Source organism: Phoenix dactylifera, chromosome 5, assembly GCF_009389715.1.
Source record: "Phoenix dactylifera cultivar Barhee BC4 chromosome 5, palm_55x_up_171113_PBpolish2nd_filt_p, whole genome shotgun sequence".
Lineage (NCBI taxonomy): Eukaryota > Viridiplantae > Streptophyta > Magnoliopsida > Arecales > Arecaceae > Phoenix > Phoenix dactylifera.
This window is the reverse complement of record NC_052396.1, coordinates 1993425-2276348: the sequence shown is the minus strand read 5'-3', so window position 1 is coordinate 2276348 and position 282924 is coordinate 1993425. Positions and strand designations below refer to the sequence as shown.

The following is a 282924-nucleotide window of genomic DNA, read 5'->3' as shown; positions in this document are numbered from 1 at the left end:
CCTACTCCAGAGATTATAGCTATTATTGACATAACATATTTCAAAATTTCACAAAGTAGTTGGGTTCCTTGCAAGACTTATAAGGTCCCAATCCAGACTTAATGACATCAAGATATCCTAGCTGCAAACATTCTACATGTTCTTCATAGTTTGGAGGCCCCATGAGAGAACAAAGAACAGAGACACACTATCAAACTGATTGTCTCCCTACAACCTAACAATCTTCCCTTCTAATATAAATGTGAATAATCACTTATGTAAGTTAAGCCTAACCAAACTAAAAACTTTCTACATATGAAATATAATTGCTTCAGTTTTATTTAGCTCTACGAGCTGAAAGGTATGGAGTTAGGCCAAGGCCGACACCGGTATTTTGCATTTAATTAAGACCCTATTAGTATCTGACCATGCCATGGCTGATAGATGAGATGAGATATCAAGTCTCTTCTCTTAGGAGTTCGAGCGTAATGAGGTGAGATGTTGATCATGGCTGGTAGATGTAAATTACATATCGAGACCAACTGAACTGAGCAACAGCACGCCAGGTGAATCTTCAACCCAGCTTATTTATACTTCTCTAGATCATATTCCAAGCTCATGTTTGTCTCAGTATGGTGAAGTGGCCCTATTTGGGGCCTATTTGGATAATTTAACAGGATAGGACCGAATTTTTTGCTGGATTCATGGCCTGGGCAGTCCATTTATTTTTTTTTTCTTGCTGTAAACCAACAAAATCATATGTTGTAATTCAAGCTGAAACTTTAATAGGCTCTTAGAACTTACAGATTTGGCGAGCCAATAGGCCCGATTTTTTTTTTTTTTGGTACAACGGCAGCGCATGGATACAACCGACAAAATCAGAAAAAAAAAAAAGATAACACAGACGAGGCACAGACGCATAGTCGCCCTAGATGAATCTTCCAGAGTGGTGGGCCGCAAATGAGGACATCCAGTCGGCCGCACTGATCGCCTCCTTGAAGACATGTGTGGCCCACCAGAGACCATCTTCGTCTAAAAGTCTGTGAACAGCACGTAGCAGCAGGCTCGAACTCGCGTCGAGACCCCAGCCCCAGATCCACTCTATCACCGTGGTCGAGTCTCTCACACGCAGAATGCAGTCCACACTCAGCACCTACCTCGCATAGGTAACTCGCTCTCATGTAACCCTGAGCTCAGCGCAGACCATGGACGTGTCGAAGATCCGTTGGCCTCCTGCCGCAATTAGTCTAGCCTCGTGGTCCCTGATGATGAAGCCGACTCCTCCAACACACCCTCCCTCACTAACACTACCGTCGAAATTCACCTTGAGAAAGCCAGAGGATGGGGACTCCTAAGAGACCTGTACGGTCATGGACCCTACAGGCGCGAAAGGGAAATCCCAGATTTCTCCGATCATCCCAAACGGCGACGACATGGCGGTGCGGAAGATCTCCTCCACATGAAGAAGGGCCCTGTCCGCAATCGACCTCGAAAGTTCTCTGCTATCGTCAAAGACCCAAGCATTCCTATCTAGCTAGCAGTGGTAGGCTAGGTAGGCACCCTGATCCCCGGTCCCTCCAGGCCCGGCCTCCATATTGAAGTCTCCAGGAAGAGCAGGAAGTCCTCAGTCGACGACCATCCTAGCTGCGGATCGTGGGGGCCCCAAGCACACTCCCAGATCTGGGTGACCCTTGGGCATCCGAAAATGGCATGGAAGATAGACTCCTCCACCTCTGAGCACACCAGACACTTGGAGGGGACATGCATCCCTCGCCGAGCCAGCGTGCCTCTAGTGGGTAAGCACCCCCAAGCCACCTTTCAGACGAACAAGGCAACTCGTGGGTGGGTGCGCAGCCTTTATATCCAACTCTCCTCAATCTGTTTAGTCAGGATCCTCCCAACCACCCGGGCTAAGTCTCGAGCCCTCACCTCTGGCCTCCTCGCCATGCTCCACACCCTCCTATCTGCTGCCTCCACAGTGAGAATCAGTATAGATAGGATATGCTTGGTTAGCTGCTCTCCGAAGGCCTGTCGAACAAGATCCTCGTCCCCTACTTGTCCCCTCAGGTTGAACAAATCATGAACTCTGCGCCCCTCTAGACAACCAACATCAATCATGGTAGGCCAACTGTGGAGGGGAATCTCAAAGAATCAGTTGTCCTCCAAGACAGCAATACTCTGGCCATCCCCTAATCTTCCATCTGATCTCCGGTAGGACCACCGGGGCACGGGCACAAATCTGACTCCAAACAAAAGAGCTGCAACGACTAGTACGTAAGATCGTCATGTCAGCTGGATCCTCATACTTAGCCCGCATAAGAGCACCCAAAAGGTTGCTCGGCTCCGAGAGAAATCTGATTGCTACTTTGGTCACAAGAACCTTCCGTTGCTCAATCAAAGAGTGGATCCCCTCCCTCTGCTCCTGTAGAACATTCATGCAAGAATATCCAAACAGATCCTCAGTCAAAGACTAGGCACAAGTAGGGACCTGTCAAGAAAAATCACTAACTCGCATACCATAGGGGACATATATGTGAACCCTGTTTTTCGGGGCATAGCCAGTAGAGATACAGCTCAAATATAGCAAGCGTAAATGCATTCGACAAAGTCAAAAAAATAGTCGATCTCTAAGTTCTAAAGGACCAACAGCAGTAGAATTCTATCAACAATCAATAGTATGATGAGCCACATAAGATGCTAACCAGGGATGTTCCTCTCTCTAAATAGATGCTACTCAGTCAACAGGGATGTTCCTCTCTTTAAATAGATGCTACCCAGTTAACAGGGATGCTCCTCTCTGTGGATATACGAGATGCATTAAAACGAATCGGCTAATGAGACATCTGCCAAATCTTGAGAACTAGAGGGTAAAAATCTCACTGAGCTAGGGGCAACTTGTTGATCCTGTCAACCACCATCTGAGAATTATCTCCAAGCCATGTATGTCTTGCACATATATACAGAGTTATTGCATCGACGACCCCTTCGATCCCAAGCTCCCGTAAGTTCAGTCACATGAATGATTGTAGTGAAAGTTTTCTTCCTTCCTGCTGCGACCACATGGCGCGTATGGTATGCTGCTCTTCTACATGTTCCATTATCCACAACATTGCTATCAAAATTTATCTCAAGAATCTCTTCGTGTGGGAGTTTCCAAGTGAAGTTGATCGCCAAGGGGGGGATTTTCAGTACGGAAATCCCAATTTCCATGGCTCTTCTTTCTAATACACATGACGTTGTTTTTTTTTTTTTTTTTTTGATAAAAACAATATTCATATAGCTCTTACGTGGGTACAGCATGCCAAGTCAGAAGAAATAAAATGATACACATAACGGTTTTTATTATCCAAAAAGTCCATTGCTTTTGTTTCTTAAAAAACAGCTTTCCTTATAGCAAACTTTAAATTTATTGTATTAGACACAGCTAGCAAATAAGACTTGAATCCAATTGTTGGCACCTCTTCCTTGATGACTTGATCTTGGAAGATGCCCCGTTTCACGAGTGTCAAATTTTTTTTTTAAAAAAAATATATTTATAAGTTAATTTATCTAGGAAGTAATATTAAATTAGGCAAGATAAAGGCTTGCAAGTTTGTTTAAGTAATTGATCAGAAATGTCGACGAGCTGGGGTCCAACCCAACCTTGGCCTCGACTTAAAAACCTTAGGGCTCGTTTAGTTCACGGGAAAAGAAGGGAAGAAAGTGTGGTCAATGGAAAGGTAATTAGATGCTTCTTGTTTGGTTGGAGTTTTCAAAAGAGAAATATGAGAAAGTTGTATTCCCATGGGAATATGATTTGCATATTTCATGGGGAGGTTTTTCCCATGAGAAACATAGGAAAGTTACTTTCCAATGAGACGGAAATCACTCCATCTTTATTTTTTCTTAAAAAAGCCCTTCAGCATTAAAGAGGCATTAAAGACCTAATTTTTATTAAGGATATAATAGGAATTACACATAACTTTCTCAGGAAAGTGGATGGTCAACCAAACATAAGCAGTCTGGAAATCTGTCACTTTTCCATAGTTAACCAAACATGCCAAAAGTACATTTCCAGGCATTCTCTTCCTAGGAATCTTCTTCTCAGGAATTATATTCTTAGGAGGAAAAATACTTTCCGCGAACCAAACAAGCCCTTAAGCTTAGCATAGGCTCATAGCTTGCACAAACATGTCAGGCCTCAATCCGGTCCAAGTCGGGCTTCCCTGTGCCAGGCTCAAATCAAATCCGTCCGGAATTTAAAATCTGAGCTTGGGCCAAACTCTTTTGAACTGCAATTTGTCAAGGCCCAGCCTAGTTCGAGGACCCTTTACTTCAGCTCAAGCGAGACATTTTGTGGGTTGGGCATTCAAGCCAATATGGGCTAGCTTTAACCACTCACCCTGTAGAAATTTGCAAATTTCTTGGCTTTTTGTGTGACAAGAAATTTTTAGCAAATAAGAGGAGCTTTGGACAAGCCATTTTTTAAGTCCGGCCTGGGTTACTTGGGATTTGGTGGCAGGATATGCAGGTTGGACATTTTGAGGACTGGATCTCGATGCGTTGACGGATTGAGCTCTCCAACCCCACCCCACCCACCCCACCCCGCGTTTTTTTCCCCCTTTTTTTTTTCTCTTCCTTTTTCATGTTATGTTTTCTCTTTTTATACTTATTTTGTTTCTAATCGTACATGTGGTTTTCTTTCCTATCATCGTACTCAAGAACATAAAGTATGATAAGTCCGCAAAGACAGACTCGCAAAAATACACGTGTTCGAGACAAAAGATAAAAAATATCTATACATACCACTCTTCAATTTACAAGCGATGGAGGAGGGTGGGAGGGAATTGAGGGCGGAGGCACCATTCTTTCCGTTGTGGCCAAAGAAGGCTCACAGGGACAAGGCCACGCCATGAACCTTGGTATCCGATCCCCAGGCATTATAACCGGCAAGCTTTCATCTTTTTCCTGCTTGTAATTCTACAAAAATATGGAATATGATAGTTAAAAGATAAGAAGAAATGTACAAGTCTGTTCTCATACTACTAAAAAAAAAAAGAGCAGATGTTTGCTCTCATAATCAAGAAATAAAAAAAGATTGAGAGAGAGAGAGAGAGAGAGAGAGAGAGAGAGGGAGAGAGGCATAATAAAACAAACAAGGACACGTCTCTCTTTTTCTGACTTGAACAACGTGATTCTAATCTTCGCCGGAAAAGAAAAAAAAAAATCATAGTGATTCTAATATTTACTGCAAGAAAGATTTACTTTATCCTAATTCTTAATAAAATATTATTTAGGCTAGATCTCGATTTCTAATCGTTTCTATCCAATTGGAATTAGATAAGAATATATGCATAGAGATTTATACTTGCAACTTCAACACACCAACATTAAATGGGACTAGCTGATGGAGGGCAAATCTTGGATGCGCGGCCATGCATTGAATTCTTGGTGCATAGCTGCTAATGTTCCTTTCTCCAGCATTTATGTTCAAGGATGGATGATTTCTAATTCTTAAATCATTTATGTTATGGAAGAGGTTGTCATTTGAAATTCATTAAGATATTTTTTTACTGTAGGAGTATTTTTTTTTTTTGGCCAAATGTTCAGTATGGCCTCTTTTGGATAGTCCTATGCATAGTTGATCACACGCCGAACCTCGGACCTAAATTCTATTTATTTTTAACCAGGCTTCCTGACAATCCTATTTAAAATTTGATTTTTTCTTTTTGTGTCCAAATCCGGCCCATGATCGGTTCACTTACACCTAGGAGACCATGTGTAGCGTATGACTAACCGTGTGGTTCAAAACACCTGGATCACTACTTTCGAACACCAAGCATGTACTGGAGAGGCCCGCTTTGGTATTATGCCTGCGGCCTTTTTTTTTTCCCTCTTTTTTCCATACTTTCCTCCTAATTTTTCTTTTGGCTAATCTTCAAAAATAGCAATTTTTGTTACCCTAGCATCCGCATGTTTATCAGAATTACGTTGTTGGCAGTTAAGGAAAATAAAAATATATGTTAATGAGCGCAATACAGGAAAGGTAACTGTTTAAGTTTTAAAATCAGCTGGCTGGCTTATACTCTGTATGAAGAAAAATTAGAATACAGGAGAAAATGTTAGACACACAATCTATGAAATAATACAAATATCAACAGCATTTGATATAGATTCTATCGTGAGTGGGTCACTATCGATTGATGAAGCACATTCAACTGGTTCATATGATATGGGCGCAATTTCTTCACCCCTCTCAATTCGAAGCTCTCAAAAGTCTTACAAAAAGTATAGAAAACCACAAATTTATATATATCGTAATTTTGAACTCATCGCACTATAATTCACATGAACATGAAAATGTTTGAATATATCAAGACAATTTGTCGCTTTACCAAGATAGGAGATCAGGGTATTTTTATTTTGTAAGTTATTAACTTTCAAAAATCTGAAGCGAGCAAGCAGCACATAAATATACTATTTTTAGATCATTATCATCATCGATAGACATCTAACCACTTTATCTCATGATATATCAATCTGTCAATCCTGCCTTCTTTGGTTTGGCCTTTGAGGAAAGGATCCATGTACTGGTAAGGGCTGCATAAAGCCCAGAGTAAAGCTAGAAAGGGTATTCCCCGGGGGGACAGGAAATCCTTGGCCCTTCGTCAAGGAAGATGAAGAAACAGGTTGGTTTTTCTCTAATATTTTACTTTGATATAGCAAGGAAGACGAGAGATTTAGCCGTTTGTTGCAAGAGTTCAATCTTAGCAACAGGAGATGGTGGGAACACTTAGACAAGGTGAGGTCTAATTGTATGTCCAAGACTAATAAGGAGGTACGTTCAGAGATAAATATAGATTTCTAGCTGATGAAGTTTGGCGATCAGAGGAAAATTAGGTTTTGGACGTTTAAGATGAGCTTAACAAATATCAAAGGTTGATAACCCTTATCAGCAAAAATTATTCGTATTGTAGTTCTAGTAGTTCAAGAAGGCACATCTGAGCCAAATATAGAAGAGTGGCAGGATTCTCTCCGTCCCCGGCCCGTTTGGAATCTGGGTCTGATGAAGTATAAGGTTTAGATAAAGAGAAATTAACTAAATCCAACAGGTCAAAAAATCTTGTCCTTCTTTATAGCCGTTTAGATATTCTATGTTGGTGCGGTAGGTAATATGGATCTTTTCCTTGATGCCATCAAAATGAAGGACTAGGGTCGTTTATCCACCATTGGATCATCCATGGGAAAAAAAAATCGGAGTGCTTTGAGATTTGTGCAAAACACCCTGGATCCCCAAATAAAAGGGTGACGCGTCAACTAAAAAATTGCTCTCCCTATCACAAAGAAAAGAGTCGCGTAGACCGGTGCAAGAGATCGATCACGATCAAGCCGTACGTTTTGCACAACCTAGCGAATTAATCTTCGGAAACCAAGGACGATTTTGGTTTAATATATATATATATATATATATATATATATATATATATATATATATATATATCTAACAGCTTCATGTCCTCTGAATTATATATCATCTGTGCCAGAATTCAACCTCAGTGTTACATCAATCATGTACTCAAACCCTTTTTTTTTTCCCCCGAGAACGAAAGCCTCCTGGACCATATGATATCGCAAGCAAAGAATTAAGCAGATTTGATGGCCAAGGCCAACTCTCTAAAAATTATCCAACGAAGTAAAAAGAGAGAGAGGGCTTCTACCGAAAAGGGGAAAAAAAACAGAAATCTCTCTCAAATATATTCGATCTAAAGAAAAATATTATTCTTAGGAAAAATAAAAATAAAAATAAAGAGAACGGAACCGGAGTGTATCTTTCGCGCGAAAGAAGTGTTGACTTTCCTTCGCGCGAAACCACCGTTGGATCGCCAGCTGCACAGATCTCAAAGCGCTCCGAACTCCGTCATCCATCCTCCGGCACAGCTCTCAAAGCGAACAGCGGATGATACAACGGTGGATTCGCGCGAAGGAAGGTGAATCCTTCCCTCGCGCGAAAGACACACCCCTGTCCAAAGGGGAAATGACGGTATATCCATGCTACTTGCTACCTGGAGTTTGGAGAGGAGCTTGGCAGGCGGGGATGGCATGGAGCTCGGAGCATGCTGATGGTGATGGTCATCGGCCGGCTGGACGGGATTCGAGGTGCGGCCGTGGCGGCGTCGGAGGGAGCGGAGCTTGTCCCAGTGGTAGCAGCAGGAGAAGACGCCGCTGAGGCAGAAGATGACGACGAGCAGCAGCGCCGTCCCCAGAGGGAACCCCAGCGTCGGCCTGGTGGACAAGTGTGCCGGCGGCGTCACCTCCCCGGCGTCCATTGTATCTATCCCCTTTAGCTCTTCGTTTCCTTGCTCGGTGTCCTGCTCTCATGAGTGGGGCTGCCGCTCGCAGCGACAAGAGCAATTGTTGGCTGGCTGGGAGGATGGGCGGGGATGAGGCATCGATGGATATTGGGGACAGGGGAGGGGGCGTGCAGGGTGAGCCTCTTTTTATCAGGGTGCAGGGCCAGAGAGAGATGGAGATGGTGTATCCTGTCCCCACCTGCAATGGCAGTGGAGGCGGCGGCGGCACTGACGCTGATGATGGTATGGTGGGGGCCATTTCTCTCTCTTTGCCCCGTCTTATTATTTTTTTTCTTTCTATTCTTCCATCAATCTTCCACTTCCACTATTATTATATCTTACATCAAAAAAAAAATAGTATATTTTGTTTGCTGCCTTCTTCTTTCCCCGGTGTAACGGTTCGTGGCATGGCGCGTCAGTGTTGCTCTCGCTATGGAAAGGCCCACGAGTACGTGTCTGCGTTTCTCGGGTAGACTGACCGGGGTTCGGGTCGAATCATGCAGCCCCTGCCCGACTGCCCAATATACGACTGCCGGCAGCGGAGTGCAAGTGATTGGGAGCCGAATGTAGAGGAGAAACGTAAAGGAAAGGAAAATAAAAAAAAAAAAGTTAATTATTTGATGTTAAAGCTGGAAAAAAAAAAAGAAAAAAAGAAAAGAACGGAGCCTAACTCGATCGTCCTATGTAAACAGCATAGACTTTAGCTGGCGTAGACGTAAACAGCAGCCTAACTCGATCGTCCTATGTAGCCACTGCTTTCACACTTGGATCCTTCCCCTAGGCTGGAGAGTGGTTCGGTTGGCATGCAATCTAATATCATCCAGGTGCAATGGGCGGGTTGCAGTCCATTTATCAGTCAAACGACAGCCACATCTGCAAACATCTACTGCAGCAAAAGTGTATTATTAATGGAAATATTCCTCCAGCGATCCATATATCATGAGAAATTAAAAAAAAAATGATCGATGGAGGTTCTTCCGCTGTCACAGGCTCCTCGTTGTTCACCGGCCTCACGTGCGGTAGCTTTCTAGATCTCTCCTCCGGCACCCGCCATGGACGGGAGGATGATTGATGACGGGATAGCCTTTTGAAGAAGAGCCCACCGGACGGACGTGAGGAGGTGATGCGCGACTACTGCTATCCTATCAGGCCTCAGCAAAGAAGGAGCCACAGGATGAGGATTCAAGCAAAGCTTCGTGGGATGATGAGTTAAAGCGCGGAAATGTCCTAATTAAGTTTCTGTCTTACAAGTTTGATTCATGTTGATCTTCCAAAAACTATGGATAAGGCCATGCATGGTGCATATCATGTCTGAACCACCACTTGACCTCGGTACATGATATATCCACACATTTCGGTCCGAGAGAATATGAAAAGCCTAAAATAAATTAAAATAATTTCATCTTTAACAAGTAACAAAAGTTATTCAATTAGAAATTCAGCTATTTAATTCATATCATTAACGGTCTAACCATTCCTTTTCTCAACGGTCATCCCAAATTATAACCAAATGCCAAGTATCCCGTAACTTTGAGAAGAAAAATGAGAGTGCAGTATGAGCAAATCCCTCCAAACATGCACCAACAAATAATTTAAGGATAGAAACTAAAAAATAATCAATACCAAAATAAATGCAAATATCATAGAATCATATGCCAACTAATATATATATATAATAAGAAAAATATTGAGCACCTTAACCTCGAACCAACCAACCTCGACAACCTCTGCGTCGACCGAGGAGAGCACCTAGAGCGCCGACTGAGGAGCCAAGTGACCAAAGTAAATTACTCCGCCTCTGACCAAGGAGCCTATTTGACAATCCTAATAACCGACAGCTCTGGCAGCCCGCAATTGTGGCGATACTGCAATCTGCATCTGGCCAGCGCTGCAAGCCGCCCACGCCAACTGACTCCACGCTGCGACTGTACTATCGACTGTTACCTGATCATCATACACGCCACATCAGCCCAAGTAATGACAAATCCAACTCTCCGATATAAAGGAACAACCCGAGAGACCTCAGGTATATAGGCCATATTACTCACGGAGAACAAAAATCTACTGAACTCTCTTCCTTCCATACTATTGCCTCTCTGCCGGAACAATCTAAGCCTCCATTCCAGCAGGGACTCCGTCCAGAGCCTCTCATCTGTTCGCCTTGTGGAGTTTTCACCGTAGTAGGATGCCGATCTTAATAGGAGAATCGAGAAAATGGGTCGGCAAATCTAAGCCCTCAAAGGACAGACTCCAAGGGCCAATGACGATTCACCTCGGAGCCCCCTTCTTCCGACGGATCATGAAGGAACCAACCCCAACTCGGTTCAAGGTGCCTCAACTAGAGCTGTATGGTTGCACCATCGATCTCCTTAATCACTTGGAGAGCATCAAGGATCTCATGATACTGCACGGAGCCATTGACGTCGTGCTTTACAAGGCATTTTCTGCCACATTTTGCAAGGTGGCTAAATTCTGGTTCTCTGGGCGTCAGCCCCAATTCATTCGTTCCTTTGAGTAGCTCGTCCGTCTCTTTGTAGCACACTTCATCTTCAGCTAGAGACTGCACCGCGATTCGGACGCGCTGCTCGACATCAAGCAACGAGAGAAAAAGTCTCTCATGGACTATGCCGTCCGCTTCAATGCAATGACATTGGAGGTCTGTGACCTAAGATCAGCGGTCATGATGTCGACAACGAAGAGCGGTCTATGACCATCGCGTTTCCTTTTCTCCTTGGATATGTGCATCCCCACCGACTTCACCGAGATACTGGGGCGAGCAGACAAGTATACCAACACGGAGGAGGCTATGGCCTCTCATCATGAGTCTGCTAAAAGGAGACCTCTCCGAGGAGGCAAAGGGGGTGCGAAGAGCAAAGAGAGCCGAAAGGTGTCTCGCGACAACCTAAGAGCCATTCTTAAAAGTTTGAAAGGTACGCCCCTCTCACCGCTCCGAGGAGCCAAATTTTTATGGAGATCAAAGGCTAAGGCTATGTGTGCCTCCACGTCAGACGAAGGGCCTAGCAACCAAGAGAGACCAAAAAAAGTATTGTCGTTTCCACCAAGATCGTAGCAACGATACTGAAGAGTGCAACCAGCTTAAGAATGAAATCGAGGCACTCATTTGACGCGAGCAGCTCAACTAGTACGTGTGTTTCGACAGGACCGAGGAGCGCCCGCTTCAACTTCCGATTCGCTGCTGTTGGAGCCAATTGACACTCGTATGATTCGAAAGTCATCAACACTATCATTAGCGATCTCGCCGAAGTCCCAAGCACCTCAAGAGTGCGAGCTTCGCTTGGGGAAGAATGAAGCATCCCGACCAGGAGAGCTCAGAAAGCTAAGCCCAAACTGAGAATGCCCATACTAGGTAACTAAAGCATGCACCACAAACATACATGCTACTGCACCTTGACGATGCTCTTATCCCACACCCTCCTCGTCTATTATCAGTAAGGCCCATTGTAGTTAGAATTTATTTTTAATAAAAATTTTCTTGTCGTGTTTGTGTTTCAGATCGGACAATTATGACAACCGTATTCGACTTAGGGCACTCCAGAGACGTTTGGGCCCCAATAAGAAAGACACCCCGAGGATGCCTGGGGCCTCCCAAAATCGAGCTCGCTCGAGATTTCTCTAAGAGCGAAACTCTAGAGATGAAAGGAGACACTCTGGGGACCGACCTAGGACCTTCTCAACCCAAACCCTCTCTGATGCCTCTGGAACCATAGTCTAGAGATGAAAGAAGACACCCCGGGCCAACCTGGAACCTTCTCAACTCGAGCCCTCTCGGATGCCTCTGGGACCATAGTTCAGAGATGAAAGGATACCCCAAGCCGACCTGAGACCTCCTCAACTCGAGCCCTCTTGGATGTCTCTGGGACCGTAGTCCAAAGATGAAAGGAGATAGCCTGGGGACCAACTTAGGACCTCCTCAATCCGAGCCCTCTCATATGCCTTTCGGACCGTAGTCCAGATAAGAAAAGAGACACCCTGGGCCGATCTAAGACCTCCTCAAGAATGAGCCCACTCAAAATTTCTCTCGGTCCATAGACTAGAGATGCCTCTAACACCTAGTCTAGAGATGAGAAGGCCAGCCCCCGCGCCAAAGGCTTATTATGCCAATCGACCTCTTCAGGTCGAAATGGCCCAAATAGGATATCGCCCCCCATGCCAAAGGTTTGGCATGCCAACCGACTTCTTCAGGTCGAAAATGGCCCATGCAGGAGACCGGCTCCTGCGTCGAATGCTTGGCATACCAACTGACCTCTTCATATTGAAAATGGCCCAAGCAAGAGACCGGCCCCTGGGTCGAAAGCTTGGTATATTGACCAACCTCTTCAGGTTGAAAATGGCCCAACCAAGAGATTGGCCCTCCTGCCGAAGGTTTGGCATGCCAATCGACCTCTTTAGATCGAAAACAGCCTAAGTAGAAAATCGGCCACCACACTAAAGATTTGGCATGCCAACCGACCTCTTCAGGTTGGGTCCTCCGACGCGATCCACAACATCAAGAACCAAGTCCAAAAAAAAAGGAGGGCATCCCCCTGGGATGACTCCTTTGCTCCCATCGGTGCCTATGCCGTTGCTGTCGCCGCCGCTAATCTCGTCGTGTTCACCGATGCCAACCGACCGAAGTGATACATTTTGGTATGTCCTTGAAATTCCATTGTTGTTTGTGCATTTGGTTAAAAAGGAGAATGTTTGCGGTTCCATTTTCCACCTGTTCTCGAAACGGCCAGATGGTCCAAATTGGTGTCACTTATCAAATCAACCTCATATTCCCGGGAGGATAGGGTGACGTGGAACGGACAACCCGGGGGGGGGGGGGGGGGGTCAGAAAGAAAGCTTCGCGCACTAACTACTACTGCTGCTGATGCTGCCGTTCCCGGCCGGGTAGCCGTGCGGCTGAAGGACATCCCTTTATTGATACGGCTGCCATTAGCATGGATAACGGGAGCCGAACGAACCCAAAATTAAAGCAGTCCCTGGCCTCCCGGTCAAAAAGCTACCATCTAGCGCTGCCACTCCAATCTAGGACTCTCGTAGTTGCGCATTAAAACTGCACCCCATTTAACAGAGGCATGATTTTTAAATAACGGATATCATATCATATAATCGCAATGAGCTCCATCAAAACTGTTATCCATCATTTAGAATAATTATTGTTTATCTCATAAAGCGATGTTTTTAAGTTTTTGATGATAAAATAAATTTATTATCATAGCCATTGCGGCATTATTATAATAGAAAATCATAAACAGTACTAAAAAGAAGAAGAAGAAGAAAATTAGCCGTGTTCATCTTTCCTGCACTCTTCAATGAACATCTTCTACCGCAAAATCTTTTTTTTAAAAAAAATTAATGCAAAAATCTGAATTTCAAGGATTAAAATATTGTAAAAAATATGTAAATAAGAATAGCGATTATTTATTGTTGGGGGAAAAAATAGACCACCCCACACGTACAATTAAAGCGTGCCAAATCTGACAACAAGCCTGAGCTCACCATGCAGGCCGAGCTCATCATGCAAGCCGAGTTCAGAAGGCAGCCGAGCTCACCATGCAGGCCGAGCTCATCATGCAGGCCGAGCTCAGAAGATCGAGCCGAGCTCAGAAGACTGAGTCGAGCTCATCATCCAGGCTGCCGAGCTCAGAAGACTAAGGCCAGAAGGCCGAGCACAGCAGACCGAGCCGAGCTCAGAAGGCTGCCGAGCTCATCCAGGCTGCCGAGCTCAGAAGACTAAGGCCAGAAGGCCGAGCACAGCAGGCCGAGCCGAGCTCAGAAGGCCGAGCCGAGCTCATGCAAGCCGAGCTCATCCATGTTGCCGAGCTCAGAAGGCCGAGCACAGCAGGCCGAGACCAAAAGGCTGAGCTGACCTCAGAAGGCCGACCTCGTCGTCTATATGCTGCGGCCATCCCCTGCAGCAGCCTTACCGCACCATGTTTTACTTGCCGGCCACGCCACGACATATTAATTAGGAACCATACTCTGCTACGACTGTCAACGCCTCATCATTCCCAAGAATGTACTGCACTGCGCGCCTCAAGCAAACTCTGGCTGCACGCCATCTCCCATGATGGGAACGGGCCATCCACGGCAACTCATTACTTCCACGCCCACGTCCAATCGTGACGGTAACCCATTAATTCGTCCAGTCACATCACAGGTAACCCTGCCACTCTCCTTATAAAAGGGGAGCTTCTCCCTCTAAAAAGAGGAGGCTTCTTCCTCCCAAGGGAGGCTTCGGACTTGGAAATACAGTCCCTCTCCTTTTCCAAAATTAAGCCCCCCTCTGACTTAAGCATCGGAGGGCCGGCGCCGGAAACCCCGGCCACCGGCTTTTTGCAGGCCCCCCACGGAGGACGCCGCTCGCCGACGGATCACCGCCCGCCTCCTCCTCGGTTCGCGGCCGCCCCCGGGTCCAATTTTCAGCAACAGCCCCCCACGGAGGACGCCGCTCGCCGACGGATCGCCGCCCGCCAATGTTCGCCGGAGCTCCTCCTCCTCGGTTCGCGGCCGCCCCCGGGTCCAATTTCCAGCAACAGTTGGCGCTAGAGGAAGGGCCCGAGTTGCGGCCATGAAACTAAGGAGCAGAGGAGTCTTTAACGCCTCTCAGCATCATGCTCCAAGCCCCGGGCGCTCAGTCCAGAATTCACCACCAAGACCTCCGGCAGATCAAACTCCACAAGTCCAACCCGAGCACTTCGACGCGCTAGTGCAGCAAGTCCAAGCGCTAGCCATTGCAGCCCAAAGCCTGCAACAAGTAGAGGCTCCTCCTGTGCCGCCTCCACGGGTTCATGTTAAGCAGAGGAAGAAACTTTCTCCCGAGCCATCTCGAATCAGGCATGGCTCCCGCTACAACGACGTACGTGGGGGCAACTAGTGAGAAGTAGTAGCCCAAGTCTCACATCAACGAGTTGGAGGGAAAGAGAAATTACGGCTGAGGTCTGGAGAAGGAGAGTTATGTACTCCCTCCTCATGGGTGTAAGTCCTTACGACGGCGCTCGTGACGTTGCTCTCCTTCAGAGCGTCGCCATCACCGAAGCCCCGGCCGTGCACAGAGGGCTGCCGAGCTCATCCAGGCCGAGCTCATGCAGGCCGAGCCGAGCTCAGAAGTCCGAGCTCGTCATCCACATGCTGCAGCCACGACCTGCAGCAGTCTCGTCCAGGCCGAGCTCATGCAGGCCGAGCTCAGAAGGCCGAGACCAGAAGGCTGCTGAGCTCATAAGCCCGAGCTCAGAAGCCCGAGCGCAGAACACCCCTCTCAGACAATCGAGCCAAAGAAGGCCGATGCTGAGCCAAGTCCTGAGGGACTTCGAAGCTCGAGAGCCATCAAAATATCTCCAAAAGGTACAGGATGCCACTTTGGCTTCAAATAATTTCAATATTTCATCTATTTTCAGGTCGGAGAATCCAAAAAACGACCTACGGGTATCCCTATCTCCAACGTCGCCCCGCTCCGAATAAGGGCGCACGATCGCCAACAGAATCCATCTCCTGTATGTATCTCCAATGATGCCCCGACTAAGTTCGGGATGCCCCGAGTGTCGACAGTGCGTGCCCAGACCCCTCGACACTTCAGGAAGACGGGGTAGTACCTTCGCGGCCCTCCGTGGCGCTCAACACCAACAACGGGGTAGTACCTTCGCGGCCCCCCGTAGCGCCTCCTCGACTAAGGTCGAGATGCCCCGAGTGTCGACAGTGCGTGCCCAGACCCCTCGACACTTCGAGAAGACGGGGGTAGTACCTTCGCGGCCCTCCGTGGCGCTCAACACCAACAACGGGGTAGTACCTTCGCGGCTCCCCGTAGCGCCTCCTCGACTAAGGTCGAGATGCCCCGAGTGTCGACAGTGCGTGCCCATACCCCTCGACACTTCAGGAAGACGGAGTAGTACCTTCGCGGCCCTCCATGGCGCTCAACACCAACAACGGGGTAGTACCTTCACGGCCCCCCGTAGCGCCTCCTCGACTAAGGTCGAGATGCCCCGAGTGTCGACAGTGCGTGCCCAGACCCCTCGACACTTCGGGAAGACGGGATAGTACCTTCGCGGCCCTCCGTGGCGCTCAACACCAACAACGGGGTAGTACCTTCGCGGCCCCCCGTAGCGCCTCCTCGACTAAGGTCGAGATGCCCCGAGTGTCGACAGTGCGTGCCCAGACCCCTCGACACTTCGGGAAGACGGGGTAGTACCTTCGCGGCCCTCCGTGGCGCTCAACACCAACAACGGGGTAGTACATTCGCGGCCCCCCGTAGCGCCTCCTCGACTAAGGTCGAGATGCCCCGAGTGTCGACAGTGCGTGCCCAGACCCCTCGACACTTCGGGAAGACGGAGTAGTACCTTCGCGGCCCTCCGTGGCGCTCAACACCAACAACGGGGTAGTACCTTCGCGGCCCCCCGTAGCGCCTCCTCGACTAAGGTCGAGATGCCCCGAGTGTCGACAGTGCGTGCCCAGACCCCTCGACACTTCGGAAAGACGGGGTAGTACCTTCGCGGCCCTCCGTGGCGCTCAACACCAACAACGGGGTAGTACCTTCGCGGCCCCCCGTAGCGCCTCCTCGACTAAGGTCGAGATGCCCCGACGAGTCGACAGTGAGCCCGAGCTCCCTCGACCTCGGGATGACGGGGTAGTAACTTCGCGGCCCCCCAAAACGTTCGTGATTGACAACAAAGCACCCCCAAAATGTTCGTGGATAACAACAAAACAACGCCCACACAGATCTCCAATGGCAACTATTTCTCCTATTGTGCCGGCGTCCCTAGAAAGCGGACCCCGAACAAAAGAGCATCCACAAAAGTTAGTCGAGAAGCAAAGCTGCCGACCTCGGCGTGAGACGCTCGACTCCGACAGTAAAAAAAGGGCTCACGGCCTGAATTTTTACCTTGTCAGCTGGGAGAAGTGCGACGCGGAAGATCTGTCGCGTCGTCTCGACGTTCTCGAGAGCTGAGTCGACCACAAGCCAAAGAAGGCTGCTGAGTCGACCTGAAGCACTTGACTCCAACTGCATGAGAGGTACACCCTACTTGGCACGCACATCTCCATATACATTTGGCTATATTACAGGATGATCGACGACTGGACTACTTCCTTCGTCCGAGCCAAAAAGCAGCTCGAACTCGGAAGTCGGGGGATAGTGTTGGGGGAAAAAATAGACCACCCCACACGTACAATTAAAGCGCGCCAAATCTGACAACAAGCCTGAGCTCACCATGCAGGCCGAGCTCATCATGCAAGCCGAGCTCAGAAGGCAGCCGAGCTCACCATGCAGGCCGAGCTCATCATGCAGGCCGAGCTCAGAAGATCGAGCCGAGCTCAGAAGACTGAGTCGAGCTCATCATCCAGGCTGCCGAGCTCAGAAGACTAAGGCCAGAAGGCCGAGCACAGCAGACCGAGCCGAGCTCAGAAGGCTGCCGAGCTCATCCAGGCTGCCGAGCTCAGAAGACTAAGGCCAGAAGGCCGAGCACAGCAGGCCGAGCCGAGCTCAGAAGGCCGAGCCGAGCTCATGCAAGCCGAGCTCATCCATGTTGCCGAGCTCAGAAGGCCGAGCACAGCAGGCCGAGACCAAAAGGCTGAGCTGACCTCAGAAGGCCGACCTCGTCGTCTATATGCTGCGGCCATCCCCTGCAGCAGCCTTACCGCACCATATTTTACTTGCCGGCCACGCCACGACATATTAATTAGGAACCATACTCTGCTACGACTGTCAACGCCTCATCATTCCCAAGAATGTACTGCACTGCGCGCCTCAAGCAAACTCTGGCTGCACGCCATCTCCCATGATGGGAACGGGCCATCCACGGCAACTCATTACTTCCACGCCCACGTCCAATCGTGACGGTAACCCATTAATTCGTCCAGTCACATCACAGGTAACCCTGCCACTCTCCTTATAAAAGGGGAGCTTCTCCCTCTAAAAAGAGGAGGCTTCTTCCTCCCAAGGGAGGCTTCGGACTTGGAAATACAGTCCCTCTCCTTCTCCAAAATTAAGCCCCTCTCTGACTTAAGCATCGGAGGGCCGGCGCCGGAAACCCCGGCCACCGGCTTTTTGCAGGCCCCCCACGGAGGACGCCGCTCGCCGACGGATCACCGCCCGCCTCCTCCTCGGTTCGCGGCCGCCCCCGGGTCCAATTTCCAGCAACAGCCCCCCACGGAGGACGCCGCTCACCGACGGATCGCCGCCCGCCAATGTTCGCCGGAGCTCCTCCTCCTCGGTTCGCGGCCGCCCCCGGGTCCAATTTCCAGCAACATTTATGTTTTAATGGACAATTATAACTCTAAAAAATGTATTATCGTAGCTGTCCATCATTAAAATGCAGTAGAAAGTCACCAAAATCATTAGAATGGCCGTCATGATAATTACAATTTATTATTTAAAACCTTGAGTACAGATAAATTATTTAAAGAAGGAAAAAAAGAATCACGAATTAAATAAATTTTAAATCAATACCGGAAGAATAGGATTTTTGTTTTTAATTGAAAAGGGGAGGTTTGGCCATCTAAAAGTTTATTGAAACTAAAATGCTGACAATGATAAAGCTGATAGGGGAAGAAGAGGAGAACGGGCAGGATTCCTGTTAGGAAAAGAAAAGAAGGTTTGAGAGCAAGACTTCATTCATTCACGTCTCTATCAACCAAACAGGCTGGTGTGATTGTACCTGTTGGAAGAAAAATGGATTGCCCCAAAATATGTGAACGCATATGATCACATATCTCGGTAACAAGCCTCCGTTGATTTAGAAACGAGCTGCATTATTTATGGCTTTCGTGGCGCCCGAAGTATCCAGTTCCGCAGTGCGAGGGGGATGTCTTCCTCTTTTTATTGACCGGCCCTGGCTCTGGGATACATCCCACAGTAGACCTGACTCTAAGAGCCTCGCTGCTGCTGCCCTCGCCTCGTAATAATAAATCGTTATAAAAAAGAAGACAGAGGAAAAAAAAAAAGCAGCAGGAAGCCAGGTGTCATGAAGGATGATTATCCTCGTGCTAAGGTTGATATGTTACTAAAATATGCAAGATCATCGTTCGATACGATCGATATGTTAGTGGATCATGTGAACACCCAGTGCTGAACCAAACGAATATGTTACGCTTCAAACTTGTCATGATCGAAACATGCTTAAAGTCTTGTTCAAATCCAAAAAAAAAAAAAAAAAAATCATCCGCGCACCTTACTTTTTCCCTTGGAAACATATCCTAACACGTCCTTTTCTCTTGGTTAGGTAGCTGCGGCCCGCACGTAGAATTCGGTTTTGGTCCCCCCGGGAGCCCCACTCCAGCGGATTTGCTCGATGTTGCCGTGGTCCCCATATCTACACGTCCGACCTAATTTTCCCACTAGCTGAAAATGACATCATACCGAAATCTACCGCAAAATAACATTATTGCATTAATTTCGAGCGTGAAAAAGTCTTTCATCTAAAATTTCGAATAAATGACAAAATAAATCAGAAGAAATTTGGAATCGAGAGGCTTGTGCTTGTACGAGTATATGATTATTGATTTATTTTCTAACAACTTAAGCTTTCAAGGTCAAACAATTAAATAATCTAAATTTTTGTTATCAAATGTTTAGTTAATGATGAAAGAAGTACCGGTACCCAATCTAAATTTGGACCTACTAGACTTGGACTTATATCTGAGAATTCGTTAGAGAACTATTTTAGACTCATAATCCAAAAATTTATAAGTCTATACTTGGATCCATGTCCGATTCAAAAGTCTACGAGTTCGGATTAAGTCCATGCCACGCCCAGACCTATATATGGGTCTGGGTGACAATTCCAATATTTTCCCGTGCACATGCACAAACATAACAAATTCTAAATGCTTGCTGCATGCTATTAAATTTATTATTTTATAATAGCAATACTTTTAACCATTCATTAAAAAAAGATGATCTGTCATAAAATGGAAACCTTCGTATCAATTTAAAGTAAGTCGTTCGTTGTATGAACAATAACAGCGTCATGAAAGTAATTTACTGTTAGCGTCATTAGTTTCTTTGCAACAGTACCTAATAACTGTCGTTATAGCATAAGATTGGTCAGCATTTTAAGTGCGATGGGAAAAAACGGGTGCATCGATCGGCTTTATGGGAACTGGAGCGGTCCCTCCCCTCGCTGCTGGCCGCTGCTGAAGAATGCAACCGCTTGTGCATCCTTACAGGCGTGGAAAGGGAATGTACTCTGGAGGTACGGTTGATAAGCCAAGGACAAGTTGTTGTCCGAAGTAATAGTGGTCGTAGTAGTGGGAGATGGCATGGCATGGCATGATCGGGGGGACAAGAGATGGTGGGCTCTTAGCAGATGGGGTTGCGACTTGTGAAAGATAGTGGGGAAACGGCTGCCGTGCCAGAGTTTTCAATTCTGATTCCATCTTTTCTAAAATTTCATTCTTTTTATTTTATTTGCATGTTTGGACCGGTGGATTGTTATATTATCCTATCAAATCGAACCAGGCTATATAAGAAGTGCACAAATCCTCAATGATCCGTGATTTGCACCGCATGGTACAATGTTGTGCTTAAGAGCTGTCCTTAGAAGATGGGTAGCTATCAAATAAAATAACTTCACATATCATACGACGCACCGTAAAGGATTCTACTGCTGGATATAGTAGGATAGGCCAAGAGAAAAATGCATGACGGGGATCTCGAAGGGTTCTTTTTCATCCCTCGATGACTAGGCTAGCAGAATTTCTCCGAACAGTCTCTCTAACGGTATCACCTGTGTAATCTCACTCTTTCTTAACTCCCACAGGGTGCAAGGAAGTTCATATGGACCATTGGATCTCAGCCATCACACTTATCTTTGTTCAACAAACCATTACAATTATAATTAGTTGTGACCTAAAAATTCCTCCAGGCCAGCCGACAAAAGAGAATTCAAACGTTGCAGTCAAAACTAGTTGTGACCTAAACTGCCTACTAGATTACCTAGAGAGAGAAAGAGAGAGAGAGAGAGAGAGCAGCGTTCTACATTCAGGCTTCTCAGAGTGGCAGAGGAGGAAGAAGCAAATTCCATGGCTGCATAAATACACATCGTCCTAATTTATCAACCAGCGACGAAGAATATGCATCCTGCGATGCGGCGGAAAATTTTAGGGCACAAATTGGAAAAGGCAGCGGATATCGGGCGCGTCCACTGCCAACTAAAAACTTCAGTTCCGCCGCATGTGCCTCGTAAAAACTTTGGTTCCACTGCATTTCTTTATTTTATCCGAATTCCTAAGAACTGTCCCAGTGTCAGCGAACCTGGGGCAAATCATTTTGAAATGACACCTCGCATGGTCGCATCCCGTGGTCAGCCTTCCGTTTACAGCAGCCCACGAAGAAAACCACACAAGCCCAAAATCTGACGACAAGGAACAAACGCTTCTTTCTTAACCTCCTTACTCCATCCATTTTAGTCACAAACTCCACTTATATTTCTGAGATAAAATAGATGTATATAAAAGCTAGTACATTATAAATATCTTATATTTCCTCTCCTTACCCATTTACTCTACTCTATATGGAAATAATTTATTTATGTGAAAAGATAGAATAATTTAACATTCTTTTTTTCCCTTCTAGTTTATTCCATTTGAGATTTTTTTTCCTCGGACTAAATGTAGCTTTGTGAACGGGAGCTCTGATAACTCCAGGAAGTGTGTGCATGCAGCATACCTACCAAGTCAGTCGCAACAGTCATGCCCATGTCGGTGCTGCCAAGAACTGCCTCGAGAGCACATTATAAGAAGACACCTTTCCTGTACACAAAAAGAAGAATCCTTTCATACAGCCACATCATCTTTTCCTATAAGTCAACTATAATTATCAGGACTAACCACCGTATCACACGTACATTGTAAATTGAAACACCCTTCGATATTGACTCGGTAGAGCAAACCCGCATGGCACAGCCATGAAAGATCTTTGCATTGCAAGGGACTACTTGTTTCTGCCTCAATGCTAAACTACCAATTCAAACACATACTTGCTGCTCCAAGTACATGGATGACCTTACACGTTCTAATTTATTGAGATTCCACCATTTGGGCAACTATAAAGCTCCCCCCCCCCCCCCATCTCAATCATAAATTTATAATGCTACTTGTCTGTAGCCATACTACAGAAAATTTCAGAGTTTCAGATTGTAAAAAGCATCCAGAATAAGAAAGTTGTCCAGAAGAAGATGACAACATTGAATTGACATACTCACTGGGCTGGATTTGATCCCACCCTCATCCTGATTTTGACTAGGCTTTCTCCGACCAGAGAGAGAGAGAGACGGGGTGGGGGGGAGGACGGAAGCAAATGTCACAGGGAATAAAAGGTATGGCCTCGCTCTAAAATTCCAGTCTACAGTATCATAACTCAGATCCGTATACAAAATCCTTTAATATCAAACTTACAAACTGAGATAATGAGTCGCTCAAACCATCCCTCATCTAAGTATATCAAAACAGCCAGCTATCTAATATCTTTGTTCCTGTAAGCTGGATTCATCATCCAACATCAAAAAGATTTGATGCGCAATTATTTCAGTGAGAAGACTGGCTTGACATTGACTATATATGAGGACCAATGTTGAAGAATGCTGGGAAAACAGAGAATAGCTCACACCTAGAATCAACCTCAACCCAAATAAGATAACCAAGTAACAAATAGAAAAAGAATTTGCAAACATGTCCTCATGACTGAACAGCCAGCCTCTGAAGATGTTCATAGAATACTTGAAGGCTGACATCGTCTGTGAAGATGATATCAGAGCCTGGAGCCACCTCATGCGCAGAGTTATATGTAGCTGATGGGTTCAACTTTGCCAACAAAAATCTTGCCTGCGGAACATACAATTACAAGTAGGACAATTAGCAGTAAGGCCAAGCCCAGTAGCTCTTTTACAGAACAGAATAAGGACGTAAAAACAATTTCTGGGTGACAATTCATCAGACCTCCTTAACACTAGAGATCCATTACCATTTGAAAAATATCAGTTTATGTAACACCAAGAAACAAGTTATTTATGTTTTTATTTCTGAAATACTGCTTCAACCCCAAAGTTAAGGATTACTTAAGTCAAAGAACGACTGTTATAAGACAAGTCCATCAATTTAAGTAATGACACATCTTGGAGATAGCATGAAAGGAATCATTAAGTATTGCATAACAAGTCAATATCAATGGTCGAGTTAAAAGAGAAGACCAATTTTTTTTAAGAAAAATGCAGACCTGGGAGCCATGTTGATCACAAATAACTAATCTGGGAACAGGAAAACGATCTCTAATGATCATTTGTGCATCATCTTGAGGAGCTTGTAATAGCTGAGCAAAGGCCTGTTAATCACACAACAATATACAAGAAAATTATCCCTAAAAACTCATTTAATGACAGCAAGTTTACTGTCTTTAAAAGAGAACTTGCTCCTCAAACTCTAGCAATTGTAAAAATTGTGTATAGAATTGTCTGAAACAAGAGCACATTATATATAGTTCTCAAAGGAAAGCTGATGCTTCATAATTTATCTATTAACCAGATATCCACTTTTATAGGTCAACATGTAAACTAGATATTTAAAATGATTCACCGGAAAAGAAAGAAGAAAGTGAGGATCCAGATATCAAAACATATATAGTTAAGATTTAGGAAAAGTAATGTGACCACTCCACTGATAAGCATGTGCAGAAACTTGGCAGAATATATTTATATAACGGGTGAGGAGTTGTCTGCAGTGCAGTAGTGCAGACCAATTTCAAAGATAAAAGCACATATAACAACTAAATCAATAATGTGATTAATGGATCTAAGATATAACTAGTGAAAAAGCACCAACAGACAGCATAAACAATAACCAGCCAATTTACACTTTTTGTTAGCTACCGGCTTCATTTTCCACTATTCCTTCTGAACAGGATCAAGTGATCAACCACCATGAAGAGTTTAATTACGATTAAGTACATTTTGCTATAGGGATATAAAGGAGTTAAAATTATAGAAAAGCAGAACACCAGCTATTAATAACCTATTTCAGTATTCCCTCCAGATAGAATTAACAACCATTTTGAGTTCAAACATGATGAAATGCATCATATTTTTAAATCACCAAGTGAGATATATTGTAGTAGATAACACTGATAGCAAGATGAACAAAAGTATGGAGAGACTAAAAATACACCAAAATGACAGAAGGCTAAAACATAAACATGTTTGTAGTCAACTCAGTAGTAGGCAGGATCATCTTGTTCCCTAATGCAATCCTTCTTTCTACTAACTTGCAATAATTATTTGGAAACCCATAATGGCTTATGTGAGACCTTTGGAACCAAAGATGCACCAAAGTTTCCACTCACTAAAACAAGTACATCTTTGACTCTCCAACCTGTTGACAAAGACGAAACTGACGAGTTGCCAATGAAGGCTCTGTTAACAAAGACAACTTTCAAGATCTGGGATTTTATTGGGGAACTCTGCCAGAATCATGGCTTGGGTAAATTCAAAGGCAAAAATTAAGTGTGTGACACAGGTTGTATTATGTGATGTTAGGACATTAAGGAATCAACAATGCATACTAATGTTGAGAGGCCCTTTTACCAAATGTTGGTGGAAAAGAACTATGCAAAGATGTAGAAGCTGCTCACTGATAATGTCCAGGGAGACAGGAAAGCAAAAGGTGATAAGAAGATGGCAGCTCAAGCTACCTGCTGATGATTATGGTCCAAAAATGAATGCTTGAATTTTGTGAACGAAAATGTAGTCTTTGGAGAACATTAGTGGATGGTTTTCCAGGGAAATATTAGGTTATGGGCTGTCTATATGGTGTAGTTAGAGTTAGGGTCTGACTAGAAGACTATGAGAAGTCTATTCTGTTTCCTTGTTTTGGTTTCTTTACCTGTTAGATTTTACGACCATTTGATTGGAGTATAGGTGGAGTGGGTTTTGAGATTTGTTGATATGCAGGGTTCTAATACCTGATTTTTGTGATTAGATTGACGGTGGTACAGCCAGTAATTCTCAAAGAAATCATTAAAACAACAAAATTAAGCTGTAAGACTCTACGACGACTGCTGAAGATCAACATCTCTAACATGACAAAAGGCAGATAAGAATTTACAAATGGTGACCATAAAGCAAAATTTAACACCATGCATCTTCCAACTAATCCAATTGTAACTAAAATGAAATACATTATACACCAGAATTCAAGTATACTGGAGTATGCCAAAATCATAACCACCACCAAGTTACCTGATGCTCTGGCTGATTCTGATAGCCCATGTTGCGCCATTGAGCAATCGTCATACCATGAAAAATAACAACACTAAAATATGTATCAAGCAATAGGATACGGTCTGCCGATATAGATGCTACATCCAACAATGCAGGAGCAGGAGGTGAATTAAAGGAATATGAAAGCAGTGAAGGCTGAATCATGACAACGGAATTGGTAACACTCTCCCGATTCAACAACATACGGAAATAAGCAGTCTCATCTGGACTATTGTTAAAAACCTGCAGCAGGAAAGTCCCAAACTTCAGGAAAATTGCATTAAGCAGTTATCAAAGTTTATAGTAATTTTTATCTAACAAAAAAGTTCATAGTATTTTTTACAATATTTCACCTGTACGAATTGCGAGCGCCGAAGATTAAACATAAATTGTGGAAATATTGAGAAATTTGGATGCAATGTGAAGGAAGCAGGATCATCTTTTCGATAGTCACCAAATCGCGAGCAAAGGCGGATGAGGGATCTGTCCAACCATCGTGTTGCATCAAACTCTTCCTGGAAAGGCAGACAAACCACAATTACTAGGTAAGACCTTTATGATTTGAAGAGGGCCAAGCACAAGTGATCTTTAATGGAAAATGCAAGGATCATATATAGAATATACATTTTAATATTTTGTTCACCATACAAACTAGGACCAACCTATTCTAGTTTCACAACCTATACACAGACATAAGGTAATAAAGTTCTAAGCTGATAAATGTAGACATACAAAACAGTGAAACACTAAGTGGACAAATCTAGAAAAATAGAGCATAACTTTGTGAACGAAATGTTGCAGATATTGGGTAAACATTTTGTTCACCATACAAGCAGGACGAACCTATTCTAGTTTCACAAGCTATACACGGACATAAGGTAATAAAGTTCTAAGATGATAAATGTAGACATACACAACACTAAGTGAACAAATCTAGAAAAATAGAGCATAACTTCATGAACAAAATGTTGCAGATATTGCGTAAATATAGAACATTTGTGGATGCACCGAAATTGTTGCTGATAATAAAGATCTCAAATTCAAATATAAAAAATAAATTTTATAAGCCCAAAAACTGAAGTCGATTTCTTGGGAAGTGTCTTGTATTAAACCATGCAAACATAGCTATGTGAGATCGGTAGTTCACCTCCATCTCCATCTTCAAGGATATATATCTTGCTAAAACAACAGCTGCAGTTTCCTGGTCAAACCCTTCAACCAATTCCTGCACATGTGGTAATTTTTCACAGCAGTCATGTAATCACGAATGTAATGTATTTCAATATGCAGAAAGATATAGTTGGGTAACAGAGAAGCCTATTTTTGATAGACGTGGAAAGATTCTTTAACATATTAGCTGAAAAGTAAATCAACAATCATGTAACCTTGAAAACTTGGTATCATTTACTTGTTCCAGTCTTGCAAAACTTCCTAAAAACCTCTCTCCAACATTACACACTCACCCAGGCAACAAATTTGCTTCTATTATATGCATGCTGATCCATGTACAAGTTTGATCAACATGTTAAAGATGCGGCACATTAACAAATTAAGAAAAATATGGCCCAAAATCCATATCCTAAAGGCAAGTAAACCAAACTCTCCATCGCTTAAGACTGTTACTAGATTAAATTTGCAAGGCGGAGGATTGTAATTCAGCAACACCTCCAAGAAAGGTTGGGAAATAAGCGTAAAAAATGATGCAAATAAAAACTAAGGCAACCTTTTCCTATGGTGGTTTGCACTGTTAAACATGACAAGCGTTAATTTTGTTTCTTCAACTTTCACTGTGAGCAACTTATGTAAGACTAAGTGGGCCCAGGCTGACCTGAGATATAATGTAAGTCTACTTTCAGACCAGGCTTAAGCAAAGGAAAATCAGGCTCAGGGTTAAACCGCACCTACATAGAAAGACCCAAATGATTCCAGAGAAAGGATTGGGCCACCCTTGGCGCAGATGTGACCCTACCCACAAATCCAAAACTGAATATATGCATATGCCACATATATACTGACAGAACGCTTATTATTTATGATAACTACCCTCCTCTCTCTTCCCTTCTCTCTAATGCAAATAAATACAGCAGTAAATCTAAAAATAAAAGCGAGCACATTAATCAATACTCTCTCATTACACAATCAATAATAACCCCTCTTCCTCGACTCCTCTCCTCTTGACCCTTATCTTTGTCTTGCCATTGCAATGTCCTCATGGTCCACTACTGGGGCCCTTCCACACAAAAAACCCAACCCCGTCCTCATTCACATGCCAAGCTCCAGCAGCCATGTCTCCAAGGCCAGCCCCCACCAACATGTTGCCCACTGTCTTAGACCTCATAAGGCCACCACCTCCATAATTCATCCACCTAGCGCTAATTTAATTAGGTATGATTATATATCCATTAGTCTATACATACAAGATAGAAGTATTCATCAATATGGAAATCAAGCAGATCGTATGATGATGAAAAAGCAAAGACAGGAACAAGCTCTACAGTATATATCAAGTCAGGGTTGCATAAACTTTGAAACAAAACTCAATTATCATGGATTTTCTGATGTACAGTCAGAGAAATATAATGAAAATATAATAAAAAATTCATAACTAACCTCTGTATTGGCAGAACCATCCACCCATCTCCTAGTGACAGTTGTAACTCGTAGCCTCATTTGACCTTCAGGATTCTGATAGCTGCAGGAAAATGATCATTATATCTTCAACTGATAACATTCACCGTGACAATTGAAGACTACCAAAAGGAAAAATATGTCCCAAAGGAAGTTGCACCATACTTTGTCAAAAACTGTATGTATAATTGTGGATTTGTACTTCCTGGCTGGCTTGACCGTTCACTTGGTGATATATCAAAGAAGGCGGTCAAACAAGTACTCCTATCGAGACCACACATCCTCCATGAAGTCGTATTTCCCTGGCCTATGATTGTATCAGCACAAAGAGCTCCTTTCTGCAAGTGTCACAACATTCAGCAATATTGATTAGACAACAGAAAACATAGAGTATATAATAAAATCATCCAGTAGCACTGAGACTTAAATTGGACAACCTTTTCCAAAGACGTACACGGTCCAATAACTCCCTGAATTTTGATGTCTTTGGAACAGTTGATCTCAAGTGTACCACTGGAATAAAAAAATAACATTCAGCATTAATACATATATGCAACCATCATAGGATGTGTACATGAGCAACAGAGTCACCAAGTTAATGATTAAGAAAAATGGTACAGAAACAGAAACAGAAGCCATAGCCCTGAAAATGAGAGATGCTTTCCATGCAGAATATAGTTAGGTACAATGATAATGCTGGCAAAACAAATTTCTGAGAATACTGATTACTGGTAAGATTTTGCATGAATATTGAACAAAATGTAAACTATGTGCTTCGCTTAGCCTTTTGCTGGTTCTTAGATATCTATTTATAAGAGAACATGTGTAGGTATCACCATGGTCATTCAGCCCTGATATGTACAAAGATGTGAGCTAAATCCTTTCTATAATCCATATCAGGATGTCCAGCAAGGCTTACTATTATCTCAACAGGACAAGTGTATGATTGTGCACTGTTGAATTATAAGAAAACAATATTTATTTTATCAAGAGGGAAAAAAAGGAAAACAAAAACCAAATAAAAGACTCATCAATTTAGTGCTTATCACCTTGAGAGCACCATAGCTTACTCAATTACTGGAAGTGTCAAAAAACAGTACTGAAAAATTAGATCTTATTGAAGAAAGATAGAGGATTTCCACAGAAAGTACAAAAAGACTTCACTGCACAATCAATTTGCCCTGCTAGAAACTCATCAGTGTTACCTAAACACTTTGCATAGGTGCAAAGCGTCCAAGTGTCCTCAAGTATTGGGCAAGGCAACCTCCAAAAAACAAGGCACGGGGACACAGCATATACAGACACATACATGTGTATATAGTGTATGTGTCTCTGTGTGTAGCTATTTGTATACCATGTACACACGTATGTAGTGTGTCTATTTTTGATCCTTATTCAAAAAAGGGAGAAACTATGAATGATATATAAAAATGCGAAACTTCAAACTATATATGCTATTTAAAAAAAAAAAAAAATGGTGTAGCCACGAATTTACAAGTTGTTTAATTTATTTTCTAGGTTCATTTAAGATGTGTTGAATACTCAAAATGCTAATTAATTGTAATATATTTATATTTAAAATATAATGACATTTTGCTTAAGCATTCGTAGAACATTTTGCTTAAAGTGTCTAGAAAAACTTAAGGATACTTCACTGAAAGTGTTTGGCACTAAAAACTAAGAGTTCCCTGCATGACACTCCAAAAGAGTGCCAAGCATCGGACACTTTTTGTTAACATCATCAGGACACTTCAAAGTGGAGTCTCCACCCATGTCATGCCATATCCTACCACGTCCAAGTATCCAAAAGTATCAACACTTCCGTACGGCTTAAAAATGTAGTATCCCAGTAACATAGAAAGTCAAAGTACAGGTGAATAAAAGAGCATTGGCATGATAGTCAATGAGCATAGACAAGAACAATGATATAACATATTGAACACCTTTCAGGCACATAATTGTTAAAACCCTGAGAGAGAGAATAAAGAATGAATACATTACAAAAAGGTTTGAGGGTCACAAAAAGAGGATAACCAATGTTGATATGTGCAGGCAGGAGATTGCATTGATTAGGTCATATACATATAGATAATGGGGATGGACTAAAGACAACTCAGAAAGAGGTGGCAAACGAGAATTTATAAAGCAATTTTTGTCTGCATCACAATTTTTTGAGGACAAATGACTCAGCAAGATACACCAAAGATTCAAATCTCAAGGATCCATAATGTATCGATCACCAGCAAGTATGGAATGATCCTCGATATAGAGGTGATATGCTTCGATACAAATGAGCTAAAAAATTTAAAAGATACAGGGTGTATAAGGCACGACAGAGGCTTGGGTCACCGACACTAAAAGGATGACATTTTATGCTTATGCATGTGGAGTGAATTTTACAATCATCATGCCCAAGTATATATAATCATATCAAATTAATTTCCAATGCATAGAGCTAGGAAAGACTGCTATCTAACTAACAAACCACTGGCAGGCAATGCAGCACAACTCACTTAAAAGAAAGACCAAGAGATTGTTCACCATCCTCAAAAATTCGCTTGAAAGAGTCTTTAAAGACTGAGTGTCCAAAACTTTCAGCCAAAACAACAAGACCACCTGTTCTTTCAACAACAACTTTCATTTCTGCAACCCCAACCTGGACATAAATATGATGGTGCCAGAGCACATGAGATAAGTGTTATCTTTATTTATTTAGAATAGCATTGAAATAAATCAAGAGCAGCAATTACTTTCACATGAACAAATTTTAGTAAAAGGAGAAGATTACCAAGTGCATCTCTCTATAAGTGTGTGCGCGGCCATGCATGTCTGATAATTGTAAGATAAGAGGGGCTCACTATGTGTGTCAGCTAATTAATTTAGAAGTTTCAAACATTTAGACACCCATGGCAATTAAGCACTTACATGCTTGCACCAATGTAATCTTCAATCCATGTTACAATACCAATCTCAAACAAAAATAACAGGCGAAGAATGCAAAGTTGCATATTTTCCGGTTGGCACTGCATGGAATATTCTTTAGTTTCTCCAAAGCTAAATTTTTCACTAGAGATATCTATTCAAAGTTCCGTAGTGTTTTGCAATCGTATGTGCCCCAAGAATAAATTCTTTAATCTGGTGAAAATCATCTATCCTACTTATAATTTCCCTGCCATATTTACTGGAACTCAAGGTAAGTTAATGACATATAAATATAAGAAATGTCGGGCGGGCCAGTACAGTACAGGTTCGGTGTCGTACCGACATACGGTATGCTTGGGCACGCCCAATTTTTTTTAGCTTTTCAAGTTTGATTAATTTATAATCAATTTTTTTCAACTTTTTCAATGATTTTAAGTATAATTTGATGTCTTTCAATTTTTTTTTTTTGATATTTTTATGATCCCGATATAACCTAAATGATGCATCTTTTTATTTTAAAGTGATATAAAACATAAAATGATTAGTGAGATACTACATGCTATAAAAAGCAACATTAAATATCCTAAATCAACTAGTAAGATAAAAAATATAAAATAATACAATCAATTACATATATTTAAAGTACAATATACATATCGATATCTAAAAATATCATCAAGTGACGATGTCTTACGTAGATATCTGCATCATTAGCATAGTCAGGAGGCACATCAACCCACCCCTCTGATTAAGCGATGTAATCTTATATGTTCATCCCATAAGGAACGCGCTCTGGGTTATAAGTACTCTCAGATCTCTCGTTGAAGCTCTGGCTCTAAGAGGTATCCTCTGGCTAATAAAACGACTGTGAAGGAACTCATCTGAATAAACCGGCAGCAAAATCCGACTAGTAAGATGCTCTGGATTGCGTAAAGTAATAGCCACCGAAAGATGCTTCAGACGCACCATATCTATATCTATATCCGTATAGGTCATAGGCTGTCTGTGGCTGCGGACAATAAGATCTAGTATACAACTCGAAATCTGATACGTCTATAAATCCTATTCCATATGCGAGGTCATCTGCAGCTACATCGTGTCCTTCTGGACCTTGAGGAATCCATCTCCTATGCAATTGTATCCTCGCGGGCTCTACCAAATCGTGCAAAGACTTGGATACAATCTTGTATAGCATGATGGTCCATTCGAAAATCTAAACTCTAACTACATTTCTTCAGCAAAGACTTGGATACAATCTTGTATAGTTTAGCCAACTAGCTAGCAGGCATTTCTAACTTTCCGTAACTATGACATCGCCCCTTCAAGAAATGAGAAAGATAAATATTAAATCTATGCCCCCACCATATAGTAGAGCATGGCATTCATTCTTCAACCCCAAAGAATTCTTCATCATATGCCAAAACCTCCAACTAAATCTACAAAGAAACCCATGGCCTACTTGCTCTCCTTCTTCACAGCAAGTACCGCTACCACCACCCTTAGTTAATCATCGAATTCTTCTTCCAAGTCTCAATTTCTACTCTATTTCAACCAAAAAGGATCTAATTTCCAGTATCTGGCCTTCACATTCTTTTGACTCCAACAAACTAGAAGAAATTTCAACTTACCCATTATGTTGCTCATCATTAAATCCACCGATTACTAATGTCAATTCCTCTATGACTATTACATCTAAATAACTGATCATTTTATGGAAAGCTGATACATATATCCTCCTCTAACTAAATCAGTTTGAACCTTCACGTCCATGCCATAATTCCCTTTTTCCTCTTCCACAAACCTAGATAGGGCCGCATATGGATTGGATTGACCCACTTCCGATTTGGAACCAACTCAAAAATAATCTGGCCCAATTTGAACCAGAGTTATTCAGAGAAGGCTTGCTTTGAAAAATATGACCTGCTTTCAACATGGATTAGACTTAGATCGCTAAGTATCTCAAACCAACCCTAAATTAATACATTATGAATTCACAATCCTCTTGAATTTAAGAAATTATTTTTAAATCTAATGTAGGTAGTTATTTTGTGTAGTTGGTTATAATTTATATATGGTTGCCAATCAAATATTATATGGAATAAATTGTTAATAATGTCCAAATGTTGTTAATTGATATTTTATTATATGTTTATGATATAATTAGATAATCAAATTGTACTATGGTTTGCATTGTAATATCCTTGACCTGTTCTGATCTTAAACTAAATGGATCAATATTTAAAAAAAATATATCCTTGAAACTTGAAACATAAACCCAATCTGCTTCAGCCTAAACAGGAACAAGTTAGGATTGGGTTCAATTTGTTTACCCGATCCAACCGCCCACTTGCAGCCTAATCCTTGAAATTTCACAGGTTATTTTTAATATTTTCACCTATTTAATGAAATTGCATTACAATGCCACCTTCGGCGGTTCAGCCAAAAAATAAATGCCTAAGTGCTCATTGTCATCACAGTTTAGCAGCTTTTTTTTAGCTATTTTGTTCACCATCAGTAAGTACAATCACATAAGTTTAGGTTAGGACTCTGATTCAACCCTTCCATTTTCTAGCAGTACAAACTGTTTTAAGCTAATATGACATATCACTATATTCCTATAACATATAACCAACAGTCATATTTGTCACAGAACCAAATTCATCAAAAAAATGTAAGGGAGCATGTTATCGTAAATATAGAAAATTTGGAAAATAACTGCTAAAAGAACCAAAGGTTACACAAACCTGATCAAGTGCAGAAGCAAAAAGGTCCAAGACATGGCCCTGGTTAACCAGCTGTTTGGCAAGATTATCATAAAATTTAACAGCTTTGTGGAAATGTGAAGCTGCATCTTTGTCAAGATCTTTATGTGAACGTACTGGCTCTGACAAATCTTTTGACACAATCTGCAAAATAAAAACAAATTAAGCCCCAAATATTATAGCGGATTAGACAACAGCAACATAAAAAATATATATCTGAGGTACAGAAAAAATGTTCTTTTAACAAAAATATCTTAAAAACAGCATGCATGTTAGCATCGGACATATACAACAGGCCTTCTTGTCTAGCATCTTTGGACATAGAAGTATACACTTGGTAAAGAAATTGTGTGAATACGTTATAGCACAGCTCATCCAGTGAAATATCTGCTAATCTCTAACGTACTTGAGGGATCCACCTCAAGTAGGAAGGTGAAAAACCAAGTCCATCATGATATTGAACTAATTGAAATTTGTTCATCAATCAATCTGAAACTGAGTAGGTATGCTTGTAATATGAAGGCATCATTTCTTAAACTCTAAGAGAACAGCATTGTAGTTTTAATTTTTCAATAGATAATTAATACAACTCTCAAACAGTTAAACAGAACCAAAAACCTGACCAGTTTTAACCCTAGCATGAACTAAAACTGTAAAATGAATGAAATAAAGCATAAAGAACCAGAAGAACTTGAAAACGGATATTGTACCGGTACCGATAGGCGTACCGGTACCAATAGGTGTACCGGTCGCCTACCAAACCGATACGGTTCCGGTTCGGACCGGTTTGAACCGGTACCAAACCGACAGTGCTCGGACGCAGATCCCCACTTGCGCCCGCGTAGGCGCGCTGCCCTGCGCATAGCTGGTTCGCACCGGTACTGGGCTTGTACCGCAGGGACCGGAACCGTTTTTCACGTTGGAACCGGACCGATCCGGTACAGGCTGAACTGGCCAATACGGGCCGATTCAGCATACCATGGTCTGGACCCCAACAAGAGACTTGGATTCAAACGTGCAGCCAAATATCCGATTTAGCAAGAGGAAAAGAACAAGATACATGAATACAAAGTGTTCGGCTTTGTATATTTGAAGATTTTACATGAAAACAACAAAGTGTTCTTTAAATGACATGCCTGAGTTTAAATATTCCAATGACTGACTTTCCATATGTGTACTGAGATGTGTGTGCGAATAATGCAGTGGTTCTTCCATAAATGTTAAAAAATGGCCACAAGATATACCTTAGTCCAATCCCAATATTCAAAATCTACAGTAAAAAATTTGACAAGTTCAAAGTATCTAATGCATATCCAACAAGCCGATAAATATTAACATGGATTCTTCAACATGGACACCATAGTCTGCTTAACACCTACTGCTGCTAAAAACTTGTGATGGTTGCTCAAGTGCATGGGCCAACTAACTTATGTAAATCAGGCATGTATTGGGTGAAATGAGCACATATGTATTCCGTCAAATGTGTTTTTGCAAGAGGCACATCCTTGATTTTATTCCTAACCCCCTATATAACTAAATTTAGACACTAAAAAGGGGTAAAGAACGTCTCGAAATCTGAGATCTAGTTTTTGCAGATATTTTTGCATTATCTAGACTTTAATATGCTTCACATGACATTTTGGCTAGTTACCATAGATCAGTCCTTAATGATTGAAAATAACAAACAATTTTATCTATATTTTTTCTAAGTATACTAAGAGAAAAGAGATAAAATGTAACAATAGCGTCATATTTTTAGACCAGGCAAATCTAGATCGAAACATGGAATTTACTGCACAAGAGGGAAAAAACAGTGTTTCAAAATGCAGTTCATGTGGCTGCATATGAAGACAGCCTGGTGAGGCACCACACTGGGGCTGGACCACAAATTGAGCCATCAGGCCCTTCCCAGCAGGCTTATGTGGCACAACCAAAAACGGATTGTGATGGTTATGGATGATAAGTCACTTCATGAGGTAGAAGATTGACTTTCGAGTGTTTTCTTGAGAATTAGTAGCTTAAATACACATCTTGTCTAATAGCCAGGTGCTTCGAACTTAGTTATAAGATGTGCATCCTTGTTGCTTGTTTTTCATTTGATAATTCACAATTTGCTGCATTGGTGTATCTGAAATTTGAGTATAGTTTGCAGGGAAACATTGTTATTCTCGAAGTTAAAATATCATATTATACTAAAACAAGCTCACAAATAGGTTCAGATGTGTACACTTTAATCTTCTTTTCTTTCTGATAATTTACTTATTTATTATGAATTTTGACTAATTTTAATCTAACTTTATGAGATCTATTTATTTTAAAATATTAGAATACCAACTTCATAGGTGCCCAAATATGCATCCATATACCGCATATGCACTATGTGGTACCTCAATTGCCCAGATACCACACCTGCTTTTTGAAACATCGAGAAAAATGGGAATAAAAATGATTAAACTTAAATTTTAATGCTTCTACAATCTCTTAAGGAATTTGTATTCCCAACATATACAGGTCGTGATAATTAGAATAACAAGAATCTCTGATTGGTCTAAGACATTGAATAAAGCAAACTAATCATGACCAAGAAACAAAATTTTAACTAATGAAAGCAAGCCATGAGAACTTAGTTTGGAATAACTGATTTGATGCTTCTAATTTACACATCACAGATCATCTTAAAATCATGGATTATAAAGTTGAAACAAGTACCTGATTCTCAAGTTATAGCTTATGCAATTTCTAGCTATTATTATATCTAAAAATTTGATTCAAAGAAGGACTAAACTTAAAGACTCTTCCAAATCTAAATCACACCATTTTGCTTCCGCTATGTACATCGCATGCGAAAATCCTCTTTGTGAACTCAACTTTCATCACATACCATTGACTTGCCACAACCAAATGGGCAAGACCAAATTTGGGTTAAAAGACAGCTGGTTCATCACAAATCCATCATTGGACAAGATCTTGGATCCTTAAAACATGGTAACATGTATATATCATATATGGTAGCCACCTGTTAATCAAAAACATGGGTCTTGTTTGACAATTGGTCTTGCAAAAGATGCAACTCATTCGGACTATCTATGCCTAGATCCTCGACAATATTAGAACCTCCACAATATGTGTCATTCTGCATGCAAGCCTTCCATTATTATTTGTTTGATTGTTGTTTGATGCATCTTGCCACTAAACTCAAGACATGTAAACCTTCATGTTGTTCTTTAACAATCTAATTTTAGCATTTATTCACCATGTATGTCATGAGTAGGCCATCAAATGGGGCTTAATACAAATAGTCCTTAAGGTCGGTACTAAGTCATAGCACAATAAAATGGCTAGTAAACCTACTTTCGTAGTTTTGACTACAGGTCGCCTATGCAAATCCAACCCAACCCACCCAATCCGATCTTGGGAATTCAAGTCAAGCCCAACGAGCCACTGGCTCAAAAAAAAATCAAGCCCTAATTAGGATTCGGGTCAGACTCGGGCTAAGCCAAATAACCAAAGGCTTAGCCCTAACCATTCATATAATATAAAATATTAACATGTTTATATATTTATATTTATACAAAATATCCCCTCCCAACCTTAACTCTAATCTTAAATCCCCATGGCCTCCTACTTTCCTTTTTTCCTCCCTCACCACCCAATGCTCAGGATTGCTGCCACCAAATTTTGTAGGACGACACCACCCAGGCATTGCATCCCAACACCCATGGCAGTGATTTTCCTATCCCATCCTAGTTTGCATCCTATCCTGGTTTTGTCTCAACACTAAGGATGGTGCCTCGTCTCGACACTGAGGGTGGTGGGATGACGGGGCATCCCACAAGGATTCAAGTCAAGGTACGCCATATCAGCCGGAATCGGACGGATGGAACATACCATACCGTACCGGTTCGGTACTGGTACCCAATACGGATGATGCACCAATATTCGGTCTGCTAAAAAAAATCGTACCATACCGTATCGACACTATGTTAGTATGGCACCAGTATGGGGTCCGGTACTGAGACAGCAAACCTTGATTTAAGTCCTCGTCATCCACCCCTTCTACCCCTCTCTCCCTCCCTCCAATCACATCCACCATTGTTGGAAACAAATCCCAATCATATCATTCTTTCTCTCTCCTTCCAATCCCCCTTAATTCCTCCCTATTCCTTAACCCTTTGTTTCTCGCTTCTCTTCAATGCTCCATCTCGGACACTTCACCCAATCTCTCCTCTTAAACCTTTGCCCTCTATTTTGCTACTGCAATGGATTAAGATTTCTCGAGCTGGTGAGGTAATACTTCGATGTCGGACTTTATATCTGGGTCGAGGTCCACCTCAAGCTTGAGAAATTAGGCCCCGAAGCCAGCTAGGCCAAGCCTGAGCCAGACAAAACTTTGTTGGTACCATGTTTTGGCCAAGCTCAGCACAACTGACGCACAAGTCCAGTCATCCTCTTCTTATGATATCAAAAGCATGTCTTCTGACTAAAGACCAGAAATTTCCGAAGAGAAGTCACTCAAACTCACGGTCCAAACTAGGAATCCTACATATTTAATGCCAGGTAACATACTTTAGATTGGCACTTATTAAATGTATCAACACATGGTATTGATTTTAAAAAAAAATAGATCTAGAAAAAATGAGACAAATGATGGATTGGATTGGACAATCAATCATAGGGGCAATACTTAAGCCCACATATACCTATATCGAAGCATGAAATCCATCAAGTAGGAGGGGGAAAAGGAGAGGGTTATTAATTAGCTTTTCATAGGTCATCTTCAGTCTCATTAGGATGGCCTCATCCCTATTTTTATGAACCACCATAACCCTAAAAAATCTCACTTATACTAGCATTGGTCAACCATAACAATCTGAATTTGTAAACTAAATTTATGAGTAAAGAAATAATAGAAGGAATGTATCTTTCAAGATCCACTAAACCATGCCGAACTGATTGGTTCGAGGCGTCCCAAATCAGACCGATCGGTTACCAGCATGGTTCATCCCATCGGTTCAAAATATATAACTTTTTTTCGTAAATTCGAATTGAAGTTAGCAAGTGGTTTGCCGACTTCACTCAGAAAAAAGTTGGCAAACCATTTGCCGACGTCAACTCGAAACTTATAAAAAGAAAAAGGCATCCCTATTTTAAAGCAAAATAAGGACAACCCCCTATCGATGAGGACTTTCAAGCCCTCACTCTCTCTCTCTCTCCTTCTCCCTTTTTCTTCTCTCCAGCTCTTCTTGTGCCAGTACATTCCTGAACGGCATGGCACAGACCTATACCGTGTCGAATAGTCACTGGCCGATACCCCCTCTGGTACTGGTTCGGCGAACCTTGGACTATCTTTCATCTCCCATCATAACACATGCGCCATGGTAAACTTAGTACAAACAATCACCCTTCATGCTTCTAGCATATCCATAATGGATGTCAAATTGTATATTAGAAAGCCAAAAATTGATCTCAATTCTCAAGTCTTAATATATGAACCCTGAAAGTTATTACTATAACTAGATTTAAAATAAACAAACTGAATTATAAACTAAGACTACCTAAACTATCACTTTAATTAATCAGGATGACCTAACCCTCTCATATATAAAGGTCATGATTTCATATGTTTGAATTAAAAATACTACTTTGAGTATAACCAAAAAGAAAGAAAAAATAGTTTAAAGAAAATAACATGTAGAATAACCCCAAAACCTTGTAATCCACACATACTCCTTTATAGCCTAACCACCTGAGAATTGTGTTAAAATAATAATATCTGATTCTGATGTACATGTTGTATAGCATTTCATCCGTGGTGCTACTTGATAGAGGAAAAAATGGGTCATCCAGCCCACAACTAAAAGGCCGCCCAGTTTCGGCCCATTTAACACCAACGACAATCGGATGAATCTTCACCTCGGCCCAGGGCCAGCTCGTGCTCAGAACTTCGCCAAAAGCTGCACCAACTCCGGACGTTCGCCGACCAAGTTCAGGGTGCCTCCAGACAAACGCCGACCCATCCCGACCAAAGTTCGGGACGCTAAACCCCCAGCAATACGCTCCGATCCTCGAGCTCGAAACGCACCTCCGAGCACACCCCGGAACCCACGAAACCTAGCTGCTCCCAGTATTCGCCAGGTCGACCTCGTCAAACACATGACGCGACTACTTAACGAGCATAACCTCGTCAGCGATCGCACCCATGTCATGTCTCCATAACCAGCTAACAGCAGTCAGACGACACCCTGCCTACTCCAGCCATACCAACACCCTACCGTTCTCAAAAACGGATTGTAACGCACGTCACCAGCCAACCTGAACTGCGCGTCATCCGGCTCAGAGCCATGCCTCCTCATGATGGGGATTGACAGTACCTTCGTCACCCGGGCTACTAGCTCGGTCAGGTAGTTTTTAGGGGACCTTTTCTTGGCTAGACCAAATATACCCCACTCTAACTTGATCGTCAGAGGGCCCTCACCGGAAATACTGGTAAGATTTTGTGCAGATCCACAGCTGTCGCGCAGGAGGCGGCTCCCGTCTTCCCCTTTCCAGTACCGGCGGCTCCCTCGGCTTCATCAGCGTGGTCACCCTCGAGCCAGATTTGAACCACAACACTACTTGTTGGCCCAAAGCGGCCAACTTACGAAGCATTAAAATCCTAAGAAGAAGAAAAGGTTCTCTTGATCCATGAAACAAAAACTAATTTTCATTGATGACCATTAAGTAAATCATGGATATCCACCTCACATCCAGAGGCATATTTTTATAATTCACAATAATAAATCATTAGAGTTTTGCACCACAGACAATTGTCTCATTAAAGGTTGGGCCATGTACCTCTTCTGTATTGCAACATGCAAGTACTATAAAGGCTCAATTACAGCAGAACATTTTTATAAACCTAACATAAAATTCCTACCATCAAATATTAGCAAGCATACTACACTAACCTAGGAAATTGACATCAAAGCTGAGTAGTCAACTTTAACCTATCTTGCTAACAATTTTATTCACAATATCATGAAAGGTGGATTTAAAAACCAAAAAAAAGCCTCCATTGAAGCATTATGAATGCCCAATGTGCTGAGCAGTTTGCCACTTCATCAGAGCATGATATTCCATTGCACTCGGCTACAAAATTATACCATAATCCCAAAATGTATAGGCATATTTGCAGCCCACCTCCAGAACTTGCCTCATTCATGAGAGTGAACATTCTCGAGTAAAGATATTGACTGTAAATATTTTCATCAGCTAAAATCCTAAAATAAAAGGCCTAAAAGACACGAGACAGCATAACTGATGCAAGGTCTTGAAAATTTTGTTCCAATTCCATGACTTCTAGCATTGGAGGTGGAAAGTATTGGACAAGAAGTAGCTAAAGCATGTTGCACTTATCCCGAGCTCCAATTGAGACTAGGGCAAGTCAAAAATAAATTTGGACGTCGAAAATCAAGAATAAATTGCATCAACAAACTAGGAACAATTACCATTCCAGGGCCCTCCGTACATGGCCCGCCGACCAAAGCTATGATGCGAGCCCCAGTACCGGGAATGCATGCTCCCAATAAGCCAGCCGCAACACTGAGAGCAACCCCAGTGCACCGCAGAGCCCGGTTTCCAGCTTCCACAGGCCACTGATCCGTCTGCAGCTCATCTAACAGCTGTAATAAAAGGCACAAACCAATCTTGTTCTAAGAAAAAGATTTTTTTTTACCGAAAATAGTTAAAAAGATTGCCCGCGAGTCATTTCCTCGGGCATGCAGACCCAACATAGAGAGATCAACAGCCAGACAGCAGTCAATTTTGGAGGGGAGGGAGATGAAAGAAGAATCGTACCGCATTAAGAGCGTATTCACAATCGGAGGCCGGGAGCAGGAACCTATTGACGGACCCGGAAGGAAGCAATCCGTTGGCTTGGAGCCTCGCTTTGGGGTACCCAGAGGCCCCTGCAGTACCGGGGCGAAGACCGGCAGCGGAGAGGCCAAGCTGATCCAGGATCTGCTCCTTGGAGATCTCTTTGGTGCCTCGGAAGACGTAAATCTTGGACAGATCGGAGAAGCCGAGCTCGTACAGGTAGACCTGGGTGCCGAAAGTAACGAGGCCGACGAGGGCGTGGTCGGGGAGGAGGCCGATGGCGCGGCGCATGGCGGACTTGACGAATCCCAGCTCCTCCTCGATGAGGCAGGTGTCGAGAACGAAGAGGAAGACGGGTGGCGGGATGGCGGCTGCGGCGGCGTCGATAGGCGGGGGGGCGTACTCGACGGTGGTGCACTGGGGATAGAGCTCGCCGGGGACGTTGGTCTCGCTGATGGCGGCGTAGTGCGGAGGAAAGTGGTTGCGAGAGAAGCAGAGGGGGCAGATCCAGATCTTGGCGGCGAAGTCGACGCGGGCGAAGGGGTTGAGGACCGCGGCGCAGGGGGGCTTGCACCGAAGTGGAGCATAGGGGAGGACGAGGAGGGAGGGAGATGCCCGGATCGGGGCGATGGACGCCGCCACGGGGATAACGCACTTGCTCGCCTCCACCTTCGATCGGGGCCACGCGTTCCACGTCATGCGGACGCCGTCGGGGCCATCGGGGTCCACCGACGCCGCCGCTCCTGCGACGCCCCCGGCCAGGTCCTCCGCCATCGTTGCGGTGGTGGTGGTGGATCAATAACGGGTGATCGCTCCGGCTGCCGCCCCGGTTATGGCGGGGAGGGAAGGGGAGCGTTGGAGAATTGGGTTGGGGGAACTCTCGGGTGGGCGGCGGGGATTTTATTTGGATCCAGGTCGGTGTCGTCCGCTCTGGTAGACTAACTCCTAATTGCTCTAAATTGCGCAAAAAAAAAAAAAAAAAAGCGATACTACCACCGCGGGACCGGATAATACCTACATTCATCGAATTGTTGAAAGCTCGGCGATTTTGTTTTCCGAAAAAAGGGTCAATATTATCTTTTTAATTAAAAAGAAGAGCTTGAAATATTGTGATCTTGCGGAGCTTTCAAAGCATCTCATGTACATTATGAAGGAGAACAACTTGCCAATCAGGCAGCCGACTTGTCAGAGAACGTGACAAGCATAGTGGGATGAATTGCATTTTTCTTAAATTTGGGATTTTTATTGAATAATATATTAGCTTGTTATACGCTCGTTTGTTGCTAAAGTAGCCAGTTATGCTAAAAAGAACAAGAAATGCTGAGAGGTTGTGCGACTCCCTAGAAGGCTATATATTTTGGGGACACTGACTTATTTCATAATATTGCTTGCAAGAGCCGTTAGTTTAACATTGATTTGTGACAGTTTTTTCCGATGCTGCTCATTCTGTTCCAGGATTTGGAGGAAAAAAGATAATCGGCCACACTTTTCGACGCTGCTCCTTCTATACGAGGATTCTATACGGGGATTCTATACGGTACTCATTCTATTCTAAATGGTTATTGAGATTCGTGATCACACATAAATCCACGTGTCCAACTCTCTATCAACCAAAGCTTGATGAGCGAAAGCTCCACGAGCATGGATTTTTTTAAGTTCTAACATTTAGAATTATGATTTGGGTTCAATTATTTAAAATCACTTGATATTGAAAATGCTTGTTAAAACTACATATTAATAACAAATTTGGGCCTCATAGACCTCTGATTAATAGAGAAGTGTCATATTAAATGATGAAATGGTTAGATATGATAAATCGAGATCATTTAGCATAATGTTCTAGAATACATCTATAAAATGACACTGTAGGGAATGAAGGGAGCCATCAGTTGGGTTCTAATGCTTTTGAGGCAATCGGACCCTTCCATATCTAGTTAAGGTGAACTTTCAGGGCACTTTCGCCGGGATGGCGTCGATGGTACCTCATAATAGCATATGAATGTATACTATATGAAATCTTGAATTGGCTGATAAGGACTCGTCCTACGTTGCTGTCTATTATTCATGCATTATATTTGATGAATATTGGCACTTTTTATATTCTTGGTACTATTATGTGATATGCACGTACAATTTGGAAACAAATTGGATCCTTTATGAAGTGGAAATATAAAATTACGTTTCCACTTCGAACTTGCTTACCGTATAAGGTGAGCTTCAACATTCAGAAGAGCCATTATGCACTCCATGATATATGGTATAATATATTCTTTTAAAAATCTCAAAACCATATTCTAACGAGTTCAAAGGGGAACTCGAGGGTCTAAACTGCATCTCGTGTAACCCAGACTTCCTCGTCTGTTACTAAAGCAAATTAGTTAAGGAGACAGAGTTGGTGTTATAAAACCCATTAGCTTTTGCATATGGGGAGACGCGCTTGGTTAGGTGCACCATCTTTTGCGCATGTCCATGTATGTAAAGCATTCCTCTGCCTTGTTTAGCTCAAAAATAAATGAAAAAATTTCTAGCAATCCTCTGGCATAATTGAAATTCATCTTTGTTTCTGGAAGAATGAAAAACTTGAATTGATACTAAATCCAATTGATTAAGAGTACGGGCTTGATTGGTCAAAATTGGTCCTGTAGATCCACCTTACTTATGGTGTAATGAGGTTTCATTGGCCACATAAGAAAAATGAGGCGGCCCCTTGTGCAGCCACCAAATGTCAGTCATTCTCTGATGTTATTAGGGATTCGAACTTGCTTGATTCAACAATACAAGGCTAGCACTTCACTTGGTCAAACTACCGGGGACATGGAACACCGAACGCTTCCTCAAATCTTCGAACGGGGATCAGACAATCCTATATTCTTTGTACATGCATTACAAAAATCAACGTGGGACCATGTATCAATACGCCTCAACATTGGAGATCCCAAACATGGCACTAAACCTTTCCACCTTGAATCCCTCTAGTTGTAGTACGAGAACCCACACACTATTATCCTGTGATGATGAGGTAGTTATCCCTTAAAATTGAGCCACATCCAATACTTTTCCAATTTAATCTTCTGTTGCCCGCCACCAAAAAACGTCATGGTCCATCAATTTCCACAACTCATCGTACCATATAAAGAAGCCACATTGCTCACCCTATACAAAATCAACAAATAGATAAATAATATTGTATCTAACGCTAAGAAACAGCTTGTAAAATTTGGGATCGATGAAGCTAAACTTACTATCTGTAATTCAGTGTATTTTTGTCTATTAGTGGGACTGGAATTATTAAATTTTAGATCTTAACATTTCACTATCATAAACAAAAACCTCGACATTTGACGTATTATCAAAAAAAAAACTGCTGTATTGCATGCTTCAATAAGTGAGGGATGTACCCTACCAAAGTCAGATCCAGATAATGGGATAACAATTTTTAATATGACAGTCCTAATCAACAACCATCCATCTTTTGTGGGGCAGAGTGCCCTAACCTATACTAGGAACTAAGCACAACAAAATGATACACCAAGGATGGGAATTTATGGTCGGCCTGTCAACCGGACCTTTTAACCAAATTTTGGTTTGACATAAGTAAGTTTGGGCCATGAACAAATTAGTTCATCTAGATCTATTTATTAAACGAATCGAGTTGGAGTTTACATATTTGACTTGATTGATCCAATTTGACCCATTTGATAATTTGGTTAGACCATGATCTAACCCATCTAAATCGTCCAAGATCTATTTAACATATTCAAAATATACATAATCTGTTTCTGTTCAGTTTAACCTAACGCGCTTAATCTGTTTAACATATTAATATCTATTTAATCTATTAAAAATCTACCTAGTCCGTTTAACCCATTTAACCTGACTCGACCTATTTATCAAATAGGTTATGCAGGGGGAAAGAGAGGGATCAAATTATTTGTTTAATAAATAGGTCAAGCTCAAATCTAAATTTTTAACCGATTTAATAAATAAGTTGAGTTCAAGTTGATAAAATTTTGCTTTGATATGCGTTCATTCCGATCCGCATCTAACTCAAAACAAATTGATTGCCATCCTTATGATACACCTATCATCCGAGGAAGAGGAGGTTATGATTTCAATCCTAGAAAGTATATTTCAAAAATGTTAGAACATGGGATAATCTATACTTTGATAATTTTTCTATTCTTTACCTTAAAAGGTCCCATCTTGTTCAAAAATAAGAGACTATTTTTTGAAATTTCGAAAAAAAAACCTGTACAATGCAACTAATTTTTTTAATAAGCCTGATGGATTTTGATTGATTTGGAATTTAATTATTTTTTTTAATGTTGCACAAGTTGCCTCAGATAGGATGTTCATTCCACAAGAATATTTAAAAAGGACCAAATGTTAGTTAAAGGCAATAAAGACATCACAACAACGAATATAATTATCAATTATTGATTTCGAATAAGCTATGAAATCCTTAAAGTTTAATTAGTTTTAATAGATATAATAAAATCAAAAAATGAATAGCAATTTTTTGGAAGTTAACTCTAGCCGGTTACAATCCTTTCATGTGGAATAATTTCATCACTTACATACCAAAATCTAATCCATTATCCATCCAACAAATAAATAAATAAAATCCAAATAACCAAATAAATAAAACCTGAGAAAGTCCAAACATTCTAAATTAGTGTTAGGGTTTTGAGAGGATCTTAACATGATAGAGGAAGTGTTCAAGACTCGCAATCTAAGTAGGGTACACATGTTGATATAGTGTTGGATGCTAGATATGGGATTGGCTTGGTTCAGCAAATTGATCCACTAACAAGTATTGGATCAGCACACGACCGCTACAGAAAATTTTAGAACTGTACTCGAAGAGGTATGTTGGAGGAGCAAATCTGATTAAATGAGCAAAAAGGTTAGACGAGTCATCCAGACTCGCTGCGGGCTCGTTTTGCATTTCAGAGGGCTGTACGCCCGTACATTCTCGGGCAAGCCACTGTGTCGTCCCATCATGGAGATTGATAGCCATCAAATCCGGTTGACGGCCGTCGATCTTCGTGGTGGGGTGAGGCCGCAGCTTTGGGGGTTGGGGACGGACGCGAGATAAGATTCCAATTTCGTTGGATGGATGAGGCTGGGTTCCGAACGGACGGAACATATCCGGTTCGAGAGCATAGCATTCCGCTTGGGTCTCGTATCAGATATTCTTTCGTACCACCGACGCGTAAGCGAGAGAGAGTGGAGGGTAAAAAACGGAAGAAAACTCTCGAATTGTGAGCCATAAAAATAGGGGGTCCAAGATCCGGCGATTGCCATGACCATTTCTTTTTCCCTCGCCGCCTCTGTTGCTCTCCACGACAACTACCACCGCATCCATCTCCCACCTGTTCCTCTTCCCTTGCCGTCCCGTCCATCTCCTCCGTCTTCTGTTTCTTGGTCGCGGCGCTTGACTATCGTGCGCTTCACCTGTGGCTTCTCAGGTAAGAAGGCTGGGCTCAGAAAAGGTTATTTTCCTCTTTTTGACGTTTTACCTTGCTCGCTCGTTTCTTTTGTTCTTTTCTTTCCCCCAGACGTGCCTGTAATTCTTTCCTGATTTTTCCTCGATTCTGGTCGATCAATGGTTCTTTTTCCGCTTGTATCTTCTCGATTTTAGCGAATGCGTTTTTCTTGGATGTTGTGGTTCGGTGGGTTTGATTATACGCCGACTTGGGCGTCAAATCAGATTGGTCGAGTCGGCTGAGCTGAAATCCGCGTGCTTGGGGCTGTTTTCTCCAACGTAGAACGTCTTTGTACTCGGCTGCGCCTCTAGCACTTGGATCTTTGAATGTATACTTTGACGCGCCTTTAACGAATTGGAAGACGTAAACATTGAAAGAGGTAGAACAGCCGCTCAAACTTCTCTGGCTGCAATACCCCTCCTTCCATGCTCAGTCAAACGTATTAGATTATTGGGATTCAGTGTTCATATCGAGGGAATCATCATCTCCCGTAATAACTGCATGCATCTTGGGTTTAACAATGTGCTCGACGATCGATGAGATGTTTCTTGATCCGTGGGAACTTATCAGGAATCTAAAGTCCTGCAGGACTGTTCGGATGATTTGGGACCAAGCCATCTGTATTTGATTCTTGATGATGAGTCTTTATGGTTGTATTGATTGTGTTGATTTACCGCAGCTACATTTGTGATTTGTCAGGAGCCTTGATTATTCATCCCCATCTCAGAGTTCATTGCACCAATGCATCTGCTGGTAATATGGTGTGAATACGTTGATATTATTATTTAAAGGCCCCTTTTCCAACTCATTAGGGTGCTTTGGGTGTTTTAATTACACAGAGATGATTGCTACAATCGGAGTAGAAAACTGATCACTGCAATCGGGTGCTTTAGTCAGATTTTGAGGAAGCCATAGTGCTTCAGCTCCCAGCAGCGAGAATTTCCACCCTTATCCTTTGACCACTCCACAGCGGTGATGTAGTTCAGCTAGGTATAAGGGTAAGGGCAATGTCGAACTTCAGGATGTGTCCTCTCATAGAACCGTCATTCAACACAGGAGAATTTTCCTTGGATTCAGATTACGAAAAAGGATGACATGAACTAAAGGAATTGGAAAGAAATATATATTGCAGGATATCATGAGTTAATCTATCTGATGACCTACCAAGAAATGTATTTTATCATCAACTTAGGCAGGGAGAATAGGGGGAATTCGTGTCTTCTTTTATATAGACAAATTTCTTAAAGATTAAAAATGTCAGATTGCTTTGATCATTCAGTTCTTGATCAAAACACCAACAAGAATTGAGTGTAGTCATAAAACAGTATGGTAGTGTTATTTGCTATAGCTCGCTGATCCTGTTGCTCTGAATGTATTAGGACACTTATGAGTGTTGATTTATTTTTGAAAACTGAATCCTTCTTTTCTTCAAATTAGTTTCCATCATTCATTTGTGTAAATTTTTATCACTTCTCCATGGGCTCTTGTTAGTTGCATGGCTGATTAATCATTGCATCTAGGATAATATTTTAAAGGACTCTTAATTTAGTTCTCAATTCTGTGAGAATTACTCGTCCATTCTTTAGTGAAGAGCATCTATTAGATTAAGGGTGAGACATAGCGTATGTTTTTTTTTTCCCTGCAATTCTTGAAACTCTTACTGGTATTATAATTGACATTGGATGTTGCCTTATTTAATTCTCTAATCATGCTTCCCAACTCAATCCTGCAGATATGGACAACAATGCTAGTTCAAGTCTGTTCCCTTTGCACCGCTGCAAAACTCTACACCTGGTTTGTGTTAATCTAAATATATTTCTCAATTGCTTTTATATAAAGAGCCTTGTTTCTTACCTATTTCTCTCAATCCAATTACATTTGTAGGTTAGGCACGCACAGGGAATTCATAATGTGGAAGGTGAGAAAGACTATAAGGCATACTTATCAACAGAACTTTTTGATGCTCACCTTACTCCTTTAGGATGGGATCAGGTATTAACGGATTTTTCATGGTCATAAAAAAGATTAATATACCAGAGTTCTTTATTGCACTTTATTTACAATTTATTGCACTTTGTTGTGAGGAAATTGTGTGGTAATTACATGTGAAGTGTTGGATATTTGTCATATAATGATGCCTTTGATTTGTTTTTTTTTTAAGAAGTTTAACACATGTTTACATCTAAAATTGAAGAGATTAAGTTTGATTTATGTCATGTCATTTAATATGATTTACAAAGCTCAGTTCATTTATAATCATTGATGCACTAACCTTGATAGTCATGTGCTGGCTTTCCTGATGCCAAGCAACACCATCACTAACAAAAAATTAAGAATACCATGGAAGACACAAATGTTTCTTTAAGCTGTCATGTGCTGTTTATTATGTGAAACTGTGTCCAGCAATATTTTGTGAGGAGTTCATGCAACCATAGTATGAGGAACTTCTTATTGTTTTTTGGTGTCAGATAGGTGTGTTGCATTATGGGTTAATGAAATCCAAAAAATGTGATGTGATTGATTCCTGAATGAAAAAATTATGGTCACTCTTACACCACTCCTTTGCTTGTTCATCTCCTCTGCTATTCATTATTTTTTTCCTTACGTCATACCAAAATTTTGTTTTCCCAGCCTCAAGGCTTCGTGATATATGAAATTACAAGTCATCATCTAAGCACTTGCATTGATTGTAGAGCTAGAGTTTGGATTATAGGGGTTGGAACTGGGTGAAGGAGAATGACTCCATGAAGCATTTTTGCTAATAGTTAATTGACTAGAGAGAGGTAAGTGAGCGTTGAAAGGATACTGATGGCAATCAGATTTACCATCTAACTAGTTGTGTTGCAAAAATCACTAGCTAGTGTAAAATTCTTTGGTCATAACAAAGAATACTTAATTAGGAAAAGCCAATGCCATAGTTGACACATGGCACTTGCTAAAATAATAGATCTCTGACCTTGTCGTAAAGTATTGCCACCAGGCATGCATCAAGGTGACATCTATGGAGTGGATTCTCTAAGACACTAAATGACACATCATTAATCATCAAATGTTTTGGAAGCTATGAATCTTGCTACCTTATAAAATACTTACATCACAAGTACAACTACAACTTAGCAATTGAATATAAGCAAACTACCCTGTTGATTTCTTAGTCTTAAGTAGCACTGTACCAATCTTACCCAAATTTGTGGAATGCAGCTAACATTGCACCAACTTAAATATACAAAAAAGGAAATTAAACAAATCAATTTACCTTTAATTCTGGGAATGATGGTTATTCATCAATTTTCTTCGTTTAGTTTGATTTATGCAATGTATGTCCAACCAGTACAGTCAATACTAGTTTGGTATCATACTGACACAAAGTATGCAATTTTACTATATTCTTTTTGTTTCTTGTTTTTTCAATTTTTTATTTTTAGTGATTATTTTAAAGATTGTGGTTATTTAATTTAGGATTTTGATGTTGTTTTGATGTCTTTATGTTAGTTTGGACTTGAGTCTCAGGAAACATGCTATAATCAATAAATTAGTGCAATTGTAACATAATTGAATGCATGAGCACGTATAATTAAGTTTACATATAATATATCAAATGAATTTGAAGTGCAAAGTACCCACATCAAAAATTTTGTGGAGTGCCTATGTTTCTCCTAGATGTTGGGATCCTAGTCATGGTCCGGGCCTGCGATATTACTTCAACTTTCCAAATAATCTCATCCATCTCTGTGGTCCATAACCTCCATCTCTTGACTAGCCACCCAAATACTGATCCCGTGTTTGATTCTAGATTGGCCATCAAAAGATCAAGGCGGCGAAATCCGACTCGTAAGTTGCTTAAGGCTATGGAGGGTGGTAACCACTCGAATATAATATCTCAGATGAAGGATATCCATGTAGGTTATAGTCTAGCCGTGTGGAGTAAGATCTAGTATATGATTTGGATCCAGATATGCCTAAAGGCCATACTCTACGTGCAAGGTCATCTGCAGCGGCAACAGCAAGGATTCATTTTTAGTATGTAATCGTATCCTTGCATGCTCTCCTAGGTTGTGCATCGTGATCCCTATTCTATGTGGCATAAGTGAACTATGACTTATCGGTGAATCGATACCATGGAGTTGTGAATTATATGCGCCCGTGCTATAGCCACTGCCGTCTTTCCAGCCACAGGTATATCACTACTTGAACGATCATTATCATCATCATTGGTAGTGTGAGATGATCTAGGCAAATGGTCATGTGAGGGCTCATTGGTCTCGTGGATCAGGGCAACGGTAGATTAGTTGTGCCCACAACCACTAAAGGAGATCATCTGCGAGAGGACCTGGATCGTCAACCTCCTTAGGGTTTTGGATAATTGCTCGAAATGAAATCACTATTCAGTTGCAAATGCAATCAAGCAAATACAGAGAGGAGACGGAGTGCACGAGGATTTGATTACAAATGGACAAATTCCTCATGATTTTTTCAAATTTGTGTAGATCATCCTTATATCTATAATATATCATGAAATCATGACAAAATACAAAAATTGTCATGATCTCTCCTTATTTCCTCCATTTTGGCCTATTTTTCGCTTCAAAATTGAAAAAAAAAGATGGAGGAAGATTTACATGATCTTGGAGGGATTTTAAATGAAATTCGAGTTGAAATTGCCCTTAGGCATTTTTTGATGAAAATGACAAAAAAAGTTCGGAGAGTTGAGAAGACGTGGGAGGCCTTCTCTGCATCTCCCCCCTTATTATTGGGAGAGCAGAATCGGGCGATTTTGCTCAGTTCAGGTCAGTTCGAGGCTTGTTCTGCCCCGTATTGCTGTACCGTCCTGGTTTTGCATTGGAATAGTTTGATACACCCCAAACCAAGCGGTTAGGATGGTATGATAGACAATGGATTTATGTTTCTGGATGTATCTGAAATTTTTTTAAGGGCTTTGGGTTGTCAAGTTCTCCTCGCTAAAACTTTAATTGACTAGTAGTCTAGTACCATGTTTATGTTCAAATTCAAGTTCATCCTAATCCATTTTCCTACCATGAAATTAGACTTACTAGTAAACTTGCCCATAATTCAACTGTAAAATCTGTTTCATGAACGGTTATCTGTAAGACTCAAAGAACTTGGCTTTAATGAATATGTATATATAGCATAGGAATCTATAGTTAATCTATGAAAAGGAGGATAACTAGAGGTGTCTTAATTTCTTCTTTAACATGATAATAATGATTTTGGGATTTGGAAGTCTCATTAGCAAGGACAAGGTGGAGTCAAATAAATGGACTTTCTTATGGTAATTTATATAATTGTTCTGAATACAATCTATCACTATTGTGTTGATATCAAGAAAGCAATTCATGTTTATTTCTTAATTAGTTCTAGAATGAAACAAACTCAAGAGATGTTTTCAAGCCACGGAGAGGGTCAGCTTGGATACCGTTGTGGTTAGAACCATGGATTGCGAGATTCTTTTCAAATTCCTACAGAATAAATCAGATGAATAAGAACAAAAAGATTATTAAATATTGTTGCAGGGACGGCCTTTGGCCGGAGCCTCACACAGCAGCATAGCCCACATTAAGCTAGCAGAGAAAGAGGACTGCGTTCCTCCCGAGGTATTGTCCGCTTTGGGCGCTCCGGCCCGCGCGTCCAGCGCAGACGGAGGAAGACTACTGCCCTTTGGGCGCTCCGGCCCGCGCGTCCAGCGCAGACGGGGGGAGACCAATGCCCTCACGGTTTTGCCCTTCAAAAGGCGCCTCGAGAGGAAAGGATTTCCATCCCCCATTTAAGGCACAGAACCTTTCCGCTGCTAGCCGATGTGGGACTAAATTCAAGGCCCCCTCCCCCCCCCAACATAGCCCCCCTAGTGGGAAGGTTCTTGAGCCTCCGCAGTCCTGAGGGGTAGTCAATAGTGGGAGGAGGCGCCCCCTACCTGGCGCGCCATCTGTTGCAGGGACGGCCTTTGGCCGGAGCCTCACACAACAGCATAGCCCACATTAAGCTACCAGAGAAAGAGGACTGCGTTCCTCCCGAGGTATTGTCCGCTTTGGGCACTTCGGCCTGCGCGTCCAGCGCAGACGGGGGGAGACCATTGCCCTTTGGGCGCTCCGGCCCGCGCGTCCAGCGCAGACGGGGGGAGACCACTGCCTTCACGGTTTTGCCCTTCAAAAGGCGCCTCGAGAGGAAAGGATTTCCATCCCTCATTTAAGGCACAGAACCTTTCCGCTACTAGCCGATGTGGGACTAAATTCAAGACCCCCCCCCGGAACAAATATAAGCACAAGAAGTCTAATTTCCACCATTGCAAGACAATCTATGGCATCTCTAGTAAATAGACATTTTTTTTTTCAATCTATTCATTTGCCATCACATGAGAATTCAAGACCCCCCCCCCCCCCGGAACAAATATAAGCACAAGAAGTCTAATTTCCACCATTGCAAGACAATCTATGGCATCTCTAGTAAATAGACATTTTTTTTTTCAATCTATTCATTTGCCAATTGCCATCACATGAGCCTTTATGATATTCTAGTTTGTCCTACACTATGCATGAAAATTTAGGCCCTTAAGACAAGTGTAAACTTATTTAGATTGATACAAGATGTACCAGGGATTTACATACAAGTGGTTCTTGCTGTCTGTACCTAATCATATTGATAAAACACCGGTACTAGCATACCCTCCATTTACCATCACATGGTTTTCTCTTTTTTTATCTTGCTGTCCGAACACCAAGAGACATGCCATGTGTCGGTACTATACCATTCTCGTAACCTACTGGTATGGGTATCAATACCGATACTTTAAATCTTGAGACATACTCTTGGCCATGCTCGATATTGCTGGTTTATGTATGCTTTGCTTTAGGTTGCTCTTTGTGAGTTGCTCAAGACATTGCATGAAGGCTTTTTTAGTGGAAATCTGCAGCTTTGCACCGTGAAACTATTTGCCCTCAGGCCACATGAGATAATGTTGCTTGCACCCAAAGAATTTTGCTGTGTTAAATGATGAAAAGATCAAGATTTAAAGGCCTTTATACTGCAAGGACTTAATTGACTTTTCAAATATAGAAAAGTAACTCTAAGTTGATAGCAAAATTCGCCAAAAAATTGGGACTTTTATGGATGGATTGACAAAATCATAATTTCTGGGAATGTGGGCTTCTTAGAACTTGGAACATGGCTTTCTTGTCCAGATTGTGATTCTTGAGATCCTTAATAAGTTGTAAGCTTGTTTAATAAGCTAACCGGTGGTTTTGCTCAATTCCTGACTAATCACTGAATATGTTTGGTGATACAATATTTTGGCTGCTGTTTGTTCCCGACCAACTAGATTTAATTCCATTTCTGACTAAAATCTGAATCGATTTCTTATGATTTGACATATTGAATACTTAATATAGGATTCTTACTATGCGAAGTATCGTGCTATTGTTGATCTGATGCCCATCCCTTTAGCTTGGTGGTGTGCAAGTCATCTTTGGTCTGATGGACGGTGTCTTGGCATGACCCCCACATGGGTAGCGTGGGCCATTTGCAGGCCAAACATGATAGATTGTCTCTCATATTGGATCATTCAGTCTTAGTAACGAGTGCTTCAGTAGGATTCATAAAGCCCCCACCAAATAGTTGGGTTTCGGCTTAATGGTTATGCTTATGGTTTAACATGTTAGCTTAATTTATTCAAACAACTTGCTTAAAAATGTAAAATGTGCTTGATTGACTTGTTATGTAATTCTTGCTTATTCTTTGCTAAATGCTTGCGCATGATTACATGCCACTGTAATAGGTTGATAATTTGCGCAAGCATGTCCATGCATGTGGGCTTGCTAGGAAGATCGATTTGGTTATCACTTCCCCATTGCTAAGGTATGATCTTTGTCTACATTCTTTTAGTATTATAAAATATATAAAGTTCTGGCTCTGATTTTAGCAGTCTTTTATGCGCTTTTTAAGATAATTGCTCAACATCAAATATATAGACATGTATGTGCTGTATTTTAAAACTGTTACTATATTAATTATGTTAAACTTTCTGGATTTTTTTTTTAAATTCAAAATGCTTATAGCATCTTTAATGAAAAGAATTATATATGGTTATGTTGGATTCTAAATCACTAGATATTTCTTTTTTGTGCATCAACTATCTTGTATTGGCATATATATGACTGCTACTGGCCTCCACCGTTAGCTTACTAATCTTTTACCACATAGTTTGGCATGGGATGATAGTGATATAATGAACTCTATTGTATTTGGTGCTTAAAATTTTCTGAACTCATTTAATTACAGTGGTGAGTCAGGTTCCTGCTTGAGGGAGGCAATGATAAATCTTCCACATGAAATTCATGAATAGAATTTTTTTTTATTTGCTTTTTGTCATTTATGTGTAATACATAGTTATTATGTGGCATTAAAGAACGCTATTACAACTTTAATAAGTTTGAGATGCACATGTCTTTGCTTCCCTCATTAGTCTCTTAGTAAATTTTAGCAAGAATTAATCTCTTAGTAGTTGAGATGATAGTTATTAAAACAACCAGAAGAAGAAAGCTATATAGCATATAATATCTCAAGACTTAAGCAAGAATACTTATGTAATGGGAAAAAAAATTTCTCACTGAAGTGGCGGACAAGTGAAAAAAAGCAAAAAGAGAGTGATGATATGCATACCTGGGCATTGGGATGATTGTCGGTTTTGTTCCTCTTTCTATTCTTCTTTTTTCCTTCATCCCTACTGAAATTTGTACATAAATTCTCATGTCCTTCCTTTTCTTCTTTCTTCATTTTGCCCTTCGTAAAATTCAGAATTCTTTCTTTCTTTAGATTTATGATTTTCAATTTTTGTAATATTACCTGGGAAAGACTAGTTGGTACAACATTACAAGCACATTGTTGGTGTCAAAATCGCTTTATCTAAAGCCCCTCCCACTGCCATCTAAATTTGAGCAGTAAATTTAAAAGGTAATTATCTTAATGTAAAGATAAGAATATTGTGTATTGTATTTGTGTTTGTGTTTATTAGGGCTGTCACATGCACCCAGACATCTAGAAGTGACCCGGATCTGAGCTGCACCTTAGACTATTGGGCTGGGTATAGGTCCAATGATAGATCCATAAAGAATTTCGAGTATGGATCAATTTATTGTCCATGTACCAAATGGGTCATTATGCAAAGGTAGAGGGAATGAGGAAGAAAAAGATAATGATAGTGTATGATGCTAGAATGGGTAGCCTTTGCAAGGCTACACACAAGGATGACATCTAGCAACAATGGGGTTTGCCATGATATGTCTATTATAGGAATATGCATTCTACATGATTTGACTTCGTTAAATAGTTACATATGACCAACTATATTTCACCTAGGGCTAGAAAAGGGCTCAGGATGGCTTCATGTCGGGCTTTGGGTCTGATTTGAAAGACTGAAATGATTCGAATTGGGCTCAAGCTTGGCTCAGGTTGTAGAGCCTGAATAAAAAAATCGGCCGACCTAAGCATGGCTGGAGGCCTAAATTAGTGCCCGACCTGACTATGCTTGCCCACCCACCCCAACCCTAACCCTAACCCTAACCCATACCCCCACGCCTGACTCAGTACCCACTCCCACTTCTCTCCACCTTTCTTCCACTTTTCTTTGTTATCCCTCCCATACTCTTCGTTGCCTCTGTCTCTCCATACCCATGTTCTACCTCCCCACCTCACCCTCCGCTCCCTGCTCGCTCCCCAACCACCTCAACATCCTATGCCAAGCCCTCTCCCTGGCTTGTGTTTGCTGTTCGGCAGCTCTCCCCCATCTTTGCTTTCACCCACCTTGTCATTGTTGTCCACAATTCTGACATCACTTCCTTTGCTCTCAAGATTGACTCTCTCACCTCTGTTGCCCAACCCTGGATGCCCCAAACCTTAGGACCAATCCCCTCCACCTCCGCTCCTTAGTCTCTTCCCTTCACTTCTCCCAAACCCCTCATAAGCACCTCCCTGGCACCATCTCCGCTGCCACCCTCATGGGCTTTCTACACCTTTTCGTGGACCTTGTTAATGGCTCCATCCCGATTTGTCTTGTACATGGCTGTTAGGTGGAGGTTGCTGAGCTCGAGTCTAGGCTCAAGTCAGGCCCTCTTGGGCTCCTATTAAGTGTGGTTTGTTCGGGTTTTGGTCCTGGGCTTAGGTCAGGCTTGGACCCGATTTAGAAATTTTTCAGGCTTTGGCTTAGCCCTAATCCTAAAAAATTTCAGGTTGAACTTAGGCATGGATGTCGAGCGGCCTGACCCAACCCGCTTCCAGCCGCAATTCCAATATGTGCCACATGTCATTGAATGAAAATCTTACTGATGTAGGTTTTCACAAGACCAAAAAGAAATTGATTGAAGGAGAGGGCATGCTGATCCATTTCATCCTAAATGAAAGAGATGCTGTTTGGGATGGTTAGGTTCAGTCAAAGGAACCCAAGCTGATACAAGTTATAGTGTAGCTTTTTTCATTTGTATGTTGTGTTACCAGATTGGCTGCTACACTATATATCAATACACCATGCACACCAGTTCAGCTCCCACTTGTCAATAGGATGGTTTGTAACTTTGTATTATAAGGTACAGTGTCAACTCAAATAAACTAAGCCTTAACCCCAAACTAGTTGGGGTCAACTATATGAATTTTTTCCCTCCATTTTCCTCCGTTTAGGGCCACACTTTTTGAAAGATATAGCAATATCATGCCCTTCTACTTCATCCCATGTGATTATTAGTCTAACTCTACCTCTCTTTCATTTTACATGTATCAAATCACTTCTTCATATCGTTGCATCCCTTGGCCTATGGTGAACACACCCCGACCACCTATGTCATCCTTCTCTCAGTTTGTCCTCAATTGATACTACCTCTACCATTCTACGAATCACTTTATTTCTTATTCTATCTTTTTTTTTGTATTACCACACATCCATCTCAATATTCTCATTGCAACGACACTCATCTTGTGCATATGTTATTTTTTTAATTGCCCAACATTCTATACTATAAAGCATAGCTGGTCATATGGTTGTCCTATAAAATTTTTCTTCAACTTGGTAGGTATTTTATGATCACATAATATTCTAGTTGTACTTCGTTTTATCCGACCTGCTTTAATCTTATGGATAACATCCTCTTCAATCTTTCCTTTCATATAAATAATCAATCCTAGATACCTAAAATGATCACTCTTAGAAACTTGATGATCCTCAATTTTCACACCAGCTTCGTCTCTTTATCTAATTTTACCAAAACTACATTCCATGTATTCCATCTTGGTCCTACTTAACCATAAGGTATAGTAAAGAGTGAAATTATATTTTAATCATTGGCTAAAAATGCTACATGTCTGAAGTGTGTAGGTTTCTAAAGAAGTTGAAAATAATTTCACGATGGGCAACCACTCAGCTAAACCACATGGAATAGGCATAAACTGTCCAGGCTAGCAGTGGGTCTTATAAAGCCATGATGCAATGGTTTAATCTAAAATAATGATTTAAAAATTGTGAAAGGTCTGATACGTGGCCTTGAATATAACCCATACTCAACCAACTAATTTACTGGAGATTTAAAAGGATGCTACATTCACTTTGAGATAGCTTGTTATTGAGATCAGTATGTTAAATGCCTTAATGTCAAGAGTTTCCAATCGATGTTAGCTTGGTCTATAAATTGCCTTGTATTAGGCTTTAGTGTCAAGGCAGAGTAGGAAGGGTGCCTCTAAGATGATTTTGTATGTTGTAGACAATTGGAAGAGATGTATTTTCTCTTCGATCTTGCACTTTTAGTCACTGTGTGGTTGGACATTTTGGACATGTTGCCATCTTCAAGATGCCTTTTTTGTTTTTCCATCTTTTCCTGGAGGCATAATTCACTTGTTGTAGTTTTCTGGTCATCATAACACTGCCTAGATCAAATTGAAAATAAAGGATTAAGAAATCTTGGTGCATGTAGGCCTTAGTAGTTTCCCTTTTGGTTTTCACTTAGTCATTTGCGTTTACTATTTTCAAGAATGTATCAAGGTAATGTATCTAAACTAGTAATTTACAGGACAATGCAAACTGCTGCAGGGGTGTTCGGAGGGGAGAGCTATGCTGATGGTGTAAGTGCGCCACCACTAATGGTTGCAAATGCTGGGAATAGTCGCCGTCCTGCAATTTCAAGTTTGAATTGTCCACCTTTGATGGCAGTGGAATATTGTCGAGAACACTTGGTATGCCTTGATTTCTATTGACATTTTGTCTGAAGTTGTTGTTGCATTTACAACCTGTCCTTTTGGTCATAAATTGATCTTTGTAAAAGGTGTAATGCATGACTCACGTACAGGAGGGCCAAATTTGATATCTTTTTCTTTTATTTGTAATTATTCTACCAGTAATTTATTTTACTTAAGTTCTTAGCTATAAACTGCACAAAAGAGCAGATGGTTTTCCTGGGGATGTAAGAGAATGATGATTAGTTAGTCATTTATATGACTTTTTATGTGGATGAAGAATATGATGTTCTATTTATAAGTTTTCTGATTTATTACAAAGAGTTGATACCCTGGTTTTCTCAATTATGTTGACTGCAGGGAGTACACCCATGTGATAAGAGAAGAAGTATAAGCGAGTATCGCCATCTTTTTCCTGCAATTGATTTTTCTTTGGTTAGTACCTCATATTGTGAACTCATGTTTCATTTTTAGTATTATATTAGATTACATTGGTCTACCTATGATATTTTGTGAAGATAATTCTTCATTAAAGCATTATGGATAAATTTGGACTTTCTTTTCCAGATAGAAAATAATGAAGACATTCTTTGGAAAGCTGATATAAGAGAGGCAAATGAAGAGGTTGCTGCTAGGGGAATGAAATTTATTAACTGGTACTGTTTTTTAGGTTAAGCTAATTTTTTAAGGAAAATATTAAAAGCACAACTAACTGTTAATAATCACATCAGATTTATATATATACTGCTTATAAAGTAGTTTCTTTCCTGCTTTTAGAGCAATGCATTTAACAGTAAAATCTTTATGCTGATTATCAGTTTGTTATTTTCTGGCAATTCAGGTAGAAATATATCATTGTTCCGAGATGTAGCTATCTTATGGTTTTAGCACTTCTATTTGTAGTTCATTAAATCATAAATATTAAAGCTAGATGCTTTGCTTATATCTGTTCATTTTTTATCAGAACGCGGGTTGCTCAATGTTTCACCTTTAGCTATGATGGAGAATACTAACAATATAAATTTGAGACTTATGCCAATTTCAGCACCCAATGCAATTGTGATTGGTTCTTATCTGAGAACCATTTATTCCACAAGGCATCACTATCATTTCCTGGTTCCCTTTGCTTTAAACATCAATTTTTCCAGAAATGCATCTTGTCTAGTATTTTCACTTTTCATCAGTACATTGCTCTGGATGGTGCTAATGATTTCTGGTTGGGAATTATGGAATGGGGGTTAGAGCTCGCTCAGGATGAATGGTTACTAATTGAAAATGTTATTTAATTGAGGAGAATATGATGATGATCTGGAACACTATTTAAATGTGCCAGTCACAGGTTATATTTAAGCTTCCGAAGACCAATCAAAACTTGCCTGATTATCCATATATGAAGGGGGTATGGTTTATATGTGACTTTTCTCGTGTTTTATATTTCCTCCAGAATCCATCTTTAATTAGATGTAGCTTATCCAGACCTTTTTTGCAATTGTGTTTTTTGTTTATATTTTACTGACAAAACATTCTTTAGTACCTTATTTGTGCTATTGGAGGTTTCAGTTAATAATTATTTTAACATCTTTTAACTTTTGTCAACCATGAATTCTAGTGAGCCAAGATTCTAGCAAAATGTATCTAATAAGCTTGGGAAGTACGTGAGAGATTCCAATCTAAAGTTGATGGTCTCTTGACTTTTCTGGGCACATGCAATGGAACATAAGATTCTGACTAGAGAATAAGTGAACTAATAAACAAACTCTCCTTTTATATCACTGCATTCTTGGCTTTTCTCTCTCTAAAACACTATGGAAAGCAAAATTTGGAAAGACTGCCTTGTACTCACAAAATCTACAATGTATGAGGAATTGCAACATTGTTCCTTGTAGTCTAACATTCGGGATGAAGTCTTCCTCTAGATAAAGTTATGTCCAAGGTCGCAAAACTAATGCCGAGATCTGTACCAGTACATCACTGGTTTGGTATGATATGGTTGGTATGGTATAATATGCATCCCGTACTGGGATAGGCTCTCAATACCTTTTTCTCACTCCCAGACATGGTACTACAAAAAAATGGACGGTATGGGTTGGTACAAGTTGGTTCCGCTCGGTTCGAACTAGTACAGATTGGTTTGGCTTGTATGTTAAATTGAATATCAGTACCATATTGGTGCCTTAGTAGTACGGTATGATACGATCGGTATAGGGCAGTACTGGTTGGTACGGCAACGTCTTGGTTATGTCTATTATTGTTTATAGCTTAATTAAATATTTTGTCCCATGATCTTTCAGGAAAATACAATCCTTTTGAAAAAAAAGAAGTATTGCAATATATACTATATAAAGTTGATCATGCTTTCACTCTTTTCCAGGTTGTGGACACGAAAAGAGAAGGAGATAGCTATTGTTACGCATAGTGGATTTTTGTTCCATACCTTGAATATGTTTGGGAATGATTGTCATCCTGTCATTAAAAAGGAAATCAGCAAGCAGTAAGTGACCATCGAGACATTTTTATCTTTACATTTGTGTAACAATATTAAGTTTATCTTTCTTTCAGTAGCACAAGCTTTTTATTTCAAACTTCAAGTTTTTGGTTTTCTACATGGTTTTCAAGAACACATGCTAAATGATGTGATCCTAAACTAGGAGTATGGAAAAACAAAAAACATAGTAGAAAGAAATTAATTAGGAAGGGAAAATTAGGTAGAATCACCATTCTTAACGTTCTTTATAATGCATGTATACTATGGCAATGACATGCTTCAAAGATGCCCAGGCGACACTAACTTGGACCATCATGTGTATGATTATGTAAATATATTTATTTCTCATTATGCATATAGATATATATGTACAAATAACAAATATTTATATCGTTCATCCTGCCAAAAAGATAACAAATGCACACGCGCATGGTCGTTCATACACAAACGTATATACATGTATGTGTGTGTGTATATATATATATATGTATATGTATGCATCAAACTTGATCTTAGTTTTGTTTGGGCATGTGGAGTTCTGGTTTTATCAGTTTCCCTTCAAGTTTTGGTGTTTTGATCAAGAAAATCAGAAAATATCAAAAGGCATAAAAATGTGGAATGTAAATAAAAGAAGCTAAGAAAAATTATTACACAAGATTTAGAATATTTTGTTATATGACTTATTTATTTGTAGTTTGGGTAGTTCTTTTTTATTTATTTTTATTTTTATTTTTTTTGGGTGGTACAACGGCGGCTCACACCCTATGGGTGTGGATGCAGCCAACAAAATCCGAAAACAACAAAGCAGATAAAGCACTCGGCACTATGTCACGCTCTCTCCAAATAAAACCATCCGAATGGTGAGCCGCATAGGAAGCAACCTAATCAGCTGCACCATTTGTCTCCCTATAGACATGTGTGGCCTGGTGGGCACCACACTCCTGCAATAATTCGCGAATGTCAAGTAGTAGCGGCCTGCCCTTGCCTGCACGATCCCAACCCCGGATCCAATTAATCACTGTAACCGAGTCGCTCTCGAGGATGAGCCTGTCTGTATCTAGTATCCGTCAGCATAGAAAATGCCCTTCTAGGCGGCTCATAAGCTCAGCACATACCACCGAGGAGTCGAAGATCCGCTGACCCCCCGCTACTCATGATCTCTGATGACGAAGTCTACACCTCCGCCTCTCCCATCATCGGCTAGTAGTTTGGGTAGTTTTAAGTTGAATCTTTGAAGCTGATATCGTACATAAGTGAAATTTATAAAGTATATTGGTATTATTTTATTTACTAACCTTCAACTGATTGAAAATTCATTATGCTGAACAATTATAAAGCTTTTTAGTGACCAATGTATGAGGCTTCTTCCTCATCATTTTTCAGTACAACTTGCAAACAATTATTAAGTTTGGCCATTTCTTTGTCATATTTTTAAGGTTCAGTGGCTATTAGCTAAATGGATATAAATACAAATTGTATTTATATTCTATAAATTAAAGTGTTACCATTGTGAACAATGGTGTCTTGCATTTATTTGTTGAAAATATGTAATAGGGGCCTCCAAAGATTATTATTTTTAATATAGAAGAGATAGAACCCAAATACTTATAATGTTATTTAACAAAGAATATAGTTTTTTAAAAGGATTTTGGCCTGAACTAACTGATATTGAGCTGGAACCACCTGACACTCAGAAAAGGAGTGGTTTGAGATCACCCTTGGTCAAAATGGATTGCTTTTAGATACAACTTACAAACGTCATATATCAACGAACCATATATTTCAAGTATTTTCTTGCAATTTTGTTGTCATAAGTGACTCATGGATGCTTACTTCATAGGAAGGAAGTCAAATACTTGAAATTGGACCAAATTAAAATTAAGATTGCATATTTTTTTGCCAAAAAAAAATGTAAGTTTAGATGTCAAATAAAAACATGAAAGGCCCTACATTCAAAATCCTTGACCATGCTCCATCCTATATATATTGCAAGTATTTTCTTTTTTTTTTTAAATAAACAACTCATGGATGCTAACTTGCTAGGCAGTGAAACAAATTGGTCCAAATTGAAATTAAGATTTTGTGTGTGTGTGTATATATATATATATATATATATATATATATATATAATATTATATTGGAGAGGGGGGGGGGGGCAGAAAAAAGACCTTTTACTTTAGATGTCAAATGAAACTATATAGGATTCGTTTGGTTCACAGAAAGAGGAGGGGTAAGGTATGGTCAACGGAAAAATGGAGAAATGCCTATATGTTTGGTTGGAGTTTTCAAAGGAGATAGATGAGAAAGTAACTTTTTTATGGGAATAAGATTTTTATATTTCATGGGAAAGAAAAACTCACGTGGGATATGGGAAAGGCACTTTCCCACTGGATGGGAATTGGGATATTTTTTTTTTTTTTGGCCAAAAGTGCTTTTAAGCTTTTAGATAAAATTGTATAAAATGGTATAAAGTCTTTTCCTTTATTAAGGGCATGATAGGTATTTTACATAACTTTTCTAGAAAAGTAGATGCTCAACCAAACATAAACCAATTTGGAATGTCCCGCTTTTCCATGGTTTACCAAACATGTGACAACCACTTTTCCAAGCATCATATACCTAGGCATCAGCTTTCCATTAAAAGTATTTCAACGAGGAGAAATTCTTTCTGCCAACCAAACGAGTCCGAAAGGTTTCACACTCAAAATCCTCGACCATGCTCTAACCTCCAACAAGATGGGTGGTTAAGGAAGCTTGATAATCTCTATCATTAAATCTAAGACAACAATGATATATGGTATCACTTCTAATTTTTTTTCTTAGCCATGAGTACTCGTTTTATAAGTTTTGCGAACTACAATACATCTTTTGAGTGGTTTTGATTGTTTACATTCATAGTGTATGCCTTAAGGCATCTTAAAATGTTAATTTATTAAGGTTGTATGTAAATCTGTTTAAGAAGGTAAATAAAATTTGTATTAAATCTATCACCTGAACTATTGCCTGGGTGATAAGCTAGGTCCATTGCATAGGTTTGGCTGGGCTATCTAACAACTTTTGTAAAAAGTGCATAATTAATTGTCCCTCCATACAGTGTCGAAGAGAGAAAATAAATGGCATGCATCATAAAATGAGAGCAAAGTATTTATTCACCACTGCATTTTATTGATATAGGTTGGAGAAATCGCTTACCCAAGTTGAGCATTGGCACTGCAGAGTATTCCGAATATGCTTATCTTACTCTTAGATTGACAATATCCTGTGTTAACTTGTATAATTTCCTTCATTTTAACTTATTAAGCTTTACCTCGATTTAGGGGTTATCACGGGATCAGGGTGAGCTCAAATCAAGTTCTGCCTGGGCTTGAACCAATAACAAAGGCATCAAGCCTCAGCTCAGTCCCAATTCAAATGAGCCTGCAAGCATTAAACTAGTAATGACTTGTTCAAACATTGTCGAAGCTTGGGCTTGGAGAGGGCTTGGAGATGGTTTGGCTTACAAGAACTAAGCATCAAAAACATAGAGGAATCTCAGAGGAAGGGAAGGAGTCTGAAACTATGAATAAACAACGCAATGTCAGATCCTAAATTATATCTAACCAACAAACTGCAATTTTTTTGTAAACCTTGAAACCTAGATTTTGAAATTTTAAAGTACATGAAACAAGGAAAAAATAGGACATATTTGTTTCTTCTGGAAGTAATTTCATAAATACAAAGGTGATGATAAGGTAACTTAGCATTATCTAGATACTTGGCACAGATGCTAGTGTCCAATTATTATGGGTGTATCTGATGCTTTGACCTCAAAAGTCAAATTATGCAGGCCTAAGGAAACTTCTACAGTATTAGAATGTTAAAAAATAACATATAAATAATCAACGCACAAGGACAATTATACTTTATTGATACTGTTCATAAATAAAATTGGTCTTTTGTCACATAATATCAAAGAAAGAAAAGTTGATACTTGACTGGAAAAGGCAATAATCAACTGGAAGCGTCTAAACACTTTATTCTAATATTATTAGGCACTTGCAATTGTAAAGCACTAAATGCTATCACTTGCATTGGAGTGTTCTCTGATATGACTTGACAGAAAACCCTGTCAAATGCCAACTCTTCTGGCTGCATGGGCAGAATATTATGTGTGGAGCATCAATAAGCATGTAGTGCTTTTCTCTGAGTGTCCAGCTGCTGGAAATTCCAGCACTATAGAATTCAAAAAATTGAAAGTGCCCAGGCAACATTTTCCACTGTTTCTGTGATTAAATGTATATAGAGAGGAGCGTTGCCAATCGGCAAACCTAGTCCCAAGAGCCGAAGCAAAGATAAAGAAATCTGAAAAGAAAGCAGGGTAAAGGTTTGGCATGAGTTTTTTTTTCCTTCTAGGGCAAAGCAGAATAGGGTGGGTTAATACTCAACAGGGAATCTATTCTATAAAGCAATCTCAGCTTGTGGTTTTAAGCAAATGGCCAGGTCATTTCCCATATATTTGGGTATTTTGGCCTGAATTTATGGCAGAAAGTAGTCAAAAACTAAGCTCAAGCTTAGCCCAAACTTGTTCCCCGGATTTTCTGGTTAGGCCTGGACCCATCCTGCAAGCCCCTAAACTGAGCCGGAGCATGGTTTCTATGGATTATTGTCTTGGGGTCAATCACCTTAGCTGGCTTTAGTCTGCCTAGATATTTAAACATCTCTGTAACAATTTAAGTGGCCTGTTAATTCACAATCTGCTTATATGTAAAGCTTTATGTGAGTGCTATTTTAAGATCTCTTATAGATGTATATGATTAGGACCAGCAGGTTGTATTTCCAGTTTACTTTTAATTTGCTTCCCTCTAAGATATTACATATAAATCATGTTCTTCCTTTTATTGTTCATCACATCACAAGAGTTTTACTACATCTTTATCTCTACACATGTGATTTAAAGGTTGGTTGCAGTATGCTCGCAGCCAGGGACCACAATGATTACTCGTTGGGTGGACATAGTAATAGATTGTATCAAAAATTAAAAATAATTTAAATTCATATAACGAATTAGAAAATTAAAACTAAATGACAAGAAATTAAAGGAAGCAAAGGAGTTTTGCAATTATTTTAGGATACTTGTAATGCAAACCAGTAAAGATTTATTTTGCCTACAAATTATACAACTATAGAAATTGATTGTTTTAAAAACCACACTAAATGACACAAAGAAATGCAATAAGCAATTTATTAAATGATAAATAATCTAAGAATTACTAAAACAAGAAGTTGCATCTTATGTGACTATCCTAACATGATCAATACTCTGACTTGTTCAACCCAATGTTTGTCGAACCGGTACTGAGACCCGTACTGGTTCGAATTGAGTCGAACCAAACGGAACTGTCCGGTTCCATCTGATGCTGGCCGATTCCGGCCGGTTCCGGCTAGAGCCAATTAGGTTCAACCTTCTAGGGGCCGGAACTGTTTTCTATTGTCGAACCGACCTGGTCAGAGATTGGGTCGGCTTAGTTCGGGCTGAACCGGCCAGTTCGGCTCGGTTCAACTTTTCTTGGTTCAACCTAATATCCTTGCTTGTCCCATAACAGTCCAAAATGGCCCAGGCTACTTGGTTTTCCACTGGCAGTCAACCATAGGCAATGCAGGTGGCTGGCTAAGCCTAGGTAGCCGATGCAACCACCTATTGCCCTTATTGATTAAAAAAGATCCTAATTAGATGTTGTTTCAATACATTATTTTTATTTATTATTGTGTGATTAAAGCATAGCATGCATATATATATATGGGATATGTATTGTCTACTTAGTATACCGGGAAATTAATACACACTTCCTTGAAAATCAATGATGGGCTATCCAAGTTCAAGATTTAAACCATTCAACATGATCTACAATATTTACCAAAATTCATACATTTTGGTGGTCTTTAATCTAATCAGCAAGTAGGTGTCAGAATTGATGTTATCAATTATATTAATGTAGTAACATACATAATAGGGCACATAAATTGAAATCCACTTGATGACTCATGATCTATGTATCTTAAAACATGGATAGATTTAATTTCACCAGGTCTCGATGATTAGATCATGAGAAAAAATAGTAGTATGCTACTAAAACCCTTCTTTCTGACATCTACTTGATGATTAGGTTACAGACCACCAAAACATATGAGTTTTAGTTTCCAGGCCTATTTTGTGGTGTGGATGATGTTCAACGATTTGGATCTTGAAGTTGGATGGCCCATCATTGATTTTGAAGGGGGTGTACTGATTTTCTAGTACATCCGAGCACACAATAGCATCTCTCTGTGTCTGTGTGTGTGTGTGTGTGTGTGTGTGTGTGTGTGTGTGTGTGTGTCTGTGTGTTTCTGGTGATTAATTGTTCAGCAACCATTTTTACCATCTTTGACTACCGAGATACCCAATTGGAAGAACGTAGCATATCTCTAATCAATGAATATTTTACTGATGCTTTGCAAGGAGTGAAGGAATTAGTACCCAGTTTATTTGATAGTCTAACTTATGATTATCTGACTACTTATGCATATTCTTATGAGGTCAAATATATTGATTAAGTGGTCAATAGTCCAGAAGTGGTTATTTCACAAAATTATCTCTAGTGGAAAAGGAAAGTTGTTTGACTTCACGTGAACCAAGTTTCTGCTGACCATGCTCAGCAGCAGTTATTGATTTTTTTTTTTTAAAAAAATATTCTTATAAGATTCTATCTGCCTGCAACAAGCCAAAAAATAAAAATAAAAAACAAAAAGTATCCGTCTTTCGGTTGTTGGTTTGGTTTATTCACATCTTTATGGTTATGCAGCTTTGCCAATTGCGAGCTCCGGTCAATGGTGTTGTTTGACAGAAGGTGAGGGTTTTATGCCAGAGTTTAAGCTTTGTCATTAATCACATCAGGCTGATTAGCCAACTTGCTGTTTGCAGTATGCTTGGGCAAGATTCCTCAAGTAGCAATTTTCCTGGAAGGATTCCGCAGGGGCTCGATCTTCCAAGTGATGTTGCTCATGAGAAGCACCCTGAGAAAGGTGGCATGAATTAGGTATTTCATTTTTGTGCCTCAATAGCCAGGTAATGAGGTACTGAGTCTTGTGCTTACATCATTTGACAACAATATACTGCGAAATGAATTGAACAAAACAAAACGAAGACACAGTTCATTTTTTAACATGAATGATTCCGTGAGAGCGGTTACTTGCGATTATTGTTATGCGGAGTTTGCAGAAAAAGTTATGCCCAAGTTGAATAGGGAAGCTGCATTGATCAATATGATGTAAAAAATGAAGTGATGTCCCAAATGTTTAATTGGGAGGATCGGAGTTGAATAACTATTCCTATTTTCATATATATGTGATACAAGTAGTCAATTCACGAATGATGGATCCATAAATCATCGTATTACCTGTTCATGGATATCTCTGTATCCATGAAACATTGTATCAACTACAATTGCTTCTTTGGAGGGCGAAGTAAAAGCTTCTGTGTCCTTGAAAGTGTGGTGCATGACATTGTGCGAAGAATTGCTCCAGCATCTCGGTTGGGACTCAAGTGGTTGCATTTAGAGCACTGCTTGAGGGGCAGGTAGCAGGAGGTCGTCGAGGCTCGCAGCCCTGAACCTTGCTTCAAGGGGTGTGACTGGGCAATGGACAGCACGTCGCTGGAGTACTCGTTGGTTTTATTGTCGTCAGCCTTCGTTTAAAAGAGGGATCCTTTTTTCCGTTGAGTGAATGTGAAGCCTTTTTGATCCTACTAGCGTTCTGGGTGCCAGTTATTGCGCCGCGAACAGCCTTCCAAACTCATGCGCGTAGCAGTTGGTGCTGCACGAACTTCTCTATCGATTGCAAACGCTTTGTAAAACCGATAGAAGCTTTGTTGTATCATTGGTCGGATGCAGTCTTAAGAGTCTCTCTTAACAAGCTTCAGTGCATGGAAATCGCTTGCAGTTTAAGTGCAATCCAATGTAAATTTTGTAGCCTTTTCTTTTACCCGGAAGTGTTCTCCCGATTTCAACACCCAGCAATTACGATCTGTGGGATAAACATCGTGGACTGTGTGAATGCAACGTGTTTAGGTCATTGTATGTGGTGATAGCAGTCCAGAGAAGAGCGATAGAAAGGTGGTTGCATCCCAGGGAAGAATGAGTAACAAGAGTGGGGTAGGGGGTGCCATGTGATCGACGTTCCCCTTGTGTGACACCGTCCATGTAAATTGAAGAATAATTGCAATATGGCCACCTCGATGGGAAGCCCCTTCGTCTGCCATTTCTCTTAGGTTGTAGGAAAATCAGTGCATATGACAACCTAAGCTGCAATGTGGCTTCGTTTCCAATTTTCTTATTTTCAGAAATAAAACAATATCAAAATTATACTTCATTTTTTTACTTTTAAAAAATATAAATATATTTGTTATAGTCAATTATTTTTGAAAGTATAAATATGATGATAGTGAACTAAATGAGTGTGGAAGAGTGCAGGTGATGGTAAAAGAGAATGAAAAATTACCCATTTTCCTTATTTTCCATCAAAAGAGCAAACAATAGAAACCGCAGCATCGTTGGTGACTATGGCTCATGTTGGGATAGACAACATTGATGATGGGGGAATCGGTGATATGGTGATGGTGGAGATTAAGACTACTGTGGTGGTGATGATGCTAATAGTGGAAGCGATAGCAATGGTGGCGGCAGTGATGGCGATGGCATTGCAGGTGATGTCAGTAGTGGTGGTAAAAAAATTGAATTTTTTATTTTTGAAAATGATAGAAGCAAGAAATTCCTTGAAACAACAAAATAATTTTAACAAAATAATATGAAACATGCTTTTTATGTTGATTTTTCTATTTTGTTTTTAAAAAGTAAAAAACAGAAGCTGAAAGTGATGTCAGAGAGGCTTTTCTGAAAATCTTTTTCCTTTTGGGCATAAAGTATTCTACAGTTCTGTTTTTTTCGAGCACGAGATGCTTCATTAGTCTGGGCATCACATGATAATACAAGTTCTAAGAAATCCAGCTGGAGAAAAAAAATACCAGACACAAATATGCTAGAATATTTTATCACATTTTCTCACTGTGTGACGGTAGTAGTAGACTACGGCTAAACTACGAAACTGGAAAGGATATTTGCAGCTAAACCCCAAAGAATTGAAAGCAGAAAATTTTACAGAGTCCATCAATTATAATGGAATATCTATTGAATTTCTTCTCATGCCTTTCCTTTCCTAATCTACATCCTCTCTTGCTTTCAGATGATGCCGTCATCAGGTTCCGTATGCTCGCTACCATCCTCTCTAGAATTGAAATCTTGGTTCCACGTAAAATTTGAAGATGACAGCATGGAGGAGTACCAATAGCTCATAAGATCGTAAGAGAAAGGCATGGGAAGAAATATGATAGATAAATCCATTATAGCTGGTGGAGTGGTTCTATTAACAATTCTCCAGATAAAAAAAAAAAAGATGCATAGAAACATGAAAAAGGAGTCTTATATAATATATGCGAAAAGTTATAATATTAGTTATTCCCTTGCCAAGGAAAAGAGGTAATAATAGAAGTCTCTTCTTTTTTTTCTTTCTGGTAAAAATAATAATAGAAATTTTGACCTGCTTCCTTCCCTCCCTCCAAGTCAAACCTGTATTCTCCCATCCAGATCGCCTGCTTCCTTTATCACGTGCACTGCACGTTTTTTCGGAGAAAAAAGATCGTAGAAAATTTCGGCGTAATTTCGTCCTCCGTAATCCCGTTTCTTCTCCCGCGCTGCTCTCCGGATGTCCGGAGTCCGACAGTTCACTTTCGCAGACCAAAACCGGTCGTGACTCCGTTTACGTGCGCGGGACAGCGGAGGCTTTAGCTCCGCCCGGACTCCAAGAGTCGTGCCGGCGGATTTTGACTGGCGAACGCAGAACATGGAAGTCCTCCGTCTATCCGCGGGACCGCGCACCGGCATCAAGATCGGGCCGCCCAGGCCCTCCTTCCTTCCAAGATCCGCCCTCCCAAGTCCCACCCCAAACCCCACTAGCAGCAGCCAAACCCACCCTCCCATCTTTCAGAGGGAGGAGACCAAGCAGCAGACGATCTGTAGAAGAAGAGGAGGATTTCAAACCGATTTCTTTCCTATTCCTATCTAAGTTATACTCATAGTCGTCATCCTAATCCCAGGTGTGCAAGAATAAGAATTTGAAAGGCCAAAAAGAAAGAAAGAATAAAAAGGCAAAAAAGAAAGAGGAGGTGGGGAATCTCCTCACCGAACTCTCTTGTTGTTTAACATTTATAATATCCGCCCTCCGCCATCAGCTCCAGCTATCGTTCGTTTCCTTGATGCTTCCACTGGACCAGCCATGGCCTCGATACGCCGCTCCTTCCCCCCCTCCCACCGCCCGGGCCTCCTCTCCGCCCCTCCACTGCCGCCATCCCCTCCCCGCTGCCTCCTCATGATGGGCGCCTTCCTCCCGCGGCATCCCCGCAATACCAGCCGCCGCTCCTCCTGGCGGCGGCCCCTCCTCCGCTTCCTCCTCTTCTTCCTCCTCGGCTTCTTGCTGGGCCTCTCCCCCTTCGCCGAGCTCGACGACTCCGGCCTCCGCCCCCACGACTTCTCCTTCCACGACGACGTCGGCCCCCCCCGCCGGGATCTCGCCGCCCTCGTCCGGTCGAGGCCCCGGGAGATCGAGATCGTGCAGCCCGAGGGCCTCGTCGCCGAAGAGCTCGAGGCCCGGAAGGAGGAGGAAGGCCCCCTCGAGCCCGATCCAGGACCCCTTAGGAAGCTGCTCATCGTGGTGACCCCGACCTACGACCGCGCCCTCCAGGCCTGCTACCTCAGCCGGCTGGGCCAGACGCTGAGGCTCGTGCCGCCGCCCCTCCTCTGGATCGTGGTGGAGATGAACGCCCCCTCCATGGAGACCGCCCGGCTCCTCAGGAGGACGGGGGTCATGTACCGGCATCTGGTCTGCAAGAAGAACTCCACCCACATCAAGGACAGAGGCGTCCACCAGCGGAACACAGCGCTCGAGCACATCGAGCGGCACCGTCTCGACGGTATCGTGTACTTTGCCGACGACGACAACATCTACTCGCTCGAGCTGTTCGAGCGCATGAGGGAGATCAGGTGATTCTACGTCATGAGATCTATATCTAAATGTCGCTCTCCTGCAGCTTAGTGGATTTGAATTACCGATTTATGCGTTCCTTATTTTGATGCTTCTGTTCCACATCTTTGCCGGTTCATTTCGAGATGACTAGAACACTGTAGAACTTAAAAGGCGTGCTGACGCTGAAACCAGACGCCATGAAAGGGATGGCTATTCATACCATCCTGCGATACTTACTCCTCTAGGGGTTGGGTCAAAGTGGGCTTTTTACGCTTCGATGGGTGCTCTACAATTACCATGTATGTTGATGAGAAATGAGATTATGCACAATTTAATATATATACATGGAGCTCAATCCAAAGCTTCTCTTGCTCATCGTGCTCTGTGATGTTTGTTTGTTGATCCAAAGCTTCTTGCCTATATTATCCCTCTTTGTACCTTGTCGCACAACCCACTTTATGAATTGAAGCTTGTCACCATGTGCCATTGATTCTCAATTCCAGCATGATGTTAGTCTGTACATGTCCGCTGATGTTTAGGTTGATCCATCAATATATTCAGGTTATGTGTTTCGGTAAGATCATGTGCTTTTAGTTTGATTGAGATTGCTTTGGAAGACTCGAATTTCTATAGCTTGTTCTCATTCATAGCCAGACACTTTAACGCCATTGCAGATGATAAACCAACGCATGTGTATGCATGCAGGGTATTAAGACTTTAAAACTCTTCTTTCTCAAGGGACATAAAACAAAGGAGGCTCCCATTAATAGCTTGACTTACCTTTACCAAGCTTAAACTTGAGAAGGGAATTTCTTCTAGACATACAAAATTTGGTATGGTGCCAGACCATGTCAGGGCCTCATTAGTGTAATGCATTTCCTCTATTTCTTGAAAGCCACATAACAATGTATTAGGATGCAATCTCGAGGTACACAACGCTGTATGTATTGGTACACTTGCTACAATTCTGCTGAAAAAATTGGAATACATTATGTGTAATTATTAGAATAGAGATGTGGTATGACCTATTATTTGGGTTTGAAGACACCGATGCATAATTAAGAGGATTTGTAGTGTACTTAAAGTCTATAAGAATCAAGTGTTTATATGTTCAGATGTGCTATTCTGTTCATCCATTTTAGGCTATTCTGATTTGTCCATAGTCAAACAAAAAAAAAAAAAACAATTCATTCTTTGTATTTTTTATGTATCAATTTGGAGAGCTTCGATTATGAGAAGGGCAGCTATGTCTGCTTCCATTGACTTGTCCTTCAACTATAGAACTGATTTATATGTGGTTTCAAGGAGATTTGGCACCTGGCCCGTTGCAATGCTTGCTCAAAGCAAAAACAAGGCAATTCTGGAAGGCCCAGTATGCAATGGAAGTCAAGTGATTGGTTGGCAAACAAATGAAAAAAGCAAGAAACTTCAAAGATTTCATGTTGTTATGTCAGGATTTGCATTCAACAGCACGATACTGTGGGATCCCAAGAGGTGGCACCGTCTAACCTCAAATGCCATCAGGCAACTAGACACAGTAAAGGAGGGTTTTCAGGTATGACCGATGCCTTTTTTTCTTAAAAAAAAATCTCATAGTTTTTGCTGATAAAAATTTTATGTATTGCAGACTTCATGATGATAAATCAGAAGAGATACTTTAAGAATGGAAAACAAAAGGAACATAACGTTTATATATGCTTATACAAATTTTAGGTAGGTGCATTTGTGTCCATTAGATCAAGAAACAGAAATAACCCTCGACATTGTTGACATGTATTCTCAACTGAAAGAGCTTTTATTTTTTCTCTATTCATCGACAAGGCTGGATTCCGATGAGTTGGCTACTCATTAGTCCTGTAGTCACATTGACACCATCATCATAACAAGTTTTTATGCATACACCTTCAAAATGTGATTCAACTGCAAACCATAATTTACTTTGAATAGTTAATTACCTGCGGAGATTGTAAGGTTGATGAGTCTGTTTCTGTTGATGACGACCTGAGCATTCTGTCTCAGTTGTAGTCATTTTTTCATACAATTCAAGAATGTTGGTAGTGAAAACTTCATGGTGACCTTTTATTCAATCTATTAGTCTAACAAGAATGACTGAAAATTCTTTTGTGTTAGAATACCTAATTTATGTGATTTTGAGCTCAAAGATGCTCAATGCTAGGGCTGCTATATACCAGCGTTCAGTTGAGCATTAAAAATACTCTAGTGGAAGCTGACAAAGTTATTAGTTGAGGTGTCAAAAAAATTGATGGTAGCTGAAAACGTATACTTTTGGTGCTATTCATCCCAACATAATTTTGTCCTCTGTTTTAACAAGTTCCACAGAGTCTCTTCTTTGGGATTTCAGTAAAACCTATACTTTTGGTGAACTCAAACCTAGTTTTAGATTGTATTCAGCATTTTCAGTTGAACCAAACTAGTATTGATTAAAGACTACTATATATGGACTACTAGCCTCAAATTTGGGTTCTGTTCATTAATTATGAGCTTGTAGAAGGTCAACTTGTTGGCAGTATGATAGGTCCATCTCCAAATAGCAGTTTTGCATGGTTAAATTGAAATTTTGTATATTCGGAAGATTCTGGAAGCATTTCGCTGTAAAGTATGAAGAAATATAAAGGAAAGATAAATTTTTTTCAAATAATTAGATTATTAGTAGTGAAGTATCTTACATTTCATGAGAACCATAAATAGAGGGAACAAATTCTATGGAAAACAATGAAAAAATAGATATCATATTTCTCTTTTAGAAATTCAATAAATGTAAAAGGGGCACCCCAATGCATGAGGCTCCTGCCACTGCGGCATAGATGTATGCAACTTTACCCTTGCATGCGAAGAGCCTATTTCTGTGCTTTAAACCCATGACACTCAGGTCAAAATAAAGCAACCTTACCGTTGCATCAAGACCCATCCTTAGAAATTCAGTAAATGTAATTTACCTAAATTCAATAGTACACAAGCAAGATTCTTTGTCTTTTTAATCCACAAATTTAGAGGCTAAATATTGCAAAAATTTAGAAAAGTTGCTCTTTTATGTTTTTTTCTACAATGGTAAAAAACATATATTGGTGTATCAACTAGTGGGATCTCCAATTGATGACAGGATAGTTTTTATAGTCACTTGTAGTAAATGATACTCCAGTGTTCATATGTTTGTAAGACGTGATATGCGACACTTGATATCCTCATGATTTGTGTCTTTGTAGTTATATCAGTGATCAGCATTTGAGGTTGATCTTATGCTATAATTATGTTTTGAACTAATACCTTAGGCGGTAGACTTAGTGGGTATAGATCTGCCAATATAAATGTTACTAAGAGACCTCATCCAACCACACTATTATAGTTAGATTATAACCACACGATGCACTATACTATGAAATGATATTAATATAAATTCAACTTGTATTACTTTGTTAAGATTTTGTCATTTTCGTTTGCTTTATCAATTTTTAACCACTCTATATTTTTATAAATAGTTTTGGACAAAAATAATTAAAAGCTTAGAACTGTGTGGGCAACAACATATCATGCTCTAAAATTATGTCTGTCAATCATTCTTTTGATCCATATGGCCTTTTTTGTGTTCTTTACATAATTTCTTCTTCTTTTTTCTTTTTGGATCGAAACCACCTAAAGCCATAACCAGAACCTGCCAATTTAAAAATTGGATTTGTGAACCTTGATTCACATCAAGTTTTCCAAAGCCCTATTCTCATTCCAAACCCTTTAATGATCAGATCCTCAATGCCTAGTGTCATTATATGCGTGTGTAGTGAAGCACAATTACTCAGATATGTGAATAATATGGGATGAATAGTCATGGAAGAGCTCCACATAATTTTTTGAGGTTCATTTTACAATTAAAAGAAAAATAGCAACATAGTATGTTAAAAATAGTTTCAATAAGTAAATGCATTTAAATACCTGCTGGTTGCAGGGCTCTTAGTAGGTAGATTTTGGGCACAGCAAATCAAAACTTTTGAGTGCAGCCCTGGTCTGCCTTAATGTTTACTACTTCTTCCTTACTGGTTAGATGCATAAACTATATGCCAAGATTAGACTACAGTTGCCTCTTCTTAACAATAGAAAATTAGCCTCAACTCACTAACAGCCGGAATTTATTCTGGGGCTAGCCTCATGCACCATCCAAATGTTCATTAATGTCACAAACATGGTTCACTATAATGGTGTGTACTGTCCCGTACCGGATATACCATGTTGTACTGATACTAAACCAAGACTTAGCATGGTCCAGACCTATGACTTCAGTGTTCACAGCTGATATCTTTCATGCCCTGCCATGTTCTCAACAATTTAACATTTAATTTTGTTATTTGAATATTTGCAGGAAACAACATTTATAGAACAAATAGTCGAAGATGAAAGTCAAATGGAAGGCTTACCATATAATTGCGCAAGGATCATGAATTGGCATCTTCGCTTGGCAGCTAGAAATCTTGTTTATCCTGAAGGGTGGCAAGTCTCAAGGGATCTTGATGTCGTCATTCCTTTGAAATAGAAATTTTAGGTTTGGCGAGGTAACTGCGCTTAGGCAGGTTTAGTTTGTGACATTTGATGATGCCATCTCTATGATCTTTTCTTGGCATTTACCGGGACCTGCTGATGGAAGGATATTATTGCATGCTTAAACTCATTCAAGTTCATTTATTATCTGAAAGAACACTTCTCTTAGAGAGAATGCTCCCTAAATTATATGATTGCGTACATAAACTCACTTGAATTCCTTGATTATCAGAAAAACTAATTTTTCTTAGAGCAAAATGCTCCCTAATTTTTTCTCTTCTCAGGAGTTTCTTTTCCTCCTTGAATTTTTTTATGTTCTTTTGCATATGCTGTTACCAGAAACAGCATCGTTATTGATATGAGGTTGGTCATTTTTTAAAATTGTTTTTGCTTGTCTGGTTGCTTACTGCTTTAATTTGATTCATTCTCTTCTTACTTGCCTATATGTAACCCATCTACTGAACTTTTTCTGTTTATTGTGTTCAGCAAAAGTCCAGCCATACAACCATCGCGGTAGCGGGCCCTCCAATGCTGGTTGGCTTATCAAGACAAAGCACCTACTTGAGTGCTTGGTCATGCTCACCGCCGTCAGACATGCCTTAATGCAAATATTCAATATTCTTTCAGGGGAAGAGAACCATCTTACCGTGATACCGGTCCATATTCTGTGGAAGACGTACACATTCCTTGTATCCATTCACTAGAGAGGAGCCTTTTTTTTTTTTTAGGTTTGTTTAGAAGCTCTTTTACTACTAAAAGTGTGCCAAAGTGTTCTCAATGTAAGAAGTTGTTCACAGCGTCAATTTTGATAGCACTCGGCTGTAGAATCGGCAATGTGGCCGTTCTTCCTTTTTGATAGCTTGTGTGAGACTTTTTTATTATTATTATTTTATTTGGGTCTGGACCGGCCTGGATTGAGCTGGGCCGCCCTTTAGGCTGACCACGTGCATGGCACGGGGGACCGAGGGAGAAAGACTCCTGATGGGGTCATCTTTCTTTCCCCATTCCAGCGAGGAAGAGGAGTCTAAGGGCACGCCGACCTCCGACAAAGCCCTAGGATTCGATCTATAAAAAAGCCTCTCCTCTTTCTTATGGGCATTGCACTAAATCCATGATCAATTGCGGTAAAATCCCTTGAGTCCTCGCTTGGATTCCGTCGAGCATTCTCGGCGAGAAACCATCGATCCGATATCGAAGATGAGGTATGGCCCCTAAACTCTTTTCCCTCTCCTCCATGGTTCTATGGCTGCCATTGCCAGCCGGTTTTGAGCCAGTTAATGGCTGGATCTCTTTGGACATGGTCTCCTCTGTCTCTTTTTCCTTTCTCTTCTTCTTTCCATCCGGTTGATCATCGCCGCCGCCATTGGGGGTCGCCGGCCACTGGGGGGTTGCCATTCACCAGCGACGCTGCCGCTTGAGGCGGCCGTCCTCTACTTTCAGAAGGAGGGGAGAGAGAGGGCCACTTGGGGGTTGCCATTCACCAGCGACGTTGCCGCTTGAGGTGGCCTTCCTCTGCTTCAAGGAGGGGAGAGAGAGAGAGACTTACGGTTCTCTCTTCTTCTTCCCTTGTTCTCTCTCTCCTCTCTCTAGTTTCTATCTCTCCTTATTTCTCTCTCTTCTTCTTTTTTTCTCTCTATCTTGGTGTCTTCTTTTTGTAGTTGATTCAAAAAAGTTTCGGTGGAAGGGAGCGATGGGTAATTCTAAGTTACTACGTGATGGTGAACCCTTTAGTGGACCAGTAGAAGATTTTGGGTTGTCAATTATCTCGGATAATGTTTTTATATTAATTTGGTTCTGTAAGTTGAAATTCAATGCGGGAGACTGAATCCGCGAAGAAAAATACGTGGAATGGATCGCCAATATTGTCCCAGTGAAGAAGAAAAAATAGGCAGATTAGGTCGACGTCGAGCAGGGATCTATTGGTTTTGCACTCATTACAATATTCTATATATATATATATATGCACGCACACAAAATATCTATAAACATGAAGGCGGGTGTACAAGGGTTATGCACAAAATATCGTAATGATTAAGATAAGTAAGATGCAAGAATTCTTTTAGGATGATTTTTGTATTAAACTATATTTTGATAATATATGCTTCTAATTGATAGTACGATGGATGCATATATAAGTATAACTAATATTTGCATAACGGACTAATGAATGTGGTGGACATATATTTTTAGTTTGCATATTTTTTAAAATTTTATTGTAGAGAATATGTTTTGTAATGGATCTGAGGGCCCGTTTGGTTCGCGAGAAAAGAAGGGGAAAAAGTGTAGTCAACGGGAAAGTAATGAAATGCCTCTTATTTGGTTGGAGTTTTCAAAGGAGAGAGAAGGGAAAGTTGTATTCCCATGGGAATGTGATTCCCATATTTCATGGGAAAGTCTTTTCCATGAGAAACATGGGAAAGTTACTTTCTCATGAGGCGGCCGCTCCATTTTTACTTTTTCCCAAAAAGTACCTTCAGCATTAAAGAAGCATTAAAGAGCCATTAAAAACCTAATTTTTATTAAGGGCATAATAGAATTATATATAACTTTCCTAGGAAAGTGGATGGCCAACCAAACATAAGCATCTTGGAAATTTGTCACTTTTTCATGGTTAACCAAACATGCCAAAAGTACTTTTCTAGGCATCCTCTTTCTAGGAATTTGTTTTGCAGGAATCATATTCCTAGGAAGAAAAATGCTTTCCGCGAACCAAACGAGCCCTGAATGTTGAGTTGGGGTGAGGCAACTTACTAGCCCTTTTATGTGTATACGAATGTAGTGTTGATTTTATCAAAAGGGGTTGGTACCGGATGGGAAGGGTGACCAAGTTGTGACACCTACCACAACGAGAGACATCTCTGCTGATGGCTTACGGGAGGTCATGTCTAACAGACTAGAAGGTTTGATCAGAATTTTGCTGACAACACAGACAAAGGAGGGTTCTGCGGAAGACTTGCATGCAGAACTCCTTTTTTGGAGTAGTATTTCCGGATCGTGGGAACGGAAACCAGAGTTTTTTTTAAAAAAAAAAAAAAAAATTACAATGCATTTCGTTTCTCACCGGCCGCTCGTGTACTTGGTGACTGCAAATGCGAACAGACCTTTGCTGCTCGCGTGATTCCCGGCAACTAAGGCAGTACGCTGCATTCCCAGTGTCGGTTTCTCATTACCGTTTTAAAACAATTATGGCAGAGCATCCTGGATGGCGGAGAGCGGTGTGTGCCTCCAAGTCCAAGATTGTGGTCGGCGATGGCCTTCCGGGCTTGGAATCCAGGGGGAGGACATGGAGGTTCTGTAATCTGGATAGGGAGGTTGCTTAGGAGAATCCGGGAGCGCCATGATGGACCTGGGGCCGATGCCCTAGAACAGGGGACAACTTGGGCGAGCATGGTGCGAAGGCAGGAGGGGGCATCGATGGGAAATTCAAAAGGTGACGGAGAGCGAGATTTCTCTGCTCCAAGAGAAGTTCTTCACCAAAGTGGCGGCGCTCTCGGGTGAGGAAATAAATGAGGCCTTTTGGACGATGGAGGTTGCCGCTAAAGTTGGGGACACAATGCCGCTACGCACTCTGCTTTGTGGTTGAGGTTGCCGAACCTGGTGGTCGAGTATTGCGATGGAAATAAAAGATTCATCGCATTGCTTTGTCGGCAGGGGACTCCTGCAGCCTAGTATCATGGTGAAGGAAGGATATGGTTGGGCTTGTGTTCAAGTGGACATCAACAAATCGCTGCAGCCTAGTATCATGGTGAAGGAAGGATATGGTTGGGCTTGTGTTCAAGTGGACATCAACAAATCGCTGCAGCCTAGTATCATGGTGAAGGAAGGCTATTCTTGGGCTTGTGTTCAAGTGGACATCAACAAATCGCTGCAGCCTAGTATCATGGTGAAGGAAGGCTATTCTTGGGCTTGTGTTCAAGTGGACATCTACAAATCGCTGCAGCCTAGTATCATGGTGAAGGAAGGCTATTCTTGGGCTTGTGTTCAAGTGGACATCAACAAATCGCTGCAGCCTAGTATCATGGTGAAGGAAGGCTATTTTTGGGCTTGTGCTCAAGTGGACATCAACAAATCGCTGCAGCCTAGTATCATGGTGAAGGAAGGCTATTCTTGGGCTTGTGCTCAAGTGGACATCAACAAATCGCTGCAGCCTAGTATCATGGTGAAGGAAGGCTATTCTTGGGCTTGTGCTCAAGTGGACATCAACAAATCGCTGCAGCCTAGTATCATGGTGAGAGCGAAGGGCAGATCTTCTAGGAAAGCACTCTCTGCAGTCTGGTCTGGTCCGGTCTTAGGGTGAAAGCAAAGCGCAAATCATCCTGGAAAGCATTCTCATATGAGAACCTGCCAGAACTGGAGGGACGCTTTTGTAAATTATCGTTATCCGGGGCTCGCAGGGAGTTTTATGCTCCAAGGGAAAGGACGGTGTCTAAAACATAAAAAAGGGCACCACGGATTCGGGATTCGTGCCTCCCTCCGTGTCGCCGCTTCGCTTCGTAATAAGGCGGCAGGCAGTCCGGCACCCGTCCAGCCGCTGAGAGACAGAGAGAGAGAGAGAGAGAGAGAGAGAGAGAGGCAGGAAGAGAGGAGAGTGGAATCATCGGAGAAGGAAATCAATTGATCGACCGAGATCAAGATCACGGAATGGAAGGTTGGGACCCGAGCACGCAGTCGGCTTTGACGCAGATCCCGCTGCTGTCGACGCGGGCGGGGCCGCGGGATGGGGCGGCGTGGACGCAGCGGCTGAAGGAGGAGTACCGGGCGCTGATCGCGTACACGAGCATGAACAAGGCCGGAGACAACGACTGGTTCCGCATCGCCGCCGCCAACCCGGAGGGCACCCGCTGGGAGGGCTCCTGCTGGTACGTTCACAACCTCCGCCGCTACGAGTTCACCCTCCAGTTCGACATCCCCGTCACCTATCCCGCCACCGCCCCGGAGATCGAGCTTCCCCAGATCGACGGCAAGACCCACAAGGTATGGCACCACATCTATTTGATTCTATGCTAGACGCAGCACGCATGGTGTCAGACTCATTGATTCATCGATTGACATCTTATCCCTTTCTAACCTTATCCCATTGCTCTTGACTCTCAGATGTACAGGGGAGGGAAGATCTGCCTCACCGTCCACTTCAAACCCCTCTGGGCCAAGAACTGGTAATAAACATTTTTATTTTTATTTTCATTTTCATTTTTTGTTTCTTCTTTTTCTTTCCTCAAAAAGAAAGAAAGGAAGAAAGAACAATCTGGATTCTTGACCCCACTCTCTCTTTCCCCCCTCAGTTCATTCTGTATTTGTTCACTATCGGTGAAGTTGTTTTTTTTTTTTTTTGGTGCATTGGTGAAGTTGTTCAAGCAGCATCGGGCATGCATGATTGGATTTCTTTTTTCTCTTTTAAAGGACGACAGTGAATTAGGAATATTTGGAATTTCGTTTTATCTCCTTTTTCTTCGGAAAAAATAGTGCTACCTTCAGTACTTGCGATATTATTGCGATTGGGACCTGGAAGGATCTTGAAGTGGGAATGCTTGAAAGTTGCTCCTTTTTTCCCCCTTAAAGAAAGTCCCTTCTTTTTAACTAGATGATTGGATGCCATTACTTATTTGTTTATCTCCTGATTGCTTTCATCTGTGTGGCAGTCCCAGGTTTGGAATTGCACATGCCCTTTGCTTGGGCCTCGCACCATGGCTTGCAGCTGAGGTGCCCATTCTGGTGGACTCTGGCATGGTGAGGCACAAAGACGACGAGGCATCATCTACCGAATATTAAGTATGCTTCTTGGTTTTGGTGATAATAAACTTCTACCAGGGAAAAATAGTAACTCGACGCATTAGCTGATATATATATTATGAGTTAATTGACAAGTACTGCATAATATATATCATGAGTTGAGATTGTTATATTGATTATTCTGTGCCCTCCCTTTTCAAACAGAATTGTTCTATAAATGTTTAACTGATGTAGCCATCCTTTCTGTCTTATGTCCTGCCGAAATTTAATTTGAATAGTCAAATATTTGTTTATCCAATGTCAATATACAGAATGTTTAAACTTGAATCAGAGATATACACATCATTGGGGGCAAAAGCATGTGTATTGAGGTGGGTTTTTTTTTTGTTTTTGTTTTTGTTTGAAGGGGGGGTTGGGTAGATAGAGATAGAGGGAGAGGATTCATTTCCTTGTAGACTATAGAAGCTTACAGTAAATCTGAATCACAAAATAACTGTCTTTCTATTCCTTTCTTTTTCTTAGAGATAGAGCCGTGACTGTCATATCTTTTCAGCACATAAAGTATATGATGTTATAATATCTCATAGTTTATCATTTAATTTATGAATACATTGTGGTTTCAAGTGAAGTTTAGGATGACCATGGGCAGCCCAAACCTTTCCCACTATCAGACTAGATTTCTGAGTCCCATAATACAAATCACTGGGGAACTTCCATATTGTGAATAACTATGGTAATGATTAAATATAAGGGGATAAAGAACACTAAGGAATTGGATGATCAATTGGATAATAAGAAAACACCTAAATTAGGAATTTACGAGTAGATCCCATGTGGTTGCAGCCTGGCACCTTCCTTGATTGTATGTGTATATTAAATCCCATTCTTCTTAGCCAAAATGTGCTTAGGGATTTTTTTTATCGGATATAGTCTTGGATAGGGTAAATGGAAACCAATTACCAATCTATAAAAAAATAAATAATATGTTGATTTTTGGTACAGCAGATTTAACGCAATCTAACTATGGAAATTAAAACCTTATACTAGCTAAAGTAAATTGCAAGGTTGGATGTTAATAATGTATTCCTCATGCCAAGTGGATGGAGGTGAAGGTTAGGAAAGACAATGTGTGGAATGTAGAGGAGCCAAAAGGTTCCACTTGTAGAGGTGAATGTTTTGAACCAGAGATGCTCTAACAATATATAACATTGAAGAAAGGAAAATTTTGAGGGAGATTGAAAAGCTTAAAAAAAAGCCAGGAAGGACAACCCTAATATTACTTGGATGGAGGTTTTGATATTTCTGTTTTTGTTTAATACGGTTTGAAAAGTTATTTTAGATAGAAAGAACCCTATAATTTTTGTGGAGTATAATTGGAGGAGAATGGTAATTTTGTCTTGGCTTAATCTGGGTTAGATATGAAACTTGCAATTCTGATTGTTTATCCTAGACCAGATTTGTAAATAAAATGATGCGGCCATGTAAGTTTCAACTTAGATTCTGCTCTTTTGTTGCTTTTCTTGATCTAGGCATCTCCAATACTGCTTAGTCCCAGATGAAGGTAATGCCACCAAGGTCTTTGATCAATTGATCCTATTCCACTTTCTCACATGAGTGTCAAGTTGGTTCTTTTTTTGTTTCTGGAATGTGTGGAGATGAGGAGGTAAAGATGAATATATATAAGTGGAACTATGTCATCTCTTTTAGAATTACATGTTTTTTTTCCATAATCTTAGTAGTAGTAGATCTACAAGTTTAGAACAGTGCATGGTAGGTAGTGTGGAAGTACAAATTTTGCTGTTATTTGTTTTGTTGGTATGATGGTCTCCTTGTAGATTTCTTGTTCTATTAGTTCGAGGGTATGCTTGGAATAATGGTTTGATATTCCGCGGTCAAGAATACCGATTTCCAGAAAGGATTTGGCAATCTTGAACTGAGGATATGACAACCTTATCGTGGGTTATGCAGTCAGTTGGGTAAGTTATTTTCTTTTGTTTATTTAACAGCTGCTAACAGAAGAAAAGTAACAGCATGCTGTGTTTTTTAGTTGTTTTTAATATTTTTTGCTCATTTTTAGATGATCACCGTGCTAAGTGCGTTATAGTTTTCCAATGAACCACGGAAGTTCTCTGTTTACAACTTCATATATTTAGGTCCAAGCACTTAAAAACCTATAGCTTGTGGGTAGTTGCAACCATTTAATGGAAAAATCCCTCTTTTAGATTTTCTTATCGTTCTTATTTTATTGCCCTGAATTTCCACCATCTCCAATTTCATTTATGCAATGTTAAAATGGAGTCTGGAAGCAAGTGCATCTAAACTCATTTTTTATGGTTTGTAGCACCTAAAATTTTGCATTTCTTTTTGGTGCCAGTAGTTTACAAGAATTAGGTTCTACATCTAATAGAACCAATCTTATTGACAAACCTACCATCTTGTATGACTAATCGAACTAGTCTTACCATACTTGTTAAATATAAATCATGTAGACTTTGTGTAAGTTGTATGCTCTCGAGTAATAGTAAATCAACATAATGTGGCTTCATATTGGTTGGCTTGATATTTTCAATATACTTAGCGGGGCCCATCTCAAAGCATCAAGGTTGGATTTGTGTAGGTGGATGAATTATGGAGTTTGGAGCACTTTGAGATCTGTGTGGTGGGTGAGCAACGGTGGACTTGTGCAAAGGTGAATCTTTGTTTCGCACAAAATTTGCAACCCTAATCCCTTGGCGTCTCGTGTAAAACAAATGTTTATCCCCTATTTTGCTGCGGTTAAAATTGGAAGAAGTATGCTCATGCTCTCCACTATAATTTATATGTCTGGTACATTTAAGGATCTTGTATTATAATGCCTTTTAGATTATCTTATGTCCTCTAGTATGTGACAGTTTATAAAAGCTCAGACTCGTGCAGATGTTACTCCCAAGATCTGCAGGACACCTGGATCTGCACCCCCTGAAACATTTAGATGGAGATGCACCGAGCCATTCAAGGGTGAAACGAGCGATAAAGCTTGTAAGTGCTCAGAGCGTAGCAGTGGCACTAGAGTGCTAGGATTGAAACTGCGAGGCCGCAGAAGCATGAAGAACAATGAGTTAGCAGTTGAGATGTACTGATCTTGTATAAGCAAAGCATCATGCTGCTGTCGGATTCATGATAGATTCTAGATGTTATAATTTTGGTTAAGATTTTGGAATTTTCAGAGATGCATCCTGATGATAGATGATAGACGACAGATAACAGAGGACGACCAAGAAGGCACAAATTACAAGAACAGCCATCGATCCCTTCGTGGAGAGGGGGTACCTTCACCATGACGACTGCATTGGTATCTCATGCTTTTCGTTTGTGGCATATGAGCCATGTTAGCTCTAACAAGTGACCTCGGAAAAATCATCTCAAGAACATGTACTGTATGGTAATTTCAAGTAAATCAGCAGGCAAATGGCTCGAACATCGCTGTCATGGTTTCTTGTGGCCTCCCGTATCTTCGTGCTTCTTGCTTTTAGGCCTCCATATTTTATCATTTTATGGAAAATAAGTTGCTTTTTCCCGTTGATGCACTTCTATGCAGCCAATCAGACCCTTTAAGGTCAAGATGGTGAATGAAGTGGTGGAGCCGGGATTTTATGCCAAGTCTTGTGACTTAGGCATGCCTATTTGTTATTAAATTCATATCAGTTATAAATACTTTAAAAGAAAATTTTCTAACTTTGTTATAACTCATGCTCGCACAGTGATTGGATCTCTAGCTTTTTGCTATCAGAAACCAAAACTTGTCATCGTGGAAGCAACATGATAGCCAAAATAAGTTGGAAAAGTCTACTATGTTGTTAAATGTAGACAAATAAAAAGCTGCATTGGACTTTTGTGTTGCTCACAAGTTTGGGCAACTGCTTGATGGGGGAGATGCTGAAGCTGCTAGTTTTTGGTACAAAAACCTGCTAGTTCAAATATGTGTGGACGAGAGAAGATGGAGATGCAGAAGGGCACATGCAAATTGAAAGCTGAAATTTCAGAATTTTCTTGACTCTAAAATATGGTACCACTTTTATTATAATGGATGCCAAACCCTAAAATGCAGTCCCACTATTTTGTGTCCAATTCAATGTCAATCACATAGTCTAGCTCTACAGCAAATGAAGAACAAAAGCAAAACAGACTCCTGGGTATTGTTGTTGTTTTTATGTTTCTCTTTGCTTTTATCTTCATTTTTTTTGTAAGCAATAGACATTGGCTGTTAAAAACTGCTGCATTTGATAGCGGAACAAATTTAGAGGGAACAAGAAAGAATTATTTGGATACTGTAGAAGGGATAGGCTTATTCCAAGGGATAAAGATTTTTAGTAATTGATTGGAAGATTAAGAGGAGACAAGGGGAGAGCATGGAGTGTATTGGGGGGAAAAATAGACCACCCCATAAATACAATTAAAGCATCTGAATCCGACAGCAAGCCTGACTTCAGAAGGCCGAGCTTAGAAGGCACGAGCTCAGAAGGCTAACATTAGAAGGCATGAGCTCCGAAGGCCGAGCTCAGAAAACCGAGCGCAGAAGGCCGAACGCAGAAAACCAAGCTCCGAAGGTTGAGCACGGAACGCCCACATAAAGAAGGGAGCACCAAATCTTCCACAACTGTCAAAATTTGAATTTCTACCATCTCAATCGATTGCCAGCTAATTTGAACGCCGTGCGATCTAAGTTAACTTATTTAATCCGAGATATGCGCAATCGCAATCAAGGGTGAGTAACCGCCACACCCCCTCCTATAAAGAGGGGGGAACGCTGGCGAGGCGGGGGGATCTCTCTCTCGATCTCTTCTTCCGCCTCGGCCATTACTTTTCTCCATTACCCCTCTCTCTCAACTTCTCTCCCTCTACAAAAATACTGCTTGACTGCTCCATAAACTCACCTACAAACCCCCCTCTGACTTAAGCATCAAAGGGCCTGCGCCAGAACCCCCGACTATTGGCTTCTTGCAGGTCTACCGGAGACAACTGTCCGCCACTGCACCACCAGTCGGAGCTCCTCCTCCTTGGTTCGCGGTCACCCCAGGGTCTAATTTCCGGCAACAGTTGGCGCTAGAGGAAGGGACCGAGTCGTGATCATGAGACTAATTAAGGAGCAGAGGAGCCTCTGATGCCTCTCAGCATCATGCACCAAGTTCTGGCCGCTCGATCTAGAATCCATCGTCGATGTAGTAGGTCCCAGCTGTGGAGAAGAAGAAGAAGAGAATGATGGGAATGAAATATTTTATTCAAACATCTCTTTGGGTGAGAGAAAATCCATGTACGTAGGACTCTTCTTCGGGCGAGAGTTAACCCAAACACCACTTCTATTCTCATGCTGCCTTTCCCTTCGTTCGTTCTCTCATTTATGGATCCCTTGACAACTGACAAGCGAAATAAAAAGCTGTCACGTCGGCACTCGAGTTCCTTTCCCTCTCACGTCTTCCATCTAAATCGAATGCTTTCCTCGACGTGGTTACTTTCTTCTTCCTCCCCGTTCTGCATGCTTTCCCGCTCCCCCTGTCTTCGCAACAGAATCTTCGACGAAGACTCAGCTCCCTTGCAACAGACTCCTTCTCTGCGTGCCTGGGACTCCATCGTGGTGGACCGTGTGTTAGAGTCCTGGTCCAACGCCATCAGGTAGCGGAGGTTGGGTCTTCGAACCCGTTGCGGTCTGGTGGGTTCAGAGGGCGTATCACGATGCCTCTGGCAGATCAAGCTCCGCGGATCCACTTTGAACAGTTAGACATGTTGGTGCAACAAATCCAAGTGTTCACTGCGGCCGTTCAAGGCCTGCAGCAAGTAAGAGACCAGCATGTACTCCCTCTTCATGGGTGTAAGTCCTCAGAATGCCTCCCCCAGAAGGCCGGTGCTGAGTCAAGTCCTGAGGGACTTCGAAGCTCAGGAGCCATCAGAATATCTCCAAAAGGTATGGGACGCCACTTTGGCTTTAAATAATTTCAATATTTTATCTATTTCCATGTTGGAGAATGCAAAAGACGACCTACGTGTATCTCCATCTCCAACATCGCTTCGCTCCGAATGGGGACGCACGATCACCAACGGACGAGGTCCATCGTCTGCGAGTATCTCCATCTCCAACGTCGTCCTGCTCCGAGTGGGGGCGCACGATTGCCAACGGACGAGGTCCGTCTCCTGTCTCGTAAAGATAAAATTGTCTTCTCTCTTTCTTGGGTAATCTAGTAAATAGAAAAGTGGAGGGATAATATGGTGATTTAATTATACCATGGATGGGAGGGAGTTCATTTCATCCTTCTTTATAGAATTGACTTATGGAGTAAGTCGGAGGGATGTCCCTTCGACCATCATCATAATGACAAAATAACCCTATTTCATGAGCTAGAAAGACCGTTTGGCCGGATAAAGAAGGAATAGGGGGTTGTTCCCCTACATTTTTTTCTATCCAAACATAGCACTGAAGATTTACAAGTTATTTAAAAAAGTAAAAAATTTCATTATACGCGTGTGTTTAGCCAACTTGAACCTTTTTTTTTAATAGATTTTTGAAATAATACGAAACATTTGTTTCTTTTTTTTCTTTTCAGAAAAAAGAATGGGTCCCACCCAAATTTTCAAAACTTACAGCGTGCCACCAACCCACCTCATTTATCAAAGGAAAGATAAAGCTTATAGCGTGCCATATTGACACCTTGTAATGAGAAACTAGAGACGGACAACACAAGTAAGAAATGTTCAATGAACGAGTGCTCGTAGGTACTTCAGATGTGAATCCAGGTTTCATGTATCATCACCATCATTATCATTAGTGGAGACTTGCCGTTCTCGCATGAGATGGGCGGCTACTGGGTACGTGATTCTTAGCCACGTGCATCTCTCAGGCCTTTTGAAAATGGTAGGTCGTTGACTGCGTCCAGCCGCGCGTCCCCTGCGGCTTTCCACCATGCATTTTTATTAGCGGTGGCGCAGCCGTTTGGAGAACTGAGAGATGATGGGACGTAGACGTACGTCTGACGGCCAAAGCCAGCGACTGACTTGGAGAGTTTGGTGGCCTGGCTGGATCCTTCGCTGATTAACAAGCAAATTACATTAAATTAACATCTCTAATCTCTAATCTCTAATCTCTAATCTCTAATCTGAAAGGATAATTATGCACGTGGAGGCAGCAGCTTAAACGTATAAATTTTACAGAATGAAGGGTTGACTTTGCTTCAGAGCCTTATCGCCATTCGCCTGCACCCTAGCCTGACCCGGGAAGCAAGCAGGAGCAGCAGGAAGAAGAAATCGTTGTCTAAACGCTGCCATCGGTTTTGCTTATATTCAATTCATTGATCTCGTCACGTCGCGATAGGCGGTGGTTGGTTGAGCGTGGAAGTCTTGGAGGAGGAGCTTGTCCTTGGAAAGAAGGAACGAAAGGAGAGGGGGAGGGGGAGGGGGAGGGGGAGGAGGAAAAAACGTTAGGAGGGAGAGGGAAGAAAAAGGGTTCTGCGTACGCCAACAACACGTCATCAGCAGCCACGTCGGGCATCTCCTTGATTAGACTGCTCCGCCGGTTGGACCAGGTCCGCCGGCCGGACATTGGATCGACCAGTCCAACCACGAAACTGCACGGACGAGGACAGATGAAAGAAAAAAAAAAGTGTGATGCCCACATTTGTGGCCAGCCAATGGACCACTGCACGGACGAGGACGGATGAAAAAAAAAAAAAAAAAAAAACAAAGCGTGATGCACACATATTTGTGCGTGGTATTTCATGATTTGAAAGCTTCCCTTCCCATATTTATTTAAAAAAGAGATTCATTGATGATTATTAGATAGCTTCCAGATTTACCGTATATGGATGTTAGATCTTATCCTCTTGGTTTTTGCTAGCCAGAGATTTTTTGCTTTTGAGGCTTCACGTATCTTAAAAAGAAAATTAATAAACTAATTGGATGATTGCTTATATGACTAACTATATCAAAACTATATTATAAGACCCCATAACTTATCTTTCTGCTTAATTTTTGAATATTTTATTTTTTAGTTTTCAAGAATGTACTTATTTTAGAATAGTTTAATTTTATCTGATTTTTCAAAAAAAAATAGAACTTATTGCTTAGCTTAGGAGAATAATGTCAAATGTGAAATAACAGTTCTTGGAATTCCTATAACAACTACCTTTAGAGCAAAAATTTGATAACAATCATTATTATAGGCCGTTCCACTGCAACGTAGCAAATTTTAAATCATTAATAACAATTATTTCCAACGATGTAATTATTGTGGTTCAAATTCAGCTAGAGGGTGTCCATGCCAGGAGAGTCGGAGAAAGCTGCCGGACGGGATGGAAAAGAGAGTCGTTTCCTGCGTGTCGGCGGACCTGCACAAGCCTCACCGGTGGGATTCTGACGAGGGCCCTTCGATGATGAAGTTAAAGTAGATTTTAGGCACTACAACCAAAACTTTTAAGCGTTACCTAATGGGGCTATTTATAGCCCCCGCGGAGGTGCCCAGGTGGCGTGCAACTAGGACTTGCTTGAGGTATACGGTATAGGCCGTCCTTATGAACGGCATGGCGTCGACAGAGGTGGCAGGGTATGGTCTCTGGTTGATATGTTGTAGAGTGGGCCAGCAAGCAAAGCATAGCGCGGTGAGGTTGTAATGTACGGCCACGTATGTGGACATAGAGGCGCGCGTAGGTGCGCACATGGATGTGTGATGGGGGCTCACGATCCAAAGCCTCTCACCAAGCCCCTTTCCCCGCGCTCCTTGCATGCGCCTTCAAAAACGACGATGATGGACCGATTGTAGGCAACGCCAAGTGGAATAAATCAAGAAAAAGATCAACAATGAAAGCAAACTTGATTTATATTCTCCTAAATTGAAGAACGAAGAACAATAATAAAGAAAGCAAAAGAAATTTATAACAAAGATTGAAGAGATCTCTTCCTAGCCCAATCTAGTAGAGATTGGTGAATCTACCACTAGCCCAAGTCCTAGAACAAAAGATCTAAGGACCGAATTCGGCACAAGCGCCACCCAAGCCTTACGGCCGACAAAACAACATAACTCTAGAATAACTCTGGATGCCCCTCAATGGCCCTCTACATCTCTTTTTATAGGCTAAGCCCTAGACAATACTAAGTAACTCCCCTTAGGAAAACATGGCAAATTGTCTTCCCATGGATCCAAGGCTTTTCCACCGTTGATTGGCATGAGATGGATGGCTAAAGATCACCCAAGAAGGGCCCTCCCACGGCTGGACATAGGCTTGATTTTTGGCCGTTGGATGAACAAGGTTGAAGGGCTGGATCTGCATGGGTTGCGCGGGCTGGGCGCATGGGACGTGTGTCCCGGTCGGCTGGGTTGCACATCCCGGCTGGCTGTGTCCAAGTCCGGGTGGGACTGGGACTTGGTCGCGCGCACGGGCGCGGGCGTGCGGGCGAGTGCTGGCCTGGGCGCGCGCGGGCCTGGGCGTGCTGGCTGTGTGCGGGCACTATAGCTAGCGAGGTTCTTGCCCAAGAACTTCGCCGCACTGTAGCAAGTGAGGTTGGCCGCGGCAGGATTTGGCTGCAGCATGACTTTGGCGGGGCTGCTTGCGCGGCGGGGTCGGCCAAGGTTGGGCATGCTTGGCCGAGGCTTAGGCATGCATGGGCGCATGTTTGGCTCGGCCGAGGTTGGGCGTGCTCGGCTGAATGACAGTGCTTGGCCAAGGCTTTCCAAGCAAAGTAGTTGGCTTTGGCTTGACCCTCCATTGGCTTCCTTTGTGGCCCGATGGCCCTCCTTGGTTGGCATGGCTACTTTAGCCCTCAGTTGGTGTGCGGTTGTTGCTCCTCTTGCGGCGTGGCTTGCGGGGGTCCTCAACAATGTGGCCGTGGGCGAGGTCGGGCTCGCTTGGAGGCCGCAGCCTTTACTTAGTGAAGTCAGCTTGATGAGCACTGAGGTCGGGCCGACTTGAAGGGCTGCGACACCGAGGTCAGTCCAGCCTCCTCGACTCTGAAGTCAGCTTAGTAGGAGGCCTCGAGCTCGGGCCGGGGCGTCGTTGTGGATACTTGCGGTCGACGAAGCCTCTTCGGCTCTAGGTCGATCATGCAGGGCGCTCCGAACCCAGCTCGAGGGACGTCATTGTAGATACTTGAGATCGACGGGGCTTCTTCGGCTCTTGATCGATCCTGCAGGGCGCTTCGAGCCGAAAGGTCCGGCTGAGGTCTGCTCGGCCTTTTGTAGAGTTCGGAGTCAGACTGGTGCTCAGCGAGATCGAGGTCTGGCCTGTTCGGTGCGGATGTCTATTTGGTTGAAATTGGGTGGTTCAATTCCATGTTGTGAGCAAGACGATCCATTTTGCCCTCCATCAATAATATTTATGCTTGCCGTAAACAAAATCTGCCATCTTATTTTATTACTGGATGTCATGCCCATATCATGCCAGTGCAATATGGTATGGTATGCTTGTTGATTGGTTCAATACCAAGATAGTATGGCATGCTTGATCCAGATGCTGCATAGCAAAATCTTGGCCACAAATATTGGTTGTTTACTTCTCGATCCATTCACGCTGCACTCTTTCCAAACCCCAGAAGTGCCACGGATCAAACTCCACGGTGATGGTAAGGTGACGGCTTGCAAGGATGACAACCAACCAGCCATACGACATTGCGTTCTAATTCAAACATCATATATATGCCACCAAGGTGGTAGCCCAGTTGGAACGGGACATTTGCTTCCAACCAAATGATTGCAGGTTCGAAACGCGCGGGCGTCGATTAAATTCGGGGACCGGATGCCCCACGCCTGGACACGGGGTCTGGAAGCGCTACTGGTCGACTGGTAGCCTGGGTGGTGCCAGGTGTGACGTATTCACACGGAGGGTCGGATCGGATAACCGAGCCAGCCCACGGATGGGGAGGGTATGAGTAAAATAGGTCGGAGTGCCCAACACACGACTCGGTCTATCCGCATCGAACATTCTCCTGGCGGGGTGGGGGCCCAGTGGTCGGGGCTGCTACGCGAGGGTGGGCTTGTCCCTTCCTCCCCTCTTCCCTATTTTTTTAGCAAAAAAAAAAAAACATCATATATATTTTTATTAAATTTTGGCCAATAGGGACTCGATCCAGCTGGTTGTCGAATTTTTGTTATCAAAGCCTATATTTTTATTAAATTTTGGTCCTTTAGTTCATTTCGATGTTCTCCCTCTAATCTTCTTTGAAATACCGAGTAAATTAGAAAACCCAGTCGCCATGCGTGGATCCGTTGTATTGCTTCTGCGATGGTGCGGTACTGGAAATTTCTTGTGCGTGCTGTTAATTTTGGTAAATTCAGGTACAATTTTGGGTGCGAGGATCACCAAGGGTGGTCTAGAAATAAAGCGAGGCGGACTTCCATGGCCTGTCCGCCACTCGGAGCAGCCGGGACCTCACCCATTCCCAAAGTTGTAAGCCTCCAGCGTACGTTTTCCATGAAAAGAAGGGACTCGTTTGGCTTTTGGAACCTCATCCATTCCCAAAGTTGTAAGCCTCCAGCGTACGTTTTATGCCTTTACGTGCAAAGAAGGGATTCGTATGGAACCTCATCCATTCCCAAGGTCCTCAGCCTCCAGCGTACGTGATAAATGAAAAGAAGGGAGGAAAAAGAAGAGGCCCGGCAAGCCCCAATCAAGGGACCCAGATATGCCGGAAGAACTCTTAAAATTTCAGATTCAACCAAGCTAATATAGAAAGAGGCAGAAAAACTCGACCGAGAGAACCAATACAGAACCTTATTCTCTCTCGCTCTGCGCACGCGCGCGCGCGCGCCTCACTCGAATTTGAGGAAAGAGAGGACAATCCGATTCCAGCCCAGACGAACACGGTCGCTTGGGAATGGATGGCTTCCCTCCGCAATCCACATGGTGGAGAACAGCGAGAATAAATTCGCTCCTCCCCCGGACGAGCCCTCCCTTGCTTCTCTGTGGCGTGAAGCCTCAATCGATGGGCGACCCCGGCCCCCAACCTGATCTCATCTCCCATTGGACACGAGACAGCGCATGGCAGCCCGTATATCCGTCCAACTGTCTACCTTATCATAAATTCTTAATTACCTCCCCCGGTAGCCGACGACTCTGCCTCCGCGGAATGGAATGCTGGTTGCTGAGGTGCCATTTCCTTTCCTTCCCTCTTCTTCCTTTGCTGAGGTGCCATTTCCTTTTTCTCGACTTCGATCTGTTCCCGGACCAAGTTGGCTGCCTGACTGAGAAGCTGTCCTGCTGCGCTGGATCCATCCATCTTATATACTTATCTTGTTAAAAGTGTGCATGCCATTGATATGGTATATATTCTTCAGCCCAACCAAGCCACCGGCCACGACAGTCGATCGGTATGCTAACACGACATCGGCCAAGTCGCTCACTGGAACCATCATGCCAACTGACAGCAATAAAGTCACGTATCTCTAATTCAAAGTATATTAAAAGTAGCTAAAGCCTGTTGAAGGTGAGATTATGAGTCTACCATTTACAGGGCACAATACGCTCGTCTCACATGATTGAGCAGTTACCGCACGGTCCATATGATTGAGATCCGTGATGTGCAAAACATGAGGACCGTTACTGAGCAGTTAAGATCCACTCCCGCTTTAATCGATAACATACATTGACCCTCGATCTATATAAACAGTACCCAAGGAGACCTTGAGGTATATCTTACTAAGCTCTCTTCCACTCTACAACTCTCTCTAATCTTTATTGTTTTCTCTAAAATTCCTGCCCAACTTAATCGTCGGAGGTTCTTAATCGGACAAACTCCGACAAATAGATTTCTCTTTTATGTTCTTAAGTCGGATTGTTGACGCTAGCCTTCCTATCCAAGATCAGGCACCGCAATTGTTCTCGAGCTCATCTCTTCAGACCTCACCACCTTCAGCTTGGATTGTGGCAGCAACTGCTATGATGCACTCAACACGTACTTATTGGTTTTGATCCATCCTGTTGGTTTGGTGGAAGAACAAAATACGTAATTTAACCGTCTAAAGCATGAGCGTGGGAACCGGTGAACTGGAAGGAAGGTTGGCTCACCTCTCCAGGCCCACACTAAAGCTGCAATTTGTCCACTTACGGCTAGAGCGGGTGTCAAGTTTGCTAAAGAAAGTATACATATTTTTCCACCCTCGTGCCCAGCAGCCCATGTTTCGACAACAGCGTTATTCGTTGCAATTCACCCCCGACCAAAATTATCACAGATTATTTTCTTCTTCTTGTTGTGAAAATTATTGTTGAATGTTACCTAACCTTAGTTATAACAGTTGCTATCTGCCCCATCCAACAATCGATAATGGAAGAGTAACAGCGGCAAGATTTTAAATTCCGACGGTAGCGGGGCATCCCGGCCGTCCTTTCCTATTTCTTTGAGCAAATAGGATCCAGATGGTTCAGAACTTTGAAATCCACGAGAGAAGAAGAAAGAAAAGAAGAAAAAATAAAAAAAGGTAAAAGAAAAGAAGAAAAAAATAAAAGAAAGAAAGGAAGGGCGAAAAAAAAAGAAAGGAAGAAAGGAACGGAGAAACAAAAGAGAATAAAGAAGAAAGAGGAATGGAGAAATAATGAATGAATAAGAAGAGACAAAAATAATTAAAAAAAAGAAAGGTAGAAGAAAAAGAAACAATAGAAAGAAAAAAAGCAAGAAGAAAAAGAAAAGAGAAAGAAAAGAAAGAAGAGGAGAGCAGCAGGGTATATTTGTCGGGATGTATGGCCAAGACAGCTGCCGAGATAGAGCGGGACAGTGGGATGTTTCATTCTATGGAGAATCCGGAATATTCCTATCCCACGGGATTTAGAACTTTAGTAGTAGAAAAGCAAAATATAACTGAAAAATGTTTCAATCCTAGAGTTTTAGATGCGTGAAATTGATCATGTCACCATCAAGCAAAACATAAAAATTATGTTTTACAAACATTAAAAGAGGTATGGGAATAAGCTCAATTTTGCCTCTATTCGCATTGATCCGATTCTTAATTTGCAATTTCATTAACCACAATTTGTTCTAGAGTGCTTTGTTAAATAGCAACAATTAATTGAGAAAAATATTTTTCCCTTGTAGCTTTGATGAGTTGACTGACAACAATTAATATGTAATTAGTGGCAAAGACTTAATGAAGAAGCACTCGAGTTTTTGCCTTCGATTTTTATAAAATTATGTTAGCTAATTTTTTTTTCAAGGTTTCTTCGCTCACATAAATTGATTAAATCAAAAGTCTCAAATTAGCATTTCTAGAAACTATTGGTCACATAATTTTCTTACAGTAATTGCTGACCAAAATTATAATGCAATGCTCGTGTATGTTCCTAGATATCTTCATGCTTTACACTAGCATGGAATTCTTCTTCAGTGTTTTATCTCTTTTATATACGCATATATGTATATATATTCAGAAAAAAAATTCACGTCCCGGCAATCCTTGCCAAAATATGTGCATAACCATATGGCGAAAGTACATTGGTTTCTTAACTGCCATCCTTGGTCCCTGCACTGAATTACATGCTGCCAGCCGCGCGAACGGATTATTAGTTACAGTTAATGTTACGTCTACCTAGCTTGTTTCTAGGATGAGCACCGAGCTTTGCTACTCGTGATCAATTCGGGGTGTCATCAAGCTAAAGCTTCATGGAGCCTCCGTCTGGCTTTACATGCCCCAACTTGTGAAGAGCAACCGGGTTGCAGGCTCGACGGGTTCCATTAATTTCCGCTCGTGTTTCTACTTGATCAGTGGAGAATGCGAATAGCATCGTTCCGGTCCCGGCACGTCCTAATGGTCGATTGTTCCGGCCGGACCCACCACGGAATCCGGATGAACACGGACGTACGGACATATCACGGAGAAGAAGGTCAGAAGCCAGGGGAGCGCAGCCGAAGCGTCGGGTCTGGTTCTAGGGGCGCCATCCTCCCCTGCTATTATTCCGAAGCAACCAGATCAGCCCAACCCAGCCCAGCCCCAGCCAAAAGGAGGAAGAGGACAAAAAGAAAACGGTGAGAAACGGAGAACCACTCTTTAGAGTCTTGGTTTCTATTCTTCTGACGCCGTTCCGTCACAGGCAGCAACGGCGAAAAGCGACCTCACCGCTCCCTGCCGACGTGATGACGCTCTATTAATTTTAAACCTCTGACCTTTTCCCGCTGACCTGGTACCCGGCGGCGAGATAAGCGGCCGCCGTGGCCCCGATGCGAGAATCGCTGCTCCTCGCAGCGCGATCTTAGCCGTCGCCCTTTCCTGATCTGCGGCATAAACGGGAGAAGTCGACGGAGACGGACGGCGGTGATTAGCTGAAGAGCATGTTTGTTCGTCCACCCGTCAACAAAACAGACTCTTCCTGGGTCGGAGAGGCGATCAGCTTAGCTTCCGGAAGGGCGGACGAAATCGACGAGGTGGGGGACGCGCATCGGCTGCTGCTGCTGACACGCGTTTGATTTAGTTGACACGTGTAGGGGGTGGATCGCACGACCGCTGTAAGCGAGGGGGAAAAGCATCGGCAGAGTCAGTTGGCCATTGCCCATTTATCACGGCATGCCCTTGCTGCACACAGCAGTGCTACCTTTTCAGAGATTGGGGATTGCACCCATACAAGTCCTTTTATGCAAAGAAAAATCGGATCTGCTTCATTTTAAAATGTAATTTGCCTTTACAAAAAGCTAACTAGATGCCCGATGACTGCCGCGGAAGCATGCTATTCAATAGCAAACGTTTGTGTAAGATGCGGCGATAATCGTGACTAACATGTACACATGATATATAAATGGCTCTAATGCGCTTTATACAATTTTTGCCGCAAACATCCTTCTCAATCACAGTATTTTTGGTTGGAGTCGCGATGAGAGATGCAGCGAACGCCGTGATCCGAATGGAACCCCTTGTTGCATTAGCAGGTCGACCGTCGGACTCGATCTTATGGTGAAAGACAAGACCTTATTCGTACCCCTAAAAAAAGGAAAAGACAAGGCTTTATTCAGCCAGCGTCGGTTTCAGATCAGACATAAACAAATTATATTACCTTCCCAAGGGTAGCCAGGGCAACCTCAGCAACCGTAGAAGACGTAAAAACAGAGAGAGAGAGAGAGAGAGAGAGAGAGAGAGAGAGAGAGCATGACATACGGATGGCGATGGAGACTTGTGGGGCGAGGAGTCTTTGCTGTATTTATCGTTATGCAGCCTTCCGATTCCGCTACCACCCCCCCCTGCCCCCTTATTTAATGCGGGATGGCAGGTTGGGTTGGGCTCGGTTGTTAACCAGGGGTAAGGGTTTGGGTTGGGTGCGGGGGCCTTTAAAAGGGGACCCCTGGGTTCTCCTCTCTCTCCCATCCCTCTTCCTTTCTTCTCTGTTTGTTAGATTTGGAGCTATACCGCTTCCACCACTTTCTGTATGGTCGTTCCCTTCGTTTTATCCTCCTCCTCCTCCTCCTCCTCCTAGGGATTCCTTCTTCACCCTCTTCTTTCCTTCTCCCTCTTGTTCCTCACTTCCCCGGCCCTCAACACTTTTCTCCTCTCAAGGTGCGGCCGCTTCCTCTTCTCTCCGTGTTTTTGTGTCGCTCCTCCCTCTCTTCTCCTCTTATTACCATCTTCTGGATGAAGAAACCCGCAAAAGAGGAGAGAGAAGGGGAGCTCTAGAGACTAGATCGGATGCGGAGTAGATCTGTCTCGCCCATTTTAACTGGGTCGGGGGTTCTGTTCCTCCCTAGAATTTCTTACATAATCATTAAAACATGGACAAAAGGGGATATTTTTTAAATTATTACCATGTAAACTCAGATTTTAACAGGGTCGGTGGTCGGGATTCAAGCTCGAACAGTGTTTTCTATTTTTTAAAATTATCAGTATGTGAACTCCGATAGACATGAAGAGGACATTTCTTTCGGATCATAATTTTTATTTGCCTTTTTAAATTTTAATTTTGATCGACTTGTTCCACGTCACTTTGGAAGGAATTTCGATTATTACGAGTATTTGGCCGCCGTTCGGTTCCCCCCCCCCCCCCCCCCCCCCCCCCCCCCCCTCCTTCGAGTGGATAAGAAAGAGAACCTTCTCCACTCTGATCTATAAATAGGAGATCTAACACGTAGATTGAAGAGTTCTCCCTAGCCCTCTGTTTTCAGATAACGAAACAGAGCAACCTTTTTTTTTATTATTATCATCATGTGGTTCATTTGAGGGCCAGAAGATTTTATTCTTAAAGAAAACATGATGGCAGGGCAATGGCGGAGAACGGGGATTTCAGCTTCGCCAAGGACGGCAACGTGGTGGCGCGCAACGGGCTGCCTCGGATCCAGACCCATGGCAGCGGCAAGACGAAGCCGGGGAACGGGATCTGCCACGACGACAGCGTGCCGCCGGTGAAGGCCCAGACCATCGACGAGCTCCACTCCCTCCAGAAGAAGAAGTCCGCCCCCACCACCCCCATTAAGGAGAAGGACGGCCAAGGCGCCGCCGCCTTCGCCACCCTTTCGGAGGACGAACGCCAGAAGCTCCAGCTCCAATCCATCAGGTAAGGGAGGGAGGTCTCCCAATCTCTCTCTACATTATATATCTCTGTATCTTACTACTACTTTACTGAAATATGTGTGAGATGTCTATTATCATTATTATTATTGTTATTTTTTACAAAGTAATTAAATAAATAACATCCAAAAAAAAAAGGAGGAGTGAAAAAAAATACAGAAATGGATGGGAGTATACGATACCATGTGATGTTTTGTGGCAAGAAGATTAAAGTTTTATTTGGCATCACTTTTTTTTAATTTTTATTTTTCAAAAAAATAAAATTTAATTAATTTAATATATAACATATGATGATGGCGATGGTTGTAAGTAGGTAGAGATGGCGATAATGATGGCAAGATGGATGTGTAGTAGTTATGGACAATAGCTACGATGAGAATGGTGGAGGCAATAAAATAGAATATGGCTCGGTGATGTTGGAGATGATAAATATATATATAATTTGTTTTTTAAAAAAATTAACAAGAATAAGTTTTGCAACAAATAATAATATTAAATATATTTTTTATCGTAATTTTATTATTGTATTTTTACAATAAAAAAAATAAAAATCAAAATAGTGTTAAGGAGGAGACTCTGCCCGAGATCTGGTAGATTCTGGTAGGGCCTGGATATGTTGTAGGACTCACGCGAAATGCTGTGCTAATAAAGAAAACAACTTTAACTCGTGATTTACCCGAAAGAAAAAGTAAAACCATTTTAACTCGTGGACATGTGCACGGGACGCTAGAGACCGGGGGGTGCGGTAGTTGACGGGCATCCCTCTATCATGTCCGGTTGTGGATGCCATCTTCCTGATCCACTCCTTTTTAATATTTTGTTTTTATTTTTTTAAAGATCATAAAAGCCTTTTACCAGCTTTATTTTTTTTAAGAAATTTTTTTTAAAAAAGTACCATCAGTTGAAAAACTAAGGCATGTGTCTTGCACGCACTTTATTGTAATATTTTAAAAAATAAAAAAAGAATATTAGTTAGATTAGATTTACGGATGGACGTGGCTCAACTAATAATTTCTCGAGAGTTTTCTCTCAAAACAAGAGTTGGCCCACCTAGATTGGCCACTTCCACTTTAGATGCCAGAGTACACGCGGACGAGTTTCCTCGGCTAATTGACTTGTCCTCTCTTCTCTCTTTGCTTTACTCCAACCCGAGCCAAGCGTGAGCTGGAGCTCCGCGGCGCCTATGAGTTGTAGCCGTCGACCAAAACAGCGCTAAGGGTTAATTGATTTTTTTTTATTTCCTCTATTGTTTGGGTTCGTGTTCCTAGGGGGAAAAAGAGAGAGTTGAACTTCATGATTTTATATCCACAAATATCTACAAAATGTTGTAATGGTTTTTCTAGCTGATTTTAGTTCAACAGCTGAAACTTTCTTTCTATGTTGATAATAGAAGTATTACGTCGTACTTCTATAAACTTCATATTCTTTATTCTTTTTCAGTAAATTGGGGAAGGTCGTCCTTCGTCAATCTGCATCATAAAAAAAAGAACTATTTCGTTTGCATCCATTACTAGAGTGTTTGTTGATGTTCGAACAAGTAAGCTTAGATCATGAAGATTCCATTGATACATGCTAACGGAACTGCTTACGTCCACTAAGATCGTTTGTTTGCTTGCAAATTCACATCAACAAAGAAGAAATGAAAAATATCAATCGTGGAAAGCTTACTTTAGGTTATTTCGTTCACTACTTGATGGGATAAGTAATCATATTCTCTATCTTTTTTTTAAAAAAAATAGTTGCCAAGCATAAATTTCTTCTGTTTTTGTTTTTTAAAGAAAATCTTGTTTGGCTTTAACGTGCTGGTGTGGATGATTCATGGCAGTGCGTCGCTGGCATCGCTGACTCGGGAGACAGGGCCGAAGGTGGTGAAGGGCGACCCGGCGAGGAAGTCAGAGACACCGAGGGTCGGGGCGGAGCACCCCCAATTCTTCACCCCTGCCATCAGCGTCAGTGACAGCGCCCTCAAGTTCACCCACGTCCTCTACAACCTCTCCCCCGCCGGTAATTGCTTCTTCCTATTCCCTCTCTCCACTCGCATCCTTTTATTATCTCTCTTTTCTTTCCTGTTTTCCCCACTCAACTTAATTTTCATGTCAGCTGTGCCAACCGCTTGTCACGAGCACGGGACTCTGTCCACCATTTTCTTGTCGGTCAGTTCCTTGGAGGGATTGACCTTGCATTTGTTTGATAAAATAGTGCGGGGCATTCCTGATTGAAGTTGACCTCCGGCTACTTGTGAAGGAGGAACGAGTTGACTTTTTTGTTGATGTTGATCCACCCACCCTAAGGTTACCGATATCTTGCCATGACTTGAGAATTCCATGCCCGTGGTTCACAGGAACGATATATTGCACCAAACTACAGAAGAACTCTTGAACGACTAATGATTTATTTTATTTTTTCATTTTGAAGAAGAGTAATCAAGATATATATATATATATATATATAGCTGGTTTGATGAGTCGTTTGCTAATTGGTCGCGAACAATTACGACTGCCAATTTAGTGGTTCTATATGCTGTGCTGCTAGTGATGGTAGATATTTTGCTATTGCCTATAAATCGTTCGTCTCTTTCGTTCTCGTTTTTAGATGAATCAATTTTATATCGATTATCTTAAACCCTTCACATTTATTTGTTCTTTTCATGTTTCAGTTGCCCCTTTTCACAAAACTTTTTGACAAGCTCTCCCTATTGCCCTCCAGATTCTGGATCGCATCCTCTAGCTATATATATTGCTCCCAGGCACCAAAATTGTGACTATGCCATGATTGACCACTAAGACTGTTCTCGTCACTGCGTCCTTCTCCATGTTCCCCCTCATCTGTTTCTGCAGGATGGTAGACATGAGGATGCGCAATTAGCATCTGACCTGGGCTGCTTCACCCCTATAAATGGTCGCCTGTCTTCTTGAATCGTCCATATTTACTTATGACCTTTCTCAGATAATGACCGCGACATCAAAGTAGGCATCGTTTTCTTTTTGTTTGCGCATGTCTAACAATTAATTTGTATCTGAAAACAGAGCTGTATGAACAAGCCATTAAGTATGAGAAGGGATCATTTATAACGTCGACGGGAGCCTTGGCCACCTTGTCTGGTGCAAAAACGGGTCGTTCTCCAAGGGACAAACGTGTCGTCAAGGATGAGACCACTGCAGAGGAGCTCTGGTGGGGAAAGTAAGTATCAGCCGCATATTCTTTGTGGAAACATTTGCCGGCGCGTATTTCGTCCTTGATCGATTCCTTTTCTTTTTCTTGGGCATCTAGGGGCTCTCCCAACATTGAGATGGATGAACACACGTTCCTGGTGAACAGGGAGAGGGCTGTTGATTACCTGAATTCTCTCGACAAGGTACTTGCCAATCTGCTTTTGTAACAATTTCAGTTTAAACATTACTCTTTTTTATGTATTCAATTTTAAAATTGTTTTGCCGAAATTACATGAGGGGGTTAGGTAGACAGGTTGTAGTCGGATATGAAACGAGAAAGTTGGCTGTTATTGAGTACTTTTGGGGATTGGCGAGGAAATTCCATTGCATGCAGAATAAGAACTTTCTGGGAATTTTTTTCGAAGTTAAAATGATCATGCATCATTCATTGAATTTACAGGTGTTTGTCAACGATCAATTCCTGAACTGGGACCCTGAGAATCGGATCAAAGTCCGGATCGTCTCGGCAAGGGCCTACCATTCCCTATTCATGCATAACATGTAAGTACCAACACTTGAACAGAATAGTAGGATGCAGTTCCTTTTTTGGCAGTAGCCTAGCTATCGCGGGGCTGCTACGGGTATCTATCCAGATAAGTAATCCTCTTGAACGCTGCCCGTTGTTGTTATTAGTTAGTTAGTAGCAGTGATGGTAGTAGATGAGACGTAGGTGTGGGACTCCGGGGAAGCTTGAGAATTGGGTAAATAGCAGTGTACGTATAGTTGTTGTGCATACGATAACTGGATGGGTGGCAGGTGCATCCGGGCCACGCCTGAAGAACTGGAGGATTTCGGTACTCCGGACTTCACGATATACAATGCCGGACAGTTTCCATGTAATCGTTACACGCATTACATGACATCCTCCACTAGCATAGATCTAAATCTTGCTCGGAGGGAAATGGTCATCCTCGGCACGCAGTATGCCGGGGAGATGAAGAAGGGGCTGTTCAGTGTGATGCACTACCTCATGCCCAAGAGACGAATCCTCTCCTTGCATTCTGGCTGCAATGTGGGCAAAGATGGTGACGTTGCCCTCTTCTTTGGATTATCAGGTAAGTTCGGACTCGCTGGAATCTGGTGCCGGTGCCGTCACCTCTGCCCACCCGCACCCGCACTCTGCATGCCCGATGCCTCTTTTCTTGTATATATATATATATATATATATATATATATGTTATTATGACTGATTGATGATGGTGCATCTCCACGGCTTGCTGCTGCAATCGATAGGCGTCCATGCATGACTTGTGCGTTTTATCGTTTGCCCGCAGGCACTGGGAAGACGACTCTATCCACGGATCATAATCGGCTGCTCATCGGTGATGACGAGCACTGTTGGAGCGACGAGGGTGTTTCCAACATCGAGGGTGGCTGTTATGCCAAGTGCATCGATCTATCCATGGAGAAGGAGCCGGACATCTGGAATGCCATCAAGTTCGGAACCGGTAATTAAAACGACATGTTGTGATATCTATCACCTCCTCCTCCTTAAATCTCCGTAAGATAGAATGCTTCCGGTACATGACTGACGGTCTCCTGCTGTGCGCAGTGGTGGAGAATGTGGTATTTGATGAGCACACCCGGGAAGTCGACTATTCGGATAATTCTGTTACCGGTAAATATTTTCTTCTCTTTTTTTCCTTTTTTTTTTTTCCGCCCTTATTATCTCATGAGTCGAGCGAGGTGAGGCCGTGCGATGACGTTGCTGCTGGCAATATGTTCTATATTTTGGCAGAAAACACTCGCGCTGCTTATCCAATTGAATACATCCCCAATGCGAAGATCCCGTGCGTTGGGCCGCACCCCAGAAATGTGATCCTCTTGGCGTGTGATGCCTTCGGCGTGCTCCCACCTGTGAGCAAGTTGAGCCTTGCTCAGACCATGTACCATTTCATCAGCGGCTACACCGCACTGGTACGCGATTTCATCCTACAACCCCCCCCCCCAAACCTTGTAATCACCATGAACTTGGAATCTTTTTTTTACTTATATTGCACTAAAAAAATTAGGTGGCCGGCACGGAAGATGGCATCAAAGAGCCGCAGGCGACTTTCTCTGCTTGCTTTGGGGCGGCATTCATAATGCTCCACCCCACCAGGTACGCGGCCATGCTGGCCGAGAAGATGCACAAGTATGGTGCCACCGCTTGGCTCGTCAACACCGGCTGGTCTGGTGGAAGGTAATTAATGAGAATCCATCCATCCTTGAAATGCTGGATCGGATCCTGCGTTTTATGTTTCCATTTGACAGCGTCCGTCCTGCATGCCTCTTTCCCTGCTGTTGGCAGATATGGTGTTGGGAATCGCATTAAGCTGGCTTACACGCGCAAGATCATCGATGCCATTCACTCTGGCCGCCTCCTGACCGCCACTTACAAAAAGACGGAGGTCTTCGGGCTGGAGATACCGGCTGAAGTCCCAGGCGTGCCATCCGACATCCTGGACCCGGTCAACATTGTAAGTTGGCCGCCTCGTTTCTCGACTCCTTTTGCGTGCATTCCATTCATCCTTCATAATCCAATCCCTACTTACCCACCGCATGCCGAATACCGTTCCTGCATGAACCGCCCTTCGTAACATGATCATACTACTTAGCCTTGATATGGTTTTCGTTTGGTGGACAGTGGGAGGACAAGGCAGCCTATAAGGGGACTCTGCTGAAGCTGGCTGGTCTCTTCAAGAAGAACTTTGAGGTGTTTGCGAACTACAAGATTGGAAAGGACAGCAAGCTGACTAAGGAGATCCTTGCTGCTGGCCCCAGCTTCTGAAGCAGGAGGAGAGATGCGAATCATGATGGACGAAAACAAAAAAAAAAAACACATGAAAGGATGGGTGTGACGATAGTTTTTTTACAAGCCTAGTGAAGTGGTTAATGTTGTTGCTGTAACTTGTGATAAATTATATATGATCTTACGTGAAACTTATTTTTCTGATCCCCTGGTCCAGTAATCCTTGAATTTCAAATTCAGTCTCTGGCTTCGTAAAATCCTTGTAAAGGACAGAAATAAAGGAAAGAGAGTGCCGGAGCAGCACTTCAGGGCACCCCACAGTATTGCAGCTGGGATGACATTCCCAGCTGGAAGATGGGCATTGCAATAAAATGTGCGACAGCAAGGGCATCCGAAATCTTGGGTTAATGTCTATAATGAGGATGTAAAACCTACTAAGAGGCTACGTTTCCCAGCTTTTCAGATCCCACAATAGATCAAATTAGATTTCTTTCTTAGAAATTAGTTCTAATTAGATTTCTTCCTTCTCTTTTTTTTTTTTTGGTAGGACGATACACTATACATGACAAGTTTAAATATGTTCAGAGAAATTAGAATACAAGATTTCCGAGGAAGAGATGTGTCCAGATCCTACAAGGTAACTCCTGTGTGGTTGGCAACATAAGATGCAGCCCAACCTACTGCACCAATGGCCCCAGAGTATGTGTGAGTCGCAGGAAATTTGATCTTTTCTTTGAAGGTTTAAACCATGCATTCACCAAAAAAAAATGTTTAAACCATGCCAAATTTCTGTCTGAATCATAACAACATTGGATAAATCATTGCATAAATCCAACCCCACATCATGAAGCATGAATCAGAAAATATTTTCAGAAGGAAATGCTAAATAGATTGAATACAAAAATTGATGCATCAACATATGGCTGTGGACCTTGAGACACGTCCCATTAGCAGATTAAATTCATCTGTCACCGACCAGTTCCTATAAATTTTGAAGACCATCATATAGCACCAGCTGCAAATGAAACCTATAGAGAGCTGAGGAAGCCTTTAACCATCTCTCTGTAAGAAAATACCATATGGGGGTCACCATTTCTCGATATAGTTGCTGAAGTCAATGAGAGGCTGAGGAGGTTCTCCTATTGAAAAATGGAGGATCAGGGAACTAGAATGTGCAGACAAGCAGACCAAAAGAGTGAAGATGAATACATACGTATGAAAGACCTGACAATGTAGCTGTAGATTATTAAATACTTCTATAAGCTTAACTCTGAGTTTTCTCCACCTTGGCTTTAATCTTTTGCTCCAAGATTGCTTTCTCGGTGTCTAGACTGAACATCCGATTGAGTGCATGCATATTTTCAAGGGTCTCATCAAGTGTTCTACTGTCACTGCCATCACATCTCAAGTGCTGCAATGGGCCATGAAGAAGCTTGTTGACTATGCCGCTGCTAAGCTCTTCTATAGCCTTTCTCATTTTCTTTGTCAGCACATCATCACCAATCTTTTGTAAACATTTCTCAAGCTCTGAAGCCTTAATTCTATCAGCATAGGACCTTAATTTCTTGATAGTAGGGACAGTCTCCAGAGAGTCCCTCCATGCCTCAAACCGCTTCAATTCTTGAGTGATGATTGCTTTAGCTTCCATTGCTTTCCTTAGTCGATCTTCCTTATTGGCTTCCACAACTTCCTTGAGGTCATCAACATTGTACACTCGTGCACATTCAAGATCTGAAACACAGGACCCTATGTTCCTAGGAACAGAAATGTCAATGAAAAACCTTACACCCCCAATAGCATTGCTCACAGGAGGAAGAGCTTCCACATGTTCTTTCAGAAATAATGGTGCCTCAGATGCTGTGCTCGTGAACACCACATCAGCTTCAGCAGCTGAAGATAGCATGTCAGTGAAAGGTTTGTAGATTATTTCAACACCTTTCATTTCCTCGCGTATAGCATCTACCTTTTCCACCGACCGGTTTACAACCATGATTCTTTTGCATCCTTTTGCAGCAAGATGTTTGATCACAAGTTTCCCCATCTTGCCAGCTCCAATCACCAGCATTCTGGCAGATGGCAGGTGGGACTTTGGAAGCTTCATCAGCGCTAATTCAACTGCAGCTGAGCTAACAGAAACTGCACCAGATGATATGTTCGTCTCACTGCGAACCCGCTTTCCAGCAGTGATTGCATCCTTGAACATCCTGTCAATGTTCTTCCCCAATCCTCTGCTGCCTTGCCCAACTCTAACAACTTGTTTAACTTGTGCAAGGATCTGTCCTTCTCCCAGGACAAGAGAGTCAAGCCCTGCCGATACTTCAAACAAATGCCGAGTAGCATCACTGTCACGAAGCATAAACAGATGCTGTCGGAGCTCTGAAACAGGAACTCCACTAGTCTGTGTAAAACAGAATAAAGAAGGACGTAATGTAATAGATGAAATAGAAAAACCTTGACCACATTCCCATTTTCTACGGTCAAAAAGCAATAGTGGAAATAAAATTGCTAGTGCATAAGAAGGACACCACAAACTTAAATATTGATTACCTTAGCCATCCACTCTGTCACTTCTCTGATTCCTCGATGCCAAGACAAAGCCACCACATATATTTCCATTCTGTTGCAGGTACTGAGGACAGCAGCTTCTTCTATATGATTCAAACTGCAGAGCTCTTCAATAGCACGAGGCCATTGAGCCTCTGGAACTGCAAGCTTTTCACGCATTTCTACTGGAGCCGTATGAACACTAAGACCTATAACAGCTATGCTGCTCCTCTCCTTCATATATCCTAGGAGGAGTAAAGCACAAGATTGTCAGAAGAAGTGTTGCATAACCATCATAAAAATCAGCTTTAATCAATAATCCACAAGTTGCACAGGAATAGGATACTAGCATCGTTAATTTGCATAGAATACAGATATCAAACATGCGTCAGACAAGTGAAAGAATATGCTAATTAATGCTGACTCTGATGAATGACTTCAAAGAACAGAAACTCCAGAAGAAGATCATTGTAGCATGCTAAGCTTTTCTAAAATGCCAATCGTTTCGAACACCCAGAGATATGCACATCAAGACAAACTCATCTTCGCATGGGATTGGAGACAGCACTAGTAGCTAATGCATACATCTATATCGAGGCCATAAAAAGTTGAATTGAACTTAATAAGGTTAACAAGCTGACAAGATAGAAAGGGGGAACCCCTGATCCATATAAGACAATGATTAAAACTGATCAATATCTCTAAGATCCTTGCTGAGCACCAAAAAAGCTATCTCATATCACAGAGATGCAAGGGGTACCTTCCATGCTCTGAGTGAATGATCAAATGAGAAATGAAAGGACTGGCTCCTCTACCCTACTGCAGATGCTCCATTTAGTAGAACTGTAATTACTACTCATCTTAAAATGACCAACATCTTATCGAGGAAAAGAATTGACCTTAAGAAGAGATTTTGCACCAATGCAAATTTAATAGAAACCTAGCCAATGCCTCCAAAGTCATGTAAACATAGAAATATTTGAGTAAGATATTTCAACCATTCCCATATCTTGTAATATTAAAATATAAAGATCCCGCCTATTGGCATGGCATTGCATCTCCAGAAATTAATGCAAGTTTTTCATTGAAGATAATGGAGATCACATGTAGGTGCAACATTTGCATACAACGTGATCAGAATGCAAATATAAATGCTAGAAAACACAAAAAGTCATACACTTTCTGATGCTAGGATGGAACCAATTTATATGCTACCGGGTCACTGCTACAGGAATTAAGATGTCTGATACCCACCTCATTTTGTGAGGAAGACACCAGAGGCATCAAACAAGGCAACTACAATGTCAAAATCTTCGCCTCATATGCCATTATAATTTTCAAAGCCAAACCTTCTAATTCAACAAAAGAGAGTCAAAAATAAGGCAATGTCCATAAATTCAAATCGACCGCAATGAACATTACAACACATGCTCATATTTCATACATGAATCTGACAAAGAAAACATGATCTACGCATGGATATACCCAATGCCTACCGAAAAATAAAAAAAGGAAAGGTGCCTAGAGTTAATTCCATATTTTGCCGTGATACCTAGAGCAAATAACAGAATCTCGGTTTGTGTAATATATGAATCAATCCTACCATAGCCAGCAGAGCAGAAATTCCGAGCAACAACAAAACTGTCAAAGAAAATATGATCGAATGCTAATTGATTGCAAACACTGGTATCCCCATTCTCAGAGGTCTCCATCTTTCTGAGGGGAGATGAGGAGGAGGAGGGAAAGGGAAAGAAAAAGAATCCGCAGAACATCCATTTTTCATTGAGAAAAATGTCTACTTTTCGAACATGCGTCTAAAGCTGCAGCAGAAGCAGAAACGGGCAAGGAGGAAGGACTTACGGTCCGCGGAGATCTTGAATTGCTCGAGAACCGAGACGCTTGACGCCCGCGACGCCGTCCTCTCTTCCACCAGATCCGCCCCGGCCTCGCACCGGGGGCTCCTCCGAAGCGCCCCCCTCCGAGTCCCGACATAGACCGGAGCTCTCGGGCCGATCCGGAAACCAGAGTAAGCCGCAGAAGACGGAGCATTCGGGCTCTTCCGGGGAAGGAAAGACGCCGCCTTTGGCCCTGCGAAGGGGGCCGCGCAACCGCTCACGGCCGCCATCGGATCAAAACCCTTACCCTAGCCCTGAAAAATCTTCCTTTTTTTTCTTGAGGTTGCTCTTTTTTTCTTTTTCCCCCCCTTTTTTCCTTGTTTGTGTCCTTTGCGGGATTAGAGAGAGGGAATCCGAGCGAGCGAGGGAGGAGGAAGAGGCGCCGCGTCGTTCCGATCGCCGCCTCTCCTCTCTCCGTCTCTCCCTGGCTTTATCTCTCCAAAACTCGCTGCTATCGGTGGTCTGTTTGGACTTGGGAGCGGCACGTTGACGGGGTAATGGCCGGCTGTGTTGGAATGGTCAGATGAGGAGGCGGCGGCGGAGGTTTGGGTCGCGCGCGTGGGCCCTCCTAGGGAGAAGCCTTGGGGTTGTTGGGGTCCGGGGCGCGTGGTGCCGGGCAATCCAGTGCGAGGGATCGGGTCTCGGCTCTTGTTAGGCTCCTGATTGGCCGGTGCCGGACACGCTTTATCCACGCCCAACCCCTTATCCCTCGCGTTTCGCATTGATTTGCAAAGCGGCGGACAAATTCGAAGGCTTGACCTTTCTTGCACGATCCGTATGTGCGTGTCCAGGAGGAAGGGCTTTGACATCATGGCCCCTCGTGAATTTTGAGCTGATTTCCCATTGATATTCACGTCAGCCCACACGTTATTGCACGGTCAACTTACCATTAAAGGTTTTGATTCTGCGATGTAAGGCTGCTCGGTCAATGGGACTGCTTAATCCTGTGATATGGATGGCTCGAGGTCAGTTGATACAGCTATGATCTAATAATTTACGAGCATGTTTAATTGAGGAAAAATTGGGTTGGAGAATTAGGAACAAGTGACTTACTTCCATTCCAGCCACTTAATTAGAAAAAGTTCTAAAGAAGTTCTGCGATGCTGACTCTCCCCTAGTATCCAATTTCAATTTCGATTACGAACCAAATATGCTGAAAAATATGACCATTCCAATTTTGTTTTTTTGGGCAAACCAAACGCATCCTGAGATTTTTTTGATGCAGTGCTCGAATAGACGAGGAACAAAAACATGGTTGAAGTGCCTGGTGAATGCCGGTTACAGCACCGTGAAGCTTTTGCACAAAAATTCATCACCATCGATGTAGATTAATTTCCAATCCCGTTAGCTCGTGCTTTCCGTCTTAATTCACGGCTTGTAAGGTGTGGTATTTTATTGCATAATCCGTGGTGGGATGTAGCCCCTCTCTCCGACATCCACCTACCGGGCGAACATGGTGGTCCCCATTCTCCAAGGTCTCGGTCAGCACAGTAGGTAGCGATGGAGAGATCGAAGAGATCCTCGGGTTGGATATGATGAAGGGAGAAACGGCATCAAATTCTATCTAGCCGTTCGCCATGTTTAATATCCAAAGCAAGCATGGATCCTCATGATATTTAGTCATGACTCGCGATATAAGAGTTTCTTTTTCAATTTTACAAGTTCATATATAATCTTGATAAGAAGATTCCCTTTTTATTTTCACCATACCTTGGTTTGTCCTATAACAAATTGCCAAAGCCTTGCATTTAATTAGACACATCAGAGATATGATAACGACAAGAACCTTCTCATGAATAATATTTCAGTTAAGAACATACAACTAGGATGCTACATCTAATATGATCCATATGCCATTATAAAGACAAGGTGGTGCAGCTAAAGAACGCAGGATAGGTTAAGTTCCAAGAAGATTCAAGACAAACTCAAAAACATTTTTTTGGGGGCTAAAAATAAGCTATAGATATTTAATTACAAACAAATATGAGCAATTCCAAGGCACGAGCCTCGTGCTACTCTCGCAGTGTGGCTGATTTGACATGATCATAATAGAAAAGCCCCTAATGTTGCTTTTCACTGTGGCTGTAACAGTGTCTCTAGCCAAATGAGCAAAGTCCATAAAACAATTATGGGCTCGTTTGGTTCGCGGGAAGTATTTTCCCTCCTAGGAATAGGATTCCTGGGAATCAGATTCCTAGGAAGAGGATACCTAGGAAAGTACTTTTGATATGTTTGGTTAACCATGGAAAAGTGACTAATTTCCAAAGTGCTTATGTTTGGTTGACCATTCACTTTCCTAGGAAAGTTATGTATAATTCCTATTATGCCCTTAATAAAAATTAGGTCTTTAATGCCTTTTTAATGCTTCTTTAGTGCTGAAGGGTCTTTTTGGGAAAAAATAAAAAAGGAGTGATTCCCACCTCATGGGAAAGTAACTTTCCCATGTTTCTCATGGGAAAGACTTTCCCATGAAATGTGGGAATTATATTCCCATGGGAATACAACTTTCCCATCTCTCTCCTTTGAAAACTCCAACCAAACAAAAGGCATTTCATTACTTTCCCGTTGACCACACTTTCCCCCCTCGTTTTCCTGCGAATCAAACGAGCCCTATAAGATTAGCGGCATTTAAGCCATAAAACAACAAAGAGAAATGATGCACACAGTACAGATAAACTGGCTATTCTAAAGTATGTGAAGTTTGTAGAGACAGAGCAGGTAGATGAATGGCTCTCAAATCAAGATATATCTTACAACAATGTAATTGTATGGCAAACAAGGTCAACAAAAAATCTTTACAAAAGGAAAAAAAACAAATTTTATATTCCTTAGTGTCACTACTACATTTTTAACAAATTTGTTCTTTTGAATTTGATCGATACAACATCAAGGAGATTCAACATCTTAGTATCTTTAGTAAGTCCCATCATTAACTCATAGGCATAAAAAAGATTACAGGCAAGTTACACTGTGCAGGCAAATGAATTAACAAAGTAAGCCTCAAGAGTGATCAGAGGATGGGGAGGGCCCTTTCCTGATGTCCAGATCTGAAACAGAAGAAAGTTCCCCTTCCAAGACATTAAGTAGATCAAGGTATTCTCCGAATGCAGGATGGGACTGGAAAGTTCAAAAATAAACATGCCCGGAAGGTTAATTAATTATAATATTATGTGATTATAGTGCTTTAAGGAGAGAGTCTGAACCTGAAGAGTGGTGCTGTATGCTTTCCATAACCTCAAATCATGCCGAAAAAGATCCACCAATACCTGAATAAATTAAGAATTAATGACAAACTGCAACAAAGATGGTACACGTAACTACCGTAATATATTTGGTTTTTATGTTAAGAGTTCAACATGAAGCCATAAGCAGATAATTTGAGCAATTTGTGCATGCCACTTTGTAATTTCAGTCTATAGTAGGCATCAAGACACACCTTGAGAAGAAATGCAGCATTTTCAGGAACTATCTTAGATGTTACATTGATCGTTTACAGGTTACAGACAAAAACTGGTGAATATCCTTTAAAAAAGAAAAAGACAAAAAATTCTTTCTGGACAATGAGTAAAATTGATATTTGACAAGAAGTGCCAGTTAATATATAGGTCATCCATATGCAGGCATTATCTTTTACATCAAAATAAAGATATATCTAATGCATTTTAAGGATCAGAGTAACTTAGAGATATTGTGAAAACCAACCATTTAGTGTGACCTCAAGAAAAAAAGTTATCAAGTCTCAAAGGTTTAAGGTCAACACGAAGCACAAGTTTTCAGCCAGAATTTTGGACCACAGCAGAACACACCTTAGATGAAACTAAATTGACTACTAAATTATCATATATAAGTAAAGAAAACGAGGAAACACATAAAAAGTAGAAAAAGTTTTAAACGTAAGTTTACTATTTCAACCTAAATCCACAAACATTCAAATTGACTTAATACATATAAAAAAGTTACCAATATCCCCTCTTCTAATTCCACTCCTTTTTCTAGTTGTTACATTCTAGTTTTTTTCTTATCTAATTTTTCAAATTCCACATCCAAAGCTAAAAAATATGGAGCAGATCATAAAACAAGCTGACTATATTGCTTCTCACTTTTCTTTGAAATTCTTTTTCCTCTCTTTGTTTTCACTTAACAGTCCATTCTATTTTGTAGGGGCCCAGGGGCAATGATTAGGCACTTATCATTTTCTAGAAAAAGTGAAGGGCAAAGCCTGGATCTCAACTTCATTATTCTGTCTTTAACCTGAAAGAAAAAAGGTAGAGACAAATTTGGGGAAGTGGGAAAGGCTGAAAACATGGTGTGCAAGTGAGGCCACTTACATGAAACATCCAAACTATACCGAATGCAGTTTCTGTAAACCCAACCCACATGGACCCAACTTTATCTGAAGTTCTAAACAGAGCAGTCCCAGTCCATTTGTACCATCCGAAACTTGATCAAATTCACCATCCCAACCCAGCCTAATAATCTAGCTCCAATTATTTAACTAGAATTGATCCAAAATTTGTTTTTATATTGTACAAAGAAATAAATATAATAAGACACTAAAATAAAAATTCCATGCTGCTGCTACATAAAAAACAAATGCTGGAGGCTGGATTATGGTTACATTTGAAATTAATAATTAGCCTAATACAAATAAACAGGAGTTGCAGTTTCCACTAACCCACTTTTTCCTATCTCTATTCTCTAGTGACCCAAAGCCCTAAATTACTCCTTTGTTCTACTTCAATAAATATACTCTTGCAACGTGTTTGTAAGTCCTGCATTTTCAATGCGCATCCATTGTGATACATCTTTAGTACATCAATGATGTGTCTACATGGCGAATTTCTGATCTGACCATCTACCCTTGCCTAATCTAGTTTGTGCAGGGTTTGGGTCACACGAATTCCACTAGGTTAAGGTGAAGGTAGTGGGTCCATTGGGGTTAGACCTGTTTCTATATTTGGGTTAGAACTATAGCTCATTGATAAAATTATGTCAGGTCAGATATTACAAGGAACATGACATAAGCCTGAATTCAATAAACACAAAAAGACATACCCTAGATCTAATTAAACAGAACCCTAATCTCTAACAGTTGCTCACTATATCCTCCTTTTCTTCCACTTGCCCTACAAATGATCCCAGTTCCCTAACATCCCCAACTTCAACCATATCTATCATCGCCTTGATAAAACGTTACAACCAACCTTCTGCCCCCCTCCCCCTCCCCCTCCCCCTCCCCACACCCCCCCCCCCCACCAACACACACACACACACACACACACACACACCCCAAAAAAAAAAGAAGACAAGGAAAAAGAAAAAAAACTCAAACCATATCCATCTCATTGAGCTTCACTTTAACCCTGATGATTCAACCATAACAAAATTAAATTGGTGCAAAAACTGAAGACCTTTTCTCTCTTCAGATATTGATTTCATTATCATTTATAAGCTGTCACATGAGACCACCCTACCTGTGTGCAAGTCTAAGTATGCTATGAGAGTCAGATTGTGAAGCTGGATTCAGCCTCGGACATGTAAATCTCAACTTGCTGGTAAGTTGGCCCTACATTAACTCAAGTCATAAATGCACCTGGATGAAACCCTGCAACCAGATGCATACTAAAAACAAGGCATTCCCAACAATACTCTCTCTCTCTCTCTCTCTCTCTCTCTCTCTCTCTCTCTCTCTCTAATATGCTTTAATCTCTAATATCATTTACCAAAATAATGATTAAATTTTATTAGTCTCTCAGAATGATTATACATATACAAAGGACAAGTGGCTTGTACCTTAACATCAAATGAGAGCTTCTATGCTTCTTGTCATGCAAGCATGGAACGAAAGATGCAAACATTTATTATGCTTCATTTAGAAAATTAAGTAGAGCATTTTAAGTAAAAAATCCACAGAGAGCTTTGAGACATGTGATAGCCGCCTAAATCTTAGGTTGTATTTGGAGGATTTAATTCCAAAATCATGAATTTATTCTTTTCCTTTTTTTTGAGAGTTAAGATTGTTTAAAGGTGTTAGCTTGTTAAGAAACGGTTCCAAATTGGAGGAAAGAAGAAAGGAAAAATGCGAGAAAAATAAAAAGTATCCAATTTCATGATTTTAGGAAATTTCATCACACAAGCAAATACTTAGGACTATGAAATCATAACTTCAAATTTCAAAAAACACATAATGTCTCCAAATATTATGATTTTATAGACATCCAAACACACCCTTAGTAACAACAATTTCCAATGATATGAATAGATGACTGTACCTGAAAACTTATCACTTCAAAGATTCCTTAACAAAGGATACACAAGAACATCCAGCACTAATTGTTATTAAAATTTTCAACTTTTAGGTTTATATATTGTTTCACTAACATATATATTATGATAAACTTTAAGATAAAACAAATATCCTGAAAACTAGTTCTAATCTGACATGTGTTAAATAAATGCATTACTTGATAGCTAGGGATGTCTCGTTGTCTGTAAGAGAACACATGGCATATAATGACTTCCACACTCCCATGGTGCATTAGCCCATCCCCAGCACATGAAGCTCAAGTTTAAGCCATGTAATTCAGTAGAACCATTTTTCTTTGGAAACTTATCATGTTCTTCAATCAATGGTTAAAGGTTAACCATACTTCTCAAAGGAGTCAACTACATCAAACTCTATGATAAATTAGAAGACATAATGCTTTTAAGCACCATAGTTTACATCTGTACATGTCTAGAATTAAAGAAGAGCATAAATTACCTTGATGTGTAACAGGTAGAAGAAGGTTTTAGTCAAGAGAGCCATTAACAGAATCTTTATTATACTCTTACAAATGACAGAAAAATTTTCATACACGAACCAAGTGATCAAAGTTAGAAGTGAAAACAGAAAAGCAGTAGTTATTGAAATTTGCAATCAAAGTCCATAGCATGACTAAAGTTAATTATGCCAAAAAAAATCCAGCAATACCTCTGCACGCCTCAATAAAGTAGCCAGAACTACAATCCATTCTTTAAATTTGACAGAGCACATATGTGCTAGAAGGAATTCTGCATCTAATCGGCTCTGCAGGGTATCCATTTGGAGCTATAAACCAAGACAGATTAAAACACAGATTAGCAGAATAACAAAAAAAATCCAATAGTGGTTTGACAAAGTGCCAAATGGACAAATACATTCTTAAATAAGTAACTGTTTTGCTTTTGTGTCTCAATGTGTCTTTCCAAGCCAACATGTTGGCCCTCTTTGGTTCAAGCACAGTTTTTATCTGGGTTATTTGACTTAGGGGAATAAAATCAGGGAAAAAATGGAGGGATGGGTCTGAACAAAATCATACAACCATCTGGTTGAATAGTCGTATCTAGGTTATGGAATATGTAAGCAAAAAGGTGCCTTTCACAAAAAAGTTATTTCAGACAAACCACTTTTACTTTATTTTAACCTGCTTTATTCTACTGCTATAAAGGTTGTCAAGCGGAATAAAGCTCGACAAGTGATCTTTTTAGTTTTATTCCAGATCATTAAAAAGCCAAACAGGGCCTTAGCGCCTACCACATTAAATATTATGAATAGTGGAAATTTAGAACTTGAATCCAAAATCAACCTGGACTTTTCACCTTGTAGGGCCTAGGTCAAAAACCTAATTTCAAATTTAAACCTAATCAAAATTTAAACCGACTTTGTTGGAACTAGATATAGAGAAATTTGATAGGGATCAAAATACTCAAGTCAAAAATAATTTAGGGTTATTTATTTCATTTGCACATAGAAATCCAACTTGAAGGACTTTTACCGCTAGCCATGGTTGGAAACTATATCCCATTATGATAGAGCTACACTCTGATGTGTGTTTGTCAGTAAACTGAGGGAATACCCCGATAAACTTGACCGCCACTTAGACATTGGAACTGTTTGGTAACGTCACAATGGTGATCAAAGGTCCTCCAAGAAAAACTATTCCAACACATCTCCCAACCAAAATATGTTTCATTCATCGCTACTCTGCAATGTACATAGTGCATGTTGTATGCTAGTGATGTTGAAAGGAAGAGAGCATTTGAGAATAAACTGAAGTTTAAAACATTAACCTTAAGTCTAGCTTTTCAAGTTCTTGTAATATTCACATTGTGCATTATCAATTAGCCCTAGTATCCCACAGTTTAACACATCAAAAACACATCTAATCTGTATTAATTTATGTAATACACATCCCATGGAAGCCATACGTAATAGCCCTTTTTTTTCTTTAGAAGTGATTGTTGGAAATATAGATTGATTTTTGTCTGAGTTACATGATAATCAAGAGGGGCTTAGTTTTAATTGCTTATTCATACGGTAAAGTAAAATGAATTACAGAATGAAGTTGAAACCTTTTGACCAATCAGTTCAAGCCCAGAAGCAAAATTGTCCAGGCGAGCACTTCCCAGTCTTTCTCGCTGTAGATAATCCTGTGGCAGGTAGAATACAGTGGATATCAAGATTGCAAATGCATAAGTATGCAAGTTGAAGAGAAAATTTACAAGAATCTCACCACAAGGTCAAATTGTGTTCCTTTTACAAATGCTACAAGTTTGGAAAGTTCTTTTCCAGACATCAAATAGCTAGCATGGCTCTCTAAAATGTTCTTAACAGAAGCAACATGCGGACTAAGCTCTTTGAGTGATGTGCTGTTCCAATAAATAAATTAAAGATAAGTGCTTTTGGAACTATTTCCATAAATAGTGCTAGAAAAGATCTTTACTTTAGATTGTTGCACCTTTTAGTGTCAGACAATTGCCTCCTGTATGGTGAGCGGAAAAGGAAATAGCTCAAAAATCTTGGAGACAGCTTGTCGGACTCTGAAGAGGCATTTTCATACTCTCTCCCAGATCTCAGCAGGAATCGTACCTGATCATCAAATTGTGTAAGCATCCTGCCCAAAACATAAAATATATCAACTCTGTTAACATGGAGATACTATATCACATGGAAATCATACCAGCTCCCCAGCAAGCTCGTACAAAGATTCATCAAGTGTTGCCTGCAAGAGCACACATGTCATTCAAATGTTCCAACAAGATAATCTAAATTACAATATACAAAAATCCAGCAAGGGATGAAATCTGAAGACCACCACTAAGAGTAAAATTTGCTCACTTGTAATAAGCGAAGGGCACAGTACTGACTCACAGCAGGGCCTTCTAGCTTCGCAATAACCTGTATTTGGGTCATTTCACAAGATTAGTTTATTTTGTTCAGTGAGCATAAGATAGCCAAATTTGGAATATATCTAAAGGAGAAAATTTTCAAAATAGAATGCAAGAGACTGCAGAAAACTTGCTTAATTGAATCAAAATAATTATGCTCCGGTCCTATTTAGAGGATAAGAAAGGAATGTTGAGAACGATTGGTAAACTGACATTCCACAAACTCAGACAAAACCATCAGTAGTACCCTTTCTTTAAGCAAGCAATCCAGACGACCTCAATTAAAATAAATGATATATCAAAGAAAACAAAAGATATAGAAGAGATTAATTATCATACCAATATATAGCAAGCAGCCGTCCTATACCATCTTCGTTGGAAACATTCTTCAAACAACCTGAAACAGAGAGAAAAATGTTGCCCACAATCAAGAAGGTATAGCATGATTTTGAAATCCATTATTCTTAATTACTTGTAGCAATAAATCTTTTGACTAAATGAGGGGCAGAAGCACAGGCTTTTATAAACAAATTACAATTTTTTCATGTTAGTTATCACAAAACTAAGGACCCAAAAATTTTAACTGTAATTATTAAGATCTCAAAAATTATGATTCATCTCTACAATTTGATTCACATGAAATATAACTGATCCACATTTTGAGTTAAAACTTTATTTCACATAAAGTATTGAAAAGCAATGATTGATAATGAGTTGAAGACCCAAAAGTTTGCAATTGTGTATAGAGGAATACAAAAAAAAAATATGGCATCATTTGGCTTCCACTAGGTATTAAACTAATTACATAGAGATCACAAATGATGCCACAAAATCATTATGAAAGTGTGTTGTAAGCTAGAATATTGAACAAATTGACTATATATCATTTATAAGTTAAGGCTTTAAGTGGCATTTTGGAATTGTAGAAAACTATTGGTACACTAAGATTTCTTCAATTCACAACCTTATTTATAGTCTTACAGAAAGATAATCAATCACTATAAGATTATAGGCAATGTACAAATTTGTTCCAAAGAAAAAACTTAAACAAACCATACTAATCAGATTATGGGAGAGGATGGTAAAGTAAGATTAACCCTATGTTTGGTTGGGGTCATGACCGGAAGGATGGATGGGATTGGAAGGATTGATGATCTCCATCCACCGTTTGATTAAATCTTATGAAGGATAGATGAAAACGGAGGGATTGCCCATCTATCCTGGCCTACCAATATGCATCCTTCCAAACTAAGAGGATGCAAAAAAGGATAGATGGAGCATGTGAGGGGTGTCTATGTTGACAAGATTATCCATCATTAATTTTTTAACAAAATCCTAACACTTCTTCTATTTTTCCCTTTATATTCACTTTTTTTAGTTAACTATTCATATAAAATTAATTAACTATTTAAATTAAATTATAAATTAATTAGTTATTTATATATTTAATATATATATATATAAATAAATTAATTCATGTATATTTTTTGGAATTTTTAATTTTTAATAAAGTAATTAAAATTAAATATTTATATAATTTTTGTATAATTACAAATGACAAAGATTATAAGTTCATATATATCCCTACTTCTTTAGTATAAATCAGTGTTATAAATTGATAATAATAATAATAATAATATATTTTTATTAAAAGGTAATTTAGTAAAAAATGTTATACAAATATCATCCATCTTTTCTTTCATTCCTTCCATACCAAACAAATGAGGTCCCGTCCATTCTTTTATGTTCCACCAAACACATGGGAAGATGCATAGAAGACCCATCCGTCCTCTCCCTATCCATCCTTGCTCCAATCCATCCTTCGTATCAAACAGAGGGTAAGAATTGAGACATGTGATGCGCATAGCTATTCAATTTGGCTCCATGTTAGAAGTATCAACATGTTCTATAGGAAACCCCATTATGCATACTATTTGAAGATGTAGACTTGATCAAAATAAGGTAAGTGCGATGGTGAAGACAAATATAAGGACAGAAACGAGTAGTTCCCTGACCAACAACTAAATTGGATAATGCAACTAGTAAGATAACTGATGAACTAAAAGAAGATAATGTATTAAGAGCAGAAAAAGACATGATCCCACAACCAAGGGTGACTACCTAAGTGTGCTAGAGATGCAGAAGCCAATGAGAAGTCATGCAGGATAAGGCAGGCTAGTTTTTCATCGTGTGGAGATTGCAATGTCCTCATTTTGACGATGGAACAATGCCTTATCGAAGCGGTGGAGGATGAATACCAGCAGTAGTCATCAAGCTACCATTACTTTCAAAAATACTTGTCTATTTTGTTTTTTATTGAATTTTCATGTAATCCTAACATATAATAATAGCAATTTAAGTATCCAGTTTAGTCTTTACAGGATTATTACAATCACCATTCTTGCCACCATGATTAGTGCAGCATCACGGCCCTCATCCATTAGTTCCCAAAAAAGGCATGGGTAGAAAAACTAACAGATTCATCATCACTATTTGAATATGAACTAGAGAAAGTATTAAATGTCTAACATCCAAAAAAGATTCCTGGAAGCTTGCTATGGAAATGTGTGCTGAGAAATTGAAAGCAAAACATTGTACACAAAAGCTGAACTCAAAACATTTCTAGCATATAGCATCACTGACGCTGATTACTACAAAAGAAACTACTCAATTTAACGGTAAGCATGATGCTAGATGTACCTTGAGTAAGGCTATATTTTTTTGTACAAAGTCAAAAAAAAATGTATTAGAAAATGTAAGAAGTTCATGAACTGGTATGCAGCTCTAATAGAATAAAGAATTACGAGCACTAAAAGATTGAAGAAAATCATTCCTAAGTCTTATGGTAATATGCTGCAACGTACTCAGTTGATCGTCCAGCAGCAGAGAACAAATCTGCCCAATGCCGACCATCAGTTTTCCTCGCAACACTAACAACCACATCCACATATTCAGGAAAATTTCTGATCAGATCACATGCCTTCTCCAAGAGTGAACTGCTTGAAGAATTTGCAGAAGCAGGTAACTGGTTCTTGGTTGCGCTTTGCCTGTGAACAGCATCACAAAAAGTCAGGAGGAAAAGATGAAAAGACATAAATTTTAAGGATGTATGTTTGTTAGCTATAACATGTGTATAAAGATGGGAATAGGTCATGTGATATCACTAATATGAGGTCAAACAACAAGCTGTTCCAATAATACAGCATTTCAAGACCAAGATTCTGCTATACTGAAAGGGGAAGGGCAGGAGCATTTCTAAAAATAATAAGCACTTAGTGCGTTAGTGAAAAAGTGCAATAGGGTTAAAGTGATCCAGGTCATGTAACATGAAATCCAGGAGTACTTGAGAAGCTTGGTAAGAAAAATGGGAGAATTTAAAGAGTCAGATGGAATTTGTCTAGACAAAGCTTACATAAATACATACATACATACTAGAATCCATAATGATACAGCTATGAATAAGAATGATATATAGAGAATCCTGCTCCAATAGCTAGAGAGCTTGCAAATGGTCTGCTGTACTGCCCCATACCGTCCAGTATAGAGTGTATTGTACCGTACCCTAGGAAGAGACCAACACGAAACTCAAGTTCAGGTCAGTACAGGCCTCGTACCAAAGCATCCCAAGGTGTACCGACCTATACTGAGACGTATTAAGATAAAAATGAGAAACATGGTTAGAGAATTGTTTCAATATGGGATGTGTATTGTGTCGTACCAGCCATTCCATATCAAATTGATAAGGTACCAGTATGGTACCCGGTATCGTGGACCTTGCCTCGCACACATATATGCATACATATACACATACATAACATACATACAACCATCAAAAGGTTGAATCTAGTCACTTATTATGCGCTTGGAACTCTATGATTTTTTTGAACAGGTTCACTGGACCTGATCCCAGTTCAGGATAGCTAACAAGCTGCTCTTCTTGATTTGAATTTATTCTGATTGACAGTTAATCATGTCAACCTAAAAACAGATTTTGTACGGTAAGAGATTTGTTGGTGCTCCACGCATGCATAATGTATGTACATGCATCACCCTTCCATATATCAGCAAGAGTTTCCATTAGTAAGAAGTATTGACATACTACAATTATTTATATTTATCAGTAAGGGCTTCTTTGGCTGCTGGAATGTCTAATCCTTGGTTTCCAGAATTAGGGTGAGGGTGTGGGAGCAAGTCTAGGCGCAAGTACACCAAGGTGAATCTCTTAGAAAAAATTGAATAAGGAAATGCTTAGGAGACAGGTGCAGGGATGAGTGAAGAGAGAGAGTGTCACCCTAAGTGGTAGTTTCCTGCAACTAAGGACTCTAATACAGGGAATAACTCCGAGCGAAGAGAGAGTGGCATTTTCAAGTGGGGAAGTTAGAGGAATGGGAGAATGCACCGATCATAACTAATCTCTGTCTAAGGGGTAGCATAATTCATCTCTAAGGCTGGCTCTATTATCCCTTAAAAGCAGGGATTACCATAGCTCAAGCAGTAGCCCGACCCTCCGTTTCTTCTCTACAAACTGTTGGAGGGAAACAATGAAGGCCGCTGACAGAATATAAGCGGCTGGCCAATTCTATCATCTAAACAGGCCCTAAAACAAGGTCCAAATACACTAGTCCTAATGAACTGACACATGAACACAATTAATCAATAACCTATGCCTACATAAATGATAATGGTTTCAAAAAGAAAATCATTAAAATGGTTCACAACAGAAAAGAAACTCAAGTAAAAAGAATAATTTGAAATAATAACTTGTAACAAGGAATAACAATAGCAGAGAAGACATTGCTTATGCAGGTCATGTTGGTACAAATACCAAATATGAATTCATTAACAAATTTTCAGACCAGATTGTTAAATTGCCTCAATCGTGTGTAATAACCAAATATGTATTCATTAACAAATTTTCAGACCAGATTGTTAAATTGCCTTAATTGTGTGTAACATTTTGATCTTCATTTTAAAAGACTGAATGACATCGTTCCTCTTCATGATCAGCCACAAGAGATGTTATTCCAAATTTCAAAGAATCCCACTCATCAGCAGTCTAAATGGGAAAAATGGAATTACAATATACCAATAGCCAATAAATGTCCATTAAGTGATGTAAATCACATTTTTAACTCTAGATAAAAAATTTTATCATAGCATACCTTGATATCTCTGCATCAAATACTGTAAAAAGGAGCCACTCCAAGCAGTGGGAGAAGTGTGGTTTTTCTGCTGATAAGCATGCCAACCGCAGAGCTTCTTCACTTTTGTCCCTCTAGTAAAGAGAAGCAAGTAATGAAGAAAAGCAACTCAAAAGGCAAAATTAAAATTACAGTATCCTAGTATGGTATATATAATACATCACAGAATACCAATACAGAGAACCATATCAATTCAAAGCAAATATCCGTTGCAAGTTGTAACAAGTCAAAGATAAATTGCTCCCTGAGATATAGTTTAAGTTCAATCAAAAATTCCAAAGAGAGAAATGATGTAATTATAGACTTACATAGAGAGTCCTAAAACATAACTAAGAAAGATAACAGTCATAAGGTAACATAAATTCTAAGAATTATCTAAGATTCTAAGTATTCAAGTCTAAAACTATGACCATAAAGTGCTGGATATCACCTACTAAAGTATACCATTTTGTGCATCTAACAACAGTTAGGTAAAAGGAAACTTTCTTCCCAGTATTATGAGATTGGCATGAAAGACTTTGTCTATGTAATGAAGACTTCAGGAGCCAGTGGTTAACATCTAATACATGCCCAAAGAATGCAGATTGAAAAGTTAGTTGGCATCCGCCATCTAATCATAAATATAGTCCTTATTTGAACACAAATTGGTCATAATTTCCATTAAATTTTAAGAAGAGCGACACCCCTCAGAGCTACCTAGCATTCCAGAAGAAATACAGGAATTTTGATTAGCATTGGAAAATATTATAACAGAAACATCGGCAAAATGCAGAGATATAAGGGTGAAACAAAAGAGAGCAGGAAAATACATATCCAGCCCTAAGATAACAGATATAATAAAGCAGTAGATATCCATATTCCGAAGAAATTATGATAAAATAAAATAGAGAGGCATGGTCATCAGTCATCATTAATAAAACATGTCACATGAAGGCTCTCTTCAAAGAACAGAGACATTGATATCTTTTAACATTGTAATTGAAGTACTGATAGCTCACCTGATTGTGACAATACAGGTTGGCACAGGCTAAAACATGTCAAGAACTTATTTATAATGACTTTAAAGTCACCTGCAGCTAGGACTCAATTGTGACTTCGGTCCATTCGCAAGCACCATCCCCTACCAAAATAATCCCCATTGACCTTAATAATTATTGGAATTTAATCTAACTGGCTCCATTTAAGCTGCGAAAGGTCCATTTCAAGTCTCAGATAGAAGAGATATGTTACTCCTGTAGTTTCTGTGTTTGCCACCCCAAAAAAAGAGTTCCAATCATGTTGATAATTCAAACCATGAAAATTTAAGAGCGAACAAGCATCGAAAGTACATTCTTAAAACTACATAAATAGCCAGAAACTTTTATATGAAATTGGGCTTCACTCATAATTTAGAAATGTTGAAAAACCACCCCATCCAAATGGGTTTAAATTTTGATATTTTTATTGGGTCCTGTCCAACCTACAAAACTCCAAATCAGATTTTCCTATATACATAAAATATATCTATGCTAATTATACGATACTAAACAGAACAGAACCATGCAGAAAACTATATGTTACCATTAAGCCATAAAGGATGCTGTGATAAATGATATGCAAAAGCATCCAGTATTGCTGTTCAGTAATTTCAGAAAATAAGGATTCAAAAAGCCAAGCACAAAAAAAATACATAACAGAGAAATAAATTAAGATCGAGTTCGAAATGTTTTGGCAACGATTTAGTTGATCAGTTACTGCAATCAAGTGTATGTATTTGTTATTCAATATGAATTATAAAACTAACCCTGATTAGACTATCTGGAAAAAAAGATTAATAACAAGAAATTTGGTTTCATTAGATTATTTAAATGCAAATTTCTAATTATCAGTTAGATGTTGTGCTACTTTTAATGATTACAGAATATGATTTTGTATTTTGATATATCTTGTATATATGTGCAAGGGTTTATGGCTACAGACTCAATAAGGTGATATTTTGCCCACTCAATGAACTAAAATCTAAGGTAGGAGTCCAAGTATATGAATTAACTAAGATGAAGGTGAGGCTTGGACCACCAGCATGATCACCATCCTCCAAAAATCTATGGAAAGCGAATGCGCTAGTTAAAGGAATCAAACCTACTTTTCTTTACAATATTAACATTTGGACACAAGGTTCATTGTACTGGCGCATAACACCCAAATACCATGCATACTGTACCGTACTAACACCGAACCCAAACTCAATACCGGGGTGAACCAAATCGTTGGTATGCTAAACCGACCCCATATGGGGCATACCGACACTGTACCAGCATAGTGCTGGTACAAGATACAATACCGAGATGACAAACCATGCAAATGTCAATAACTATACCAGCTGATGTGCTAGATACTGGTTTCATGCCCTTATTCTATCAAAACCCTCAATTCTTTGTTGCATTGTCATTAGCATGGCCTAATTAATGCCCTTTACTCCTTTTCCTCTTATGATTCCTCTTATGTAAAACAATGCCAATAACTGTACTAGCATGATTATCAGACCACCTTCATTAAGTTTTATGATTCCTCCATGATGTATTCTTTTGAATATTCAAGAACATCCCACTGACAAAGAGCTAAAAAGCCATATGCTGGACTACAAATAAGTCACTGATGAAAACTGAACATCATTAATTCACCTTATGACCATTCTAAATATTATTATAAGCACAGCTTGAAATGTAATAAAAAGCTATATCTAAATTCAGTAGAGCTTGAGAGCAACACACCAATCAGTACCTGAAGAAGATGTCTCAGTAAACAATGCAGTATGGTTTGAGCTTGAGGAGAAGGCTCAAAGCATGGGAACTCAGTGCATGCTGAAAATGACATCCTCTGAGAAACACCAACAACCACCCCAACATTTGGAAGAAGGCCCAGAGGATAAACCTCACGATCAAATTCAAGCTCTGGATCCAACTACAAGTCAAATATTAAGCTCTTCGTTAGCTCAAAATTCAATATCATTATAAATTGAAACAGCTAATATACAATAAATGGTGGTTCAATAACTGCAATTGAAGGCAGAAGCAAAATATTTACCGTTACAATATGGAAAGATATTGTATTCTTGACATAAAGTAAACAAAATTAAGGAAAACTTTACATTTTAAATTTCAGCAATATCACAAATACGTCTCCATATGTACGACTCGAGAATACACATGTGCATTCAAGAGGGAAAAGAGAAAAATGGTCGAAAAATATTTGTAAAGCAAGCTGTGCAACAAGCGACCCTTAAGATCTAAACAGCAGAATACATAAAACTCAAATATCCAATTTCTTTTGGAGAATATTACCAGAATTTGATCCAAAATTTAGATTTGCCCTCTAAGCCTAGAGCTTATGGACACTGCAAACCATCCATGTGGCAAATTTGGTTCAAAAAGTTAACTTTAAATGTGCAATTCGTTTGATGGTAATAATAGACAGCTTTGCCTAGTATTTGGCTGACTATTGAAGAGTGGTAGGAAATTGCCAAGCATGAGAGAAATGCCTTGATGCATTGTCCAACATATCTGCCACCTTTAGTCGATATAGGTTGGGCAATACACAACAGACAAATTTAACTTGCCATTTCTCTTCATTCATTGTTTTTGACAGGTTTCCGACACATAGAAGTTGTTGGGCTGCAAAATTAAAGACAAAAAGATGAAAAATCGATTGAGAATTTGAGATGGTTTGGGCATGTGCAATGAAGACATGAGGAAGCTCCAAAAAGAAGATGTAACTAACTACTGTTGAAGGATGTCGGAACAAGGAAGGACCTAAGATGACATGGATGGAGATTGGGAGAAAAGATGTGGAAAAGCTTGAAATTACATCAAAGGTGGCCTTAGATAAGAATTATTATCAAATGAAGAACCACAAAGCCGGTTCAAATACTTGGATAAGGCTTGATGGTTATGGTTCTAGTTGGTTTTCTGACACATGACCCAAGCGATCAGGGCTTCCAATAAGGGTCAGGCCAATGGAAGGGGAAATCCTAAATTTAAAGCAAGTTTGTAAGCACGTTATAAAGATTCTGTAAACAAAAAATAAGTCATATATTTTGAACATTATGAGAAATGGAAGAGGTCTTTAAAGCTGTTCTTAGGACTGGAGTGTACAGAGGCATTCTAGGATAGGGAATCTAAAGTTTAAGAGCTCTTAGAGTGGTTGATTTGACTCAAAGTTGAACTTCAGGTAAAAAAACATTTTTTTGCAAAAATAACATGTATAAGTGGCCAGCCACCTCAAGTGGAAACAGTTTAGCTCAACCAAATACAATCACACTTAGATGCTGATGCATCTTGGGATGGGCGGTGGAATGTATTGAATGGCTCCATATGGATCAGCCAGCCACACCTCAAGGAAACCATTCAGACATGCCAGTTGATATGCTCCTTGGCCCACATTACGTGCATCAGCATCTAGACATGATTGTATCTGGATACAAGGTAAACTGCTTCTTTTTCCAAAATGAACTTCATCATGCACAACTGCATACTTAAGCTGGGAGCATTCTCTCCCATCTATTCTTATTCTCTTTTTTTCTATATTCTTCTTTCTTCTTTCGATTAACTGCTGATCATTTCTTTGATCTGTTATGTTCTACTTCATCCTTTCTTTTGTTTATCATTGCTTGAAGGGATTGTTTCACTGTTTGAGGCCTAAAGGCAGTACCATGACACCATCAAGACCTACAGTCACAACAACGTGAATTCATGTGATTAAATAGGTCATGTGACTAAAAGTTTGTCACTACCTTGACTAAATAGGTCACAGGTTGCACCAGATTTTATACATTTTGGACTATGAAATTTACTAATACCGTTTTAAAAACCATCCATCAGAATATATATGTACCTGCAAGAAATCCTCCTGTTTGTAAGGATCAACACCAGGAGATGGATACCAAACCTGCAATGATCAGCTTCCATTTGAAAATTGTATTAGAAAGCAAAATGGTCAAAATATGCCATTCCAAAAATCAATAGAAAAATAACACAGACTGCATACTGTTTACTGTAACAAAGATTGGAAAACTATAAAAGTCACGCACTCCTGTATCTTCTTACCTGCATGCCTCGGTGGCCATAGTCTAACCAGGAAACTTCCTCAATTAGATTTTCCTTCTCCTCTGATTGACACCAAGTCACCCAAAATAATTCAACCGAATTTGTGAGTACTTGTTCATGCCCATCATCCAAATCGAGAACGGAAAGCTCTCCACTGGTCCGTAATATTAGACATCTGACATTATATGCAAGCCCTGATGAGAAGCCCAGCATGCACTAGAAGTTAAAATTGCTGTTGGAAAAACATATATACCTAGACGGTTGTTGGGAAAACAGATCAGGAATAAAACGCATTGATGCAGGATGGCTCTTTGCACTCATGATTGAAAGCTCTCTTACTGTAGAAAGCTGTTATCCATTTGATTAGCTACAAATGTACAGATAATAATGCTGCTTTGCTAAGTGTAACAAAACTTAAAAAAGAAACTGATAGCTTTCTTTTTTTTTCAAAAATAGTAAATCAAAGGAGCTCAAAGTGATTTCTCTTACCTGTAAAACTGGAGAGCTATTTGGAGATAATTCTCCCGAGATCTTCACATGGAAGATATGAACATCAAATGGGCGATAAGTAACAAGTATATAGTCTTGGAAAACATCCATGACCATAGGTTTCCCAAGTAATGGCTTCCGATAAAGTAAAGAGCTCTGATCAAGATGATATCTTGGAAAAAACAGCAACTCATACCTACAAGGAATTACTGAGTCTTCTTCATGATGTGTTCATTAGTCAATCCCAGTTATTTGTGGGAAAAGTTCCAAAGGCATGACAAATTAAACAGATTTTCATCAATAACCAGATCAAGCTGAACTAGACATGTTTTCTGAGAAATAGCCTGAATTACAAATATAACATGATATACTCTTTTTTTCGAACAAAAAGATAGGCTACCATACTAAACTAGAGTACTAAAATACATCAAGCAGGGTTAGAGCTTGTCTGGAAATTCAAAGTAGCAAACTTCAAGACTCCAATTGGCTGCTTAGAAGGTAAAACAAAAGAAGATACAAGGGAACCTGCATTTTCATTGTCTAGCAGTAAAAGAGAAATATCCATAGAAAAGCTTAAAATAGCATAACAGTTCAAAATGGCGTAACCCTTTCCTCTTTTTAGGCAGTGAGTTTATGTGAAAATAACAAAATGCAGGTGGATTATTGCAACAATCCATATTCCTATCAGTTTCGTATTATTTTCAGTGCAGTTTTCTCAGTTAGAAGTTAGAACAAAAAAGAAAAATAGAAATCTTCTTATCTTCATTTTAGTTTCTTTTGTTTCATTCATTTTCTCCACAACAAAACAGATCCTAAGTAAAGGAATTCCATCCTTCACTTCGAAGCTAGAACTCTAAATTTCAGGTGATAGTTTTTTTAAAAAAAAAGTAGATTTGGGCAAAAAGGAATTTTTCTCATGAAATAAGGTGGAAATAACACACATAACAGCACCCACTCGTGCAGAAACCAAAACTCCTGCCAAATCCGAAATAATTCAAGTACAACGAGACTTATAAGCATTAGACTCGACTGTGAGAATCACAGCATGGAACATGCAGTCACAAAGACAACGACCATGAAGGTAGTTGGCCAATAAAACAACATTTCCAACTGGGAGATCTCAAAACTGAAAACAACATTGCTTCATCAAAGCAATTGCTTGATCAAAGTATGCCAACACCATCTAATATTGAATAGTTCGTTTCCACTTTGACTAGATACTTGGGCAGAAAAAATTAGTGCAAAACTTGAGAAATAATAACAGGGAAAGAAACAAAGCAAATAGGTTGAAGCTCTCACAAATTGGAAGAATCATTGTAGTTGCATACAACAATAACTTTGCCAAGCCATAACAAGCCTTTGCACTCAATTTTTTGTTCTTGAGTAACATCTCCAAAAACACGCCATCTTTTGTAGCGTAAGTCATACAAGATGAGCCCATGGAGACCTGCAACTGCCAAGTACATACCATCTTTGCTAGCCACAACATGCAAAACTGGCCAATTTTGGGAAATATAAGAAACCTGGTTCAGAAATACAATAATCTAAGAAGACTGGTGAAATATGCCATATCTAAAGGATGTAAAGCAAGCAATAGCTGTTCTATTGCAAAACCTAACTGGAAGATTAAGATGCATTATTTTTAGCTCATCTGTATCATCAGGCTGCACCACCAGAACTCGATCTTCACCATAAATAATTTGACGAACATAACTTGTGCCTGAAAGCCCTCTGTTAAGGCAGCATTTTCCAAACGAAAATGCAAGAATTCTCTCTGATGAGTTTTCTTCAACAGCATAGAGCTTGTATCCATACTCATCCCAATGCACATGTGAGGTTCCGCCCATAAGAGGCTCAAATTTTAAATCCTGATTGGGTTTTGCCATAGGAGAGGAAGCAGAATTAATTCCAGTTTGACGTATTGTGCACATCAAACGACACCCCGATGTAGACCAGACAGTAAGTCCCCTAAATTTCCACCCTACCGCAAAAGCGCAATTGTCAGGCGTCCAGGCTATACAAGTAACAGGACCAGTATCTTCCATAGAGTAACTGCATTAAATGGGGCAAAAAATGTTAAACTAGCATATTGTTTTTTTCAATGAATAATGGAATAGAACATGTACAGAAGCTGATTCATTAGTGAGTTATAATCAAGTATGGAAGAACACATTAGCTGGTCTTGGCAGCATGTTGTTGCAAGCAAACAGTTTAGCTGGTCATGGTAAGCAATTTTCCAATACAATAATCCATGAAATAATAAAAAAATGCATCACCCATGTGCGTATTAGGGCACGTAACCTAAGATAAGTTTGAAAAGGGTGTTAGAGAGGGCTCAATTAGAAAAATAACCAACTTTTGGGCTATAATTATACGATCCCCCATGAGTTACTGTCTCCTCTTTCTCTCTCCTAGGTTTTGACCAAGGATGTACCTTGCTAGGGTGCCAGCTAATGTTGGTAAATATGTGGAGAGGTTAGGAAGAGTTGATGTCAATATAGTACATAAGCTTTAGAATTAGGTCACTCCACACATAACATTGACATATTTTGCAATAAAATCCCTCTATAATACAACATTATCTTACAGGTCTTTTGCTAAAATGAGAGCATTCTCTAAGTCACAATTGCTACATGATGCATCAAGAAGGTTGGTATCAAATCAGATGTGTGGAACAATTAAAAGTGATGCAGAACATGATCTGACATGGATACACTAAAGTAATAGATCTCTTGATTGACTATTTGGTTCCAAGGTTCCACTTGAAACCACCCTAGCAAACCAATGTGCTCCAATCAATAAGCCATTGACAATACTTTTGTTAGGCCCTAAAGCTAGCAACTAGTCGGAAGAACAAGCTATTACTATGAGCTAAGACTGAAGGAAAAATGGAACTATATAGATTCAGAAGTCTAGAAGTTCAGTGCCAGATCAATATTTCCCATGTCAATTGGGGTTTCATCCAAATTTTCAAGTCTAGCAATTGATTTGCATGTTGGCAAGTCTCCCTCAGTTGGCTTCATGTTGAGACATGGACATTAGGAAAACTTGTCAACCAACCCAACAGAACTCCAAAATCAAGCCAGAGTTGTTTATTGAATTGGTAATCCGACCAAACACACGTAACCTATTAAATAAACAGGTCGGACTGGGTTAGGTCTGATAATAGGTTAAACATGTCTTAAAAAGTTTAAATGAATTAAATGTATATTAAATAGGTCGATTTCAAATTGTGCCAACCCGACCCAATTACTAAACGGATCAAAACAACTTAGATGAGTCAGGACTCTAAACATAAATATAACCCATTAAACAATTGGTTTTACTTGGGCTGAAGCATTTAGTACCTGAACTTGTTTATGCTAAACCTGAACCCACTTGTCTTGGGTCAGTTGCAGGTCGAGTTGATAGGTCAGGTGATAAATTGCACCCCCTGCTATTTAACAAGTCCAAAAAGGAACCACATTTGTCTAGCCTCATCTGTAAATGATCCAAGTATGAGAAACTGAAAGACCAATCCTCCCAATCATCTAAAATTTGATCACTTATCATATAGTGCAACCTTTGGAACATAGCGACGGTCCCACTCATCACAAAAGGATGACACAATATACCATTCATTTTAATGATAATACAATTGCCTTTGAAGGCACTATTTTAACAGAGTTCCACTAGCCCCCCGAAAGCCAATTAGTCATCCATTTCCACTCCCATATTCGCAACATGCATATTGAAAATTTTCCAAACAATGATTTTCTCCTCACATTCACAACCTTCATAACCTACACGAACTTTGAGTGTATTAACTGCTTAAACCTAAAAGCTTAAGCTAGGAATAGACCAACAATGTATATCAAGCTAAAACCCCCTCTCTCTTGTGTGGACTAGACCATGTAGATGGATAAGCCAATCAAAACATTAGACGAGTAGGAAAAACAACCAAATTAGTTAAATAAATAACTAGCTAGGCATGGATTTGAAGCCATACACTCTAACAACCTTAGCTCTAAATAACTTAGTTAATCGATTTCAAAATTTTAAATTTTTAGGTAAATATGAAATTTGATTGCAATTATAAGGAGATTCAACAAATGTTGAATATAGTTAAGAAAAATAAAGAATGATGAAATAAACTAAATCGGTCATGAATAATAAAGCTGACGTCATTTTGGAATGTTTTATCTTGCTTAAGATATTTGTATGTTTCCTGGTCAGTTTACAATGAAATAAGTACAAAACTACTTTTAGAAAATAAAAAGTTCGAAAACCCTATTTAGAGTGCATAATGTCGTTAACAATCCAACATATGATAAAGAAATCTATGAAATTCAAGCCCTAGGATAACACTTCTCTAGTAAGCCTCTCTATAATATAACATCATAGTGCTTCCAAGTGTTCTCAAAATTTTTAACATTTAAATTTAGTATAGAGCATAGTCACAACTTTGGTATTTAGGAATTATTCCACAAGGCGAACAATTTCATAATTTGGAAAAAAAAATCCACCAATCCGAGAAGAATTTGGGAGAAATTTAAAAAGTAAAAATAACTAAATGTTCAATAGATATAGAGACTTCAAAATATAAAAAACAATATTGAGAATAGGAAATAATTGGGTCAAACACCAGTGCGTTGGAGCATGGGATCCACTACACATATCCCACACCCGTTTCCCAAAAATCTCGAACATCATCAGGATGGAAAATGTTTCATACTCCTCAAAACCTTCCTACATACCCATTTCAGTGCAAACTCCCAAATTCCTCTACCCATCCACAACTTTAAATCGAGAAATATCCACCCATCCACAACTCCAGACTGTGATAATCTATTTCGATTTTCAAATAGTTTGTTATTTTGCAGTTTATTCATTAAGTTTGAAAATCTTGTAAACTATTTGCAAGCGATTCATGGATCGGCAAATTAATTGCAGAGCAATACACGTGTTCTGTGAGGTGCGAATAATTCATGCTATGGTACAGAAGAAAAGGATTTTTTTTGAAATCATAAAATGCAGATAATTGGCATAAACAACTCATAGATACATTAATTTGGTACTAAAAATCAGTTTCAGCTGAATTTTTGAAACCAAACCCAGTTTCCAATTGGATTCTGGCTGAACCCAAACTTTCAATTCAGTTTCAGAGTTTTTGATGAACCCTGAAACCATGTATACACCACTACCAGCCAATTTCCTAATTCACAAGATGTTCAAATAGAATAGAAAGTAAAAATATTTCAAACTAGCAATGATAGCTTAGGAAAAGTGAAAACAGAGCATATCAGATTGTGCTAAATACAGTAAATACCCTACATGCAACTTAATAGTGCAAATTCTTAAGAAATTATCAGCTAGGAAACAAAATGTTTTAAGTAAACTTGTTCACGGGCCTGGCCTGCTCAAGCCCGAAGCCTTTTGCGTGGGCTTGGGCCAAGGTTTTAGGCTCAATGGGCTGGGCCAATCTTGAAAAATAAGCCCACTTCTTAAACAGGCTGGGCTCAAAATTGGGGATTAAAGCCGAGCCCAATCCTGGTCTGGCTCAAAATTTTTTAAACTCTAGGCTTTTATGATTAAATTTTAGGTTTTATTGATATGTAATTTAATAGAAGAAGATCTAGAATCTTAGGGTAGTTATCAAGTATTGAAATGAAATTGCTGTTAAAAATATCTAATTATTCATATTTAGTGTTTTTAAGAATTTTTTAGAAATTGTAAAAAAAATGTTCCAGAAGCCCAAGGCTCAACCTAGAGCCCGAAGCCCAAGTAAGCACCAGGCTTGGACCTAGAAAGTAGGCCCCATGACCGAGCCAGGCCAGGCAGGGCTTGGATCTAGGCAAATTATGTTAATTTTTGGGCAAAGACCGGCCCGAGCCAAGCTCGACCCGGCCCACGAACAAGCCTAAGTGTAAACTACTTCCAGTCTATCAGCAACCATATATTTGCATCAAAAACTAGGTACATACATCTGTACCCTAAACCTAACAGCTTTTCAACCATTCTAGCATGATGAAACATAATACCCCACCATGTTTGCATGATCAGAACAGAGGAAAGAAAAGGTGCCAGACAACAAATGTTCTTCACCTAAAAGGGTTCTGTTCAAGCATGCACATATTTTGCCATAAAATCACAACCATTTAGGTTGCTAAAAAACTCGAAGTTCAGCAATTATCAATATTAGTAGCAATTTGGTAGCCTAAAAAAATGATTCCAATACTTACCCCCAATCGTATAAAGATATCGTACGAAGATGCATTGCACCATCTGCAAGGTCATATAATTCCACAACACCTCTACTACAACCAACAGCAAGGATCTGCTGATCAGAAGCTATAGAGGCGCACATAGCATCATTAGTGCTTAACCACCTTTCAGCTTTAATGGAACTGATTTGCTTTAGACCCTTCTTATTTATTGAACATAGCGCAATCTGACAGCCGGAATACAACACAATTAGCAACCTCAACTGTAATGACAACTCGAGCTGGATGATCGCAGAGCTTCTTGCACAGCAGGGAGTAGATGATGGGACGTTTGCACCCCCTTGACAAGCAGAAGACACATCCACTAAAGAATGAATAGGTGCAGTCAAATTCTCCGACGTACAAGGAAGGCAACAAAGTCTGAAGGTGCCAGATAACTGGACATAGAAACAATATGACAAGTGAATATACAATAGAAATTAGATGGGAAACAAGCAAGAAATATAAGTTTTTTCATAGCCACAAAGTATAATTAGAATGTTGATAATAGCTGATGTATGATATCAAAGGTCAAGAAGATCAGCAACACAAAAATGGCATTCGCATGTACCTCTCCATTCCAGGAAAACAGTTGTAACTGCCCATCAGGAAGTCCAAGGAGCATGTTTTTGCTGTCGCAGACAAAATTGCTCCTAGAATAGGAAAACAGACAAATTAATATTTTAAATTGAACAGAAAATGAGCCATATTAATCATAAAGAAATTATACGTTACTAAGTTCTCTGAAAAAGGTGCCTTCTCGGTGATAACTAGAGATATAGTAGCGAGAAACAGCCCAGGGAGATGTTTGCCTCCAATTAGCAGTCTCTTTCCAGAGAATTGGACCTTATAAATGTGGAAGAATGATGACGAAGTCTGCAACAAGGCTAAATATAGGTTATAATGAGAGATTACAATTCTTGATAACACAAATGTTTGTTGTGAAGATGCTACAAAATGTGAACTTCAATATGTGATACTCCAAAATTTACGTTGTACGATCTATATCGCATATTTTTTTCCTTTATAATATCTCTTATTTTTGACTTCTTTGTATTTTTTGCATTTCCTGACAAAAGATAAAGCAAAAAATCACTGACAGTACAAATATGGCCGAAATCAATGTTCATTTGGTCTGAACAATATCTAAATCAAAAATCGGTCCTTAAACTTTTGTTGGTAGCAGAAAAATACTCCCAGAATAACTGACTTTGTTACTTCAAGGGTCTCATATTGCTAAAAGCTAAATCCAAGTAATTACATAGGTTGATATCTGTATGGATTCACAGTTGCAGTCAACATAAAGAACGTCTCTGCATGCAGAGATTTCATATGTAACACCCACTTGGCCTTGTTACACGTAGTGTACATGTGGTTTTGAACAGTTTCTTAAATCATGATTAAATAGGCATGGTATCATGTGGGCTCCTAGAGGTTAGAAAGATTTTCTTGCAAACTCAAAATATCCAAAAGCAAAACCTAGATGTCAAACGAGACAATTCAGGTTCCTAGCAAGTTAATACTCGCGTCCAAGAATTACTAAATATATTAGATCTTGAGTTCTTACATCTCTGTAATGTAATGTCATTACCCATTCTAGCAAGAAACTTGAATAATTTTTCTAAAAAAAGAAAAGAGAGAGAGAGAGAAAGAGAGAGAGAGAGAGAGAGAGAGTGGTGTTGTTACAGCAAAAGGCAAAACATGCTTGCCTCCACCGTCCGGTTTCAGGAATCAAACGAATTGACATGATCTTGGGAGACCATATCATCAGTGGATCTCGAGATCGAAGTACCAAAAGATGCGCCAAGAATTCAAGATCTAAAGAATTATTTAGAAAAAAGAACGAAAGAAAGAAAGAAAAAAGGGACTTACAAGAACGGCGACCGTCTTGGTGTCGGGGCTCCAGATGGCCTGCAAATTCTCGCCCTCTCGTTGCACGGAATCGGCGTCCCTCGCATATCTGCCCAGTCTCACCTTGTGCTGCTCTCCCCCGAATAAATCCACAAAGAAGGCGGCAGCGATCAGCATTTATGCAAGCGAAGGGAAGAGAATACAGCGAGGGAGGGCACATCCAGGGGGGAAGGGTGATATCGTGAGGAAGGAAGGAAGGAAGGAAGCGAAGGGAACCTGAGAGGCGCTCCAGAGCTCGAGGCGGGTGGGGGCAACGGCGAGGAGGAGGCGACCGATGACCTTGAGGTAGACGACGCGGTCGGGAGAGGGGGAAGGGCAGACGCCCGGCTCCAGAGGGATGACCTGGGGCCATCCGTAGGCCATGTACATCTTGGACGATCCAGACGGAGGCGCCAACGGGAACCGGTGCTTGGGGTATTCAAGAATATCGGAGATTTTGAGACTCCACAGGGGGTGGGCAACAGGGCAAGGGCAAGGGCAAGGGCACGACGAATGACGATGGGGATGGGGAAAAGTTAAAGAGTAAACTGCGATCCAAGCCCCGTTGGTGGAGGACGCCAGTCTTGACGCCAAGCAGGCCAACTGGGGCGGTCCAGGTCGGTTCCAAGGGCTGTTGGGCCATCTATGGCCCTTTTCTATCTATATTTCCGAGCACTGGGGCGCTTCTGGCCAACGTATATTTCTTTTCACGGAGTGGCGGCTGTGCCACATCATGCAACTAATTATAAAGGAGCTTGCAATTCGGACAGATGCCTGAAAAATTGTGGAAAGGCATTCTCTCTTAAATTCGGAAATTTGCATCCTCCCTGAAACATAAGATTCTCGATATGAGATGGTCTGCTCGCGCAAGCAGGTATCACGTTCCTCGCTCATTTATCCAACCAGGCAGTTAACACCCTGCTCCTTTTAGGGGAGATGGGTGGAGATCCAACTCTAACATCATTTGAGACACGCTGGAAGCTTATGTGCGTATTGTATGTGATCGGAATCACATCCATCACCCTTAGATGCTTGGATCGGAATCACATGAACAACGAATAAATGTCTAGACCTGGAATTTTTGATCTGAGCTCACTTTCCTGCCCTAGGGTCAAAAGCATAGAGGAGGCTGAAAGACAAGTTAAACGCCCCATACATAGATAAAGAGGTGATTTCATATTAGTAACTTCCCATTTCTTTTGGCTCCTGGGACCGTTTGATTTGGAGGTTGACATCTCACACAAATCTTCAGCATTTAAAGGTTGATCTGATCGGTCATTGGAAAACAAAAGCTAAATATGCTATCAAACTGCTTTTCTATATTGTATTTGAAAAGACTTTCCTTTTAAATGCTACCACGACATAGTAAAAAAAGTACAAAAAAAAAGACCTTGTAAGCTGATGGTCTCTCCACATGAAGACTGCAGCCATTTGCACTAGCAAAGGAATGCATTTTCCAATAGAATTTGTTTGCAAAGACACATAGCACAGCAGCGAACTTATCAGATTCCTTGATGAGTTCTCAAACATTGTCAGCAGCCTTTTCACGCGATGTAACCTCTACGCTCCCTGTAACATCTAGTTGCTCAGCTGCCAACCTCTGTTCCAGCGCCCTTGCTCCCCGTTCTCTGCAGCAGTGAGGAAAAATAAAGGGTTTCAAGTCTCAATTCTCATAAAGTGAACGCATCTAAAGATTTAGAGCTAAAAATAACGTCCGATTAATTTTCCCACTAGATGCATGAAAAAATTAAACAAGCAAAACAAAGGATGAGCAACTCTAATAAGCATTTTGTTTTCCTCCAGTTTACATTTTGTTAGTGTTGCGAAGGATCCGCATGTTACAACAGTTTTGGAGCTGGAAGTCCAATGCAATATGCTGAAATATATGAAGAGTAGATGAAGAGAAGCTATGCCTTTTCGATTGTCATGCAATTTTAAAGCATCAAAAATCAATGGATAAAATAGGAAATGAAAAATGAAGTCAAAAACAGACAGAAACCCACCTTCTCCTAGATGCCTCAATAGGATCTGAACCAGGCAACGGAGTCAATGTATCGCCTCTCGTTTCAGAAGAAGTTTCAGACCTTCCACAAAAAGCCCGATCAAATAATGAAGCAACAGGGTCCAAAATTGGCCTGCAAGTTTAATTACATAGAGCATTATAAGAAATTATCAGCTTGAAGATATTCAATGAAACTTAATGATGAGGAGTAAATCTTACCATAAAACTTCAGGAAAGAACCTGGAGAAAGAAAACTCATCACTTGGATCTCCTTTAAGGCCTGTTTCTGGCTTCTTTTGGAAATAACGCAGGTAAATCCAACTCATATAAATGCCAAATAGTATAGTTGGAAGAAAAGATACAGATTCTGTTGTAAAAAAGCTTATAGCTACTGAGATCAATGCGGCAATAGTTGGCATCCACTGGGGAATGTAAGAAAGGCAGTAACAAATAATCAGCCAAATCCCCAGGAAGCATTAAGGATGATACCAAAAATAATTATTTACTTCAAACGTAAACATACCTTTGCTTTGATCTTCAAAAGAAAAATAAGATTCAACTCCTGATCTGGTATAATTTGTTTAATGCCTACTAGAAATCCAGAGAGAGCCCCATGGAAGCCAGAAAGAGGGGTATAACTGTAACAAAAGTACGCAAAAAAGAGAACTCAGCAGTCATATCATGTAAATATACAAAATCAATGAACTATTACGTAGGCAAAACAGATTCTAATGGTATAACATCTCAATCAAATCAATGCGAAAGCAGAATACGCACACTGATTGCTAATATCGACCTGCTGCAAGTGTTCTTGCAGAAAAATACTCTATCAGTGAATGATGCAAAGCAACCATCAAAATCAAACTTGGGATGATTAAAAAACTAATATTTTCATGCAGCATACTAACAGTCAATGTCTGCCTGTTGCAGGCGTTCTTGCAGAAAATGACTTTTACAAGTGTTTGACTCAAAGGACCAGCTAAAACCAAACATACGATAATGTAGAAACTAGAAAGTGTCTTTTTCATATCAGTAGAGATATTATGTCCTTGTAGCAGCCACTCTGATCCCGGGAAATAAGTGATTCTTATAATATAGATATTGGTTTTCAGTATCCATCCAATGTTACTCAGAACTACCAAAAAGAAATGTCAATTTCTAAGTTGCACCAAATAATTTAGTGAAAAACAAAAAGCAGGTCAGGAAAATGTGCAGTCCTGGTGAAGAATAGAATATGCTGCAATAATCAACTGATAGTTTCGGGAGTACATTGAAACTTACAGGTAACTTTCCTGCCTTCTTATGTAGTACAATGTAATGGCAGTAAGAAAGACGCAGACTGAAGTTAAAAAATTCACCACAATAATGAACTTCAAGAACTCCTTAGAACCCCATAGCGGTTCCAGCAATTTCCCAAATAAAAGAAGACCAACTGTGCTGATGACCACCTGCAAGTGCATGGTTGTTATCATCATTCACAAATATTGGGCAACATAGCAAGGCTCAAGCAAATATAAATATAACATAGCACAGATGAGATGAGACAAGAAGCGTGTCTAGTAAAAGTTGGAAGATTTAGAGTAATGAGTAGGCATAAGACAAGTAAGAGTTGTGGCAATGTAATTGAGAACCAATTGAGATGAACATGGTAAATAGAGGCTCTTGAATTATTGTTGAGACCAGAGAGGGAACTAAGCCAGTCGCAATATCCCAATAGGAAGGCACTTAAAAGGGCCTCAAATCAGAAGTGAAATAGTTGAAGGGCCAGAAGGAGGACAACTCAGGGCTGGCAGCATTCCAGAAGAGAATAAGATAGGCTAGTCGTGGAATATTTCAAGAGGGTGATGAATATGAGTGAGACAGAGAGAGAGAGATGAGGGGGAGGAGGTGCTAGGGTTTTAGTCGGGAAGGTGAGAGATGAAGGCAATGAGGGAAAAGAAAAGGGGGTGAACACTAAACGGGGTTACTGTGACTTTCCATGAACAGTGCAACCCCTCGTGCACTGCACCCGCCTATCCCTCAAAACATGTCAAAAAGTTAACTAAGTAGGTAAATAGTGGTGTTTAATACTGTTACTTCAGGGATGGCTTAGGTGGGTGCACTAAAAAGTCATGGCATTTCTTTTATAAAATATGGAAGGAAAAGAAAGGTTGCAACTGAGCAGAAACTGTGATTGCATGTCTGTGAACATGGAAAACTGAGTTGTAACTTTTTCCTTTTATCTTAGTTTTTTTTGGTGCTGGATTATTGAATTGTAACGCTGGACTGCTGATTATATACACTACATTTTTTAACAAATACACCCATCCACGTTCTTCTTACAATAAATAAGGAAAGTGCATAAGAAAACATAAATTATATATATAGAGATTCGTATGAGTTCCTACTTCCTAAACACTTCCGCCCCCAGCTTTTTAAAACTTGGTAATTCTGCATACATGCATATATACCCACACCTGCTTTAGGATATTAAGAATCAAACAGAAAGGATCCAAATAAAGATCAAACACAATGTTTATAATACATAGTATTTTTATTCTACTATTATAAAAAGTCTTTTATCATTGTTAGCTGGAAAAATTAGAAGGTTGCAAATAGTCCTTGTATATCTATTAGTAACAAAATGTGTACCTGCAAGAAAAGTTTGTATTTTAGTACTTTCTTTCTTGAGCAATGTCAACAACAAATGAAAAAAAGAAAAAGAGCTAACACCCTGCAAACATGACATATATCCCCAACCAAACAAAAGCTTATTAATATCTCATGTTTTACTTAAATTGGTGTAAGTCATGCAAGCAAAATGGAGTCCACAAAATTGTGCCTAGACTGACATCTTTTTAATGCAGAGTATAAATTTGACATTATTAGATTACTATTTATCCAATCTTCATATTAAAGAAAACTAATAAAAAATTCCCCCCTAGTAAGCCATGAGCAAACAATTTCACTACGACCAACATTTAGTAAAGATTCTGTACTATCATCTACAAATAAAGCTTGAAGCAAGTTTCATAGCCTGTCTTTTTTCACTTCCTATTATAAAAGGAGCACAATGAAAATATTGGTATGCAAGAAAGACAAACACCGGCAGATGAGAATACCATTGACTAAAATCGTGAACCAGAGAGTAAAGATTGGCATAAGCAATACTCTATGAGATAAAATATTTTATGAAAGTATGATATTCAAGACAGAGTGCACATTAACTACAAAGGAGAAAAAAAGGATATACCCCTGGAAGTGATTGCTCAATGTAGCCAGCAGTGATGAGGTTCCACGCAAATGGAATTGTCCTACAAAATTCATAACTCCTCAAAAGTAGTTCATAATGAAATTGGCAACTAAGCTCATTTGCATGGCCAGCAGTTACTAAGTATCGGTTCCATGAAAGTAAGCATCAGAAGAGTCAAGAAATGCTAGTTCTGTTATGGTTAAGGAGAATTTCGAGAGTTAGCTATTATAGATTAGCAGAGTACTCTGTTTCATATAAGAAAAAAAAATGTGTAACAGGGAGATAGATATTATACTTTTAGATGAGAGAGCTAGATGAAAACCCTAGAAAGAGGGTTGCATCCGAATCCAAATGCATGGTGTTAAGAATTACAGAGAGGAGTTTCAAGAAGATAGGCTTGCATATTGCAATCCTATAGTAAAAAGATGAGGATGCGACGATTCTGATTTTCTAAGTGGATGTCCCCTCACATGTGACTAATCAATAGCAAGAGTGAATGCAGATAGGCTTAATTTCATATGAAACAGTTATTAGAAAGATAGTTGGCACGCTGGAGTTCAGTTTCCAACTTCCAGTTACCAATTTCGATAAAAGAAAGTATACAAGATGGATGAAAATCTAGGCAAAGTTCCAAGCTTATGAATCTTATCATCGTCTAGCGAGTTCATACTACTCTTTTTTTAATTTTTTCGAAGATAGTGAATTCATATGATTGAGTAAGAATCAAAGATTTCCAAAGGAACATAGACTCACTTGACCATTGAAGAAACAGAAGTTTCATGTAAGGAGGCACTTATGGCTTATTCAGCATTCATATGACCCAAATGTACTAGGTTAAATTCATGTTTTCCTAGCAAAGTATAAATACAGTTCAATGCCCAACGTGTCACTTAACAAATTAACCAAGAAGACATCATCAATTACATTTAGACTTTCAGCACTATCATCAAGGATCAAAGATGGCACAATTACCTCATATTCTCGTTGAAGATTAGAAAATTGGGTTTCGTTTTCTTGATGATTTAACAATGACAATTGATTTCTGTAGTTACAGTTGTTTCCTCCTTAAGTTTCAAGATTTTTAGTTGATAAATATTTGAAAAATCAAAATACAAAAATAATAAAAAAAAAACAAGTCAAAAATAGATCAGGCACCAGTTTAAAGATTTTCTTTTGGGGGATCTTAGCAGATAGTGTTTCAGTGATTTCACATGAAGACAATCAAAAATATTATTTGTGGGAATTTTGCACGTATATTCCTTTTCTTATTTACCACTCAGAAAGCATATAGAGAATACGAACCCCTCCATCTACCAGAAAAAATATAACACCTCCCCCAAAATTCTATGATTTGCATTTATACATCCCATCTTTTGCTTTCATTTCTAACATTCTACGCTAGTTTGGCTAGAAAAATTATGTTAGCTTATCCAGCGGCAAATCTGCCTCGATTATATATGATGTTTTGCAATTTGAAGCTGATTATCCAATTTTTGTGCTCAACATTTATGCCTCCTTTCCACCTTTTGACATGTGAATTAAATAATCACGCACTTTTGACAGAGTAAATGTGGTAAAATCCTTTAAGGGATGAAATGGTAAACACTATGTAACATAAATTCTCGTTCGAGGACTGTTTTCCATTGCAGGAGTGCGTATGCAGTTTTCAGATTTCATAGGGGCACATATGCAGGTTTCATATTTTTGGCAGGGCATATATGCAAATTCGAGTACGATTTTAGCAGTTCCAGCGTTGCCTGGCCTATTAACCATTGACGATCGAACTCAAAGAGCGTAATGGTTACATTTGACAAAGATGGCGGTACATTTGTCTCAACACAAACCTAATGGGAGAAGTGGACCAATGATGCTTTAATCACCTGTAATACTGTTCAGAAAGAATCTTTGAAATTATCGAGCACATATCCAATGTCCAATACTACAAAACTAAGAGAATATAGTAAAGTTGGAAGACTGTAATGCAATACAGTCATAATATGGCAAAAGTTTATTGCAACTAGAAGAAGCACAGACCCAGACCCTCATGAAGAGCGCGAAGAGTTATGCACAATGATATATGCAAGTAATTCTGATGTTATGAAATTTCAACGGTTACCTTGCAGGAATAAGTGCGACATAATTGACAGCTGTAGGAAATATTTGCAGTAAAACATATCCTCCAACAAGTATCACGGCAAGGCCTTTGCACAATCGGGTAAATCCTGTGAAAAAGCTGCTGCCCTGAATTAAAAACCAAAGCATGCCTAAGCTGATATCACAAGATCACCAGTGTATTGCACATGCAAAATGCCACAAAAGATTTAAATGATGAAAGATGACTCCATTGTACAAACTGGAAAACGTAAGCAATGTGCATCCATAAGTGCACAAACATCTCAACTTAAAACACAAATAAATAATTAACAAAATATTCTTTAGAACATCATGATCAAAGGAAAGGATACTATAATAGTAACAACTAATATCAAAAATACCTAGTCTAATGTGGCAGCAAAATTCTGTCATCACTCGCTACTAATATTTCAAGTACTAACAGAATAATTATTATCACAATATTTTCTCAAATCTAGCAATTTACTCAAAAAGCTTTTACTGTAAACTCACAACATACAATGAATACTTCTGACACATGAGAAAGGGAGAAGAAGAGGAGGAGAAGGAGAAGAAAAGGAAAGAGAAGAGGAGAAGAAAAAGAGAGGAAGGCAGATGGAGAGAGAATGGAAGAATTCTCAATATTCTGTAATCTCAATAATTCAAGTTGTATTCTTAATTAACATAGCAATAGATTTATATAGATAACCCAAAATCTTAATAACAGTCCACATAAAAATAAAATACTAGACTCCACATAAAATTCTAATTCTAGAGTCCACAAAATTCTAGTTCCAAATACAAATAAAATTTTCTAATTTTCAAACAAAATAAAATTTTCTAATTTGTATATTTGCGGCTAACATAAGTATACCTAGAATTCTTATTAATGGACAGTCCTTCGTCAACTTCTCGGTTGTCACATAATTCCAAGCAAAAAAATGAATGATTGTGAAGGTATATTGGTTCAAACTCAAAAGCAGAATGGTAATAGAGATCCACATGTTCCTACAAACCAAAAACAAGTTCAAAAAGAAAAGAATAGAAAGGAACAAAGTTATATGCAGAACTGCACTGACAACTTTGCGATCAATTTTATAAACCATGCTATACTTATGGGTGAGGGTGCTGTAACCCCAGAAAATAATCGAATAGTCAACTTCCGGGAATCTGGTTAGCCTGTAAAATCTTGCGACCTATGGATCCCACTTGCGTAACCACCAACAACTTCCTTTAAATAGTAATCCTGCTTTCTCATCCCACTTCATGCAACCTCTTAAATACAATTAAAAAACTGTAAACCAAGTGATTGGAGGGTATTCAAGAATTCCATATGACAAACGACCTCTACTATGCCAAACACTTGTAAGTGAACATCAGTCCAAGGGGCTCACTTCCATTACTTGTATGTAAATTGAAACAAGAAGATTCTTCATGACACTGAGCTCTGAATATGAGTCTGAAAGAGATTAAAGCTCGTCTAGTCTAGAAACAATTCATGGAGCCCACAAAAAGTCCATGAAATAAATTTATGGGTTGTAATCTATTGGAATTGTTAAAGAATTATAAACTAGTGTTATCGTTCTAATGTTAAGCACATCTAACCACAACTGACCAACACAGCCACAGGAATAAGAACCTAAAAGGCCAACACCATGAAGGACGCCGTCGATTCCCAAGAATTCTCCAACGCACAACAAATCAGACCGTGGGTTTGCCCTTCTAGTTACTGGACGTCGTTAATCCATCGTAACCTCCACCAGATCACAGCATTCCCACCAGCAGTCCCAATGAGATCATTCAGAAGAGAGTTCTTGGAAATAACAGGAGATCTAGTGACATAGCCGTAGAAACTAGAAAGATGGCAAAATTGGGTGAAGGACATCAGAAGAAGACGGAGAAGTCAATAACAAGACTATAATCTTTGTTTCGGGGAAAAAAGCAAAAAACACTATGAAGAGCAAGAAACCGTTCCAGATCCGGATCTGGAATAAACAGACCTTCGTAAGCCCTAATCATGCCACTATTCTGAAGAAACTCCGGGGGGTGGGGGGTGGGGGGTGGGGCGGCGCGGGAGGCAGGAGGAGGAGGCGGGTGAAGGAGAAAGAGATCGCTTACTCACTCTGGCTGGGGATGAAGAAGAAGAGCTGCTCATCATCATGATCCTTTTCCTTCTTCCGGCCGTTCAGATCTTTCTCCTTCTGAGAGGAAGAGGCGTTGTTTCCGTTCAAGAATAATTCTCGCTCTCTCTAAACTAAGCCTAGGGTGGTGGTGTTCTCGTCGTCTCCGTAGGCGGTGCTCCTCCAACCTGGTTAAACTAAACCACAGCAGCCGGCTGCCGTCCGCTCTCCGATCGTGGTGTGATGTGGTATGGTGTCGTGTGGGGTGGGTTGGGGTGGGGTGGGGGGCACGCCCGCCGAGATGTCAACGACGTTAGTGCTTTGCCTTCAGATTCGGTAATAATGTAATACTAATATGTAACCCGCGCTGCAACGGCAGGATTTAGCCGAATGAAATCAAAAAATTTCAAATGCTTTATCAATAGAAGTTTCACCATGTCCAGTGAAAAATTAATTAGGGCCATACTCACTTTTTCTGGTAACTAGATAAATTTTGATTTTTGTATACGTAAAACCTGAAAAAAGAGAGGTGCAGACCAAAAAGAAAAAGAAAAGAGATAAGAAAACCCCTGTTGATTAACATGTTCCATTATTTAGTGTAATATACTAACATTGAGCAGGGCAGCTAAAAGAGATGGATAGTTATGATCCCATGATTCATCTAATTTATGCCTCTCTTTAAAATCAAATTTTATCATATTAACTACATAATTAAAAATTTTGATAGGACATATTTTATAGAAAATAAAAGAAAGTGAGCATATCTTTCAATAAAAAATACTTTTAAATGTTTATTAGTGTATAAAAAAAAGTTTCTTAGATATATATTACTGGCTTGGTAATTCAATATTTATTCTTCCATCGGGCATTGCACCAACTTCTGCGAAGCACACCAATTTCTTAATACCATATGGCATAAGGAGCTTTCCTCCCCTTTTTTTTAACCCCCACAAATTACACCAATCTTTCCATAGCACAATGGTTTTTCCCTTATTTTTTGAAATTTGAAAGGCAAAAGCGACTCTATTATTATCTTGCTAGGCACATGAGCAATTCAAGATCCATTGCACGTGAAACCATGATTTTGTACTTTGGAAAAATTCTTAGACCAGATTGGGTCAAAATCTCGAAGGATAACACCACTTCGATACTGGAATCTTTATCTCTCACTTGAAAACAAAAGGATGCGGCATTAAGCTAACACTCAAGCACGGTATGAAGATCTTATTTTTATTCGTAGGGAATGGTTATCCCCCAGCATCATTGCTTGCCTCAAAGAAGAGGTATACAAAGTCAGACACGGATGGATAGCTTGAAAAGTCGTGGACAAAAGGTCAAAGTCTTTTTTTAAGGATAACAGCAGAGGTGCATATATTGAAGAAATATGGAGAACTTCATGAAGAAAATCAAAAATACTTTAATTTTTTAGAAAAGAAAAAAAATTAAAAAAATTTAATCTACAGGAAAAAAATATTCGGTGGGGGCTGCTTCTGTTTGTAAAGATGGTGGCATGCAACCAGCAACATATAAGATTTCCCCAGTTCATCGAAGCCAACAGTCCCCTTGACTGCCTCTCTCTCAGAGGCAGGCCTAGGCTCGTCTTGCTCACTGACTTTCTCTCTCTCTCTCTCTTGCACGGACTGTAGAGCCGATGTCTTTGAGGCTCGTTGATGCTTTTGCCCAACTGGAAGGAGCCGTGAGGTTTCTGTCAAAATGTTTGCTGTCACCGCCATCATACTGGCCAAGTACTAAAAATGCATCAATCCCCAGTAAAAGCAAAAAGAAAGAAAAATAGAAAATTAATAGCATCACCAACATGAAAGGTCAAACGTCATGTCATTATCAGTGTAATCCATCATTTCAGAACAGATGAATCTATCATTTACCAATAACAACCTGGAGCAAATCATCCTCACATATCATGATACATTCTATACAAATCACTCTGTGCCGTATTCCTCTGAAAACCAACATGATATGGTAACTAGACCCCGCGAAATGATAAGATTAGAAACGCGATGCCTGCCAAGAAAAAGAAAAGGCAAAGAAGAAAAGGGCGCTTTCTACTGCACTGCCACTAGGCTATGTGCATGTCGATTAAAGCTGTCATCACCTTAAGCCTATCAGGAAATGCTGTCAAAATTCAAAGGCACCCGCAGGTCCCGCACCAGTGGCTATAAGTTACTGGTCCATAAAAAACTATGATTACATTGCCTTCCCGGACCTTGTTTTCAAAACACCCGCCTCCACTTCTTTCATGAACTTTTTCTTCCTATGCCTCCTATCATGTTGCCACTTCCTATCATGTTGCCACTTCCTGAATCTTTTTCTCTTCCTCATCCAACTTGAATAATCTTTTCCACGCTTGCATTCAATGAAGTCAACCAAATCATCCCACTCCGAGGGATTTTTATGATAGTCTGGCAAGCACTCAATAAAAGCCTCACCATTGCAGGCATCAGCTTCATTTGTTGAGGGAGAATGCCACCATACGTCCTCAGCAGGAATTATACTGCCTGACCGGCCATCTTGCATCTCACCTAAGTTCCTTTCCCCGGCATCAATCCTACAAAAGTAATAAAGGAATTGGTTCTTAGTATTATATGTTAGGAAGCAAAATGCAAACTTATAGATGGGATTGAGATAGAAATGGATATAAGAAGACGTGATTAACACTCATGCGTAGCCATAAAACTAGGTAATAACCAATGACCCCCCTGACATTGATGAAACTCCCATGACCAAGTCCTATTCTGCAACTTAACGAATGAACCTATTAAAGCTAGACAAAATTAATCCACATTCAACAGCTCCATAACAACTGTTTTCTCAAAGAAATTATTAACTCACAGCCTTACAAATGAAACAGAGAACTACATCAGGACCAGCAAGTCATGATCTGCAAGTAGATTACCACTTGAATTAATTAATCTAACCAAAGGTTCAAAATCTTAATTTGATCGCAGCAAATTGAATTTTGTTTTCAACAGTTTTAGCTAGTTCAATAGTAGTTCCAATCCAACTTTTGAAGTTTCAGACCATCAAAAAAAAAAGAGAACGAAATTATAAGAACAGAAAAAAAAAAAAAAAGTATTCTATATGTCGTTTTAGAGCACACTATATGGTTTGGATCCCTCGGGCGTATATATATTGTTTCACAATTGCAAAAACTGTAAAAGTATTTAAAATATTAGAAACATAAAAAAATCTAATAAACAAGAACATAAATTAGGAGAAAAATAGCACAAGATAAAAAAATGCATGCCATTCTGAAATATAATATGTTATACGGTAAGAATCTTACACAACATACAAATTCATGCCAAAATGACAGTTTTTTAGTTGCTTTTATAAAAATGTCTTTGACAAATATATTATAAATTTTCTCAGTTAGGGCATAGGCATATCAGCATATGCATGACAAGTAGAGTAAGTTCGGTCACATACATTAGCTTCTATTGAAACAACAAAACCAACCCCTATTTTAGGTTGGTTCTGACATAGATCGAAATGTTTCAATCTCGGTTTCAGTGTTCTAAAGAAACTTCAAACAATGGATCTGTCTACTCATATCTCATAATTTCCCCTTTTCTTTTGGGTTTCTTTTTTCCCTATTTTCCCTAGCTTGCTATATATTCTTACTTCTGGGTTACCATGTTTCATGGAGAAAGTTCTTTTCCCACCTACAATAAACTAGGGAGGCCCCCTCCTTTCTTTTGAACAAAGTTCTACTAGAAGTGCCTGTTCAGATGGTTAAACAATACGAACAGAAAACAACTACTTCAAGACAAGAAGAAATAGTTTTATAGATTTGAATGCTTTTGATTTGGTCAAATTGGTCATCTCTCTAGAGATTATCAGGGCAATATGACGGAAAGGTCTCCAAAAGAAAATAAGATATTGAGTGTGTCAAAGGTGACAAGAAGGACTAAGCACTATTTTCAAGCTTGCCAAATAGCATTAAAGCAAAGGTGGAGATTGAATACATATGACAGTTTTTCATATCAATGTCAGACATTACAAAGAACATCACGCTGAGTAAATTATTTACTTCACATTTAAAAAAAATGTCAAAGAGGAGGAGTTTAAGGAGAAAAAACGTGGCCAACCTGCATCAATACGGGCAATGCCCTTCCTTGCTCTCTGACTCCACAATGAGGTGTACTGTCTTTCTTCTATTTTACCATCAGCTCTTATTTCTTTTTCAATTTTATTAATTTTAATTAGTGGACCTAATGGATGGACTCAATTTTGTCCTTTTAATTACCTATGCTTAATCATACTTTTAACTTAGATAGTTAATGTCAGAATGAGGACCAATCATAAAACTTTGTCGAATTTTAACGGCTCATATAACGATCCTTATGGCCAAGAGCCATAAAGGATTGGACATAGTTTGTTGGTTAAGATCAAGGTTAACTATCATTCATGTTCTATGCATGTCGAAGAATGAGGGAGTGGCTTGCTGGAAGCAAGATATTTTCAATTTCAATGTTATAAAAAGGGAACGAAAAGAGATGAATCAGGGCGTGGACAATCTTTGCTGGGCAACATTGAAGGGTTTTGTACACAAATGTAAAAAGTACATGTGAAATTGATGTTTTTCACATGTCAAGACATTGATACACTTGTCCAGAACCAAGTTTTTCCAGATTGTTACAATTCTTTGTTGATTATTCTATGGAATAAACCAGAATTAGCATTTTTTTCCTCTTTCTACACATTTATTTTTGCAATACATACAAGAAAAAGATTGATTATTAAGGAAGCTACAGAACCAGAAACCTTAATACCAAAATTTCTGATTCAGCTGCCTCCTGTACTTCTCACAATAATATAGTTTGTTTTTTTGCTGTCTTGACTTCAAATAGAATATCCGTTTCCTGTTTCACGTTATATTTCAATAAACATCCAAATAAAAGTTTATATTGCCTAATTGCCATGTATATAAAAATTTTGATGATTGCAAATCCGAAACCTTGTATAAATAAAAGATATAAAGTGTGTCATATGTGCGCATGTGCATGTCCGTGCACAAACATATACATACATTTATACATATGTATGTATGCGTGTATATACACCCATACATACATACATGCATATAATTTATACCACAAATTACAAATGTTCATCAAATAAAATGAAGAAAGTTCAAATCAACTTATATATAGTATATAAATAGCAGATTCATGAACCAATGGTAGGTAAAATTGGAAAAGATTGCATGAAATACCTTTGTTTTTCATATGTGAGGCATCTGGAATTATCCCTCAAATAGAGTGTCTGAATGTTTTGTAAGTTCAATGCTATTCTTGCACTTGACCTTCTACGAACCAAGCTCTGTAAAGTAGCTTTCTTGGTTTGTAATAAAGACCAGAATCACAACAATGATGAAACATATCATCCAAATGAAAACAAAATTTCAGTAAAGGAGTGTAATACCTTTGGAGATTTTTCTAGAGGGCTATGATTTAATGCAGCATCCTTTATGTTGCCAAGTAATGGCCTGAATACATCTAAACTACCCTCTTCAAGAAGGAGAAGATTCATTATTGTCATCATCATAAAAATGCAGCCCTTCCATAAAAATCCAAGCCTTCTGTCCAAACTATATGATGACAAGCACACAAAATGCGCCAACATCAACATTGGCTCCTTATGCTGTACAGGATGCATTCCGATCACATCAAGCAATATCTTTTGAACGAGTAGATTTGCACCATATTTCCCAAAACAACCGATGATGCTTAAAATAAAATCATATTCCTTGCAATCTTTTGATGTTTTCATACCACGTGGACACCCATTTTGCCTTAAATTCCATACAATTTGCAAAAGTGCAGAACTCATTAATTTTAGTACAGCAGCAAGACAGTATATCTCTTGCTGAATTTTATCCCCTCTATTATCTGATGTGCTTTTCTCAATCTCCCCAGGAAGAATGCCTAGTGCTATAAAATTTAGAAGTAAATAAGTCTCATCCCTGCACATTTCATCTACAACATGTTGGTTCCATCTGATGTAAGCAACAGAATTGCTTACAATGTCCGCTTTGGTTCCAGAGAGCATGCCCTGAGAGTGTGAGCGGCAGAAATCAAGCATCTTGTCAATTTGATAATTAAGCATATTGCAGGTGACCGATCGGACACAAGAATCTAAAGACTTCTTGGCACAAGAACCTGACTGACCCACACATCCAATAGAATTATCGATATAATCTAAGTTAGGCAGGCAATCTACATAAAGCTTGACCGATATTTCAAATGCTAAGATGTAACGACTCATCACTTCATCATTTGATTTGTTATCTGCTGGCCTTTGAATACCTATGCATCTAGAAGCCAACAAGATCAGATGTGCTTGGAGCATAAGTGGCAGAGAAAACATGGTGCAGCTGCCTAGTAATGTCAAGGCTGCATCCAAGCCTAGTTCTGGAATTGCATCATCAACCTTATCTGTCCAAGAAAGTGAATGAATGAATCTACTAAATGTCCGCTCATCATAATATGTCAGAAGAAAATGACCAGAAACAAGCTCCTGAATGGCAGAAATATCCCCATCAATGCCATGAGATGCAAGCAGCTTATCTGTCGTAGCAGAAACATAATCTGTCATTATAAAATGCTTTCTAAGTTGGTGTTGCTCCAAAAACTCATCGATGAATACCTGAAAGCAATGTACATCACAAGTATTTTAAAACTGATAGACATCTAGAAAACATGAGCACATATATGCATGAATCTGTGCATGGAACATGCATACAAATGCGTGCATCCAATTCTAATAGATAAAATGCAGACATCCCTAGCAACAGTGCTGATTGCGCACGACCATGCATCATCCTAAATCCTCATGTGAAATTGATTTCCCTATGGCAAAAGCATCATCCGTGCAAATTACGATTATTCTTGCTCGCTTGAATTGGTACAGATTTTCCATGTAAATCGGGGCAAATTAACATTCATATACTAAACAAATAAAGAGGAAAAGAAATCATATTCTTTCAACAATACCGAACAATCACTTCTCATCAGCAAAATGCATAAGAAAGAGCCAACTTCTCGATGCCCCTTCTACACCCAACAAAACAAGAATCGCTCATGCAATTCAGTTTAGAAAGCCAGTATTCCTGAAATTACCTCAAGTACTGCAGGAAAAAAGGCAGGCCGTGGCACCCTAGCTTCCGGATCTGCCCCATCAAGCACGCGTGCGCATTCATGGAGACGAGTTAGCGAATTTGGCGTAGGCAGCCTTCTAAGCACCGCAAGAAGAATATCGCACCTCTCCAGAACTAGACTCAGGTCAAACTCGAGAAACCGCAACATTGCCGTACAGCATCTCAAGAGCAGCAGAAATCCTTGCGGAGAGGATTCGCAGCCAATTTTTTTCTCCACAGCCACCGCACGAGGAGCGATGTCTGCGGCGGGGAGTAGTTGTTCAAACTGTTCCTGCAGTTCTTTGAAGAGCAAATCGGAAAGACTAACGATATCGGCAAACTCGATGCGAGTTTGGAGCCATCGGTTGGAGACGAACAGGGAGGTGGCGTCTCCGAGCCCTCCCTGCAGACACGACGCATCCGGAGACAGTTTTAAAAGCACGCAATACAGATCCTTCCAGACAAGGGGCATCGCAACCTGACCTAAAAGAACGAGCGGTCGCTCAACCAAACCAATGGAATGGAGACATCAACGGCGGATCCAAACCATGGGTTTCTTCTTCATATTTTTTCTTCCTGTATCTGCCCGTAGCTCTTGTCAGAAGAAGGGAAAGAGGATCCAAACCATGGGTTTCTTCTTCTTCTTCTTCTTCTTCTTCTTCTTCTTCTTCTTCTTCTTTAATATTTGCCCTAGCTTGGTGCAAGAAGAAGGGAAAGTTTTGGGCGAGGAAGTCACCTGTTTGTGGAACGAAGAATGGGGACGGGCTGCCGACGGATAGCCAGTACGAGTGGATGAGGGAAGCGGATTGAACGTCGGACGACCAACGGCGGCGGAAGAGAGTGGAAGAAGCGCGGAAAGCCCAGGGAGGGATTGGCCTCGCTCCAATCTCCTCCAAACCTCGAAGGTACAAATTGAAGAATTGGGCATCTGCCGACTTTTTTTTTTTTTACTGCCCGCGCCAAACGTAATTGCCTTAGTAAATCAAGTGGTTCCGCTCACAAAAAAAAAAATCAAAAAAAAAAAATCACTCATCTGAAGTAGTAATGTTTTTTAAATTATTTATAAAATAAAAAACTTTCTATCTTGATCTTGATAAAATAAAATTTTGAATTATTCTTCATGAACAAAGCAATTAAAAAATTACAATCGTAGTTGAATTATGCACAGATTTTATGATCTTATAGTTTTTTTTTGACTAATTTATGAAAAATTATAAATTGATGGTGCCATGTTTTTTTTTTTGTTTATTTGTTATTCTTGTCTCCTTTATTCTTCATTTAAATAATTAAATAAATAAATTTTTAACAATACGTCGTTTTTACTTTTTATTTTTGATTCTATATTATTTGAATCCTTTCTCCTTTTTTTTTTTTTTGACTTCTGATGAATTTGCGAGATTTTTTTCCTAATTTCGAATATTTACCACACGCCGAATTGTCTCCAAACATCAAACCTGCGATCACGGTCATCGGGTGTGCCGTGAATTCAATCTCATCGGAGCCTGGCTTTAGGTCTGGAAAGGAGGGGCGAGAGTAGTGCATACATGTGGCCTATGCACACATATAAGCAAGGCGAGATTGGATGGGCGCGCTTTTGACTGGTCCGTGCAGGCCTATGCACACCTAGCCATGCGCAACCATGTTTGCATGCAGCACGGTCGCATAGCCATATTATTATTGAAAAGAAATGAATGGGTGATGCTATACTAACCCATATCAAAAGGATAATTATTTCCACGCCATATTCGCTTACCATTTCCGATGCCACAATTAACAAGAACAGCGTCCCTGAGGTAGTATGCCATGGAAAATTTTCGAATCATTAATTTCACTCGAGGACTAGTAAGGACCTTCCATATCCAGCTTGTTCTCTTCCCATTTCATACTCCGGCTTTTTACAATTCCTTATAAACGCTGTACACCTTAACAGCCTTCCCTTTACTCTCCCTCTTTCCAATAGCGTCATCATGTATTCCATCCACTCGAGCATCGCCCTCGGTCCTCAGTCCGATACCGTGATGCCTGGCTTTTTGGTCTTTCCACAAGTCTTTTGAGGTTTTGTCAACCTCGAGGTACATATACGCCTTTGTCCTATGCATCAAAATATCTTTTTTAGCGACTAGTTGATCATCAAATTCAGTAAGGAAACAAGTGCCAGAAATTATTAGATCCAATTCCTTACCTGAACCTTTACACTCTGGAATTTAAGCATATCATGGTGGCCGTTCTTGTTTTCACTAATTAATCAGTTATACCCATCTAGAACCAGTTCGTTGCCTCAAAGTTGCCAAAATTAAGATTTTTCTCCTCGTGCGCTTTATATTTCTGTTGTGCTCAGCGGCAGCAACACAGAATAACCAAAGGAGGGAGTGGGAGTCGAATCAGATTCAATGCTGCATATATGCTGGCTTTGGATTTTTTAAGCATGACACATCCATTGCAGATTCAAATCGGGACGACATAGGATAGGCTCCTGCCGGTGAGTCCGAGAGAGTGCGTTCAATATTTAATTCATTTTTTCACAAAGAACAAAATATATATTTCATCAATGTGCATATAAAAGGTAAATCTTTCAATATATTTAAAAAATAAAGAATAAATTTATTCTACGCTTCACTAATAAGTAATATCAGTTTTATTCGAGAGCTGATTCACCTGAATTATAAGACGGAGAATACGAACCGGAACCGGAATCGTCCCAGAAGATGCCAAATTTATCAGGATCCTCGGTCGATCAACCATTTCCGTCGGAATCGCGATCGCGAAAGAAGGCACATCTCATCATGCCAATTCAGCTTTTCACTCTTCTCCAGACGTCCTCGCTCCTTAGTAATTAAGCCAAACACCTAAGGAGGGGCGAGGGAGAGGGACGGTCCGTCGGTCGGTACAAGGCAGAGCAGAGCTAACAAGGAGCAAAGATGCTCGCCGCGAGGGCGACTGCTCCCCACCACCACCAATGCCGCCTCCTCCCCTCCAAGCCCCTCGAGATCCCTAACTTAAGCCGTAATCCTAGCATTAGCCTTGGATCCGCGAGGGCCCCCCGCTTCCTTTCTTCCCTCAACTCCACCCAGCTCGGCGGAAGCAGCAGCACCGCCGCGGCGCCGCCTCTCCAGACGCCGGCCCAAACGCGCGTGGACATCCTATCGGAGTCGCTCCCCTTCATCCAGCGGTTCCGCTCGAAAACAATCGTGGTCAAGTACGGTGGCGCCGCCATGAAGTCCCCGGCCCTCCAGTCCTCCGTCATCAGCGACCTCGTCCTCCTCTCCTGCGTCGGACTCCGCCCAGTCCTCGTCCACGGAGGTGGTCCGGAGATCAACTCGTGGCTCTTCCGCCTCGGCCACCAGCCCCAGTTCCACAACGGCCTCCGCGTCACGGACGCCCTCACTATGGAGGTGGTCGAGATGGTCCTCGTCGGCAAGGTAAACAAGTCTCTCGTCTCCCTCATCAACCTCGCCGGCGCCACTGCCGTGGGCCTCTGCGGCAAGGACGCCCGGCTCCTCACCGCCCGCCCCGCCCCCCACACTGCGGCCCTCGGCTTCGTCGGCGAGGTGGCCCGCGTTGACCCCGCCATCCTCCGGTCCATCCTGGCGAACGGCCACATCCCCGTCGTCGCCTCCGTGGCCGCGGATGACGCCGGGCGGGGCTACAACGTGAACGCGGACAGTGCCGCGGGGGAGATCGCAGCCGCCATGGGGGCGGAGAAGCTGATCGTGGTGACGGACGTGGCAGGGATCCTGGAGGACCGAAACGACCCAGGGAGCCTGGTGAAGGAGATGGACATCGGCAGGGCGAGGAGGATGGTGGAGGAGGGGAAAGTCGCCGGCGGGATGATCCCCAAGGTCAACTGCTGCGTCAGGTCCCTCGCCCAGGGTGTCCGCACCGCCAGCATCATCGACGGCCGCGTCCCCCACTCCCTGCTCCTTCAGATTCTCACAGACGAGGGCGCCGGGACCATGATTAAGGGTTGATTCTGATTGATCCCAACGCGCTGCTGCTCTTGTGCTGATGACACTGCTATTGCTGCACATTCCATGTCTAAATTTATAGCCATGTAGTTGTATTGTGGGTAGCTCTGACCATATCATGTATTATTTCATGAGCCAGTAAAAAGTTATCAAATATACTTCTGCCTTGATAAAAGCTCCCCGTTCTAGCCATATTACAGAGTTTAGTGTAGGCCACGTTCCATCTGCAGCGGCTTCAAGCAATGATGTTGTAGAGTTTGGTGCATAAATTTATAATTTACTTAGTTTTGACGAGGACGACGATGATGACTTTTTTTATTTAGATCATCCCCATAACTATTAAACATTCCAAGATTCAGAAAACACTAAAATTTATAAAAAAATAAGCATGTCACGTCGTGAATTTCAAAGAACTTGGATTTTTATTCCTTAATTCCATCATGGAAAAAATATACTTTTTCTATAATTATATTGGCATAAAAGTTTTCTAATTTACTCTCTTTACTTGGAAGTTTTTCCAACTCTTTTTGATGAGAACTAAACTTTTATAAAAAAAAAAAGAATAAAATAAGAAATCACAGGGACACCCCCAACTTTGAACGTGTCCCAAGGACGCTCTCTCAATTTCATAGTTTCAAATGGATTGTTCAAGTTTCTAGATCATTCCAAAATAGCCTTCCATTCATTGTTGTCAACAAAGTGGTGGTACGTAGCCATCACATGATGGCATAAAGCGATTGTAGGATTAAAAAATACCCTTAATATGTATTGAATGGGGTGCAGTCTCCAAACACTTTTCATGCGAAACATATCTCAAAGCATTCCTAATATATAGCATATAGCTAAGGATTACCCAGGCACGACTCTCAAAGCATGCTAAACTTCCTTTATTCATCCGCATGCATAGATCTCGAAGAACTCTTAGTAATTTAGTAAATGACTCATAGTTAAGGATTACCCACCATACAAATCTCAAAGCACTATGAACTCCTTCATTCATCCGCATGCACGAATCTCAATGCACATTTTGTATATAACCTATAGTTAAGGATCACCTACCGCACGAATCTCAAAGCACTCCGAATCTTTTATTATTTGATCCATAGTTAAGGATCTCCCACTGCACAGATCTTAAATCACTGTGAACTCCATTCATCCATCTGCTCAAATCTTAGAGTAGCCTTATAATATGTGGCCTATAGTTAAGGATCACCAACCATATGGATCTCAAAGCACTCCAAACCCTTTCATTCATCCGCTTGCAGATCTTAAAGCATTATTAATATATAGATAGGGATCATCCATCACACGAATCTTAAAGCACCCCCCTGAATGCCTTCATTCATTCACCTACCCACGTAGTTAAGGACCACCCACTACACATAGCTTAAAGCACTATGAATCCCTTCATTCATCCACCTGTATGGATCTTAAGGCGTTCTTAATATATGACCCATATTTAAAGATTGTTCATCGTAGAGATCTTAAAGCACTTCAAACCTCTTCATTCATTTGCTTACACATCGCAAAGCATCCTTAGTATATGACCGATAATTAAGAATTCCCCATAGATCTCAAAGCACTCTAAACTTCGTTCGTCCTCATGCACAAATCTTAAAGCATACTTAATATATATCCTATAGTTAAAGTCTTAAAGATAGTCCACCGGCATCGGTTGGAGAGCTAGAAGATTATTTTGGAATAATTTGGGTACCTTTTAAAGCCGAGAGGATATCTCTAAAATACATCAAAAATTGAAAGGTACCGGCATAATTTTTCCTTAAAAATACAAGTTAATATATATTATTTTTAAAAGAATAATATTTTTATATAAATGATTTCTATTCTTGCATGCGCATGGCACGTGCAGAATGCTTTGTTCTGCTTGAACAAGATATCGATTTAGAATAGTAATGCACTCCTGCTACCAAGTTGCATCATTCCAGGAAGAGAAATATGCATTGCCCCTCTAGAGTCTAAATGCAGTCAGGCCACTAAGCGGTGCGGTCCATCCGAAAGCCCAAACCATAATATCTCGGATGCGTGGGTGCTGGGTTGTAAAATTGGATCTTTCGCATCACGACATTGAGTAGGTCAGGGAGGGCAAAAAGAGGACACAAAATGATCCCTCATATTTTTCTTGCATGCGTGTAACATTGTATACGTATGCAAACACCCTAGATCACATCCATTTCCTTTTTCATCTCGCCGTACAAACCGATGGGATAAGCATCTACAGCGGAAAGATATACATGTATATGCATGCAAACGCCCTACTTTCCGGGATCACGTCAATTTCCTTTTTCATCTTACCGTACAACCCGACGGGATTAGCATCTACAGCAGAAAAATGGGGGCCTTGGGCTTGGCTTCTTCTTTTATAATCTGCTCACACATCCAAATTATTATTATTATTATTTTTATTATACTCCGGCAGCCCATGAGGGCTTTGATAACTTCTGGTTCTATATAATAGCCAGGGATTGATGCACTATACGGCAGTGGTTCCACCTTGCAAGCACCCACATCATTATTTGTCGAGGATAAAAGAATGGAGCAATGACCTGGCATTTGTCGAGTCACAATTAGGGCTTGTTTGGTTCGCGGAAAAAAAATTTTCTCCTAAAAATTTGATTCCTGAAAAGCAGATTCATAAGAAGAAAATACTTGAAAAAATACTTTTGGCATGTTTGGTTGATAATAGAAAACTCCAACCAAACAAGAGGCATCCATTACTTTTTCGTTGACTACATTTTTCCACCTTTTATTTCCGCGAGCCAAATGAGCCCTCTGATGCATGCCCTAGCCCATTTTCAAAAAGGAACAATAGTAAGGAATGCAGCCATTTCATTAAAAGAGTAAAGTGAAAAAATAATTGTTCGGTGGAGCCTGGAGGAGATGGAGGGAACGGCAAGGAATGGAGTGCGGGGAGCCACTTCGCAAGCACCAACATATAAGAGTCTATGTAGTTCCAGACCTCGTTCCAATCCATGTCAAACCAAACTCTAGATCGCCATTGCAATATTGTATAATTGTGGACTACTTCCATTCAAGCCTTTATAAAGAATTCGTAGTTATTTTAAGAACTAATGTGAGAATAATTGGTGAGCACTAGCTCTCTCGGGTTGCCACATATACATGCTATGGGAGGCATGGGTGCGATGTCATCACTGGCATTGTGAAGCATGCAGGCATCCGAGTGCAATTCACTAGAATGCACACGGATCATCAAGAGGCCTGTATCTACCTAGCAACAATTGTGGAAAATGGTCGGCGCCGGGCCACTTCAGTTCATCAAACCCATATTCTTAAAGTGTCCATCTAAGAGCAATACATACCATGGATATGCACACAAATCATTAGGCTAATGCTTGCATTCCATGGAAATTGTCATAGGTGATAAGCCAGATCATTTCTTTGGAAAAATTCTTTCATTTGTTCCTTGACAAGGAAAATTCTTTCATTCTATTGCAGCTGGAAAAACCATCATTATTGATAGGGAGCTTCTCCATCACCTTAGGGGTTGCGATCATCATTCCATAAATGAATGCTTTCAAAGGGTTGATTAAAGATATTGCCCCTATTAAAAACGAGATGTCAAGATTCAGCTAGTAGCTCAAAGTGCTGTTAAGTAATCAGACTTCTCACATTCTTGGACGAAAAGTCCTTCAAATCCCTTGTTTACGAACAAATAACTTAAATCTAAACTTTACAATTCCTTGAACAAGATCTCCAAATCTCCAGTATTGGGACAAAATAAATGAAGGCTCTTTATAATTGGCTAGCAATTAAGTTGGAGAGATATTATTAGTTGATATCAAAAATAATAAAATGTTCCATCTTACAAAATTATTGAGTTCCTTTTTATATTATTGTATCAATAAAAATATATTTTTATTATTTCAATATTCTTGCTCCCGTCCAAAGCAAAGAAATATAAGTAAACTAAGCATCAAAACCATCTAAATTAACTGTCAATGTAAGGATGAGATGAAGAAGAAATCAGGCAAAATTACTCCATGGTCCTCTACATTTTTTTCAATAATACAATAATAATAAGAACACTAATTATCATAAATTTACAGCAACACTAATAATGATAATAAATTCAGAAAGAGAAAAAGAATAGGAAATAGGTAAAAGGAATAAAGGCGAGGGGCTTGTCGTTAAAATTGATGTGTTTATTCAATTTCTTGTGATCCGTTTATTGTGATCCGTTTGGATTTGCCTTTTCTTGTGGGTGGAGCTTTTACGCAACCTTCCATCATGCCAGCCCAAAAAAGGGAAAAAGAAAAAGACCTGGATCATCGTCAAAATGTCCACGGGGTGGGCGGGTAGCTTCTTCTCCCCGGCCCGAAATAAGCATAGGTTATAAGTAATCGGATCTTTTTTAGCTCTCGGCCATCGATCCCCACAACCCCTTGAGGGAGAATTCCTCGCGGCCGGATCAGAGAAGGGGAGGAATGGGGAACGTAGGGAGCACCGGAGGCGGCGGCGCCGGCGGAAACAGCCGCCGGAGGAATTCGCACCACCAGCAGCCTCCTCTCGGGCCACCGGCGCTACAAGAGTCGGAGGTCGTGGCGATCCGCCATGTTTTCGCTTCCGCGACCCCGGACCCGCCACAGTACTCCAATCCCAATCCGCCGGAACACTACCAGTACGGGTACTACCCCCCTCCGCCGCCGGCGATGCCCGTCCCCATCCCCGCCCTCTTCGACCGCCACCACCCGGGCTGGGTCGGCGGGGCGAGGAATCCTTGTTCCCCGCGGCCCACGGTGACGGCTCCCCGCGTTGAGCACCAGCAGGCCGTCACCATCCGGAATGACGTCAATCTCAAGAAGGAGACTTTGAGGGTCGAACCTGACGAGCAGAACCCTGGTCGGTTTCTTGTCGCTTTCACGTTCGATGCCACTGTCTCTGGAAGGTAATCTTTCCTTCCTCTCTCTTCCTGCTTGCTTTTTCCCCTTCTGACAATAGTTGCACGGGGTTGCTTATGTCATGTGATCGCCTGATATCCCTCAAAATTTTCGATTTTGATAGAATTATGGTGTTTCTGTTATGTGGTCGCCTAACTTTGAATCGGCCAGCTAGATCTCCTTCAAATTTTCTGATCTTCGAATCTCCTCCTCTGGCATGGGGCTTCTGTTTACCGTAGTTATGTTTTCTGGGTGCTAGCTTGGGGTTTAGCCGGGTTTAGTTTAGATTTTGCATCGTTGCTTCTCTGATTTGCTGATAAGCACTGGAATTTCAGAGCATGGTCCCGAAAATACTCTGCTATCTACTGATACTAGATGATTCTTTTCTGCTTTCTTCATGAAATCAACAAGAAATATTTGACAGTCCGGTATCTCAGACCGATGATTATAAACTTGTCTGGATGTTTTGACTGGTTCAATTTTATGAGACGTCTTCAATAGGGAGATTTTCTTGGAGCTGGTACTTTGATCTGTTCAATAGTTGGCTGCAGTTAGCCCAGGATCTGATCAGACAATATTTATACTTCCCCGGTGGAGTACGAATCTTTCTTTTTGAAAATTCTAGTTGTTCATTGATAAATTGCTCTTAACAGCTGAGAAGGATAATAATAATTAACATTCATTGGAATCCTGTCATTACATAATCACAGCAGCTAGCTCCTCTTTATGCACATTTTGAGGGGTGGGGTGCGGGAAATCCAGTCCTTATGCGGCATGATCTCTGAATAAACACGTATATTGCTAGTGACTGCTCGCATCCCCCATGTGGCTAGTTGTTATTGTTTTCTTAAGGTCTCATGGCAAAGGCTTTCTAAAAATCATATCTGCTGGAGGCTGCTACAAGTCGCATGCCAAAATTCATATTAGAGTCCATTTCTATGGAGTAAGAATAAGCCATTTTTTTTCACTTTCATCTCTTTTTTTTCAGCATCTATCGGTAACTCTCTTTCCTCATCATCTAACATGCTTCCTTTCAAGCATGTACTTATTTTCAGCAGTATGCATCCTTACTTTACCATTGCTATACTTCATCCAAGTGTTCTTCACTTTCTTAATGGAGCATCACCTCTTTCCTCTTCAACTTGAAATTGAAACCTGGATCGTGTTACTCAATTATGAACACCCTTAGCCTACTTTATGCGAGCATAACTTAGGGAAGGTAACTAGGAAATGCATTAACTGATGTAGTCATAGACAAAAACCTGTCTTTAGGAATGAGAATAAACTCTTGATTCTAAAAGCACAATCTTTTCCTTCAGTGACATAACCTTTCTGCAGATTCCTGTAGTGCACTCAAACACATGTTTTCTTTTACTACTGTCCGGGTCTTTTCATTCTTTAAGATCTTATTATTATCTTAATCTCAAGTTCTCTGGTTAATCAATCATTGTTATCAAGATATATCTCTTAGTGGCTGATTTGCATTTCTTAAGTAACTCAGTGTCCACTTGTGTCATGTTTCTTAGCGATAGAAATTATGTTCAATAAAAAAGGGGAAAGTTAATATAGATAGCTTTTACATTTCCATACAAATGCATATCCACGTCTTTACATATCCTGTTTATCTGCCAATTCCATCTACACTCAACTTCAAAATAAAAAAGAGCCTTCAACTCATTCCTTTCTCCTTCAAGTGTTATACAGCCTTCTTGTCCTGTTAATAATACTAGAACCTGTATTTGAGAAGCCCACATTACCAGGATCTTGTGGCTAACAAAAACCATCAATATAGCAATAAGGCCATTGATGACATTACTAAAATGTTGAGCTGTTAAAAGCAAGGTTGGCGAACCGGGATGGGTCTGGCAGTGGAAACGAAACCTGTTGCTGGAGGGGGAGAAGGAGAAGGAAAGAGAGAAAAAGAGAGAGCGAACGGGGGAGGGAGGGGGAGAGAGAGGGAGGTGGAGCCCAGCCGGCGAGCCGTGCAAAGGACGCTTCTCCAGGCTCCGTAGCTAGAAAACAGGTCGAGTCCCCTATTTCGTTCGAAACAAGGGTTTGACCCCTTTCTTTATTTCGTGATTTGCCAGTGTCACGTAAAAATTGCGAAATAAAAAAAAGGAGACGGATCTCTGTTTCAAACGAAAGAGGGGACTCAGCCTGTTTTTCGACTGCGGAGCCTTCCTCCAACTCCTGTCCGGGTTGTTGGCCTCCGCCGGCCTTCGCCACCCTCCTTCTCCCTCTCTCCTCCTTCTCTCTCTATTTTTCTCTCTTCCGTTCGCCCTCTTTCCCGCCTCCTCTATTGTGTCGGTATAGGCCCGACCTGGCACGGCGCGGGCCCGTACCGACCCGTGCTACCGGGCAACTAGTCCGGAGCCCGGTACCGGCACAACAAACCATGGTTAAAAGGATTAAAGCTTATGGCCTTTTTTCTCGGTGAAAATATCTGGTGGATTTGTATTGAAACTAACGAGAATAGAGTTGAATATGGGCAGCAGTTATGATAGGCTAAAGTGATGAAGAAATTACTGAGACTGCACCAAACCTTCCTTTTGGACAATATTGCTAAAGTGTAATTCACCTATCTTAGTTGCATCTTTCTCTTTTTCTTTGCTCATATATGATGTAATTACAGTAGAGGGTCTGAGACATGCCCATGTAGCTAATCTCCACTCTTTAGGTTGAAGTACTTGACCTTGTGGTATTATCTTTAAATCATGCCAAGCTATTATCCTAGAAATTAAGTTCGGGATTTCGTAGAGAAAGAAGCATTGGAGAATGAAAGGTTGAATGACTAAATGTGCATCATTTCTTTCATTTAAATCTTCAATCTTCATAGAGAGAGAGAGTGAGTGAGGGAGGTAAAAGCCAGGCCCTTCATTTTACGATTTTTGTGTTGCCAGCACTTTTTGGACTGATAAAACATGACCAGTTTAAATATCCACAAATAAATACCATGCTTGTGCAATGCTCAGGTGCAGGTACCAAGACAGTTTCAAGTAATTACCTCTCTACAATTCTATGAGCAGTACACTTTGATATGAAGCATGTAAAAACTTCTTGTGGCTTGTTAAGTCTCATGTATTTTTCAATTTCAATTTTTTTTAAGTAAATATAATGGGAAATATCTTTTTAGCAAAGGATGTCGCTAATCTACTCATCACCTTGTGATCTTGGCTAGTGTGAAAGTGCCCAAGTATCACTGAGTACCATGCTTGTGTAATGCTCAGGTGCAGGTACCAAGACAGTTTCAAGTGTTGCTGAATTACCTCTCTACAATTCTATGAGCAGTACACTTTCATATGAAGCATGTAAAAACTTCTTGTGGCTTGTTAGGTTTCATGTATTTTTCAATTTCAATTTTTCTTTAGTAAATATAATTGGAAATATCTTTTTAGCAAAGGATGTTGCTAACCTACTCATCACCTTGTTAGATCCTCAATACAGATCTTGGCTAGTGCCAAAGTGCCTAAGTTTCACTGAATACAGTGCTGAGAGAGAGAAAGAGAGATGCTATAGATTTCATATAGAATTTTTCTCACATTAGGCTAGAACTAAAAGGTTGTGATTTACAAAAAACTTTTTCTGCGTTAAGTTGTAGGTTTATTATCTGCATGTTTCACAGTTATCTCATTGCAGTACTTTCATTTGTCTAAAGAATGTGTGTTGCACGCCAAGAAAGAGAGAGAGAGAGAGAGAGAGGATATGGAATTTGATGTTAACGCATGACTTCTTCTCATGCTCGTGCTTTTGTTAATTTTTCAATATGCAGCCTTTGCTTAAAGCACCAAATACTTAATGTAAAACAGAAATGCTAAGTCTGTTCATGTATTGGAGCTGGTGTTTTCAATTGCTTAGGGAACATCATTTGAATTACTATTAATTGGCAAAGCAATTGGGATGTTTGATTGCTTAGCAATGGCATCAAGCTTGAAGTTCTTTCTTCATAATTTGATGATTGTTTCTACGCAGCATAGATTTTTCCCCTATCAAATTTGACTTGTCAGCAGGAATTGATCTGAAGTTGTGTCTTTCTACCCGGCATATAAAATTATTGTGTCCTTGTGTACCTAAGCATGCGTCTCATGTTTAATATCAGAGTGCTGCTTATCACTTGGTTTATACATCAGCAGCTCTTTTTGCCCATTTGGTTATGCTTTAGTTTTAGCAGAATAACAGTTTGCATGAATTGCATTGTATGCTTTATATGTTCCCAATCAAGTATTCTACTGGTTATTTGTCAACTTTCTACATGCGATTTATGACAAAAGATATATTTAAAGTCTCTCCTTGTTTCCCTTCTGTAAACAGCATTACAGTTTATTTCTTTTCAAAAGAAGGTTTGGACTGTAACCTGACATCAACAAAGGAGAACTTGCTCAAACCAGTCACAGCATCGTTCCAGGAAGGTCTGGGACAGAAATTCAGACAACCATCTGGAACTGGAATTGACTTCTCAATGTTTGAGGAATCGGAGTTGATAAAAGAGGGAGAAATGGAAGTGTATCCTCTAGCAGTAAAAGCAGAGGCATCTCCATCAAACAATCACGGGCCAGTAGGAGAAAATCAGAACATAGAAACTCCAAACTCACAGATTACACAGGCTGTGTTTGAGAAGAAAGAGAATGGTGAGTATCAAGTGCGCGTGGTGAAGCAGATCTTGTGGGTAAATGCAACTAGATATGAACTGCAGGAGATTTATGGAATAGGGAACTCAGTTGAGGGTGACTTTGATGGGAACGATCCTGGTAAAGAATGTGTGATTTGCCTGTCAGAACCACGAGACACGACTGTCCTTCCCTGCAGACATATGGTAAGTTTAGCTCATATATTTATTTATAATTCCTTTTTTTTTTTTGCTTGACCTTTTTAGTCTTCAAAATTTTCCAGGCAATTTTCTGCATCACATAAATTTGGTAATTTGATGAAGAGACATACTGATGCTAATTAATTGTGTTACAATGAATCCTATAAATTTTTATTAGCAATGACGATTTTAGTGAAAATTTGCACAACCCTCTGTTGCATATACGACAGCAAGTTTTTCTTTTGGAAGCACAAAATGCTATTTGACAGTTGCAAATGCTTTTTGCTGCACACTTGATAGGTCTTATTTTGTGGCTTAAGCTCTCTCATTGGCTTATCAATTTCAAATTTTTATTTTTCCTATCATCTATTAACACCATTGTCCATCACAATATGTTGGATTCTTGAATTGTTGATTCTTAGATGTTTTATGTGCGCTGGTGTATACCGAGCCACTTAGTTTCTCATAGATTTAGGGGTTTCAGGTCAGGGCACATAAGTTGTTTAGAACTTGAGGTAACATTTCTGCTGGCTATTGTCCTGGCTTTCCTTTGCTTCAGTTGAAAGCTGCACTTGCTAAAGGCCAGGGGCTGTTTCAGTTCTATCTTACTGCTATGGCTATTCACTTTTGCTATAATTGTAGTGTAACATGCCAGTATATGTTCATTTAAAGAGTAGGAATTAGAAAGACTTGATAGAGAAAATGAAGAAATTGCAAAACTGGAAAAGCTATAGCATCAAGTAGATTTATAGAGCCAGACAAAATGGTTTTTGATCAAATAATCACTAGTGTTTTTGAGCTACCCAGGATTTGATTAAATAATCACTAGTTTATGTTGCATGCATGTATACACACTTTATTTACGGCCCCCTCTTTCCTATTCATAAACTAGGGCCCTTATAAAAACAATTCATTGGACTTCAACTAGGATGCCTAATCTATCAAGTGACTCAAAATTTTATTCATTGTTGCAGTATTGTTCCCCTAAAATTAGGAATTCAACTCTCTATTTTCTAAGTTTGACTCATAGAAAAAGCTCCAATTGACACTGAGCTCCTTCAAATAGCAATTTGTTCTATGTAGTTCTTGACAAAAGGAAAATGGACCAACGAAACAGCAAACAATGTTTTACTATAGTTTAAGATGTAGATTATCTCATCTTCTTTGTGAGGATCATTCGTGCCTTGAATTTAGCTCTCTGGCTTCTAGTCTATGCTTTGGAGATGGATGCAACAAGGTTCATAATATCGGTGCGTATCACCACATTCCGGGCCGCAATCAATAATCAATACTGTGGCATTCCAATTGTCGGTATGCCAAACCAACCCTTGTACTATGCATACCGGGACTTTACCAACATGACACCCATATAGGAATTGGTACCAAGATTGCGAATCTGAGATGCAATTTTATATCTAATCCAAAAGCAGGGGAACCTTGGATTGTTGCTTTCTGGTTGCTTGAGCGTAAATCCCATGATTTTGGTGTTGTACTTGCATATTGACCTTCTTCGGCTTATGGCAAAGCTGTAGCTTTCCCAAAGTTGCTTTGTCCAGTAACCCAGCAGGTATTTGGGTATTGCACATAGGTTAAGAGCCAGTCATATGAGTTTTATGATTCCTCTCTTCTTTCCTTCTTCCCTTCTCTATTTATTCATTATTCTTCTATTCTTGTTCGCCAAACAATCTCCCCAGTTGATGCTTTCAGCTGCATCATAGTTTTCTCAGATATTTTATCTACGGGAAAAGCCTGATGCTTTCTTCTGGACATCCAAGTGCAAGGATGCTTTGCATAGGATGCCTTTCTAAACCTCAAATTTGCTTGGCTGATTGTTCTTGAAGCTACACCATTGCCTTTCAAAAGTAACATCCTGATTTTAGCCATCTGCTTCAACATTCGTAAGCCAAAGGTGCTGCTTCACATCAGGATGCTGCGACATCCCTCAAAATTCATTGAGATAAAATCTTCAAATTTTAGATCTTGGACATGTTTGATGCTTAAAAAGTTTGGATACTCCCTGACTCGTAAACTAGACTCGTCAATGCTTTTTATTCTGTTTCTTTTTCTTCTTCTTTCGAGGGAGAGAGACTGAGGAGAGTGGGGTTGTACCTGCTTCATGTGAACTACCCCGGTCCAAATGGTAGGGGATGCATTTCCCAAGACCTGAACTCACGGGTGTGACTGCACGGGCATCGCCCAGTTTACCTGGATGCTTCTATCGAACTATGACGGCACAAACTTTTGAAGTTTTGAAACATCAATCACGGCATATATGGACCTCGCATGAACAAGTCTAAATTATGTGACCAGTGACCAATATCTTTCCTGCTTTGATTGCAGTGCATGTGCAGCAAATGTGCGGGGGTTCTAAGGTTCCAAACAAACCGCTGCCCGATATGCAGGCAGCCAGTGGAGCGACTGTTGGAGATTAAGGTAAACGATAGAGCTGAGGAGCAGCACGAGTCACAGTGATGATCTGCTTGATTTGCACGTCAATGCCTTATCCTTTCAATAGCGACGTCCAATAAGCAGGAGGTGGTGACATCTGAAATGCATTTTCGTGATGATGCAAGGACTGACCGAAATGGTTCGCTGCTCTGGGACATGTTGCAAGCTGTGGTTGTTGTACATTCTGCACATCTGTTAGCTTCGGGGAACTGTTGTGAAGAAGACATTGAACAAAATACATGCTTCTCTGTAATGTTAGTTCTCGAGTTTTGTGGGTGTCATGCATTGGCTCTTTCTCAAATGTCATTTATCATGCGTTGTTGTAAGCCCCACGCCCGACTCCAGGGATGATGGTGCTGTTGGCTGAAGATTTAGGGCGGAGATGGATTTATTAACCGTGATGCATGCTTGGCAAGAAAACATCTTGTGGTCGGGGGGTTGGTTTGCTTTAATTCTGGGTTTTCAGTGAATGGCAGTAGGTTTAGCAGTTTGGAATCTAATACAAGGGAATGGGAGTGAAATGGAGGATTAGTTGTTGGCGAAGTTTATTGTTGTTGAGAAAGAGAGCAGGGAATGTTCCACCAAGTTTCAGTTTTATGGGCCTTTTATTTTGCTACAAGATTTAGTAGTGAAAAATTAAGATGATCTCTAGCCATAAAAACAAATTGGAAGATTATTGTAGACTGATATCAAAGGCAGCCCCTTGATCAGAATAGATGGCAGCGGGCGTGTGGAAAAGGCAATAGCTATAGATGTGGTTATTATATATATATATATATATATATATATATATATATATATATGGTAATTACTGCTAAGAAACTCAATTATAAACTAGGAAACAAACACGTACTAGTATCACTTTAAGCTAAGTGGTAAACATTGGAAGAAAATACATGATATAGAATCTGAAAAAATTTAAGGTGGCGATTAATTTTTATAGTGATTGCTATGGTAGCGGATTTTGTGCATATAGATCATATTATATGAAAAGGCATAAGGAGGTTGGTACCACTAGGAGGAACGTGCAACAATTTTATTTTTGGCATATGTCATGGTATGTAATTTGATCTTTTCATATGAAATATCTACATTATATTGATTTATTGAATATCATATGTTGACATCGAAGCTTCTCTATAAATAAATAAATAAAAAAAAGACAGCCACCTATTAATGGATATGGAATAGAGGATTATCTACGGCCTATGGTTAATTATAAGATTTTTTATATTTAGTTTTGTCTTGTTATAATTTTTTATATTCTCAATTATATAGCAATAGATATATATAGACCCAAAATTCTAATAAGAGCCCGCATAGAAATAAAATATCTAAGTTCTCATAAAAATTATAGTCCTAAAGTTCAAATAAAATTAATTTTTTTATAACATAAAATTTTCTAATACATATATTTCGTTTTGAATACTTTTTAGCAACAAAACAAATTGAATTTTGAGCCACCAAGGAAGCTTTCCGATCCAAAGTGTAACACAATAACTAGATAGGGCTGTTCCTCCTGTTCCCGTTCCCATTTCACTTCCGAATCAGGGAATGGCACGATACAAGAGCCCGAGTCGAGGTACATTGTATCATCGGTGGTTGGTTGTGAAACGTGAAACGAATTTTGGTAAGTAAGTCGCATGGTTCGGTGACAGTGGAAGGGGGTTGTTGGGAGGGAAAGGAAGGAAAGGCAAAAGCCGACGGCCCGACCCGACGTGGTCAACGCGGCCGACCCTACTTGTTTGGACCGGCCTTGGCCTTGGGATGCTGAACCGGAGTTCGCAGATTAGAGCGATTAAGTTTGCTCATGCCCCCTGATCCAACAAGCCTTCATTGGAGCAGCTGTGCCTGTTATCGGTGGTTTTAATAGGAAATAAAGCGAAAGGGGATGGCATTAAAAAGAAGATATAGACTCAACAAATGCCTAAAGAGATTCAAATAATTCAAGTGGAAACAGAAGCATAATTCATTGCATGAGCGTCACTATAACGGGAAGAAATCTTCGGTTCTCCGGTCCGAGTTAAAGGCAAGCCGGGAGACCCAACCGATTCATCTTCTCGGTCCGGGGTAGGTGGGGTAGGTGGGCTTCTTGGGGTGATGTATATATATGTTTAGCCATCGGCCTGTCTGATCCACTGATCTCTCTCGCGCGACCGTCCCCAAGCTTTCTTCTCCAGGCCAACAGCGGTACAAGGAGAGGGAGGGAGAGGAGAAGCGATGGCGTCGTCGCTGGTTTCGAAACCCTTTCTCAAAGGCCATAGAGCCGACGGCGTCCCCGGCCTCGGGTTCCGACCTTCTGATATCCGCGGGCTGTCCGTCCAGATCGCGATCCAACGCCGGAGCTGCCCTCCTCGAAGGCTAGGTCTGCCCGGAGATCCCCTATATTCCTTCCTTTCACTTTTCTGGTTTCATCACGATCTATACCGAATATTCTTGATTTTTTTATCCATTTTCTGATGATGATGACGTATATCGTTGCCGTTTTCATGTACTCTATGAAGCTCATAGATTTTTTTTTTTAAATAAATCTTGAGAAAAAAAAGAAAAGAATGAAAAAAGGATCACGGGTAAACATGATAAAACTAAATATCAGTTCGGAATTACTGGAGGATTATGTATCAACCCGATTAAGGTGATCACATAAATGGATTACATAAGTACATGACACAAGGATGACATGTAAGGCTTCAAGATCGAAGATACAAAAAAAAAAATAATGATATCATCGATGGAAATAGAAGAAAAGGAATTAAAAAGAATAGCTAACTTGATTATTTCTGGAAGGAAGTGCTTGAAAAGCAAGAGGTTTTTGATGCTGGAGTCGGTCCTATCCACTTGTTTAATATAAGGATACTCCAAGACGAGGATCAGATACTCATGAGAATGACCCAAGGATGCAAATTAATATCAGTAATTACTTGCATGCTGATGTCCTTTAGTTTATCGTGTTCTTTTTTCTGCATTTGTGCAGGAAATTTCTGCTATCGCTTCTCAGCTGGTATTGTCTAGCGAATCTGCTCTCTCTAGTCATTTTATTAGATTGCTCAGCTGTATGTATCTTCTGCTAGGCTGGCTTTCTCGATACTTGCAAGCTCGATAATTCGTTGTTTCCTGTTTTTTTTCCTCCAAAGTTAAACAAGATCACACTCCTGGACTATATGATTAGAAATCTTTGATTCTTCATCCAAACTCAATGATCTAGTTTAAATTATGTTTCCTTTGAGCGATATCCATGCTTTTTCACTAGTCTGAGGATTTTAGTTCTAGACCATAATTTTGATGACATGCCTTCTCTTTGGAGGAACATTGCAGATTGTGTTGTCTACACGATTTTCTGCACCAGCTCCTTTTCCTTCCACTCCGTCCTATCTGTTAAACTGTAGTTCTAACAACGCTCATATAGCTCAATGACTTTTCTGAGTTTTTTTTTTCCTATTTATTTTTATCTAAGTCATCATATATTTCATACGGTATGCTAAGATATCATATATCACTTGTTTTATGAGTATCAAATATTCTTATCTAATATAACTTTTCCGTCAAGCTTTTTGGGTTCTCCCATTAATTTGGCAGTTGTTTTGTCATGTTCATGCTACAAAGTGAACTACGTCTAGCCATGAAAAGATTGATAATATCTATGCAATAGTTCAGAAGTCATATTCAAAGTTTAATGATCACCAAGTTTCATATAAGTACATCCATGTCTAGGTAATGTTTTCATGCTTTCCCTTCGTGTCAGTGTTTCATCAAAAATTATGAGACTTTCTATCAGTTGTGTTGTTTTTGCCTCCAAGATAGGCATTTTATGCCTCATATGCTTGTTTACTATGATCATCTGCTGTTTTCTGTAGGCACAGTCCTGAATGTTCAAAATATAACGTATGGACATGTTTTGAAAGTGCAGAGGTGCAGGCAATTGGAAATGTATTTGGAAACTACTTTAAAGTGGCAACTTTTGGAGAATCCCATGGAGGTGGTGTTGGATGTATCATCAGTGGATGCCCGCCAAGAATTCCTCTTTCTGAAGCTGATATGCAAGCGGAACTCGATAGAAGGTTCCATGCACTTTCCAAGCAGACTCCAAACTTGCATTTTTCACTATTCATTCTCAACTGGCATACTGTTTTCTAAACCTCTTGTTTGTTTTTATCTTATATAATGGCAAAAGTTTTGCGGTGTGCTTCATTTTTTAGCCTCACTTAGATGATGTTTGTACTCAGGAGGCCAGGTCAAAGCAGAATAACTACACCAAGGAAGGAGACTGATACATGTCAAATTCTTTCAGGAATCTCTGAAGGTGAAATAACTTTTTCCTCCTTTCTCGGCAGTACTCATGTTTAGGCACCATTACGCAAAGTCAGGCCTTCCGTGAGCATGCTCTGGCATTGATGCACTTTGCATTTTTGCAGGAATGACTACTGGAACTCCAATAAATGTTTTTGTACCAAATACAGATCAGAGAGGACATGTAAGCACACAACAGAAATGGGCGTAGCTCTTTGATATTATGTTTATATTGTTTTCTTTTTTCTACTTCTAATTGTTCAACCCATGGATTCTTGCAGGATTACAGTGAAATGTCAATGGCATATAGGCCTTCTCATGCGGATGCAACATACGATTTTAAATATGGTTTAAGATCAGTGCAGGTATTCTATTTTCCTTTCAGATGTTACCTACCTTATTATGAGAAGACTGCTGCTACCTTTCCGAAAATTGTCTGTGGAAAGGGCACAAACCCAATTTTTTGTGTGATTATCGGGAGCTCAGGTTTAAATGTGGGGCCAAAATGTCTTTTTCTTTTTTAAGCAGTGTTTTAGAACAACATGGTATACAGCCTTTCAGCAACCTTTGTGGGGACATATACCATTTTCCTTATGAGAAATACTCAAATCCAGTCTCTAGATTATAGTTTTGCATCAGACACTTTAGAGGGTATTCATTGACACTCCAGGGATGCTTGGTTGAGAATAATTTTTCAAATGCCTATGAGTTATGATATTCTGAAATGGAACTGCAGGGAGGTGGCAGATCATCAGCAAGAGAAACCATTGGGAGAGTTGCAGCTGGAGCTATTGCAAAAAAGATTCTGAAAATGAAATCAGGAACCGAGGTATGTTTGTGCATCAAATTATTTTAATTAACTTTTGAAGCAAAATTTGCTGTCTCGGTGCCGGACCTTATACCGGTATCAACCTATTACTATGTCCGTACGTTCAGTACGGAGGCTGGTTCGGTGTACCGACACCCGATATGCCTCTCATACCGTGTACTGATTCGGTATCAATACGGTAGAGTATGGTCGGCACACACCGTTGTCGACTGGTACGGCAAACCATGATCTGAAGTATGTGGTTCCATTTCTCTCTCAGCAATGGGGAATAATTGCATGTCCTCCAGATATAGTTGGCAAGCTCTGCTGCACCTTCAATATCCCTGTGGCGATGTCTGCCCTAGGATCTTATGAACATACAATGGATTTAGATTCAATATCTATGCCTGAAATTTTTCTGATGCTATACTTGATGTGTGCTTGTATGTTACTAATGTCTAATGGAATAAACATAAGTACCGTTTTCATTTCCCTGTTAAACTGTCTTTGTTCTCAGCTATTCTCTCACATGGACAGAAAATAAGGAAAGAAAGATCTTATCTCGTGGATGCTCTTCGATTTGTGCATAAAATGTGCAATGGATTTAGATTCAATATCTATGCCTGGAATTTTTGTGATGCTATACTTGACATGTGCTTGCATGTTACTAATGTCTAATGGAATAAACATAAGTACAGTTTTCTTTTCCTTGTTAAACTGTCTTTGTTCTCAGCTATTCTCTCGCATGGACAGAAAATAAGGAAAGAAAGATCTTATCTCGTGGATGCTCTTCGATTTGTGCATAAAATGTGTTTGTCACTATTATGGACTTGTGCATCACTTACACTAAAACAACTGATTTCGAGTTATAAATACTATATGCTTTTCATGCTGAGCTGCATAGATTTTTTTGTTAAAATCTCTTTTTGTTGATTCCAGATTCTGGCATATGTTTCTCAAGTGCATAAAGTTGTACTTCCAGAAGGGGTGGTTGATAATGACACTGTGACCTTAGAACAGGTTTGTAGTTTCTTGATCCCTTTAAGCGTTACATGACTTCTTTGTGCTGTATTAAATAAGTTCTCTGTGTGAGATTTGACCAGATAGAGAGCAATATAGTTAGGTGTCCGGATCCAGAATATGCTCAGAAGATGATTGATGCCATTGATGCTATACGAGTGAAAGGGGACTCTGTTGGTGGCGTTGTGACATGCATTGCAAGAAATGTTCCACGTGTAAGTATTTCACCTTGTTTTAACAGTCTAACCTCAAATCTTATAGCCCTTCCCAATCGATATGTCATTTATTCCACATTTATGCCATAGCACTTGGATCAGTAAGAATATCCGTTTTTTCTGCCAATCTTGTTCTCTTCTTTTTTCCGATCATTTTTTAGATGTATCGAAAATGTTGTATAACTTCCTTTCGGATTAGTTAAATAACTGCCATCCCCATGTTGTATCAGGGGCTAGGTGCTCCAGTCTTTGATAAACTTGAAGCTGATTTGGCAAAAGCTGCACTGTCTCTGCCTGCTACCAAAGGATTTGAGTTTGGCAGTGGATTTGCAGGTTGGTGAACATAAACTGGTAGCATTGTTAAATTTTATCTAAGGTTGTTGGCTCAACCCACGTTCCGAATGTCTGGTTTTTATGATCCAATTTGAAGTGGCCAGTTTGATCCTTTGTGGAAACAAAGATAACATACAGTCCTGTTTACTTCAGTAATGGCGTCATAGGGTACATATACCAATCTATGCAGGTACTTTTTTGACTGGAAGTGAGCATAATGATGAATTCTATATGGATGAGAATGGAAACATGCGCACAAGAACAAATCGATCAGGCGGTATACAGGTTTTTTCCTTTGCCATTTATTCCCATATTTGCTCTTGGGTACTGCAAGTTTATGAATTCATGGATTTAAGATGCATGTATACAGGGAGGGATAACCAATGGAGAAACCATCTACATGAGAATAGCTTTTAAACCAACCTCTACAATTGGGGTAAGCCAGTTCTCTCCATATATAAATGTCATTATTGGCACAGTTTCTCCCCTAATTTGTGGAAGGTTTTACAATAATAAGTGCTTCCTTGTGTTCCTTCAATTATATTATGATAAAAATAAGTGGAATTCTCCAGATTCAGCAGAAAACCTGACCACTTCATTTCCCTACAAAACATTGACTTGTTTATCTGATCACTCGGGGCCCTCGAAGTAATGAAATAATATTCAAACACATGCTTGTAGTTGTAGTCCCATGTAACTACTTTACTATAGAGAAGATTTTCTTTTTTTGTTTTCCATATCAACTGTTGCTTCATTGACAGAATTTCATACTGTGTTTGATTGTCAATATGTAATTGATGTCTGCAGAAGAAACAGAATACAGTGACCAGAGATGGACAGGAAACCGAGCTTATAGCAAGGGGTCGGCATGATCCCTGTGTGGTCCCTAGAGGTATTATTTCATTCCACATTTTTTTCAGAAGAAGGAAACAATTCTTAATGATCTTTCTCAAATTGTGCTTGTCCTCTTTGATTGTTCCATTGGGATTTGTTTCGTATGTGGCAGCTGTTCCAATGGTGGAAGCAATGGTAGCTTTGGTGCTCTTGGATCAACTGATGGCACACCTAGCTCAATGTGAGATGTTTCCAGTGAACCCAGCCCTCCAGCAGCCACTTAGTCCAGCCCTCAATGGAAAATCGTTGACATCAAAACTTGCACAGTAATTTATTTCCATTGAGAACAATTTTCTTTCCATGTTTTCATTCTTTACAACAGAGGTAATGGGACTCTTGATGCGGCAATGAGTTGGATGATCGATCTCTGTTCATTGTATTACTGCATGCATTATAAATATAAATGAAAAATGAGTATGAAGATCCCTTTGTAATGCTCTTTACAAAGAATTCATTGATTAAGATACTAGTAGCATCCTATGACTTGCAACAAAAGATCCTGTCTTGTAATTTTTGTGAAAGCTCGAAGCAAAAAGTGGATAATGTATAGTTCTTCATATTTCTTAAGTTGTATGATTGAGAGAAGTTACATGCTGTGGGGACACATGGAGACATACTCATCAAATCTTTTAATCATGGCAAGAAGCAAGAAGACATGGTTTCAAGCTGATTAGAATTTTTCATTCATTATTGTATTCTTTCATTTTTTTTAAAACCAAGGGTAGGGTTTTAGAGAGTGCGGTTAAAGTTCTTCATTAGAGGATGAGTTTTTTTCGAATGAGGAGGTACTGATGCAAATCAATATTCCTATTAGAATTAGGGTTTTTTCCGGTTCTCCTGATTATCCTTCCAGGGGCGTACTCAGAATTATTCTTTGTCCCTTTGGAACGTGGGAGTACTCATGCTGATGCTAACTTGAAATCCTACAAATTAATTTGAGCTTTAGCCTGTTTGATGAGGGTCAAAAGTCGACCAAAAGTCTCAAAAAGGAATTAGTATTGGGTTTGTAGCAAAAGTTATCCGTACGAATTTAACGTGTTTTCTCCTGATGGTTTGCATGAAATGGATGCCAATTAGGATGTGGATCGGAATATGATCCATAATGCCGACGTATACTGATGGCATGAGGCTAGTTTTCAAGAAGAAATCCCTAACGTTCCTCGAGTTCGCCCAATGAATTTGTTCAAACATGAAAACAACGTCTCTCTGTCCCAACGAGCAAAAAGCTAAAAACTTGGACAAGAAAGAAGGGGAATAACGAAAAGAGAAACCACTGTAATTTTTTCGGCAACCTGACCGTATTAACTTTCTGAATGCGCGAGTGTATCTGCAGACTGCAGGACTGGGCAGAGAGATGATCCACTTCGATGGAAAATGATGGTATCAGCACATGGACAATGACAAATTATATTTGATTCCAAGCGATTAGAAATAAATAAAAAAAAAAAAAAGGTGGTTTTTATCTAAATGTTAGTGATGCGGAATTTACACCCGGTCACCAGTAGAGCCCACACACCAGCCGAGCAGCAGAAGAGAGAGTGTCCTCCAGAAGGTATTGTCCGCTTTGGGTCCGATTCGGAGGTCGAGCGTACCCGGAGCCCTCCTCACGGCGCCTCACGATTTTGCCCCACAAAAGGCGCCTCCTCAGGGAAGGGTGATTGAGCCCCCCATTATATGGCACAGACCTTCCCGCTACACGGCCGATGTGGGACTAAATTCGGGGAACCCCCCGTAACACAGCCCCCCCAGCGGGGAGGTCCTGTGCCCGGGTCGGCTCCTTGCTGGATAGGCGGAGGGCCGAGGCTCTCCTTCTAGCGCCATCTGATGCGGGATTTACACCCCGTCACCAGCAGAGCCCACACACCAGCCGAGCAGCAGAAGAGAGAGTGTCCCCCAGAAGGTATTGTCCGCTTTGGATCCGATTTGGGGGTCGAGCGTACCCGGAGCCCTCCTCACGGCGCCTCACGGTTTTGCCCCACAAAAGGCGCCTCCTTAGGAAAGGGTGATTGAGCCCCCCATTATATGGCACAGACCTTCCCGCTACATGGCCGATGTGGGACTAAATTCGGGGAACCCCCGTAACAGTTAGCATCTATGATTACAAATAACAAACAATTTCTAGCAACATCAAAGATTTATTTTATTAAGAAAAACGAACAGGTCGAAGACTAATGTTTCACCATATGCTGCCAAGAAGATCAGTATGAGATCGAAATCCCTTGAGTCGGTTTCAGTGCGACAATTTTTTCTGGACAAATTTCTTTCAATTCGCATGTCTCTTTGCTTGCTTGAAAGAAGAGAACAAGGAGGACAAAGATTGCTAAGAATAATACAATCCATCCGGCGGGCAGCTTTCACTGATGCGTATGGAGGAGCCCAAAAGGGCTTTGCTGCAAAATATACATAGTGAGGTATTAAAAAGAAAAAGTTATCTTCCTACCTGATGATCTTTTTTAAGGTCGCAACTGCAAAGCCGACTGAAATAATTTTCATGTAGCCGAGACAACTTGAGTAACGGCAAGAGACAATTGGCTTTCTCCGGGACATCATATCATCATTGAAATATTTCACATTTTTTCCCCCGTGCCCCCCAATTAATCCCAAGGAGAGAAATGCTACAGTGCTGCTATGCGAAGAAACAGCAGGATGGAGCAAACGGGAGGTAGGAAAAGAAAAGAAAAGAAAAGAAGAGCTGATTAGCGCCTGCTCAACAGCTCATTTGTCTTAGGTAGGCTCGGGAGCCGCTTGCTTGAAGGCAGCTGTCCGGCAGCTCCTCCTCCGGCGGTGCTCAAGCATGAGCTCGCCTGCAAATCGATCCAGCTTCTCCATATTGGTGTGCTCACCGATCCTCTTTCTCCCAAACGGCACCGACTCCACATTCTTCTGCCTCAGCATCTCCTCCGCTGCCCCCAGCAAAGCCTTCACGTTCCCTGGGCCTGGGTCCGAGTCCGCATCCACTCCCCGGCTGCTCCCCATGCTCCTGCAACTAGCCTGCGCCTGTGCTCACAAACAAACAAACAAACAACCGTACCTCGTCATCGGTTGATGCATGCCCTCCCTCAAAATATCTCAAATTAATCGCATTAAAGCAGTCCTTTTCGCATGAAATAATTAAGATCAAGATTGATCGAAGCAGCACCACAAGAGCATAACGCCAAGCCTAGCTCTTAAATAAATATATACAAAAAAAAGGTCACCTCCTCAAACCACCTGTCTCCAGACTCCACCACCGCCGTGCAAATGTTCCTCAAGTCTCTCTCCTCCCCGCTCCAACATGCATGCACCGGGATGTGGGAACCTGCCTCCAAACTTCTCAAGCGGTTCCCACCGAACTGGCCTTTCTACATTACGGCTTTTCGATATCACAATAATCGGACGTACTTGAGTGCAAGCTTCTAAACCCGCGTCGACGCAAGCTCATCCCGTGACGCATGACGGAATCGGAGGAAATTAGCTAAAATTGGATATCGGGAACAGGAAGATGATTTGACGTGTACTAAAAGCTCTCAAGTTTTCGGAGAAAAGAAGATATAGAGAATTAAATCGTACCCAGACAAGCTACTCATCAGAGAGCACAGCGCAGGGTGGCGAAAGAAGGAAACGAAGCAGAAGGTAATTGGGAGCCCCGTTCAACAGAAGGGAAACCGGCCATTAGAATCCAAGCGCCCTCCCTTCCCCTGCTGTTCACCGACAGCAGGTACAGAGAGTCCATAGTTTTTTTTCGTAAGGAGGAGAGAAACCACGTTTTACCCAAAAGAAGCATTGGTTCGTTATTCTGAACCTCTGAGGCGGGGGCAAAAAAAAAAAACGGAGCGCATCCCCCCGTCACAGACAAACGGGCGCAACTTAGCATGAGGCGAGAGCCACTGAAGGCGTACCTGGATACGGACGTAGTTGGAGCTCCGGCACTGCCCGAAGGCGAGGGCGACGGCGTGATCGACGAGGTCGGCGGCGCCGTCGGAGGCGATGCGCGCGATGGGACGAGCCCACTCCCGGGAGCTCCACCGACGTAGTCGCGGATGCTCCTCCTCCGGCACGACAGCGGCGCCGCCGGCCCCGCACCCGAGGGAGAGCACCAGTAGGTCTTCCACTCCGCGGACGAAGGGGAACTCCTTCTTGTTGTGGAGGACGTGGGTGATGGCCGCCGCCGCCGGGTTGCTCATCACCAAGCCGCCGTCCACGCCCATGCACGCCGTCCGCCGGTCCACCGACTGCATATCCGCCGGCGCGAACCTTCCCGGTTCCGCCCACGTCGCCCGGCATACCTCCCACAGCCGGAAGTCGTAGCTCTCGCTCTCGAGGGCGTCGGCGCGGGAGAAGACCAGCGGGGCCGAGCTCCGCAGGTCGTAGCACGGGATCAGCACCGGCTTGACCGTGTCCCGCAGCGTCAGCCCCTCCCCGATCGCCTCCTTGATCGCCTTCTCCACCGCCGCCGTCGCCTTCGCCAAGGACCCTCCTCCACCCCCTTCTTGAAATACGCGCCGGAGGAACCCGCTGGAGGAGGAGGAGGAGGACGATGACGACGAGAACGGCCCGGGCTTGCGGAAGAAGCGCTTGCCCTGGTCGGCGAGGAACCGCCAGGTATCGTCGGCGCGGAAGTGCGGGCGAGACCCGTCGCGGGTGGCGACGAGCATCGCGGCGAAGAACCCGCCGACGCCGGTGCCGGCGACGATGTCGAAGTAGTCGGAGATGCGGGCGTCGGCGTCGCCGGACTTGGCCTGGAGCGCTTGCTCTAGATAGGATAGCGCCTTTCCCGGGAGGATGCCCCGCATGCCGCCGCCCCCGCCGCCGTCGATGCAGAGGATGCAGATCTTGCCCCTCTGGTTCTTGATCGCCGTGGCCGCGGCATCGGGGAGGGCTTGGGGACCCAGAGCTTGTGGTCGTCGTAGCCGAAGAGGAACTTGCTCTCGAGAATGGAGAATATCTCGTAGGTCAGCTTGTCCGTGTCGATGCTCGGTTCTTCCTCCCCTTCCTTCTTCCCCTGGTGCATCTCCTCCGCCGCCGCCATCATCCCCTCCCTCAAACGAGGTGCTGCAATGCGGGATGGGTTCGTGTTGGGATCGGGTCGTTTCAATTTGACCAAGGCTTAATTTCCTATAATCGCAACGCTCCGCCCCGATAATCCATCCGCCTTTCTCTTTACAAGCTTAGCAGACAGATTACGTGTACGCATGTTGGGGAGGAGGCATTATTCTTGTTCTTTCTAAATCTAAATGGGGAGAGAAAACGCAACATGGTAACTGCCACAACGGCCAAACTCCCCTCTCTCTCTCTCTCTCCTCCCCTTTTTGGTTTTCTAGCTCCTGGGTCTCTTTTCTTTTCGTTGATTCTGGGAACCGAGAGATCTCTAATAGTCGCAGCCAGCCGTGGAGAGAGAGAGAGATGATACGGCTATGCTGCGACTGGAGCTTTATTTTTTTACAGAGCACGCGAGGAAAGAAGTGTGGTGGGTGGCAAGAAAGGAAAAAAAAAAAGCGGAGAGGAGAGGAGAAGAGAGCGAGAGAAAGGACAGAGACCAGGGGGAGAACCGTGATTAAAAAGGTTGTTTCTTTCGTACTGGGATCCACCACTTCGTTTAGGCTTAATTTCCAAGAGTCCTATTTTATTACCGTGGACGACCATGGTAATGAAATTAATAACTGCGGTGTGCTTTAGGTGGGTAAAAGGGCCCGGATTGCGTCCCCCGCGCCGGCGAAGTGCAAGTTTACGTTTGCTGGGCACTTGGGAGTTTAGATTTCTAAGTCATGTTTGCTTGGCTTGGCAGCACGCTCTCTGGGTTTCACACGGACCCTGAAGCATGACGTGTTGCGCCTGCTTGGCTGCGTGAGTTCGAAGTTTCTGCGATGCACGGGGAGCAGAAACTGAGCGGGAGCGACGGTTGCTGGATCAAAGACGGGTCGCAGCGCCCGCCAATCCGACGGTGGGGACCGCGCATTCTTGCGCCGAGCGTGACCACATCACGCGACCGGGACTCTCGTCTCCCAGGCCCCTGCGTGGGGCCTACCTAATCGCCCGTTAGAAGCCCCCCTTCTTCTCGTTTCCTTTTCTTTTCTTTCTTTTAATAAATCCCTAGAAACCTTCCTTCATGCAATTTGAGGAATGCTGCGCTCCAGCCACAAGATTTTTCAGAATAATTAGTCGCAGCTCTTTTGATATCAAAATTAGACCTCAAAGAATTTCTCTAAAAAAAAAATTTGTAAATTTTTATTGATTTTTAAAGGCTTTGTATTTGTATGTGGTAATAAGCCTTTCCTCTTTTAAATGCATTCTGGAATTACAGTCTGCATTTTTACAGCATAGTTACGTTCAATGTGAGGGATATATATATATATTTTTAAAAAAATATTCAAGTAACTCGCTTTCTTTGTTTTTGATAGAAATATGATTGAATTGATGATAAAAGCTTGGGTTACACCATCGGCATGGAGTGAAAAATCTACTAAAATATCTGGGGCTCTTCAACCGGCTCCCTCTCGTCATGATTCGGTGAACTTTTTGGGTGGACAATGAGCCACCTTATACTTCATCATGCATGCTCGAACATGCATTTTTTGAAAAAGCACAAGCCAAATTCTTGGTGTCCTGAATAAATATATCCCTCTTTAGGACAACGATTAGGTTCTCTTGAGATGACGGTCCATGCCCAGCTGCCATAGTCTTCTTCCAGAATTGCATTAGTAAGAACCCACAACTTCATTGAAATGAAGGCTCCCCCATGCCGCTATAGCTTTGATGCGACCAGCTGATCGTAAAGGTTTTTTTTTGCCTTTTTTTTTGTCATTGCTGCCATGAGCTCCCCTCTATGATCTCTAATGAGTAATGACAACTCCAATGCCTACTTTAGCAGTATTAGAAAAGATAGGCTGCCATCAAAATTTATCCTGTAAAAGTTCTTATTAAGGGCCATCGATAGCTGTTCCATCTCTTTGAATTAATAGTTAGCTTTTCTTGGGTTTGGATAGCATCATGTGAAATAACGTCCTTGCTATGCTTCTAAACAGCCCACACAATCATCAGAAATATGGTTAGACTTTCATTTCTTACAATCAAGATAGAAAAGAATTTGGAGAGTAAAACTAAGATCACACCCCAATGGACAAAACAACTATTGGCATTTTTGTTATTAAATTAAGCAATAGTTTTCACATATTGTTTCTTGAAATTAATTCTAAGCTGCATATATATAATTTTTCAATTCCTTAAATTTGTAGACAAATTTCTAGAAACATGTAAACTATTTGTTATAAGTTTTTTAATCAAGTTAACCATGGTTAGAAAGAATATTTCTCTTCATCCTTTTATCAATGGCATTTATAGGCACTACCAAAATTGATTGCACAAAATACAAATTTCAGCTTCTCCTGAAAAAAAATATAAACTTGAGTCTTAAATATTAACATGCAAATTTAAGAGTCAAATGCATCATATGTCTATCAAGAAGATTTTAAAGACTGCTGTACCAAAAAAATTTAAAAAAATAAAGATAATGGAAAAAAAAAAGTGACAAGGTGTGGGTTTCTTGATATTTAATATTTTTGGGGAAAATATTTATTGCTCCAGTTAGTGCATACAATAAGGTTCCATTGACCCATCTAATGTTGACATGGCAAATCAGCGTACAACCATCCTCTAATTTATTGTTACTAATTCTGATGAGTCACATGAATCTCTATATGCCATTTAGCAGGCCAAACTTTCATGCGCATAAAGGGCATCTCAGCATTCTTTAGTTTTTTTTTTTCTTTTTTTTTTCAAAATTAGAAGAGTCACTTAGAGCAAGTCCTTTGTCCATAAATGTGCTCCACTGTTCCTTTTTTAATTAATATAAATGTGTTTCCTCTGGTTCTATTTATCTTTGCTCTAAACATGGAGGAGCAAGGGTAGTTTGGTTATGAATCAAGCAGATAGGAAAGGGGGCGGAGGGGTACGAGATGAGTATGGGACTGCGTTGAAGTTAAAATTACGGGACTGCAACCATTATATTTTTGATCTAAAGAACATGATTTTGTTTTATTATTATTATTATTTTGCAGGGAAACTAGACTCATGCGTTTTGCTTCTAAGATTCAACCTCGCCGAATTGTCCTCCTACTCCCTTCTGCATGCATTAATCCTCATCTATCTTGACATGGGCTATAATTCGCTAGCAAAAGCCAGCCCTTTCAAACTCAATCCAAATTTTGGTATTTTGAAAAGTCTACCTAAGTAATTAAAAGAAATTGATCAAAACAGACTCAGACCCCAAATGCTCCGTGCGACAGGAGTTGAGTTTTCCTGATATTCGAATTGCGGACGGGTAGCGCTTCGTTTATGGAAAAATTATATTCTACGTTTGGTGTACAAGCTTAGTGCTGCCACCAAGCCTACAACAGCAATGAAAAGAATAAAGAGAAGAAGAGATAAGTAGGTTAGTTATCTCGCTCCGTCTTAAGGCCGTACGAAGAATGCTGGGCGCCATTTGGGCATCGTTTACGATCCCCCGACACATTTGATGACTGGGCAGATTACCTTGAACGGCGGAGATAAGGATAGGAATCGGGCCAGCAATTTGGCATCAACTACACCATTATTCATTCTTCGGGATACCCCTAATGCATGGTCATGGGGATTAGTGCGACACATGTTTGAAGAGTGCGACCATATACATATTCCTCTATCTCTATAAAGTATTTTGTCTCTTGACTTTGATGGCAATGCTCATACGAAACTAGTATGAGCTACCGATATATCCAAAAAAAAAAAAAAAAAATTCCTCTATAGCTTTTCTACTACCTCGGTGATAACCTTTTTCACCGATACCATCCACGTCAAGCGGCCGAGCATAGAAATATGAACATATTTAGATTTAATTACCACGCTACCGCCCATGGGAAGAAGTAAAGATGATACTTGGATCTCGTTTCTCCATGCAATAAAGAATTTTGGATGATCCATGCCGACAGCCTGATCTTGAAACCTAGTATTCTTCATCTAAACATATAATATATGTATATTAAGTTTTTATTTAAACATACTTTTAGCAGACAAATTAAGGAGAAATAGAAAAAAAAAGTGGAATGTGAAGTATATTGTTATGATCATCGGTATAATTTGGTGCGGTGGGTGGTCTATTGATGGTTTGATCGGACGGGCAAGCTGCCGGGGGTCGCGGAGACGTCGGCGGGTGCCGACGGAGAAGGACGATTCTGACTGCTTGCACAGAGACGCATCGGCATTTATTGGTTGATCATTATTACAACATTTGTGGCGGCGCTTCTTGCGCTACCGGTACCGCGCAGCACCTAACTCTCGGGCAAATTTAATACGAGAAACATGACAACCACGCATCACCAAGTGATGACAAGTGCGCGGCTAAATGCATTATTTTTGTTTTCTTATAATCCATCCTCCATCATAATTTAGGAGATCAGGATGCTGATTGGTCCATCCTAACTGGCGGGTAAAATCTGTGTGGCTTTTTTTTGTTTTTGGTAACGAAAATTTTAGTGGCTTTAATACAATGGTCAGTCCAAATTCAATGAAGACATATCTAATACTTTAGCGGACTGACTAATTATATATATGCATATATACACACGCGTATGCAGAGCCACACCGATCGCCTTCTAGATTATTATCTAAAAGAACTAAAATATCATGTCACCTGCATAGTTTTTTTTCTTCCATTGATTGTTTTTTTTTTTTTAAAGTTAAATACAAACCCTTGCATAAGTCTTTTTTGAGTCAAAAGAGGAGACTAGCTGTAGAGCAGCATATTTTAGTTATAAGTATTGGTTTTTGAATTTGGATAGAATAAAACATTTCACCTATGATGCCCTATTTAAAAACAAGAAAGTGAGCCCACACATGGATATGATGGTAATATGTTTTTCCAAGTCTGAAACTCAAATATACTTGAAGCCAGCACATGGAAATTGGGTATTAAGAGTTACGTTTCTCATGAGGTAATAAGCTACGCAGCTTTAAAATAATTTTAACCTAGCGGACCTAGAAAGCCGGTATGGACTTGAACTTAATATGACGTGGTTTGGAAATACAGCAAGGTGCGAAAAACGAAGTAGATTTGGGGCGGCCAATGGTGAGGATAGCCTTCCAAGACTGAAGTCCCGAATTGCGCTGAGTAAAGGTTTAAGTTTTGGTTGCTATATTTAGAGGGCTACATCTAGGATTTGGATCGTGTTGATGAAAACTGGATCCGGAGGTGACCATGGACCGAGGAGGAGGAGCTCCGACAGGGAACGCGGCGGCGGACTGCTTTCTCTGGAGGACCTGCAAGAGGCCAGTGGTCAGGAATTCCGGCGCCGACCCTCCGATGCTTAAGTCAGAGAGGATTTTTTGTGGAGCAAGCAGAGCGATTGCGTAAAAGAAAAAATCTCCCTTAAGAAGGAAGAAGTCTTCTTTTTTATAAGATGAGTGTATGAGTTACCTGTGACTGGGCGTGACCGTGCGAGTTAATGAGTTACCGTAGTGATTGGACGTGATCGTGTGAATTAATGAGTTACCGTAGATGGCCTGAGATTTTGGGCTGGCTGGCGGTCCGTTGAGATCGTGCGCATTTAATCATTGGCGGTCATTGAGGCAAAAATCGCAGGATTGAACCCTGGATGAGGAGGAGAGGGACTTGATTTTTGGTGGAGTGGAGGGGTCTGTTTCTTTCTCTAACTGGGTCTTCTTTGGGCTTGAGGTCGATCGGGCTCAACTCAACCTAGATCAAGGCTACAAGCTCTGGGGCCGGGCGCGCTGAGGTCGAGCGCCTTGGAGTCGGGTGCCTTGAGGGTTGCCGCCGTCGCGCTCGCCATCAAGTGCCGGCGATATATCCACGTGCTTTGAGCAATCCATTTTCCCCCAACAGGTCGTTTTAATTAGGTTAGATAATAAGGCTAGCTTCCATTAAATTAAGAAGTAATATGGATCAAAAGCCTAAATGAGAGTGCTCGCATTTGCAGGCTTCGGCAGTTGTAAACCGGGCCTCAATCCAGTAGACAAAGTTGCCATGTCTAAGTAGCTAGCGTGGTTTCAACTGGTCGTCAATTTTTTTCCAATATACGCTCCGCTCCAAAGACTTGCTAGCTCGTCGAAACTCTCGTCAGCGATGCTGCTCAATGGTGCAACCTTTAATCATATGACGGGAGCCATGTCTCTTCGTTTCACCCGATGAGGGGCTAGATTAACAAGATGCCCATCACCATATCTCCACAGACGATCTCTCAACCGCTTCTCGTCTGAGACGGTTTGCCGATAACAGGTAATGAGATGAAAGCTTAAATTTTTCTTTTTTTGCTCTCTCTTCCATATAATTCTTAAACTTTGTTGCGCCAGAATCCTTCATTGTAGATATCCGTCTTTTTTAAATATGGAGAATAGCCCTTTTTTTTTTTACCTTCGTTTGATCTTCTCTTTTTATGCTACCTATACCTTTATTATGGGACGAATTCCCTACCTATATTTTGAGCAGATATATGATTTATGCTGGAGAGCATGTTTTCTATCCAATCATCTAAAGATTTCCATTATCCACCAAACTGCGTAGCCTGAACAAGAAAAAAAAGAAAGGAAGAAAAATCCACGCTGATTGGCAAATAACATTGAAGACCGCATGCTGGACATCCTCAAAACAAACAATTACAGCTAACACATCTGCATCGCGTCTCTGTTTGCATGCCACAAATCTGTTACCTTGTTAGGTTGGGTCAGGATTTGGGCATCGTGCTCTCTGTAGGCTCAAGTAACAGTCAGAATTTGTGAACATAACAAATTCATAGCACAAAAGTGCCTTTGCGTTCAATACACGCATAGCTTCCCCTCAGCCAACCGCAAGAACGGTATTTGAAAATTAAGTTCTTTCGGATGGCTGAGAGGTTTTTTTGGGTGAGTGATATTCTCTTTTCGTTTGGTCCGGCTCTCTTGTTTGATCTGAATGCCGTACTCATATGCATATAATGTGAGAGGCCGTATACTTTAAAAAAAAAAAAAAAAAAACAAAGAGATGGGCCAACTCTGGTCGCATTTGAGATGGGATGTTTGCCGTACAATCACGCGGTTCTATTTACACGGACGGCCGTGATTGATGAATGTGACCTCCTTAGAAAGGGATGAGAAGATTTAAGTTGGCTCAGAAAACTCCGAGCACTCATGCCTAACCCATTGACAATCGAATTGGAGAATGTAAACCTATCTTCAACCTTTTTTTTTTTTACTTAAAATCCGTACCTAAAGTTCCAATTATCGATTATATATATCTTAAAATAAAAAAATATAGTAAAAAATACAGGACTGTTGGCATTGAAATAACACGAGAAAGTAAAAAAATTAACATGGAGACGAAAATATAATAAATATTAAATATATTTTCCCTCTATTTTTTCAATACTATTTCGCTATTCATTAAATTATATAACCTTTCTAATCATTAGGACATGGTCCATCGCACAATTACTTGGGGCATGAACTTTAATGCTCGTTAAAACCTATATTGGATTATTTATAATCACGTTGCTATCAGCCAATCTATATCCGACAAAATTATATTAAAAAAAAAATCTCAACCAATCCTTACTCGGCAAAGTTGAATTTAGATCAAAATTTGCCACCTCTCGCTTGTTTTTTTTTTCCACCACATTGCTTCATGTATTGATTCACTATTAATCTACTGCTAATCTCAAGGAGCATACGGTTTGGCTCAAACTACAATAATTCGCAAGTATTTGGCAAATAAACTCAAAGTAACTGGATGAGTCTCGACTAGGATAAGCATCGGCGCTATCTGTTCAAGTCTTGTAATTCTTTTACAATTTAAAACATATGTATAGTATATTAATTAAATACCATAACTAAAATCTTAAAAATGCGACTAATTTGAGAACTCAATTCTTTTGACAGTGGCAAGATCTTGAAATATCTTCACATTTCCATTCGTTCCAAACATAACACCTTGCCTAAAATGGACCGAGACCTTGAGTCCATCCCAATACAAACTATCCTGGGAGATTGTCCCAGAAACCTTCCTATGAAGGTTAACATACATCCTAAGATCAAATGAAGATTATTAAAAAATGGTATTAAAAAAAAACATACAGGACGGAAGTAGATTAACGACAAACCAATATATTATCCCAAATCATCAACCAAAATCATCAATCAAAGTATATCTGAAAGGCAAAAAATAAAATAAAAATAATCAATAACGTTCTCTGCCCTGGCTCTCAAAAGAATTTGGAACAAATCGATTATGTATAGACAAAATAAAATCATCTCTCGAATGATAAGAAAAAGAAAAAATGATGATGATGATCATGATGAAAGGTTTTCAGAGCATCTCACTCCGGGTGGCGTAACCGTACCTGGATCGCTGGATTCTCCCCCGCTTCTTGTAGACCAGCGCCCCTAGCCCCACCACGGCTGCAGCCGCCAAAACCCACGCCGCGATCCCGGCCTTCTTTCCCCGCTCATACCGCTGGAACTCTCCCCACCTCGGCCTGCCCGTCGCCCTTTTCCCCGTCCCGGACGACCTCGTTGGCAGGGAGACGGCGGCGGTGACGGTGAGGACGCCGGGGAGACGGCGGTGCCGGTGGCGATTCGGGGTTCCCCGGAGAGAATGCCGGCGACGGGGCTGACGGACCCATCGCGGGAGCCGGTGACGGAGTGGGCAATGCCGGCGACGGGGCGGACGGACCAATCGAGGGAGCCGACGACGGACGGGCGATGCCGGGTCCGGAACAGGTCCTCCGGGGACCGGCGAGGGTGGGTTGTCGGAGGACGCGAGATCCAACGCGAGAAGAGGAGGACAGTAGGGGGAGGAGATGGAAGGCAATGCCGGTCTCGCCGCCATGGCCGGATCTGGGGCAAGATCTGGAAGACGCGATGATTCACGGTTGGACAAGGCGCAGCTCCAGATTCAGATCTCTCTAGACTCTTCAGCGGGGAGGAGGGAGAGTATCTATCCATGGAGGGAACAGGAGGCGCACCGGAAGTACGTTATTCACTGCCAGCTGTCGCTGAGATGGATAGGATCGCCGAATGAGGTTAGCCGGCATAAGAACCGGAGGAGGATCCCAAGCAAACCACGCCAGGACCCCTTCTTATTATCTTTATATATTTTCTGGATTATATTACCTGTCCTCTCTCACCTTTGATCCTAGCAAAACTCTTGTACCATCTCCAACTCGCCTATCAACAGCACAGTAAGATGCAGACTTAGATTATACTAATGTCCTTTTTTTAATCTCAACCCCCGCAAGACTTCAACTCTCTCCTATACCTCCCTCTTCTCCAATCCCGTGTGCAGAGCCAACTCCAATTTTCATGTCTCTCTTCATCTCATATCCAAAGCTTCTTGCTCCTCTCTCCCTATCAAATTTAATCCCAGTTCCGCCTAAGCTAATCTAGCAATAGACCCCACCTCTCAATCCCATTGTACTTACTTTACCCACTTCTCTGCCAAAGCCTCCAGTCTCAAGCCATATCTCTCTCTAACCGGCTTCACCCATCTGATTACAGCCTTCTGTCCCCAACAAAGCTGGGCGTGAATATTTTGACATGCGAATACACAAGCAGATATATCGTCAAACTACAAAACCATGCATTTGCCAATCAAAGCAAATTCTAGCTCCATCATCACTTAATGAAAGCTGCATAAGGCATAACTAACCATTTGTGTAATTCGCCATTTTTTTCTCAATGTCAACTTCAATTCATCCCTAGTAATGATACTACTTTGTAAGTCAACCTTCTACAAGGCATCTCTTTCTTAAAGTTCTCAATACTCATCTCACAACAGCTGCGCAATCAACAACTCTTTCTCAAAGTTCCCAATACCTATCTCATGATAGCATCAAAATTAGGTTAACGTCCTGCATTGATGGACTGAAGGCCTAGACCAAAAAAAGGAAGAGAAACCTAGACCAAGATCTCTCTCTGTCTCCCTCCACAGTTTCTTTCAAAAGACATAACTGAAAAGATTCCATCAGTATTATGCTCATACTATTTAAGGATTACAAAAGCATTACCACATAATAAAAGTTAGATAAATCAGCATTGAGTACTCATTAGTGGCAACAAAGGTCTACGAAATGCCAATTTTGGATCAAAGGCAATTTAGCTCTACAATAAACAACAATGTTATTAATGCCTGGTTGTGAGGTTGGGCCTGGCGCATTCGTAAGGTTGCTCCACGTGATCGCGAGTGTCACAAGTTCAAAAATATAGAAAATGGCCTCTCTGCACGTAGGGGCACAACTATGTACATTTGATCCTCCCCAGACTCCACAATGAAGAAACTCTTTTTTTAGTGTCTGGTAGTCATGGTCGCTTTCACAATTAATTCTTTTCGGATCAATGTTAGAACCTCCATTATCTGATAAAGTACAGTCCAAAATCAGCATTTTAACAAGACAGTGACATCAAAATACAAGTACTTTTGACTTATCCGAGAAAAAGAAAAATGCATTCTTTTCTTAGAAGATATACATTACTTCATATATACTTCAAGTATGTGCATGTTCCTTTTATTTCTTGGCATGAGTTTGTTACTGGATTACTGTATAGTTCTTGTCCACATTGCCCCCATATTTTGAAGGCTAGCTCATAGGGTGTAAGTCTTTTAATGTACATGGAGTCGCTGTTACAGGATATAGTTATAGGGAACAACTACACAAGCTTTAAATGCAAAATTAGGTTAGGAAAATGTCCAAAGCAGGAAACAGGAAAGCAGCAACTAAAACATGCAAGAAACTAGTAGGAAATGCATGTGAAGCCAAGAAAAACCAAAGGGTAGTTACTGATAAACTTGCTTGCATGCCTTCCTACTGCTTTTTTATTCTTAGTCATTTTAATTCACATTTCCTTTTTGCTTTCCATTGAGAGAAAATTGAACAGCATCCATTTCCTGTCCATGTTTGTTCATATATGTGAAACCATATGAGATATGTTTCCAACTATTTATGACTATACCTGTTAGTTTCATATCTTACTGAGATGTTGTGACTTGCGAACACTCTAATATCAGCTCATCATATTTCATGGTATTTAACTAGCCTTGTTTTATACAATCGACGATCAGTATTGGCAATGATATCAAAGTTCTGGATATATCTCCCTGAAGAAACTGGATAATCCAAGGAAACTTTGCAATGCATGTAAAAATTAGCAATCAAATATTGCCACCAAACTTTTCTTAAAAAAGAGGAAAAAAGTTACTCTCCGTTGCAATAAACAAGAATACCAAAAATATTACTTTTTGGCTGCAATTCTTCGAATTCATGTACAACTCCTCAGCTAGAAGAGTCCTCATCACTTGGTGCACATTGTTGCAATTATCCTATTTTTGATTAGCTCTTAGTAAGAATAACAACAGAGCAATAAATGGACATAGGATTAGTCATAATCCTCATGAATGTAATTGAGAGCATTAGTCAGTGTAAAAGGCTTAACTAGGTCATCATTCTCTAAAAGTTGCATTGCACTTATCAATTGACTCAATGCATCCATTGCCAACCAAATCCCAAATCAAACCTTGAGAAAATGCAGTAATAGATAACATATCCAACAAACCGTCAAGTCTCGAAATTAGGAAACAGATGGTTGATGGTAATTTTGTTTGTGGTTGTACAATCCATGTAATACACACTAATTCCATGCTTAACTTTTCAATGGAATAGGTAAGCCACAAGGACTCAAATTCCTGAAAATGACCCTTTAACCAAGCCTACAATTATCACATTATCTCCTCATGTTCCATGGGAAGCATCGGGATCAAATTGATGGCATGATGAGTATTAGTATAGGAAGTTGTCCATCTGGCAGATCTTCAAGGATGAATCCTAAAACTCCTTCACAACTTCTTTCACTTTTTCAAGCAAGTCTTCAAATGCTTCCTTAGGTTCTTTAGCATCTTTCACCGCTAAGTCGTAAGCATTTCCGATGTGCTTTCTTCTTCCTCAAATCTTTCCATGCTGAGAATTGTGAGTGACTTGAGGAGGGAAGATCTAAATATGAATCGAAGTTGTGATGCACGAGATGGAAAAGCTTGCATTAAACACAGATAGCCCTGAATAAGAACAATATCTGAGTAACGATCTATAAAGCCAACCCCAAATTGTTGGTACACAGGATTGATGGTTATAGTTAACAGTCATGGTTCCAAGAATCTCTTATCGCCCCCTCCAATCTATTAGCAAATCAGAAATGTGAGTTTACTTAGTGGAAGATGAAAGCATGAGGTATTGTAAGTTTGTATCCCGCAGGGTAGGCTAAATATGAGTAAGTCACAAAGCAATGGGATGGTAACAAGTCTTTGAGCAAAGTGATAATCTCAATGGGCTTGAGCTTTCTCTATTTGTCAAAAGCATATGATTAGAACTTTAGAAAGTGTTTTGGAACACTTACCAAAAGATGGGAATCCAATTTGCAACATTCATATCAAAGAAAAGAAGATTAAGTTGAATAAATTTAACAATGATATGAAGTGTTGCATTGCTTTTGCCTCTAAGTTGATGGAATCTGTTGTTTGTATCTCTTATTTTGAAGCAAAACCTCCAAAGAAGAAACAAATGCTAGAAGTAGCTTAACAAGATTAAGGGAGGAAAACTATGATATGGGTCCAGCAATCAGTGATCACTAGTTCAACTAGAATGAACAGATGTTCTAAGAAAATTTAGGACTAAGGTAAAAGAAATGAAAGAGTGAGCAATGGCTCTCTTGAGGTAGTAATGATTACAGGATAGTTACTGAAGATATGAAGTAAGGAGTATCAATATAGAGCCTATTACATGCACCCCGTGTCTATTGTCTGGCCAATTGATGCTTACTAGATGAAGCAACTAACAAGATGGTGAAATCAAATAGGATCAGAAGTGGTTATTGTCGAAGGAACATGACTCTAGATAAAGCTTCATTGCTTGCGTCAACAGTTCGAGTAACTGGAAATTCACACACTTTTTTCCTCGGGTAAGAAATTCATATCAGTTGAAATCACAAATACACCTAAATGAAAGAAGGAACCACAAGGCCCAACCAAAAAAAAAAGTTTAGAGAGCCAAAGTTCATCTCAACTCAAGTTTAAGATGCTGCTATGGTGGGCAACAATGGGAGCATCATCATTCATGAAAGTTCTCTAGTTAAGACATCAGAAAAGGAAAAATATATATGTTAATTGACTTATTTAACATATCCTACATGCAACTAGAGTAACCAAATCTCAGTATCATTAAAAAGTATAAGTGCTTGTCTTATAGAATGCAGAAAAAAATATAACCAGATCAAATATACCCAAGGAAGGTCATTGCTACCACTATAAGATCTAACAATTGAAGAAACATTTTTCGCTTGGTACAAGTAAGAACAACATTATACTACTCGGAGCAGCTAAGAAAACAAATATACTATGCACTAAACAATTTCTAGGATTTGTTTATTGATTGAACAAGCATTTTTCTTCATGTTTTGTTTCATTTTTCTTATCATTGGCCCAAGAATCATATCACAATAATAAGGGATCAATGTTTTCCCGAAATGAAAAATGCAGATCAAGAGAAGAAAAAGTTATTATAAAGAATGAGTTATATTACCCCAAAATAGTGTTGCAAAACTGGTGAATAATGGTCCAGTGATATGTATATCTTCTGAATTAGGCCAAGAAGTACATCTACCTCATCACCAAGCAGATCCACCTAAGTTTAAATAAACACCAATGAAGCTTGGGTTAAAGCTTCAAGAAATTTACAACTGCATGTATATAGAAAAAAAATCCATAAAAATATTAGAAACTTCAATGTGGTAATTAAACTTCTTGATGCATCATCGAAGTGCCTTCCCTGCTATCATTGTTGTACAATGTCTGTAGATACTAGTAAAATATGCAAGTTGAATGTATCTTAGAGGAGCATGAGGAATGCAATGAACTTAACAAATTTATGAAAAGGCTTGAAATGAAGAGATATGAAGAACAGGGCATAGAGATTACCTTGAACTGCAATCAGTTTATTAGTTTAATTTATATGGATGGGAAATACAGTTGGAAGCGTATGCTAGAGCAGATATCTAGCCTGATAATGCTGGAACTGCCAGTAATGACTTAGCATGATGAGATTTTTCAAAAAAGACCTAGCATGACAAGAAACCTCTAGAGCTACTTGTTTGACTCAAGCCACCTCATTAAGCTTTAATGGAACAGATTTGATGCACAGGTATACATATAACAGAACAACATTCTAACCTCTGCTTCAGCTGTTTGGAGGTCATAACATCGCCTTGTAAAAGCCTTATGAATAGAGCAATTCTTTTCTCTTAATTGAGACTACTTGCTCAATGAGAGGATTCAATAGACTATTCAGACATTCCAACCTGCACAAAGGATTCCTCAAGTAACCACAATGTAGTTATGGTTCTTCCACAATTTTCAAAATCAATCACTTAGATCATGCAAACAATATAAGCTGCAAGAAGAAAGTACAAACTATGTTTCCAGAGAGCAATTTCCTTGTGCAATTTTCAGTTAATGAACCTCAAACCTCAGGTTGTAGCAAGCACAGACATAGTCTGGATTTTCCTGATTCTATTACTTGGATGAGCTCAAACATGTCTCCCTAAGCTCATCAGAATATGTGTATGATGCTATACAAGATACACGTCTACTCAAAAACTTGAAAATAAACAAAAAGGACTCCCTGCAAAATGAAAGATCAAGTATTACTTCCTCTCTTCTACCGTTTGTCACTCTTTTTTTCGCCTTTTCATCTCCTTTTCTTCTTGTTCTTTTTTGGTATCCTTCCTTCTATTCTTTTACTTTGTACTCTCTTTCATTTACTTAATGAAACTGTTTGAGCTCTCTTGCCTAACTGCTCCTCAAAAAAAAAAAGAAGAAAAAGGAGGAGAAGAAAAGAAAAAGAAGAAAAAAGTATGCTGTTACTGAGACAGAACATTTTCGATCAAACAATGGATAAGCAAGCAACAAGTATAATCAAAGAATAAATAAAATGATCAACAAGATATGAGAATTTAGTTTAAGTTTCCATTTTGGGCAGATAGTGAGTTCAAATTTGATGGTTTAAGTAGTTTCATCTCCAGTTTTGGCAGACTGGTTGAGCTGAAAAATAATAGAAATTCAAAAAATTAAATAAAATCATTCAAAAATAAAATAATTAAATGAGAAAATAAGTTAGAAGTCATCTTAGATTATATTGCAATTTGTAGGACCTTTGAATATATATTCCCAATAGGGTCATGCTTAAATATTTTAAAAAGAAATTAAAATAGGATTTCTCCATAAACTTTTGCAATGTATCAAAGTTACAAAAGAACCCGTGAAAAATCATTACTTCAATATTGATTCCTTTAGAAGTGCTCAATGCACATAGACTCCCTCACCACTCACCATTAGCCATGCCTAATAAACATAGGGTTGAAAGTCAAATGAAGCATTTGTACTCTGGATGAATCTACTGAGTGAAGTTAGGGTGAGCCTGATGCCTTTTCCTTCCTTGTTGCATCTTCTTCAAGCATTCTCCTCTCTGTCTAACAGCTTCTTTGAAGATCTTCTTCCCCTTTCAATGCCATTTTGAAGGGAGAAATGATTTACAAAGTGTTGTTTTCTAGAGTTAACATATTACTAGATGACATTCATTGAATATTTGTTCTTGGCAAATATTTCATGACTCTAAGGATGGATTTGCACCAAGCCAGAATATATGGGGGTCAATACTAATTGGTGCATAACATTTCAACTAGTGACAAAGTGTCGAGTCTTTTAGCTTTTTTTTTAATGCCCATATATTGCAAAAATATAAATGTCACCCAAATTGCAAGAAATACAAAATATCAAATTGCATATTAAGCTGAAAAAGATCAACTATATAAACAATTTTATGTACAAATAAATGCACGTATCTACGTATACAACATATGCATTTATGTTTCTGTAGAGGACTAAATTAATAGAGATAGAAATATGCACAATCTATGCCAGCTAAATGCATGTAGTTGCAGCTTGCTATAAAACAATATGTGAAGGCCTACTTGTTTTCAGGCATATAGTGATAAACATAATATAAATTCGAATTTAAGACCCTTCTGCTTTTATAAACTGCATATGCATATGAAACAGAACAGTTCATAGAGTCATAACTACCTTGAAATATTTACTTTTATTTTGTCAAACACCATAAACTCAAAATCCAAGATTACTTGTGAAAATTTTGTAAGAGGCATCACAATGAACTGCAACTCAGTCCAATTCTTTCCTGTAAATCCTGTTGGTGAGCATGTGGTGTTGTTACCATTCTGTATCATGCCACTTGCTGAAGTTACCTGATCATGTGCCAAATCCCTATTATCAAGAGGTAATAAACATGGTACCGATTTACTTAGATGCATCCTACTAGAAATAAAGTGATGCAATTCAAATTTTCTGTCAACTGGCTCGAAGGCATTATCCTTCTCAACCAACAATCCAGTATGTTGCAGATTTAGTGCATTTGATACTTCAATTTTATACCCATCAAGGTCAAGATGAATATGAGGTTCCACCAGTTCTGAATTACAATTAAAATCGAAACCTTCCTTCAATTTAAAATCATTTGATAGTGATTCCACTTCTTGCATATTTTCCATACTGTCACTGATCGCAGAAGTCTCAGACAATTTTTTACCAAATGGCAAGTCTCCCTCTGGGCATTTCATCAATGCTAAATTCTCAACACATATCATATCTTTGATTACCTCACTGAATACAATACAACCAATCTCCTCCTTAAGAAGCCTGTTGATGATATAAGATTCCTCCGGTTCTGAATTACAATTAAAATCTAAACCTTCCTTCAATTTAAAATCATTTGATAGTGATTCCACTTCTTGCATGGTTTCCATAGTTTCGCTGAACATGGAAGTCTGAGACAAATTGTTACCAAATGGGATCTCTCCATCTGGGCATTTCGTCAAAGTTAAATTCTCAACACGCACCATATCTTTGATTACCTCACTGAATACAATGCATTCAGTCTCTTTTTTAAGAAGCCTCTCGATGCTATAAGATTCTATATCATTATTCCATTCTTTGATCATTCCACTAAGGATAACCCTATATACATCCTCCCTGATTAAGGTCTCTATGTTGTAATCAAAGAACTGAAGGTGTATCCCTCTCATTAAACCTTTAGAAAGAATTGTGTATTTCTCTTCCGACATCTTACCTTTAGTGTCCAAATCAACATTTCCTTCTTCTAGCTGTCTTATCTCCTCAAACAGCTCAGTATCTCCTAAATGACAGCATAGCCCATTTCTTGGTTTATCAAGGAATTCTCTCGATATCCGAGTGACCATTATTTCTTTATCCGCTGATTCATATATTGATGAATTGTTTTGGAGAATGCTCTTGGGTCTTTCATAGGCTATAAACCTGTGGTTATCACAAGCTGCAACCAACTTGGCATTCTCCCTTCTAATATCATCCAACCTTGAAATAACCCTAACAAAAATTTGTCTAACAGAATCAAAGGTTTTATCGTTTCTTAAGGAGCACCCTTTTTCTATGGACATTTCTCCCTTCAACCAGTTAATTTCTTGACTTTTCTTCCATATAATAGACTCATGGTTACGTATCAAATCAGCAACAAAATGCCCAGATGGATTTTCTTTAGATAGGTCTTCTGATTTGCTTGCTTTTCCATCCTTTGAAGAAGTATCATTGAAATCCTCATGTATTTCTACTGCACCAGAAACAGCATCATCTCTCCTTGAACCTCCAAAATTACAGCTATCTTTTCCTCCAGCATTTGCTCTTGACAAAGGATTGTAATGGGTCCTCATATCCATGCTTCCATCACTTTTCGACTGCACGTCTATTTGAGACAACAATACCTCAAGCTCATGATGCAAACTTGTAATATCATCCATGATAGCTGACCAGTTCATGTCCAACAAGGCTGGAGGAGAACTTTTTGCGGGAACCCCAAACTCAAACTTGCCCGCATGCTGAGTTTCCTGAAGGTAACTTTTAATAAAAAAATTAGATGTTTCCTTCTCCACATCTGAAACCCATTGCTGCTCGTCCAGTGCTGCCTTTAACAAGGAAACAGATCTTCCCATCATTTCAAAAGAAGATTCAATCTTTTCCGTGAGAATACCAACATCAACAACAATCTCTTTAAAGTCCAACTTCAACTGTGCTATATCATAAAGCTCATGCAGTGATTTCATGCCACCACCATTCACTCCAAACTCAAAGTTGAATGTCAACTTGTCAACATCCGAGGAGTTTCTCCTTTTCTTTTGCATCAGATTGGTCAAAATTTCACGCCCATCCTCCAGTTTGCCTCTGATTTTCTGCAACTGTCGATGCAAAGAGCCTTTCAGTTCACCGAACACATGGTCTTCATTTTTTTCCATACTGATTGCATCAAATTGAACAAATCCACTCGCTTTCTCAGTTTTTACTCTTTCAAGCCCAAGCGCTGTGTGCAAAGAGCTCACTTCTTCGCCCTTCATTTCCAAAGCCGATCTAAGCTTCGATTCACTCTCCTTGCTCCTTGTTAACTCTTTATCTTTCTCTGCAATCGCGAACTCAGTCTCCTCAAGCCTATAGTGGATCCGATCCCTAGTCGTCAACAAATCGGAGAGCAGCTGCTCACGTTCACGGGTGCCTTCAATGATGTTGCCATGGATCTCGTCCTGCAGGTATTTCAGACACCACTCCAGCTGCATTATCGCCAGCTCGCAGAACCTTGACTTCTCATTCAACCGCTCCAAATCCCCTTCTTTCGACAAGCTCTTGTTGTAAGCATTCTCCATTGCAGAGTTCACGATCCCCATCATGATCGAATCAGCGACCATGCCTGACACCCTCAATCGACAATCAAGACCATTAAAGAATGCATCCATTTTTTCAGATCTTCTTTTAGATCCAAGCACAATACCCTTTCTCTAATCCACAAAACAAAGGATATATAGAGAATCTTGACGCCAGATAATCATTCAATTGATTAATATAAGGGTATTAGTCATAATCAAGCCCTACTAATTTGTTTTTTATGCTGCAAACCCTCAAATAGTCTAATTCTTCCAACAAGAATCAGAGAGCCAAAAATCATAAAAATCTTTAGCTTTTTCCTCGAGAATCCATCGGACCGAACGGGAAAATTACAGGAATGCCAAAACTCTAGATCTATATCCGTAAGTATAGGAATTATCCATCAGAAAAAAAAAAAAAATCATAAGAACAAAATATATAATTCATAGCAGAAGCACTAATATAAATGATGAGCGTTGCAGAAGAGTAAAAGAAATTAAAAGGAAAATAAAATAGGCTTCCAGCATCAATATTTGCAAGAGCGAAGGAGGGGAGGCGAATGGGACTGACCTGGTCTTCCGGAATCTCAACGTCCGCCCACAGCCTACGATACGTGAAGCACCTCCTCCTCCGCTTATTTTGTTTCTTGGCGCGCTCGCCCCGTGGCGCTCTCTCTTCTCTCTCTCTCTCTCTCTCTCTCTCTCTCTCCGCGCTACGACAATTTCCAGATGGTTGTCGGATCAGATCAGGCCGGATTTTGGAGCCCTGTTTACAGATGCGAATCGAATAATAATATATTTATATTTATATTTATTTTAGTATATAAATACTGATACGCACATAAATGTTGGATGAAAAATTCATATCTACATTTATTTTAATGGGATAACTTTGACATAACTTTGACATATATGAGATTTGATCTCCCAGCCTGACATGTACTGGATCCTGCCAATTGAAGTTTATGCATTGGCACTTTAATTATTGTTGAGCTTTGCTTCTGACCCCACCACAGAACATAAATGTAGTATTTCGGCCTACTCCACAGACTGTAAGTACGGTTCTGTTTCTGGCCTAGACACAGAATATAAGTGTAGTTATAGTTAAAATTGTTGAGTTGAATGTGATTTGTTTCAAATCAAATTTATGAATATATATATATATGAATATTTGAAAAAAAATGGATCTTAATATATTTGTGTTTTGAAATGAAATTGGTTGTCTTTATATTGATTCGTGATAATTTGTGTTTTACTATTATACCATATGTTATTACATATATTATCTAGTTAAGGTATTCATTATATACTGGATTGTCTAGCTCATTATATATTTTTTTATTGCTTTTACAAATCTGAAGAATTAGCTTAACTCGAAAATTTATTTATAGGAGAGTGACTAGAGACAACATTTTGACATCTTTAATTTATACCAAGATTTGACTAGAGTTTGATGCAAAATCTTTTGAATATTAGTAGTTATATGAGAAATTAAAATTTGAATATAGTTATTTAAATTAAAGTTTGAGCATTGATTATTTAAATTTATTTTGTTGCTTGTTTATGATATCACGTGATAAGATGTCTTACATGCTCGTCGAGAAAGTTTCTTATGAGCATGTGGCGGTTGCCACGAGTCCTAACTCGCGATCTCAAGTTGGGTCGTGACAATTATTACGAATACAAATCGAATATCCAAAGTATGTATATAAATACAGATACAAATCAGATAATTAAATTTTATGACCATAGAATTAAAAATAGTACTAAGTGGATGATAAATCAAGCTAATAGCTTGTTAACATGATCATTTATTTGTTTAAAAAATTCATAAATGCTATATAAAATTAAGTAGGGTTACAAATAGAATCATATATTCGGACACAAATAAGTTAGTTGTCTATTCATATCTATATTCATTTTTCTTTGGTAAATATGAATACGGATACGAATATTAATCGAATGCTCCAATTTATATCTATATTTGGATAGATTCGAATATAAAAACAAATCCTCTGATGTTGCTGGAAGTGGTCGGACGTAGAGATTAGTTGCTCTGGGCAGCAGCTAGTATTGCGAATGATTACTGAGTCATAGAAGGGTCTTGCGTACAAGGTTCTCTCTCTTCCAAGTTAATGAATGCCGGGTTTTCTACCAAATCATTCTCAATTTCGAGAATCTTCGGGGATGATCTCCCTCGAAGCATATAACTAATTTCTTGTGTTGAGCACTGTTGTGTGAGGCTCCGGCCAAAGGGCAGTGGTCTCCCCCCGTCTGCACTGGACGCGCGGGCCGGAGCGCCCAAAGCGGACAATACCTCGGAAGGAACGCAGTCCTCTTTCTCTGCTAGCTTAATGTAGGCTATGCTGTTGTGTGAGGCTCTGGCCAAATGCCGTCCCCACAACAGATGGCGCGCCAGGTAGGGGGCGCCTCCTCCCACCGTTGACTACCCCTCAGGACTGCGGAGGCTCAAGAACCTTCCCGCTGGAGGGGCTATGTTGCGGGGGGGAGGGGCCTTGAATTTAGTCCCACATCGGCTAGTAGCGGAAATGTTTTGTGCCTTAAATGGGGATGAAAAAAACTCTGAATATTGACTACTTTTCTCGATTTATAGACTTGCCCCCTTTGACTTAAGCATCGGAGGGTCGGCGCCGGGAACCCCGGCCACCGGCTTCTTGCAGGTCTCCCGGAGGACGTCGCGTCCTGCCGGACCGCCGTTCGCCGATTCCCACCGGAGCTCCTCCTTCCTGGCCCAGTGGTCGCCCCCGGGTCCAAATTCCAGCAACAAGCACCATGGATCGATCGTAAGAAGAAAAATTTCAAAAGTTTTCAGGTTTTTGACGTCTGGGTCCAAATTGCACGAACTAGATGGAAAGATGACGAGAGTTGGGATGACACGATATACTCATATACCATCGATTTGAAGTAGAGAGAATGAAAAGAATAACGGCATGGAAGGGCAATTTTAGTTGAAAATTCCACTCACAGAATCGTGGTAATCACCAGCACGATGGGATGAAAACTTGGAAAAGGACGTCTCCATTCTAGCTGAGCGGATTAGTTATTGGAAAAATATTTATCACTTGAGTTTTTCGTTTTGTTTGTGATTAAAAGACACTACATCGGGACAAATTAGTCCCTCTATACGTGCGTAAATTCAAGATAAATTGTTTTCTTCAAAAAAAAACGATGCATATATAGTTCAAAAGGGATTTTATAAGACCAAAATTAAAAAAAAAAAAAAACAAGCGCATTCATTTAGTGTAAAAAAGGGATTTTATAAAAACCGTCATTTTGATTTCTTTTTGTTCAATATAACTTAAGTTGTTATATTTTCAAACATTTTTGGTTTTGGTTCCAGCCAATACATATGTCGGTTTGAGATTTACGTGCATCTTAACGCGATTTATGTGGATGGGCTTCCAGACGACTAGCTGGCCAGCCTTGCCCGGCACGGTCCATGCGTCCTGATCTCGAGTGGCAGTGTCGTGATTTCCTCAAAAGCGTCCTCGACCGGGGGGAAACCCTTGGCGACCCGACCCCCAACCGATCGACTTCCCACCAGACAAAAAGCGAGCAGAAATAAATCTTCTCCTCCTCTCGATTAAAAAGAACAACAAGAGAGAGAGAGAGAGAGAGTAATCAGCGGCGAGCGAGCGATGATTAGCATCCTTGTTCAGGTTCGTGCCATCCACATTCTATTCGTTTTTTTTATCTATTTTGTTTTCCCCTTTCTTTCATTCGTTCGGCTGAAAACATCAGCTCCTCTTTTCCTCTCAAATCGAAAAAAAAGGAGCTAAATTTCAATTTTCGATTTTGATGTTTGGAATCAAACTTTGTTTTATAATTTGATCAATATAGCCGTTTAATTGGAGTGCCGACCTCAATTACTATAGGAACTGATTCGGCTGTAATATTCCTTGTATTTTTCTATCATTTTTCGACTGAGCTGATATTGATTTTAGGAGCGTCTTCTTGGCGCTGTCTTGGGGAGTGCTTTCGTGGGGGCCCTCGTTTTCGAGCAACGCAGGGGCATATACAGATCGCTTTCGGATAATGCATCCGTTCGATATGAGGTAGGTTTGATTTGATTTGATTTGGTTCCCCTTCATTTTTTCTCATGAATTCAGTTATCTAATTTCCTTCGTCCGGATCTTCATTTCATGCTTATCTCGATCATGTGATTTTGCCTAGATGCTATTTCCAAGTATGAAAAATTTTCCTCCCCTTAGCTCTTATCTTGAGAGCGAATGAAGAAGATCGAATTTTTAAAGTACATGATGTGTGACCATTATTATCTCTTCATAAATTTTTTGTTGATTTTGATAACTAGTCCCGGGCTTTGAAAATGGAGAGAGGGTAAGTTCCTTATTCTGGAGACTTTTGCTGATTTTGAAGATTTGCTTGAGGGTAAGTCCAGGGCTTATTCTAGCATGCACAACAAACCCTAACCTGACCAATCGTAAACTGATGCTTCCTAGGGGTCCTTATATGAATGAGGGTTAAATCATCTCGAGTTTTGTTGTCAAAATAGTGGTCACATTCAAAGTAGCAATATCCTGCCTTTTATGATCGCATGATGAAGAGGTAATGATTCTTGAACATACTTGAAACTCTATTTTCTGGCATTTATGATATTGTAGGTCATGAAGAACTGAGTGGCTTATGTACTTGGGTGTCCTATGATGCAATATGACTACAGGGCACAACTGAGTTGGCTATGCCTTGTGAACATTAAAGTCATTCTTATGTGTTTGCACGCATCTCTCAATGCATTATGCCCCTTATTTGCAATAAAAACCCATAGTACATGGGAACCAAGTTAATAAAATGAATGCAGTGCATTTCTAATTGGAGCAATCACCACACTATAGGCATTTATGATATGATTCCCTAGTGAAAACTATCACCAGCAAGACCTAACTCTTCTGATGCTCATCTAATTAGTAATTGGGTCATCCTATGCCCTTAATATCCTATCCATCACTCCAAAAGTCTGAGGCCTCAACCGTAGGCTCTGTAAAATATTTTACATGGATGGGGGACAAAATTATTATCAAATTATTGTAGGAAATTACCTCCGTAGATTTGATCTTTGCAACCACTGATCATTCCATTTTTAATCTCCAAAAAGTTGTCATTCCCAAGAAGCCCCTCGACACCACCGCCATTGTCCATAATGTTTGCAAAGTTTATCCTTTGCCTTCACCAGGGCTTTATCAACCATCACAAAGCGAAGATCTTCTTAGGAGGAGATAACACCCTAGAGGTTCAATGAAATTGTTCCCTGCAACACCAAATGTACCTTACATGATGCTTAATCCGTCCCTAACTTTTAAATAAATACTTGCACATCTTACCTGGACAAGCAGACATGTGGAAACAAGTTTATGCCCTTAAAATGATAATTAAATAATTGTTATCCACATTATGATTTCTAAAATTGTCTGGAAACAATCTTATGGATTCTAACTTTGCAAACATGTATGTTTAATTGGGTGCAATCTACATCCCATCATAGATTTTGGATTGTTAAGAGAGTGATTCAAAGAAAGTGGAAATGAGAATGAGAAATGGGCGATTTATAGTAGACGCCAAAGCAAACACTAAGGACTCATACAAGGTATGTGATTGAAGGAAAAATGGTTGGGAAGAACGCGCCAGATAAACACTTAGTTATTAGCAGGAGCAAGTTGCAAGGGCAAGTACTGATGCATATCTATTTAACTTTGCCCTTAAAAATGACTTCTACAAGTTTTCTATGCTGTCATTTCTCAGAAAAAAGTTATCTATGCTGTTTGATTAAGGCATCCATTGTGGATACATATCTGGGTAGATTCTAGCTGATGCGGTATATGTGCTCTTGTGAATGACAGTGATATGGTTGTGAGCACAGTGGTACTACATAATGTTAAGGTCAATCACTGCGTTGGCATATGATCAATTGGATGGCCATTTTGGGGGTTCCTTTGGACTACAATGGAGCACCTCAGATTTAGTATTTTTTTGCATAATGTTGGATATGTGGATTTAAATTAGATTCATATTTGAAACTGAATCTTGATTTAGAACTTATTAGCATTTCACAGTCCATACTGGATTTTGGTTTGGAAATTATGGGGTTTGATTCTTATGTGACCCATTAAACACTAAATGACCAATTAAACATAAATATAAACTTGTTTAACTAAAAGCCTTATGCCACCCATTTATGAATGTTATTTGGCTACAAGAAACCACTAGTTTGCCTCCACTGTCAAATTCTTCAAACAGAAGCTTCTTCAATTCATTTCACTACTGCCATTCACTTTTCTTATCAATCTTGCAACATGTGTTAAAAAAATCCCATCGTCATCAAGATCATCTCAAGCTGACCTTGCAGATCTCCAGGCAATGTTGTGAACAATTTTCTCTCAATTTGTTCTCTGTTGGTGATATTCTTAATTTTCTTACATACTGAATTCCATCTACTCCTAGTTTTGTCGCATGTCTACCTTAACATCCCCTGATTTTTGGCACTCATCTTTAGCTTGTAGTGCCTCACAAGCCAAAACTTTTATCTATGTAATGAGGTTGGTCATATAATTACTATTAGAATCTCTATTTGACTCCTTTTCTTTTATGATAGTTAAGCACTATTGGTTTAGAATTAAACAGCTCAAGCTGACAGTGTCTTGGCCTCCATTATTTAACATCTGTATTCTCTTTCAGGGACATATCTACACACTAAGGGCCTTCTCCCTTTATCTGGAAAGGGCATCAATTAACCTCCCAACTTTTTATTCATAAGTTATCATAGAAAGTCTCGAAAGGAAAGGCTATTGATAGAACTTCTACAGAACAATGGTTTACACAGACACAATAGCCCCAATGAAAAAGCACCTCTAAAAATACCCAGGGTAGATTTCTTTCAAATGAACCCCTCTTGTAGAGGTATCGAGCGAATTCAGAACTGGTAGGGGTCTTTGTGTTGAATTCTTTATTCTTCTAGTGTGAGATTTATGAAAAAAAACGAAAAAACACGTGTCTATATAATGTGCTAAGTATGTATATGTATTGCCAAAAATGGAGCTGTCAGTGGACTAATGTCTGGCCTAAATCTGGCAGAGTCCTGCCCAAGAAAATAGACAACAATCTCTGTTGGAAACGCAGTTATGCAGAATGAAGTTATCCTATAATATCTTTATTTATTTTATCTAGGCTGAGAACTGTTGCTGTAGAAACAAAATAAAGATACGCAAAATCTTTCCTGTTGTTTCCTGTGGTGAAATCTTTCAAGCTTCAAAGGCTTTCTCAGTCACCAGATGGTCATCCACATCGCAATGTAATTCTTACAACATCAAAGTGCTCAAAGAAATTAACCTGGAGAGCTAAGTTGTTCTCCAACCGGATCGCCAAACTATGATGATTTTTTAAAAAAATGCTAAATTATGATAGCTCACACTGTTACAGCCCTTGAAGCTAGAGCTCCAGTTCACATCTGACCAGGCAAAGTAGCTATTAAGCACATGAAATGAGCTGCCAAATCTTCCATGGGAAGATATAGATGTATGAGATGTGGGCTCTAAACCATGAGAGGGAAACAACGAATATTCATGCATCCATGGCTTCCAGCAACTGATTGGGTGGCCTCCTGCATTCTAGATATATTCTCTGTCTAACTAGCAACTGAGCTAACCTGTGTAGGAGATCCAAATTTATTTATTTTTTCCTTCAGGAAAGATAATTTCAGTAACCAACGGCACCTGAAATCTCTCCACTAGCCGTCTCTTTGTGTGTGTGTGTATATATATATATATGTGTGTAATAGATATAGATATAGCTTATGGAACAAATCGATTATGTCTACAATTTCCTTTTAGTGGAGCTTATAGAGGGGTTCTTTAGATGAATATTTAGCATTTACCAGAATCTATAGTCTCATAATGTTCTTGATGAAAGATCTTACTCACCTTGCCATACCTTCGAGTTTAGCTTTTATAATATTATGATAATAAAATAGAACCTAATGTCTTGCAGCTTCAAGAACACATATTTCAGAAGAACTCTTCAGATCTAGCGCACTTGTGGAACAAAGCTGTAGATGAGACATTGGGGCCAGTGGTTGCATATCTTAGCTCACGCCGGTGGTAGCAGAAACATACCTGTGCTTCACAAATTGACAATGCAAAAGATTTGTCTGTGTGCCATTTCTATGCTATAACGATTCAGCAATATTTATCTATACTAGCATTAAACTGGGCTCATTTGGGTAAGTTTGCATCCGTTATGGCTGAATTCATTTTATAAGTCACTCTTCAGTTGGATTTTCACATCATGCCAGTGTTTAAGCCCCTCTTCAGTTGGATTTTCACATCATGCCAGTGTTTACCCCTGTTTACTGAGCTTTTTTTTCTTTTGGCTAGACATGACAAATATTTCGTACTTAAAAAATGGTGTTGCAATGGTCCACTTTTGTTGAACTGAGAAGGCACTGTTCAGATGGCTGCTTTTGGAATATCTAAAATGTTTTCTTACTAATACCGGTGGCTGTTAATGATATATTGAAATTGTACACTTGTCCTAGTTCCTAGCAGCTTTTATCTTACCATTCACCTCAACTTGAACAAAGTTATCAATTTTAGAGGATTTTACTTTCACCATGGGTTCATGTCCATAGCCAAGACCTTTGCGTTTGTTCTCTTCTAGGTTCATTCATTGCAGTTCGCATCTAATTTTCTTTTTCGTTGTCTAATCTTTCAACACTTGTACTTCTTGCAATATTTCTCTTTTCCAATTCGATAAAGTGTTTGATACAAACTAGTTATAAAAATCTGCCACACTTTATTTTAATCAACATTTTCCTTGTGCTGCTTTCAAAATTTGTTAGAGCAGGGAGTAGTGGAAAACTCATGAATCTTTGTATCCATATCCATAAATTTGGATGCAAGCCTTTTTCCACTACTAAGCACAAGTAACAGATAATGTATTTCTTGTTATATAAAAAAGATCGAAAATACTAACCCTAAATCCTGAAGTGCAAACTCTAATATCTCGAGTCAAAACCCCAAACCCTGAACTAGAAACTTGAAATCCAACACCGTAACCCCTGAAACTAAAACCATAAGCCCTAGGTTTCAAATCCTAAACCCTAAATCAAAACCTCGAACCCTACTTATCAAACCCTAAAACCTATTCTAAAACCCTAAACCCTTATTTGCAAATGGTTTAGGGTTCAGGGCTGCCTTGATAAGATATGAACATGTAATCGTCCTTTAAGATCTTTTAAGTGTTGTCTTTATTCAATTGTGCATGGTTGAACTGACAAATGCTGCAAATGCTTTAAACAAAACAGTATTATAGCTAAACACAATCAGATAGAAATCCATGCTCAATGTTAGACCCACGGAGAGTGAAAGACATCAACATGCCATATTAGTCGGGAACTTTGAGAGCTTGGAAGACATTTGGTTCATCATAGAACTATATATATTTGAGCATGCTTTATAGTTAATATTATCTCAACTAGAAAGGCAAGGATGTCTTTGGGCGTTGCTTGGCGTTGGTTGGGCTAAAGTTAAGCTTGGGACGGGCTACCAGCGAAGATCCCTCACCATCTCCATCAAATCCAAGGCGTCCATGGCAGCTGCGCTTTCTCTTTTGAAGCGGTTTTCTTGATACGAAAAGAAAATGCCCGGCATACATACAATATAAGTACAAATATCATACATTAGCTACAGCGAGGGAAGACTTTCTAGAGCGAGGCACGAAAAAAATAGAGGAAGTAAATCTCCCAAGGAAACTGAAAAACTTGAGGAGTTGAGCAGCCCCCATAAAGAAAGCCGGCAAACTTCGCGACGTTTCAAATAAAACAGACGAAACCGAGGCAAAGCACGGCCAGATTACTTTGGCAACATGAATTTCATGAACTAATAAGTGGCACTCCTATGACAGAAGTATCGAATCTATGGTGTCATACTATCTGATCCAATCTCAAGGGACGGTTTACAAAAGCAAGCAACCATGGAAATTAGAAGCTCCGATATTTGCTGCAGCTCCTGAAAATAATTAGGGAAGCCAAATATGAAACAACAACAAATACAGGTGGCATAACAACCTCATTCCATCCATTTCATCTGATAAAAGTAAGCATCCCTGAGATGAAAAATGGTCGAATACCGTAAAAGCAGTGGACGGTCGCTACGCATCTCGGTTGCAATCTCAAGCCAATAGGGGCAAGTTAAACCTAATTATAACCATCCCGAGCTTTACAACATTTTGCCCGCAACGCGGTTTCTTCTTGTTTTTCTACCCATGAACGCCTTTGCAGCCTAATCCGCAACTTAATTGATCGACCTCTCTATGGGTGCGACTGAAAACAACTATCGCCAAATTGGTTACACAGGGATCTAGCAAGCAGTCCGAGATTAATACCCTTCGCTCACTGTTGGGCTTTAACAAGCATTTCCCCTTGTTCCTCCTAGTCTTGATTCGCATGGAGCTTCTAGTCCACAGAGTTGAAGCACGGTTACACAGCAAGCATTCCCTCTCGCTCCTATCCTTTATTTACCTACCCTGAAGGCTGGAACCAATTTCTTAGGCCAAGACTTTGGCCTCTAAGCCTCCGCCCGGCATTTTTAGCCATTATGTGCCTCTCTGCTTAAAGAAGGATCGGCCCTGCTATGGAGTTCCCAGCTGGAATCAAGACCAGGGCCTATGGGTGCCAGCAGAACTGCCCAAAAACTTAACAGATCCCATATTAATTCTCTATTCCATCGAGACCAGCAAGTAAACCCCATGAACATTCGCATATGTAGTTAAACTTCACTCCCAATTCATCGCAAATGGTGAAAACAAAGAATGCTGCAGCAGCATACAGATTTCAGAGCTTGATAGTTGCACAAGGAATACAAGCAGAAATCATTGATTATTTGCACCCTAGCATAAGATCCCTGAGAAAAGCAGAAGCATAGCGCACCCCAAAACAACATTGTAGCAACTCCATGAACTTCTTGGATGGTACACACCAATTTGTCTCCTTTACCATAACAAAGGATCAGGCTAGAAAAGCATTAATAAAGTTTCTAACGTTATCCGAGCCTATGGATGGCAAAAACAGCTGTCATCAAATTACAAATCTATTACCAAAAACTAAATGGCTGTTGCAGAAGAACCATATGAGATGACTACAGCCTCCTCCCTCTTCTCCCACCCTTTCTGCGGGTGCTATCGGTCGGGATTGGTGTCACATCCTCTGTCAGCATATCCACAGATAATGCAACATTAGAAAAATTTTTAATCTTTAACGAGATTCACGCTTTTACATCTAAAATACAAACTTAAGGAAACCAGCATAATTCTTTATTGAGATTTAAGATATACCGACCATAATTTGTTCGTAAAAGAAAAGGAATAGTGGTTTATTACCAATAATTCTGTAATGCATGTTGCTTTTGGAAGATAAACATCCACCTTACATAATGGATGGTAAGTTTTCTATAATCAAAACTAATGGCAACACAACACAGTTTGAAGCATGCAAGTCACTGTTCATCTGTCATAAATGAAATGACATATTTCACCATGAGACAAAATCTCATCTCTTTGGCTGGACGATGAGTTGACTACTGGGACCTAGGGTTTGCTGGGTGCCTGCCCCACCAAAAATGAGGGCCATTACGCTTTCTGAGTGAGGAGCTTGGTGTCTCAGTTTTACCAGCAGATTTGGGAGTGAGAGCAGAAACCAGAACAAGATGATGTATGTTGTATTCGGGAAATCATAATAATTTGTCATAAAAACACATGAGAAACACATGAAAATTAAACAGAATCCTAAGAGAGAACCTCTGTCGTTTCTAGCATTAAACCATATGTTCATGCCTATATCCCAAACATTTTATCACTAATTAACATGCACACATCCCAAATCAGACATATTTACTAATAGACAAATCACTTCATCATTGCTCATACATATGGGAAGTGTTTTTTATGCTAATAGACAAAGATCAAGTGGATGGTGGTAAAAATGTTCTTCAGGGAAGTGTCGAGCTAGCCAAAAACTGAAGGTTTGGTGTCTACATAGGACAAAAATTATTTGCTAAAATTTAACATAACACAATGAAGCACTTTGAAGGGAGCAGAAGGTTACCAATACGACCAATTTTCATTCCGGATCGAGCAAGAGCTCGAAGTGCAGATTGAGCACCAGGGCCAGGTGCCTTGGTCTTGTTTCCACCAGTTGCACGGAGTTTTATATGTAAAGCAGTTATACCAAGCTCCTAAAATGATTCAAAGTAAAATATCATGTAATTGACATAATTAAGAAAACTAATATTGAAAGATAGAATACAAGAGAACATCCAAAGGCTTCCAATAAAATGAACATCTGTGGTTTGTACCCACATGCAGTCAGGCATTTGTCCTACTTAAAGAACTTAAGTAACAAACACCCATTCCATTGTTAAAGATGCGAATGAATTGTCTCCAAGAAACATAAACCCATTTTTAACTGAGTAAGAACATAACAATCTAACACAGATTGGCTCCCAGTACATATATTAAACTAGTTTGCGAATCAGGTGAGGATCCATGGGATCAAATTAAATCCAATCTAAGCCGTTTAGTTCAGTAGTTGGATATTGGTTTGATCAAAATAAATCTGGCCACATTGGCTAAGTCAGATCTAGACCCAATTTCCCCCAGATTCATTTAGTCAATGTCTTAAGACATGGATCGCTTTGCTGACAAAACAAGCAAATTGAAGATCATGAATGACCCATACCTATAAATAATAACCGACAGAAGGACTGATCAGATAATTGTAGAAAACTTTAAAAATTATTTTTGAGACACAACATTACATATTCATTTTCCTGCTTATTGTTTGTCCACTTTATTTGACAAATAAAATGAAGCTTAACATGCAGACCTTGCATCGTTGTGCAACATCTTGTGCAGCAAGCATGGCTGCATATGGAGATGATTCATCACGATCAGCTTTGACCTTCATACCACCTGCACGATTGACTAGTTAGATTCCAAAGCCTTTTAAATTCTCCTCAGCAACGACTGTAATACTGCAATTCTACAATATGAAATCCTAATACCAGAATGCAAACAGAGACCCTTTTTAGATGAAATTTGCTATGAGAATGGAACTTACAATTATCTAATAAACAACTCCATGTTGAAATGGGTTGCATGCCAGAATCTAATATAATTAAATTAATTATTAATTAAACGACTTATTATATAAGATTATTTCATACCAGTAATGCGGACAAGCGTTTCTCTACCAGATAAATCAGTGACATGCTGCAGTTACAAAACAAACTTAGTGTGCGAGAAGCTGCAAACTTATAAGGTGAAAGAGAGACATGCAATGCTTACTATGAAAGTATCATTAAAAGAAGCAAAAATGTGGGCAACACCAAAAACATGCTCCCCCTCTCGCACGGTAGGTCCCAGCGTCACATTCTCCTCTTTGGGCTCCCTGGACTTTTTTCTTGACTGTGACAAGGCATATCCCAAAATAGTCAAAATGTGAGAGCATAACATATACAAGAAATATCAAACGTTTCAAGGAAAATTGGCTCAAGATCAAATAAACAACCTTCTAACATTTCTGAAAACCATAACAATATGGTCCTTAAGTTTGTTTGCAAGATAAGAAAAGGAGGAGAGAAAAAACGCATGCACGTGAAAGCAAAGCAAGATCAAAATTCAAAATTGACATCCGCAAGCCATTCATAATATGGATAACACAATGCCAACAGATGCTATTATGGCCTGGCAGCAAACATAGGTTGTTTGACCTAGCAAATTTCCCTATTCCACAGAAATAGTTTATGTAAGTGTTTTTAACACCCACATGATCGCAATTTTTTCTTATGGTTGAATCCATCACAAGACAGACAGGTCATAATGTTTAAAAGTTCCATCACTAGATTATATTATTGTTACCAAATTCAGTACTCGAATGCCATAGATATCCCCCTAGATCCACACAAAAAAAAATGAAAAAATGTCAATTTGTAAATAAAATTGTAGCGATCCTCACTCACCTCTTGCAGACATATACAGCCAAGATTGTTTTTATTTTTTCTTGTCAAATTCTTATTAGGGGGTTCGATCTTTTTCTTCTTTTGGTTGGGTTTGGTACCAGTCTAAACGCTCTCTGTTGAGGTAAACAGGATTCGATTTGGTAATTTGTGGTTTTCTTTGAGTAGATGATCTTTATGAATCAGCTTGCCAAGAAGCTCCAGAAGCCTCGATTTCACTCACAAAACCATTTAGATGATGAATGACAGACAATTTCCCAGATCGTATCCCATTAACTACCAAATTCCAAGGGGCGAAACAGAACACCACCAAACCACTTCAACCAAATTATTGCGAAAAAAAAAGACTCATATATATGACTCCAAATCTCTCATTTTACTATTCGCTCGGACATTCAAAAGAGAGAGAGAGAGAGAGAGAGAGAGAAGAAATAAACAATCGATCGTGACTCCTAAGAAAATTTTGCGTTCGGAAGATCATTACCATGGTCGCGGAGTCGATGCTTATCCCCTTTCCGGCTCGCTCAGCTGAAGAAATTTCGCTGGATCGGGAGGCTTGCACTTCTTAAGGTTAGCGTTTGCAAAAGGGGACGGGAGGAGTGGTCGATGCGACCGTTCGATCGCTAGCGGACGGACCGTGATGCCCTTTCCAATATCCATGTTTAACCTCACGTGCGCCGCACGTGCTTCCTTTCAGAACCCTAATAATAAGGCTGCCGCGGCCGCCTCTTCCGGAGCATTGGCTGCTCGCAACGACTGGGAGGGGAGGGGGAGGGGAGAGGAGAGAAGCGTCGACTGGGTTGCAACGATGGTAATGCCCTTCCCACTTCTCTCTTTCTTACTCTCGGATTTTTAGCGTTCGATCGAGCTCTTAACTGATGAAGAGTGATGAAGGATCTTTGTTTTGGCGGTGGAATCTCTTTCTTCGTGGTTAAATTTGTTGTTGCTCCAGGGTCTATCAGATGCTTGGAACTTTATGTTGGATCTCCGGGTTCGATTGTGGACACCTCTCTGATGAGGGAGTTCATGAAAGACTTGGACCCAGGATGAAACGCCGTGCATGATCTTTCTTTCCTTTCTTCCCCCTCGAACTCTCAACTTAGATGATCCTTCTTCAAGTGATATCGTCGAATGATTTTCTAGGCTTTTGAAATTTATTATTACATTTGGTGATGTGTGGAAGGTGGTATAAATATTATCATAGAGATCGAGCAGCGGAGGCAGCACAACTATTTGTAGTTTTATCGCTTATTTGGTTTCACTTAACATTGCGAAAGGGAAGGGCATGGCCTCAAGTACATTCAGGCAAATGGTTGACTTATGAGGTTTCTTTGTTGAGGCCAACCAGTTTTTTATTTCTTTTATTACTGATGGTTTGTTATGAATGTGTTCAAGTCATTCGGGAAATCAAGAAAGACTGTTAAAGCAGCTAATTGCCGTAACATTTAGAGAAATATGAGAGTGTTTCCATTGTATGCTGAAGCAATTGCATAATTTTTTTTAATAATGATGGTTGTGTACTTTTACTTTGGCATGAATATTAAAGCTTGTTCACTCTTCTCTTATTATGTATGAATGCCCGAAGATGCATAGCGATATGCATAGCTGTGTTTCTCTTTTATGAGAATCGAGCAATTAGAAGGTACTTGACACTTTCTTCGGTTTTTGATTTTGGCTCTATATGGTGTAAAATTTCATAATTCACAGCCTATTTGGACATCCAGTCTCTTAAGCCACTTGTTCTAATATAATGCAGGTCTCGGTCGTAAGTCGTAACAATTGTTTGTTAAATGATGATACTTAGGACATGCCAATGATGCTTGATTTCTGAGATAACATTGATATGATTATTTGTATGCTTGACCTCGTGTGGTGATGGTCAAGTACGCTCTGCCTCTCTCTACATCAATTGGGCGCAGTTTTGTAATATAAAATTTGATTGCAATTCCTTATTGAGAAAACTGTTGCTTATATTGATCTGTTCTGTGCTTTCTAAGTTAAGTGTCCATTCCAACGAGCTTCTTTGCATCATCTTGAATGAATTTTTATATGAATTGACTAGATACTTTGAGTTGGCTTTGTACCTGTTTTTTCCTTTCGTATCATTTTTTTTTTTGCAACGTATGCAAATGACAACTAGACTTTGATTTGGATTTAGAATTTGTAATTAAAGTTTATTTGCTAAGACTGTCGAAGCTGAAGTAGGAGAACAGTGAGACACTAATGAATTACAATAATTTATCATGAGTTACCGATCTAGCTGATTTTTTTTTATCATAAAAAAGAAATAAAGGAGAAAACTTGTTTCTGCATGTGCTGTTGGATAATAACTAAATCTCTGTGCAGAAGCTGTATATGGAGATCAGTAGCCTTTAGGTTGATCTGTGTTTTCTTAAAAACAAGCTCTGCTGGGAGCTCTTAATGCTGCATTATATATTATTCGTGTACCGGTCTTGTCCTTAGTGTGATATCGTCATTTATATGGCACTAATTTGTTGTCTCATTTAATTTCATTGTTGTGTTGTAACTCTACTTTTAATATGGTGCTAAATATGTTTGATTCTAAAGTTCTTTGGTATTATTTTTTGACTGGATTTAGACTTCCCAGAGGACTCTGTGTATCTGGATGGGGAAAATTTTTTGCCCTTTCTGAATGTGCCAAAGTAATGATAGACTTGATTTTTTTAGGTTGTTTGATGTTTGGTATTGGTATTTTCAAATAAAATTGAAAACAACATTTATTCTGCTATGGTCTATAGAGAAAAGATGACATGAACCTTGCCTTCCAGGTGAACGTTCCAAAAACAAAGAAGACTTATTGCAAGAATAAGGCATGCCGAAAGCACACCCTTCACAAGGTTACCCAGTATAAAAAGGGTAAGGATAGTCTGTCTGCTCAAGGAAAGCGTCGTTACGACCGCAAACAGTCAGGTTATGGTGGTCAGACAAAGCCTGTTTTCCACAAGAAGGTATCCCATATCTGTTTTTTCTTATACATTTCACTAAACTATGCAATTTCTTTAGGGTATCGGCCCCTGCTATCACGAATGGACTACCTCACTGCCATTCTGTTCTGTTCCCTTTTGTCTGATATAGTGAGCAATTCTTGGTTTGCATTGTTTGGTATAGGCACTGATTGGTGATCTCAAACATTCTTAATCATTGCATTTGGACTTATGTTTGAAGTTTTAGATAGAATGCTTCGTGTGTCCCCTTTTTTTTTTCATTTTCCTTGCTTATGGACCCAGTCAAGAATTTTTATTTATTCATGGTGAATTTTCCATTTCAGGCAAAAACAACCAAGAAAATTGTGCTAAAACTGCAGTGCCAGAGTTGCAAGCATTATTCACAGCACCCTATAAAGGTCTTTTCCATAATTTTCATTTTCCTTCTGATCTGTGGCTTTCAATGTTTTTTTTTTTAATCTGGGGATTTATCCTGCAGAGATGCAAGCATTTCGAAATTGGTGGAGATAAGAAGGGGAAGGGGACGTCTCTCTTCTAGATGGCTTCTATCATTTCAGCTGCTTCACTTCGTTGTCTGCGACTGGGTAGCAGGAGTATATGTTCTAAGGAAATGTTGATCTAAACCCGTTAAATCAACATTTGATTTTTGTTATGGACCCTTCGGTGTTCTTCAAGTCTACTTGGTTGTCATCTTCTTGCCTCTAATGATTCAGGTAGTATGCTAAAACCAGTCTGATGCTGGTCCAAACCCTTTAAATCAGCACTTTGTTTTTGTTATGGATTTTTCAGTGGTTTTCCTGCTTGTCATCGTCGGGCCTCTCACGATTCAGGTAGTATGCTAAAACTAGTGCTTGATGTTAGAAGACGCTATTTTGACGGTGATCCAGGTCAAACTTTGGACATCTGTGAATTATGCCGGATGCCTTAGTCAATTGATTCGGCCAAACAGTACAAAATCAGTTGATTGGTTTTGACCTCCGCGCTCTGGCATTTATGGGTACCAGCTGTTGAGGAGGCATGGCTGATATTCTAGAATTAAACCACTTTCAAGGGCCATAATTTAAATTGAAAATCGTTTCACCGACCAAATCATTCCAAGGGTGTTTAGAGCTGCTTGCCCCTAAGGTTGTCGATTGCGTGGCTTGGGAGTTAAGACTGGTTGGATGGATAAAATTGTGCATTTGACTCTATTTAATCACATGAAATCTTTATGAACATCAGGGTTAACCTTAGTTCTCCGACCAGATAGAAATGTTGGAGTTAAGGGCACTCATTAATAGTTCCAAAAATAATAGTTCCAAAAACAAATTTTTTCAAGACTGCTCTTCTTTCATTCTGAACGTCTTAAAGTGTACAGGTAGGGTTAGAGAGCGCTCTGAGGGGGAGATTTATAAAAAAGATTTCCAATTCTTTAGTGATCCAAATGCTGATGTTTAATCGTTCCTCCTCCAGCATATTCAGACCGGAGCCAAAAAAAAAAAAAAAAGGAGGGCGGAATGCTATTTGTATCCAAATATTGACACAATTATATCCATTCGTCCAATGCAGCTGGGAACGGCGACTCCGTTATAATCCATGAACGTGTAGCCGGGATAACTTCATCCTTTATTTATCTAGAAATGTTTTCTTTAGTGTACCTTTGTGTATCTAATGAACTGGTTCACGTGAAAGCTGGATCTTCTTTTTTATGAATGGCTCGGCAGCATCATCTAATAACGAATTTTGGGGAATATTGCTGGGTTCTCACGTTGTATAAGGCTCGAGTAATTGATGGATGGCTTTGATACCATTGTATGGGGAATTTCTTTCCCCAGACGGATACAGCCGTGGTTATTGTACCTTTCCCGCAGCGATACTCGAGCATTAAAGAAGGCATACCATCGTGCCTTTAGGGCTTGGGGTCATGCGGTGGCCTCTCTTAAATATCCTAGGCGGTCCTGTGTTGAAGGAGACTACAGAACCGCTTCTTTATTGGTACGAAGGCAGCTGAAATCATTGAGATCCTTTTTCCAGAGGGAGAAAGTATAACTTACACCCAGTATACCATCTCAGTGGTGCATCGGACCAATGAGACTTTGCCACGCCGCATGCCTGACCACATCAGCTTAAGTTAATGAAGAATAAAAAAAGAAAAGGGAGAAAGCATGCTCCGTTCTCCTCCCTCGTGCGAGCGTAAGGAGGGAATCCTAGCCACTCTGCCCCCCCCCCCACCCGTGCGAGCAGACGAAACATGCGACGTGGCGAAGTCGCATTAGTTCGGTGCACTACTGATGCGGCACACTGCTATAGGGTGTAACTTCTCTTCTAAAGGCAATTCAAATGATGCACACCGACCCGTGGTTAAAAACTAAGAACGATCAAAAGTCATCGACTGCAGGAGAGGAAAAGGTTTACATTTCTCTCTTTCATATTATGTTCGGATCCAGATTGCAACAGCCATGGAATAGATCTAGCTCTGCTCTTGGGTATTGTTCTTGTGCAACAACTTGCAAAAGAAAGTCAAAAGCTATGATCCTGAATCTCAAGCTTCTAGAATATCCTCTGATAGGGGCCAGAATAGATCGTCCTGCTTGGGACAGGGGACCACCCATTTCGGCCAAGCAGACCTCAGCGCCGACCAGGCTAAACCTCGGTCCCGCTAAGAGCTAGTCCGATCTCGAATTTCGCCAAAGGTCCAGCCGACCTCTTCCGGATCTCTCCGCTGCTACGACATGCAGCAACCTCTTCTGGTGCTCATAATGGCGTCCCGAGCTCGGAGCGCCCTTCCGCGTCGACCGCAAGACAAAGAGCTCCCGACCCGAGCTCGGGGCGCCCCATACAATGACACGCCCCGCCGAGCCGACCTCATCAAATATATATCGTGGCCCCCCGAGTCGGCTCGACTTTAGCACCCTGCTAAGCCGGCAAAGCCGACCTTGGCCTCTATCGAAGATCGAGCTGACCTCGATCCTCGCCAAAGACTAAGTTAATCTCGCCCAGTACGCGCCGCGACCATGCCCTGCAGCAATCTCACCGCACCGTGCTTCACTTGATGGCCACGCCAACACACGTCAACAAAGAACTACGCCTTGGTTGTTCCAGCCATACATGCTGACAATGGTCATACCCTGCGGTATACGCCAGCGCCATACTGCGCGCAGAGACAGCTCAAACCGTGTGCCTCAAACAAACCATGGCCGCGCGCCACCTGGCCAGCGCCATTTCCTCCGATGATGAGGACGGACTATACCTCCGCCATCTGGACATCTCTGCGAGAACTATAAATAGCCCCATCAGGTAACGCCTGGAAACCTTTTGGCCAACAAAAACTCTACGCTAACTTAAGCATCGGAGGACCCTTACTGGAATCACCGGTGAGATTTTGTACAGATACACCGGCGCATGGAAGATGACGTCCTTTCTCTGTCTCGACCGGCAGCTCTCCCGACTCCTCCGGCGTGGTCACCCTCGGGCCAAATTTGAACCACAACATGTTCTAGTTTCTTTTAAGGGATAATAAAAGAAAAGTGAATAGATGAAAGGCAAGCTGAAGACAGATGGAAGAAAGAAATGAAGAACAAAGGAATAAAAGGTGCAGAAGAGCCAAAGACAGACCCCAGAAAGAAGAAAAAAAGAAAAGAAAAAGGAGAGAAGGTAAGATAAGCCACATCCCCCTTGTCTATGGCAGCTATGGCATCCATTGAAGGTCGAACAAAGATTGGCCATAGTCTAACCAGCTACAACATGTGACATATCTTACTAGCCGGTGGCACAAACCAGCTTACAAATTAACTTTACAAATGACCTCAACCAAGACAAAGTATGTATAGCATACAGTAGGTACACCAGAATGAAGAATGGTACATTTCAACATATGCTCATTTTATAAACCTTATGTGCGAAGAAATATTTGATGTCTCCTCACACGTCCTAGCAACATCTAATGTCACAAATGTCACCAGGGCTGCAGCTTTGTCAAGCTATATTACAACAGTTACTCAAGACAATATACCAATCTCACCTGCTATATTCAGACTCCAGATGACAAACATCTGAGTTCAGACAATATAATGCGGTAACCTTCCGATAAACATTCTGAAAAAGATGCACAAAAAAAAGTGTATTTTTGACACTTTTTGTAAGTGAGCCTAGGAAGCTCCTTACTATTATATCATAGGCTCCAGCTGCAGATGCCATGCTCGCATTCAACTCACTGCTCCATGCAACAACAGTTCTGAATTCAAGCGGAAAGAGCGACATAACTGCCTTAGTTAAATGTCTTATTGGCGATTCAGTGTAACATTCATCTTTTACAACTCAAAAACACTTGTGGAAGAAGAGGATGCCTTGGTATCAATATTAGCACGGTGTAAAATGAACAACAGAGATCCTGGTAGTTAAAGACTTGTAACTGTGTATCCTGACAATCTAAAGTTAGTACTAGGTCAGTCGCTGGTACATGACATGAATTTAGTCTGAAATCTGACTTGATATATTCAGAATGACCTTGACTAAGGACAAAAAATTAATGAAATTTATGTGAAGTATTACTGATAAGCTACACGATCCACTGTCAAATTGAAGCATATTTCTTTTAGATGGGTTAAAGCTAGTTGGTTATGTGAAAAATTATTTAAAAGTCAAAATCATTCTCTGCAAGTCAGCTATTCTATAATATCTTAATAATCTCATAGCGTAAATGTGTTCGCTGCTCTTGTCCTCAAAGATTTGCCTATGTTTCCGACATCTACATGTTTTACTAATACTGATCCATTAGCACGGAAAGCTTAAATCATATAAGCCCATCAAAGAACATACCTCTTGTGATTACTGTTAGAGATCAGCTGTTCTATCTCATATTTATAACATCCTGAAATCAGTCCTATTTTGCAACTTAAGAATAGCATGCATGAAAATATTAATTCCAAGGCATCCAGATATCATCAACTTACTACATGACTAATATCTAAGCAAACCAGAAGCATCAACATATCTTAGAAAAACAGAGAACAAGAAACTGATTTCAACTCAGATCCACAATCCCTTCTTCCATCTCCTTGCCATAATAAAACATGCTAATTATTTACAATTAGTATCAATCTTCAACAATTAAGATAAAACAAGAAATTAAGTATTCACAGGAGACAATGCACGCTTCAACTTCCATGGTGTCATACAAGTTTCTATCATTGAAAGGTTCTTCTTGACACAAAGTTCAGTTCTCTTCCCGATCATCACATGCTGGTATTGGCATTGAAGGAAAACCAAAAAAGAATTGTGATTAAAATCATTTAGAGTTTAAATACTTCATTGGAATTTAAAAAGAAAAAAATATAGAAGTAACTATTCAAATAACTTGAAGGACGGTGATAAACTGCCTACTAGAGAACTTCACTACAAGCACACAATGAAATTAATGATCCTAAGTGAGTAAAGCAGAATTTATTCTATGATTCGATAAGACATAAGCTCATATCAACCAATGCATAATCCAAGATGGGCCATCTTAAGTTAGAAAGAACAATGTCAATCATGATTCATATCTGAAATGTTTACAATCTTATAATCAAATTTTCTTCAAGTTTCTTACGCATAAAGTGGTCACCATGGACTGCACAAAAAGGGCTACGATGCCAGATGCACAGTGAGGTATAAATTTTAATCCATAATGTCAAATTTGGACATCTTAAAACACAAATTTCAACTGTAATATAGATCTTTTGGATACCTTCAAATGATCTAGGTGGATCAGATGGACCGTTGTGGATTGGACCACTTTGAGCAAGTTTGAATCAGATTCAGAAGTAGGACATGACACATCCAGCCCTCAATTGCACATTGTAGCTTTCACAAGCCATTACTTCCTCATATTACTTCCTCATGAACAACAGAGGTAATTGAACTTAACGAAAAAAAGAACTTGCAGAAAGGTTCACAAATAGCATGATTCAATGGGTTAAGGCAAAGTACTTACTGTAGTTTAGATTTGGAAAAAAAAAAAGTGATTTAAGAAATCTGATGCATAAATGAACTAGTAAGCTTAATTAAGAAGCCCAGTTAGGTCCATGAATAAGCTTTTGAGATTTTTTGAGCTTGTTGCTAAAGCTTGAGCTTGATTCAAGTTAATCAAACCAAGCCAAAAATTCCTAGTTTGGATGAGTCGTCTTGCACATGTACCATAGGTAATGGTTTAACAGTATAGCAGGCCATATGCCTTAATGGATGGTATGGTGGATCCGTCATAACTGCAAAGTATGAACGTTCGTAAAAGTTGGCATCGTTCAAGTTTTCCCTTCGCTCTGGTTAAATGAAAAGCAAGCCCCAAGTTGCCTGTTTTCAGGTTCACCTGAGGGTGTACACAAGTATGGTTCATCAATTTGACTAATCCAAAGGAAGTATGCTTGCAAGTTGAGAGTGAAGGAGGCAGAATAAAGCAATTAACATGGCACTTCAAAGTTCACCCAGCAGGACTGTTTCTATGTTGGTTTTTTATTTTACTATAAGTTCTCCATGAGAGCAAGAAACAACCCAGAACTTTTGGCCTAAAAGTTTCAATTTGAAACCTTTCTTATATAGTTAAAAGAGGGATACCCATTCACAAATTAGTCTGATATTTATGAAGTATTTTTATAAAATTAAACATGTTTTTGTTATATTTCTTAAATAATTGAACATATTTAGAAGTTTGATTGTTTGATTCCATGAAACTTTTGAAGAAAAAAAAAAAGAGTAGCATTTTGTAAATGTCATGGACTTAGAAAAGCTAGGGTACCACATGTGGCCTCCCATGCCTAACTTACCATGTGCTGTCATGGAATGACACTAGGCTCGATCAAGTTTAACCTAACCTTGATGTGATGGACTACACAGACACCTTTATTCCATTTCTTCTCTAGTTCTCTTTTGTCATGGCCTTCTTCTCTCAAATCTCAACCTCCCAATCCCCCTCCCTTCATGAGGCTGTCTCTAATATCTGCCCTAATTTTGCCAGCGTGTCTTGAAAAGGAAGTGCTAGTCACATAAGATAGTTTTATTATAGGATGCATGCCATATATAATGTTAAAAACTTTTTTTTTAAAGTTGGACTAGTATGACCCTTCCAAAGAGATTTTTCCTAGCTTAACTTGACATGATTTTTTTTATTTATTATGTCATTGTTTGTAACAATAATTAATACTCTTCTCATCTTCGGTTTTGGTTTGTTGAACCTTCAAATATATAGGACATGTTCCCATCCAGGATGCAAAACAAAGGGAATCATGGATCTATCGAACAACTAAAGATTAGAGTGGTGACCAAAGGTTTCAAACACAAAGAAAGGATTAACTATTTTGATAGATGTTGCAAATTATTTCGTGATATTTCTGTCTTAATCTACGGTTTCGAACACAATACTAGGATTGTAAGCTATCTACTTATTTGGATGACATGATACGGCTTAAAGTTAAAACACAAAGATGTGGTTTTTTTTCTTCTTATTAAAAAAAGAAAAAGAAAAAGAAAACACTCATCAAGCCCTCCTATTTTTCCGAGAAGTTGCCCATCTGCATGTAGCATTTGATAAGGCGACAGAATTTGCGACCCATGGCTCCAACCAAATGCGTGTCCAGCAAAATTGGTAACCCTTAGAATTTTGCTGTGTAATTGTATTATTAGAATAACAAGTCCCCAGGGCAAAATCTAAAACCCTAAATTAGAAAAAAAAAAAAAACGCCATAAGAAAAATCGAAAGAACGATAAATAGAGTTTACAACCGTAAATTTATGCAGCAGCAGAAGAAATAGGGAAGATGGTCGGTTACCTGCACGGCAGCACAAGCAGCAGGTGAGGATGACGAGGAGGTCGCCTGCGAAGGCGAGGAGATCAGTAAGAAGCTTGGAAGCGGAGTGACCGGGCCCCTCCTCTTGGGATTGGGATTTGGAAGCGGCGAGGAGGAGGGGTTGGTCGGAGGCGGAGGAGGTGGGTTGTTTGCTCCGCTTGATGCGCTCCAGATTCCATTCCAGCTTGCAGAGGTATGCCTGCTTGAACGAGTCCCGTATCTTTAGGGTTGGCCACAGATGCATCTCCTAACTTTTAGTTGGAGAGGGAAAGAAGAGGGCAGAAACGGGGCTCCGGATCCTATAATGCGATCGACTTCGGCTAATTTCCTTGGTTTATTCCGAGTGATTCCATTGGAATCTGGGATTTGATGCTGTAGGATCAAAAATACCCTGAAAGATCGAATTAATTACACGGACGGCCAGTTGGGGTCGGAGGGCGCACGTGCGGTTCACGGGCATGTTGGCCTTGATATTCAACCCGGTGTCCCTCAATGAGGGCAAGCCTCCTAAATCGTTTGGATGTGTCTCTTATATCGTAGGATAGCTCCCTTGATTCCAACCAAAGCAAGCATGGTAATGATATTATATATGATAGAAAAAATATTGAACACCTTGATTTTAGCTTAAACCGACATCTTTGGCCTCGATATTAATCAACTTTGGTGAAAACTGAAACTTTACTACTCATGCTAATAAAAACCAAAGTTATGGCAACAATGCAGCCACGATGGATGTAATTGTCACGGTACTATTGTACTATTATTCTAATTTAAGTATCGAAGGATCTTCTGTCAGAAACTTTTCAGCAGGCGAACTTGTAGGTTAGCTCCGAAGGTGACTAATTCTTCCTCACCTCAATCTCATCTGACCTCACTCGGTCCGGTTATTACCGACCTCAAAGCGAGCCGAGCAACATCTCGACCTCGATTCAGAATTTAGTGGCAATAATATACATCATTCAGATCATTGAAAATATTCATGAATTTGTAAGATATTCTTCTTGAGCAACCGATTATCCATGAATTTTTATAAATCAAATTATAAACAACAACCCAAGAAGAAGGAAAAAAAACCCACCCTTAGTAACAATAAATTGATTATCTCACATTTTGCTGATTATGGCATCATCATCTTTTGCATGCTTGTTTTTAACATGGTCCTCCTTAAATTGATTATATTTAATGTTTCGTCATCCAAATTATTTCCGAACTCTTAGCAATACAGAGCATTTTTTTTTTATAAAATTCAGGTCGTGTCGCACTAATGACAGTGTCTACAGAGCGGTTCCGGTTTGACTATAGAGAAGAAACACGCGAGTTTAGACGAAATCTCTGAACTTGTCGAGCACCATCACTACCATTACACCCAATCCACGCCGCTTAACCGAGTGGCTTAGCTTTCGCAGAACAAACTGCAGATGTTAAATCCGCAAGCTCCGGCAGGAGGATACATACAAGACCTAATCTAGGAAGGAGGCCGACGCTGCTTGCAAGATTGCTAGCCCTCCATGACAAACTTCAAATATCGTGCGATGCTCTTTTTAATTAGACTGCGTCCGGCTGGACCAAGGCATGAGCCCGGCTGATGTTGGCCCGACGCTTGGCCACGACATAGGAGGCTCCCATGGCCACGAGCACCACGAACACAAGCCCGACCACAACCGCCGCCACCCCGCCGGCCCCAACGCCCCCGTGGCTCGGCGGGGCCGACCGCACGCTCGCCGCCACCTGCTCCGCCCTCGCCTTCGAAGACGTCGCGCCCGGGAACGACGACACCAGCGGCACTGGCGCTTCCGCCGGTGGCGAGCTCTTCGGGTGGAAGAACTCGAAGGCCGAGGGGGAGAACGACATGGGGTTCTCGAAGACCAGACCGTGTGGGGCGCGAGGCTGTGGCACTATAGAATGCAGCTGGGCGTGCGCCAAGGAAAACATTAGCAGAGAAGAGAAGACGACGAAGGCGGCCATCGGTCTCTTCTTGTGCCCGGAGGTTTTGAGGGTGAGGGGCTCTTGGAGGAAGTGAAGGGGTTTATGTATGAGATGGAACCAGGGAAAGGCTGGTTTCTTTGCTTGGCGTGGAATTTTTTGTTGGCACGGGTAAATGGGAGCAGAATGATGATACCGGGCGGGTGGTCCCTTCTGGTTTTGACGTACTGAAATGCCCCTCTTGCAATGGAAATCAGTTGAAAATTATCCTTTTGATCTCCTCCAAGATAGAAATGTTAAACCATGAGATGGTTTGTGGATTATTTGGTTGAACTAGCAAATGCGATCTCACATGATAATTATGCTTGCATCATTTTTATTAAATAATTGGTGGAGCTCTCACCGTTATTTCTAACCCCAAAATAAAACACTAATTGGGTAAAGCTCTTTTTCATTTGCATAGGTGCTGTACTTTGATTTCCAAAATCTTATATAATGATGTTATCGTTGATGACTGCTTAGAGAAAGAGAAAGTGATATAATGCTCAAGTCTTACTGGTTATTTACCAAATTATTTTCTTAGAAACCATTAAGTACGTTTTTGATTATTATCTTCTAAACCAGCTGTTTCGCTCATACAAGCAGATTGAGTAGTATAAATATATAGCTCAGAAGGTAAACTACTGCTTGGTTTAGACGCGCCTATTTGCATCGTTTCAACTTACTCCAATGCGATCGGTTGTGATTTAGAGCAATCAGAGGAATGCCTTGGTTCTTTATCTTGTTTATGATGTGAGGACTTCAATATTTTGCCAAGCATTTAAATATGAAAAGTAAAAGATGCACCAAAACAATGAACGGGATAAAAGGAAAAGGATTTATAAATCAACTTAATTTTGATTGATACAGTAACTCGACTGTCATCTAAACTGATATCAAGCTTCTTGAATATATACACCAGTCCGGAGGGACACTTTAAAATAAGTCGAACCTCCACTTCAGATAATAACCCTAGTGCTAAATAAGGGATAAATAGTCAATTTGGTGCAGATACACTATGGTGGGAATCTTCTTCCTGCCTTGGTTTCAGCGACAACCGTTAGTCATCAAAACGGCCAGCACCATTACTGGAATGGCATTTGGGATGGTTCATGTTGAACGATATTAGTCCACGTCTCGATGATAGTATTATATATTAAGAAAATTTAATCCAGAAATAGGTTTATTTATTTGCAGAGAGGATGCGATATCGATTGATCTAGTCAATTAGCACTATAAATTAAAAACCATCATCATCACGCTTTGGAATACATTCATTACATCGTGCATGCTACGTTTGCATAAGAAGGGGCACTTTTGGCCATGTACATGGTAGTGGGCGTTGCTTCTTAAATCAGCAAAGGCTGAGCCGTGAAGTATATAACAAAGAGATGCAGCGGCCTTCCCCTTTTCTAATCCTTATCCCTACATAATTGCAAAGAACCAGCGCATGCGGGAGGTGAATCAATGCACTCCAAAACTATATGAAATTGTGTCATTCTCTCGTGGTTTCTCTCTCTACTGTGCCTCTCTTCACGTCTTGCAGGGGCCAACCATGGGGACCGATCCCACGAACCGGGACGTCGCAATTAATGAGTTCGGACGTCGCTCACAAGAACAGCCACTCGGGAATTAAATGGGACCCGGACCCCAGTCGCATGTAATATGCACAATAGCCATGACTATGTATTGGCTTCTTCATCAAATGTCTCTTGGCAATCCAAGACTGCATATTAAAAAACTATGTCATGCATGAATAGATGGATGGTCCTCTTGCATCTTTTTGTTATCTTCACCATTTGTATTTGTATTGAGAATTTCACTTGATTCTTTGGATCAATTATAATTACATTAAACATAATTTTTGAAGATTTTGTTCGACTTTCTGAATCAATTTTTCCGCCGAAAGAACAGTTTTTCAAACAAAAATTGCATGTGAATTCATAAGAAAATGAGGTTAGGAAAGGCATGTGGAGTCTATCTGGTTGTGTAACCATTTTGAAAATCAAGAACAACCATGATTGAAGAAATGGTCTGAGACAATTCTGGCTCTTAATATCTTAGGCCAAGGTGCGTTTAGGCTTCTTTTTTTTTTTTTTTTTTTTTTTTTGAGAGTGAGAGAGAGAATCCTTTTTCTTGAGGTGGAAAAAAAAATCGATAGTATTCATGAAGAAGATTGTCTTCATAACGAGTAACGACATCATCTTCTGATTATAGATCAACTTGTTCCAAAAGGATTGAGGGATTTAAAGTTTCTATAACATATATATTCATATACAAACTAAAAATAATTTTATTTTCCAATAGAGTCTGCCTTGCAAACCGCAGCATGTAACCAGATCGAGTGCCATGTTGGGTTCTGTATGCTACATAGTGGGGTCATGTGGTTTATTCAAGGCTTTAATGCCCATTCTACCCATAAACCAGATTGGGTACTTGTTGGGGTATGTGAAGCATTTTCCTTTTATATTGACAACTCCAAACCTACAAAGTTTACTTCACTATTATTTTTATAAATAGTATGAGGCATTCGTGGGAGACCAAAATTTCGAATTCAAATGACCAAAATCTGAATTCAAATCGACAAGTTTGAACTCAAATTTACTGCCTTATGTAGTGGGTGCAAGAATCATGAATCACAAGCTCAATTATCCCAACATCAAGGAGCAAATCATGGGCAAGATTGGTGCAGAAAATCCCTAATTTTCAATGTAAAATATGTATTCCAAATTTGTATTATTTCTTTCGCAATTTTCACTGTTTATAAGGAAACTCGATCTTTAGTGATTGTACCCAGTTTATACATATTAGTGAATTTTCTTTTTGCTACAAGTCACGAAGTGCTTTAGGCAGTTCTCTCACACTAGTTCAAAAAACTCTCCGGCCACAAAAAAAACCATCCAATCTACAACTTCACTAGTGCTCTAGGCAATGTCTCCTTCTACTATGCTCCAAATGTTCCGAAGCAGAGGATGGCAGCAACTTATATCACCAGTGCACTTTTGGATCCGGCCAATCACCGTAGCCGAATTACCTCCAAGCAGATTACACTGGCTAGTAGTACCTGCCGAATATGATAGGCCAGCCTAACTGCCTAAGCCTCAGCTTCATTTCAGAAGTAGAAATATCGAAGATTGGGCACATTTCGAGCCATTTTCTAAATTTTTCTGCGGTATCAAAAGCTAGCACTTTGAGTGCTTCGGTCCTGCTGTAATCTTTGATCTTCCCCATCCATTCTTTCTTCCCGACTCTAAATTTCTCTATATTCCCAAGAGAGAGTATCTTATCTGGAGAGAGCTTCGAATGCACAGCAAAGGGAATATATTTGTGTTTTCAAGCAACATGTGATGATCTGCCCGCAACAGGAAATCAAATAAAAGATCAAGCCAAAGTTTTTCTCTTCTTAAAGATCTAGGACCTGGCTATGAATCTTTTGTTGCAGCAACGTTGAAGCCAGTTCGGCCAGCCTTTAATGAAGCCATATCTCTCGTCCAAAGTCATGAAACCATTAAAAGTATGCATCATGGTAGCGAGCCTAACTATCACATTGCATGCATGGGACAACGTCAAGATGGAGGTAGTGGAAGCTCTTTCACCAAAGGCAAACAAAAACCATGGATACTTCACTTCTAAATGTCGAGGCTTCAGACGAGCAGGTCAAACCGATTCAACGTGTCAGCAAATCATGGAAATCAACCGACGCAACATGCCAACAATTCATAGACTTATTATTCGTAGAAACTTTACAATATATGCGACAATGGTACCTAATTTAATCATGATGCCATATTATAGAACGGCTAGGTCACCAACCCAATATACAAGTGCAATCAATTTCAGAGTAGGAACAGAGCAGCTCATCAAGCAGTCAGGGTGACACGTCGAAAGTTGAGCTTTGCACATTAAGTAACATTTCCCTTCTCTATCCTTCAGGAGGGAAAGGTCGTAATTCTTCCATCTGTCCCTCCATCCCAATACTCTTAAATTTGCAATAGATAATGATCATCCATCCTCACCTACTACCTAATGGAATGGCCACACAATCCAAGCTCCACCTCTCAAGCAAAAGTGGACGCCAGTGAAAACTGAATGTGCTTTGCCATTTTTAATTCAGCACCTGAGATTGGTCGATCGGTTTTAGTTGTATACCATCGGATATTAGTAATTAATCCACTATTTGTTCCGTCTTTTTTATAATGAATAGCGGCTTTTCTTCTTCTTCTCTCTCTCTCTCTCTCCCCCCTTTCGGGCTTCGACGTGGTTGGTGGATCACAAAGTCACTTTAATATACTAAGTTCCAGCCAGTGAAGGGAAGGACGAGAAAGGATAGAAACTTCATAGCCTTATGTAGTAATTACAGATGCAAAGAGAAGTGGAAGAGAAAAGCAGGAAATACAAGATGACAAACACCCAGATGCAGGAAAACCCAATGGTTGCCCTCCCTGCAAGTACTAGCTAGAGGCAGAGGCCTTCTATCTACAATTTCATGCTCCATAACAGTTCTTCAGTTCGAGAAGACGCACGAGAGAATCAGCCGCTACGGTAGGATCCCAATGCCTTCCCAGCACTAGCTCTCAGGACATATTGGTGATAAGCTGCAGCAATCGCCGCACCAATGAAAGGCCCCACCCAGAAGATCCACTGTAGACCACATCCAAAAAATATATATATATGTAAGATCATTATTGGAGATTTCCCCACTCTCTGAAGGTCGGAGGATCTACTTTGAGTTTCTGAAATTATAGTCCAGGATGGGCACCTCTGCCTTAATCAAGGACTTGGTCCTTGGAAGAGATGTAGGGTTCAAATCCTGGGTATTAATTGTTCATTAAAACAATAAAGAACGGGCCAGGAGCATCGTTAGGTGATATACTAGGGTCTAAGAGCATCCGAAGTTGCTCCAAGATCCAAATCTATGGATCCTTTTTTTTTCAGAATAGAGTATTGAAGATTCGTTTGTTTGTAGGTAACACCCTTGCCTTGGCTTATATGGCAAGGCAGGTCATTAGTTCTGTTCGTTTTGTACGCCACTCAACTACAATGATGGCGAGCAAAAGGTTCGATTCTATATAACAGGACACAAGTGCACTCTTGAATTGAGAGGATAAAGATGTAGCGATCCCAAGACGCTCTCTAAGTTGTGCGGTGCACCGGAAACAATAGGGACTCGAGCTTTATCAAACTAAGCGAACTCAAAAAAATGCACGCAACAACTGTGTCGCATGGAGATATTTTAGAAATTGATATACTACCTGATCATCCCAGGCCTTGTCCTCGTTATAGATGACAGCCGCTCCGAAGCTCCTCGCAGGGTTAATGCCGGTCCCTGTGATAGGGATTGTGGCTAGATGGACCATGAACACTGCAAAACCAATCGGAAGTGGAGCCAAAACCTGGAGAGATAATTGAAACCAATAGAAATCAAAAAGGATGCCCAGAAACATTACTGCCGTGCAAGCTAGGAATTTATCGAAATGCAAGGATCATGGTAAGGATAATTGTGACATGCAACCGAAATTATGCTTCCACCTGAGGAATGTTCCGATGCGACCAGTGAAATGCTCAATTCTTTACATTTAAGGTGACTGCAAATGGAGTTGCCATTATCTCATTTTGTGTTGTGACAGCCAAGATAATGAAAGTTTGCCAAAATAATTCTTCATAAGTAATTTTTCTTACTACATCAATTCTTTTCCTAGCTATAGGAGTAGATGTATTCACCACAAGAAGAAATACAATACCAAACACACAAGTCCGACCCATCCATTTGTGCTTAAGATTTCGGATGTCAAAAGGTTTGGTCTATGCGGAAAATGGACTTGTACAAAAGTATATATAAGATTACTAACTATTAACTTCTAAGTGGGAAGGTGATAGTTTATCAAGTTGGTGAAATTTTTGATAGGTATACCAAGTATTTCAGTCGAATCCAGCATTCACTAGAACTTTGGAGGTAAGGATATTAGCGAAAGGCTATGCCCTCTTATTCAGCCCATTTTTGTTTATTTATGCATATAAAAAAATTTCTTCAAATTAGGTTTAAGAGGTAGATCAAAATTTTAGGTTTGCTTAGGCTAATCCCAATTTTATGTTCCCCAATTAGAGCTCATATGTCACTTTCTTATTTGTCGGATGCAAACCCAATTCATAGCAGTAACTTTAGGTGTGGTCCACATACTTTGCCTACCAACTAAATTACATATCTGGATGAAGCAATCCACCCTACGCATGTAGAAATTCCTAGGGACGCACATAATCGAGTGTTAGCATAACAATTTGGAGACAATCCTTGGCATGATCGTACTTATTGAAATTCCTTGGCATGATCCTTAGCAAGCGGGTTAAGTAGATGTTAAAGTTTTCGGTAAGCTCTAGAAGGATTATGATCCAAGTTACGTCTGACTTAGACTCATCTCACACCATCCAGCCTCCAATGAGGATCCTGTGAAGATGAAACAAATCCAGCGGGCATGAACGCGCCAGCTTCAGTCCTAAAAAGTTGGATCCAAGCCAGACATGACACAAACCCGCCAAGTATTGCGTGGGCGTAAATCTTGGACTGGAAATTTGGTCGTGTCGGATCTGGGGGAAGCTGGACCAGGGACCCACTTGCAGACCAAATTAAACTTTCAGTCAACTGTTTTGGTTACCTTCACCCCTTAATTAACCCCCGATTAGATCGCATAATAGGAGGAAGATATAAACTACGTAAGATGTATGGTACTGTACAACAAAAACTAAAAAGAAAAAAAAAAAGGAAAAAATTTATACCGGAACGTGGGAGTCGCGGGCGCTGCGCTTGGGGTCGGTGGCGGAGAAGACGGTGTAGACGAGGACGAAGGTGCCGATGATCTCGGCGGCGAGTCCCGTCCCCCTGGAATAGCCGGAGCTGAGCTCGTTGGCCCCGCCGCCGTAGCGCACGTAGTAGGCCTTCTGGAAGCCCTTGACGAGCCCCGCGCCGCAGATGGCTCCCAGGCACTGCGCGATCATGTAGAGAAGGGCTCGGATCAGGGAGACCTTGCGAGCCAGGAACAGCCCGAACGTCACCGCCGGGTTTATGTGACCACCTGCGTGCATGCACAGAAGAAAGAAAACACAAAGGAGACGGATCGAGAGAGAGGAAGAATCAGATGTTTATTTATGCTGAGCAGAAATACACAATTCTAATGAATGAACGTTTTATAGATTATTCTCCATCAAGCCCGGTCGAACCTAGTGTTTTTCTTTTCTTTTCTTTTTTTTGAGGTTGAGGGAGGCTGAAAGCAGCCACCTGGCTTTTATTAGGAAAACAAATATTTTGATAAACAACAGAAAATAAATCTTTTATTTCTTTTTTTTTTTTGTTTAATGAACAACAGAAAACAACTCTTTTAAACCCATGTAAACCTTTTTATTGAAAAAAAAAATTGTCGTTAGGAAAAGCGTCTAGAGACCAACGACAGGCTTACGATAGCACAACTAAATAATGCGGCGCATATGCAGGAATTTCTTTTTTCCCTCTGCTCTTACCCTAAATGGTTGACATTTGGATCTATCCAACATTTTCTTTTTTATGTTTTTCACGAGAACCAGACATTGCTACAGCCACACCAAAATTTTAGAACTTATCTCTAGGCTTTTTCTGTTAGAATAGGACATCAAGAAGCCAGAAAATTTGCTTTCAAAATGCAAAATTATCATGCTGCCACCTTCACCTGACGTCCTTAATTTCCAGTAGAAGTGTGTTAGCTTTCTTAACTTCACAAAAAAAAAAAAAAAAAAAAAGCCAAACCCACCAGAGATGCCGGCGGTGCAGTAGACGAGGATAAAAATCATCCCTCCGAAAGCCCAGGCGATGCCCAGGATCCCGACACCGCTGCAGGCCGCGTCGGCGCCGCCCACGTTGGCGTCTGACTGGTGCTTGTAGCCTATCACCGTCGCCACAGTGATGTAGAGGAACAGCAGCGTCGCGATAAACTCGGCGATAACCGCCCGGTACAGCGACCACTTGGTCAGCTCCTCCGCATCGATCAGCGGCGCCGGCGGCGGGTCCGTGTAGTCCTTCGCGGTGAACTCGCCCGCCTCCGCCGCTGCCTCCACGTCCTTCCCCATCGATCACCGATCAAATTTACGACTCTTCTCTCTTTAGATTGGAAAAAAAAGGTAAAACAAAAAAGAGGGAGTGAGCTTGCGGCGGTGGAGAGATATGGGACCTCGGTGCGGACTGAGGAGAGGATGAGGGGTCTGTTTATATCACCACGGCGGCGAGCGGAGACAAAGCGGAGTGGGGTTTCATTTGATTTGTTTTCTCTTTCTCTTACTTATCTTTAAAGTTTTAATTTGCCGCCCTAAACCGACTAATTCCTCATCATTAGATCAGCTCCCACTCGCGCACTGTGTCGCTGTCCAAGTCGGCGCGGAGGGTAGACTCGAAGGAGCCGAGCATTAGCGGTGGAGATCGTCCATTGGGCTCCATCGGGCCTTTCCATGGTTTAGCAGGTGATAGCATTAACATATTCCCGGTGGTCCGCCCCCCAACGGCAGTGATGTGGGGGCGGTGATGCAATCAATGGCATTGATGGACGGTTGGATGCATTGAATGTAGGGCGTAGGACGACGTAGCTCACATGATTAATTTGATATCGCACGGATACACCCGTGGGATAGGCTTCATGGTAATTCACTTGCATAGCAAATTAGCAATGCAAGAGAGCAGTTGGGGTCGCTAGCTAGGCCTACGAAAGAGCACTTAATGCAGCTCGAAAGAGAGGATTCATGTTCCACGTGAAAGCCGGCGCTAACGAGTGACGTTAATTTCAATTACATACCCTATTCTTTGGAAAAGCCCTAAACCTATAGGTACATAGAAAGCCCATGCCACCAATAGGTCATGGTTAGCCTCCCTCTTAATAAGTTAATGATGGATGTTGCCGCCAAAATCCAGCCTGGTTGAGCTCAGTTGACTGGGCCAAAATCCGACCTAATAGATTACAGCTAGATCAATTACTTATATCTGTTGTTACAATGGATTAATTATTATAAATGATGAATTTGCCAAGCAATTACGTAATTTTGCTAGTCTGGTTATTAATTTTTATTATGATAGAAGTAGCAGCCGTTGCCTTCCACACAGAATCCAGTTCATGAACAACGATTTCGCTTTGCCTATAATCATCAGCTATATTTCGAAATTTAAAGCGCGGACCGTACTAGTTCTGGATGAGTCCAACGCAATCTGGTCCACGAAAGATGACATAGGGTCACGCGCAAACGTGTCGCGAGTCAGTTGGCTGCAAGGCGTAGCCCAGCTCAAATGCTGGCGAATCCCGCCGCCACGTGGGTGAATATAGGCCTGTTGAATTAATAGAGCATGAGGCAGGCGACCGGCCTATCAGAAAGCGACACGTACGATAACGGGCGGCCACGGATGGCATGGCGGTTTGGCGCGGCAGGATTGGAAGCCTCTGGGGTTCTTTGGGGCTCAGCTGCTGAGCCAAGATGCCCGCCGGATTGCGACGGGGACAGTGGAAAGAGAGAGAAGCTAAGAGGAGCGCGAGGCCTTCCAATCACAAACAGTGGCGGTCGTTGTCTGGCTTTTCTCTAAGTCCTCCACAAATAAAATATGAATTATCTCTCTCTCTCCCTCTATATATATATATACGCCCACGCGTCTATCACATATAAAATAAATAAAATATTATAAAATAACAATTACAAATAATAATCATAAAATATTAATAATCTTATTTTATATTATATACCAAACATATCTTGTACATAATTTTGGATAGCGACGGCGGCAAAGAAATCCTATAATTGTCATACCAAGTTTTTAATGTAGAAAACATCAAATAATATGTAGAAAAAACTTGGACATTATACATATTTTATTTTGTTGTAAATCATACCTATCATATATGCTAGTGCCGACAAAATCTTAGCCTTCCATGACGGACTCGACCTCATCAATATTCCAAGATAAAGGAAAAGCTACTCGTATTCTCCCTTCCAAAATCTCTCTCCATCAGTGGATTAAAATCCTCTTTCCTATCCTAGACTTTTCATCTCATCCATCGAGAAAAATATAATCCAAGAAAAACAACACTCTCTATTCCTAATATATTGTCATGATCCTTCCTTCTCCCTCTCTAGTCAATAAAAGCTTTGCCATCCAACGTCAATCCTGGCCACTGGATTCAAAGAGCCATCATCCTAATCCTTAAACCCTTCCAATGCCTCCTGTCCCATGTTTGGGTGCTAAGCAGTGCTCGTACAATACCTCTTAGGCTTCCAATGGAGTGTCCGCTTATTGCCCAATTTAATCTAATATCAAATCAAATGAAGGAGGGGACCGGGTGTTGGATAGTATTAGGATGTTTATTTTATAAAGAGGGGGGAAATTATTTCGTTTTCTTTTATCTTACAACATCACGATTAATTTTGCTCTGAGAATTCAAATACTCGATTTATTGGACTTCCTTATATAGCTAATTTTTACTGGAGTTTCTCGCTGGTTTAGACTATCAGACATCCGAATAATTATTGTCTAATTTATTGGATACTTTGATATACGTTTACTTCTAGGACTCCTCTTCAGCTATTTTAAAATCTTCATCGAGTTTCCTGCTGTTAAGACTCTTGGACTTTTGAAAATTCGTAATCATCCGAGGCCCCCAACTTGCCTGGTCGACACCTAATACATAGGAATAAAACCTAGTAAGCAAATGACGCCAGCTTTACATCCTGTAAATCTGCAGCAGATCATTATTGGCGAGGCCAGGTACGTACATGCAAAACGGAATCCTGCCTATATGCAGGGACCGGTTTCAAACAAGCCAATTTGTATCCCCAAGCAATGGGAAGCTATGGGATGCTCTAATCAGAAAGCAACTATTGAAGCGATATTTAACCATACCCTTTCAGTATAAAAGTTTAGCACAGTGCTGCTACCAATTTCAGGAGAGGCATTCCCTGCTCTCCGAAACCAAGCCACGCATCTCGCTCCCCATCTCAGAATGGGCAAGCCAGCCTTGCACACCATCTGCACCCAGACCTGCAGGCGTGACCCAGTGTCCCAGCCACACTGTATATTGTTATCTAACTTCATAACTTTTCAAACAGATTCCAACCCTGGTCGAGGCCAATTCCCACGTTGATGAATCGGGCGGTTCCGATCATACCGAGCCATCCCGGCAACGAAAACAAAATTCATTGCCGGAGAAAAAGAAGGAGAAAAAAGAGAGAGCGAGTGGAGGAGGGAGGGAGAGGGAGAAAAAGGAAGAGAAAGAAAGGTAGACGCTACATATTTCACCCTCTCTCTTTTTTTTTCCCTCCTTGGTTCTCGGAGAGAGGGCAGTGAGGATAATGGAAGCTACATATTTTACCACGAGCCTTTTAATGCATAAATTATCTTTTGCCAAGATTCGCAACATTTAAATGGTACACGGCCAAGTGCCTGAAAATAATAAAGGGTCAAGAACAAGATATACATACTATGCATAACAATCTTAAAAATGATATAACCAAAATAATAAAAATATTGTTGTAAATAATGGTTAAAAACATGGTTTTCACAAACCTGACAAAAAATAAATGTTGTACTAATCAAATAAGCTAAAATGAACCAATAGTGGTCTCAAGGTCAGCTTTGTTTCTTGATATTACAAATCCAAGAATGTTTAGCCAGCAACATTTCGTTCAAATATTTTTTTGGCCATTTAAAACAACTTAAAGATCTTGTCCACGCAAAAGTCAAGAATCTAAAACACACGCCCAAACTGGTTCATGGGAAAGAGGAGGGGAGAGAGAGCAACTACAAAAGCAGTCATTAATAAATTATACAGAGCGTCCAGAAACTAGTTATTAGTAGACGATTTGCATCAACTTTTAGCAGGAATAAGTTATGTGTTTCTAACATTGTTAAGGGTTATCAAGCAAGAGAGGTGGAAAGACAGATGTGTGTGTTATAATATCAATTCTATCAAGATGATAGCAAGGCTTCACTACAAATCGATGAATTGCCGATAATCTTTAAGACTTGTACGAAAGTATCCATAAAAGATAAGTAGAACTACACTGCTGTGTGCAATTTCTTTTTTCCAAAAAAAAAAGGCACGATGAAGCATAAAGATGAGCATTAGAAGAGAGACGAGGAGCCATTTTGATGGATGTTCTGCTAGAAGTGAGTACGCTACAAGTTAGAGGATTTATGTGGCAATAGCAGAATAGTAGAAGTACATGGTCAAAAGATACAAAACCGCTCTACAAAGACTATATGAGCGAAGAGTAGGTTAAATGTGTATGGTTAGTGAAAAGGATTCAACATTAGGAAGAACTGGATGTAGCAAGAACTGTTTCGAGGCCGCTTTCCAGCTTGAAGGACTCGTTCCCCTAAACTCCAGCATGAAAACCTGGATTGTGTAAAGCATATTTGTCAAACCACAATTCAATTGAAGTCTTTCTATGGAGCAAGCTTCTTACAGACCATGTTGGAGCCTCCGAAAATCATACACATCAAAATCCTACGGCAACTGCTAAAACAATCAACTTGGTCACACTAGCATACCAAAGATACACGACAAGACAAAACCTCCAATTCCCCGAGTGGTATGAGGATTTTAAGAAATGGAATAGAGAAATGCATGTTAAATGCACCCATAATGGTGTTCAATTATCAGAAACAGAATTTTCCGAAGATTGGTTAATAGACAGTACTTAGATACAGATTCTATCTCCCTTCTTTCTTAAACTTTGGCGAAGATCTAAAATATGATCTCATCATAGAGATCCAATGAAAAAAAAGAATTTTTTGTTTTGTTTTTTAATAATTTGGAGCTAAAACTGGGCCCAACGAACCAACTAGATTGGCCCAGTGGATAAAGCAGAAATATGAAAACAAAAACAGCAATTGGCGCAGAGAATGCGGTTGCATTATAAGGTGGCAATAGCAGTAACATAAAACGAATTCTAGCATCCAAACCACCGATCCAAATTAAAAATGCAGCGAAATCAAAACGAAGAATCCAGAAACTTTTCGATCAATAATTCAAACGACTATATTGAAAGCATCTTCTTCAGAATGCCTAAACTAGATACCAAAATCCCTTCAAAAGATCCAACACACAAACATAGCGGGAGAGAGAGGAAGAGACAAAATTCCGGTGATGATAGACCTGGTGTTTCACTCGGAGGGGATCTCGACGTCACCGTCGGAGATCTCCTGCTGCATATCCTTGGGGTCCTTGCCATCGACGGTGCAGCCGACGAAGACGCAGGTGCCAAGTATCTCCTTGACAGTACCGACGAGATCCTTGGCCATGGATCTCGGGCGCATCATGCAGGCGATCTCGATGACGTCGTCGAGGGAGATGTTGCCGTTGTGCTTGATGTTCTTGGTCTTCTTGCGGTCGCGCTCCGGCTCCTTGAGGGCCTTGATCACCAGGGCGGCGGCCGAGGGCACCACCGACACCTTGGCCTGGCGGTTCTCGACGGTGAGCTTGACGGTGACGCGGAGGCCCTTCCACTCCTTGGCCGTCTCCTTGGCGATGTCCTCTCCGACCTTCTTGGGGGAGAGACCAATGGGACCGATCTTGGGGGCCAGGGAGCTCGCCGCCCCGACCTCACCGCCAGTCACGCGGACGTAAACGTCGACGACCTGGGAGGGATCAAACTTGGGCGGCATTGCAGCTCCTCTATGCTAACCGTGCTAAGGTTAGGGTTGCGGGAAACAAAAAAACGAGGGAAGGAGCGGCAAAAAGAGGCTAGGGTTTCGTTATATATAGCTGGGGTTTATGCCTATGTGGTATACTGATCCACTGGTGCATGATTTATGTATGCGCGTCCGACTTTCCAAAGATTATCCACACACCCTGGCTGGTTGATTTTCGATCGGACCTTTATTAGTACCGAGATAAGAGTTGATGAGTGCTGAATGCAAGCCGTATTATTCTTAAGAAAAACTCAGCCATAGGGATCGAGTGGTCCAGGGTCGGAGCGTGCTGCCAGTGGGATACGGCTAATCTATGACATTCGTAATATTTTTGATGAGTGTGCCTTTCATCGGATTGTTTAGGTTTACAAAGAGACAAATAGTGCTGCAGATTGGTTGTCATCCTTTGCAGCTCATGTTCTAGAGATTTCATTTGGTAGAACCACGTCTCTGTCCTGTCTCCTTTCTATTTGTTCCTCTTTTCAGACTTTATGGGCTGTACCCATACTCATTGTGTGTGAGTCGCTGGTGTACTAAAAAAAAAAAAATATCCACGCGCCTATTGTAACAAAGTAAATTTATTTTTTTTTAAAAAAAAAACTCTGCCTCTAAATTTAGAGCAAACTCTATAAATACTAATTTCCTGAGGTTTCAAAAATGGAGAGCACCATCAAGATTACGCCTGTTTGGAAATATCTTACAGTAATCAGGCCTCTCGGCCCATTAGTTCACAGCTTTTATTTGTTTTTGTAGGAAAAGTAAAAGACTTCACTACAAAACTCTCTTAGCATCTAGTCTAATCAAAGAGACAAGATCAAAGGGAAACTATAATTCCAGACTGCTTGTGAGTGCTCCACACTTGCATTATTGTCCGAAAATTCAGTAACCTGATTTGCTTTTAGGCAGTCTAAAGCCCACAATCTTCTTAAGGTCTATGCAAGTCCTAGTCTGTATTCCAGCCTGTGGGTCTGTTGGTCTGCACGAAGAAAAAAAGAACAATAGTCCTACAAGATTCTGGGTGCAGAGGTTTTGGATTAATATGGATCATATCCTATAAATCAAGTAGGAAATCCATCCCAATTATATTACATTTCTCCAATCAAACCCTTATTGTTGCATTTATCCTCTGATTTCGAGGAAGCAGAGCATTGCAAGACAATAGGGCCCCTCTTAACTGCAATTTCCTCGCAACAAATAATGTGATGAGCTATTTTAGATTAGCTAACAAATATTAGAGGCATTGCAGTTCAAATGTTTTGATTATGAGACTGGATATCAGATAGACACCTGTGGATCAACACCTATGGCTCCTTCCATCTTTTGCCCCCCAGGGGCTGGTGCTGAATATTTCATTGCATATGACGACAAGCCATGGCTTGATGCGAGTGGTAGAGAAATCCTATTCCAAATGCTTTGCTAGCCCAGGCTTGATAGCATGCGGCTAGATTGGATTGCTTAGCTTACTTATCAAACGCAACCTCATGGCTGATTTACATGCTTGCGTGGAATCATTGAGAAGCATATATACTTGATATCTGCGAGTGTAAAAGTTACGCCCAGTAAAGTTTTAGGCAAACCATTTTATCTTGCTGATAGACATCATGTTATGTTAAGGGGTGCGACATCATGTAGATATAAAATCTCCTATAGCGTTTATTTATAGAGAACCTCACTAAAAAACCTCTCGTGACACTGTCCCGGAAGAATGCTGAAAGGGCTGCTCTTTTTATCCATCGCAATGGACGTTAAGAAAAGGGACAATTTGTGAGGAGAGCCTTTGGTGGAAGAAAAATGTTCCAAAGAAGCTTTCATTCTAGAGTTCTAGCTCTATAACGATTGAAAGGTGGTGGCACAGCTCATTTTGCCGTACTTAGTCTTGGTACTCGATCTATGTAAGGTGACTGACATGGAGCTGTGAAATGCCACATATGTTTGAAAATTTGAGATTGCTCTGATGCATGATGTATCTTGAAAGGTTCTGCGTCTTGTAGTGATTGAATTTTCCAAACCACCGCATTCAGAATTTTAAAAATAAAATCAAAAAATCTATTGAGATTCAAGATTTTGTCAAGTTGGCTCTCAAAAGCTTTTTCTTAAACAAGTGTACCGCAGTAAGAGATAAAAATCCACCGTCAAGTTCTAATAATGACAGCAATAAGAGATAAATATCTAAAAATAATTTTAGAATGCACGGCTCGAATCACATAGAAAAAAAAAATTGCTGGCTATTTATGAATATATACCTAGCCTAGTCTATAATCATATAATCATGCTGTTGTACTGGCCCAGTTCATGTATATATAAGATTTTTAATCCAATCATCCAAGCAGACACTTATAGGACAGGATGTGTACATTGTCATCCTGATTCACCGTGCATTACCAGGATGTGTTTCAATTTTTTTGCATATTTTTTTAACTTTTTTCGATGTGATCTATCGTGTTTTTAGATCACTTGAAAGAATGCCGAGGTTCTTTATAATTTGTCAAGTAACCAAATATTAAAAAAAATAAATAGAAGTAAATCATGCACCAAAAGTATGAACAAAAGAAAAAGGAAGAGGAATAAATCAATCTCTACTTAATATGCATTCATACAATATTGATGCATCTAATATATAAGATAGAGAATACTAAAATAAAATAAGGTGGGCACCAAACGAAATTAAATTAGAAAAAGGAAAATGTGTAAGCCTTCATTCTGTCTGATTTGAAGCATATTTGATATACGAATACTGAGATATGTTCTAAAACAGGTTAAGTCTCCACTCTAGAAAAGAATCCTAATGCTAGGATAAGGACTGAAGCATTAGGAATTGTTGCTACCTCTAATGAAAGATGAAGTTATTTCCGTACAGTAGCTAACTCCCTTGGTGACCGTCAGCGGTTTCGTGTACGATTAACTTCTATTTTGCCCAAATAGCTTCCTTTGAGAAGTTAGTTTGTCAAAAAAAAAGCATAAAAATTAATTTTTATAGGAGAGGCAAACTTTACAATCAAAAATTAATCGGCTATCAACCAACTATAGAAAAAAAGTCAAAAATATGAGACTGATGAAGATCTAATTAATTAATTTGTAGTTGATACTTAGAAGGGTTATGTTTGGCTACTTGTCGATCATGCAAGATACCTTGCATGGTTGATGATCTATATTTGGCCACTCATCTCTCGTATAAAATCACCAATGAATTAGGTATGAAACAAAGTCAGACACGAAACTGCAATGGTTTTGTATCCAGGTTCAGTAAAACCTGGGCCTAATCAAAGTCGCTAGCACCTTTATCCCAAACCCAATCCAACCAAGGCTCCACCTAGTTGGGTGCATGGTTAAAGTTGGGCCTAGCGGGCAAACTCGGCCCTTGGATACTTACATTTTTGGGCCAGACCCAACATTAACTATTGCAATCCAAAGAGCTATATGTTTAAAGGTTATCTCATCCATTTTCTCAATTCAGAATAAGAATCCGGCAAGCAATCCTTCGCCGCAAGATGAACCCTACAATTACGTCCTTGAAGACCAACTCCATCTTCATCATGTCAGGCCAATACTCCTACATGTTCATAACCAGTGGCGAGTTATATGCATCTATTCTATTTAGCCTAATAAGATAAGATGTGAATTTGTTTATCATGTGAATGAAGCATCGAGGAAGGTGGCGAACTGCAAATCAACTCGCACATATATAAAAGAAGATCACAAACAGATATAAAATTCGATCACCGATCATGTTTCCCACATTCGATACCTTCTTGTCGCAGAGCAGCATGTCCAAATTGGTCGCTCCTCTCATCTGTTTTGGAATTCGCGTAGGTTAGTGTAAAAGGAGAATCTTGCTTTGTTATTAACTAAACGATCTCTTGGGGCTCTTCTGCTTTCCTTCATGATTTGGCGAGCATGCCAGCTATCATCTCTTAAAGTACGAGATAAAAAAGATCAGAAGGGGAGGACTGGAGGAGGATAACCTTGAAGCTCACTCCAGTATTATTGCTTACCCGGAGCTGACAAATGGAAGAAAGCCAAATCGGCTTCGTGAGCCGGTGCACGGATCTCGGTCATTAAAGATAATGTTCCAATTGGATTACTTTGAGGGGAGGGGCATTCCCAATGGCTTCTTTACCCATGCGTACACTTAAAAATGACTTCGCTTTACGGAAGTCTAAGCCTTCTTCAAACGAGTCACAAAAATCCTTCACAGCTTGTTTACTACATAAGCGTAAGGTGATCCCATTACTGTAAGATTGGGATGGAAAGAACCAAATTATTGAAATAAATCTATGCTCGGTGAGGATGAGCTTGAAGATAAAATAATTTCTTCTGTCATATGTTCTCGATTGATGCAGCCTTGGATGCTTCAATTGTTAATTTGAGATGATTAGCACTTGACACAATGAAACACAAATAACAGCTTATAGCACCACCTCAGGTCTTCGGCTCGAATCGGGCAATTTGATTGAAATAAATATACAGTTGCAAGTAACAAAGCAATAAACATCGTGGTCTATTAGAAAAGAAATCAAGTTTAACTTCATCGTAGTCTATTTTCCTTTCACTTTATATTTGAGTGGTTTTGCTTCTCAAAGGCCAGCGTATCATGTCTAACGTAATTAAGTATGCAAATCACCACATAGTATTTAGCACTGCTGTCTTAAATCTTTGTTTTGCTAAAGTAGATTGAAGTTATATATAATGTTGCATGCGAACTAAAATAATGTAAGATTTTTTGATGACACCATATCTGGAACTTTACTTCACTATGAAGTGAAAACAATGAAAAAAATCTTTCGATTACCTATATGCCACCTGCCATGTAGATATTGATTTCATTATGACACCTGTGTATTCTTTTAGGATGTAAATGAGTTGGTGATTTTTTTTTTTTTTGATGTAAACGAGTGTGCAATGTCTAATATAACACCATACATTTAGATTAAAATATTCCAAAAGAAATAATAAAAAATCATGTATGTTTTTTAATAATTTTTTTAGAAGAAAACTATCAATTCAAATTTTCCTAACACTCCAGCAGCAACTTTAGCATCCACCGACCCCAAGAGAAGAAAAATTTTGTATGCTCCTGCCTCTCCTATCTTAGAACACAATAAAACAAAGTGGAGAATTGTTTACAAGTGTGACCAGATACATGAATCTTGCTACAATAGAACTGAACAATATTTGAATCCAACATTTGCTTAAGATTTAGCGATCAAATTAGAAACGTCAGACAATAAAAGACAATTCACACACCATCCCAAAATTTTAGTGATTCTTTCCTTGTTGGACTGCTTGGTAAGCTCGCGGTCATTTATAGTTACAAGTAAAACTTCTATAATGCACTAACCTTGGTCAGAACTTGCTTGTCACAATTCTCATGTCATCATCCATAACATTTAATATCCCAACTACTATGCTAGAAAAATGCAAAGAAATTGAAAAGTACTTGGATCAACGCGTGTTACTCATGTTTCATAATATAACTAGGTCAGTTCATAAAAAGATATATTCTCCATGGTGAACACATGCTTCATCTAGAGGCTTTCTTCTAACTCAATCACATCAAAGGCACTGTCATGACTCTGGTTCGCATATATTGCTAGCTCGAGATGCACAGCATGCAAGTGCATCATCTAGAGGCGTTCTTTTAACCTAATCACATCAAAGATTTTGATACTTTGGTGGCCATGCATTGCCAGCTCAAGATGCACAACATGCAACATTCTTTTTTGACTACATGTGAACAACTTTCTAACATTTTGTTTTGCACAAAACTGTACTATGCTCTGGATGGTAAATTCCTCTTTCATTTAGGAAAGATTTTAACTTCAAATCTGGGACGTATTTCAATGTTTAGTTTGTCTAATCGTAAAATTTTAATGCCCGGATGTCGTCGACCAAATTCTAATGGCACAAGTTTTCATCTAATTCTTCTTTGTTAAGAACCACTGAAAGGTCTGCCCATCTACTCTTGCCAATAGACAACCTCAATCTACTTAAGCTATAAAAATTCTCAGTAACAAATGTTTAAGAGGATTTAAACTTGCTTTCTCTATGCCTTTGCATCACATATACCAAATTTAGAGTCAATTTCACCTTTTCTTTATGTGAAAAAAAAGTACTGCTTTGCATACCAAAAATAATTCTCCTGAAGTTAGCCCATTTTAGACAAAACAACTCAAGGAATAATTAGGATGGCATGTTCAACATGCATTAACCGTGAGACGACATGATAACTTGAGTGGGAATAGATATTCGAACTTTCTATTTAACCATAAGGTTTTTTTTTGGGCTAGGAATGTTGTAAACATGGCACTCGATTAATAAATATTTGTGATAATTTTTTTATTATCTCAACGAAAACAAACTATTAGATCGTGAAAGATTGGTAACTTACATGTTGAAACAATCTAATATTAAACATGGGTTTTGATGTCAAAAAATCATATTAAAAGAAATAAGAGAAAAATAAGAAAATTGTAGAGCGACATGCTTCTTGCGTCCGCCGATATAACCAGAAGCCGAGATTTTAAGCAGACATATCAAATCGGTGCTGGGGGGAATTACCCGGAAACAAACGGTAATCGGACCCATTTGAACATCCTGGCCGAAACCAACCCCACGACTTCGAGGGTCTCGTCTTGGGTTTGCAGTCGTCCGGTGCGAATAGCTCTCTCTGCTCGAGTTCCACAGCTAGGGGGTGCATGTCCCTCCCCTCTACGGACACATCCACCCTGCACTCCCTCACGTGCACAACAACCAGTGACATCCTGACACGTCACCCGGTTTAATTTCTCAAGGGCCTTCGTACGATTCGTGGGACCCACACTTGTGTCCCCTCTCCCCCTTATCGAACGGCTCGCTGCCTCTCCTCTCTCTCCTCTCCGGGTAGGCCCTACTTCACGTGCCCTCGAGCCCTCGAGGCCGTCCGCCACGTGTCACTCGCCCGGCCTGAGCAACGCGCATCTCGTTCTCGTCATCCCGGCGGGGCCCACTTGCCCCCCCTCTCTCTAATTACCACGGCAAAATGACGCAGCTGCCCTTCCCCTCCTTCCTTGTCGTTATCGATACGCCACGTCACCATCCATCCCCTCCGTCCGAGAGAACAAGAGATCATCCTCATCAACGGTCGAGATCATGATACGAATTCATTGACGACGCCCTTGTTAAGATGTTCGAGCGGATCGCTTTAGCAAACTCCTATCCATCCAACATGAGAAAATCTATTAATTCGTTAATTTTTAACTCGACTTACTCCTCTCATGGACAAGGATAAGATTCTACAAGCTGCACCAATACTTCGCTGTACCAAGAGCTGTTCATGGGCATATAAGAATAGCCTCGCAGCTTTACTCTCTTGACATAATAATGAATACGCAACGGTAAAGTAATGCAGTCATTTGCAAGTCGATGTAAAGAAGAGATGCGGTTTGTAACAGCGTCTAAACGTAACCCGCGGAGCACCAGATATGGGCTTCACGTTGAAGCCAGCAAGGCGCGTGTAGATGAATAAATGCGAATAAGAGGAGAATCGGGAGAGAGAAGAGGCTTATCCACATCGCTGCAGCCCGCTCCTTCCCTCTATAAAAGCCCCTCCCCGAGCACCGTCATTTGGAAGAAACAAAACCCCGGCAGCACCACCTCCTTAATTACATCCTACCCCTTCATCGTTTTCTCCCGCTGGCTTCCGGTACCGCTCAAGCCCTCCGATGGAAAAGAGAGAGTGAGAACTTGGTTGAAGAGGAAAATAAATAATTTTTTTAATAAAAAGTAGAGAGAAAAAGGAGGGGGGAGGGCGTTTTCTAGAGGGGAGAAACAGAGAAACGGAAAAGAAGAGGGGGGGGGGGGGGGGGGGGGGGGGGAAATGGCAGGGCGGAGCCAGAACGCATACCGGCTCTTCACGCCGGTGACCGGGCCCGAGCCCACGGGGCTGGCCTCGGACGATTTGGACGAGGCCGACGTCTGGGGGTGCGCCCTCGAGCCCAGATCAGCCGAGCACCGCAAGCCGGTCCCCGCCGCCCGGTCCGGGAGGAAGAAAGCGGAGATCCGCGACCGGGTCACCGCGCCTGCGTCGCTGCCGGTGAACATCCCGGACTGGTCCAAGATACTGCGAGAGGAGCACAGAGGCAACAGCAGCAGCAGTAGCAGGAGAGATTTCGAGGACGACGCCGACGACGAGGGGGTGGGCGGCGGGCCGGTGATCCCACCGCACGAGCTGCTGTGGCGGAGCCGGGGCGCCTCGTTCTCGGTCCACGAGGGGATAGGCCGGACCCTCAAGGGCCGGGACCTGAGCCGGGTCCGGAACGCCGTCTGGGAGAAGATCGGCTTCCAAGACTGACCGAATCGATTTCTTCATTTTAGCATGAAAGGAAAGAAGAGGATTTTGAAACCATATATGGATATGGATATGGACATATATGGATATGGATATGGAAGAATATATGGAATTTTTTCCATATACTCTCTCTCTCTCTCTCTCTCTCTCTCTCTCTCTCTCTTGCAGACATGGGTTCTGATTTCTGACTTAATTCAGGGGATTGTATTTTGTTCTCTCTAATGGAAATTCCGTGCTGGAATGACCGCACTCTTCTTTTTCATAATTTGATTTGATTATTATTATTATTTATAGGTGCTTACCTCTTCTGTAGAGGGGAGAAAGAGAAAAAAGAAAAGAGGCATTTTGGTGATTACTTTTTCATTCTTGAACACATACAGGCTTAATTTTATAAAAACGATGTGGAATAATAAGTTTAATCTGCTGTCGCGTGGACTTGGGAATTTTCAAGAGAACCGTAGAACGAAAGGATCTTGGGGAGAGGTATAAGGAAAAGGGGGATGGAAGCGTCCTCCAGAGACCCGACCACGAGGGAGATGGGGGATATGGATGCATCCGCTCTTTCTTTTTGATAAGCTGCAGGTCTTTAGGTGTAGGAGGAGCTTGGGAAGGTATTTACGAATAATATTTATTTAATAGCTGCGGATGCAGAATGATTCATGCTTATGGGAGTCGGGAGAGGGAGAGTGGATTTGGCAGTATCCAGAGCGCGTCGAGTCCAACGGATTCAAGGAAAACTGCGGATTTTCGTTTCAAGCTGCCGCTGATTTTGCGGGAGTATGGTAGAAAAGAAGAGGGGAGACGATGGGCGTTACGGGAATTTAGAAGAGGGTTGGTGGAACAAGTGGCAAGGAAAGGAGAGCAGTCGCCAATCAGTATATGAGAAGAGTGAGTTGCCCGGGCCCGGAGTCATTTCAAACCTAACATATGTTTAATAATCATCAAAATTAAAAAAATAACAATAAAGTTATTGAAGGATCCAATGATCTTAATGGTGTTTCGTGGGCTCTTCAGATGCCCCTTTCTTTCTCGGGCTTAAAGTGCCATCTGGGTGTTTCTAATTGTATGTTAAGATTCTCGCGTCATTTAGGAGTCATGGCTTCTTCCCTTATCCTGATCGTAATTAGATTTTTTGCGGTAAGCGTGATAAGATAGATAACAAAGCCTTCTTTTTCTCGAGAGAGATGGAGGAAGGGGCATATTTCGAAAAATATGAGCACAATTTACTCATCCACCATCGTGTGTGTCCCGCAAGTATTGAGATATTCGCGTCGCGTGCATAACTTTCGTTAGGGTCATACCACATTATCATGCTCCTTGACCTATGCGAGCGCCAAGCAAATTTATATATCTATACCGAAAAATTACTTACATATTATTTATATTTTAATTTTCTTCTAGTTATTTTATGGGGGGAGAAAACTAAGAAGAATGCGAACGGTTTTAGAAATAGTGAGATAAATCGAAAATTTGATACATGCGTATTATTTTGAGGGTTGCGTGGTGCAAGGCGTGTAGGTCTTGGGCCAGAGGCAATTCTAGATTTTAGTTGTAACGTCTGAATCCACCTACCAATCCTTGTGACGTACTCGTATTTAATGCTTCTTCACTGATACGATGAAGGTAACGTATTATTGGCGCATCATATATTATCCTATCATATTTTAATCATGCATTATGTAAGAGGATGCTAGTGAACCAAAAAAAGAGCTGCCCCTCCTGGTTAAGTAGATAACTCAAGCAATCAGGTTTGAAGGTTAGATGCCAGATTAGAAGCATTTTGGTCATCAAGGCTATAGTGCCGCTGCTTTATGCTTAGCAGTGACTCGTGAGTGCTTTGAGGAATCCCCAAGCCCACCGCATCTCAACTCCAAATAACGGAAATACCCTCCTCACCGTGCTCTCATCTGCGACCCGGCGTTAAGCATCTGAGGATAATTTGGTAATTAAGAAGATTTCGCTATCACGCGATGGGAGAAGGTGAGCGCAAGAAATCGAGGCCCCCACCGCTGGCGTTGGTCTTTACCAGGAAAAGGTGGGAGGATGACCGTTGGATCTAATGGAATTCGGTGCTCCACGAAATGGTTTGCTCATTTGATTTTGTGGGTCGGGTTGTTGCAGTAGTCCTCGCTGATGGATGGACAAATGAAGCGGGGAGGAGGCTTCATTTACTCCTCCGCCCGACTTTGTCAAAAGTAGGTCGGCAATCTTTCGTCGCCGACGAAGAAAGGAAAGGAAAGTCTTGTCTTGATTCCTTTCCATGTCCTCCACCAATTTCGAGCAGAGAATATTAGCATTTCAGCACGGTTACGCACGCGCGCCTTAATCTCTCACCAATTAATCAGCTACCAAATTAATATATATTTTTTAGACAAAATAATATACACATCTCTAAACAAATTAATATATAATTTTTAAAATCTCATATTTACCGATACATACTACATAACTAGATGATACGTCCTTATTAACTTTTTGATATATACTACAAGCATCTTTGATACACGCCTAACAATGCTCAAATACACATCTCCAGATAAATTGATACGTTATTTTCATAATATTTTTTTTATCAGTACATACTACCTAACCAGATGATACGCATCGAGCAAATTACTCTTGTAGCAAGCCAATACATACTTCTAAATAAATCGATACACAATTTTCAAAATATGGTATTCATTGTTATTAGAGCACAGTACACAATTTTTTAGTTTTGTCTAATTTGCCAGTGTTTTACTTGGCCGTCTACTATATTTAGTGAACACCATATTATAAAAACTATACCGATTTACCTAGAGGTCTGTATTGACTTACTAAATGATTAGTTTACTCGGTTTGTATCATCTAGTCATGTAGCGTGTACCGGTAAAAAGTATGTTATGAAAATGAGGAAGAAAAAAGATGCCGTACTTTTTTTTTAAACATGGGACTGGTGACTCCATTAGTAAGAGGAGTTTTTGATTTTTAAATTTCTTTTTTATGATGGGTATGAGAGGAAATGTAGCAAAATAGGAAATTTTTCTTTTTTTTTTTTTCTTTGGTGCCCACCCTATATGGTTTTTGTTCGAGTAAAAAGCACCACTCCTTGAAGAAATTATATCGTAAATGGCATACACCATATGGTGGTGCATGCCGCCGTTCATTCATGTAGTGGTGCACTGAGATAAGCATTTAATGAATGGAGCTTGCAAAAATAGGCGATTATGATTGACGGTGTGCACAAGCATATGGTGCACATAATATAGGGTACAATTTCTTCGCTTCTTGTACCATATTCACATAATGATACATATGAAACTGGAGTCAGGGGGTGTGCAGCATTCTTTGTATATAAAGTTCATTATCACATAAAATGCAGAAGAGTGACATAGCCAAGGGGCTAGCGTATGCATATACTGTAACTTCCTTTCACGTAGTCTAGAGATGAGTAAGAGTAAAATGAGTATATCATTGAGAATGATTGAAGGTGCAGTTATTAGCTTTTGTTGTCATGAAGAACTAGTGAGATTTTGTAACTATTCAGAAATTGATCAAATATTAATTTATCTTTTTCTAGTTTGCTCCTTTACTTAAGTACTCAAGTAGTTTTATGACAAAATGACTGTTAGAAGTCCCATAATTGATTTGCTTGTCACTTATCCTGTCAATTGTCTAAGTTGATTTGTATATATCATATATATGTCGTAAGATATATGGAATCTATTGGTGGGCCTAAGTAATTATGAAGGTTGCCAGGAAAGGATTGAGAAGATTGAGCAAATACCTATGATCCAAAGGGACTATCTATATGTATTAAACCGTTGTGAACAATGAAGGGTGCATCCTAAAATAGTTTTTCTTCTTAACAATGATTCTTCTTTTCTTCTCATTGCTAGTTTCTGTTCTTTATTCACATTTATCAACTAAGCTTAAAATCATATAAAATAAATAATTATTTGCATTTTTCTAATTTTGTTCTGGTTCCTCATGTTTATGTAGTTCTACTTAAAGTTGTAGATAATTGCTTTCACATATAATTTATCGATTCAATGTTTCATATATTCTACTTCTATTAAATCAATGGAATCAATTCAACTCTTTTTGCATTTTCCTTGAAATTTGAAATTCTTTCCCTCAACATGTAGTGATCATAGTCGGTTTATATACCAACTGTATACATATTATTCCCAAATCAGCTAGATATTTATGAAACATTTTATGTGCCATCCTTTATGCATGAACTAGTCAACAAAATTCATAAATTTTGGAACCGGTATGAGAAAAATATTTTAGATGTTTTATTCATATATAAAATGGGCAGCATGTTGGAGAGAAGATTTAAAATCAAGAATTCATAATAAATTCTAATTTTTTGTATCACCATTGAGAACGTATGTGCGTCGAACCCTCAATGATACGTCATATCTCATCAGTATCTCGAATAATGTTAAACATGTTTTAATGAAAACCTTTCATGTGAAACCTTTTACAAAATAATTAATTATTAAATACAATGACTTTAGAAATCAATTAATTATTTTTTATATATTATCAAGTATTGGGTTGTATTGCTGCTAAATTCTGAATCGAGGTCGGAGCACACTCCTCGACTTGCTCTAAGATAAGAGAAAACCAAACCGAATGAGATTGGATAAGATCGAGGTAAGAAAAAATTGGTCGCCTTCGAGGCCAATCTGTAAGAGATCCACTTGCCAAAAAATTTCTAACGGAGGACCCTCTGATGTCTAAATCAATATAATAGAGCAACAATATGGAAGAAAAAAATTTATAGAGAGGAGTCTCCAAAATAGGCTAAACCGAGGATCTTCGAGCCACCCTTTTATATAGGACAGAATACTGATCCACTTGCTGAATTTGGCACGATGTGCCTTAACTATATGGTAATGGTTGGCTACACGTTAATAACTTGGTAACCGTCCCGCGTCAGCATATGCGGTGGCAATTTTGCTGATTATGCATTGACTACAGTGTCGCCATAACTACTTGTCTTTATTAACATGAAGAGAGTGGCATCTCGGTTTCTAGTAAAGTTGTTCACTTCGATTAATACCAAGGTCAAGATGTCCGATATTTTTTCTATCAAGTTCAAAGACTCGTGCCTCGCCATGTCTCTGTCTTGATGTTCATACAATATTGTATGATGGTTGTCATGTTGGATAGCCAAGCTCTTAATCGCATCAAAGTTCTGCAAAGCAGTTTGCTCCTTGTCATGGATAATACATGAATTTGACCCCACATTTAGGCCTCTATTTGGCAGAGCTTTTAGTAAGCAAAAAAGCACTTTCTGACATTCTAAAAGACTTTTGGATGGAATAAGAGTGTCTGATAAAAAAATCGAGAAGTTGTTTTAGCTTAGCCAGAAAGTTGAAAACATCTACTTGGGAGAAGCTCCATTTTAGAGTTTCTTCGAAAAAGTATTTTTAGCATGCGTCAAAAAGTTTTTTAAAATTATATATTTTTTTAGACCAAAATACCTATGATAAAATTATATAATTATAGAAAGAGTCACTTTATATCATAATGCATGAAGAAAGAAATCTATAGGAGCCCCAACAAACAAGGAACCCTAATTAGTCTTGGTTTTCTTCCTTGCCATGTGATCAAGGTATTATTTTTTTCTTCTATTTATTTATCCATCGTTTTGAATAAGAAAAGCATAGGAAAGAAAAAAAAATCATAAAATCTCACTTTTGCAAGTATGATTGTGCACCTCTATATTTTTCTAAAAATTAGTTCCTAAAAATATTATATTAATAAAATATTAATATATAATGATGATGATTATAATATTTTGTATCAAAATATTATATTATAATATAATATTATATTATACTATAATATAATATTATATTATATTATAATATATTGATATGTTATGTTATATAATATTGAATTATATCATATTATTATCCTATAGTATACAATATTATATTAACTATATTTGAATAATATTATATTGCGTTACAGTAATATTATACTATAATATATATTTATGCATTAATATATATTATATTTTATTATGTTTTGTTGTATAATACTATGTAATATTTTTTATGGTTATTTTGTTACACTAAAAGTTTTTTTTCAGTTTATTTGTCAAATACATATTAAAGTTGTACTATATTTCAAGAATGTAATTACCAACAAAAATAATTTTTTGATAAAAAATTTACTTAAAAAAATTATTTTTGAAAGTTGTACTATCGACAACTCTATCAAACGGGCCTCGGTGATCTTAATAATAAAATATTTTACTCTTTAGAACAAAAGACTATTTGCAAAGGCATGCATCTGTTTCGGGCCTGCACGGTTGGGAGTTTGGGGTTGGATAACTTGGGGTGGGGGTGTTATGGGGATTTTTGAGGGTTGGAGGACGGACTTCTCACCATCAGCCTTAGCGATGGGAGCCGGATATCCTATGCCCCCTTTTTTTTTATTTGAAGGAAAATCTTGATAGCCTTTTTTTTTTTTTTTTTTTTTTGCCAAACTTAAAGCAGCACACCGTCACCTTCTCCTGACAAATGGCCGTCAGAAGGTGCGGCGCTTCCGTTGAAGCTGCCGTCCCAGCGGGAGAGAAGCCCACCGACCGAAAGATTTTCAGCAATTTTTTTTTTCCGACACTTAAGTCAAAATTTTAAAACAATAATAAAAAAAATTATAGAGAAGCATAGTATTATTTATTTGTGGATTTCTTATGGTCCCTATATACAGAATGAGAGCAGTATTTGCCATCTAATTTATCGCATAGTACCATAATTGCATGATAATAGCTAATTATATATGAATCCTATTGCAACTACTATTTACGATTGATAGATAGTGATCGTATTAATCATGTCTTTATTATTATAACCGTTACCAAGACCATTGTTACAGTTCTTACTTTATGGCACGTCTGAGGCCATTCACTTCGGTCAAGACAGAAGCCAAAGAAGTCGAAACAATCCGGGGTTGGGATGACCAATATTTTTTCCATCATTATCTGTCTGCTTTGCCGAATAAGTGGAGGTTTATCTGCTATTTCCTTCTGTGGTTACAGGTAAGAGCCGTTTATTACGAACATCATCCCATCCCTTGAATAGTTAAAGCCAGACAATTGACGGCCGTTATAAACGGCTTCAACGGTCCGCCCGGTCGGAGCTGGCATAGCCTTACCGGGAGTTGCCGCAAAAGGCCCGCAACTGACTTTCTCGAGTGTCGCGTGCCGCTTTTGTCGGCTTCGGAGATTCCATCGGATCCCTCCGCAGGGGAAAAGTCTCGGTCTCTCCTCACCGAGGTTGCCCCTCCCAACGACCAACTTTAACGCCTGTACTGACGGTAGTCTCCGTAGTTCTACTCAAAGCCAGGTATTAACTTAAACAGTCAATGTAACGTTCGTTTCAACGGTGTGATCCACGATCAGGACCGTCCATCGGATTGCTCTGGAAGCTTAATGGAAACTCAACAGGACGGGTGTTGGGTTGATCACTCGATGCGGAAGGATATGAAACGGACGGCTGAGATCCGTCGTTGGACGTTCAAGAATCCGCCGCCCAACTGGTAATATAGACCACCAGTGTTGCCGGCCGTTGCTTCCGAGAAGGCTCTCATGACTTGCATCATCAAGTTTCCACATTACAAAAAAAGAAATGAACCGAGGAAAATAGTTATTATATATTTACCCTGATAGAAATGCCGACTTCAAAAATGATCATCTCAAATGGAATATTTTCAGATGATAATATCTTAGCTATCTTGATGGATGATTTTTTTTTTTTGTGTGTGTGCGTGTGTGTGTGTGTAAGAACATAAATCTTGGTAGAGATAAAAGACCAAAGAAAATTTGAACTTATCAAGAAATTCTAAAATCCTAGCTTATATATAATTAAGTTGATATAAGTAGAATCTAGAATGGCCGTTGATGTTATATATTGCTCAATATAGAAATGTTAACATTCAGGTTCTATTATAGTTAAAATTGTCATGAAATGAAGAATGAGATACCCTTCTTTTTGTTGGACAATAATTTACAACTAAAACCAACAAGAAAAAAATTCACTAAATTTAAAACAGAGAGAGAATGCTGTGAAATCTATAAAATGACAGCAATAGATGTAGAAGTAAATCCAGTTATTATATTAATATATGTAATGAGCGTTAACTTATTTAGTTGGCACTTCTCACTTATAAAGGTCTAGAATTAGTACTTTGGTGATGACCTGTATATCATATTTTTCCTGAAAAAGATCGAAATAATCATATATAGCATCAGTTGATGATTCAAGATAAGTCTCGTTTACATCTGCTAATTTACTGGGAATAGATTTTTTAGTCCCCATACATGTTTTAGCAACTCAAAATACTTGTTTGTAAACCTCATTCAGTATCTGTGACCTTTAAATATGTGCTCTTCTAAGGTATTGATTCAAAATAAGGGACAAAACAATAGAAGAGGCAAACATCAGCTATCTGTTTGCATGAGTATGGCTATCCTTTTTTGCTCCACTCCTTGCTTAGTTACTTGATTTTTTGTGATAATCAGAAATTGGTGCAATACACAATAATTACATTAATTATTAAGGGTAGCACAGCCACGTTAGTACAATAAAAAGAGGATTTGGTTTTTTTCTTTTCTCACACTTTTAGGATTCATTTGGTTGATGAGAAGGAGGAAAGCTATGGTCAAGAAGAAAACAGATAAAAATTTCATATTTGATTCAAGTTTTTATATTTTGTAGAAAAAAAAATCTAGGTAGAACATAGAAAATTTTATTTTTTATTAACTGAAAATTGAAATAATTTTTTTAAAAGTATTTTTAAACTTTTAGGTAGAAGATTTTTTTATATTTAGAGCCTAAGAAATATTTTACATAATCTTTTCGGCCCACTGTGTTAATTTTTTTTATGGTCAACTAAATATAAAAAAAAAATTATTTTGTTTTAGACATCATAAGAGTAGGTTCTCCTCGCGAACCGAAGAGATTATGGGATGTTTCAAAGTTACATAAACTATCGTAGCTGGTTAGGACATTGGAGTAGAAATTTTATATATATGCCGTTTTAGTTTACTTGCACAAACAAAATCAAAACAACACTATTGAAAAGGCAATGAACAACACCATAAAAAAAGTGCGACTTTCCTCCGCTTTTTTTCACTCTTTTCCCTGCTTTCGAGATCTCTCCTTTTTCTCCGATGAGCGATGAAACACATCAAGAGAGAGAGAAAGGAAAGATATGAAGCAAAACCCTAGTTAAACCTCTTCTCCAAGCCCCAAATTCCGGCCGAATCCCGACGAAGCCGCCGCCGATCGCGGCGGGACCTCCGAGAAAAGCGTCCATTTTCTTTGTTGACGGTGGGCGCTCCGATCCAGTCAGAGCTATCGCCGGAAGTCGAGCTCTCCATTGCGGCACCGGGTGGAGAGGGCGGATCTTGACCCCGTCCGGTGATCGGAAGGCAAATTTTAATTCTTCCGGGCGATTTTGATCGATCGATCGGGATAAAGATGTATAAGAATCAGCTGCAGGAGCTGGCGCAGCGGAGCTGCTTCAATCTGCCGTCGTACACGTGCATAAGGGAGGGGCCAGACCACGCGCCGAGGTTCAAGGCCACCGTCAACTTTAACGGCGATGTCTTCGAGAGCCCGAGCTTCTGCACGACTTTGAGGCAGGCGGAGCACTCCGCCGCCGAGGTCGCCCTCATCGCCCTCTCCACCTGCGGCCCCTCTCACTCCCTCGCCGCCCGGATCCTGGTATGCTCCTCAACAATAACAACAACAACAACAAAAATCTACTTTTCTGTCCTTCAATTTTAAGTAAAAGCAAAGGGAAGGTTCGCCTTTTTCTTTGTTTCTTTCTTGCTTTCCCCTCCAAAGATTTGAGTGCGATTGATATCGGCTTCGACTGACACCGAAGCTATAGAAAGCTCGCAATGCATTCAGAAATGGACATATAATATTCTGGGGAAAAATCTTTCCTTTTTCCTCATTTTGCTTCACCACATCGCTGTACAGATTCTTTCTTGCAATTTTATGGGATAGAAATATATATTGGTTGAACAATTGGTGGCGTCCCGTCTTGATCTTGGATTCTCACTTAGCCTTTGTGTGTGTACTCAGCCGATCGATTCAGTTAAGCAAAAGAATTCCCCCTAATTGTATCGCTTTTTCGGTTGAAAGTTATCGCTTTTCTAGATTTTTTGTCTTGGAAGAATTATTTTTATGTGATACAGACCGAGATGGGATGAATCCCTTCATCTCTTCCTTCGTCGTTTTTTTTTTTTTGCTTTTTTGGAAGAGGGGGGTGGGGAGAAAAAAAAAAAATTTAGCTTTCCATGGATGGAAGAAAAAGAGCTCCCGAGTTGACTCGTTCTGTTAGTAAAAGGATGGCGTCTGCCGAACGTCGACGGAGTTGGGGAGAAAAATGTGCTCCACTTGATCTTAGCCAGAAGGCCGAGAAAGCTTAAGATTTTAATCTTTACTTTCTAGCTTCCGTGTCTTAATCCTTGGTTTCTTTTCTCGATTTTAGTTTTGTTTGTCGGAGCCGGCGTTTCGCATTCATCTCTCTCTCGAGCGCGGTTTTCCGCTAGGGTTTCGGTTTAGCCTTGTTAAACACTTATAGACTAGGATTAATTGAATAAAAAAAATTCTTTTTTATTTAACGGCACCACATTATTGTTGCATTTTGGTGATTAATGCCATAACGAGGAGGGTATCTTCGTCACGAAGGACGGGAGCCTGCCAAGCCTTTGGGAAGTGGTGTCGTAGTTACATTAGTTATCAACTCCCATCATAACTCATAATTAATTTTTTTATTAGTCGTAATCAATCTCCTAATCTTTGTTGCAAACGAATAATTAAGTACTTTGGAGCTTAATTTATTGTTGGACGTCTTTTTAGGTATCGTTCCAGTGTTCTGCATGAACTGACCAACTTAATGCGCGTACAACATTAAAAAAAAAAAAGAAAAAGGAAATCTAGTCAAATCCATGAATATTTTGACTTGAGTAGGGGCTGACTTGTTGTTGATGACGGTGCGAACATGAAGCGGTTGGCTTTCAAATTTGGGAGACACACCTAACCGCACCAATGGGTCAACTTCTTAGCGGGTTAATTAAACTTTCTTTGTTGTTTTCTGCTTATGCTACTGTTGCTTATCAGCAAGTTTGAAAAGTGACCAATGGATTTGGTGGCTTTGTCCCTTCCAGCAAGAACTAATCAAGATGATCAAACAACACTGGTTGGAAGATAGGAAGTCTGAAAGATGAGTGCTTGATTTGTTATTAAGGCCCACACCAGATCCTATCTGTAGAAAGTCCTATGACCTTAGAAGCAAGAATACTAGGTAGTGATGGTTGAACTCATTCCTGAATCATGCTTCTGCTTGTGGTGGCCCTTTGGATCTGGTCGCACTAGGGGTTCTGTCGTGCATCTGAGTTGCTGGAAATGGCTCCTTGCTTCTAAGCGCATGATCCATAAGCCAAGGCACAAGAAAGAATGGGTATGCCATGCACCATAGTCGTTGGAACTTTGAAGACCTCGTGTTCCTTTTTAGGAGGATAATTGCGATGATCTTCTTCTCTTGTTATATTAGCAAGCAAATAGCACATAGTTGAGTGAGATTGTATGATCTGTTTTTAGGCAATTGTATGGGTCTTTGTTTCAAGCTGTTTGTGTTTTAGCGAGTGAGCTATTGGAATGTTAACATTTTCCTATTGTTCAATTGGTTTTACTTAGTCAAAGTGGAATTGCTGAATTCTTTACCTATTTATGGCTTTTGCTTCTGACCCCGTAATATAGAAACGAAGATAGATTACAAGGTTGTATCCCATCCTTCTGGATAACCAAGTTTGTGTAGCCATTTGATTAGTAGACATTCGACAAAATGACCATACTGTAAACTCTATTCAGAGCAAGTGATTTCCTGAGTATCTATGTGGGCTTTGGCTGAGCTGGCAAGTTGGATACTGCTTTTGCAAGGAAATGCAAAATTAGCATTGGCTATTGCGAAATTCATTACTTATCAGCCATTCATGCATCTTCATCACCGATTCATCACCTGATTCATCACCCTGAAGTTGCACGAAGAATCATCCAGTTTTGCTTATAAGAACCTGAGCTCTATGTGCATATTCTTCTCTTTACCTTTTTCAAATTTTCATATACTTAAAAGGGGAAATATATTTCTTTGTAATCGTGTTATTGGTTATCCAAATGATCCTGAAAATGTGCATAACTTGATCGGTTCCATTATTCTGTAGTTGAATTCTGAGCCACTTGGTCTTTTTGCAAATCATGTCTGAACTTTTTCCTTACTTCAATTATATGTGGGTTTTGGGTTGGCTTGCATTTTACATTAGTAGGTTGTGATAAAGGCAATCATAACTCTTGGTGATTAAGTTCTTAGCCTGAATTGTTTCTCTTACATTGTATTTGCCCCTCTTGAGCAGGATGAGACGGGGGTTTACAAGAACCTTCTGCAAGAAATCGCTCAAAGAGTTGGAGCACCTCTCCCATCATATACAACTGTACGCTCCGGCCTTGGACACCTACCTGTCTTCACTTGCACAGTGGAGCTTGCTGGGATCACATTCACAGGCGAGCCAGCTAAGAACAAGAAACAGGCAGAGAAGAATGCTGCCATGGCAGCATGGTCTTCATTAAAGCAATGTGAGTCTCATGCTTATACTTGTTTTCACATATCACCTCTTACATTACAAAACTAATGTCTAGGGGTAATTGAGGTTCACCGCCTGTATTGACCACCATTTTATGTTTTATCCCTGCTGACTGAAAACTTTTTTCCTAGCCTGCTACATTCTTGCACACAGCTATGTACCAAACAGATATAACTGCATACATAATAGGCCTGATCGTTTGCACAACACCGGCTTAACTGTTTAAAGGGACAAAATGCAAAATGCTAACTCTATATGGGTTAAACTTCAAATGGCAGTTACAGAAAGGACCAGATGCTAGGTTTCCCTGTGGAGGTTTCTTGTCTATGGATATCTCCTGAAATGCATGTGTAAGCATAGCCCTAGGTAGGCTATGCATGTTTAACCCTGTGGAGGTTTCTTGTCTATGGATATCTCCTGAAATGCATGTGTAAGCATAGCCCTAGGTAGGCTAGTTTCCCAACCTGTGTGCATGTAGAAAACTGAAAGTTAAATCTGCCTCAAAACTAGGAGCTACATAGGTAACATGATGGAAGAATGTGGGAAGAACTTGATCAACTGGAATCAGCTTCTATTCTAAATGGAAATATATGTATACATTTATGTACACATATATGGATAATAATCAGCATTTCGATATGATTAGAGAGAGAGAGAGAGAGAGAGATACCTAAATTAAAATTGCATTTTCCAGAGCCTAGATAGTGGAATTTTTTCCTAATAGGTTCTCATTGTCCAATTTGGTCCCTGTGAGGGTAGCACCGACTGTAAAACCATGGTGATTTTTGAATATCAATCCTTTTGGCTGTGATCTTTGTCTTTGTAATGGTTACTATTTGTTGCTAGGATATATTGTGTACTGGTTTCGGTGGCTTTCCCTGCTTAAAGACTCATTCACATAATTAAGGTTAGCAGTCATGGTGAAATATTATATAAGATTCTCTTATCCATTTTGGCGATAGAGGGAAATACTCTCTTAATCACCCTTCGCCATCAAAGATCGGCTTCAGGAGAGCATATTGGGGAATGTTCTCCAGAAGATGCGTCAATAATGAACTTCTTTAGCTATAATATGTATCTATAATTTGTTTTAGAGTTAGATCATGTTAAGTGCTTCTAATACATCTTCTTCCGCTGCACCAGTGGCAAAGCAAGAGGCAAGCTCATCAAGCGAGCCGGAGAACCATGATGAGCAGGAACAGATCACAATTGCCCGGGCTCTCTTGAGCTATCGCCTAAAGCAAAAGATGGCAATGGCCAACAACCCCAATTCCACATTATTCCCTAAAAAGTTCCCTATACAGCCAGATAAAAAGCCATCATTGCAGCCTTTCTTATCCACTGGATCAAAGATCTTACCTCTGATCCGACCAAAATCTTCTCTAAGAAGCCGACCAACCTCCCTGGTGACAACTGATGGTGCGCCTTCATCTCCCATCCCACAACCAAAAAACGGCTGTGCCTGGCCTCAGAAGTTTCCTGCAAGCGGAACGGCACCATATGTACCAGTTCGGCACTACAGAATGCCTTACCATGGCATGGCACCTCCAGTAACAATAAGGACGGCAGTGCCAGTCTTTTCGGCACCACCTCTTCCACCAGCAATTCATAGGCATCAGCTTCCTCCAGTTATGGGCCGGCCGATTCATATGGCTTCACCTGTTCGCATCAGACCAGCTGTGCCAGTCTTTGCTGCTCCGCCCCCAGCCCCAGCTAATACTCCAGTGATCCCAGTTCAGGTAAAGGAACTGCCAGCAGCTGTGGCAGCCTCCCCTCCATTAAAACCTCTAGTGGAGAAAGGGGAACATGTTGAAGCCGTCGGTGCTGCGAAAGATCTGGAAGAGTCTACAGTGATGGAGAGTTTGAAGCAGCTCGAGATCTGATGATGCTGAAGTGCGGAAATCTTCCGGGGCAAATTAGATCTCTTTGTAATGCATTTTGTTCTATGTTGCTTCCCGTTTAATTTTGTTTTCCTGTGTTGCTGGTAGGATTTTGGAAAGGCTGCTTTGTAGTAGGATCTTAGCTTTATAGAAGCAAAATTCGCAGCGGTAGGCCATTCAGCTGGTATGAAGGTCTCATCATACAGAATTTTTAGTTCTGAAGTTTCCAAGCCTTCAATTTTAGCAAATGACAAGTGAGCATGCTCTAAACTACTATGAAAAGATCCTGTGTAGTTGCTTCATCTCAATAAACAACTGGCACTTGAAATCAGCCTTTAACTCTTAGTGACCACACGCCCTCATCTGTTTCGAGAGCTGAGCCTCCAACATGTCACTTGGAATGCGTCACTTGGTCTTGGCGATTTTGCTCGACTCAAACGCTTGCAGGGATTGTTCACAGCTCTTGCAGGGGGGCTTATAGCTTTCGTGCTGCTAGGAGACTACATGCAGACTATATTCCTGATGGGTTTATAGTCACTTGGATCTAGGCAATGTCGCTTATATATAGTTTATTTCCATCAATAAAAATTGTTTTTAATACTTTGTACCCTCATACCATGGTGGAGGAATTTGAGTTCAGGGACCCTCAGCGGCAAGATGATCTGGCAAATTCATAGTTTATATGCTTGCTGTTTTCAAAAGTTATTTTATAGAGATCTAATGTTTTTCTTTTTGGGCGGACAGGAGGGTCTTTTAAATTTGCATGCATCGATTCGTAATATGACAAGTTCTATGGGCTTGTGATGCGGAGAGTTCAGCGGATTCCATCAATGGGAAACATTGTTTTTTTTAAAAAAAAGGATAGAAAAAATAAATGAAGGTGGGGATAGTGTAGTGACACATGAAATCCCAACGTTTACTCTATGTGAAATAATAATACAATATTGAATGCATGGTTAAAAGTTAAATAGCATGCAATTAGTAAGTTAGAATTGATTTGAATGCATGCAATTCATCAGCCTAGAAAAAATTAGATCTACAAAAATAGAAGCCATTTAATTACCAGAGAGAAGATGCAATGATCCAGTTCTGTCGTGGATCATTTTAGCTAATTCAAGTAGACCTGAATGGGCATGGAGCAAGATCCGCCGCCAACTAAAATTTCGGGAGGTTATAACTTCTAATATGAAAGGCAACATGAAAGAAGGCAAAAATGATGGAGGGGCCTCAATCTATCATCTATCGAAATTTTAAAAAACTTTATAATATTTTTTATTTCATAACAGTTCTAAAAGGAAAAAAAACATTAATCTAGATTCCAAAAAGGCTGATCTTATTAGTATAAATAGAAGTAGTGTACTATAATTTTATATGTATTGATGAAAGAAAATAAAAGAGTTTTAACTTATTTTTTTAATCTATTTTCATGTTGAATTAGAAAAGAAATTCGACTCTAATTTGGGGACTCAAATCTCACGAGTATAAATAAAGGACTAGCATGATAATTTTATTGTTCTTTAATGAAAGTAAAGAATGTAGAATTGGGCTTTCAAAATTTTTCATATTTTATTATTTTTTGAGAGCTTTGGTTTAGCAAATTAAAGAAGTCACTTCTTTCTCTTTTGATCGAATCAAGGTGGTATCGAAACTAAGCATTCTATCTCTGCAGAGTCCTAATGTATTGTCCAGAACCACAAGCAACAAGCAGATGGGAGAACAACTATCGGTGCTCGAAGTATATCGAAAGATAATAATAAGGATGGCCACTACGTACTTTAGTAGATAAAGATATGGAGGGATGCCTCACTCAACTAAAGAACTAAACTGCACAAATCACCACGCTCATGTTCAACTGATTTTTTTAACTTCTGTACTTGCAACTCCTATCACAGAATTGTCTCCAACATTTGAAGATGATGACCAGTCATTTAGCAAAGATCAGCCCATGGAAACTCTAAATCTTTTACGATAATCTTTCAAAGTTGAAGCAAAAATTAATATACCTATGCATGATAGATCTGTTAATGAGGAGCAGCTAGACAATTGAATAGATCAAATAGAAACTTATTTTGCTATTTTTGGATAAAAGTGTCCAGAAAGTTATCTTTGCTCACCTAAAGTTTTCAAATCATGCTCTTCCTTGGTAGTTACATAAAAAATAATTATATTTCTAATATGACCAAGAGGAAATTCAAAAATATGATGAGGACATAGCTTTACCCTATCACCTATGAGAAAAATAGATCAACAAGTATTACCTTCGATAAAATATGACCAATCTATACAAGAGTATATACAGAGTTCTACAAACTAGCTATCTTTCTGGCGTTCTCTATCGATAATAATACAGTCTTCATGTAATATACTAAAGATCTTCATGAGAATATTTGAAAGGAGCTAAAACTTTTCAAAGGAGAAAGCATTAGCAAAGCCTGTGTGAGAGCTTGGATGATTAAGGAGAAAGATATATTGAGGCAAGTCATGAAAGGTGATAGATTAAAGAACTAGATAAAAGTGAGGAAAATTTTGATAAAAAGAAGAGTAAGAAGTAAACCAACACTATGTGGAGAAAATTTTTGCAATCACTGTGAAATGAGTGGTCATACAAAAGAAAAATGTCGGAAGCTTCACCAAAAAGAGAAGAAAAATGGAAACATCAAGAAGCCAGGAGAGACAACTCTCAGCATAACTCAAGTTGAGGGTATGTTTGAGCTCAAGTAGACTCAAAGTTGAATAGGGAACCTTGAAACAACAGCAAGAGCAATCTAAAAGCAAGAACTCATTTACCTAAAGATTTAAGTAAAGCAGACTATCATTAATGCAATCGTAGATTTCGACAGCCAAAAGAGCTTTACCTTGGAATATTTGGTACAGAAAAAGGTAAAGACCGCAAACTACCCAAAATCCACGTGCCTGCCCTTATAGTTGAATCTACAATGATCTTGAATTAAAAATCACCGAGCAATCTACTTTCAAATTCACCGTAACCAAGTGGTAAACTGATAAAAAAGTATGCAGAAGCATTTCTTCAGATAATGTCAAATCATCTTGAGGAGCCCCTACCCATCGAGGTGCAGTCTCACCGAGGAAATTCCCTATTCATAAAGAATGGATTAAAAAATTCTTCATTAACACCGTAAAACACAAGAAAACATGGATGTGATTGTTGAGAAAAAAGTCTAGTCAATTCTAGAAAAAGTATGTTCCATTGATGCTAAAAGAGAGAGATTTCACAGGCAAAAAAAAAAAAAAAAAACATCGGCAAGAAAAAAAAATAGAAATCAAAACCCGTCAATTTTTTCAAATATTTTTTTCTTAATTTTAGAAAACTTTTTCTCTAGTTAGGAGAGAATTTTGATCTAGATTCTAAAAAGACAAACTTCACTAATACAACTAGTGGTCTTGTATCATAATTTTGCATATATTGATAGGAAAAAGAGTAAAAAGATTTTACCTTGCACTCTATCTTTCTTTTAACTAGAGCAAAAATCTATCTAAATTTTGAGAATTCAAACCTTACTATCATAAATAAAAAATTTGTATAACAATTTTAATTATCTTGACAAATGTTTATGACTTAGATCCGTGCTTTCAAAAATTCTAAATATTCTCTATTATATTTTTTTAAAAAAATCAATTTAGATAGGTTGAAAAAAATTCCTCTCTCCAATTGGAACATGCAAGTTCAACTTTTAAAGTGGATTCGACAAACACAGATGATCACGGTTGCAACAGTCACACTAAGGTCAAGACTCTTCGGCAGTACTCTGGAGGCAAACACATTCGTTCAAATGTCCCGCATCGGCTCACTTGAAACATCCTAGTATCAAAAACTAGAATGGTTAAACGTCCAAGCGGAACGCAAAGGTGCACAACTATGTTTTTTCACTCGGGAAAAGTTTAGATACATCCCTGCGAACTCCACAACCAGATGTCACCAGCAGGATGCTAGCAGGAATGGTTAAACGAAGAAAGATAATTTAAAGCTAATTAACGAAGAGTTGTAAAAGGTACAACAGCCGAGCACAAACAGCACCAGTTACAGAAGGACAATTTGATATCAACGGAGAGCCAGAATATGTGAGCGGGCCCACTCATACGGATGGTCTTCGGTCCCGAACATAATACGCGCAAAAATCTTATTGCAAGACAGTGAAATTTCTTAATTGCAAGACAACATTTCCATACTCATCCTTTCCAGTACAGGGCCGTCCCACAAAATGGCTCTTAAGGCAAAAGAACCTGTTCTAATTAAAGAAAAATTACACAAACATGGATCTTTACACCTACAAAATTGGGTCCGCAACTCCCAGAACAGAATGGATTACATTGCTTTAAACGAAGGACCAGTTCATAAAACAGAAGGCCAGGCAGCGAACGCTGTTGTCTTCACCGAGGACTTTCCAGGCAATCGCTTGCTCGTACGACACATGGCGGCCCATCCCAGACAAGCAAACACCGGCTGGCAGGTAAGCATAGCCCTGAAATATTACATCAACTTTCTTTAAAAAAGTGAGGCAGATATTTATTTCCGATGGACCCGATGTGTCCTAGATGAGATATCTCACATTAGGACTTTATCGGTCTATCTGGAATATGGAGATGATATGATAGAAAATGATTTGAAACATGAACCACAGGCTGAATCACTATTTGCTTGAGCAAAACGGTAGCAATATCATCCTTAAAGTTTACACAACTGCCTGAAAAGCCCCTGCTTTTACTTCACGAAAAGAAGAAGAAAAAAAATCGGTGGACCCCTCTCTACTAGTCAAAGCACGTCGGACAACCGGCATGGATATAAAAGAAAAAAAGGAAACGTATTTGGGTACGCGGTACAGTCAACTCTAGCCATATTAAATTGTTCGACAACACAGACTGAACATCTTGATCGCAAGAGATGATTACATATATACCATGGTGGGAGCAATAGCAATAATATTGCCTCCATAATGCAACATCCCGGTACAACCTCTATCAACAACCAATCCTTGGCCAATCATGACTGGCTTGGGTATAGACCAAAACTCTAGATTCAAGGATCATAAGAAGATCCAGAAGACTTCTCGACCTGCAGGCAACCAAACATCAATCCTTCCCAAATTTTCCCGCCATACCAAATGGCATCCTGAACTTATACAACACAAAAATGCTTCCAAGGCTGTTGTTGCTAAAATCCTCAATCTCTTGTCAAACAGGTTCTTAATATGATTATAGGAGAATTAAATTGAACTCAATATTTTTCGTTTGTTATATGACGTGTACCAGAACAAATTATTCTTTTTCCAATCTTCAAACACTACAGTGAATATCAAAACTGTTGACCAAACCAAATATCACGTTTCATGGCATACTGAGATCACATCGACATCGCTCTGCTCTCACAGCTCCTCTTCTACCCCTTTTACCAGAGACTGGCTGCTCGAGTCAATATTACGGACAAATTATTTCATCATCCATTACACCTGTAGGATCTGCAACTTTCCACCAAATCAATCTTATACTTTTAACCCTACCACTGATCATATCCTTAAAACTTGGATAGTATAAAGTATAAACAAATGTGGCATTTAGCCATTAACAATACCTTGTTCCGCTGTTTTCAAGAAAGGATCACTAAGTCATATTTTAGCATTTGATTCCTAATCCAGACCACCTTGTTTGACAAAAATCTGTTCTTTCCCCAAATCATATCTTGGAGCTTTCACTCTCAAATGTCAAGGAATTACCAAGGTAAACCTAAAACTCTACCGCTCTGAGTTACCCGTTTTCCTTTTTGGGAACACAAACATTAAACACCTCCCAACAAGGAGTCAAATATTCGCGTGTATGGGAGATCATATTGATTTTTCCATGAATGTTTAGGATTCTATATCAAAAAAGGCCTTCCGCTTGGGGAACCAGCTCAGACTGATCTCTGATAAGGAGAAAGTGATGAGAATGACAGGTTTAAGACATGCATACCTGTTCCAGCAACTTTGCAAACTCCGAGCAGAGAGCTTTCTGCCCGGGTTCATCAAAGATCTTATCGAGACTGATGTCTTGTAGGGCAACCAGTGTTGTTTCCAACATATCAAGCCCGGCCTGGTTCGCAAAGGTGAAAACCGGTTGCATCTGAAAAATTGTCATCAACTCAGAATCTCAATACATTTCAAGGAAAATAGTCTGTACAACCTGTAAATAAATTATCCAAGGCAGACGTGCTACCCATTATGGCTCTGCTCTGATGTGTTATACCAAGATTGTTGTACAACAATTGAAGAGATCATTTGTCAACAATGCTGGTTACTCGGTAACTTGGCCAGTTCAAATGAGAGATCTTAATTGGAAAATGTCATAATTTGAAGAATCAAAAAATATAACGGAACAAACCATACAACACTATTTCCTTGAGGGTGTTTGGATGCTCTGGCATGCTAAGCATGAACAGCATGCTGGAATATCATAAATGAAAAGGCATTTCATAAGAAGATCATGGTGATCCATAATTTTGTCAAAGAATATGTCCGGCAACTCCTGCACCAACGAAAAGCCCAATGCCTTACGCCCAGGCTACAATTTTTTCATATATAATTGGATTCTCAAAAAATGTTAACCTTGTTGTGCTACAAATATAACATGCCAAAGATCCAATCACACATTGCCTTCACTGGCAATGAAGGGCAGTACTAGTATTCAGTCAGAGTTGGAATGCCAAATATTATCCATAAACGCATTATCATGATCAACTTAAGAAAAGGAATTTATAGTATCCTGATCCATGTGGATTTATGGGATCTCCAATTTGTGGCATCATATTTTCCTAATATTGACTATATCTAAGACTGCAATATTATCATTCCCGATTGAAAATGCACCATCATGCCATCCATGTGTAGCATAACAGACCCCCAAATAAACCCTTGATTTCTAGCTGCATGTCAGCACATACTATCTTCAAAAGAATCATAGGATAAAACAATATATAGGCACAATAAACCTAAGCATTTTTTGTGCCACATTATAACGAATTTCACCCCACACTGTACCTTGAAAGAGCAGCATAAAACGGCATCTTGATGATGCCACAGCACTTTCAACATGGACTCTCCAGTTTCTCCATCAAATCTCAGCAACTCCATCCCCAAATGAGAACTGCAAATATTAAACAAAATTCAATGAGTCAATAAGATCACAGAATGAATTCCACAGTAGTCCAAGTGTGTGACATTGCAAACTCCTCCAAGCGGTTCTTATTTTAATGTCCTATTTTATGTTATATAGTGGCATATAGAATCTTTTATATCAACACAGTGCTCCATATATATTGTGGAACATAGCTAGGATAATTTTTGAACTGTCATGAATTCTACAAATCATTCACGATCTCAAAATGAGGAAAGTCAGATGAACTTGCTTGTAGCTCTGACAAATCCAATGAGCAAGGGTGTCAGCTTCTGGGGAGCCTGGTAGTAGCTTCTGCCCCACATGCAAACCAGGTTGGGAAGGAGCTAATGCCATAGAGACCCTCTGCACTGCCGAGATGATGCTTCGAACATACTGCCTTGCCATTGCAACAACATTGTCCTGAAGGTGCAGTTCATAAGGAAATTGAAAGGCAATTGTCAACACCGATCGTACGTTATGACCATCTGTGGATTTGTCACCGGCAGAGCGGTTTGTGGCAGAGCCTACTTCAAGGCTAGATGCCAGATCCAATGTACGGCAAGAAGCAAAACCATCCTACATTTCCAGGGAATAAATGATGTTGGTGTGGAGAAAATGCCGAATCAGTTTTACTTAGGATCTTAAGTGCCATGGTGTATGACTGTAGATTACTCTTGCAAATGCAAACAAATTAATAGAACATTCGAAGAGTCAACTAGAAATAAAAAGCTCTTTGATAATTGAGTGGATTTGGTTCATCCTCATACACCTAAATTTTAACTCAAAAAAGCTTCTAAAAGACAAACTTCAGCTACTTTAAGTGGGATTCCGCTTGTCCAATATAATTAAGACTTGAAAAATTAATTAGGACAAGCTAATAACTATTAATAGAGAATTAGAATATGTTTCTCAATAGAAAAATCTAACAAGAAGAGGCTGATCTTCTGCTCGGCATCGAGTAATACCTAGCCAGAGAAATAAGTAGTACTCTTGTAATGGCTAAGGTAGCAAAACATGATCTTCATAAAACACATACTTAAAAAATAATCAGCATGGTGTAACTTGAAAAGAAAACTGCGCTTTTAAAATGGCAAATTACATTGCAGAATTAGCATTTGATAAAAAAAAATAAGCTTCCTATAGACCGATATGACAACTTTAAAAGCATACACAACAACATGTGGGACTAAGCAACATTAAACATGCAGGTACTTCTAGAATTTATTTTATAAGTTCCACATTTATGAGTTTGAGTCTTCTTAAATTCTGGCGGTTGAGTAGGTCTGATAACATGGGGCCATTGCTGGGTGCAGTTGTAAAAAGCATGGGATGACAAGCACAATTGCATGTGTTTGAGTCGCAGCCACTTTGTGCCAAATTTTTTTTGTCAAAGCTTATATCTGTCTTCAGTTTGCCCCTCCTAAGACCACAGATTACCAGGACCATAACTAGATAATGGCCTCTAAGTAGGTCTGACAACAATCAGGACAGATATCCTTCAATTAAGCATTACAGTATGTTTTATAGGAGTTAATCAGTTATAGGATAACTATTCAAGATACAAATTAGCATAAATTTTTTACCAAATGACAAATTGAAAATTTTCTCTAAAATATTGGATTTCTAAAACAGTTTCTTGAGAACACCAAATAAAATTTTGAGCAAACTCTGATGAACGTATTATTTAAGAAACAGGACATCATAGGAACAACATCTTTTTTAACAACTTATTTTGAAATGTATCTGTTAAACTACATTTAGCCACTATATTCAAAACATATAAAGGAACAACATGTGCAAGGACATTGCAAGCACCAAGTCAAAAACTACATTCCGTGACATAGCTTACCTACTCAATGTCACAATTCTTAAAGTTAATATAAACAATCTAAAAATTCCATAAAGATACCTATATTCTGAGTTAAACAGGAAAAGATAAGAATTGAGAGCACAGAGAAGTTGCAGGAAAATATAGTTTCTTTATTTTTCTGTGCATGTGAACATCCAGTGGCATGCCGTAAAAGCTAAAACATGGTGAACTGATTGGCAATATATTTATCTTAAATGTTTGGGATGCGGCCGTACAATGGTAATCAGTAAACCATCAGTACTATATGAATGGACAATTAAAGGAAACATGGACTGAAGGGTCTGATAAAGAATGTTCAACCTTGTTTGCATCCAACGGTATGACACGGAAACCAGAAGGTAAAAGTGCAGCATCATCTAGGAAATGTTCATCAATTGGTGCAAAGACAAGTTCAAAGCAAGCTCCCACAGCATTTTCATTGATTCCACTGCAAAGCTGCAAACTCAAGCAACCAAAGAGATGATTAAATTGGCAGTCTGATTATTGAGTTATTACGAGTTCCACAGGTCAAATAAATATCAAGCCAAAACTGCTTTGAAAACTTATTCTAATTGAATAGATCAGGAATGGATAAGAAGGTAATGAACCCACTTGTACATTATTCCCTAGGCCTGTAACCAAGAAAAAATGGATGTACTAGCATTGAGTCTGGTGATGCTACAAACCTTGATAGTGTTTAGGATGCTCTGCTTTTAAAATGGTCAGTGCACAGTCCTGTGCCTAAATTTTGATAGAGAAAAACAACAAAAACATGCCAAAACTAAAAACAGAAGAACACAGCCAAGAAGTAAGCTGGTCTTGTGAAATGAATTATAATTCTGCCTAAATTTTAGCCTTTTTACCATTTTTTATTTACATAGCCGGAATGCTTTCATCCGACAAAGATAAATAGCAAGTAATTATCCTTTATATAACATGTAGAAGCCATATGCTTCAGGACTGATTCACTGTCTTTTTCGTCAGACCTTAACCAAATAATCCAATAACTCCAATTACAATTTATGTTCACCTAACAATTAATTAGCATTGAATCTTATCCTCCTTAAATGTGTGGGTATTAATTAAAAAAATCTTAGAACGTGTAGGTCACTAAAATAAACATTACGTACCTGTAGGAGATGGATGTCCCTGGATAAAATAGCTTCATCTTGAGTAATAGCCTGGCCTTCAAGGCGAACTACTTCAAGAAACTGCATTTATTATTTGAATTAGCAAAATGACTTTGTGACAAGAATAAACATAGACCTTCTAGGTGGCCAAATATATATGTTCCAGAGTCATGCAAATCATCTTAGACATGATATCATTCAACATACTTGAAGATTTTCCAAAGAAATGAATAAAATATGCGTAAATTTACTGTCTAGGTTTGAGAAAAATCAAGCAAACTCTCGATGCACTAAATACATGTAAATCATTCATTATCACATATTGTATGACATAAATGCTTAGTTCCCTCCATTGTATGTCGATTGCATACATACCTCCTCATTCTCCACTGTGTGAGCCAGAGGCATGATAATTTGGCTCCCAGAAAATCTACAGGGCCCCAATCCAGGAAAGGAACCCGAGCCAGCTTTCAATGATGTTGCAGAATATGCATCTATCCTGTAATCAGCCCATTCAGAACGGTGCTCCCTCAGAAACCGAACCAGCAATGCTGGGGGAACATTCTAGAATGGCCACAAAATGTATTAGCTCATGTAGATCTAGCTAAAAACCCCATAAGTTCAAATAAGTAGCATGCCACTATGGCTAATTTTCAGAAGCTCCAACATTGACTAGCAGGGCAAGTGTACCATGCCAAAGTCATTTAAAATTAGCCAATTAAGCAAACAGCAAATTTGGATCATTTGGAACCAGATGATTTAAGCCATAATTTCCACTACAAAATCTCAAAAATAGGTTCGAGAATTAATCACCCAGATAAACCATTTTCTGAATCCGCAAATAGATTATCAAAATAGGTTTCTGTAGTGTCCGAATCTTTAGTTCCTTTATAGACAAGCACTTGATCCTGTTGACCAAATAGCTAATATAAGTTTGTACTTTCAACAACAGGATTTTTTATTTTTTTGTCGAATAACTTGTGTATTGATGACCATAACAACTGCTTAGGTATCAAGAAGGAAATATACCCCTCCCCCCCCCCCCCCCCCCAACCAAAACAAACAAATTAGAAATAGAGCAATCACCCAAAAGAAAAGTGAAAGTCAATGGTTGTAAGATTGACTCTAGAGCTTACTTGAAGTAGCATCGATGCCTTAGCACAGATTACACCACCAGACACCGAAAAACCATCAGCAGAATTGGCCTGAGTATTGATTTTCTTTGATGTGTTAGTAGCAACTATTACATCCTCCATGACATCACTGCCCATAACCGACCAGCCATCATCAACAAAACCATTGACAGCATCATTAAAGCCTCTGATCAAGCATGAGAAAAAACAACGAAGTCTGAGAAACCTAATGGGTGAAAATATGACAAAACTTGCGATATCTATCAAATAAATACTAGGTACAAATTATTACTGGATAATTCACCTGCTTAATCTTTGACTAAAAGTTCGCAGAACAGCTGGCTGCCTACCCAAAGCATAGACCACTTCACCGCTCATTTCTTGTGCTATTTGTCTTAGATGATGCAGTGCCTTCAAACAACAGGACTAGTCAATTCTCTTTTATCTTAATGCAAGAAGTATCAGCAAATTTTCAGTAGAGAAATATGAGGGAAGGGATGGCAGATGCATCAAGGCAATCTCAGCTTAACCATCTGTAATCTACATAAACCTAGTCAAACCCTTTTTTCTCATTTCCATCCCCTTACTTTCCGGACTTCCAAAATGGAGGGCAAATCAACATTAACAGAAGACTATTAGCATAAGTTTAAGAACTGCAAGTCAGCAGAAGTGAATAATTTAGCACCAGAAGTCAACTTGGTATTGATGAACAACGTAAAAGGTGGGGAACTACTAAAAAACCAGGGTGCTCCATAATATAAAAATCTGATTACTTACCGCAAATGTCACCTTCTGAGCCACTACCCTGGATGACTCATAAAGAGGCCGCAACACTTCAGGAACACTCCATGCCTGATAATGGAACACAGAGTCATGGATCTGTTTCTTTTTTCTTATTACAGAAAATAATGTATGCCAAGTTTTTTTCTTGGTAAGGTACCAATAATCAAAGACATAAGAAAGATATCGATCTGCAACCACACCTCCAAATTCAAATGGTCAACTATGTGAACAATTGAGCCCCCGCCTTCACAAGGCCGAATCAAATATCCACTAGGACGCATCTCAGCTCTTACAAATTGGTGAGCAGTAGTTGCAATAGGGCCACCTCCAGAACCACTTAAGGATCTCTCACAAACCTTGAGATATGCACAATTAGCAAACATAACAATTTACAGGTGCTATATGTGTTAGACTAAATTATCAGGCTTGATGACAGGCTACAGAACATACCACAAGACTGCCATCTTCTAGACCTATGGTGTATCTAAGAGTCCAAAAGTCACGTGCAGGAGCTAATGTAGTTGGAGCATATGTCTGCATAGAGCCAGAAGCATCAAGATCAAATGAAGAGAACAGAAGTAACAAATGAAGAAAATAGAAGTGAGAAAAAAGTAACAAATTGAGGAAGATTTTGTGTAGGTCCAGATTGTAAAAGAAAGTAATTTCAGTTTCCAACCTGCATGTATACCAGCTCAATTGTGCCACCATTTCCAGCAGGAAATATAGTGAAGACTTCGAGGCTCCGACAATCACGGCACCAAGATGGACGATCTTTGAGGATCTCTACGATCTGTCAATGATAAGTTTAATAGTCGTAAGAGACAAAGGAATTAAAAATGGTATCGTCCATACATTTATGTGCATTCCAAACCATCTTAAATTTTTTGTTTTAAGTCACTTGTTCTTTCGACCTTCTCAAGCTTTTGTTTTTTGATCAATACTGGCTTTTCATCCAAGAAAATTATCAAGTCCATCAAGATGAAATAAATGTGTTTTTTAAAATGATTGTCATTTTCTCACTGCCACAAAGGATGATTTTTTATCGCGAGTCCAGAAACGGTAACCTAACCTTTGCAGGCTCTAAACTCACTAGACCACAGGCTCGTGCTGCCACCCCACTGGCACTACGTGAAATAGCAATGATCCCAATCGAATCCGGACCAGGCTAATCACAAAATACACCAAACAAACAAACTATTGATCATCAGATTCATACACTAGGAGAAAAGAAAAATAATAAACAAATGCTTGAACACTAAAACAGATTCTCTCAATTTTTTTTTTTTTGCTACCGTCATTTAACTGCTACATTACCTTCATCCCAGACATCTGGACCCAATCGACAGCAGTCCCTGTAGCCTTTGAAAGGAACTCTGCCAAGGTCTCCTCAGCAATGGACAGGAGTCTGCAAAATAGCACAAAAGCCAAGAGTTTATAACATAACAAAAACATACTAGATTTGGAAAGAACAGATTGCATCTACAAGGGGAATGGAGAAGATTATACCCAGCAGGATTACTTGGATCTCTTAGAGCATTTTGAGGAGTGGTCACAACTGATTCACAGCTTGTGTCATTGGCCAGGGAAGCCTGAAGGAAAAGTAAAGTACAAATCACGGATGAAGAGAAAACAGGACATACTTCATAAAATTAAGAAATCCATAGTATTGCTAACCAGACAGCTTGAATTGACAACTGGAAAAACATGAATCTAACTGAATGGGCTGTTGACAGGAATGGTGCCTAAAGCCCTTTGTAAGCTTTTACAAGCACGTAAAGCTTTATCTCAGACTCTGCCACTAACTACATCCATAACCTATAGCGCTAAAGATCTAACTACCAAATAGATTAGTGAGAAACTTACATTCTGTAGTTGCTGTCGCATGTAAGCATTCTCATGGACCAGCTGCGTGACCTGCTTCTGAAGGCGCTCATTTTCCTCCATCAAAAGCTTATTCATTGCAGTCAACTTTCTATTAACAACCTGAAGCCGAGAAGCCTCTTTTCTCTGCTTCTCACGACACCTGAAAGAAGACAAAGGCACTAATCTTGTCATTCTGCACCTCCCAGTTGCCAGAGCATGTTTGCAAAATGGAAAATGTCATGCAAAACCAAACTCCAAACTTTAAAATAGTCGATCTATACAAGCAAAGGAGATTATTGGCAAATGGGCCAAAAAAAAGGTTGTGTGCTCGAAAACAAATTTACCCAATATTCCAAAGTTTGTAAAGTGTACCATGTATAGGGGTAGTGCAAAAAATTGTGCAACTATCATCTGGATTTGGCTTACTTTTACCTCGCTTACTGTTTTTGTTTTCACCCTTTTTCTCGTGTTTCATCACAGTATCACACGCTTCACTTAAAAAAATTTGGAGAAGCTTCATTTTCAAAGAAAACTGAGAACGTGATTTAACTTTCTTTAAAAAAAAAAAAGCCTTCAAAAGCAATAGTAACATAAAGACAATGGCTTCCCAAGGATTTCAAACACTCTAACCCTGACATGCCGAGAAACTACACACAAAATTCATAAATTTAGAGACAATATGATAAACGAAGTCCATCTCCTTGCCATTCCCCAAGCTCTTACCTTCGGTTCTGAAACCAGACCTTAATCTGTTTGGTCCCAATGTTGGCTAGGATCGGGCACTCACGGATCAACTGCTGGCGGCGCATGGAGCTTGGCTTGGGGCACTCGGCGTAGACCTTCTCGAGCGCCTCCACCTGCTCTGCCGTATACCTCACGTACTTCCCCGTGTCCATCGGCTGCTTCTCCAAACCGCGGCCTTCGACGCTCCTCACCGCCACTGCCGTGGCCATCTCTTCTCACTAGTTTCAAAATGGTTCTCGAGACCAAAAGCAAAGCAAAGAGAGGAACCCAAGACCAGTACTTCCGTTCTCCCAGTCTCTCTTTTCCCTTTCTCTTTTCCTTCTTTTGTTTCTCTTTCCAGTATCGGTCCTAGGATTCTCGAGAAAACCTTGCCGTGATTGCGAGAATAAGGGTAAGGATAGCCTGACGAGGGATTCCGATAGAAAGAACGGAAGCCTATTACAGGTGTTTGGTCGCTGGCTTTAGGGTTCAACGAAGCATCCTTAAATAAGTTAAAAGCCAGGGGAGGGCGCTTTTTCTTACAGAAACGCCCCTTCTTTTCTTTAAAAAAAATCAAAGCAAAATAGAAGCAAAATTTTCTAAAAAGATTAGAGTTCAAATATTTACAAATCCTTCAAGAATGGCCTCCGAACTGCTTCAAGCCAGCCTCCAAATACTTCATAAAGGATCAAAGATCAGGCGATACAGTGGGATTTGAACCCCGGAAACCAAGAAACAGGCAAGAAACCGATATCCCTTCCAACTGGAAGAGCAGCACTCTGAGACCTGGCGAACTAGCTCGGACCACGCATTCAAGCAAACAGACCCTACTACTTCGATCTGACGACTGTTTCCGTCAGAGAATCAAGCCTCCTCTCTTTTGGATCGCCAGAAACCGTCCAAAACCCTTGCTTCAAAACTCGGAAGAAAGCAAGGCAGAGATCAAGAACAGCTCTCCCCGCTACGTCACGCGCACGGCTCCCTTGGCGGAAAGAGAGCCTCTCCCCCCCAGCATCAGAGACCTCGCGCAAGCACACGCTCGACAGCGGCCGAAACCCTAGCCATCGCCGGAGAACGGAATCGGAGAAGAGAAGAGACGGAGGGAAGAGTAAGATAGAGAGATTAGGGTTTGGAAAGGTAGAGAGAAGGAGAGGGATGGAAGAAGAGAGAGAAGGAGAGCTGACAACAGAAGACAGGAAGAACGGGAGCTGGTACTGAAGAGCGAGAGGAGGAAAGCAGAGGAGAGAGGGCCGAGAATCCCGAGGACGGATATATATAGGACGAGATTACGAAAATGCCCTTTCGAGTGGGATGTAACAGTAAGGAGGTTATTTGCCGCTGTAAGGAGCGGGAAAAGTAGCCAGGTGCAGTTTTAAATAACGGCCGTTATACGGCTTTCTCTCTTCTTTGAGGCTTCCTTGGTGAGGTGAGGTGCTGTATTGTTATAAAAAAATAATAAAAATTTAAAAAACACCCAAATATATTCAAAATTTTAAAATAATTATAAGTTTCTGATCAAGTGATTAATATCACTACTTCTTGTTAATTAATATTTAGTACATATCAAAGATGTTAATAACAAAATTAGCATAATTATTACAAATTAGCCGCTAGAAAGGTAGATTTTAGTATAGATTTGGCCTAAATGA

At 40.2% G+C, this 282924-nt stretch overlaps 24 protein-coding genes and 1 pseudogene across 42 annotated transcripts; 11 read left to right on the top strand and 14 right to left on the bottom strand.

Moving 5' to 3' along the window:
* Nucleotides 1-4672: 4672 nt before the first annotated feature.
* On the bottom strand, nt 4673-8485 carry LOC103703988 (uncharacterized protein At5g65660). 2 transcript variants are annotated; one of them, XM_026803406.2, is made up of 2 exons: nt 8019-8485; nt 4673-4938 (listed from the first exon to the last, which is right to left on the bottom strand). In XM_026803406.2, exons 1-2 carry the CDS (start codon nt 8283-8285, stop codon nt 4771-4773), a joined length of 435 nt encoding a protein of 144 aa, XP_026659207.1. In that variant the 5' UTR covers nt 8286-8485; the 3' UTR covers nt 4673-4770. The 2 variants fall into 2 exon arrangements, with proteins under 2 accessions (XP_026659207.1, XP_008785322.1); XM_008787100.4 differs by having other exon boundaries at nt 8022-8470.
* Nucleotides 8486-21913: 13428 nt separating this feature from the next.
* On the bottom strand, nt 21914-42692 carry LOC103703987 (protein transport protein SEC23-like). Of its 3 annotated transcripts, none has more exons than XM_026803405.2 (13): nt 41704-42692; nt 41355-41528; nt 33850-34011; nt 30697-30839; nt 28621-28696; nt 28349-28521; nt 28166-28247; nt 26703-26780; nt 25909-26070; nt 25535-25798; nt 23521-23625; nt 22977-23129; nt 21914-22058 (listed from the first exon to the last, which is right to left on the bottom strand). In XM_026803405.2, the coding sequence occupies exons 1-12, from the start codon at nt 42493-42495 to the stop codon at nt 22983-22985; spliced, it is 2358 nt and encodes a 785-aa protein (XP_026659206.1). In that variant the 5' UTR covers nt 42496-42692; the 3' UTR covers nt 21914-22058; nt 22977-22982. The 3 variants fall into 3 exon arrangements, with proteins under 3 accessions (XP_026659206.1, XP_008785320.1, XP_008785319.1); XM_008787098.4 differs by lacking the exon at nt 21914-22058 and adding an exon at nt 22462-22888; XM_008787097.4 differs by lacking the exon at nt 21914-22058 and having other exon boundaries at nt 22609-23129; nt 41704-42691.
* A 4222-nt stretch (nt 42693-46914) lies between these two features.
* On the top strand, nt 46915-69302 carry LOC103703986 (phosphoglycerate mutase-like protein 1). 2 transcript variants are annotated; one of them, XM_008787093.3, is made up of 10 exons: nt 46920-47192; nt 48943-49004; nt 49095-49202; nt 54997-55076; nt 59270-59432; nt 59793-59867; nt 60000-60088; nt 61804-61923; nt 68736-68780; nt 68855-69302. In XM_008787093.3, exons 1-10 carry the CDS (start codon nt 47027-47029, stop codon nt 68967-68969), a joined length of 1023 nt encoding a protein of 340 aa, XP_008785315.1. In that variant the 5' UTR covers nt 46920-47026; the 3' UTR covers nt 68970-69302. The 2 variants fall into 2 exon arrangements, with proteins under 2 accessions (XP_026659205.1, XP_008785315.1); XM_026803404.2 differs by lacking the exons at nt 68736-68780; nt 68855-69302 and adding an exon at nt 65235-68611 and having other exon boundaries at nt 46915-47192.
* Nucleotides 69303-70458: 1156 nt separating this feature from the next.
* Nucleotides 70459-80569, top strand: LOC103703985 (probable beta-1,4-xylosyltransferase IRX9H). Of its 2 annotated transcripts, XR_005511909.1 has the most exons (5): nt 70466-73022; nt 74311-74560; nt 77375-77564; nt 78037-78752; nt 80330-80569. XR_005511909.1 is itself a non-coding variant. In XM_039126476.1 (3 exons), exons 1-3 carry the CDS (start codon nt 72259-72261, stop codon nt 77543-77545), a joined length of 1185 nt encoding a protein of 394 aa, XP_038982404.1. In that variant the 5' UTR covers nt 70459-72258; the 3' UTR covers nt 77546-78353. The 2 variants fall into 2 exon arrangements, 1 of the variants encoding a protein (XP_038982404.1); XM_039126476.1 differs by lacking the exon at nt 80330-80569 and having other exon boundaries at nt 70459-73022; nt 77375-78353.
* Nucleotides 80570-80738: 169 nt separating this feature from the next.
* Nucleotides 80739-86991, top strand: LOC103703983 (ubiquitin-fold modifier-conjugating enzyme 1-like). 5 transcript variants are annotated; one of them, XM_039126477.1, is made up of 5 exons: nt 80739-82524; nt 82645-82706; nt 83190-83277; nt 85898-85969; nt 86172-86991. In XM_039126477.1, the coding sequence occupies exons 1-5, from the start codon at nt 82192-82194 to the stop codon at nt 86397-86399; spliced, it is 783 nt and encodes a 260-aa protein (XP_038982405.1). In that variant the 5' UTR covers nt 80739-82191; the 3' UTR covers nt 86400-86991. The 5 variants fall into 5 exon arrangements, 2 of the variants coding, with proteins under 2 accessions (XP_038982405.1, XP_008785311.1); XR_001879233.3 differs by having other exon boundaries at nt 80911-82524; nt 83190-83319; nt 86197-86469; XR_003385020.2 differs by having other exon boundaries at nt 80911-82524; nt 83190-85256; nt 85898-86754.
* A 12566-nt stretch (nt 86992-99557) lies between these two features.
* On the top strand, nt 99558-106927 carry LOC103703981 (phosphoenolpyruvate carboxykinase (ATP) 1). Its single transcript, XM_008787080.4, has 13 exons — nt 99558-99763; nt 100461-100754; nt 102594-102772; nt 103795-103948; nt 104039-104123; nt 104381-104481; nt 104737-105035; nt 105255-105428; nt 105533-105598; nt 105719-105897; nt 105993-106162; nt 106271-106439; nt 106607-106927. Exons 2-13 carry the CDS (start codon nt 100465-100467, stop codon nt 106748-106750), a joined length of 2010 nt encoding a protein of 669 aa, XP_008785302.2. The 5' UTR covers nt 99558-99763; nt 100461-100464; the 3' UTR covers nt 106751-106927.
* A 537-nt stretch (nt 106928-107464) lies between these two features.
* Nucleotides 107465-111765, bottom strand: LOC103703982 (glutamyl-tRNA reductase 2-like). 3 transcript variants are annotated; one of them, XR_603535.4, is made up of 4 exons: nt 111116-111756; nt 109259-109500; nt 107925-109109; nt 107465-107850 (listed from the first exon to the last, which is right to left on the bottom strand). XR_603535.4 is itself a non-coding variant. In XM_008787081.4 (4 exons), exons 1-4 carry the CDS (start codon nt 111378-111380, stop codon nt 107740-107742), a joined length of 1731 nt encoding a protein of 576 aa, XP_008785303.1. In that variant the 5' UTR covers nt 111381-111765; the 3' UTR covers nt 107465-107739. The 3 variants fall into 3 exon arrangements, 2 of the variants coding, with proteins under 2 accessions (XP_008785303.1, XP_008785304.1); XM_008787081.4 differs by having other exon boundaries at nt 107997-109109; nt 111116-111765; XM_008787082.4 differs by having other exon boundaries at nt 107465-109109; nt 111116-111759.
* A 2104-nt stretch (nt 111766-113869) lies between these two features.
* Nucleotides 113870-139764, bottom strand: LOC103703979 (guanine nucleotide exchange factor subunit RIC1-like). 2 transcript variants are annotated; one of them, XM_039126473.1, is made up of 23 exons: nt 139480-139764; nt 139225-139332; nt 138083-138228; nt 137924-138005; nt 137332-137750; nt 132730-133162; nt 132410-132654; nt 131111-131306; nt 130875-130969; nt 130622-130796; nt 130410-130463; nt 128301-128480; nt 125502-125614; nt 123204-123386; nt 120679-120736; nt 120290-120349; nt 120132-120173; nt 119910-120040; nt 119685-119820; nt 119524-119601; nt 118124-118240; nt 114354-114416; nt 113870-114267 (listed from the first exon to the last, which is right to left on the bottom strand). In XM_039126473.1, the coding sequence occupies exons 1-23, from the start codon at nt 139630-139632 to the stop codon at nt 114151-114153; spliced, it is 3384 nt and encodes a 1127-aa protein (XP_038982401.1). In that variant the 5' UTR covers nt 139633-139764; the 3' UTR covers nt 113870-114150. The 2 variants fall into 2 exon arrangements, with proteins under 2 accessions (XP_038982401.1, XP_008785301.1); XM_008787079.4 differs by having other exon boundaries at nt 132410-132633; nt 139480-139632.
* Nucleotides 139765-140520: 756 nt separating this feature from the next.
* LOC103703978 (rhomboid-like protein 19) lies at nt 140521-149001 on the bottom strand. Of its 2 annotated transcripts, XM_008787077.4 has the most exons (8): nt 148711-149001; nt 146593-146717; nt 144477-144537; nt 142526-142692; nt 141768-141882; nt 141464-141666; nt 141246-141377; nt 140521-140870 (listed from the first exon to the last, which is right to left on the bottom strand). In XM_008787077.4, the coding sequence occupies exons 1-8, from the start codon at nt 148747-148749 to the stop codon at nt 140765-140767; spliced, it is 948 nt and encodes a 315-aa protein (XP_008785299.1). In that variant the 5' UTR covers nt 148750-149001; the 3' UTR covers nt 140521-140764. The 2 variants fall into 2 exon arrangements, with proteins under 2 accessions (XP_008785299.1, XP_038982402.1); XM_039126474.1 differs by lacking the exon at nt 144477-144537 and having other exon boundaries at nt 148707-149001.
* Nucleotides 149002-150527: 1526 nt separating this feature from the next.
* Nucleotides 150528-156802, bottom strand: LOC103703977. Of its 2 annotated transcripts, none has more exons than XM_039126472.1 (4): nt 155851-156802; nt 154154-155377; nt 153945-154066; nt 150528-151274 (listed from the first exon to the last, which is right to left on the bottom strand). In XM_039126472.1, the coding sequence occupies exons 1-4, from the start codon at nt 156337-156339 to the stop codon at nt 150914-150916; spliced, it is 2196 nt and encodes a 731-aa protein (XP_038982400.1). In that variant the 5' UTR covers nt 156340-156802; the 3' UTR covers nt 150528-150913. The 2 variants fall into 2 exon arrangements, with proteins under 2 accessions (XP_038982400.1, XP_008785298.2); XM_008787076.4 differs by having other exon boundaries at nt 153945-154051; nt 155851-156800.
* Nucleotides 156803-158462: 1660 nt separating this feature from the next.
* On the top strand, nt 158463-159988 carry LOC103703976 (acetylglutamate kinase-like). The gene has a single exon (XM_008787074.4). It carries the CDS (start codon nt 158786-158788, stop codon nt 159833-159835), a length of 1050 nt encoding a protein of 349 aa, XP_008785296.2. The 5' UTR covers nt 158463-158785; the 3' UTR covers nt 159836-159988.
* A 4114-nt stretch (nt 159989-164102) lies between these two features.
* On the top strand, nt 164103-172282 carry LOC103703975 (probable E3 ubiquitin-protein ligase LOG2). The gene is made up of 3 exons (XM_008787073.4): nt 164103-164756; nt 169057-169558; nt 171893-172282. Exons 1-3 carry the CDS (start codon nt 164296-164298, stop codon nt 172022-172024), a joined length of 1095 nt encoding a protein of 364 aa, XP_008785295.2. The 5' UTR covers nt 164103-164295; the 3' UTR covers nt 172025-172282.
* Nucleotides 172283-174126: 1844 nt separating this feature from the next.
* LOC103703974 (chorismate synthase 2, chloroplastic-like) lies at nt 174127-180078 on the top strand. The gene is made up of 13 exons (XM_008787072.4): nt 174127-174365; nt 175908-176058; nt 176224-176300; nt 176413-176471; nt 176569-176652; nt 177024-177116; nt 178035-178115; nt 178199-178330; nt 178561-178663; nt 178854-178948; nt 179034-179099; nt 179471-179555; nt 179670-180078. Exons 1-13 carry the CDS (start codon nt 174221-174223, stop codon nt 179825-179827), a joined length of 1329 nt encoding a protein of 442 aa, XP_008785294.1. The 5' UTR covers nt 174127-174220; the 3' UTR covers nt 179828-180078.
* A 1809-nt stretch (nt 180079-181887) lies between these two features.
* Nucleotides 181888-185006, bottom strand: LOC103704010 (annotated as a pseudogene).
* Nucleotides 185007-192637: 7631 nt separating this feature from the next.
* On the bottom strand, nt 192638-204075 carry LOC103704009. 3 transcript variants are annotated; one of them, XR_003385016.2, is made up of 4 exons: nt 203904-204075; nt 198768-198895; nt 198121-198222; nt 192638-194909 (listed from the first exon to the last, which is right to left on the bottom strand). XR_003385016.2 is itself a non-coding variant. In XM_017841990.3 (4 exons), exons 1-2 carry the CDS (start codon nt 203423-203425, stop codon nt 198814-198816), a joined length of 2829 nt encoding a protein of 942 aa, XP_017697479.2. In that variant the 5' UTR covers nt 203426-203897; the 3' UTR covers nt 192638-194909; nt 198121-198222; nt 198768-198813. The 3 variants fall into 3 exon arrangements, 2 of the variants coding, with proteins under 2 accessions (XP_017697479.2, XP_026659201.2); XM_017841990.3 differs by lacking the exon at nt 203904-204075 and adding an exon at nt 200679-203897; XM_026803400.2 differs by lacking the exons at nt 192638-194909; nt 203904-204075 and adding exons at nt 194930-196601; nt 200679-203897.
* Nucleotides 204076-206818: 2743 nt separating this feature from the next.
* On the top strand, nt 206819-211794 carry LOC103703972. The gene is made up of 3 exons (XM_008787070.3): nt 206819-207012; nt 207298-207408; nt 211352-211794. Exons 1-3 carry the CDS (start codon nt 206992-206994, stop codon nt 211463-211465), a joined length of 246 nt encoding a protein of 81 aa, XP_008785292.1. The 5' UTR covers nt 206819-206991; the 3' UTR covers nt 211466-211794.
* A 2367-nt stretch (nt 211795-214161) lies between these two features.
* LOC103703971 (40S ribosomal protein S14-like) lies at nt 214162-217987 on the bottom strand. The gene is made up of 6 exons (XM_008787068.3): nt 217859-217987; nt 216704-216823; nt 216583-216628; nt 216243-216328; nt 215463-215592; nt 214162-214565 (listed from the first exon to the last, which is right to left on the bottom strand). The coding sequence occupies exons 1-6, from the start codon at nt 217859-217861 to the stop codon at nt 214498-214500; spliced, it is 453 nt and encodes a 150-aa protein (XP_008785290.2). The 5' UTR covers nt 217862-217987; the 3' UTR covers nt 214162-214497.
* On the top strand, nt 217775-221117 carry LOC103703970 (60S ribosomal protein L44-like). The gene is made up of 4 exons (XM_008787067.4): nt 217775-218185; nt 220164-220343; nt 220664-220738; nt 220819-221117. The coding sequence occupies exons 1-4, from the start codon at nt 218015-218017 to the stop codon at nt 220876-220878; spliced, it is 486 nt and encodes a 161-aa protein (XP_008785289.2). The 5' UTR covers nt 217775-218014; the 3' UTR covers nt 220879-221117.
* A 3070-nt stretch (nt 221118-224187) lies between these two features.
* LOC103703969 lies at nt 224188-228467 on the bottom strand. Of its 2 annotated transcripts, none has more exons than XM_039126469.1 (2): nt 228121-228467; nt 224188-224553 (listed from the first exon to the last, which is right to left on the bottom strand). In XM_039126469.1, exons 1-2 carry the CDS (start codon nt 228380-228382, stop codon nt 224525-224527), a joined length of 291 nt encoding a protein of 96 aa, XP_038982397.1. In that variant the 5' UTR covers nt 228383-228467; the 3' UTR covers nt 224188-224524. The 2 variants fall into 2 exon arrangements, with proteins under 2 accessions (XP_038982397.1, XP_008785288.1); XM_008787066.4 differs by lacking the exon at nt 224188-224553 and adding an exon at nt 225285-225560 and having other exon boundaries at nt 228121-228453.
* A 972-nt stretch (nt 228468-229439) lies between these two features.
* LOC103703967 lies at nt 229440-230145 on the bottom strand. Its single transcript, XM_008787064.4, has one exon. It carries the CDS (start codon nt 230101-230103, stop codon nt 229684-229686), a length of 420 nt encoding a protein of 139 aa, XP_008785286.1. The 5' UTR covers nt 230104-230145; the 3' UTR covers nt 229440-229683.
* A 4260-nt stretch (nt 230146-234405) lies between these two features.
* Nucleotides 234406-238327, bottom strand: LOC103703966 (aquaporin PIP2-4). The gene is made up of 4 exons (XM_008787063.4): nt 237876-238327; nt 236872-237167; nt 235353-235493; nt 234406-234741 (listed from the first exon to the last, which is right to left on the bottom strand). The coding sequence occupies exons 1-4, from the start codon at nt 238189-238191 to the stop codon at nt 234631-234633; spliced, it is 864 nt and encodes a 287-aa protein (XP_008785285.1). The 5' UTR covers nt 238192-238327; the 3' UTR covers nt 234406-234630.
* Nucleotides 238328-243259: 4932 nt separating this feature from the next.
* Nucleotides 243260-243760, bottom strand: LOC103703965 (60S ribosomal protein L12-3-like). Its single transcript, XM_008787062.2, has one exon. It carries the CDS (start codon nt 243758-243760, stop codon nt 243260-243262), a length of 501 nt encoding a protein of 166 aa, XP_008785284.2.
* A 7871-nt stretch (nt 243761-251631) lies between these two features.
* LOC103703964 lies at nt 251632-252400 on the top strand. The gene has a single exon (XM_008787061.4). It carries the CDS (start codon nt 251643-251645, stop codon nt 252114-252116), a length of 474 nt encoding a protein of 157 aa, XP_008785283.1. The 5' UTR covers nt 251632-251642; the 3' UTR covers nt 252117-252400.
* An 8767-nt stretch (nt 252401-261167) lies between these two features.
* Nucleotides 261168-266990, top strand: LOC103703963 (double-stranded RNA-binding protein 6). 2 transcript variants are annotated; one of them, XM_008787060.4, is made up of 3 exons: nt 261168-261844; nt 264541-264760; nt 265912-266990. In XM_008787060.4, the coding sequence occupies exons 1-3, from the start codon at nt 261599-261601 to the stop codon at nt 266649-266651; spliced, it is 1206 nt and encodes a 401-aa protein (XP_008785282.1). In that variant the 5' UTR covers nt 261168-261598; the 3' UTR covers nt 266652-266990. The 2 variants fall into 2 exon arrangements, with proteins under 2 accessions (XP_008785282.1, XP_038982396.1); XM_039126468.1 differs by lacking the exon at nt 261168-261844 and adding an exon at nt 263302-263591.
* Nucleotides 266991-270765: 3775 nt separating this feature from the next.
* Nucleotides 270766-282519, bottom strand: LOC103703962 (homeobox-leucine zipper protein HOX9-like). Its single transcript, XM_008787059.4, has 18 exons — nt 281276-282519; nt 280553-280712; nt 280196-280278; nt 280004-280094; nt 279759-279854; nt 279366-279479; nt 279140-279223; nt 278890-279045; nt 278684-278758; nt 278211-278317; nt 277910-278093; nt 277149-277337; nt 276774-276854; nt 275965-276099; nt 274045-274370; nt 273677-273782; nt 272613-272762; nt 270766-271129 (listed from the first exon to the last, which is right to left on the bottom strand). Exons 1-18 carry the CDS (start codon nt 281503-281505, stop codon nt 270983-270985), a joined length of 2514 nt encoding a protein of 837 aa, XP_008785281.2. The 5' UTR covers nt 281506-282519; the 3' UTR covers nt 270766-270982.
* Nucleotides 282520-282924: the final 405 nt, after the last annotated feature.

What these genes read in the sequence shown, in the direction of transcription:
- LOC103703978 (XM_008787077.4), bottom strand. Translation starts at nt 148,749, where the DNA reads ATGATGATGAGCAGCTCTTCTTCTTCATCCCCAGCCAGA. An exon ending in CTTCTTCATCCCCAGCCAGA is followed by an intron (nt 146,718 to 148,710) that starts GTGAGTAAGCGA and finishes TTTTTAATTCAG; the next exon opens with GGCAGCAGCTTTTTCACAGG. An exon ending in AGAAGGCAGGAAAGTTACCT is followed by an intron (nt 141,883 to 142,525) that starts GTAAGTTTCAAT and finishes CTTTTGTTACAG; the next exon opens with TTATACCCCTCTTTCTGGCT.
- LOC103703976 (XM_008787074.4), top strand. Translation starts at nt 158,786, where the DNA reads ATGCTCGCCGCGAGGGCGACTGCTCCCCACCACCACCAATGCCGCCTC.
- LOC103703981 (XM_008787080.4), top strand. Translation starts at nt 100,465, where the DNA reads ATGGCGGAGAACGGGGATTTCAGCTTCGCCAAGGACGGCAACGTGGTG. An exon ending in CTACAACCTCTCCCCCGCCG is followed by an intron (nt 102,773 to 103,794) that starts GTAATTGCTTCT and finishes ATCTGAAAACAG; the next exon opens with AGCTGTATGAACAAGCCATT. An exon ending in TCCTGGACCCGGTCAACATT is followed by an intron (nt 106,440 to 106,606) that starts GTAAGTTGGCCG and finishes TTTGGTGGACAG; the next exon opens with TGGGAGGACAAGGCAGCCTA.
- LOC103703988 (XM_026803406.2), bottom strand. Translation starts at nt 8,285, where the DNA reads ATGGACGCCGGGGAGGTGACGCCGCCGGCACACTTGTCCACCAGGCCG. An exon ending in TCCTCTCCAAACTCCAGGTA is followed by an intron (nt 4,939 to 8,018) that starts GCAAGTAGCATG and finishes ATATTTTTGTAG; the next exon opens with AATTACAAGCAGGAAAAAGA.
- LOC103703983 (XM_039126477.1), top strand. Translation starts at nt 82,192, where the DNA reads ATGGAAGGTTGGGACCCGAGCACGCAGTCGGCTTTGACGCAGATCCCG. An exon ending in CCCCTCTGGGCCAAGAACTG is followed by an intron (nt 82,707 to 83,189) that starts GTAATAAACATT and finishes TCTGTGTGGCAG; the next exon opens with TCCCAGGTTTGGAATTGCAC. An exon ending in TTCTGGTGGACTCTGGCATG is followed by an intron (nt 83,278 to 85,897) that starts GTGAGGCACAAA and finishes GGATTTGTGTAG; the next exon opens with GTGGATGAATTATGGAGTTT.
- LOC103703977 (XM_039126472.1), bottom strand. Translation starts at nt 156,339, where the DNA reads ATGCCCCTTGTCTGGAAGGATCTGTATTGCGTGCTTTTAAAACTGTCT. An exon ending in TTTTTCCTGCAGTACTTGAG is followed by an intron (nt 155,378 to 155,850) that starts GTAATTTCAGGA and finishes CATTGCTTTCAG; the next exon opens with GTATTCATCGATGAGTTTTT. An exon ending in CTCTAGAAAAATCTCCAAAG is followed by an intron (nt 154,067 to 154,153) that starts GTATTACACTCC and finishes TTACAAACCAAG; the next exon opens with AAAGCTACTTTACAGAGCTT.
- LOC103703987 (XM_026803405.2), bottom strand. Translation starts at nt 42,495, where the DNA reads ATGGCGGAGGACCTGGCCGGGGGCGTCGCAGGAGCGGCGGCGTCGGTG. An exon ending in GTACGGAGGGCCCTGGAATG is followed by an intron (nt 34,012 to 41,354) that starts GTAATTGTTCCT and finishes TTTATTTTGCAG; the next exon opens with ATTGTGTCAAAAGATTTGTC. An exon ending in TTGCTTCTGCACTTGATCAG is followed by an intron (nt 30,840 to 33,849) that starts GTTTGTGTAACC and finishes ATTTATGTCCAG; the next exon opens with GTTGGGGTTGCAGAAATGAA.
- LOC103703965 (XM_008787062.2), bottom strand. Translation starts at nt 243,760, where the DNA reads ATGCCGCCCAAGTTTGATCCCTCCCAGGTCGTCGACGTTTACGTCCGC.
- LOC103703972 (XM_008787070.3), top strand. Translation starts at nt 206,992, where the DNA reads ATGATTAGCATCCTTGTTCAG. An exon ending in TGATTAGCATCCTTGTTCAG is followed by an intron (nt 207,013 to 207,297) that starts GTTCGTGCCATC and finishes TATTGATTTTAG; the next exon opens with GAGCGTCTTCTTGGCGCTGT. An exon ending in ATGCATCCGTTCGATATGAG is followed by an intron (nt 207,409 to 211,351) that starts GTAGGTTTGATT and finishes AATGTCTTGCAG; the next exon opens with CTTCAAGAACACATATTTCA.
- LOC103703985 (XM_039126476.1), top strand. Translation starts at nt 72,259, where the DNA reads ATGGCCTCGATACGCCGCTCCTTCCCCCCCTCCCACCGCCCGGGCCTC. An exon ending in GAGCGCATGAGGGAGATCAG is followed by an intron (nt 73,023 to 74,310) that starts GTGATTCTACGT and finishes TGTGGTTTCAAG; the next exon opens with GAGATTTGGCACCTGGCCCG. An exon ending in CAGTAAAGGAGGGTTTTCAG is followed by an intron (nt 74,561 to 77,374) that starts GTATGACCGATG and finishes GAATATTTGCAG; the next exon opens with GAAACAACATTTATAGAACA.
- LOC103703966 (XM_008787063.4), bottom strand. Translation starts at nt 238,191, where the DNA reads ATGGGGAAGGACGTGGAGGCAGCGGCGGAGGCGGGCGAGTTCACCGCG. An exon ending in CTGCACCGCCGGCATCTCTG is followed by an intron (nt 237,168 to 237,875) that starts GTGGGTTTGGCT and finishes GCATGCACGCAG; the next exon opens with GTGGTCACATAAACCCGGCG. An exon ending in ACAAGGCCTGGGATGATCAG is followed by an intron (nt 234,742 to 235,352) that starts GTAGTATATCAA and finishes TGTGGTCTACAG; the next exon opens with TGGATCTTCTGGGTGGGGCC.
- LOC103703963 (XM_008787060.4), top strand. Translation starts at nt 261,599, where the DNA reads ATGTATAAGAATCAGCTGCAGGAGCTGGCGCAGCGGAGCTGCTTCAAT. An exon ending in CCCTCGCCGCCCGGATCCTG is followed by an intron (nt 261,845 to 264,540) that starts GTATGCTCCTCA and finishes CCTCTTGAGCAG; the next exon opens with GATGAGACGGGGGTTTACAA. An exon ending in ATGGTCTTCATTAAAGCAAT is followed by an intron (nt 264,761 to 265,911) that starts GTGAGTCTCATG and finishes CCGCTGCACCAG; the next exon opens with TGGCAAAGCAAGAGGCAAGC.
- LOC103703969 (XM_039126469.1), bottom strand. Translation starts at nt 228,382, where the DNA reads ATGCATCTGTGGCCAACCCTAAAGATACGGGACTCGTTCAAGCAGGCA. An exon ending in CTGCTTGTGCTGCCGTGCAG is followed by an intron (nt 224,554 to 228,120) that starts GTAACCGACCAT and finishes GCTTGAATTCAG; the next exon opens with AACTGTTGTTGCATGGAGCA.
- LOC103703979 (XM_039126473.1), bottom strand. Translation starts at nt 139,632, where the DNA reads ATGTACATGGCCTACGGATGGCCCCAGGTCATCCCTCTGGAGCCGGGC. An exon ending in TTTGATGCAGAGATATCAAG is followed by an intron (nt 123,387 to 125,501) that starts GTATGCTATGAT and finishes TGCTGTTCACAG; the next exon opens with GCAAAGCGCAACCAAGAACC. An exon ending in CATACAGCACCACTCTTCAG is followed by an intron (nt 114,268 to 114,353) that starts GTTCAGACTCTC and finishes TGAACTTTCCAG; the next exon opens with TCCCATCCTGCATTCGGAGA.
- LOC103703964 (XM_008787061.4), top strand. Translation starts at nt 251,643, where the DNA reads ATGGCAGGGCGGAGCCAGAACGCATACCGGCTCTTCACGCCGGTGACC.
- LOC103703967 (XM_008787064.4), bottom strand. Translation starts at nt 230,103, where the DNA reads ATGGCCGCCTTCGTCGTCTTCTCTTCTCTGCTAATGTTTTCCTTGGCG.
- LOC103703986 (XM_008787093.3), top strand. Translation starts at nt 47,027, where the DNA reads ATGACCATTTCTTTTTCCCTCGCCGCCTCTGTTGCTCTCCACGACAAC. An exon ending in CTGCAATTGATTTTTCTTTG is followed by an intron (nt 59,868 to 59,999) that starts GTTAGTACCTCA and finishes TTTCTTTTCCAG; the next exon opens with ATAGAAAATAATGAAGACAT. An exon ending in AAAAAGGAAATCAGCAAGCA is followed by an intron (nt 61,924 to 68,735) that starts GTAAGTGACCAT and finishes ATGGTTATGCAG; the next exon opens with CTTTGCCAATTGCGAGCTCC.
- LOC103703962 (XM_008787059.4), bottom strand. Translation starts at nt 281,505, where the DNA reads ATGGCCACGGCAGTGGCGGTGAGGAGCGTCGAAGGCCGCGGTTTGGAG. An exon ending in CTCAGAAGGTGACATTTGCG is followed by an intron (nt 278,318 to 278,683) that starts GTAAGTAATCAG and finishes TGTTGTTTGAAG; the next exon opens with GCACTGCATCATCTAAGACA. An exon ending in GGGACATCCATCTCCTACAG is followed by an intron (nt 276,100 to 276,773) that starts GTACGTAATGTT and finishes TTGAGTTTGCAG; the next exon opens with CTTTGCAGTGGAATCAATGA.
- LOC103703974 (XM_008787072.4), top strand. Translation starts at nt 174,221, where the DNA reads ATGGCGTCGTCGCTGGTTTCGAAACCCTTTCTCAAAGGCCATAGAGCC. An exon ending in ACACTGTGACCTTAGAACAG is followed by an intron (nt 178,116 to 178,198) that starts GTTTGTAGTTTC and finishes AGATTTGACCAG; the next exon opens with ATAGAGAGCAATATAGTTAG. An exon ending in AACCAACCTCTACAATTGGG is followed by an intron (nt 179,100 to 179,470) that starts GTAAGCCAGTTC and finishes TGATGTCTGCAG; the next exon opens with AAGAAACAGAATACAGTGAC.
- LOC103703975 (XM_008787073.4), top strand. Translation starts at nt 164,296, where the DNA reads ATGGGGAACGTAGGGAGCACCGGAGGCGGCGGCGCCGGCGGAAACAGC. An exon ending in GATGCCACTGTCTCTGGAAG is followed by an intron (nt 164,757 to 169,056) that starts GTAATCTTTCCT and finishes TTCTGTAAACAG; the next exon opens with CATTACAGTTTATTTCTTTT. An exon ending in TCCTTCCCTGCAGACATATG is followed by an intron (nt 169,559 to 171,892) that starts GTAAGTTTAGCT and finishes CTTTGATTGCAG; the next exon opens with TGCATGTGCAGCAAATGTGC.
- LOC103704009 (XM_017841990.3), bottom strand. Translation starts at nt 203,425, where the DNA reads ATGGATGCATTCTTTAATGGTCTTGATTGTCGATTGAGGGTGTCAGGC. An exon ending in ATAAAAGTAAATATTTCAAG is followed by an intron (nt 198,896 to 200,678) that starts GTAGTTATGACT and finishes TCCTTTGTGCAG; the next exon opens with GTTGGAATGTCTGAATAGTC.
- LOC103703971 (XM_008787068.3), bottom strand. An exon ending in CTTTTAATGATACTTTCATA is followed by an intron (nt 216,629 to 216,703) that starts GTAAGCATTGCA and finishes TTGTAACTGCAG; the next exon opens with CATGTCACTGATTTATCTGG. An exon ending in ATGTTGCACAACGATGCAAG is followed by an intron (nt 215,593 to 216,242) that starts GTCTGCATGTTA and finishes GAATCATTTTAG; the next exon opens with GAGCTTGGTATAACTGCTTT.
- LOC103703970 (XM_008787067.4), top strand. Translation starts at nt 218,015, where the DNA reads ATGCCCTTTCCAATATCCATGTTTAACCTCACGTGCGCCGCACGTGCT. An exon ending in TCGACTGGGTTGCAACGATG is followed by an intron (nt 218,186 to 220,163) that starts GTAATGCCCTTC and finishes CTTGCCTTCCAG; the next exon opens with GTGAACGTTCCAAAAACAAA. An exon ending in AGCCTGTTTTCCACAAGAAG is followed by an intron (nt 220,344 to 220,663) that starts GTATCCCATATC and finishes TTTCCATTTCAG; the next exon opens with GCAAAAACAACCAAGAAAAT.
- LOC103703982 (XM_008787081.4), bottom strand. Translation starts at nt 111,380, where the DNA reads ATGGCGGCCGTGAGCGGTTGCGCGGCCCCCTTCGCAGGGCCAAAGGCG. An exon ending in ATTCAAGATCTCCGCGGACC is followed by an intron (nt 109,501 to 111,115) that starts GTAAGTCCTTCC and finishes TACTCCTCCTAG; the next exon opens with GATATATGAAGGAGAGGAGC. An exon ending in TGACAGAGTGGATGGCTAAG is followed by an intron (nt 109,110 to 109,258) that starts GTAATCAATATT and finishes TGTTTTACACAG; the next exon opens with ACTAGTGGAGTTCCTGTTTC.